This window comes from Sciurus carolinensis, chromosome 1 (assembly GCF_902686445.1).
Source record: "Sciurus carolinensis chromosome 1, mSciCar1.2, whole genome shotgun sequence".
In the NCBI taxonomy this organism is placed as follows: Eukaryota; Metazoa; Chordata; class Mammalia; order Rodentia; family Sciuridae; genus Sciurus; species Sciurus carolinensis.
Genome location: NC_062213.1, coordinates 129,087,161 through 129,375,518, shown reverse-complemented (window position 1 = coordinate 129,375,518; position 288,358 = coordinate 129,087,161). Strand labels below are relative to the sequence as shown.

The 288,358-nt window shown below is 35.9% G+C and overlaps 3 protein-coding genes, 1 long non-coding RNA gene, 2 other non-coding genes and 1 pseudogene across 9 annotated transcripts; 4 read left to right on the top strand and 3 right to left on the bottom strand.

The window, feature by feature from the left end:
* Nucleotides 1-5,147: 5,147 nt before the first annotated feature.
* LOC124966837 (cytochrome c oxidase subunit NDUFA4-like) lies at nt 5,148-5,524 on the top strand. Its single transcript, XM_047528583.1, has one exon. The coding sequence runs from the start codon at nt 5,148-5,150 to the stop codon at nt 5,394-5,396; it is 249 nt and encodes an 82-aa protein (XP_047384539.1). The 3' UTR covers nt 5,397-5,524.
* A 56,218-nt stretch (nt 5,525-61,742) lies between these two features.
* Dr1 (down-regulator of transcription 1) lies at nt 61,743-82,104 on the top strand. Its single transcript, XM_047523717.1, has 3 exons — nt 61,743-62,665; nt 71,791-71,954; nt 79,723-82,104. The coding sequence occupies exons 1-3, from the start codon at nt 62,446-62,448 to the stop codon at nt 79,867-79,869; spliced, it is 531 nt and encodes a 176-aa protein (XP_047379673.1). The 5' UTR covers nt 61,743-62,445; the 3' UTR covers nt 79,870-82,104.
* A 17,552-nt stretch (nt 82,105-99,656) lies between these two features.
* LOC124968254 (U6 spliceosomal RNA) lies at nt 99,657-99,763 on the top strand. The gene has a single exon (XR_007105655.1). It is a non-coding gene; the product is annotated as a U6 spliceosomal RNA (small nuclear RNA).
* A 39,084-nt stretch (nt 99,764-138,847) lies between these two features.
* On the bottom strand, nt 138,848-153,898 carry LOC124981175 (uncharacterized). 2 transcript variants are annotated; one of them, XR_007107933.1, is made up of 6 exons: nt 153,049-153,794; nt 152,769-152,942; nt 152,503-152,546; nt 142,172-142,277; nt 140,363-140,532; nt 138,848-138,999 (listed from the first exon to the last, which is right to left on the bottom strand). It is a non-coding gene; the product is annotated as an uncharacterized LOC124981175 (long non-coding RNA). The 2 variants fall into 2 exon arrangements; XR_007107934.1 differs by lacking the exon at nt 152,769-152,942 and having other exon boundaries at nt 153,765-153,898.
* Fnbp1l (formin binding protein 1 like) lies at nt 153,575-274,484 on the top strand. Of its 3 annotated transcripts, XM_047547348.1 has the most exons (16): nt 153,575-153,837; nt 223,000-223,115; nt 229,863-229,916; nt 231,153-231,300; nt 232,007-232,069; nt 244,996-245,100; nt 248,505-248,633; nt 250,429-250,575; nt 252,424-252,627; nt 254,020-254,178; nt 259,080-259,094; nt 262,749-262,858; nt 266,999-267,131; nt 267,838-267,932; nt 271,073-271,218; nt 272,658-273,505. In XM_047547348.1, exons 1-16 carry the CDS (start codon nt 153,814-153,816, stop codon nt 272,834-272,836), a joined length of 1,827 nt encoding a protein of 608 aa, XP_047403304.1. In that variant the 5' UTR covers nt 153,575-153,813; the 3' UTR covers nt 272,837-273,505. The 3 variants fall into 3 exon arrangements, with proteins under 3 accessions (XP_047403304.1, XP_047403301.1, XP_047403298.1); XM_047547345.1 differs by lacking the exons at nt 254,020-254,178; nt 259,080-259,094 and adding an exon at nt 274,350-274,484 and having other exon boundaries at nt 153,578-153,837; nt 272,658-272,816; XM_047547342.1 differs by lacking the exons at nt 254,020-254,178; nt 259,080-259,094 and having other exon boundaries at nt 153,578-153,837; nt 272,658-273,504.
* On the bottom strand, nt 161,566-161,667 carry LOC124968542 (U6 spliceosomal RNA). Its single transcript, XR_007105756.1, has one exon. It is a non-coding gene; the product is annotated as a U6 spliceosomal RNA (small nuclear RNA).
* LOC124989183 (interferon-induced transmembrane protein 1-like) lies at nt 197,278-197,717 on the bottom strand (annotated as a pseudogene).
* Nucleotides 274,485-288,358: the final 13,874 nt, after the last annotated feature.

Here is a 288,358-nt window from a genome sequence, read left to right as displayed (position 1 = left end):
GGCAGTATGTCTATCTTTCTTCTTTTTTTTTAATTGGTGCATTATAATTGTGCATAATGGTGGGATTCATTGTTACTTATTCTTACATGCACACAATATAACAATATAATTTGAACAGTATCATTCCCCAATATTTCCCCTTTCCTCCCCTCCAGCCTTCCTGTGGTCCCTTTCCTCTACTGAGCCCAAGGAGTATACTTTGATATTCATGAGATTCCCACTTTATTTCCTTTTTCTTTTTCCTCTCTACCTTCCACATATGAGAGAAAACATATGACTCTTGATTTTCTGAGTTTGGCTTTTACTTAGTTTTGTGATGGTAAATTTTTTGAGTTCTTTGTATATTCTGGTTATTAATTCTTTGTCAGAAAAGTAGCTAGCAAAGAATTTCTCTCATTCTATTGGTTCTCTCTTCACATTGTTTCCTTTGCTATGCAAGCTTTTTAATTTGATGCTATTCCATTTATTAATTTTTGGTATTATTTCCTAAGCTTTTGGGGTCCTATTGAGAAAGTTGTTGCCTGTGTCTGTATGTTTAAATGTGGACCCTACATTTTCTTCTAGGAGTTAAATGGTTTCTGGTCTAATTCTTAGGTCTTTGATCCATTTTGAGTTGATTTTTGTATAGGGTGTGGGATAAGGATCTAATCTCATTCTTTACATATGGTAAACCAGTTTTCCCAGCAGTATTTGTTCAAAGGGTGTCGTTTCTCCAGTGTATATTTTTGGCACTTTTGTCAAGGATCAGATGATTTTATCTGTATGGATTTGTCTCTCTTTCATTTGGTTCCATTGGTCTGTATATCTGTTTTTATTGCCAGTATCATGCAGTTTTTGTTATTAAAGATTCTGTTTGAATCATATTATTGTTTTAATGTTTCTATTTATTTGTTGAACTCATTTTGTTTATGTATTATTTTCCTAATTTCATTAGTTCTCTATTCATAGTTTACTGAATTTCTTTAAAAGGATTATTCAGTTCATAGATATTTCTTTAGAATCAGTTATTAGAGGCCTATTTAGTTTTTTGTGGTGGTTCTTATTTCCCTTATCCTTCATGATCTTGTATTTTTGGGTTGATGTCTGGGAATCTGAGGAAATGTTTCCATCTATTAGCCTTTATAGGTGTACATTAGCAAAGAAAGATCTTCTGGTTTTTCTCCTTGTATGGGATGGCTAAAGCCTACATTTTGTGGCTAGGCCAGACTACGGCTAGGGACCCAGGACAGGTAGAACTGCCAATCATATTCCCTGGCCAAATGGGGCCACCAACTTGACCCTATAGGTGGGAGGGTTTCTAACTGGGCTCTTCATATATATGCCACTACTGTCAGGAATGCTGTGCCATTGCTAAGACTTACCTATTTCTTTTTATAGTATTGTGAATTTTTCCAATATTCAAAAATTGGAGAGGAAGAAATCTGGAGGAAAGTCATGTAGATGGACCTGTGATGCAGTGTTTTCATGTCATTGCCCATTACTCTATCCAGTATAGAATAAACATCAAAAAACTGAACAAACAGGATAACTTAGGTGACTATCACCCAATTCTTCTCAGTCACCCTAGTGCTTGTGGAATGGCCCCGTGACTGGAATATCCCTGGTGAAGGAATAGAGTCTATGCCTGACCCCCTCTCACCAACATTGATCTATCTACCTCCACTGCTGAGTAACAACAGGAGATACTATTGCTGAGCTCTTGATATGGTGCCATACCTCAAGGAAACCATCAAGCCCTTTTGTCATAAGCCTATTATGTCTGTCCTTTCTGAAATTAATAACTACTCTGTATATAGGATTGCCTTCTGTGCCCACAACACTTCTGCCACTGTCTGATAACTTAGTGTCTGATTTATCAACCTTGGATTCCAAATAATATCACCTTGGACCAAGGGTCCTACTTTGTGGCAAAGGAGGTGTACCAGTATGCATGTGTTCACAGGATATACTGTTTATACCATATGCCACATCACCTAAAAGCAAACAATCTGTTAGAATTAGAATGGCCTCTTAAACTTTCAGTACCCTATTGAAGACAGCCTTCACTGGAATGCTGTTCTCTGGTATGTAGAGGCTTTGACTGATAGATTATCCTCTAGTCCCAAAAGCTAGAATATACAGGCCCAGGAGCTAAAAGGCAAAAGTAGGATTATAAGGTACAGTGGCACACTCAAAATCCCAGTGACTCAGGAGGTTGTGGTAGGAGGATTTCAAATATAAGCCAGCCTCAGCAACTTAGCAAGACCCTGTCTCCAAAAAAAAAAAAAAAAAAAAAAAAAGTGGGGGCGGGTTCAGTCCCCAGTACCAAAAAAAAAAAAAAAAAAAAAAAAAAAAAAAAAGATTGACCCCCTCTCACAATCTTCTGGTAAGCTATTGTAGATTTTATGCTTTTCACCTCCATATCTCTAGGCTCTGTTGCATTAAAAAGTCTGCATTTCTGAGATGATTTGTGAAGGGAATGCTAACCTCAGGGGTACAGTAACCAATCCATTGAATCTAAAACTGTGTTGTCATTGGTCATCATTTTCAGATGAGCAGATATAATTCTCAAGAATTTGCCTTACTAGTTGGGAAGATCCTAGACTGAATGCTTCTTTAGTACCACCTAAGAAACATTAAAAATAAGACCTGAAGGATAAAACTTTTTCTAAATAACCATGTCCAAGAACAAAAGCTCAAGAATATTTATAGATATAAACTGTTCAGCATCTAATAAGCTAAGGTTCAGAATGTCTTCAATCCAAAATTACCAATAGTGCAAAGAAACCAGAAAATATGACCCAAGAATGAGAAAAATCAATCAATCAAAACCAGAGAAGATACAGATAATATAATTAGTAAGCAAGGATACTAAAATAGTTAAAACTGTATTTTCTTAAATACTTTTTTTAGTTATAAATGGACACAAACCTTTATTTTATTTATTTATTTTTATGCAGTGCTGAGAACCCAGTACCTTACATATGCTAGGCAAGTGCTCTACCACTGAGTTAAAACCCCAGTCCTAAAACTATATTTAATTCGTTTAAGAAGCTAGAGGAAACATTGAACATGTTAAATAGGGAAAGAAAACACAAAGACAAAAAAGTGAATGTTGGGAGATAAAAACTTTTTTTAAAGTTAAAAACTTTATATTTTTTCTGGTACTAGGGATCAAATCCAGGGCCTCACAAATGCTAGGTAAGCATTCTGCCATTGAACTGTATCCCCCAAAATATGTTTTTAAAACTTTGTTTAGAGGCTTGCCTAACTAGGGCACCAGGAGGAATAATACCAGACTGCCCAGACACAACAAATATAGATACAAGGAAGAGGTGTCCCTTATAAGTATAATTATGTGTTAAAACGCACGCATGCAGTCAATAGTAAATTGGGGGAGGGGTGCAAGAATGAGACAGAAAGGACAAGAAGCATCCCAGGAGCAATGGCAAGGGATGGAATAGGAAAAAAGAGCATCTGGCCCCACTCTATCCCCAACCCACTGGAACTGGATCTGGAGCTGGAAGAACAGGAACAACAACATTTGTGTTGAAAAATAGATTGGATGTAGTGAACAACAAATTGTATGGTACAGAAGAAACAATTTGTGATCTGACCAAAATATCATAAAAGTTCTGAGAAAAAAATGAACAGAGCATCAGCAAGCTATGGGTAAACTTGAAATGAATATAATTGGAGACCCTGAAAAATAAAAGATAGGGAGGAAAGACAAAAGTTTTGAAAAAATATTAGAAAAACATCTCCAAATTTTGTGAAAACTATAATAGACATTTTTACTACTTAAGTCTCTAAAAGAGAACTATTTAAAGTAAAAAAATGGCTTGGTGAAGTGTTACATGCCTGTAATCCCAGAAACTCAGGGAATTGAGGCAGGAAGATCTCAAATTCAAAGCCAGCTTCAGCAATTTAGAAACCCTGTCTCAAAATAAAAAGGGTAGGGGATGTGACTCAGTAGTTAAGCACCCTTGGGTTCAATCCCCAATACCAAATAAATAAATAAAGTAAAATATAGCACTGTGTTATGGGATTTATAATCTATGTAGACATACAATGTATGGCAATAACAGCACAAGGACTATGAAGGGAAAAAATGGAATTATGGCCATATGTCACTTAACAGTAGTGATACATTCTGAAAAAAATGTATTATTTGGTGATTTTGTCATTGTTGAACATCAAAGTATATGCTTACACAAACCTAGAAGGGATACCCTGCTAAACACGCAGGTTATACAGAATAGTTTGTTGCTTTTAGTCTGAAAATCTGTGCACCATGATAATGTATGGAATAGTCAGTGTAGCACAATGTTAAGTATCCATGTATCCAAATAAACATTAAAATGTACAACAAAATGTAATATAAGAGATAAAAAGGGTAAATCTCTATAGGATGTTTACCATAAATAGAACTTGTAAGACTGCACAGCAAGCTGCACTGGGTAAGTCAGGAAGTGAGTGGAGAGTGAATATGAAAGACATAAAAGTATGTTCTCTGGACATAATGGAATTAAATTAGAAATATATAACAGAAACAGGTTTTCTGGTGGTGTAGTTTAGATCTGGAATGTCCCCCAAAAATTCATGTGTTGGAAGCATGGTCCTCAAGAAGCAAAGTTCAGAGGTAAGTCTTTTAGGCAGTGGTTGGATTACCAGAACTCTGACCTCATTCATCAAGCTAAATTGACTACTAGAAGGTGGGACCTAGTTGGAGGAATTAGGTCTCTGGGGGCATGGTTCCACAAGTTGATCTCGCCAGCACCATCCACCATGCTTTCCAGCTGCCAGGAGCAGCTTTCCTTCACCTTGCCCTTCTGCCATGATGTGTTTGCCTTGGAGCCAGCTGACCATGGACTGAATTTTGTGCAACTGTGAGCCAAAATAAATCCTTCCTCTGCAAAGTTGTTCTTGTCAGGTATTTTGGTCACAGTTTTAAAAAGCTAACTCACGTGGAAAATCCCTACATTTTTTGAAATTTACACACTTGTAAATGAACTATGGGTCAAAGAACTCAAAAGGAAGTTAGTATTTTATACTAAATGAAAATGAAAACAGGAGCGTCAGCACAGGTTGGGTGCAGAAGCTGCTTGGTCCTGGGCCTGGCAGAGTTCTTTTTATTGCTTTTGGGACTGGAGCCCTCAGTTGCAAACATGCTCCATCAGATCATTGGTCAGGCCAAGAAGCATCCAAGCTTGATTCCCCTCTTCGTATTTATTGGAGCAGGAGGTACTGGAGCAGCACTGTATGTGATGCGTCTGGCATTGTTCAATCTAGATGTCAGTTGGGATAGAAAGAATAACCCAGAACCCTGGAACAAACTGGGTCCCAATGATCAATACAAGTTCTACTCAGTGAATGTGGATTACAGCAAACTGAAGAAAGAAGGTCCAGACTTCTAACTGAAATGTTTCACTATAAAGCTGCTTAGAATGAAGGTCTTTAAGAAGCCATCCGCACAATTTTCCACTTAACCAGGAAATACTTCTCCTTTAAATGCATGAAATCATGTTGATTTATTAGAGTTTTTTACACTGATGAATAACTCTCTGAAACTTGAAAAAAAAAAAAAAGAAAATGAAAACAGATTTGTTGGGTGTGCTAATATAATACTTATAGGCATATGTAGCACTAAATACCTATATTAGAAAAGAAGAAGGTTCTCAAATCGATAATTTAAGCCTTTACCCTAAGAAAGTAGAAAATAAAGAATATATTGCTTCCCAGAGAAAACAGAAGGGAAATGTTGAAGATCACACAGTGAATATTAATGAAATAGAAAAACAATAGAGAAAAATCAATGAAATTAAAAACTGGTTCTTTGAGATGTTTAATAAAATGTATAAATGCAAGATTGATTTTAAAAAAGACACATATTACCAATATTTGAAATAAGATGTGTAATATCACTACAGGTTGTGAGATTATTAATAGAATATTAAAGAAATGTTTTAAAGTATTATGCTAATAAGTTTGGCATCTTCCAGACACACAAATTTCTTTGAAATTACCAAAACTTCCTGAAAAACAACAAGATAACATGAATATTCCTGTATCTACTAACTAAATTTAAATTGAAGTTCAAAAGCTTTCCACAAAGAAAAGTCCAGGTTCTAACACTTACAAATTATTTCTTCCTTGAGCATTTGGTCGAAGTTCTAGAGTTGGGGATATAGCTCAGTGTTGGTGTGCTTGTGTTTAATTGGTATTCAATTGGTAATTTGATATTCTATACAAACTCTTCTGGAAATTTTAAAAATTTAAATGCTTTCCAACTAGCAGGACATGGTGGCACATACCTGGAATCCATCTACTTGGGAGACTGAGGCAGGAGGTTCGAAATTTGAGACCAGGCTCAGCAACTTAGTAAGACCCTGTATCAAAATAAAAAATGAAATAGGCTGGGAATGTAGCTCAGTGATAAAGTACCACTGAGTTTAGTCCCTAGAACAAACAAATAAACAAATTCTTTTCAGTTAGTAAAATAATTCTTTGATTTTTGGTTTCAGTACATTTGGAGACTGGGAATGAAAACCTTTGAAACAACATACTTGACTGAGATTTAAGACCTAAGCTAAATTTATCCCACCCCCACCCTGGAATTGAACCCAGGGCCTTGCACATGTTAGACAATTGCTTTACCACTGAGCTACGTTCCCAACCCTGCCACATGTTTCTTAATATCAGTAATAGTTTTGCAATGTAGGCATTTCAGTAACCTCCTGTATATTATGCCAGGTCTCCCTTTTTAAATGAACTAAATAGAAATATGCTACAAGGCTAGAAGGAAATCAACTAAGCATTGAGTCATTTAAATGCATTTCTCAATGTATTTTTCTAACCTGGCCATAATTTCATTCACTTAATTAAGTTTGGATATCCTCGTATATTGTGGTAGTAGCCTCAGCATTTTACAAGAGTCACTCTGTCTATAGTAGTTAGGAAGACCGAAGGCTTTTTGTTCAAGTAATTTTCTCTTGAATAGAGAACTCAATAAGCCATTTCCTCATCTTGATATAAAATCTGTTCATTAAGAGTACAGATCAAATTTTATTACTAGAAAAGTATGTATATGGTGAGCCATGCAAACAGTATTTGATATATCTAAATTTTAGTAAAATAAAAGAATTTTGACAAGCTTTTTTTTTTTTTTTTTTCTTGTACTGGAACTTGAACCCAGATATGCTCTACCACTGAGCTGCATCCTTAGCCCTTTTTATTTTTTGAGACAGGGTCTTAGTTGCCCCAGCTGGCCTTGGACTTGAGATCCTCCTGTCTCAGCTTCCCTAGTTGCTAGGATTACAGCTGTCAAGGGAGAAGACATGTCTCTGGAGAAGGGTCCTAGGAGTTCCCCGAGGAGAGGGGGAACCCAGCTCAGCACCAGTGGGTTTCTTGGCATACGTGACAGAAAAGAATTTCAGCACAAACCAGACAAAGGCATAGACAGAGGTTTATTTAGGAACATAGATATACATTCAAGGGAGAACGTGGGCTGTTCCGAGAGTGAGAAGTAGCCCTGACTTGGGTTGGGGGTCCAGTATTTATAGAAGGACCATATCAGGGGCCAGACTGGAGGTGGATCTAGAGTGGAGCTGCATAATTTCATGCCAGTTTTCCCAGCACCTGTGTATTTCCCTCGTTTTCAAAGGCCTGGGCCAAGAGCATATCACTCAAGATTTACAACTATGCTTTCTACATCCTCATGGCTTGTAGGTATTTCCCTTAAGATTCAGTATTTCTATTCTAAATACCTGTCTCACAGGTATGCACCACTGCACACAGTTGAATTTTACAAGTTTTTAAAATTCATTTGGTCTATATTATATCACCCTGATGGATATGCTTATTTTTTTTCTTCACATTTTTGAACTGTGTAAGGGATCATAATAAGCTTCCCAAATATGTCACTTTGCCATAAGGATTATTTTGAGCTGAAAACAAATTGAGGAATATCATATGCAACAGAAAATGTTCCAAAAACCAGAGCATATATTTCCCATTTATAAAGGAAATTTCTATTTACATAGGAAATTTCTATTTGTAAAGATACCAGAAAGAGGACACCAACTTTAGAGAAAACTCCTGTCACCTGAAATGACTTCAGTCTGAATAATAAACCTAGTAAACAATGCTTAGTTAGCTCCCACTTCCTATTTACCTTCCTATAATCTACTCTTTACCCCAAGTCCAAAACCCCTTTCTCCACACTTTGTTAAAATGTTATATTAGCTCCAGGTCTGTTATCCTCTTTGTACTTTCACAACTTTTCTATGAAGCTTACATGTGCATATGAAATAAGCCTTTTATTCTTGTTAATCTATCTTTTTTTAGTTTAATTTGTAGATTACCAGCCATTGAACATGAGAGAATAGAGAAAAAGATTTTACCTCCCCTACAAATGTTATTTTTACCTGTTTAATTTATTGCACAATGGTTTTTTTTCATACACAGTCTACTTCTCTGCCCTATGTGATACTATAGACTACTATGCCTTGATTGCTCTCTCCTCTCTTCTCAAATTTTCTAATGCTCTTCTACCTCTGATAATTCTTATCTTGGGCTCCTTCAGTGCCTTAGATGTTGTAATGATTTCCTTGGACCTCTTCTTTTCTCTCTGGTGTACTTGCCTTACCATTCTGTGACTTCATTAATAGACATTGATTCTGGTATGGTTTGGATGAATGTCTCCCAAAGGTCTGGTTCCCAGGTGGTGGTATTGGGAGATATCAGGGAGCTTTAGGAGGTGGGACCTAGTGGGAGATCATTTGGTCATTGGGGGTATGCCCTTCAAAGGGATTGGGAAACCTTAGTCCTCTCTCTCTTTCATGATTTGAAATCTGACTGCTCACCCTGACATGCTCTTGCATCACAACGTGCTGTACTCACCAGAGTTCCAAACAAATGGAACTACCTGATCTTGGACTTAACCTTCTAGAACTGTGAGCTAAAATAAGCCTTTCTTTTCTTCATAAGTATCCTGTGCCTGGTAGTCTGTTATAGTGATAAAAGGCTAATACAGATCCCTAATCTGTTTCTCAAATGCCACCTCAACTTGAATTCAGTTTTATATTTTTAACTCTTTTCTGAACACTTCTATCTAGATATACAAAATACCAAATACCCATTCCTCTTCCTATATGCCTGTTATTAGTTAATGGTGTCATATCCAATCCTTTTCCCAAGCAGGAAATCCCAGTATTATTCTCAATTCTTCCCTCTCTTCTCTCATATTCAGTCCCTGAATATTTAAGAATATCTTCAATCTAACCCATTTTTTCCCAGTCTCTCTGCTATTGCTCCAGGTTAAGGTTCTATCCTTTTTTGACCTAGACTATCCAAACAACCTGCTAACTGGTTTCCTTCCTTACTCCCTCTGATCTAGTCCATCCTCCACAGCACCAGAAATGCAACCTGTCTTTAAAAGATTCTTGTCAGTTCCACAGCTTGCTTTTGCTGTTTGGATAGTGCCACAGGCTAGCGAACAACCAAAGACATCATGACCTGATCAGTTTGGGTTGTTGGAGTTATATCAAACATACCACTATATGGATCACTAAAAATATGGTAAAGAATAAAAGGGAAGGTTTTTTCTTTAATGGTTAACAGCAAATCCAAATGTTGGGGGGAAACACTGTATGTCAGGACATTACAACTTGAGTGTTGAGTTTTTTTTCTAAAGATCTTTTTCTCAAAATCAGTTTTAGGATCTACATGCAGGAAATATAAATAGCCACTAGAGGACCCCAGGCACTTACATAATGACTGTGTAATAGACTATACTTTTCTCTCCCTCTGAACTATTAATAACTCAGAAAAGTCAATTGTTCTTGGTAAACTCCCGTGTTGTTTGTTTGGTACTGGAGATTGAGCTCAGAGGGACTTTTACCACTGAGTTAAATCCTCAGCCCTTTTTTATTTTTTATTTTGAGACAGAGTCTTGCTAAGTTGCTTAAGGCCCTACTAAATTGCTAAGGCTGGTCTTGAACTTGTGATCCTCCTGTCCCTGCCTCCTGAGTTGCTGGGTTCATAAATTCCTTATTAAGTAAGTTTATGTTCTCTCATTTGTGATGTGTAGTGATAGATAAACATGAACCTAGAGATGGCTGTGGTCACATATATTTCTTCCTAGTGTAAAAAGTGTCTTCTGTGGTCTTCATTACAAAGCAAAATGACCGGAGTTAAATTTCTTTCCCAGCTTGCCCCTCTACCACTTTTCTAAAAACCCTTAGTGGTGAAGTTTATCATATTCTTTTATTACTCAACTGAATGACTATAATTATATTAACTAACTTAAGTGGTCAGATTTCTCCTTTCTCTGTTTTTATACTTTTCCTCTCCTTCCCTCAGATATTCCCAAGCATTTTCTCTTTTTATATTCTTTTTTTTTTTCCCAAATATTTCACTCCTGAAAGCAGTGTTACAAAAAATGGCAAAGTCATGCCATACAAACTTTTAGGAGTAAGAAAAGTCAACTTAGGAGTTAGATGGAGACAGAATCTGCCTTTTTGGTATAACCTTGTTGTGGGGCTGGTCTTCCACAGTGGGCTCCAGTGAATGAGGTTCTTTATCAGTGAGACAGACATGAAATCTCTCAGAGTCTCCTAGACTGGGAGATGAGAAAAGTGGCTGGTTCTAAGGACCTGGGAATGTAGCTCATGGTAATGCATAGTGTTAAGTGAATAAGAAAAATCTATTACTACTGTAGAAGTAAGATCAGTGTCTGTAAACTCAAGCAAATGTAAGAAAATGCCAAATTGATGACCTAAATCATTTAAAATTATGTTTCATTCTTGAAATAATGTCACAAAAGAAGTTTTGTGGTAAGGTATCGTTGTCTATTATAACTACTTTAAAATGTCCCTAAAGTATCTGTTCGTCTTTATGATTCTATTATGGTTTTTTATTCCTGAAGTATTTAAATTCTTCTGGATACTCTTCTATTTCCATCTGTAAATTCTGTTGGGATTAGGAGTTCCTTGCTTTTATAGTCATATGTTTATTCAAAAAAGCATTATATGGGCATGTAGCTCAATGGTAGAGTGCCTGACTACTGCTCACGAGTCCCTGGGTTCAATCCCCAGTACTGAAAAAAGAAAAAAAAAAAAGGTATTATGTGCTTTACTTTGTGCCAGTCATTGTTTCATGTACATCCTAAAAATACAAAGATGAAAAGACAATCTCCCCACTGTCAAAAAAAAAATCAGCATAGAAAAAAGATAGTCCTGTAAATTAAGAGTAAAGTAGTAATCTTGCTCTAAATCACCATCCACAAGTATGCTTCCCATGTCTAGTAGTTTGGTATTTATTGAGTAAATTTAGGGACCACTTATAACCAAAAGTACTCCACAAATAAATCACTCTTGTTACTAAGGTGGAAGTTTTTGCTTGATGAGGTGGCACACATCTATAATCTCCGTGACTCAGGAGGCTAGGGCAAAAGGATGGCAAGTTCAAGGTCAATCTTGGTAACTTAGTGAGACCTTGTTTCAATATAAATAAAAACAGGGTTGGGATGTAACTCAGAGTTCGAGCACTCCTGGGTTAAATCCCTAGTACCTTACACACAAAAAGGAAGCTTTTAATGTGTATCACATTCTTTCTTTTCTGATTCTTTCTTCCATCATTTTCAAAAAGTTTTCAGTGAAATACCAATATGAATATGAATTATTTCTGACTCTCCAAGTTATTTTATCTCTCCTCTCTGCTCAAACCTCATTTTCCCTCAATCTTAAGTTTCATTATAATGACTTCACATTAATCTTCACTGAAAGAACAGAAGCCACCAGGCAATAATTACCAGTCTTCCCACCATCAAATCTACCAATCTCTAACCCTTCTGAATCTGAATACATGTGCTCCTTCCTTTCACAATGAAGAAACATACCCCCTGTCCTCTCCATAGCTCCAGATACCATGCCCTCCTGCCTATTTGAGATTTCACTCCTGCCATTATCTACCTTCATTTTTGCATCATGCCTTAGTGACCTTTTTAACTAAACTCTCCCTGGACATCCTCACAGCTCCACCCTGTATCTCAGCATCCTTTCACAATGAAACAACAAGAATTGCCTATACTCTTTCTCTCTACTTTCACATCTCTCATTCTCTGTTCAATCATATGTTCCTTGTATCTGCTAAAATTATTGTTACCAGATCTGTCACCAGTGACTTCACCTTACCAAACATGATGTCCATTCTCAGTCCTGTATAATTTGACCTCTGAAGAATTGGGCAGAAATTATCATTTCCTGTTATTTAAAACCCATTTTATTTTTAGCTTCTATAATCATACATTCTCAATTTCCCTCCTATCTCACTGGAATTTCTTCTTGGTTGCCTCTTTACTTGATCTGTGCATACTGAAGTGTACAGGAACATCTGGGTGTTGTGGCACATGCCTGTAATCCCAGTGCTAGGAGGCTAAGGCAGGAGAATCACAAGTTCAAGGCTAGCCTGCCAGGGCAACTTAGTGAGACCTGCCTCAAAATAAAAAGGGCTGGGGGTGTAGCTCAGTGGTTAATGACCCTGAGTTCAATCCCCAGTACCAAAAACAAAAATGTGTAGGACTCTATTCTAGACTATATTCTGTTCTGCACTTAAACTCATTCCATAAGTAAATGTATCTAGTCTCAGTGTTCTAAATACAATCTGCATACTGATGAATTACAAAGTACGTGTTCAACTCTCATCTCTCCCTGGCTCTCCACAATTTAATATTTAACTGGCTTCTCACAGTTCCACTTGTTTCTCTTAAGGCATCTCAGACATTAAAATAAAACAAAACAAAAAATAACAGAATTTTGAATCCTCCAGAATTTTCTTCTCTCTCCATCTTGTCTAATGAGTAAGCACCTCTACTCACCCAGTGCTTCCTCTCAGCATCCCCATAGCAACCCATCAGCAATCTGTGTCAGCCCTACTTGCAAAGTAGAACCTAAATCAAACCTCTTCTCAACACTGTGACTGCTACTACAAGTCACCATCATCTCTTGCCTGGGTGACTGTAATGGCTGTCTTATCAGATAATTTTCCAAGTTTATACTCTTGCCTACCATGGAGAAGCCAGAGAAAATTTTAAAAAGAAAACCACATCTCCGTCATACTTAAAATCCTGTGATAATTTCCCATTGCCATTAGAACAAAACTGAAGCTCTTTTCCAGAGCCTTTCAAACCTGGATGACTTTCGAGCCTCATCTAGTACTCTCCCCTTGTTCATTGTACTCACACTCAATCACATGGGCCCTCATCTAATGCCAAATGCATTTTGTCCTCAGGATTTGCATTTGCTTCCTTTGTCTGCAGTCTTCTTCCCACAGATCTCCTCCATGACTGACACCTTTACTTCATACACTTCTCAGAGTTGTCAGTGCATACGTTGTCTCCTCAGATCCCCTCACCACCCTGTCCAAAACATTCTGCCCACTTACCTCACACCCTCGATAGCATTGTTCTATATGTCATTACCCTGTTTTATTTCCTCATAGAATGTGCTGTAATTTGAAAATACTTGTCCATATTGTTTGTGTCTTCACTACAAAGCACAGGGCTCTCATGTGTTTTGCTCATACCTGCATCCCCAGTATCTGGCATATAGAGATGTTCAACAAAGAGTTACTAAATGAGTGAAAAATCTAATGGATAAATGAATGGGAAGACACAAAAGCCAGTTTATAACAACCCTTAGTGTTATCTGAGTTGTGACAGAGATAACCAACCAAGGAAATGAAACTTGAAGATAAACAGCTAATTGCTAGCTATTTATATACCTTGATCTCAGGTAAGATTACATTTTTATCATTCAGATCTTGAATACTTAGTTAAGTACCTTTCATATAAGAAATCTCACTTTTTACTTCTTTACATTTCCCACCTTGTGTTTCCTCTAAATTCAAACTCACATGTCATTTCTCACCTCCTTTTCAGACATTACAAAACATTCTTCACCAAAACAATAACAAATGAATAGTTAGAATTATCTGTATCTTTGAAATGCTATAGTTAAATGATGTTTTGGACTTTGCTAATGGTAGAACAAACACATTTATAATTTCTGTGAAATACTCTTGATAGTTACTTGAAAATTAATAGGCAAACTTTAATTACATTATCAAAGAGCATAATATATAATGATCTTTATATCTTCCTTTGTTTTTTAGTCAGATTTATTGAGTCATCATTCGTGTACAGTAAAATTCACCCCTTTAAAAAGATATACTTCTGTGGGGCTGGAGTTGTGGCTCAGTGGGGAGAGTGCTTGCCTAGCATGTGTGAGGCATTGGGTTGAATTCTTAGCACCACATATAAATAAATGAGTAAAATAAATGTCTGTCAACATTAAAAATGTATTTTAAGAAAGGTATACTTCTGTGAATTTTGACAAAGGTTTATATAATCCCACTGTAATCAAGATATAGAACATTGTTGGGCACAGTGGTACACCCATGCCTGTAATCCCAGCAACTCAGGAGCCTGAGGAAGGAGGATTGCAAGTTGGAGGCCAGCCTTAACAGCTTCTTAGCACCCTCAGCAACTTAGCAAGACCTTGTCTCAAAAAATAAAAGGACAGGTGATGTGGCTCTGTGGTAAGTCACCCCTGAGTTCAATCCCCAGTACCAAAAAAAAAAAAAAAAAAGATACAGAACATTTCTATCATTCCAAAGTTTCCCTGTGCTTCTTTATAATTAATCACCTTCCCCCTACCCCTGATTTTTTTTTCTGCCCCTTTAGTTTTATAGTTTTGCTTTTTGAAAATGCTTTTAAAATTCATTCATGTTGTTACATGCTTCAACTGTCCATTCCTTTTTGTTCCTCTCCTGTGTGTAGTGCATTATATGACTACTGTAATTTGTTTCTCTTTTTTTTGTATTGAGTTTTGAGGAATTATATATAGAAATATGATTGTTTTCTAGAAGACATTTGAGGTCTACTAAATAAATATTTATTGCCTACCACTAGGTGCCTGTGGGTTCTAAGGTGAATAAGATGTGATGGGGAAAATCACAGCAGCTGAGAGAACAGAGTGCATGAGCTTTTGGATGTTTGTTTTTATAAATAGTAGGAGGCAAGTTTTAGACTGTGAACACTCCTTGAAACGTAAGCACATATAGTACTTACTCCAGTCTATTTTTTAATTCTCTTCACATGCTATCATTTGTGTTCAACTTTATTGACTATAATATTTGTATCTATAATTTCCCAGTTAAAATTTTAATGTAGTAACTAATAATAAAAGCCTTAGACCCAGAGTAACATGGATTTCATCCTTTTGTTAACTGCTTCTTAGTGTTGTGGACATTTGTAGTCTTGCTTCACAATACAGCAATCCATATTTTGTGAAATGCTTCTTTAGACTGTATGATCCCATGGAAACTGCCATCCTCCAGGCATTGACTTCTTGAGTCCTGGACCCTCTTGGTTTCCTTCTGAGTCTCTTCTGTCTCTCCTCACCAAATATGAGGACATGGTCACCAGAGCCTTCATTATCCATTTTGTGACTGAGAAATAGCAGAACTAGTTTTTTGAATGTTTTTTTATCTGCCAGGAACTCTGCTAAAACTTTTAATGCATTCTTTCATTTAATTGTGACAGTCACAATTGTAGTCACAGTGCAGTGATTGTTATTATCTGAGGAAACAAATGTTTAGAGGTTTTTATGAAAATCACATGGCTAATATGTGGTGGGGCCAGGTTCCTTAAAGCCCTTGCTCACAGCCACAGAACTCAGAAGACAAAACTCTATTTGTAACTCAGGACTTGTCCAGTAGGACCTCCATGGGTGGCGAATAGGATTATTCGATGTATTATTTCGACTCTACTATGCTTTAGCTTTGTTGATGTCATAGATTCTGTGAATGTTAATTCCTTTGTAGATTTCAATACTATTTTAGTTAATTCAAGATTTACCATGGTACCACAGCCTGTTATGATATCCTTTAGGGACCTTCAGTATGACATTTATTTCTTTCAAAGCAGTCAAAGATTTTCTCAGTGCCAAGTGTGGTGGTGCATGAATGTAATCCGGAGACTTGGGAGGCCTAGGCAGGACCATTCCAAGTTCAAGGTCAATCTGTACGACAATGAGATACTGTCTCAAAATTTAAAAAAGAAAGAAAGAAAGAAAGAAAGAAAGGTGCTGAGAATGTTGTCCAGTTGTAAAGCACCCCCTGGGTTTAGTCCCTGGTTCTAGAAAAACAACAAATTCTCATGGCTGGTATTTCCTCTCACCTATCCAACTCTGTTCTACATGGTTCAGTCTTAATCCACCTTATGATCCACCAAGGTAGAAACTGTAAAACTTACAGCTTTGTCTCTTAGGTCCCAGAATGTCACTTCTGATTAATTCTATTAAATATCACTGACCTGAGTGACTCAGAGGCAAATCTTTTGTATTTTCTATGATCTTGCAGGAAGGGGAATTAGACTCCACCTGTTGGTAAGTCATTTGCAATCTGCTACAGAAGGGGCAGGTTAGATAAGATCAGAAAACATCTGGATCTTTCTGAGGTATTGAGGTGCTTCTCATGCTCCATCTGAAGAATCTCATGCTGAAGACCAGGAGTTCATGGCTGTGCAAACTAGTTCAGGTTCTCCTTTCTTTCTCAGGCAAGCCACATCAACTCTTCATCCTTAAAAAAAAAAAAAATCATGAGAAGAGCTTTAAACACTAGATAGATAGAGGATCTGACTCAGTGGTAGAATGCATCTTAGAAGTCTTGGGCTCAATCCCCAGTACTGCAAAAAGAAAAAAAAAATTAAAGTAAAGAGAGTTGAAATATAAGAACACAAAAATATCTTATGACTTTGTCAATTAGAAGGTCATTGGAGAATTCAGTTAGATCAATTTTAGGGACATGGTAAAGGAAAAAGCCAGATTTTACAATAGGCGGAAGAATTAATTGTATTTGTTCATTTCCTGTTCTCTTTCTCACTAGAACATAAACTCCTTGGGGGACTATTACCGTTTTTTTCCACAGTGAGTTTTCCAGTACCCAGAACAATGTAGACCACAAAATAGATACACAATAAAATTCTGTTTGCTATTTCTTTCTTCTGCAAGAAGGTTGAGAGTAGGTGTAGAGAGGAATAAAGATACTCTTTCCTTGTGATTTGGGACATAAAGTGTTTGGCAGATAGAGGTAAAACAGGGATTTCTAGAATAATGAATTATTCTAGACTTTTCTTTCATTAGTCAAAAGTGGAGGTTTTCCTTTTCTTTTTTTTTTTGTACTGGGAAAAGAACTCAGGTATACTCTACCACTGAACTACATTCCCAGACCTTTTTGTTGTTTCTTTTGACTTAAGGTCTTACTAAATTGCTGAGGCTGAACTCAAACTTGGAACCCTCCTGCCTCAGCCTTCTGAGTTGCTGGGATTACAGGCCTGCACCAGCATACCTGGAAAAAGTTGTTTTAAAAATATCAGAATTTGAAGGTTTTGTTGTTTCAATTCTAATTAATGGTTCTTAAAAAAATGGTTCTTTTACAGAAAGAAAGAAAGAAAGAGAGAGAGAGAGAGAGAGAAGGAAGGAAGGAAGGAAGAAAGAAAGAAAGGAAGGAAGGAAGGAAGGAAGGAAGGAAGGAAGGAAGGAAGGAAGGAAAGAGGAAAGAAAGAAGAAGGAAGGAAGGAAGGAAGGAAGGAAGGAGGAAAGAAGGAGGAAGGAGAAGGAAGGAAGGAAGGAAGGAAGGAAGGAAGGAAAGAAAAGAAAGAGAAGGAAGGACGGAAGGAAGGAAGAAGGAAAGAAAGAAGAAAGAAAGAAAGAAAGAAAGAAAGAAAGAAAGAAAGAAAGAAAGAAAGAAAGAAAAGGAAGGAAGGAAGGAAGGAAGGAAGGAAGGAAGGAAGGAAGGAAGGAAGAAAGAAAGAGAGAGAGAAAGAGAGAAAGAAAGAAAAACAGACATTGTATCAGCTAGGAACAGTGGTTCATGACTGTGATTCCAGCAACTCAGGAGGCTGAGGCACAAAGATTGATAGAAACTTAGCAAGACCCTATCTCAAAAAAAAAAAAAAAAGATTAAGGAGGCTGGGGGTGTAGATCAGTGGCAGAGCACCCCTGGGTTCAATCCCTAGTACCACAGGAAAAAAAAAGGAAGGAGGGAAGGAAGGAAGGGAGGAAGGGAGGAAGGAAAGAAGGAAGGAAGAAAGGAAGGAAGGAAGAAAGGGAGAGAGGGAGGGGAGAGGAAGGAAGGAAACGAAGGAAGGAAGGAAGGGAAGAAAATATTATGGATGACTGAATTTTTACCCTTTGTTTAAAATTTTGGTAAAAATTTTGGCTTTCAAAAAATACTTTTATCAAATCTTTCAAATCTTATCAAACTTTTACACTTTTGACCTGGAATTGACTTACTTTAATCCACTGTTTTTGTTTTTGACCCTTTTCTTTAAAGAATGTGCTGTATCTAGCCCTGAAAATACAGGGTCAGATCTAGGAAAGCACAAAAGTCAATGGTTTCCTGTCCTCATTGCCCTTCACCATAGCTTTAGCAAGTCCCTTCATGCATCCATATCCACACTTCTATCTCTATTTTCCACCAATAAAGCCTAGGTGTTTTGCAGGCATTAAATTCTTGCTTTTATAGTCAGTCATGCTTCTTTTTCTCATCAGCAAAGTCTACATGTTTTGCAAGATTTTTTTTGGGGGGGGGTACTAAAGATAGAACCCAGAGGTGCTTTACCACTGAACTACATTCCCAATCTGTTTTGTTTTTTTCTTTTATGAGGGGCTTACTGGGAACTGAACCCAGGAGAACTTCACCACTGAGCTACATCACCAGAACTTTTGATTGTTTATTTTGAGACAGGTTCTCACAAAGTTGTCAAGGTCTCACTAAGTTGCTGGGGCTAGCCTTGAATTTATGATCCTCCTACCTCAACCTCCCAAATCACTAAGATTACAAGCATGTGCCACCACATCCAGTTGTTTTGCAAGATTTTTTTTTGAGCTTTATTTTTTTTATTATTTTTTAATTAAAATATTTTTATTTTTATAGACTCATTTTGATTCATTGTACACAAATGGGGTACAACTTTTCATTTCTATGGTTGTAAACAATGTAGATTCACACCATTCACGTAATCATACATATATATAGGGTAATACTGTCTGTTTCATTCTGTTTTTCCATCCTCACCCCTTCCCACCCCTTTTTACTCTACAACATCCAAAGTTCTTCATTCTTCTCTCCCCCCCCCCATCACCCACCTTGTTATATATTATCATGTACTTATCAAAGAAAACATTCAGCCTTTGGTTTTTTGGTCTTGGCCCATTTCACTTAGCATGATATTTTCCAACTTCATCCATTTACCAGCAAATGCCGTAATTTTATTCTTTATGGCTGAGTAATATTCCATTATGTATATATACCACAGTTTCTTTATCCATTTGTCAATTGAAGGGCATCTAGGTTGGTTCCATAATCTAGCTCTTGTGAATTGAGCTGCTATGAACATTGATGTGGCTGCATCACTGTAGTATGCTGATTTCAAGTCCTTTGGGTAAAAACTGAGGAGTGGGATAGCTGGATCAAATGGTGGGTCCATTCCAAGTTTTCTGGGGAATCTCCATAATGCTTTCCAGAGTGGCTGCACCAGTTTGCAACTGCACCAGCAATGTATGAGTGTGCCTTTTTCTCCACATGCATGCCAACACTTATTATTGCTTGTCTTCTTGATAATATCCATTCTAATTAGAGTTAGATGAAATCTTAGGGTGGTTTTAATTTGCATTTCTCTAATTACTAGGGAGTATGATGAGCACTTTTTCATATATTTGTTGATCACCTGTATATCTTCTTCTGTGAAGTGTCTGCCCATTTCCTTAGCCCATTTATTGATTGGGTTCTTTGTATTTTTGGTGTAAAGTTTTTAAATTTCTTTATAAACTTTAGAGATAAGTGCTCTGTCAGAAGTGTGTGTGGAAAAGATTTTCTCCCACTCTGTAGGCTCTCTTTTCACATTATTAATTGTTTCCTGGGCTGAAAAAAACTTTTTAGTTTGAATCTATCCCATTTATTGATTCTTGCTTTTATTTCTTGCGCTGTGGGGGTGTTGTTAAAGAAGTCTGGTCCTAAGCCAACATGATGGAGGTCGGGCCTACTCTTTCTTCTATTTGGTGAAGGGTCTCAGGTCTATTTCCTAGATCCTTGATCCATTTCAAGTTGAGTTTTGTACAGGATGAGAGATAGAGGTTTAATTTCATTTTACTGCATATGGATTTCCAGTTTTGCCAGCACCATTTGTTGAAAAGGCTACATTTCTTCATTGTAAGTTTTTGGCACCATTGTCTAGTATGAGGTTACTGTACTTATATGGGTATGTTTCTGTGTCTTCTATCCTGTACCATTGATCTACCTGTCTATTTTGGTGCCAGTACCATGCCGTTTTTGTTACTATTGCTCTATAGTAGGGTTTAAAGGTCGGGTATTGTGATATCTCCTGCATCACTCTTCCTGCCCAGGATTGCTTTGGCTGTTCTGGGTCTTTTGTTCTTCCAGATGAATTTCATGATTGCTTTTTCTGTTTCTATGAGAAATGTCATAGGGATTTTAATTGGAATTGCATTAAATCTAAATAGCGCCTTTGGAAGTATGACCATTTTGATAATATTAATTCTACCTATCCAGAAATATGGGAGATCTTTCCATCTTCTAAGGGCTTCCTCAATTTCTTTCTTCAATGTTTTGTAGTTTTCATTGTAGAGATCTTTCACCTCTTTGGTTAGATTGATTCCCAAGTATTTTATTTTATTATTATTTTTTTTTGAGGCTATTGTGATTGGAGTTGTTTTCCTCATTTCCCTTTCAGATATTTCATCACTTATGTATAAAAATGCTTTAGATTTATGTGTGTTGATTTTATATCCTGCTATTTTGCTGAATTCATTTATGAGATCTAGAAGTTTTCTGGAGGAGTTTTTTGGATCCTCTAAATAGAGAATCATGTCATCAGCAAATAGTGACAGCTTGAGTTCCTCTTTTCCTATTTGAATCCCTTTAATTTCTTTAGTCAGTCTAATTGCTCTGACTAGTATTTCAAGTACAATGATGAATAGAAGTGGTGAAAGAGGGCATCCCTCTGTTGTTCCCATTTTAAAAGGAATTCTTTCAGTTTTTCTCCATTAAGATGATGTTGGCCATGGGCTTAGCATAAAGAGCCTTTAAAATGTTTAGGTATGTTCCTACTATCCCTATTTTTTCTAGTGTTTTGAGCATGAAGGAGTGTTGTATTTTGTCAAATGCTTTTTCTGTGTCAATTGAAATAACTGTATGATTTTTATCCTTAAGTCTGTTGAATGATGGATTACATTTATTGATTTATGGGTGTTGAACCAACCTTGCATTCCTGGGATGAACCCCACTTGATTGTGGCGCACTATCTTCTTAATATGTTTTTAGATACAGTTTGCCAGTATTTTGTTAAGGATCTTTGCATCTATATTCATCAAGGATATTGGTCTAAAATTTTCTTTCCTTGATGTGTCTTTTCCTGGTTTGGGTATGAGGGTGATATTAGCTTCATAGAATGAGTTTGGTAGGGTACCCTCCTTTTCTATTTCCTGGAATACTTTGAGGAGTATTGGAATGAGTTCTTCTTTGAAGGTCTTGTAGAACTTGGCTGAGAATCCCTCTGGTTCTGGTCTTTTCTTGGTTGGAGGCTTTTGATGGCTTCTTCTATTTCATTGCTTGATATTGATCTGTTTAAATTGTGTATGTCGTCCTGGTTCAGTTTGGAAGGATCATGTCTCTAGAAATATGTCGATGTCTTCAGTACTTTCTATTTTGTTGGAATATAGATTTTCAAAGTAGCGTCTCATTATGTTATGTATTTCAGTGGTGTCTGTTGTGATATTTCCTTTTTCATCACGAATTTTAGTAATTTGAGTTTTCTCTCCTTCTCTTTGTTAGTGTGGCTAAGGGTTTGTCTATTTTGTTTACTTTTTCAAAGAACCAACTTTTGTTTTGTCAATTTTTTGAATTGTTTCTTTCACTTCAATTTCATTTCTGATTTTAATTATTTCCTGACTTCTACTACTTTGATTTTATTCTGTTCTTCTTTTTCTAGGGCTTTGAGCTGTAATGTTAGGTCATTTAGTTGTTGACTTTTTATTCTTTTCTTGAATGCACTCCATGCAATGAATTTTCCTCTTAGTACTGCTTTCATAGTATCCCAGAGATTTGATATGTTGTATCCTCATTCTCATTTACCTCTAAGAATTTTTTTTATCTCCTCCCTGATGTTTTCTGTTACCCATGCTCCATTCAATAGCATATTATTTAGTCTCCAGGTGTTGGAGTAATTTCTGTTTTTTATTTTGTCATTGATTTCTACTCTCTGTCCATTATGATCTGATAGAACATAAGGCAGTATCTCTATTTTTTTGCATTTACTAAGGACTGCTTTGTGCATAAAATGGTCTATTTTTGAGAAGGTTCAATGTGCTGCTGAGAAGAAAGTGAATTCACTCATTGATGGATGGAATATTCTATATATGTCTGTTAAGTCTAAGTTATTGATTGTGTTATTGAGTTCTATGGTTTCTTTGTTTAGCTTTTGTTTGGAAGATCTATCCAGTGGTGACAGCAGTGTGTTAAAGTTACCCAGAATTATTGTGTTGTGATCTATTTGATTCCTGGAATTGAGAAGGATTTGTCTGATGTACATGGATGCACCGTTGATTGGGGCATAAATATTTATGATCATTATGTCTTCCTGATTTATGGTTCCCTTAAGCAGTATGAAATATCTTTCTTTATCCCTTCTAACTTTGACTTGAAGTCCACTTTATCTGAAATAAGGATGGAAACCCCTGCTTTTTTACTGAGTCTGTGTGCATTGTAGGTTTTTTCCCATCCTTTCACCTTTAGTCTATGGATGTCTTTTTCTATGAGATGAGTCTCTCGAAGGCAGCATATTTTTGGGTCTTTCTTTTTAATCCATTCTGCCAATCTATGTCTTTTGATTGATGAGTTTAGGCCATTAACGTTCAGGGTTATTATTGAGATATGATTTGTATTCCCAGTCATTTGGACTTATTTTTGGTTTTTAACTTGACTTGGTTTCTCCTTTGAATGGATTTTCCTTTAAGGTAGTTCCTCCCTTTGCTGATCTGCATTGTTGTTTTTCATTTCCTCCTCAAGAAATATTTTGCTGAGAATGTTCTGTAGTGCAGGCTTTTTATTTGTAAATTACTTTAATTTTTGTTTATCATGGAAGGATTTTATTTCATCTTCAAATCTGAAGGTAAGTTTTGCTGGGTATAAGATTCTTGGTTGGCAACCATGTTCTTTTAGAGCTTGAAATATGTTGTTCCAGGTCCTTCTAGCTTTTAGGGTCTGGGCTGAGAAATCTGCTGATATCCATATTGGTTTCCACCTGTATGTAATCTGATGCTTTACTTTCGCAGCGTTCAAAATCCTATCTTTATTTTGTATGTTAGGCATTTTCATTATAATGTGCCTTGGTGTGGATCTGTTGTAATTTGTGCATTTGGTGTTCTGTAAGCCTCTTATATTTGATTTTCCATTTCATTCTTCAGGTTTGGGAAGTTTTCTGATATTATTTCATTGAATAGGTTGTTCATTCCTTTGGTTTGTATCTCTGTGCCTTCCTCAATCCCGATAATTCTTAAATTTGGTCTTTTCATGATGTCCCATAGTTCTTTGAGATTCTATTCATGATTTCTAACCATTTTCTCTGTTTGGGCAACTTTATTTTCAAGATTAAATATTTTGTCTTCATTGTCTGAGGTTCTGTCTTCCAAATGGTCTAGTCTGTTGGTGATGTTTTCTATTGAGTTTTTTATTTGGTTTATTGTTTCCTTCATTTCAAGGATTTCCATTTGGTTTTTTTTGAGAATCTCTATCTCTTTGTTGAAATGATCTTTTGCTTCCTGCAGTTGCTCTTTCAACTGCTTATTGGTATAATCGTTCATTGCCTGCATTTACTCTCTTCTCTCATCCTTTGCTTCCCGAATCATTTTAATTATGTATAATCTGAAGTCCTTTTCTGACATTTCTACCATACTCTCACTGGATTCTATTAAAATAGAATGTAGGTTTGTTTGGATCATTTTCTTCCTTTGTTTTTTCATGTTGTTCATGTATCTTCCCCTCTAGCAGTGCAGATCTGGGGTATTGCAGTTTCCCCCCATAGGCTTATAGTGGCCCTATAGGTTTCCAAAATCTTTTCTTGAAGGGCAGATCAGTATGAGCAGTGCTCATTTCAGACAGTATGCAACCCGAAACCAAATAGCCCCTATGAGGATGTTAATAATATTGTCATAATAAACAGAGTGAGTTCAATTATTATCTTCAGTATAACAAATAGATTTGCAATAAAATGTACAGTTTCTAATGGAGGACAAAGAGGATGCAGAGGGATGTAGGATGTAGCTGTTAATGGGATAAGAAAAGAATATATAGAAGCTCTAGATCATAGAAAGAGTGAGAGTGTAATCAAAAGAAGTTGGTTGTTAGCATGGGAAAAGGGAGAAAGAGACTCTGAGGGAATAGGTAAACAAAAGGAAAAGAGAGCAAGAAAAGCAAAGAAATAAAAACTTAAAAATTTTTCAATAAGGAGAAAAAAACTACACTATGAGAATCACATAGTATTCAAACCTCCCAGTCTTCAGTAGCCTGATGTATGAGAGGTACCTGACAATGTGCTTCCAGTCTCCAGCAGGCATCTCAGGATGGTATTTGCCCCACCTAAAGATGGGAGATACAGCTTTGAGGATTATCCAAGATGGCCACTCTGGCTTCTAAATGTGTTAGCAAATGGGGAGCTGCAGCTCGGGGTGTGGGCATGGTCAGCTGGAGGTCCTGGAGGTGGGGTGTTGTCGGTCTGGTTGTACGATCCTGGAGGCAGGGTGCAGTCGATCTGGGAGTCCTGGTGTTAGGGTGCAATCGGTCTGGGGGTCCTGGTGGCAGGGAGCAGTCAGTCCATGTGAGGGCCCCGAGGCAGGGAGTGATCGCTTGGGCTGAGGGCTTCTGGAGACGGGGCTCGGTCAGTTCGGCCAGGGGTCCTACAAATCCTGGCTCTTGTCTCAAAATGGTAGCAGCCGCATGTAACCAAACCTGCAGGTACTGTGACAGTGAACTTCCAGGGAAGAGCAGTCAGCTGGTGCTCCACTGGTGGTCTGTGGTCAGTCTGCTGAATGTTGTCGGATGATCAGGAGGTGAATATCGAGTGGTGGGTGATGGGTAGGTAAAAGGCAGGCGATGGACAGGCAAGCAGCAGGCAAATGGTGATGGTGACGCCAGACAGTGAGCAGTCTGCACTCAAAAAGTAGTACATATGCTGGCAGACTGCAGGTGATCTCAGTAGACAAATGGAGTAAACAGCAGGGGATCGATAAGCTGCAAAAACTGACTCACCAAGAAACATATCCTTTGCTTGGAACCCGAGTTATAGAGCGACAAGGAACGTAGCCTCCCTCTAGTCCACCATCTTGGATCTCCTGCAAGATTTAAGTAGGCATTTCATCTTATATATGATGGTTATTTTTTCTATTTTACATAAATGATGGAATTTGTTGTTACATACTTATACATGCATACAATATAACAATATTTGGTCAATATAAGTCCCAGCACTCCCCCCCACTGCTTAGTGGTGTTTTCTTAACATGACTTTTAAAACACTTTTTTGATTAGTCGATTTTTATTGCTCACATATACCATTCCTCAGGAATATTACTGTGAATTAGATATGAATTTATGAAGGTGATGAAAAGAGTAAACAAAGAACTATTTCTGAGAGGTGAAGACATTTTTCCGTAGAGAAATGCATACATCTATATGTAGCAAAACAAGCCAGAGCTACTTGTTAGACATGCTTAACCAGTTCTAGTTTATTCCAAAAGTAGAAGGCAACATGTATGAGACATTTTAAAGAGCCAAATGTATTTCTACATGATACAACATGTCAACAACTTCATGATGGCTTTCGACTTGCCTTTTTGCAAAAATTTATATGCTGCTTACAAGTGTGGTAAAGAACCAGAATGATCATGGACATGCAACAATAACCAGATAAATTATGTAGGGTGCTTGCACTTAGTCCATAAAAAGGTGTTCTCACTATGAATTCACCACCAGCTCGAAGAGAATAACCTTTGCTCAAACTTCTTTTAGCCTGTACCTGCACTGGAATTTTGATAGAGAGCTTCTTTTTAGAGTTGTTCACATTTGGGGGAAGAATGAACACAATATTGTTCTGAATGTGTGCCTGTGAATATTCTTGCATCTTGATCAGCAATTGGGGGCTGGAAATTTCCCTGATGTATTTACTCACCTCCAAGGAGATCTGGATATAAATGATTCCTAGACTATTAGTCTAATTTATTCTTGCGAATCTCCAAAGATTACACTGCTTGTGTTGGAATGCAGCAATTACTACCTCATCCCACCAGGTTAAACCTTCAGTGGTATCTGACCCTAAGCTCACACAGTATGTTTGTTTTGAGATACTAGGGATTGAAACTGTGACACTGTACTGTTGAGCTACATACCCAGTTCTTTTTATTTTACATTTTGAGACAGGGTCTCACTTAATTTCCCAGGCTGGCCTTGAATTTACAATCCTCCTGCCTTACCTCCAGGGTTGCTGGATTACAGACATGCACCTGGCTGACCTGGCTTCTTTCTGAGAACAACACTTTCTGAGGTTTCTCCTATTTTCATGGGTCCCAAATGACCAGAATCAGCCTCCTGTCAAGGTTCCTAGTAGGACTCTGCATTAGTTCTTCCCCTGCTCCTGCTGGGATTCTCTCAAAAATTCCTAGGAGGGCTGGGGTTGTAGCTCAGTGGTAGAGGGCTTGCCTAGCATATGTGAGGCACTGGGTTCAATCCTCTGCAGCACATAAAAATAAATAAAATAAAGGTATTGCGTCCATCTACAACTAAATAAATAAATACTTTAAGAAATAAATAATACTTTAAGAAAATAATACTTTAAGAAATACTTTAAGAATACTTTAAGAAATAATACTTTAAGAAAAATAAATTGAAATTAAAAAGAAGTTTATGGGAGCCATGTAATCCCAGTGACTTGGGACACTGAGAGAGGAGGATCACAAGTTCAGGGCCAGCCTCAGCAATTTAGCAAAGCCATAAGCAACTTAGTAAGACCATGTCTCAAAAAAAAATTTTTTTTGAAAAAGGACTGGGGATGTTGCTCAGTGGTTAAGTGCCCCTGGGTTCAATTCCCAGTACAAAAAAATTATAGATATATTTTAAATATATATACATATATATTTCCCCCATGGGAATGGGATGGGAAGAGGAATGAGGGATTCCTACTCCCTTCTGGGGATTATTACAGCTCCCTTAGCTATAAACTACCTTTTAGGTTAACTCTATTGAAACTTCAAGAAACAGCCTTTTTTTTTCAGCTTCCCTATTTGGTTTGTTCATTTGTTGTCGTCATTGTAATTTTGTTTTATTGTCAAGGACTTAAGTTTTTTCAGAGATTAGACCAGAGAAACTAATCTGTGTCCTAACAAGCAATTCCTCACATGCAGACAACTGATGTCCTATGACTAGTTATATCTCTTATTTTTCTGCTACTTTAATATGAATTCCTTGCCCTCCCAGACAGTTCCATCCACTTTCCCCAAAAATGACCAAAAAAAGTTTCTTTTCTCTTGTTTAATTAAGAAATATAACTATGGTAGTCAAAGGAATTGATCAATTCCAGATTCTTCCAAATTCTTGTACTGTTTCCTCTAGGAAGTTTTGAGACCCTCATACAAATAATACAATTCTAGATATTCTAGATCTGGTACCTTCTAAAGTGAACTTTTATTTTTATTTGTTCCATTAGTTATTTTGACACATACATAAGTGGAGTACAACTTGCCATTATTCTGGTTGTACATGATGTAGAATTACACAGGTGGTGTAAACATATATGCACATAGGATAAAAATGTCCAATTTATTCTACTATTAAAGTGAACTTTTAGATTATACATCTTTATTTTCCCCTACTTGACCAGCATGGGCCTTATTTATTCAGCAATTCTAATGCTTTCCCAAGCTTGACAGTTTCCTGGGAGCAATAGTATGTGCCTCTGCCTTATTCTGCACAGCAACTTAGTCTCTTCTTTATTTATTTATTCAGCAATTCTAATGCTTTCCCAAGCTTGACAGTTTCCTGGGAGCAATAGTATGTGCCTCTACCTTATTCTGCACAGAAACAGTCTCTTCTTTCCTCTGGTCTCAACTTATTGTAGCCACCACTACCACCTTGCACAAAACAAACAGCAACAATAAAAAAGCTTGGGGGGACTGGGGAGATAGCTCAGTCGGTAGAGTGCTTGCCTTGTAAGCACAAGGCCCTGGGTTCGATCCTCAGCACCCAAAAAAAAAAAAAAAAGCTTGGGACCCCATTTGGCAAGGATTGAAAAGAGTATGCTTTGAAAGCAAAATAAGAGTGGTTTTCAAGTCAATATTTAGGAATGCTTTTTCACTGTCTATTAATTGTAAACAAAACAGGTTTTTAGAGTTTATTAGTACCATAATCCAAGCTCCCATCATCTCTTGCCTGGACTCCTAAAACGATTTTCAAATTTCTACTCTTCCCCACCTCCAACACATTTCCCACACAATATCCAGTGTTCTTTTAAAATTATATAATGTTACTTCCTTGTTTAAGTCCTTTTGATGACTGATCATTTGACACAGAATAGAATCCAAACTTCATATTTTAGCCTCCAAGACCCTGATCTTTCCACCCTTCCCTACTCATCTCATGAATTCCCTCCCCACTGGCTGACTCTGCTCCTGTCATACCAGTCTTCTGTGAGTTACTGTGCTATGACAAGCTCTTTCCTGAATCAGGACCTTGTACTTGCTGTTTTACTGCCTGAAGAGGCTATTCTCCTGGCTCAGTCATTCTCATTCTTCAGGTTTCAAATTAAATCTTATCTTCCTAGATGGGCCTTCCTTGATCATCCTATCACAGTAATGGTAATGATTATATCATTACTACTTCTACAGTAATAGTAATATTAGTAATTAATAATATAGATAAGAACAGTAGGTTACCCCTGTTATTTTCTATCATTGAACTTTCTTATTTTTTCATAACATGCGTTATGTTCAACTATTTGTCATCTGTGCGCTCAGCTTAAATGTTAGCTTTCCAAAGTCATCAGTATTGTTTGTCTTATTCACTGTTGGATTCCTCTCCTGGCATGATGCCTGGCAAATGTGAAATAATCAGTAAATATTTGTTGAAGGAATAAAGTTTTAGGATTAGGAAGTAATTTAGAAGTCATCTAATTAGTCTAATTCAGGGCTTAATTTTCAGTCTTTTGCAATGCAAGCGCTACTTATAGTGATATTTATACTGGTGGAGAACAAACGAAAAACAGTAGCAGGGAACTATTTCCCTTTCCCTAAATGATTTTACCTTACTTATTCTTATATCAGCTGTGTCTTGTACCACATAGACAAATAGTCATGTGAGTCACTTATTCTTAGCTAATCAGCTAATCATGAATGTGGCTTCTCCTTTTTTGGGAGAGGTTATAACCAAGTAGATTCCAGATTAATGTTCATCTGGTTGTTCATGGAATCTTACAGATTTTTGTCTATGAAGATTTCTAATTATATTGTAATATAGTATTTTTCAAACCATGGGTTTGAATCATCACTGCTTATTGTAAAGGCAAGTATGGCCTAGTGAAATTCTTGTTTCACTCATATATATGACTCCATGTATCTGTGTGTACTGTATTGATGTAAAATATATTTCTTACTGTGGAAAATAACAACAAATATCTGAAAGCCACTTCCTAAATGAGCATTCAGTGTCTTATATTAGAAAAGAAGGGCTGGGACTATTGCTGAATGATAGAGTGCATGCTTAGCATGTACAAGACCACAGATTCAATCCTCATAACAAAAACAAAAACAAGAAAAGAAAAGAGATGAAGTTCTCTGACAGTCCTAGAATGGTACACTTGTTGAAGTCAGCCCTCATCAGCCAAGGCTCTGAGGCTGCTCAAGATTGAGGTTGATGAGAGTGATAATTCTGTGAATGAATTTCTAAATCAAAGCACAATCCACCTCATGGCCTGCAAACACTGTTAGAAAAATCTTTTAGAAACATAGGGACTACGTCAGTTATTTGAAATAAACTACGAATACAACAAATACATTATCATTTTCATTGTTAGTTTTCCCTTCTCTAGTCTCACATTAGAATAACTTTGGTCTGACAGATCAGAGCCAAAATGACCAGGGATGTAGTAGGACTCGGGTAAGGGGAAGTGAGTGAAGAGACTCAGTAATTAGGTCAAAAGAGAACATTGTGGGTATTCCTTTTTGTGCCAATTTTCTTCTTATGATGACTTTTACAGTAGAATAGGAGGCAAAATCATTCACTGAGAATGGGGACAGAGAGGAGGTGTTAAAGATTTGAGTTAAGAGGAGACATGAAGTAGTGGAAGAGTAAATGGACTAAGGAAATCAAGCATGCTGTGGGCAATAGTAAGGGACAGGGAATAGTTATAGTTTGCATGGGACATGTAGGCCTATAGTCATCAAAGAGTTGACTTTAACCCAAGAGGAAAAGAAATTATTTTTAAGGAGAGAACAGCATAAACAAAATTAAGTGCCTAAAATTACAAGGTATGTAAATACATTTAAAAAAATCTTCTAGGAATCAAAGGTAGTTCCAACTTCTACCCAGAGAGTTGGGAAACAGCCTAGTACTCCCCTCTTGTAAATGAAATGTGTAGCACACATAACTGAAATAGGGAGACTGAGAGGAGGCTGTTTCCCTGGTCTCCCAACTCTGGGGTGCAGAATCCAGCTAGAAGTGTCATTTAAGGCGTGTCTGAGTCAGCCACCTCTGTTCACATACTACAATACCAGGAGGGCCTTTTAGCTGAGAAAGGCTGAGTCCCCACTGTGGAGTAAGAACTGTGAACGGTTCACTAGAAGTTGATTTCAGCAGAATTCCAGAATATGTCAACAAACCATAATTCATATATAGTGGGGAGTTATATTTTTCTTCAATGGAAAGCCAGTGAAGCTATGGACTAGCCTCTTGTCTAGTACCGCTCCCCTTTTTTTTCCCAGTAGTGAGGTTTGAACCCAGGGGCATTCTACCATTGAGCTATGCCACTGCACCCAGCTTATCTGATACCATCTTTTATTGCATTAATCAAATCCAGATTTGGTTAGTTCTCTTCTGTGTAATCTTCTATTTTTATTTCAAGATGTTCCACCCTGTTGGACTGAGTCTTTATAACTGTCTACAAAAACGCTTATTCTCTACTTAAATGTTGCAGTCATTTTATTATTTCATTCCACAAATCTTTATCAAGTGCCCATTATATGTCCAACACCATGCCAAGCCCTACAGGTACAAACATAAACAGGGTACAAATAGTCCCCACCCTTGCAGAACTTACTGTCTTTAATAAGTAGTCACAGTGAAATATGGGAGGTGCTTCAGAAAGAAAAGATGAAATATAGGATGATCAGTTCAATTTGAATTTCAGATAAATAATGTGTAATATATTAATAATTAAAATATGTCCTGTACAATCTGGTAACCCTGTGGAAGCAGCTTTTAACCTAGTCTAAGGGATAAGAAAAAGTCTCCCAGAACAAAAGACATTTCAACTGAAACTTAAATTTTACTTTTTATATGAAGTCCTTATCAGTGGTATTGCTAAGAAGGATTCAATTCTCTCTGCAAAATGCCTTCTGCCCATTCTTGGGATGTAGCCATTGTCTGTCTCTCTGGAGTATTCTTCCCATAGGGTGAAAAGAGAAAGGGGTTTAAACTCTTTTCTTTTTATCTGGAAAGAATAACTTACAAATTAGCATCTATGCTGAAAATTCTCTCTCCCCATTGGACAGAAAATGCTGCCTTGCAGCTTTCTATGTAACACTATTAAACTATCCTGGGTTTTAGCAGTTTAAAATTTTACCATTTTACTACTTTATGCCTATACCCATTTAGGCCACACATGCTATTAATTGGTGGGCTTAGTTTTCAAAGTGAAATATTTTTGTATGGGCTCCAAATAGAGTACTTTTTTAATTTTGAAGAAGTTGTTGATCTTATTTTTATATACTAAAAATAAGTATCACACCTTCGTCCCTACCTGGGTCTCCTATTCTTTTTTTCCAGTGTAATTTCTAGCTAATGTTCATTACAAGAAGGTTATATAGCCCAGTATGGTGGTGCATGCCTGTAATCTCAGTAACTCAGGAGACTGCGGCAGGAGGATAGCAAGTTTGAGGTCTGTCTCAGCAACTTAGCAAGATCCTGTCTCAAAATAAAAAATGCAGAAAGGAAGGGCTGGGATGTAGCTCAGTGACAGAGCACCCCTGAGTTCAATCTCCAGCACTGCAGTAGGGCAGTGGAGGAGCAGGGAGGAGGGGGGCCAGAAACATAAAAAGAAAGCTAGATATTTCTGGGGAAAACAACCAACAAACTCTTGCTGCTTCTCAGTAAGTATGATACCACAAATACAGAATATAGTTCTATATTTTTCAGTGAGTAGATTATTTCAGTCATCCTATTTAAAAGCATTTAAACTTGTTACCACCAAATCAGTTGAGTAAGATGTCAAGGAGGTAAAATCATTTTTTAAAAACAAACCTGATCATTGTCACTTGTAGAGAAGAAAAACTGCTATTTTTCTAGGGAATGTTGTCACAGACGCACATAAAAATGACAATACTGCTCTTAGTCTCTATTAGTCTGACCTTCAAGAAAGTACATCTATGTAACTGCAGAAAATTACATTCCTTACTGCCCCTCAACACATTTGCTTCCTCCAAGGAAGGAGGATCATTCCAGTCAGGATCCACAAGAGTATAGCACTACACTTGCATAGTGGACACTGTGAAGTTGAACTCCCGTCCAGTGGAGGATAGCAAATATCATCACCAGACTAACCACCAATAATAGGGGTCCAAATACTTCCACATGCTGCATTGTGAGATGCAATTTTACCAATTGCTGGAATCCAGCAAGACATAATGTATGCAAATGTGCCAGTTACATGAAACAGATTTTTTACTTATAGATAGGCAGCAAGAAACAAAAAAAGCCTGTGATCCCCTGTGAGCTGGTTCCCCAAGGCTCAAGAAAGCTGCCTTGGGCAAATGGAGTCTGAACTAACCGTGCCTCACTTATACCACAGCTGAGGAACCTCAAAAGGCAGACTGCCTCGAGTTGTATATCTCAAGGGCAACAGGAGGCACTGAGCAAAGTTTTTGTTTTGTTTTTGGTTTACTTTGGGTCCTAGGGGTTGAACCCAGGGTCTTGTGCACACTAAGAACAGGCTTTAGGACTGAGTCACACCCCTAGCTCAGAACAAAACTGTCAGGGGAGAGAAGAACAAAGTTCTGGGTGTCCCAGGCATTTCCTTCCTACCTAAAGATGTTACATTCCCTAGGAAGGACAGAATAAGACCCAGGCTGTTTTAGGTAGTTTCCTCTCTAACTAATGATACTGCATTCCCAGCACATTCTATGGTTATTTTTGAGAACTAAAGCAAGAAAGGGGAGGAGAACTGGGTTTGTCAAAGGTCACCCAGAGAATTATCTTTCAGATACATTTCTGGAACACATCGATAGCTCTCAACAATCCCTTTAGCTGGTGCCCTCACTGATAGCAGAATTGAATACAACATTCCCTAGGTCCCATCCGGCCACATTGATTAGGCTGGTGATAGGCTACTGACTCAGGCTGAGCAAGGTCTCTTCTCAGGGAATTTGTAAGTGGGATGGTAGCAGAGAAAGAGAGTCTATTCATGTGGCTGGAATTATACAAAGTAAATATGAAGGCTGTGGCTGCCATCTGCCAGAAGCCATCTGACTCAAACAACTGAGAAAACCAGAATACTGAGGGGGAAAAGGAAGTGAGAAAAAGTGAACTTTCTCTCTGAGTTTTTGCTGACCTTTCCATCCCATGCCAGCCCTGCTGATGCCTGACTGGTTACATTGAGATACCTCTATTTTCTTCTAATTTCCCCCTTTCTGCCTAAAATAGTTCAAGTCGGGTTCTATTATTCATAAATAGAAACACCCTGAGAATCCTGAGGGTTGGATGTTTTTGCCCTTAAACCCTTCCCATAAGGTAGTGATTTCTCCAGTCATCTTGTGATGTACACACTGCTTTTTCCTTAGGAATGTGTTTGACTCTCAATCCTGCTAAACAAAACAAAACAAACAAGAATGATGCCTGAAGGAAAATTGGAAGAACTGAACAGAACTAAATTTAAATCTACCCACATTACTTTTTCACTATTTGGCCTTAAACTAATTTCTTAAGCTCTCTGTACCTTCATTTATTTATATGTTAATATCTGCCTTATAGGACTGATTAAATAGAAAATAGTTATATAAAAATTCTAGAACAGGGTAATGAACACAGTAGGTGCTTAATGTCTGATGGCTACATATGAACATGGAATGGTGACCTATAAACATTTAAGGTGCAGTGGCATACACCTTGATCCCATCAACTCAGGAGACGGAGGCAGGAGGATCTTAAGTTTGAGAACAGCCCCAGCAACTTGGTGAAACCCTCAGCAACTTAACAAGACCCTGTCTCAAAATAAAAAAAAATAAAAAGATCTGGAGATGCAGGTCAGTGGTAAAATGTCCCTGGGTCCAATCCCCAATACCAAAAAACAAAAACAAAAAGCAAAACAAAACAAAAAACATTTCAGGATTATGGTTTTTGACCTAGTCACTGTGATGATATGGTCACTTGTTATCCTTGGACAGAGATAAGACTATTATTCACAGAAACAATGAGATAAATATTTAGATGATTTTCTATTAACAACTCTGCAGTAAATATCCTTTTTAACAAAATATTTGTGCATGTATTTGTTTTCTTATGATAAGTCAAAGTACAGGTACATTATTCTGGCTTTTGGTGCCTACTGCTAACATTCTTTCCAAAAAACTAAACCTAGTTATACCTCTGTCAGCTGTGTATGCCTACATATCAGTGCTGCAGCTGTATAGTTGTCCCTCAAGTCCATTCTCCTTTTCTTCCATAAGAATGTAATTTAGCCATGTACATGGCTTCCCAGGCTGACTACATTTCCCAACTTCCCTTGATGTCCATGAAACTTAAGTTCTTATCATTGAATCATGAGATGTACAACTTTCATATTGCTTACTTAAAAGAAAACTTCTTGTCCAATCTTTTTCATTTCTCCCTTCCAAAAGATTGGGCCCAACTTGATTCACAACCAACCTGAACCACAAAAATAAGGACAATCCTAGGGGATTATAAAACAAAGATTGAAGGACCTAGAGACCTTGAACGACTTCATGGAGTAGAACCCTGCTGGAGCTTGAAGCACTTAACCTTTGATCTGTTGTATGAGATGCCTCTTTTCTATAGAACCTGGGGATTGAACCCAGGGGCACTTAACCACTGAGCCACATCCCCAGCCCTTTTTAGTTTTTATTGTGAGACAAGGCCTCACTAAGTTGCTTAGGGCCTCCCAAAATTGTTGAGGCTAGCTTTGAACTTGTGATCTTCCTGCCTCAACCTCCTGAACCAATGAGATTACAGGTGTGCACTACTGTGCCCAGCTCAGCCTCTATCTGAAAAGCAAGGAGGGATTATAACATCTTTTATTAATAAGTATGCCCTTTGGTGTAAAAATTATTTTTATACAATGAGCAGGTTATGTATGACTGCTTCATCCATAACAGACAAAACCATGAATCCTTACTTATATGTTCCAGTATTTATGTATTTATAAATGTTATTCACATATGCATTAAGAAAAATTTCCTCCACTGTAAAAGTGCAGTGATTTCAGTGCCAATTACTCTACCCTTCCTTTCTACAACAGTCCTTCTATGTTAATGCATAGCATGTCTTTCCTCACAGCAAGCTACTGAATTTCAGGTACATAATTAACCTAAGCAAATTTGAGCAAATACACTTGAGTTCTTTTGTTTGTTTATTTCCAAGTGTGAACTTGGAGTTGATCTTTTATAAATATTTTGTAGGATTATAGGTCAGATTTTTAGAGAGTTAAATTAGTTGTACAACCCATTATGGAGACTATAGTTCTATTTTTATAAAAACAACTCCCTTAACTGGGCACAGTGGCACTTGCTTATAATCCCAGAAGCTCGGGAGGCTGAGGCAGGAGGATTGTGAGTTCATAGCTAGCCTCAGCAAAAGTGAGGTGCTAAGCAACCCAGTGAGATCCTGTCTCTAAATAAAATACAAAATAGGGCTGTAGATGTGGGTCAGTGGTTGAATGCCTCTAAGAGTTCAACCCCTGGTATCCCCCAAAAAACAAACAAACAAAAAAACCAATCCAACTCCCTTAGTATCGTAGTGGGCCCATGTTAACTTTTTCTTTCCTATGTTCACTTGTGGAAGCTCTTAATATATTGTTATACTATTATTATACATTAATTGGAGTACACACAAGAACTCCTAGATTATATATGAATGACTCTAGAAAAAAAGTGAATATTGAGTATTTGTGCAAACTATTTCTAAATAGGTATCTGATATTTTCTTTGTTAAGTAAATGTTAAATTGCTCTGTGATTAACACCTTCTTTCTTCCCTTTTTCTGAAGGATTATAGCTCTGTGCTGTCTATTGTCCATTTTCTGAACAGTCACTTCTATTTATTTTATACAGTTTTATGGTTATTTATTGTGGAAAATAAATCCATTATTTTGTCTTGGCAGAAATAGTAAATTTCTGTGACATTTTGAGTGCTATTTTTTTTTACCATAATGCTATTTTATAAGGATTATCTTACATTAAATAAACATTCAGGAATCAAGGAAGTCCAAAGAACTGGGTCATATTATTGAACTGCCTTCTGTTGAAGTTCATTGATCCTCCACCATGAAGGTGTAGATAACCATGATTCCATTTTTCCTCTTTCCTCTCCTGCAACCACCAACTCTTCAGTTTCTTCTGTTTATGTACTACAAGTCTTCTCCTTTCTCATAACTTTGATCTGTTGTAAACTTACAATAGCATCTCTCTATGAATCCTTTCAGCATCAACTTCAGATCCTATTACCCATTATTAACTCATCCTCTGTAAAGTAAAGAGAAACTCTTGAAGAGAACTTGATCACTTCCCTTGTCGCTCTCTAGAAAAAGATTTTGAACCAAGGTTTTTTTTCAGCTATGTCAGGGAAAGCAAGTAGGGAAGAGATGGGATGAAGATGACCATCCAAGGTTGCTAATTGAATAGGGACTGTGGTCAAAGAAGTTGTGCTAGAAGGAGCAATGGGTGTGGCAGTCACCAAGATTGGCTTATAGCAATAATTTATATACACATCCATCTCTCTAAATGTAAACTTTTTGAAAACAGGGGACACCTTTTAGATATTCTTTAATGTCTTAGTGCTCAGCACATTGCCTCAGCATGTAACAAATTAATTTTTTTTGAAAAAAATAATTAATTGTTAATGGACCTTTATGTATTTATTTACATGCAGTGCTAAGAATTGAACCCAGTGCCTCACACATACTATGCAAGCACTTTGCCACTAAGCTACAACCCCAGCCCACAAATTAAATTTTGTTGAATGAAAGAAGGAATTGATGAACACCTATAATCTCAGTGACTCAAGAGACTGAGGCAGGATAATTTCAAGTTCAAGGTCAGCCTCGGTAATTTAGTGGCCCCTGTTTCAAAATAAAGAATAAAAAAGACTGGGGGATGTAGATCAGTAGTAGAGTGCTACTGGGTTCAATTCCCAGCCCTGAAAAAAAAAAAAAAAAGTAACTGAAGCACTAGTAGAATTTTTAATGATTTTAGTTAGTATCAGTATCAATTCTTAGTCTGCACATAATTCTGGAGTGTCTTGGGATAAGGATTTGTCTTCCAATGAACTGTAAATACCTCCCTCAAGTAGAATGTTTGAAAATACTAATTTAGATTGATTTTCTTTTTTGGGGTGGAGAGGTTACCAGGGATTGAACTAGGAGCACTCGACCACTGAGTCACATCCTCAGCCCTATTTCTTTGTATATTATTTAGAGACAGGGTCTCACTGAGTTATTTAGCACCTTGCCATTACTGAGGTTGGCTTCCAACCTGTGATCCTGAGCCGCTGGGATTACAGGCATGTGCCACCACACCTGGCTTAGATTGGTTTTCCTTAATTTGTCTGAATAAATATTTTATAGTAGTTCTGGGATAAGAATTACTTTGTACAAACAGTAGATATATGCTTAAATATTTGTTGATTACCTTCAGAGCCAGTAAGTCACAGACCCTGAAATGAGTGGGGTGGGTTTGCATTGTGGAGAATTTAATTGTCCCTATGATAACACAGAGCCTTCTTGCCTACCACTTCTTCCCACATCTTTATTACATTTAAAGTAAGAAATCATTATTTACTTCATATTTCATATTATATGTCTTACAGGATCCACATTCCTAAATCAGTCATTCTTGTGTATAAAATATTGCCATAGCAACAGTAAAAATAATGATTATAAGTAGTAACTTATGAAATGAGAAATGATCTGATAATTATCCAGCATGTTAGGATTCAAAAATTTTCCCCTCAGTTTTGCATCACAATGATCAAGAAGTTGAAATTAAACAATTAAAACATATGTACCCAACCAACAAACTGACGATTCTTTTTTTCTTTTCTTTTCTTTTTTTTTGCAGTTCTGGGAATCAAACCCAGTAGTGCTGCACCACCGAGCCATAACCCCAGCCCTTTTTTTAATGTTTAATTTTTTATTTGTTCTAATTAGTTATACATGACAATAGAATGCATTTTGATAAATCATACATAAATGGAATATAATTTCTCATTTTTCTAATTGTACATATTGTAGGATCACTTCGGTCATGCGATCATACATGTACATGAGGTAATAATGTCTGTTTCATTGTACTAACCTTCCTACCTCCATACCCCTTCCCCTCCCTTCTAATCTAAAGTAACTCTATTTTTCCCTGGTTCCCCCCACCCTATTGTGAGTTAGCATCCACATATCAGAGAAAACATTCGCCCTTTGGTTTTTTGGGTTTGACTTATTTTGCTTAGCATGATATTCTCCAACTCTATCCATTTACCAGCAAATGCTGTAATTTTATTCTTCTTTAAAGCTGAGTAATATTCCATCATATATATATATATATATACACATATATATGTGTATACACACACACATATATATACACATCACATTTTCTTTATTCATTCAGCTGTTAAAGGACACGCTATTGTGAGTTGAGCTGCTATAAATATTGATGTGGCTGCATCACTGTAGTATGCTGATTTTAAGTTCTTTGAATGTAAACCAAGGAGTGGGATAGCTGGATCAAATGGTGGTTCCATTCAAAGTTTTCCGAGGAACCTCCATACTACTTTCCATAATGGTTGGACCAGTTTGCATTCCCATCAGCAATGTGAGTAGCTTTTCCCCCACATCCTCACCAACATTTATTGTTGCTTGTATTCTTGATAATTGCCATTCTGATTGGAGTAAGATAAAATCTTAGTTTTGATTTATATTTCTCTAATTGCTAGAGATGTTGAACATTTTTTCATATATTTATTGACCAATTATGTATCTTCTTCTGTGAAGTGTCTGTTCAGTTCCTTAACCCATTTATTGATTGGGTTATTTGTTTTTTTGGTGTTAAGTTTTTTGAGTTCTTTATATCTCCTAGAGATTAATGCTTTATCTGAGGTGTATGTGGTAAATATTTTCTCCCAATCAATAGGCTCTCTCTTCACATTACTTATTGTTTGTTTTGCTGAGAAGAAGCTTTTTAGTTTGAATCCATCCCATTTATTGATTCTTGATTTAACTTCTAGCGCTTTAGGGGTCTTGTTAAGGAAGTCAGATCCTAGGATGACATGGTGAAGATTTGTGCTTACTTTTTTTTCTATTAGGCGAAGAGTCTGTTCTAGTGCCTATGTCTTTGATCCACTTTGAGTTGAGTTTTGCGCAGGGTGAGATAAAGGTTTAATTTCATTTTGTTAAATGTGGTTTTTCATTTTTCCCAGCACCATTTGTTGAATATGCTCTTTTCTCCAGTGAATGTTTTTGACGCCTTTGTCTAGTATGAGATAACTGTATTTATGTGGGTTTGTTCCCCAACCCTTTTTAAATTTTTTTATGACAGGGTCTTACCAAGTTGCCCACGCTGACCTAGAACTAGTTGGGATTACAGGTGAGCACCACCATGCCTGGCACTGATGATTCTTATATATTTTGAAAAGGCAACCACTAAGTCCCATCAAGTGTATAAATTTAAAATATCTGTTTAGAAATAGAGTTCATTTTAGGATGGAGCCTTCATTATGAGTCTGTACACATACCCTGTGCCTCCCACTCCACTCCAGTAGATGAGCAAAAAGTATTTGTGGTGAAAGTTACAATAGCATTGAATAATTCTTAAAAATTCGCTAATCCTCCCTACTCTCAGAGAAACAAGTTTTTAAATAATGGTTTTTTGCTGATATTTTATTAAAAACTGTTCATGCTTTGTTTTTTCTTGCTTGAAATTTAAAGATAAATGATGAAAAACAATTTCAATGAAATAGAAATGATTTCCCACAAGAAGAGTTCACTATGTTTCCTTTTTGCATTTCTTTAAATATTACCTATGTAAAATTTCTATTTCTATATTCATAATAAATATTGAATTTGAATGTTAATTTGACATACTACCTCTTAGACAGTATTCATAAGAAAATAACTGAGACTACATTTTTAAGTATATACAACATATTTCTTAATTAGACCTTAAAGTCCTTGATAACATAAAATATCTCATTCATGTTTCTGTTTCTTAAATACCTAGAACATTATTACAGTCTCCCAGTCTAGTTATACCTGTAGACAGCCAATGTTGAGTAAGTTATTCATGAAACTTAAATCTTGGAAAAGACTTCAGAGACATTCTTGTTCATATGCTTGCGTTCAATATAAACCACGCTTTTATTAATAGATGAGTAGTTCAGCTTATGTACACAACTTCCTAAACAAATAACAACAACAACAAAAGTTTTAGTATTTCCCCTATCATTGGTTGAAGCAAGGCTGTCTAGACTTGTAAGGCTTGACATGACTTTTGTAAACCCCATCACCTTCTTTCCCCATTTTGTCTCACTTCTACTCTCATTCCTGGATAACTTTTCACCTCTCATGAATCAATTAAATAAAAGTAGAAGAGTGCTGTTCAATATATTTAATAACAATAGTGGTACTGGCATCATCTTGTGAAAGAAAAAATATATGTGTTTATAAAAAGATAATTTCTGTTCATTATAAAATTAGTAAAAGAACATTTAAGAATCTTACACACCTATAATACCAGTGACTTGGGAGGCTGAGGCAGGAGGATCATGAGTTCAAACCAGCCTCAGCAATTTAGTGAGGCCCCAACCAAATCAGTGAGATCCTGTGTCTAATAAAAAAAAAGTTGTGGAGTTGTGCAGTTGTGCAGTTGTGGCTTGGTGGTTAATCACCCCTGAGTTCAATCCCTGGTTCAAAAAAAAAAAAAAAAAAAAAAAAAACTCATAGTTTCTCTTCTCATGGTTGATTATGTCTTCCCACCCAGTACCTTTCTAGTATGTGTACCTATGGGGTCAGTGGACAGACAGAGTGAGACATAGAGACTCCGCCGCCAAAATATTTTCCTCTGTATCCCAGTATTTGTGTTTAGTTAATAGATTGTGAACATCTCTACAAATATATTAACTATGGTATCATTTTTATTTGTTAAATAACATGGATGTTCTGTTAAATGAATTTACCATACTTTATTTGACCATTCTTTTGTTAGACAATTTAATTTTTTTGATTTTTCACCAATATCAAATACAAACCAAAAAAGAAAGAAAGAAAGAAAGAAAAAAAGGGGGGCAGGGTGGGTAGGAAGGAACTGCAGTGAACATCTTGTGACACACATGGTTGATTATTTTCCTTGGCACATATTTCCTCAGTATTATTTTTGAAATGGAATTGCTAGTTAAAAGGTATACACATAGCCAGACATAGTGTAAGCCAGCTACTCAGGAGGCTGAGGCAGGAGGATTACAAGTTCAAGACCAGCCTGGACAATTTAGCAAGATCCTATCTCAAAATAAAAGAGAGAGCTGGAGATGCATTTCAGTTGTAGAGAGCTTACCTAGCATGTGTGAAGCCCAGAAATCCATCCCTAGTACCCCCGCTACACACACACACAATGGTATATAATCTTTAGACATTTTGTTAAAGAGTCCTCCAGGTCAGATGTAGTATCTTCTCTAATGTTGGATAATATTTCTTAATACAATCCTTACCAATTAGATAGGCAAAAATTATGTTTTAATTTGTGTGTTTGATTATTGACAAAAATGAAAAAAAAATATTTTTATTCCTTATTTTCTGACTTACCTGTAGAAGCTCTTTGCCCATTTCTATTTTTGGCTATTTCTTTTCCTTATTGATTTGTAAGACTTTTAACTTTTATTCCTTTCAATTTGGCATTATACCCTTTACAATTTTTTGGTGACTTATGAGGCACAGATTTTAGTTTTTTAGGTATTTAAAACTCAGTGTTTTGCTTTATATTTCATGTAATATAATTCCCACTCCCAAAATCATATAGGTTCTTTTCTGTTTTCTTCCACTAAGTCTATGGTTTCATTTTTATATGAAAATCTTTAAGTTGGGCTGGTATGTGTGAGGCCCTGAGTTCAATCCTTAGCACTGTATATAAAATAAATAAAAGATCCATTGACAACTAAAAAAATCCTTTTAAATAAATAAATAAAATCTTTAAGTTGGGCATGGTGGTGCATACCTATAATCTCAGCAACTTAGTAGGCTAAAGCAGAGGATCTCTAGTTCAAAGTCAACCTGGGCAATTTGGCAAGAACCTAAAAAACAAACAAACAAACAAACAAACAAACAAAAGACAACAACTTTAATCCACCAGGAATTTATTTTGGAATTGGTTTTTTCCCCCTCAAAATAATTGATCAATGGTTCCTTCATTTGTTGTATAATTTAAACTTCCCTCACTGATTATGAAGGCCACTTTTGTTATCTATCTACTTGGTTCTGAATAACATTGAAGTTCAATGAGAATATATAAAGATGCTTTGTAGATCTAACCATTTCCCCTGTTTTGTTTGTCTGAGACCTCTTCTACAGCTGTTTTCTTTTTTGTTGTTATTTTGTTTTTTTTGTACCAGGAATTGAACCCAGGGGCACTTAACTACTGAGTCACATACCCAAGCCCTTTTAATTTAATTTTTTTAAGAGACAGGGTCTTGCTAAATTGCTTAGAACCTTGCTAAGTTGCTGAGGCTGGCTTTGAACTTGCAATCTTCCCACCTCTGCCCCCAGGCCACTGGGGTTATAGGTGTGTGCCACCACACGTGGCCTAGAGCTGTTTCCAATCAATATTTGTGTAGAGAGTGAAAAGGTGCCAGTCAAAATGCCAGAAGCATATTGAATGAATGTTTTTTAAGTCAGGAAATATAAATATATTATTATTATTATTATTTATTGGTACTGGAGATTGAACCTAAGGACGCTTAACCACTGACTTACATCCCCAGCCCTTTTTATATTTTTTATTTTGAGACAGGATATTAGTAAGATGCTGTGGGCTTCGCTAAGTTGCTCATGTTGGCCTCAAACTTGGAATCATTCTGCTTTAGTTCCCCCAGTTGCTGGAATTACAGGCATATGCCACTGTACCCACCCAACAGGAAATATTATAAATATTTTATAACAATGTCATTGCTAATGTAGACTTGTGAAATATTATAATTCAACTCTTCTGCTACACATCTGGGGTATAATGGCATATACTTTATGACTGTAATTTGCTTGTAAGTCAATAAGATATTCTTAATGAATTATAGGTGATTTAGGCATAAATGTATATATTTACCATCATTATTCAGAAGCTAAATATTATTTATGAATTTAAACTGTACAACACTTAATATTCATGGATAACTATATGTATGTGACCAGTCAGTAGATCTTAAAGCTAAATGTAGCCAGCATGGTGGCAAAGGCCTGATATTCCAGTTACTTGGGAGGCTGAAGGAAGAGGATCACAAGCGTGAGACTGGCCTTGACAATTTAGCAATAACCCTGCCTCAAAATATTTTTTAAAAATTGGGGGAAAGGATGCTGGGGACATAGCTCAATAGTAGTGTACTCCTAGGTTCAATACCCAGTGCCACAAAAAAAAATCAATCTATGGGTTCATATTTTTCAAAACAATCAACATCATAATACTACAGAAATTGAAATTGTTAGTTTTTTTTTTTTTTTTTTTTTTGTACAAGGGATTGAACTCAGGGGCACTTAATCACTGAGCCACACCCCCAGCCCTTTTTGTATTTTATTTAGAGACAGGGTCTCAATGAGTTACTTAGGGCCTCACTAAGTTGCTGAGGTTGGCTTTGAACTTTTGATCCTCCTGCCTCAGCCTCCAGAGCCACTGGGCATGTGCCACCGTGCCCAGCTATGCCATGAGTTTAACTACACACTTCAACACTTCCTGTCTGCACTTACCTGTGTTGTTTAAGTCAATCTTAAAACTCTCCTGAACTGCTTGGATTATAGGCATGTGCCTAGCTGATTGTTATTTTTTAATTTGAACCTGCAAACACATAGAGAAACATTTGTGTGAAGAATGGATTTATCCTTTGTGCTTAAGTTGTCCCTTCCGAACAAACAACAAAAATCACAAAATATGTATTTCTGATCTAAGCAATGATACTAATTTTGGTTTTGTAAAGATGATAGGTTTGATGGTGAATACTGAAAACTGGGATTTGGGAACAATGACTTTGTCAACTACTTTGCCTATAATTTAACCATGATTAAGCCACTTACCATTAGGTGCTCCTGAAAACTACTGTAATTGGTAAGTTAATTGTTACCTTTATTGTGATAAAAGTTGTCCTTAACTATGACAATGACTTAGGTCAAATCATATAACCAAGCTTATAAATTTACAGAATTGAATATTAGGTCAATGCAAAGATTGATTTATGTAACTCATTCTTCTCCTACATTCCAGTAAGACAGTTTAGACATACTTTGGTGCATTTGATATATGTTAAAAATGACGCTTACTATAAAAAATCAGGATTAAGTCCTTTGTGTGCATCTGACTAAAAAAAGAGCCACACTGTAATTACCAAGAAAACATCAGGTGAATTGCTTGGGTAGTCTCTCAAAAGCCTGTTCTGTTCCCAGTGCTCATTTACACTGCTGAAAACAAGCCAGGTAACTGGGGAATTCAACCTGAAAAGAGGTTTATTTTTCCCTCCTAAGAGACAAATTTAATTTTATCTCTTGGCTCATATTATAAAGTATGGCTATCCTCCAAATCAGCATTTGAGGATAAATTTTTTAAGAAATGTTTCTTCCTTCCTTCCTCAGGATCATGCTTTCTGCAATCTATTGAGAATATCTATCTATCTCTTCTTCTCCACAGGTCTCTCATAGATCCATTCTCATTTCACCTACTCTTCCTGTTCTGCAACATGAATCTCCTGATCAATTCATTCCACTTATAAACCCCAAACTTTATAAGCTAGGCTTAGGAAAACCAGGTGATACTCTTTCTCTTGGGAGTATTCCTGATTTCACTCCTGTTTCTTATCTTGCTCCCTTTACTTTTGATTGTTCCAGGCCTTTTTTTTTAATTCTTTCCTAATCTGTCCTCTTCAATTCACAATCACCACTGTGTTCTACATTAGTCTTAGTGTTCATAATCCAAGGCAAGAGAGGTACATGTGTAAGCTACACACATTGATAACTTCATTTTATGGTTTAGTTCAGATCTTGTTCTTAGAAGATCCATGATCACAAGAATTGTGTCCATTGTACTTGCAGTGCCTATCACCAGAATGCTCAGTAACTTTTTGTTGAATTAATAAAAATAGCCACCATCATTTTCATAAATGTTTTTCTGGGTACACAAAGGGTATCTCCATTTTATAGATGAAAAGACTGAACTTTAAAAAAATTAAGTAACTTGTTCTTGGTCCCAAAGCTGGTAAAAGTTGAAGATTCAAGACTTGACTTAATCCTGATGGAAGACCCAGTGCCCACACTCAGTCTCCATACTAATAGTGCAGAGGCAGCATAACATAACTATGAAGAAGAGTTGTTCTGGAGTCAGACAACATGGGTTTAAATCTGGCTTTATTACCTAATAATTTACCAAAGTCTGTGCTTCAGTTTTATCATCTAAAAAATGGAGATAATTTATTGCATAAATATTCATTGGTTATCAATCATTTCAACTCAGATGTTCTCCAATCTACTATATTGCCTTCAATTTGACACATTTGATGCTGATGATCACCAAGGGCTTAGACCTATAGAAACAAAAACTCAGTAAATCACTCTACGAGGCAAAGCCAGACTTGTCCTCATTAACAGTAGAGGGAAGGAATAGTCCACATATAATGCTGGAATGTGTGAAGACAGATTAATTATCCTGTTCTTTCCCTTTTAAAATAAGAACCTTTACTGTTCTGTTTTCTTCTTCTTTCTTTCTGTAGCAATCGCTGCCATCCCTGGCCCCAACAATTGTTTATTGAATGTGCAGGTAGTAATTATACTTACAATTTAGTCTATGGATTACAGTGGTGTCGATCATAATCCTGAAAAACACAATCCTGAATACCTAAATCCCGAAGTTGAAATCCCAAACCATCAAAATTCCTAAAATCTAAAAGCCGAAATGGTGAAAATCTTGAATGTTCAGATCATGAAAACTGAAATCTTAGAGACCATAAACCCTATGAGAGAAAAGACTACAAAAGAAGCAACTCAGGCTGAGGCAGGAGGATCCTAATTGGAGGTCAAACTGGGCAATTTAGGGAGACCCTGTCTCAAAACAAAGAAACAAAAAATGGCTAGGGAATGTAGCTGAGTTGCAAGTGTCCCTAGTTTCAATCCCCAGTACTGCTGAGGGGGAAAAAAAGAAGAAAAAAGGAGGAGGAGGAGGAGGGGGAGTAGGAGGGGGAGGAGGAGGAAGAATAATTCCAGGAGTCATTAATAAAGCCACAGTTGCCTGAAGAAGCCAACCAGTTTCCTGTCTGGGTGGAAAATGAGTATGTGCACAATAGGATAAGAAGACACACTATATGTTACTGTTGGATCACTAGTATTGTTCCTGCCAAATTTGTGGTCTATATGAATGCATGTGGAGTGGATTTCTGCATACTCAAACAACCAGAATCATGGCACAAAAGGTGGGAAAATTTAATAGAGAATGCTTATGTTGGTGTGTATCAAATTATAGAATTTTTTAAAAAAGCAGTGCCACATAGGAAATGCATGTGAATATATTCTGCAGAGAACCATGCCCTGAAAGAAAAGAAGCAACTATTCATTGTGATGTGAGACTTCAAAATACAATGATTGTGAGAAGCCAGCCAGCTCTTATGAACTACCTATATGCAAGTACTCATGATCTATCTCTGAAATAGTCAATCTTTCTTCCTCCCTCCCCTCCCTCCCTCCCTCTCTCCCTCCCTCCCTCTCTCCCTCCCTCCCTCCCTCCCTCCCTCCCTCCCTTCCTTCCTTCCTTCCTTCCTTCCTTCCTTCCTTCCTTCCTTCCTTCCTTCCTTCCTTCCTTCCTTCCTTCCTTCCTTCCTTCCTTCCTTCCGTACTAGGGATTGAACCCAGCCATGCCCTACCACTGAGCTATATCTCCAGCTCTTTTAAACAATATTTTGAGACAGAGTCTAAGTTGCCCAGGCTGGCCTCAAACTTTCAATCTTCTTGCCTTAGCCTCCTGAGTAGCTTGGATTACAGGTGTGTGCCACCATGCCTGGCTTTGTAATACACTTTCTTCACACACCAGTTTTCTTTTTAATTATTTAGGGTTTTTTTTTTTTCACCATTTAAAATTGTCAGCATTAGTTTTTACAATTCTCTGTGCTATATATTTCTTTGCATTCTTTCCATTCTTGTGGCATAAATTGTATAAAGGTTTTTAGAGTTCTAATTTGTTTCATGAATTCTTTTTTGCAAATTTGACTCCATAAAAGTGCATTATCACAATGTCAACTTTCTATGAAAGCACTATGTATGTAAATGTCAAAATTTCCCTAAAATTAAGATTCCCTTTTTGTACATTTACATTTGTGAATGATAAAATTTCTAAAGATCTTGATTACATATGCACTGGTGACCCCACTGGCTTTTGAATAACCTCATCAAGACTTATCACATGTCTATCACAGATGACAGCAGTTATCAAGTTGAGAACATAGACTTATTAACCACAGTGATATGCATTTATACATTTCACTCTCTGACTTTAAGAAATTTTGGGTTGTCTTGCCATAACTGTTACACCCATGCAACTGTTATTAGTATAACTGAGTGTTTATACTTGGAAAAATAAGTATCCGTTGTCTATTTTATTACATATAGTGGCCATGAAGTGTTTCATGTTTTTAAATATTTCTCAAATAAATTCTTTCTTAAAATGTAAATAAATATCTTTTAAAGATTTTTAACAATTACTTTTCCAGAAATACATTTTGGAGACTTTTCTTTTTGAGGTACTTGGGGTTGACCCCAGAGCCTTGCACGTGCTAGGCAAGCACTGAACTACATTCCCAGACCTTTTGTATTTTTGAGACAGAGTCTCCTTAAATTGGCTAGACTGACCTCAAACTTGTGATCCTCCTGCCTCAGTTTTCTAAGTATTTGGGATTACAGGTATGCACTGCCACACCCAGCAAATTTTGGAGATTTTGATCTTTCAGAATTTTAGACTTTAGGGATTTTTGATATTTTGGGATTTAAATATTTAGGATTATGGCATCTGGCATTGTGTCTTTCAGGATCATGTCCCAAATCCAGATTGCAGGACCATAAGGAGTCATACTTGGATGAGATTATGCCAGAACTAGAATAATAGGCATTTTACACCCAGAGATTAGGACCAGAATTATAACCCAAGACATTCCTTCCACTAGTTGGATGTACGTTTTAACTGGAAAGAAGTTAAGTGCAGGGGCTGTGGTACTAGAATGGCAGGATCAAATAGGTTGGAGACATTTTTGTCATTATATGGGTGGGGAAAGGCAGCCAAATTATTAGTACAATAGATACCTCTTAAGTCAACCATAGTGCTCAAGTGACACCTCCCTCTTCAGCATGAGGGTGTAACAGCATCAAATATCCACACACATAACTTGCCTAGTCATGGCTGAGTAACATAGAGGTGGCTGTTCCTCCCTTATGCTGGAGAGGGAGGTGTCACTGTGAGCCCTAAGGCTGACCTAAGATTAAATATCTTACTTGCTGTCCTGGGAAAGTAGAATTTTGAGGTGAGATGCATAGAGATGGGAAGTAGTTTCTAGCTCACCAGGACAGCTTATGAATTCCCACAACACAGTGCCACAGTTTCCATGGTTATTCAACAGCTCCCAAGAATCCATGAGATATCCACTTCCTTTCAGAAAATTCAACTCATTTAGCTGGAATATTTTTTTGCATCCAAGAAAATCTTAACTACCATATTTCCCTGAATAGATTTTTCTCACACTACTCATTCATATGTTCCTTTCCTTATAACCCTCACCAAAATATCACAGTTTACCAAGAATGCCATGTTTTGACTCATTGAGCTTTTGCTGTTCTTCTGCACAGAATTCCCTTCCTGAAGCCTTATTCAAGAATACCCTTTCATGATACTTTCCACTGTTACCCTGTATTAATCCTCTTTTTGTTCTTTTTTTTTTATGTAGTCTTTTTTTTTTTTTATTGTAAACAAATGGGATACATGTTGTTTCTCTGCCTGTACATGGCGTAAAGGCATACCATTTGTGTAATCATAAATTTACATAGGGTAATGTTGTTTGATTCATTCTGCCATTTTTTCCCTTACCCCCACCCCTCCCACCCCTCCCCTCCCTCTATACAGTCCTTCCTTCCTCCATTCCTGCCCCCCTCCCAACTCCAACCCCAACACTAACCCCTCCCACCCCCCATTATGTGTCATCATCCACTTATTAGCAATATCATTCTTCCTTTGGTTTTTTGAGATTGGCTTATCTCACTTAGCATGATATTCTCCAGTTTCATCCATTTGCCTGCAAATGCCATAATTTTATCATTCTTTATGGCAGAGTAATATTCCATTGTATATATATACCACATTTTCTTTATCCATTCATCAACTGAAGGACATCTAGGTTGGTTCCACAATCTGGCTATTGTGAACTGAGCAGCTATGAACATTGATGTGGCTGTATCTCTGTAATATGCTGATTTTAAGTCCTTTGGGTATAGGCCAAGGAGTGGGATAGCTGGGTCAAATGGTGGTTCCATTCCAAGTTTTCTAAGGAGTCTCCACACTGCTTTCCAGAGTGGCTGCACTAATTTGCAGCCCCACCAGCAATGTATGAGTGTACCTTTTTCCCCACATCCTCGCCAACACCTATTGTTCTTGTATTCTTGATAATGGCTATTCTAATTGGGGTGAGATGGAATCTTAGGGTGGTTTTGATTTGCATTTCTCTTATTACTAGAGATGTTGAACATTTTTCCATATGTTTGTTGATTTCTTGTAGATCTTCTTCTGTGAAATATCTATTCATTTCCTTAGCCCATTTGTCGATTGGATTATTTGCATTCTTGGTGTAGAGTTTTTTGAGTTCTTTATAGATTCTGGAGATTAGTGCTCTATCTGAAGTATGATTGGCAAAGATTTTCTCCCACTCTGTAGGCTCTTTCTTTGCATTGCTGATAGTTTCCTTTGCTGAGAGAAAACTTTTTAGTTTGAATCTATCCCAGTTATTAATTCTTGCTTTTATTTCTTGTGCTATGGGAGTCCTGTTGAGGAAGTCTGGTCCTAAGCCGACATGTTGAAGCTCTGGACCTACTTTTTCTTCTATAAGATGCAAGTTCTCTGGTCTGATTCTGAGATCCTTAATCCATTTTGAGTTTAGTTTCGTGCATGGTGAGAGATATGGGTTTAGTTTCATTCTGTTGCATATGGATTTCCAATTCTCCCAGCACCATTTGTTGAAGAGGCTATCTTTTCTCCATTGCATATTTTTGGCCCCTTTGTCTAGTATGAGAAAATTGTATTTATTTGGGTTTGTGTCCATGTCCTCTATTCTGTACCATTGATCCACCTTTCTATTTTGGTACCAATACCATGCCGTTTTTGTTACTATTGCTTTGTAGTAGAGTTGAAGATCTGGTATTGCGATACCCCCTGCTTCACTCTTTCTGCCAAGGATTGCTTTAGCTATTCTGGGTTTTTTATTCTTCCAGATGAATTTCATAATTGCTTGCTCTATTTCTTTAAGGTACATCATTGGGATTTTAATTGGAATTGCATTGAATCTGTATAGCACTTTTGGTAGTATGACCATTTTGACAATATTAATTCTTCCTATCCAAGAACATGGGAGATCTTTCCATCTTCTAAGGTTTTCTTTAATTTCTTTCTTTAGTGTTCTGTAGTTCTCATTGTAGAGGTCTTTCACCTCTTTTGTGAGATTGATTCCCAAATATTTTATTTTTTTTTGAAGCTATTGTGAATGGGGTAGTTTTCCTAATTTCTCTTTCTGAAGATTCATCGCTTATGTATAAAAAGGTCTTAGATTTATGTGCATTGATCTTATATCCCGCTACTTTACTGAATTCACTTATGAGATCTAAAAGTTTACTGGTGGAATTTCCTGGTTCCTCTAAGTATACAATCATATCATCAGCAAATAGGGATAGTTTGAGTTCTTCTTTTCCTATTCGTATCCCTTTAATTTCTTTGGTCTGTCTAATTGCTCTGGCTAGAGTTTCAAGGACGATATTGAATAGAAGTGGTAAAAGAGGGCATCCCTGCCTTGTTCCAGTTTTTAGAGGGAATGCTTTCAGCTTTTCACCATTTAGAATGATATTAGCCATGGGTTTAGCGTAGATGGCCTTTACAATGTTAAGGAATGTTCCCACTATCCCTATTTTTTCTAGTGTTTTGAGCATGGTGCTGTATTTTATCAAATGCTTTTTCTGCATCTATCGAAATAATCATGTGATTCTTGACTTTAAGTCTATTGATATGGTGAATGACATTTATTGATTTCCTGATGTTGAACCAACCTTGCATCCCTGGGATGAAACCCACTTGATCATGGTGCACTATCTTTTTAATATGTTTTTGTATGCGATTTGCTAAAATTTTGTTGAGAATTTTTGCGTCAATGTTCATTAAGGATATTGGTCTGAAATTTTCTTTCTTTGATGTGTCTCTGTCTGGTTTAGGAATCAGGGTAATATTGGCTTCATAGAATGAGTTTGGGAGAGTTCCCTCCTCTTCTATTTTCTGGAATACTTTTGAGAAGTATTGGAATGAGCTCTTCTTTAAAAGTTTTGTAGAACTCGGCTGAGAACCCATCTGGTCCTGGACTTTTCTTTGTTGGTAGGCTTTTGATGACTTCTTCTATTTCATTACTTGAAATTGGTCTATTTAAATTGTGTATGTCCTCCTCGTTCAGTTTAGGCAATTCATATGTGTCTAGAAACCTGTTGATGTCTTCGAAATTTTCTATTTTGTTGGAGTATAGATTTTCAAAATAGCTTCTAATTATGTTTTGTATTTCAGTCGTGTCTGTTGTGACACGACTTGTTCATTCCGAATTTTAGTGATTTGGGTTTTCTCTCGTCTTCTCTTTGTTAGTGTGGCTAAAGGTTTATCAATTTTGTTTATTTTTTCGAAGAACCAACTCTTTTTTTGTCAATTTTTTGTATTGTTTCTTTCGTTTCAATTTTGTTGATTTCAGCTCTCAGTTTAACTATTTCCTGTCTTCTACTACTTTTGGTGTTGGTCTGTTCTTCTTTTTCTAGGGCCTTTGAGCTGTAGTGTTAGGGCATTTATTTTTTGAGTTTTACTTCTTTTATTAAATGCGCTCCATGAAATAAATCTTCCTCTAAGTACTGCTTTCATAGTGTCCCAGAGATTTTGATATGATGTTTCTTTGTTCTCATTTACCTCCAAGAATTTTTTAATTTCCTTCCTAATATCTTCTGTTATCCATTCATCATATAGTAGCATATTGTTTAATCTCCAGGTGTTGGAGTAGTTTCTGTTTTTTACTCTTTCATTAATTTGTAACTTCAATACATTATGATCTGATAGAATACAAGGTAGTGTCTCTATCTTCTTGTATTTGCTGACATTAGCTTTGTGGCATAATATATGGTCTATTTTAGAGAAGGATCCATGTGCTGCTGAGAAGAAAGTGTATTCGCTCTTGGTTGGATGGTATATTCTATAAATGTCTGTTAAGTCTAAATTATTGATTGTGTTATTGAGATCTATGGTTTCTTTGTTCAATTTTTGTTTGGAAGATCTGTCCAGTGGTGAAAGAGGCGTGTTAAAATCACTTAGTATTATTGTGTTATGGTCTATTTGGTTTCTAAAATTGAGAAGGATTTGTTTAACATACATGGATGAGCTACTGTTTGAGGCATAGATGTTTATGATTGTTATATCTTGCTGATTTATGCTTCCCTTAAGCAGTATGAAATGTTCTTCTTTATCCCTTCTGACTAACATTGGCTTGAAGTCCACATTATCTGAAATGAGGATGGATACTCCAGCTTTTTCGCTGAGTCCATGTGCATGGTATGTTTTTCCCCATCCTTTCACCTTTAGTCTATGGGTATCTCTTTCTATGAGGTGAGTCTCTTGCAGGCAACATATTGTTGGATCTTTTTAATCCAATCTGCCAGTCTATGTCTTTTGATTGATGAATTCAGGCCATTAACATTCAGGGTTATTATTGAGATATGATTTGTATTCCCTTTCATTTGGTTCATATTTAAAATTTTTGACACATCTTGGTTCCTCCTTTATTTGACAGTTCCTTTAGGATAATTCCTCCCTTTGCTGATTTGCTTCTTTGTTTTTTATTTCTTCCTCATGAAATATTTTGCTGAGAATGTTCTGTAATGCTGGCTTTCTTTTTGTAAATTCTTTTAGCTTTTGCTTATCATGGAATGATTTTATTTCATCGTCAAATTTGAAGGTAAGTTTTGCTGGGTATAAGATTCTTGGTTGGCATCCATTTTCTTTCAGAGCTTGAAAAATGTTGTTCCAGGCCCTTCTAGCTTTTAGGGTCTGGATTGAAAAATCTGCTGATATCCGTATTGGCTTCCCCCTGAATGTAATTTGGTTCTTTTCTCTCACAGCCTTTAAAATTCTATCTTTATTTTGTATGTTAGGTATTTTCATTATAATGTGCCTTGGTGTGGGTCTGTTGTAATTTTGTGTACTTGGAGTCCTATAAGCCTCTTGGACTTGATTTTCCATTTCATTCTTCAGATTTGGGAAATTTTCTGATATTATTTCTTCAAATAGATTGTTCATTCCTTTGGTTTGTTTCTCTAAGCCTTTCTCAATCCCAATAATTCTCAAATTTGGCCTTTTCATGATATCCCATAGTTCTTGGAGATTCTGTTCATGATTTCTCACCATCTTCTCTGTTTGTTCAACTTTGTTTTCGAGGTTAAATATTTTGTCTTCAATATCTGAAGTTCTGTTTTCCAGCTGTTCTATCCTATTGGTTATGCTTTCTATGGAGTTCTTAATTTGGTTTATTGTTTCCTTCATTTCAAGGATTTCTGTTTGTTTTTTTTTCAATATCTCTAACTCTTTATTGAAATGATCTTTTGCTTCCTGAATTTGCTCTGTTAACTGTCGATTGGTGCGATCGTTCAATGCCTGCATTTGCTCTTTCATCTCATCGTTTGCTTCCCTAATCATTTTAATTATGTACATTCTGAACTCCCTTTCTGTCATTTCTTCTGCCATGCTGTCATTGGATTTTATTGATGTAACATCTAGATTTGTTTGGGGCATTTTCTTCCCTTGTTTTCTCATATTGTTCAGGAATCAGTGGGTCATTAAGATATTGCAGATTTCCTCTATCGACTTATAATGTCCCTGAAGATTGCTAGTATATCCCCTTTTATCCTTCAGTAGCCTGAAGTCTTGGAGGAGGTTGATAATGCAGAGCTCCACGAAGAAGCTGCCTCTCTAGGGGTGGTGACCCTCAGGTGGCGTATATTCCCTGCTAGTGGGCAGAAGTGCCTCCACTTGTTGACCAATGGTCATCCAATGGGGAACTAGACTGTGGGCTGAGGCAAGGCCTGTTTGTGCCTGTGTCTCTGGTTTTACCATCCCTGTGGGAAAACCTCACCCGGCAGGGAAGACTCACTCGGTGGGGACATCTCGCTGGTCAGTGGCCCTCCTAGAGGTTCCCCTCAATCTACAACTACCGCCTGGGCTGGGCTGTCTTCCTCTGCAACGTTCCCAGGGGCCCGGACCTACCTCCTGGGCCTGGGAGCCTCACCCTTTGCAGGCGAGTCTCCTTAGGCTGCCTCTCCCAGAGAATCTGCCTGCAGCCCTGGAAACTTCGCTCCGCCCCTAGGCGTGTCTCTGTGTGGCTCTTCCAGCAAGAAGCCACCTAGCTCCTGGGACCCTGCTCTGTACCAATCGCCTGGCTATGCAGCCCCTCCTCTGAGCCACCACCTGGAGCCCCGTACAATAGCTTCGAGCCCCAGAGACCCGCCACACACCTCCTCCTCCGGACAGCCGCCTGGTTTCCGACGCAGTCACTAGGAGTCCAAGCAACTCACTTCGGGTCTCCTCCTCCCACCAACCACCCGTAGCCCTAGGCAGTCACTCCAAGTCCAAGTGACCCGCCCTGTTCCTCCTCCTCCTCCTTGGGGTAGCCCCCCGGGTGTTCAGGAGCGGTGGCTCCGAGACCAAGTGACCCACCACGCTCCTCCTCCAGGCAGGCCACCAGTGTTCAGGAGCGGTTGCTTTTAGTCCAATCAACTCACCAATCGCCTCCTCCTCTGGCAACCGCCTGTGGCTCTGATGCAGTCACTCCTAGACCAAGCGACCCGCCGGGCCTCTCCTCTTCCTCCGGGCAACCCCCCCGGTGTTCAGAAGCGGTTGTTCTGCATCCACACAGCTTGCCACGCAGCTCCTCCTCAGGCAGTCGCCTGGAGCCCCAGTGGTTGCTCCGAGTCCAAGCGCTGTGCTGAGCCGCCTCCTCTACGATGATCCCAGTTGTCCGTGTTTACCGCTCCAGTGGGGGGGAGGGGTGTCTCGCCGAGCAACTCTACTTCACAAAGTTCCCTGCGTTCCCAGGCTACTGCCCCATCTGGGATGCCTCCCCAATGGGAGAGACTCACCCGGCGGCTTTGAGTTGGTCCCAAGTCTCTCACTATCTCCTCTTTTGAATCCTGCGTCCTGGAGCAATGTGAAATACAGCTGCCCTCTAGTCTGCCATCTTGGCCCACCCCCTCTTTTTGTTCTTAATAATACCATTATAAAAGAGATTTATTTTGGCTCATAGTTCTGGAGATGCAAGGCCTAGAAGCCTTATCTGGTAATGGCTTTCTGGCCTAGCAGTCTGGTAGCAGAGATTCACATGGCAAGAGACAGAGGGTATGTAAGTGTAGGGGTGTGTATCTTGTCTCCATCTTTTTACAAAGCCACCAGGATTCAATCATGGGGATTCCACCCCAATGACTTTAATCCTAATCACTTTACAAAGGCCCCACCTCTAAACACATAATTGGATTAAGTTTCCATCCTCTTAATTACCTCACAATGAGGATTAAATTTTAACACACGAAGCCTTAGGGGACACTCAAACCATATCAGAATCATAGCACACCAGACACCTGCTTTGATTTGGAAGTCCTTCATTGTACCCATAGGGCCTGTTATACCACAATTATGGCACTTAATCATTGCACTTTGTCATCTTTGGTTTACTTGCCTGTTTAGATGGCAAGCTCTTCAACAAAGACAACTAATTATGTGACTCCTTTCCTCCTGTTCCTTTTATTTCAATGCCTAACACATTGAAGACCTGATAACTAAATGAATAAGTAGGTAAGCAGTTTCTGCTTCATCATCAGGATATGCTCAATCATACCTGCTGGAAGAATAAGAAACAATAGACAATTATCAAGAATACAAGTAATAATAAATGTTGGCAAGGATGTGGGGGAAAAGGTACATTTATACATTGCTTGTGGGACTGCAAATTGGTGCAACCACTCTGGAAAGCAGTATGGAGATTCTTAAGAAAACTTGGAATGGAACCACTATTTGACCTAGTTTTCCCACCTCTTGGCATATACCCAAAGGATTTCAAATCAGCATATTATAGTGATGTGCACCCATCAATGTTCACAGCAACTCAGTTCAAAAAAGTTAAGCTATGGAACCAACATAAGTGCCCTTTAATAGACGAATGGATAAAGAAAATATGGAATATTACTCAGCCATAAAGAATAATGAAATTATGGCATTTGCTGGTAAATGGATGGAACTGGAGGCTATTATGCTAAGTGAAATAAGCCAATCCCAAAAAACCAATGTTCTAATAAAAATATTCTCTTTGAAATGCAGATGCTGACTCACAATAGGTATGGGAGGTGGGAGTGGAGGTTCACCAGATTGAAGAGGAGGCAATGGGGGGAAGGGAAAGGATATGGGAATGGGAAAGACAGTGAATACAAGACCAGTGGTAACTCCACATCATGTGCAATCACAAGAATGGGAAGTTTTACTCCACATATGTATGATACGTCAAATTGCATTCTATTGTCATTGTATTACTAAAAAGAACAAATTTTTAAAAGGCAATGGAAAAGAGCCAACACCTTTCTAGATCTGAGAACAGCCAGTTGGTCCCCATACATGTGAAAGTCCAGCCAAAAATCAATAAAGCTACCTACCTAACTCATGAATGACTCAGAAAATAATCCCAGAAGAGCTACTTAACTAATGCATAGGTTCCAAAGAAATAATACATGGCTATCATTTTAATCCACTGACCTTTGGTGTGGCTTCTTAGGTACTATTTTTGTGGCAATAAGTAACTGGTAGAATATCTGTGGGTTAGAGTTTACCTGAGGATCACCAGCTTGAGAGATTTGCTCAATTAAAAAAAAATTAAAATTCAACAATTGCTTTTACAAGTCTCCTTATGCATACAAAAAGGAATACATTTATAAATGTGTAGAGATATTTATCATAGCTTGCAAATGTTTTAAAATTAGGGCTGGGGATGTAGCTCAGTTGGTAGAGTGCTTGCCTCACATGCACAAGTCCCTGGGTTCAATCCCCAGAACCACAAAAAAAAAAAAAAAAAGTTTTAAAAATTAGTGTAAGAGGTTGGGGTTGTAGCTCAGTGGTAGAGCGCTTACCTAACACGTGTGAGGCACTGGGTTCCATCCTTAGTACCACATTAAAAATATAAATAAATAAATAAAGGTACTGTGTCCATCTGCAACTAAATTGTTTAAAAAAAATTAGGAAAAATTCAAAACTAGATTAATTTAAAACATTTAAAACTTCAAAGAAAAATAAAAATAATCAATAATCATTTTTAATTCCAATACACCTGTTAATTTTTGCATTTGTTTAGCCTTTACTCATACACATATGTATTTACATGTAGTTCTAATAACAAAAATGTTGTATTTTCCTTTAATATTAGAGGGGAAAGTGCCATATTCATACTTAATCCTCACAAGTATTTTAATGACTTCGTAATAGTTCTGCTAATAGATTTACAAAAATTAATCACATCAATTGTTAAAAAGTTAAATTACATTTTTTCCTATTTTCAATATGATTTTTATTCCTTTGGTATTACTTCTTTAGGCAATAGACATTCTTTTTCTTTCTTTTTTTTTTGTGTGTGTTTATGTGTGGTACCTGGGATTGAACCCAGAGGCACTCTACCACCGAGCTATATATCCCCAGTCTTTAAATTTTATTTTGAAATAAAATCTACGTTGCCGAGGCTGGCCTTGAATTGTGATCCTCCTGTTTTGCCCTTCCATGTAGCTGGGATTATAGGCATGCAGATAATCCCACCCAGCAATATTTTTGTTTATTGTAGAGTTGATTTATGGAAATTTATCAGTTAAACAAAAAAGAAGAACTTTGAGGTTTTGGTTCATGAACTGCTTGTACTGTTGGATGAATACCATCTATTCCCTGGTTTCATTTTCTTCTCTGTAATACTTGACACTTTTGACTACTTCTTACTTTCCTCAAAATGTGGATTGTGTATCCTATTGTGGGACAATGCATTTATACAACTCTCCTTAGTATATCTTTGACCACTCCTTTGTCCTTGCCTGTGTTCATGAGTTATATCCCCAGGACTTATTTATTTTGAGACACTTTCCCAAGTTACTGGGATTGCAGGTGTGCACCACCATGACATGTGGTTTATAGTTTTAAAGCATCATCAGGTCTATAACTTTTTTTTTCCTTTCCCTTTAGAGACAGTTACCAAATTGAAAATAACCTCAATTTTGTTTCGGAGTTAGAAAACCTGGTTTCAAATGTCAGCTTCGTTATTTATTATGTGTGAGATTTCGAATAAATTAATAAACCTGTCTGAAACTTTTCCCACCTGTCAAAACAGGTATTTTGTATAGTTATATGGAAATTAAATAGTGATTATGAATAAGCTGCTATAGATAATATAAAATTAATAATATACACATTTTTGTGGTACTGGGGATTGAATTCTGGGGTTCTCTACCACTCAGCCACATCCCCAGCCCTTTTCTTAAAATTTTGAGACAGTCTTGCTAAGTTGCAGAGGCTGGTTTGGAACCTGCAATCCTACCTAGCCTTCAGAGTCACTGGAACTATTAGGCATGTATCACCATGCCCAGCATAATAAACAATTACTAGAATTACAATTTAACATGTACTCTACTGATTTTTATAGCATATTATATTAAAAATGGCAAAAATTATTTTGGGGGGAAGGGATATTTGAGTTAGTGAAAATATGATAACTCTGGGGATATGTTTTGCTAGGTGGCTTTTTTCAGATTGATAAACTTGAGGAAGCCAAGGTAAGTTTATACAATATAATTTTTTGGGGGGGGTAGTGGGGGTTGACCTCAGGGGCACTCAGGACACTGAGCTGCATCCCCAGCCCTATTTTGTATTTTATTTAGTGACAGAGTCTCACTGAGTTGCTTAGTGCCTCACTTTTGCTGAAACTGGCTTTGAACTTAAGATCCTCCTGCCTCAGCCTCCTGAGCAGCTGGGATTACAGGCGTTTGCCACTGCATCCAGCCAATATGATAATATTTAAACCAATAAAAATAAAAAATATTTTAATAAAAAAATTAAAAATTCATGAAAATGATGCATCTGAGCCATTCATTCATATTAGGAAAAAATTTTAAAATACTGTTTTTAATCAAAGAAACCAGGTTTTGACTAACTTAGTAGCACCAAAAATCAAGTGTCTACACTTTAGAATTTAAAGAACCTAGCAAATGACCTGGAGAAATGTTAAATATAAGGTAGGGCTAGGGGCTCAGTGGTAGAGCCACATGAGTGAGGTACTCAATTCCAACCCCAAGACCACAAATGAAACAAACAACAAAAGTAATAAACTATAAGGTCTCCTCAAAAACCAAACATTTTATGAAAACATTTCCAGCAAGACAGTTGCCATCAATTGTGTTATGAGCAATGAATCTGATGATGAACTCAAGTGCCTAAAAGACTTTAAGTGATTTATCATTTTACTTTTAAATTTTTGATCAGGCAATTGAACCAGAGTTTTGTACATTCAAAACAAGCACTCAGTCACCAAATTTGCATTCCCAATCTGTTATTTACTTTTTAGAAATCGTAACATCCCACTATTTAAATCGTCTCTTCTTCCACATGACAGTAGGGGGCAGTTTTTAGACTAATGCAATTTCTGTAAAGAAGCTGACAAGTGACACCCACTGTTAATACTACCAGTCACTATGGAAAGAAGTAAAAATCAGAATTTATTAAGACCCTCTAACATACTTTTCCTTCCCTTCAGAAGTCACCGTGCAGGGCTGGGGATGTAACTCCTGAAATAAAGAGCTTTCCTGGCATGCACAGGCCTTGGATTCAATCCCCAGCACTGGGGGAGGAGTCACTGCCATATACACCACGAAAAAAGGCTAAATCTGAACCCTGTAACATGGCTCATTCTACGTTATGTATTTTCTCTACTTTGGATATGACTTCTAGCTTCCAGCTTAGCCATTTGTGGCTGGTGGAAAAGGCACTTCTTTAAATATTCCATTTATCATAAACGAAAAATATGGGTGGTGGACCATGGAAAGCTTTGATTCAAATAATGTCTACTAACTATCTTCAAAGGCGTTTTGTTTGTTTGTTTTTCAGACAATGAAGACACAGGCACTGGGAATCTACTTTCCACATATCCCACTCCTGAGTCAGACCCCAATTCCTCTCTCTTTCAATCCCACTTCGGGCTCCTAAAGTAAATCAAAGGGAAATCTTTTAGTAAAGACTCCAGAGTTCTTGTCTTCAAACGGGGTTCCGTAGGTTCGGAAGTGAAGAGATGATCCACCCACGCCTGCCTACGCATCCTGGCCTTCGGGATCTGGCGCCCAGCCCCGGAGCATGCTTAGGCCTCGCCGGTACCTCGAGGCGCGCGCTCGCCAGGCTACAGCCCCTGTTCAAGGGACGGAATCCGAGGGCGCCTGCCGGCACAGGGGAAGGCGGAAGATGCTGGAGGTGAAGACGGGCGGTTCCCAACGGCGTGAATGGGGGAAGGGAGACAACCGAACCCGGAAGTCAGTCTGGGCAAGAGGGTGGAACCAGGGGGTGAGACTTCCGGTGGCGCAAAGGGTGTCGGGAGCGGCTTCCAGCAAACCTTCCCCGGCCTCTGGAGGGACCACCGTTGCTGTAGTCTTGGCTTCCACGATCTGCGTTCGAGCTAAACGGCCATAGCGGCCACCACTGAAGCTTCCCTTGTGCTCGGTTTTGACTGTACTCATTCCTGGGTGGCCGCCGCCGTTCTAGCTGCGGCCGCGGCCGACATGTTGTGAGGCGGCGGCGCGGGTGTCTGCAGGATGGTTTGGCCGAGGCGGCGGCAACGGCTGCTGGCGGCGGCGGCGGCAGCGGCAGCAGCAGCAACAGCAGCGGGGACTCGGGCTCTGTAGACCCGAGCCCGGTGGGTGTCTGCCCGGTACCGCGGCGAAGCCAGTTCCTCTGGATCCTGCCTCTGCGCCAGCACTGTTGGGGAAAGCGTGGGCAATAGCACCCACACTTCTGAGGTGGTTCCCCAGCCACTCAAAATTTCCGGACCATCCTTCGCTTCCCCTCCCTAAGTCGGACGGTGCTGTCCCTAGAATCCTCAGTCCCCCGACTTTACTCTAACTCGCCCTAAATCTCTCAGTCGGGTGTTCCTCGCCCTCTGGAGTCCGCTCCTCCCCCTTTTTCCATTTTCTGCACCCTCTTCTAAGAGCGCCCCTCGGATCACTCAGAGGGCGGCCTTTTGAGAAGTCTCCGTGGAGTTCTGGACTAAAGCCTGGGAGTTTTTAAAAGTCGGGGATAGAAAGGAAGGTACGATGGCTTCTTCTTCTGGCAACGATGATGATCTCACTATCCCAAGAGCTGCTATCAATAAGATGATCAAAGAGACTCTCCCCAATGTCCGGGTGGCCAACGATGCCCGGGAGCTGGTGGTGAACTGCTGCACCGAATTCATTCACCTTATATCTTCTGAAGCCAATGAAATTTGCAACAAATCGGAAAAGAAGACCATCTCACCAGAGCACGTCATACAAGGTAAGTCTTTGTGTGGAATTTTAAAAGTGAGCTTCCAGGGGGACAGTCTGCTATTTGCCTGATGTATTTGTGCCAAAAGCCTTCATTCCTTTTCCGAGTAAGTAGGTGTTAAAGAAAAAAACACACAAGCAGGGAGGCAGCTGATGCTTTAAGAAAATACCTATGTAACATTTTGGGGGTACTTTTCATCCAGTAAATACAAGGAAGGAAGGAGTGCACATTTTAAGGTCAACAATTATTCCCCCAAACAGGAGGTATTAGTACAACTTACATCCAGGACTCAAAGCAACTCCTGCCTACAGTTGAACTTGGATAATGAAAACTGAGAAAGGAACCCAGAAGTTCTCCCTTTAGACAGAAGAACTTCAAGCAAGAGTGGAGTTGGAGCATTTTTTCCCCACCTGATGTTCATGATGTAGAGGAAAAGATTCATTTTTTTGAACGCATAAATGTTGACAACTCTTAATATTAATATAAGTATGTTCGATGCTGTAAAATTTATTGATGTTGAATAAAGGGAGTATATTTTCTGCTTTAATATGCTTTGATGGTGGCATGTTCATCCACAAGTTACCAAAGCACTCCTATTCTGTAAGAAAAAGGCTAGGTTCTCCTTTTACTTCATTTTTTTTTTCCTTTTTCTTTTTGGTTTTATGTTGCTGACTTTATTCTTTAGAGGTAGGTTTTAAAGATTTGGATTGAAAGATTATTTAAAGAATTTTTTTTTCTTTTTTAATGGAACATTTCCCTGTCTTTGTTGCCATTCCTATTTGGAGATAGATTCATTTTTCTCTCTCTCTCTCAAATTTTTATTGAAAAGTACTTCTGAAGGTTTTGGCATTTCTTCTCCTATATCTTGGAAAGGATTTAGTCCAAAAATAGGGATTTGGGAGACTGTATTTTGCTGATTTCTGGAAAGGAAGAGACCAGTTACAATGTTTTGGGAGACACTTTCAGTGATTTTTCATACCCTTATGAATAAGTTGCATTCAATTCGAGGTGGTAACTTTTTTGGTAACAATATAATTAAAATTCTGACAATTTCTTGATTGCTTTTTAAGTCAGAAGAAAATCATGTTCAATTTTAATCATATTAATAGGCAGGTAGTTTTTTTTTTTTTTTTTTATGATTTAACTTTCCTGTTACTGTCAAGTGGAGAAACACATCTGCTCATATTGACTGTATCCACTATTTTCCTGTCAATATTGACAAGAGAATTAAATGATTCACTTTTGATCCTTTATAGGGTTCTGAAGGTAGATTTAAAATATACCCTGCTGGACTGGGCATGTAGCTCAGTGATAGAGCCCTTTCCTAGCATGTGCCAATCTTAGTACCTGGGTTCGATACCCAGCAAGAGGCAGGGGAATACACACAAACTCTGCCGTTTGTTTTGTACATAGGAGAAAAGCCCCTAGGAAGAAGGATATTTGAGTCTTAAAACTAGTAATTTTTTTCCCTCTACTTGTTTGGTGTGCTGAATAGCAAGTGAAAGCCAAGTTGTCAGTTTTTCTTATTGTGTTTTAATTTTTACATTATAAGTGTGATTGCGGTCATAAATCTTTCACAAGATTATCCAACACAAATAGCTATAAATTCCTTTTACAACTCAAAAAACAAAAAAGAACCTTGTATCAACATTCCCTTTTTTAATGAAAATTGCAGAAGATTTCAACAGGATCTGCCTAAACATTTGTTTACAACACAAAAGTGGGGATCTGTTCAAAAATCTAATAACACATTTACAGTCTGTCTTCTTGGGAAGAGTTTATTCTTTTCTAGGTTATATTTAGATTTCTGATTGACATGATGGAATAAAAGTGCAGCTGTAGCAAGCCGTATGCTAAATAGTTCAACTTTGGAATATGCTAAATTCGGTGTGAGTCAGAAAGTTACAGTGAAAAAGAATTTTCCTGTGTGTAATGAGGACAGTTTCTTAATTTAAAAAAAAAAATCATGTGTTGACCTGTTACAGTCTTTAAAATTTACCAGTTTTTTTCTTGTAACTTTGCTATTTTTTTTTTTTTTTTAACTGGGTATTAAACCCAGGGGGACTTTACCACTGAGCTACTTAACTAGTCCTTTTTATTTTTATGTTTTCTTTTAAGACAGGTCTTGCTAATAATAATGTTATAATAACAATTAACAATATGCACTTGAAAGTGATATGGTTCTCACATGTTAAAGTTTGTGCCTTTAGTAAATTAAATTAACTAGACTGCTTCAGACCATTTTACTTGTTCAGTTGTAACCTGGCTTTGCCTTATCTGGGCACATTAAGCACTCTGAGGCATTTCTGTTAAATGCAAATTAAGAGAATTTTATCAACCATTAAATCTGTGAAATACAGTAACTTAATTAAAACCTTTATTTTTTTCTGGTTTGATTATTTTGAATTTAAGAAAGTAGACTTGATATTGAAGATCTTAGATACCTAAAGGAAGTTATAAGGTATTAAAAGTTTTTTTTTTTTTACTGTGTTTTTGTGCACACTTTTTTTTTCTACGTTGGTGCTGGAGATTGAACTTACAGCCTCTTTACTACTGAACTACATCCCTAGCCCTTTTTATTTTTTGAGGCTGGGTCTCACTGAACTGCTTAGGGTCTTGCTGAATTGCCGAGGCTGGCCTCAACCCTACAATCCTTTTTGCCTTGACCTCCTGAGTTGCTAGGATTACAGATGGGTACATGGGTGCCACCAGGTCCTGCTGAACACGTATTCTTAAATGAGTTCTAACATGTTCTGTTATGGAATGAATTGACAGTGAGAATCAAGGGCTGTAAGGTTCTACACTGGAAATTCTTTGGCTTTAAGCAAATCTGTTAACCATGGTTTCCCTTTTATGTATAAATAATACTTGTGAGTTATAGCTTTCAAGGTTTTTTTTTTTTTTTTTGGTGGTGGTTCTGGGACTTGAACCCAGGGGCGCTCTTAACACTGAGCTATATCCTCAGTCTTTTTTATTTTTTGAGATAAGGTCTCGCCAAGTTGCCTAGGCTGGCCTGGAGATTGCAGTCCTCCTGCCTCAGTCTCCCTAGTTCATGGGATTATAGACATGCTCCATCATGTTGGCATAATTTTCAAGTGTTAAGAATCAGTTGGGGTTGAGAACCTTATAGGAAATATACTTCAATAAATACTAATTCTAAAAATTAGTAGTGATTCTGATTAAAATATAAAGCTGAACAAATATAAAGAAAAAATAAAACGTAAAGCTGAATTTTTTTAACTTTATATGATGCCTTTTTCAAAACCAAAATTAAATAGAATGTCTTAAATAACATTATTTTATTCTACATTTTAAAGCTCTTGCAACATTTTTTTTTTTGCATTTATAAGAATAGTATCTGAAAGTAATGAAAGTTTTATAAAGACTCTGAGAATGTGCTTCTTCAGCCATTGAATTGCTTCAAGCTATGTTGAAGGACCTTTTTAAAATTCTAGTCCCTCGTAAATTGGTACTTTTGTAAAATACAATAAAAATAGATCCCTGGAAAATAAAATGAAAAACATACATAAAATTAAAACTTGCTTTTTTATAAACATAAAATTACTTTGTTTCTTTAATGCTTATTTTGATTGCATCCAGCACAAGCATCAACCATTATAAGCACATCTGATGCCGGTCCCTGCACCACACTTTGAGGAGCTTTGCTCTAGAGCCTAAATCATAATCTTTTTTGGAAAGTGGATGCGAAGCAGTTTTGAAATTAGAGGACCTGTGTTATTGCAGAGAAGTTGTATTAATGAAGAATGAGAATGATATATTGTATTCTCTACATAGTCATTCATATAGATTTTCCCTCCAAAGGGACACATGTAATTTGCACTGTATAATTTATTATATCAGGAACTTTTCAAGGTAGAATTTTATTTTTTCCTTAAATTTGATAATTTGTGGCAAGTATGCTGGACATGGAACCCAGAGCCTTGTGTGTGCTAAGCAAGCAAACTACCATTGAGCCCAAATCTTTTCTGGTGTCAGGGATTAAATCCAGGGATTCTTAACCATTGACTCACATCCCCCACCCTTTTTAAAAAATATTTTTTATTTAGAGATAGGCTCTTGTTGAGTTACTTAGGGCTTTACTAAGTAGCCGAGGCTGGCTTTGAACTTGCAGTCCTCCTGCCTTAGCTTCTCAAGTTGTGATTACAGAAGTGCACCACTGCCCAAATCTTTTGTTTTGTTTTGTTTCTGCCACTCAGCAATTATTTATTGAATACTGTTAAGCCCTTGGCATTTAGATACAGGTAGGATAGGGATGGTGAATTCCTTCTTTGCCCTTCTCTCTCATTTGTTGGCCTAGATTCCCAGGAATTGGGATATCAAGGAGGATTTTTTTTTTTTTTTTTTTTTAATTTCTAAACATTTTTATTTCAACTCTCTTTTCACCCCTCCCCAGAAAGACATGGGTTGGTATAGCAATCATAAAAAGGAGATATAAACACAAGAGTCAAAATGTCTCCCACTCTGACACAAAAAAACTGGGAATTGTACATGGGGTTTCTAACCAGGACCTGTAGCATCTACTAATGTACCTTTACAAGAGCCAGACATCCTATTAATACATAATACATTCTGGAACTCATCTACAGGGACATCCCAATACCTACCTCCTCAATTATCCTCAGAAAAATACCAAAACACACTCAAAGTGCATTTGTTTTGTTTATATCAGAACAGCTTTCCCGCTCCCTATTCCACACTCAAACCCCTCCACATGGCCATATTAAGATTGGCCTACAAGTCTATTTTAATCATTTAGTCATTTTTTATAGTTTATGAAAATAAATCATACAGGAACTATTTTAATAAATTAAGCACAAAAAGGGGAGTAAACTAACATGTGGTGGTTTTCACATGTTGAACATGGTTTGGAGGAGGGATGACTAAAGAGGACAGAGTGGTGGCAGGGACACGTTTCCCCTTCTGGTGAAGAATTGTCAACTACCTGAGCCCAGAATAACACCTTCTTTATTGCATTTCTTAAAAACAACCAAAAATGTACAGTAGTGATAGTGCCAAGGGCAGCACCAGTTTGGGCACCCCAACAACCTGCTCAGAGCAGTCCTTGGGTCCTGCCTTTCCCTCAAGGAAGCACCAGGGATAGAGTCATCAGACCAACCTGCCTGCTCCATCTGAGCAGGGTAGGGAACTGAGGATGCAGCTGTGAGTGCAAACTGCGTGTGCAATATATGACCACCTGAGTTCTGATGAAGAGTACCCTGTTTTCCTCACAATATCTCTAGGAGCCACTGCAGTCACAGTCCAGAGCCTTTTGCCTATGCCATAGCATTCTGGAGGAGGGGTAGGAGAGGAGAAGGGACTAGTTCCAGGTACCTGCTAAAACCCTCTAAAGATGAAATGGAAGTGAAATCTTGTCACACAGTTGGCATGCAGGACTGGCTTACTGGGAGGTAGATGAAAGTGGGAAGGGAATAGAGAAGGTGCAGAAAGGACAGAAAAGGAGACAGGAAGAAACTAAGTGACACTTATCAGGAGGGCCAAGAAGCAGTGAAAAGGATGATGATATGAAATCTGCATGTAAAGAAAGGTTTTTCTCTGACAGATTAAAGAATCAATGTTTTAAATGCAACTTACTCCTCTGTTTTTTAAAACTATAGTACCTAAGTCTCCAGTGCCTATCTAGTGTAACCCCAGTTCAGTCCTTCCAAGGATATGGTTCTTAAGGGTCTCATTGCCAGAGTAATGAGTCAAGAAGTCATTTTGACCTGTTTTTAAAATATTTTCTTAGTTGTAGATGGACACAATACCTTTATTTTATTTATTTTTATGTGGTGCTGAGGATTGAACCCAGTGCCTTACACATACTAGGCAATCTCTCTACCACTGAGCCACAACCCCAGCCCTTGACCTAATGTTCTTTTAATGTATTTTAAGTGAAATGCATCATACTCTTCTGTCCCCACAAACACAAAAAAGAGAATACTGATTTATATACTTTATAAGGTACTATATATCACATACTCTTTTGAATGAAAAACATGCTTTATCTATTTGAAGTATAGTCATTCACACAAATTCATGTTATAATAAATCTTTTCATAAGTATTTTTACTTTTGTAAAATAAACCCGTATTAAGATGATTGTTGCCTGGGAAAGTCTTCACCTTTTTTAGTTTTTTCAGTAGCTGTCTTGTTAATATCTGTCTTTCACGTTGAAAAATGTGCTATTTTTTTCCCCTCCTATATTCCATGAACTTGAGGTATAGTTTTTTAAATTTATTTTTTATTTTTATTTTTTGGGGGTACTAGGGATTGAACTAAGGGGCACTTGACCCCTGAGCCACATCCCCAGACCTATTTTGTATTTTATTTAGAGACAGCGTCTCACTGAGTTACTTAGTGCCTTGCTGTTGCTGAGACTGCCTTTGAACTTGAACTCCTCCTGCCTTGGCCTCAGCTGAGGAATTACAGGTGTGTGCCACTGCACCCAGCTCCTGGGTATAGTTTTAAGATACATGGCAGAGGGTAGCAGTCAGACTTCAGGGAAGCAAGTGATGCATATTTGTTTTACCCCCAAGTTTTTTTGTTTTTGTTTTTGTTTTAAATTTCTCTCTCTCTTATTTTGTACTTTCCCACTGTTAAGATCGTTAGTGAGACCATCAATAATACATAAGTTTCCTTTGTTCAAATTCAGAAAACCCTTTACTACCATCTGCCAGAAAAAGTGGCATAATAAACATACAAATCTATGATGTTTATAGTACAAGTAACTTCTTAGGTTAGATTAAGGTCAATGTGACTTTTACAATTAAATTTGATGGCATCTCATGTCGAACCTTACTGTAGTATTTATACAGTAGCTCTCTGAATAATATTAACTATTAACCTTAGGCTTATTTGGATGTTTTTTGAAAGTAGAATTCTCAAAATGTTTAGTTTGTTTTTGTTTTTGTTCGTGTGGTTGTGGTTTTAGGGATCCGACCCAGGACTTTGCAGATGCTAAGTAGGCACTGTACTACTAAACTATATCCTTCAGCTCCTTAAATGTTTTTGAAGGTGATTTGTGTCCACTGAGCTACATCCTCAGCCCTTCTTATTTCATTGTTTAAAAATTTTGAGACAGGTTCTTACTAAGTTGCTGAGGGCCTAAGTTGCTGAGGCTGGCCTCAAAGTTGCAATCCTCCTGTCTGAGCCTCCTGAGTTGCTGGGATTACAGGTATGCTTTACTGTGTCTGGCTGGATTTTCTTAATGTGTGGAAATTCATGCCATCTTGAAGGATTGTCTCTCTATTGTATTGATTTGTTTTATAAATTTAATATTTGAAAATATAAATATACTTGACTTGAATTTGATATGATGATGAATAGCTGTTTAGGTCCTGTATGCTTATTAAGCTACCTTTTAGGTTTTTTTTTTTTTTTTTTTTTTTTGGTGCCCAGAGTGCTTAAACACTGAGTGTCATTCCCAGAGCTTTATATTTTTTATTTTGAGACAGGCTCTTGCTAAATTACTTAGGGCGTCACTGAGTTGCTGAGTCTGGCTTTGAACTTGTGATTCTCCTGCCTCAGCCTCCCAAGCTTCTGGGATTACAGGTGTGTACCACTGCACCAGCTCTCTGTAGATTTAAGAGAAAAAAGAAGAGGCAAAACATTCCAAGTTGGTTGAGTGATTATTATGTACTAGACATTGTGTAAAATGCCTGTATCAATTACTTGTTGATTCCTACAAACCTAACACTAATAATACTTTAATAGTAAATATGTTTTCTTGTTCTCTCTGTGGGGCCAGCCTCTGTTCTAAGCTTGTATTTATATTCATTTATTCTTCACAGCCTCCTGATCCAATGATATGTAGATACTGTTCTTTTTTAGAGGTGAGAAAATAGGGACACAGAGGTGAAGGGATTTATCTAGTTATATACCAATATGAAGTAGAGTTTTGAAGTCAGTTCCTGGCAATTTGACTTCAGGCCTACATGCTTACACTGTGCAGCCTCTGGTTGTAGGAAGATGCTTTTCTTATTGTATAGGTGGAGAAACTGAAACTTAGAAATATTAAACAATGTTTCCAAGGCTATACAAATACTGTCAACTAGGTTTCAGTTCTACATCTGTTTGATTTCAAAAGGGGTAGATTACATCTGTCTGAGAGGATTAGGCAAGCTTGATTTGAAGATGGGGTTTGATCTGTGCCTTGAAAGCATTGTTGTCATCATGAATGCTGGAAACCGTGGTTCCTGTTGGAATTCAGCAGAAGTATGCAGAGATTTAATGGCATGATATGGGGAGCTAGATCCTGGAAGACCTTAATTTAGGGTTAAGGAAATCATGTTTTCTTGAATATGGTAGGAAACTAGAAACCATTCACTTGGTTCCTTTGCTAGTGTCGGCCAGGCCAATTATTGAAATACTTGTCTGTGTTATTCAAAAGAGAAAAGATAAAAGCTTTGGTTTTTATATAGACATTTAAAAAGAAAGTTTGTTGATTCAAGTGAAAATATGCAGGCTGCCTAGTCTTCACTTATTTTTCTACTGTGTCCTAAGCTCTTTGAAACCAAAAATTATGTATAGTGAATGTGATCTAGAGAACTCAGAATAATGCCTTTCTGAGGTTTTATGGGGGTTGGAGGTGGGAGAAAGGGAAGGGGTTCATTAATTATAATTCACATAACAGTAATTTGCATTTTGGGATCAGATTATTTTTTTCCACAGAAGCTTGAGGAAAACAGTTTAACATTTGAAATAAAGTTGCACATCATGTCTTTAAAACCAGTTTATATAGGAAAGTAGATTTTTAAGGGTGCATTTGTTATTTCCCCTGAAGAGCAAATTCCTGAAGTTAGAATTGAATATCTTTACCGAGGACATTCTGGTTCATAACTGTTGAAAGACTACGAAAACTGATGAAATAAATTGATTTATTCTGTTTTTTTAACCACCTAAATTTTGTTATTGCCCAAAATACACCTTTAAGGTATGAATCAACATATAGAAATCTATAAATGTAATTTTAAATACTATGAACCAAAAGGAAATTTTATGGCAGAAACACACACACACACACACACACACACACACACACACACACAAACTTTATGTTCTATAGGTGGGGAAAATGCTGTATTTTAATCACATTCATATTTTCATTTCTCTAGCACTAGAAAGTTTGGGATTTGGCTCTTACATCAGTGAAGTAAAAGAAGTCCTACAAGAATGCAAGACAGTAGCATTAAAAAGAAGAAAGGCCAGTTCTCGTTTGGAAAACCTTGGCATTCCGGAAGAAGAGTTATTAAGACAGCAACAGGAATTATTTGCAAAAGTAAGTGATACATTTTAAATTATTTTCATCTGAATCCTATCCTGTTTGTTGACAGAAATCATACTGGTTTCTGAAATCACTTCTTAAATCAACATATGTGCCTAGAGAATTCTCTTTCTCTGGCTAATCACTTGATTATAGAATCTGATATTTAGACTTGGCCAGTTTGACTCAGGTTTATGTAAAAGTCAATGTTTGTAGCAACCTAAAACAAAAAAAAGTGGAGAGAGCCACTCCAAATAACTATTGAGATTTTACTTTGATGTATTTTCAGACAGAATGATCATTTAAAAACCTGAAGAGTATTCCTAAATATTCTTAAGATTTAAATTGATGGGTTAATGAGAAAATACTGTACAAGATTTTATGATGAGACACAAAGAAGGAAAACCCGATTGATTTCTACTTTGTAGTTAAATTGGCTCTTTAATATACCTTTAAAACATTCTAATCTTAACATTTTTTAAAGTAGTAGTAAATAGAGCAGAGAAAGGGAGAAAAGTTTTCTTTCTTGCTTTTTATAGTTCTAATTCCTATTCTGTGAAGTATTAGCACTAATACCCCTCTATTTTTCAAAAGGAGGGAAGGAGGTGGCAAGGCTAGTTTTTTGTTGCTGTTGTTACTTTTTTTTGTTTAGTAAATTCTAGCCTGTCATTTGAAATTGGAAGGCAGTTTGGAGTTGAATAGAAGTGAGATTTTTTACCAGTACTGTAATAGCCATTAGAACTGAGAAGTATAATTTTAGGTAAACACTTCCAAATAGCATCATAATTGATTTTCCTGCAGTTAAAATAGTTTGGTTTACATCAAAAAGCATTTGAGTCTTACTTATATTATTGGTCATTAGACATGAGGTACCATTTAAACAAATTAAGAATGTAATAGCTTATCAACATTTATGAGTTCTGCCTATGTGTTGATCACATTGTCAAGTAATTTACAGGCATTATCTCTAATCGAAGAACTGATGAGTTAAGTACAAAAGAGGAAAAACCTTTGAGGCAGTCATAATTTATATTATAATACATATGAATATGAGGTACCAAAGAAAGAATAATGATCTTTTTTTGGGTGGGGAGAGGTACCAGGGATTAAAACCAGGGGTGCTCAACCACTGAGCCATATCCCCAGCCCTTTTTATTTTTTATTTTTAGATAGGTCTCACTAAGTTGCTTAGGGCCTGGCTAAATTACCGAGACTGACTTTGAACTTGTGATTCTCCTGTACCACTGGGATTACAGGTATGGGCCACAGTGCCCAGCCAAGGAGTGAAGTTTTTTAAAAACATTAACAGCCATTATTTATTGATTCTCAACTCTTGCAGATCACCAGGGGGCACTGAATTAAATATATGATGAAAGAAAGAAGATGCTTTGCTAGGTACTTTACATACCTTGCACGATTTTTATAAAATAATGTAAATTTTATTATGTTCATTTTCATCTTAGGAACAGAGGTGAAGAAACTTGCATGAACTAATTAAGTCATTTGTTCTACAGATATTTACTTAAGTCCTTACTATTGCTCAGGCATTATGCTTAGGTGCTAGTCTTTTTAAGAGTCAACAAGAGGCATGGGTTAGTCATTATAGAGCTCAGCCCACTGAGAAAGATTGACTTAAATAACACAGCTAAGTGCAGACAGGAAGTGTTGAAGTGTGTAGTTAAACTCATGTCATAGCTGGGTGTGGTGGTGCACACCTGTAATCCTCATGGCTCTGGAGGCTGAGGCAGGAGGATCACAAGTTCAAAGCCAGCCTCAGCAATTTAGCGAGGCCCTAAGCAACTCATCAAGACCTTTCTCTGAATAAAACACAGAAAAGGGCTGGGGGTGTAGCTCAGTGGTTAAGTGCCCCTGAGTTCAATTCTCAGTACCAAAAAATATAATAAAATAAAATAAACTCATGTTATTTTATGGCAAAAGCTATGCTCTTTCTACAATTCCATGCTAATGTCCATTTTCTTTTTCTTTTTTGTATCAGGGATTAAACCCAAAGCATTTAACTATTGAATCATCCCCAACACTTTTTTATATTTTATTTTGAGATAGGATCTCCCTAAGTTGCTTAGGGCCACACTAAGTTGCTGAGGCTGGCTTTGAATTTGGAATCCCTCTGCCTTAATCTCCTGAATCACTGGGATTACAGGTGTGCACCATCGCACCTGGCCCATTTTCTTTATTCCTTCTTTAATTTTCTTTCCTTTTTTTCTTTTGTTTATTGTTTTTAAATTAGTGATTGGTACCCAGAGGGGTACCTTAGCAGTGAGCTGACTACATTCCCAGTCCTTTTTAATTTCTATTTTGAGACAGGGTCTCACTAATTTGCTGAAGCTAGCCTGGAACTTGCATTCCTCTGCCTCAGCTTCCCTTGTTGCTAAGTTTGTAGGTGTGCACCACCAAGTATGGCTCGCCACCATTTTCATTTTTTTTTTTTCCGGTACTGGAGATCGAACTCAGGGCCTTGTGCTTGCAAGGCAAGCACTCTACCAGCTGAGCTATCTCCCCAGCCCTCGCCACCATTTTCGACTTAAATTTATTATAGAAATTTAAATAGAGTTTGTTTTATCCTTGCCAGGGCAGAAAGGTAAATGAAAGAATTAATTGCCTGCCACATCCGTCTTCACTTCTCTAGCCTGATAATCTGCTTTTGGGGGCGGGTACAGCGCAGGTGTGGATACCAGGGATTGAACTCAGGGACATAGGGCCACTGAGCCATATCCAGAGCCCTGCTTTTTTATTTTATTTAGAGACAGGATTTCACTGAGTTGCCTAGCATCTCACTTTTGCTGAGCTGATTTTGAACTCAAGATCCTTCTGCCTCAGCCTCCAGAGCTACTGGGATTATAGGCTTGCACAACCGCCCGGGGCAGTTAATCTGCTTTTTAATTCCTCTTTCTTACCTCCCTTCTTTCTTACCTGGCCCTGGGGTGGAGATTCCTAGTATTTACTCTTATGAGGAAGATCAGCAGAGAGGTAAAATTGTAGCAGTTACCTACTGCTACTTCCCTGGAGCACAAAGTACTTAAGTCAATAGGAAAGGAACTAAATAACTGTATTTTTTTAAAATCACTTTCACTTCTAGACTTTATTTCAAATACTCGTACAGTGACAACCTCATTTTAAGCTGCTGCAAATATTTGGAAGGGGAGAACTTTAATATATCAAAGTTAAAGTTAAGTATAAATAATTTTATCACGTGTAAATAAGAATGTTAACATCATGAAAATTTCCAGAAGAAGCCAGTGAATTAGAAAAATGTATCTTTTTTTTCACACCCCCATTTTAGAAGATATATATTTGGGGGAGGAGGGGAGGCAAGGGAACTACCGAGGAATGATATTGGCAAAATTATATTGTGTGTATGTACAAATATGTAACAACAAATCCCACCATTATGTATAACTATATGCACCAGTAAAAAAATATGAGGGGAAAAAAATAAGATAAATACTTGGGAAGGGCTGGGTAGGAGGCAAAAGAGAAAAAAAATATAGTAAATACCATTGAAAATTAGATATTGTCAAAATGCATACAAAAAATTATATTAGTCAACCACAATTTTTAATGGCATGAGAACACTTTTATGTTCACAGAGAAAAGTATAAGAGCTCATAAGAAGCCATGGTACCTAAAGGTCAGTGAAATTTGAAATGCAAATAGCACATACTTTTGCAGATCATTGAATAAACTATAAAATGAAGCACCTTTGCAATAAAGCTTTTGTAGAGACAAATTCTTTGAATTTTTATTGTCACAAAATTATGCAGTGTAGGTATTCTCAAATTGATTAAATCAATCCCCCACACACAGTTTTCTTGTGAACATTTAAATGTTTTTAGTAAAGAACTCAGTCTTTTGAACTCTTTGGGTATTCCTGCCATAAAAATAATTATTTCTATTGGCAGGGTTGGGAGGGTGGTGTTTTTTGTTTGGGGGATTGAACCTGGGGATGCTTTACCATTGAGTTCATCCCAACTCCTTTTTTATTTTTTATTTTGAGCCTCCCTAGGTTGCCAAGGCTTGCCTTGAACCTGGGATTCTCCTGCCTTAGCCTCCCCAGTTGCTGGCAGTAAGGCAGCATGGGCCACTGCCAGGCTAACGATAAATATGCCTATGTATTAGAACTGTTTGCCTATTTCTTTATAAAAATAGGTGGAAATAGTTATTAGAATAACTGGTTTCTAATTTTTGAAGCAAAAGGAAGCTTACTGTAAAAATTGTCTTAATTACTAATACCGTTAGTCTTTTTCCCTAATCACTTCTTCTTCTGCTTTTAACCACATACAAGTCCCTCTTTCATCTATTGCTATAGTGATCTATGGTGTATTCCACTTTTTCTTTTTCATGCATTTTGATTTCTGCCCTACCACAGAGATATCACCAAATTGAGTGACTTTTTTTTTCCCCTTCAGTTCACTTTTTTTGGTTTTTGTTTTGTTTTTGGGGTACTAGAGGTGGAACACAGGGGCACTCTACCACTAAGCCTCATCACTAGCCCTATTATTTAAATTTTTGAGATAGGGTCTTATTAAGTTGACTCAGGATAGCCTTGAACTTGAGATTTTGCTGCCTTGGCCTGCAGGTAGCTGAAATCACCAGTGTGCACCACCATGCACCTGGCAAGTTTTATTTGTCTGTTTGTTTTTAATAGCAAATAACATTTTATATAGACCTCTTCATTTATTAACCTTTGATACTGTGCTTGTTTAGATAGCATTCTCCAAGGTAATAATATTTCTTTTCTTCTTCTACTTCATTACTACTACCCTCACCCAAACCACCTGATTCTTGCCCTTGAGTCAACAAAATGTTTTTTTTAATATTTTTGTTTAGTTGTTGATGGACCTTCATTTTACTTATTTTTATGTAGTGCTGAGGATTGAACCTAGTGCCTCACACATGCTAGGCAAGTGCTCTACCACTGAGCTACAACCCCAGCCCCATCAACAAATTTAAAAAAAAAAAATTTTTTTCCATATATGTTTATAGGGTAATAATGTCTGTCTCATTCTTCTGTCCTTCCCATTCCCACTGCCCCTCCCCTCACTCCGCTCTGCATAATCCGAAGTTCCTTCATTTTTCCCTACCTAACCCCCCACTATGAATCAGCATCTGCTATCAGAGAAAACATTTAGCCTTTGGTTTTTTGGGATTGACTTATTTCACTCAGCATGATATTCTCTAGTTCCGTTCATTTATCTATAAATGCCATAATTTCATTCTTCTTTAAGGCTGAGTAATATTCCATTGTGTATATGTACCACATTTTCTTTATCCATTCATCTGTTGAAGGGCATCTAGTTTGGTTCCATAGTTTAGCTATTGTGACGTGAACTCCTGTATGCATTGATGCATCACTGTAGTATGCTGATTTTAAGTTCTTTGGGTATAAACCAAGGAATGGGATAGCTGGGTCAAATGGTGGTTCCATTCAAAGTTTTCTAAGGAATCACCATACTGCTTTCCATAATGGTTGCACCAGTTTGCATTCCCTCCAGCAATGTATGAGTGTAACTTTTTCCCCACATCCTCGCCAACAATTATTGTTGCTTGTATTCTTGATAATTGCCATTCTGACTGGAGTGAGATGAAATCTTAGAGTAGTTTTGATTGCATTTCTCCAATTGCAAAAGATGATGAACATCTTTTCATATGTTTATTGATCAGTTGTATTTCTTCTGTGAAGTTCTGTTCAAGTTCCTTAGCCCATTTATTGATTGAGTTATTTGGTTTTTTTGGTGTTTTTTGAGTTCTTTATATATCCTGGAGATTAGTGTTCTATCTGAGGTGCATTTAGTAAAGATTTTTTCCCATTCCGTAGGTCAATTCAACAAATTTTAAATCAAAATTCAGTTGACATGTGTGTCCCCACTGTGTATGAGACATTATATATGGTGCTACAGATTACACAGATGAAGAATATATTGTTCTTGTTTGAAACTTAGTGTCTTGTAGATGAGGTAAAATAGATACACTAAAAATTATAATACTGTTTTGATAAGGAAGATAACTGTATTATAAGGCTAACTAACTCATGAGAAAGAGATCTCATGTTAAAGATATCATATCAGATTTTGGGGGCATAAAAGTGTACCATCCACTAAGCGGTCATCTTAGTCTAAAAACTCACCTTTCTGTGCTCTGCTTTATTATGTATTATACATATCACATTTGTCCAACCCCACTGTCCTTTTCCCTCATCTATAGAGGATCCTTAGGTGATGACTGAAACCACAGATAGTACCAAACCCTACATATAAAAACTTTGACAACCACAGCTGTTGATCTGATAACCAAGATAGCTATTAAGTGACTAATAGGTGGGTATCATATACAGCATGGATATGCAAAGGGATGATTCACATTCTAGGTTTGGTAAAGCTGGACGGTGTGAGATTTCACTATGTGCATAGTGACACACAATTTCAAATTTATGAATTGTTTATTTCTACAGTTTTCCATTTAATATATTGGTTGACTGTAGGTAACTAAAACCATGGAAAGTGAAATCACAGATGGGGGAATTTCTGTACTCTGCAAACCACATCTGCTTTCCAGGCTGACTCCTCATTAAACTGCTGCCACTAGGAGGGTCTCTTGAGGGATATTTTAAGGCTAGAGAAAGTAAAAGGAGCAGGTCGCTTTTCTTTTCTCTTGACCACCATTTTCTTTGATCAATCCAGGAACCATTCTTCACCCTAGCTGCATCAGTTTTTCTTACAGCAGGAACTGAATCCAGTTTGCATTTTCTCTGATACTTATAGAGAAGCAGCCTGAACCTGCACCCTACTCCTCATGGGTGTGGATTTCAACCCTCAGGTCCTCCTCCAACTTCAGATATGTTAGTATGAACTAATTTATGCCTCTTCTTCAGAGGTCTGAGTTTCAGTTCCATGTGGTGGTTCCTCTAAACTGAGTTTTAAAATTTCTAGCTTCTTCCCATCCCCACCCCCTAGTTTTAGGGTTGTTAGCTGCTCCTTATATTTGCCATCTCCTTGTTATGTTAGTGTTCTCTTCTTGCCTTGTCATTTGCCTGTTACCAACTTATACTTAATTAACAAACCTTTATATTAAATTTTTTCTGTTCCCATAGTGTGACTTCTGTCTCCTGATTATACATTGACTGATACTGGAAGGAGAAAATAGTATTTCAGTGTGACTTGAAGGAAAGGTCTAATTTCATAGGTAAAAATCAGGACGTTTCAAATAGAATGAATACCAGCAAGAGTAAAGGTAACAAAGATAAAGTATGGTATAAGTTTGGGAAACGTTTTAGGTTCTAGGTTGTTTTTTTGTTTTGTTTTTGTTTTTGTTTTTTCTTTAAGCATAAGGGTAGAGAATTGTGATAGAAACTTGGAAAGAAATATCAGGGTAGCTAGTGCATTCATCTAGAATACTTTTTTTTTCCCTAAGACTTAAAGACATTATACTAGAGAACTTTTAAGCCACAAAAATAATTTTTATATTAAAATGTTTATATCTAAATTGTAATCAGAGGGGGGATAGAAAAAGTAAATAAAATAAAAGTGAGAAATAAAGGGAAAGGAGCCAAAGAGAATATTGTGATTTTTTTCTGCAAACTTTTTCAACTTCTTCATTGAACCTAAAGTTCACAGAGTTCTTGTTTTCCAGATGTACCACAATTACACAGTAGTTGGAAAATATCCAAGTTTAACAGTGAATCTGTTAATTGGATTAATTTACCTTTAACCAACGTGTATCTATTGAGGGTTAGAAATTTATTTACTTTTATGTGTTTGATTTTTAGGCAAGACAGCAACAAGCAGAATTGGCCCAACAGGAATGGCTTCAAATGCAGCAAGCTGCTCAACAAGCCCAACTTGCTGCTGCCTCAGCCAGTGCATCTAATCAGGCAGGATCTTCTCAAGATGAAGAAGATGATGATGATATCTGAAATTCACCAGCTGAGTTTGTGTTTCCTCTATAAATGTTTTTTCTTGCACAACAAAACAGTAATTACAGCTTATCTGTAATTTTGTATACATCTTGGTGGACTTGCCAATTGGTATTCTAGGGATGTCTGCTGTTAAGTTTCATCTATTGTGTGCTATACATGTAAAAATTATATCTTTGAACTATTGAAAATTTAAGGTTCAGAATATCAATTTTGAATTTTTAATGGCGTTTATGAAATTTTAGATAGCAGTGAGCCCTTTATTTGATCAATAAACAGTGTTACAGAAAACTTCAAGTTTATAAAAATACAGTGGAATTTATACAGAAGCTCTTAATCTGCATTTGCATTTCCTCTGCCCTTTTAACCAAATTAAAATTGGGAATTTTAAATTGAGGTGGGATGCAGTGTGATGCAGAATAAATTGAATCAGTTTGATGAAAAAAAGAGTTCAGTTATGTAGTATCTGAATTTTTTGTCTTTTAAAATGAGTATATACACAGGCAATAAACATGCTCAGATAAATATACTTATTTAGAGAAACTTCATAAAAAGACATTTAAAAACTAGGAAGGCGTGTGTTCAGTAGTCGTTGTATGAATTTGACGAGTTATGTTTTTTATTTTTTGTTTTGTGTAGAGGTAAAAACTAGTTTTATTATAGCATAATTTATCTTGAGCTACACTATTACATTTCAAAGACTGCCCAATTTTGAAGACTGTCATAATTCTTACTATTTCACTCCAGTTAAAATACTTGTTATAGTATTACTTGCTTAGTCCATCCATGTTTATATTGTTCAAGTATATAGGTGGGACTTGTGAAACAATTGCTTCCGTTGGTTTAACTGAGGTTCATGAATCTTCAGACCTTTGCTAGGGAAAAGAAATGAAAGCTGATGGGCATGCTTGCTATGAAAGAGGGCTTTTTAAAAAATTTAACTTGTAGTTGTAGTTTACTTACTGTTTGTTTTTAGCATTACATTTACATTTTCTTGACTAGATGGCCTAGAGAATCCCATCACTACCTTTTGAAATGACATCATTGTCTCCATCAAAATTGAATGATAGCTTAAAAAAAAAAAGTTTGATTTTGTTTGAGAGAGTGTCATATCTGATCAGCCCTATACAAAAAGAGTAGTTTCAATCTGCTCATTAAAGGGGAGAAACTTTAATTTGGTTCCAATAAATAATACGGTAGTGATTATTATAGGAAACCAGCATATTGAAGAAAAATGACACATTGTATTTTGGAAACAAAGGAAAAGCTATTTAAAATAATATGAAGTAATTAAATTCCTATGTCAGTTGCCAAATCATTTAAATTTCTATATTCCCCTAGCCCAAAAATAGATTCTAGCTGCCAGGATTCCAATTTTAATTGGAGAGCTAAATAAGTAAAATTTATAAGTATTAGATTTCTTAATCATATTTTGCATTTTTAAAAAAAGGGAAATATATACTTATCAAAAACATTTCCCCCATGTAAGGAAAAGGTTAATAATTTTGCTGAATGTTTCAAGTTGAGGTTACTTGGAGTTACTTCCTGGATGTCATATCCTTGAAGTATGTTTGAATGAGATGGAATTGTTTTTTTAAAAAGTTTGAGTACCAAAGGTAGTCTAGTCTAGAGAAATAAGAAGTTAATAAGTGTTGGCTTTTCCAATTTGTACTGTAACATCCTTAGACCTTTTTTTTTTTTTTTTTTTTTTTTTTTTTTTGGAGTGTATCCATTTCTCAAGTAAACAACTTAGATATTTTTCCATACCTTTTTCTTTCTGATGCAGAGTTCAGGTTAATTAATATTTTACTGCATCTGATAATGTATTATATGTTTGAAGCCTAGTGACTTTTCATTTTGACATTCTTGTGATTTCATATGCTGTATTCTTCAAGCAATAAAATTCTGATGTGTTTTATAAATTGTTTTTATATTTAATGATCTATAGGGAGATATCTATCACTATTTTTACTAGTTTCAGGAATGTTAGACCCAAAAGACATTTTGGTCATTTGCTATATTTCTCGTTTGTTTACTGTTATTTCAGAAAATGTGATTTTACTTGTGTTTTTGTAATTTACAACAAGGCATAACAAAACTAATTAAGCAGTATTTTATTTTTAGCATTTTAAAAGTCACTGTTATATGTTGCCAGTCATTAAAACTTTTTAGTCTTTTGGAGACAAAAACAAAATCTTAAGAGTTTTTGAGAAATAAAGTTGTCATTTAGTAAAAGATTTTTTTCCATCCCCTTGAATATATATCTTTTTCAGCAGATTATACGATTGATAAGCATTGAAAAGGCACCAGTTTTAAAAATTGCATCTACCTATATACATACTGAAGAGTGCTCAAATAAGGGTTTGTACAAATTAAATACATTTAGCATCATCCCTCAGATCAAGTAGACACAGAGCATTATGAATAACCCAAAAGCACCCCTTGCCCTTATCTCAACACTATCTTCTTCTTCCTTAGAAGTAACTACTATCCTGACTTTTAAAAACATAGATCAGTTTTGCCTGTTCTTTATTTTATGTAAATGTGATAATACACTTATTTCATTTATCATTATTTTTATGAGTATTATCTCTGTAGCAGATTACCAAACTTAATGATTTGAAACGCAAATTTATTCTTACAGTCCTAGAGATCAGAAATCCTAAATCGGGACTTTATCAGGACTTTCACTAGGTCAAAATCAAGGTGTTCACAGGGTTGGTTCCTTCAGATTGTGAGAGGAGAATCCTTTTTGTTGCTTTTTTTCATATTCTAATGCCAGCCAATCCTGGGCTTATGGCCCCTTCCTGCCTATGCCTGCTGCTATCCCTACATCATCTTCTCATATATAGTCAGATCTTTCTCCTCTTTTACATTTATGACTTTTTTTTTAACCTTACTTCAGTCTTGAAGGGAATTTATGGTTCCTCCAGATATTCCAGGATAATCCTCCCATCTCAAAATTCTTAATTTGATCACACGTGCAAGGTCTCTTTTTCCATTTGAAATGACAGTCACAGGTTCTAGAGATTAGGGTATAACATCTTTGGAGTCCATTATTCAACCTACCAAAGTGACATTGACTCATATTGTTGCATATATTTGTAGTTCTGTCATTCTGCTGTATATAGCGTTCCATTTATCCATTTTTTATTACATCCAAAATTTACTATCCATTCTATCTTTGATGGGCATTTGAGGAATTTCCAGTTCTGGGCTATTATGAATAGTGCTTATGAAGAACATTCTTATACATTCTTTTACTTATGTGAGTGTGTACATACCTAGGAGTGGAATTTCTGGGTCACGGGATGTGCATATTTTTTAATTGTAGTATGTGCTGTTAAACAGTTTTCCTCATTGTTTGTAAGAATGCACCATTTTAATGTGTAGCTAAATAATGAATAACCCTAATGGTCTAGGGGCCTGATAATGTTAGTGAATTTCTCAAAATACCTAAATTATATCAAATGAGTTATACTACTACAGCAGGTCTGCTGCTAAATAAAAACAGAAGTATTTGTTCTTATTACTAACAGTAGTAGTATGCACTCATTGGGTTATTGCTCCTCAAAAGTAATACAAGTTTTAGGTAATTCTAAATAATACGTTGAATTATAAATTGTGTGTTTATTTGTAGAAAAATACGTGATTTAATTTTTCAGTTAAGTTTTAAAATTGTGGTTGTAACTTTATTTAAATAATTACACAGATATTTCCTCACATAGGTCTCTAAAATTATATCTGTCCAGCTCACAGATGCCCATATGACCACTGGAAAAAATTATTCGGTCCAGTTAACATGCATGGGCACTGCCTTCTTCTGTCTTCTATTTGGATTTTTCATTTCTTCCTTCTGACCCTGGCCCCTTAGCCACAAGTCCTGTTCCACCCCATCTCTTTTTCTTCTTGCCCAGGATCATAAGTATCGTGGTTAAGATTGCCTAAGGTAAAGAGAATGACAACAGTGTAAGCAGCCTCTTACCTAAAGTGTCACCACTGGTCTTTATCCTGGTTCCTCAAAATAAATGAAAAGAGAAAGTAGGGAATAAAAGGAGAAAAATTTTAACTTATCAGTTCCTACTATAAATCAAGAAACTTAGTAAAGCCTTAGAATAGGATATCTCCTCCTCAGTATTAGCATTTGGGTTCATTGATTTTTGTGGGGAGGGTATCTTGTACGTTGTAGGTTCTTTAGCAGCATCCTTGGCTTAGACCCACTACATGCCAGTAGCACCCCTTCCAACCCCACCCATAATTGTGACAACCCAAAAATATATCCAGACATTGCCAAATGTCTTCGGGACTAGGGAAGAGGGCTAAAATTATCCCCTGTTGAAAATTACTGCCTTAGAATATTGAGGGTTTCTTTTAGGATAGGGTACTAGGAGAAAGACTGTGAAACTGAACCCTTGTTAGAAGCAACATGATGTCACTGGAAAAATAAGAAAAGAAACAGATGATTTGAAAAGATTACGTCCAGGATTTTAAAAGTTTTCAGAAAACTCAAAGTCATATAGGAGGCTCTTAACTTCACATCTGCTGATCCCTTCAGCCCCTTAGAGTCCATGCCACTCATATATCTGTCTACCAGCTTTCTGCTTTCTCACCTTGCTGTTAGCCACAGCCATTTTGACACTATTGGATATACTATCTCATTACTATGTACATCTTTATTTTTTGTGGGACTAGGGATTGAATCCAGGGATACTCTACACTGAGCTACATCCCTAATTCTTATTTTTTAAATTTTTTAATTTTTTTTGAGACAGGGTCTTACTAAGTTGCCCAGGCTGACTTTGAACTTGCAATCCTCCTGCCTTAGTGTCCCACTTAGCTGTGATTATAGGTGTGCAGCACTGCACCTGGCAGAATTTCCTTTTTTAAAAAGACTGAATAATATTCCATTGCATGTATCACATTTTGTTTATTCATTCATCCGTTGATAGACAATTAGGTTACTTCTACCTCTCGGGTATTACAAGTAAAGGTAGGTGCTGTGAATATTGGCGTACAGGTAACTGTTCAGTTTCCTAACACATTATTTTTGAGTGGTACAGATCTATATGTTGAGAACTAAAACAGGGAAACAGCAAAGTAGGAATGCAGGTATAAAAGAGCATTCATAATATATAATAAACATGACATGAACACAGGGCACCAGCTCTTTTTATTCTAGACCTTTACCTATGTCATTTTGTTCACTTTCTGTGAAGTAGGTATTGGTAGTCCAGAGTGGCAGACTGGTCACACAGGTATACCATTAATAATAGACATACAATACACAGTATTTTATTTTATTTATAAAGCTCCATATCTGAGAATGTAGAGAATCATGCTGTTTCCTTTTAATTTCGTATTATACATTTCTTGCCTTTATTGTATATGAATAGTACTTGTCTCTAAATAGATGTAGAGGTAAAAAAAGGAGATTGGCAGGAATAAGTTTTTCGTGTGGTTGAAGGTTTTTTTTAATGAGTTGGTAAAAGAGGGAGCAAGATAACATTGCAAAGGATACCAGAAACCATACCTTTTTTGTTTTTGTTTTGATACTGGGGATTGAACCCAGGAGTGCTTTACCACTGAGTTACATCCCCAGTCTTTTTTATTTTGCGACAGGGCCTCCTCTAAGTTGCCAAAAACTGACCTTTTACTTGCAATCCTCCTGCCTCAGCTTCCTGAGTTGCTGGGATTACAGGCGGGTACCACCATGCCCAGCACTATGCTTGTTTTTAAGGAATCTAAAAATCCTCCAACTTCTGAAGGAAAATACAGCAGGCTCAAAATTGCTTGGTCATGCTAGTACCTCCTTAGTTCACTTTTTTTATTGTGCTTATAAAGATGCCATTGACTTCATGTTTGTGTCTCTAATAAATTTCTAGAATCTGTGTAGTAGAGTGTTGCATTGTTGTTAAAATACGAAGGGACACTATTGGCATTTATTTCAGAAACATTCTATTACTGTCTATTACAAAAGACTTTTAAAATTAGATTTCACATATATATTTGCATCACACACGTAATCGGTAACCTTAACAAAACTAATTTTTTTATTATAAACATTTTATAAATGAGGATTCAAAGAAATTAAGCAATATAACATCTAGCAAGTAAAAATTTGAACCTCAGTGTAAGTAGTTTGAAGGAATATTTTTGTTTCACTAGATCATTTCCCCCCAGCAGTACTCTGGGAACACTGGAATGAATCTTCATACCTTTGTTTGAAAGTTATTTAAACATAATTCTGCCTGAGCATAGTAAAGTTGTGTACTGTTGCAAGGTAATTGCGCAGCTCACTCTTAAGGAAGCAGAGGTAACATCTGGTAATAGTTTTAGCTTTCTTTTTCTGCCCACTATTATCTAATTGATTCTCATAGTGTTATTCAGAATGTCAAATATTGTTAGAGAAGCTGTTTCATAAAGTTGATTTATTGTAAAGATTTTCTTCTTTAACTTTTTGGTGAGAATAATCACTAAAGAAAGCTTATAGAAAAATGTAACCTTGAGTTAGGTTTTTAGTAGTGATTGGTTTTTTTTTTTGTTTGTTAGGTTGGTTTTGGTGGTACCAGGGATTGAACCCATGGGTTCTCTACCAGTTACATCCCCAGCCCTTTTTCTTTTTCTTTTTTATTTTGGGACAGATTCTCACTAAATTGCCCAGGCTGTCCTCAAACTTATAATCCTCCTGTCTGAGCCTCCAAAGTTGCTGGGATCACACACATGCACCATTATACTTAGCAAGAGTTTCATCTTATTCAAATGTTACCGAATTTTGGAATCTTGGAACAAATTCTCTTTTAAAAACCAAAGCCAAATCATATTTTTTAATTGCAAGGACCCCATTTTCCAGAACAAACTTACTATTATATAAGTAAAAACTATGATTTAGTAGCTATGACTCATTATTTGGGATTTTGAAATTAAGGATTATGTTCTCAATGGTATGACTTCTACCTTTACTATAGGAATTATTTTATTGTATTGTAGTCATGCTGCTTTGGAGGTTGGGTGACTACAAATCCTTGCTTTATAGCCTTGTTGGTTTTCATCTGAATGTTGCAGTAACCTGCTAACCGGCCATGCTGCTAATCCTTCCTTATTTCAGTTTATCCTTCACATTACCCTCAGAGTTACTTTTCAGAAATACAAATGTGAATATTAGGTTCCTTTGTTCCTTGGTGATGATAGTATAAGGTACAAACTCTTTTTAAAATATTTTTTTAGTTGTCAAAGGACTTTATTTTTATTTATTTACTTACATGTGGTGCTGAAAATCAAACCCAGTGCCTCACACATGCTAGGCAAGTGCCCTACCACCGCCCATGGTACCAACTTTTAACACATTATGTCAGGTATCTCCCAATACAATTAAACTTGCTTTTCTATGCTCTCCCAATTACACTGATATTTGGGCTAAATAATGCTCTTTTACTTGCTTTGCACGGGTTTCATCCCCACTTTGAAATGACCTTTTCCCTTCTACACCTGGCAAACTCCCCACCATACTTCAAGATTCAGCTTATATTTAATTTCTATATGAAGTTTCCCCTGGTACATACAGGTTGAGCATCCCTAACCTGAAAATCCAAAATTCTCCAAAATCCAAAACTTTTTGAGCACCAACATGACATCATAAGTGGAAAATTCCATACCTGACCTCATGCGATAGATCAGTAAAAATGTAGATGTGCTAAAAATATTGTATAAAGTTACCTGTGGATTATATGTATAAGGTATATATGAAACAAATAAATTTCATGTTTGAATTTGGGTCCCAACCCAAGATACTTCATTGTGCATAAGACTGAAATCCAAAACAATTCTTGTCCCAAGTCAGATAAGGGACACTCAACTTGTGTTTCTATTTTAAATCTATCATACCATATTATAATTTTTTGTTTACAAATCTATTTCTGTATCAGTGGGAGGTCCTAAAAGACAGGGATTGCCCTGTATTCTTAGCAACTGATGTAGTGAAGGTTTTTGCAGTTTACAGATATCTACTTATGATTAGCCCTCATATTGTCAGATTGACAAAAATTGTCTGTTCTTATGTTACTTAATCTGTTCCTAGAGCTAGAGTGTCTAGGGAAGAGAAATCATGTTGTTATCAACTCTTTATCTCTAGTCACTGCTAATGGTAAAGGTTTTTGCAACTGAATTTGTAAGTATCCACTTGTAGTCAGTACTAATTTAGCCTGGGATTCCACAGCACATGTTCTAGAGCTTTAATGTGGGGCCTGCAACACAGGAGATACTCAGGGAATATTCAGTGGTGGTAATGGAAAAGGAAGAAAAGTTGTGTTTCAAGTACTCTATTCAGGAATAAAATGCCATATATGAAACATTTAATAAATGTTTTCAAGAAAATTGGTATTTTAGTGCCTAAAGGTTTAAACTTATTATGAAAGTCTAATTTTTCTAGCATAACACATTCTCTAGTTATAGGAATGCCAGATAAAATACGAAGTAAAGGGGATTTAATACACAAAATTAGATGACAAAATTATTGAAAGTTATGAGGGCCAAAGGAGGTGCTGTTGCCCTGTTGCCCAGAAATGAGGAACTATAGGAAGTTGATAATTCCTTGGAGTCTGTAGTCATTTGTGGAATCAGCACATATAAGAATCTATATTGCCCATGAATGATAACAGAATTGTACTTCTCTGCAACCCTTGTCCTGCCCCAATACAGTCAGTGGTGCCTCTCTAAGGAACTACCCAGATGCTATAGGATCCTGCTATGACACGACACCCCCTGCTGGCACCCCCTACTGTCTGAACCAGAAGATTGTTTCTTCTTTTAGCCATTCAGTCTCTTGTACATGCCTATAGTTGACAGATCCTAAACAGGAATCCTGCTAGCATAGGAGTCTGAGGAAATTTCTAACTTTGCCAGCTCTGCAATATAGTAAAAAGGATGGAGAATAATGCTGAACATGTCATAATATCTGGAACATGGCATTATAAATGTAGCTTATGAAAGGAATATAACAATTACAGCTGTCGCCGTACTTCTGCCCAGACTGGAACTTTTGGCTAGAATAATTTCTATTTGATGTTTTTAAATATTTGATAAAATAGATAAGATCTTTTTGAACCAGTATTCAGAAGTGGTTCTGCTGTTGGAGTACTAAGTGATCTTGGGTAACTTTCAGCCTTAATATTCTTACTAGTAAATTAGAAAATATAGAAGGATACTTCCCCAGTTTGACAAAGAACATCTACAAAAGAAACTTCAGCTAGTAGGGTACTGAATGGTGAAAAACTTGAATCTTTCCCACTAAGATCAGGAACAAGGCAATAATGTTCTTTCTTACCATACCACTTCAACATTTATTAGAAGTTACTAACCAATGCAGTATTATGAAAGAAAATAAAAGATTTGCAGATTGGGGAGAAATAAAATTATTTTTATTTGCAGATCACATTATCATCTATGTGGAAAATCCAAAAGAAACTCCTAGAACTAATAAATAATTATGGCAGGGTTGTAGTTACACGGTTAATAATACAAAAGTCATTTGCTTTCTGATATACCAGCAATGAACAAGTGGAATTTGAAATGAAAAAACCCACAGTATCATTTAAATTAGCACTCTCAAAATGAAATATATAAATCTAACAAAAATGTACAAGATCTCTATGAGGAAAACTACAAAACTCTGATGAACAAAGTCAAAGAATTAAATAAATGGAAAGAGATTCTGTGTTCATGGATAGAAAACAATTTTGTCAGTTCTTGCCAAGTTAACTTATAAATCTGTGCAATTCAAATAAAAATTCTAGCCAAGTTATTTTGTAGATACAAACCCACTGGTTCTAAGTTTATATGGAGAGGCTGAAGACTCAGAGTAATCAACACAATATTGAAAGAGATCAAAGTCAGAGGACTGATATCACCTGACTTGAAGACTTAGTACAAAACTGTAGTAATCAAGATAAGTGTAGTATTGGTAAAAGGAAGGACAAGTAAATCAATGAAAGGAGAGAGTCCAGAAATAGATCCACATAAATATAGTCAACTGATATTTGATAAAGGAACAAAGATAGTCTTTTCAACAAATGGTGCTTATTACACTTTGGGTTAAGTGTCCTCCAAAGACCTGTATGTTAAAGATGTGGTCCCCAACCCATAATACTGTTGGGAGATGGTAGAATCGTTAAGAGGTGGAGCCTAGTGGAAGGTATTCCACTCACTGGAGTGTATTCTTGAAGGGGATTTTGGGACCCTTGCCCCTTTCTCTTTTCTAGCCATAAGATGAGTGGGCTTGCTCTACAACATGCTTCTGCCATGATGTACTACCTTGCCACAGACCCAGAGCAACAGGGCCAACCAACCATGGATTGAAACCTCCAAAACTGTGAACCAAAATAAACATTTCCTCTATAAATTGATTATTATCTCAGATATTTTGTTACTATAAAGGAAAGCTGACTAACAGTACTTGACCATCTGGATATCATATGAAAAATAAAAACAAATCTAAACACAAATCTCATACCCATCACAAAAATTAAGTCAAAATGGATCACAGGGCCTAGGGATTTATCTCAGTGGTAGAGCCCTTGTCTAGAAGAATGTGCAAGTCCTTGGGTTCAATCCCCAGCATCACACACACACACACACACCTTAAACCTAAAAGTTGAATGTGAAACTAAAAACTTATAGACAAGAACATAAGAGAAAACCTAGATGACCCTGAATATGGTGATGTCTTTTTAAATACAACACAAAAGATATGACCCATGAAAGAAAGAATCAATAAACTTAACTCCATTAAAATAGAAAACTCATGCTTTGCAAGGGACAATGTCAAGAGAATGAAGACAAGCCAGAAAACAGGAAAAAATACTCGCATCTGATAAAAGACTTATCCAAAATATACAATGAACCCTTAAAACTCAACAATAAAATGGGCATGGTGGCGCTCACCTATAATACCAAGGGCTCGGGATGCTGAGGCAGGAGGATAGCAAATTCAAAACCAGGCTCAACAATTTAGTAAGACTAAGCAACTAAGTGAGACTTTGTCTCAAAATAAGAAAAGTAGGGCTGGGTATATAGCTCAGTTGGTAGAGTGCTTGCCTTGCAAGCACGAGGCCCTGAGTTCAATCCCCAGTACTGGAAAAAAAAAAAAAAAAAGGCAGGGGCTGGGGATGTGGTTCAGTGGTTAAGCACTATATCCTTGGTTTAATCCCTGGTACCAAAAAAGAAAGAAAAACAAGAAGGAAACAAAAAGCCCAACTTAGAAATGGACCGAAGACCTCCACAGATACCAAAAAGGATTCACTGATACCAAATAAACATGAAAATAAGCTCCATATGGTATCATTTAGGGAAATGTGAATTAAAATGACAATAGGTATCACTACACACTTGTTAGATTGGACAAAATCTGCAATACAATAGCAAATGCAAGAATATGAAGCAACGGGAACTCTCATATTCATTGGAACACAAAATATACAACCATTTTGGAAAACAATTTGACAGTTTCTTATAAAACAAACACTCTTACCATATGATCCAGTGGTAATACTCTTTAATATATACCCAAAGGATGCCGGTCATGGTGGTTATGCTTGTAATTCCAGTGACTCAGGATGCTGAGGCAGGAGGATTGGGAGTTCAAAGCCAGCCTTAGCAGTTTAATGAGGCCCCTAATCAGCTTAGTGAGACCCTAGGCTCAATCCCGGCACCAAAAAAAAAAAAAAAAAAAAAAAGATATATACCCAAAGGAATTGAGAACTTATTTCCATACAATGCTTTTCAAACACAGATGTTTATGGTGGCTTTATTCATAATTGCCAAAACCTGGAAGCAACCAAGATTCCACTAGGTAAATGGACACTATGGTACATCCAGGCAATGGAATATTATATAGTGTTAAAAAGAAATGAACTATCAAGCCATGAAAAGGCGTGTAGGAACCTTAAATACATATTAAAGCCTTAGATTTATAATACAAGAGTGAGCTCTAATGTAACTATGGATTTGGGGTGATTATGATGTGTCAATGGAGTTTCATAATTGTAATAAATGTATCACTCTGGTGGGGGATGTTGATAATGCAGGAAGCTAAGCATATGTGGGGCAGGGGACATATGGGATATCTCTGTACATTCCTCTTAATTTTAGCTATGAATCTAAAACAGTAAAATCTTTTTTTTTAATTAGAAAAGTTACCTGAACAGGCAGTCTTTCAAAAGTACAGAAACAGAAGTATTCCTTAAGCCTCTGGGGGGAAAATGTGCTATGTGTTTGTATATGTGTGCATGTGAATATATAAGTGTAATGATACATATGTGACAAAAAGAATAGTGTAGTTTGTAAAAATTGATTTTTTTCCTTATCCACAGACTGTATGGTTAGAGTCAAATACTGGTAGAATTCCACAGTTGAAGTACAGCTCCATGAATGTTTATTAGGCATTGGCACTGTGCTGGGAGCTAGGAACACAAAGATGCATGGCATATATATCCCAATTAATTCAGGAAATAATTATTAAGTATCCACTATATACTGGATTTACCAAGATGAATAATGCCAGATTGCTTTCTGTGAGGTCCTTGTAATCCAGGGGAAAGGACGGGTAAGCAAACAATTGCAAGATTATTTATAAGTAATTAAAAATATGGCCAAACCAAAAACTTTAAAATTGAATTGATAATAAAGAAATTTGAAATCTATTTAAAATTACTCAAGAAGATGCCATGCTAGGGGAAAAATACTGATTGTAGAATGAAAAACCTCTATTTAGGCAGTTAAAATTGGAAGGTTTTGATCCAAAATGTATGTTGAATGCTCACTGGGAAATACCGAAAAAATGGTTTTGAAAAAGTCACCTGTTGCACCTATTATCTCATATATCTGGGAGTCTGCAGAAGGATTACGAGTTCAAGGCCAGCCTGAGCAATTTAGCAAGACCCTGTCTCAAATAATAAAAAGATCTGGGTCATGTACCTCAACAGTACAGTGCCCTGGGTTCAATGCCAGTACCACAAAACAAAAACAACTACTTAGGTGGCTGAGGCAGGAGGATCACAAGCCAGCCCGGGTAATATAGTGACACCCTGTCTCACAATAAATAAAAAAGACCTTGATATGTAACTCAGGGTTAGATTGCTTACCTAGCATGTGTGAGGCCCTTGGTTTGATTTTCCAGTACTCAAAAGAAAAGGAAAAAAATCTCACCACACAGATGTCACTGGTGACATTTTAATGTATTCCTTTCTAATTCAAGGGCATTTTATTTTTTTAAATAAATGGAGAAAGAAAAGTGGGGTATAGTAGTGCATGCCTGTAGTCCTCATTACTCAGGAGGCTGGGTCAGGAAAATTACTTAAGCCCTCAAGACCAGCCGGGAAACATAACCAGTCTCCATTAAAAAAAAAAAAAAAAGGAAATAAAAAAAATGATAGATTACAGATTAGAAGTTAGGGAAAAAGAAAGACTCCTTTACTCTTTGCTTTCTTTGGAGATAGTGGGGATTCAACCCCTGGCCCGTGTACATGCTCAGCAAGCGCACTACAGGGTGAGCTACTCGCCCGTTAGAAAGGCTCATTTAAATAAGGCACTTTAGTCTTCAAAATACACACCTGGGGCTGGGGCTGTAACTCAGTTGTAGAGCCCTTGCCTAGCATGTGTGAGGCAATGGGTTCAATCCTCAGCACCACATAAAAATAAATAAAATAAAGGTATCATGTCCATCTATAACAAAACATATTTTTAAAAAATAAACACCTGAATGTGATCTTTTCCTAATTCTAGATATTCCACTTTTATTTGTCCTTTTTAGGAGGGGCATCACCATTGTCTCTCCATGCACAGAATCAGAAACATTCAATTACTGACAGAGTACTCCTTCTAAAGCAATCTAATTTAGTCATTTCTTGGATTTCAGTCCTTCAGTATTTCCTCATAGATTTTGGTATCAAGTGTCAATTCTTCTTTCGTCATAAACAGCCCTTCACCATGTACGTCACAACTCCTCTTACCAACCTGCCCTGCCCTCCTGCTCCTGACAATTCTCCACTCTAAATACATTAAAATGGTTTTTTATTTGTTTGTTTTTGGTTTTCTGGCACTGGGAATTTGAGTCCAGAGGTAATTTACCACTGAGGTGCATCCCCTGCCCTTTTTGTTTTCTGTTTTGAAATAGGGTCTCACTAAGTTGCTTAGGTCCTTGCTAAGTTGCTGAAACTTACAGTCCTTGCTCAAACTTACAATCCTTCTGCCTCAGCTTCCTGAGTCACTGGGATTATAGGCATGAGCCACTGCACCTGGCCAATAAAATGTCATTCCACAAATGCATGTGGTATTGTTCTCCAATCATCGGATCTTTCTACATGCTTTTTTTCACTCCAGACCACCATTACCTATCCCCACCTTGTCTCTAATTGCTTCTCCTTTAAAACTTCAATTCAAAGATTGCCTTTCAAGATAGTGCAATCTCCTCTTCCCCCACTGCACCATGCATATGCCATCTTAAATGGCAAAGGTCACAGTATCCTAGAATTATTGGTATAGTTCTTATTCAATGCAACCAAGAGCTACTTGAGGTCAGGAACTATGTTTTGATCTCTGAGGCTCCTGTTTCTATCACAGTACCCAGCATGCAATAGATATTATAAGTATTGGTTGAAAGAATCAGTGTAAATTACTAGAAAGGGGCTGGTGAGTTTTTCGTTATTAATCTTTAGGAAGCACATTTAGCAATTATAGTAAATATTGTCAATTGCGTACCAAACAACTAGTCCCCCTTCTATGTCAGGTTTCGTTGTGGCAGTGTGCCCCAGGACTAAATCTGTTATGGCATCCCCATTCTTCTTTGTCAGTGATACATCTGGGTTGGGCATCATGATGTACAGAGAAGATGATGCTGAGGCTTCAGGAGAAAGTAATTTTCTCTTCTTCACTCACTGTCTATGTTTTGTAAGGAATTTAAAGCCTGGAACTAGAGGCAAAAAGCTTGAGAACAAAAAATAACATGCTGAGGACAGGTGCAGGGAGAAGAGTTGGAGCTTTAATGAGCTACAACCAATCCTAAATTGTTTTATTATAATAGACTTGATTTTACGTGGGGATAATTAAAATGTCTTCATTGTTTGAGCCACTATATGGTTGAACCATGTACCACCAAAAGGAGTGCGTATACTAACCCTATATCCACAAATGTGACCATATTTGGAAAAAGATATAGTTAAGGATCTTATAGTATCATCCTACACTATTCCATAGGGCCTTAAAATGACGTGGATACTGAAAACTATAAAACGTTGCTGAAAAAATTAATGAATACATTAATAAATGGAAAGACATTTCATGTTGATGGATTGGAACTATTTAATATTATTAAGATCTCAACTACCATGTTAATCCACCTTTGACAACTTGTTCCTAACCTGGATGCTACCCAGTGCAAAATGTTCCTTGAGTTACACTAGGATTAATCCCAATAAACTCATGGCATATGGAAAGTATCATAAGCCTAAAATACATTTAATAATCTAACTTACTGAACATTATAGCTTAGCAACAGAGTACACTGTACAGTATTGGTTGTTTACCCTCATGATCATCTGGCTGTCTAGGAGCTGTAGCTCACTTCAGTTGCCCAACATCTTGAGAAAATGTTACACTGCGTAGCAGTAGCCCAGGAAAAGATCATAATTTAAACTTTGAAAAGAGTTTCTACTAAATAATATTGTTTTAGCACCATTGTAAAGTTAAAAAAATGTCAATTGGATCAATATAAACTGGTGACTATCTGTGATCAGATATTTTTAAAAAAATAAAAATTAGGAACTGGGGTTGTGACTTAGTGCTAGAGTGCTTGCCTAGCATATGTGAGGCACTGGGTTTGATTCTCAACACCAAATATAAATAAGTGAATAAAATAAAGGTCTATCAACATTTTTAAAAAATTAAAATTAAATATAATGTCTAAACAAAATTTAACTTGAATTTTAAACAAAAAGGATCAGTATATTGCACCACATAATCATTGCAGATTTTATACCAATTTTTTTTTTTTTTTTTTTTTTTTTTTAAGCAGTGCTGGGGATTGAACCCAGGGTCTTGTGCTTGCAAAGGTAAGCACTCTACCAACTGAGCTGTATCCCCAGACCCAATTTTTTTTTTTTTTTTTTTTTTTTTGCAAAAAAAGTGGAGTGAGACCATTATGTGAAACTGTTTATTTTAATTGTTCCAGTATTACTTACAAATCATTTATTACTAAACTATTGTTGGTGCAAGATTAGGATCCACAGAATATTTATGAATATATGTTAATATAGTGGTGATAATTATGCAGTGAAATATAGCATTTTAGAATAAATTACAGCTTTATCATGAATACAGTGACAAAAATAAATCAGTGTAATTTTCTGAGTAAAAAACAACCATTTGCAGATGTGTAAAACCTTTTCACAACGTAATTGCTGGTTTATGTCAGTGAGTCAGTCCTGCTCTAGTAGCCTCTGATCTACTGTTTTATTATTATATATGTTATTATACAATTTATGTTTAAAGTTTCACAATTGTCAAATGCTACCACATATAGGATCCAATTTAATCTTCACAGTTGTGAGATAAGTAAACAAGTAGACAGAGGGAAATAAAGGAACTATAAGCCAGCAGTAACTAAGGAACTATAAGCCAGCAGTAACTTTCTTTTCCTTTCTTTTTTTTTGGGGCAGAGGGTACTGGGGGTTGAACACAGGGTCACTGAACCACTGAACCACATCCCCAGCTACTTTTTATTTTTTATTCTGAGACAATTTAGTGAGGGCTTAGGACATTGCTAAATTGCTTTGAATTTGCAATCCTCCTGCCTCAGTCTCCCAAGTTGCTGGGAGAATTCACAGAAATTCAATAGTGGACAGTCAAGAGTCTCTTAGAGACTCAGAAATTTGAGTGCATTGTACAAAGAGTACGTTGGAGTCATGCTTACTGCAGCAGTGGCAGCAATGCTATAGAAGGGAGGGATAATACAAACAGACATACAGTGGATCAGTTTGGCACAGAACAATCTGTAGATCAGAAAAGCAGCTTGATCTTAGCTGATTCAGAGGCTACAAGGTTAACAGGTATCTGAGAAGTACTCTGTGTCTCAACTGGCAAGTGGAGAGCTGAGTCAGGGAGCCATCTTGAGGAGGCCATGCTAAGTCTTGCTGTTGCAGGAGTCCAGGAGATCATAGTAAACATTGCCATATTGTCCTGGCAAGCACCTACTGTGTGGCCTAGTGTGTACCTAGCAGAACATGAGTAAAACAGAAGATTAACAGGGGGATTCCAGTACAAAATGTGGAGGGGAGTGCAATGTTTTCTCAGTGAGTCTGGCAGTTCATGTGACTGACTAAAGCAATTTGGGAATCCAAACAGGCAGGTATGAGTATACTCCAGAACTAAGTTGGGAAACGCTGTATTCATGGGCAACGAGTGTGAGTAGAATTCGTGGGAGGCTCCTGAGATCCAGACTACCCACAAGAGATTTGCATCTATCTGGCCCTAGGAGTGTGTTAATCTAATCTTTCCAACGAAGTCCCTAAGGCCTGATTAGACCTAAGCCCCAGCCACTGAAACTCCTCTCAAAACTCTGCAGCAGCCTCACCCTGGAAGTGCATCAATCTGGTCTGTCCAGACAAAACTCTTATCGACAGTATTTTCTGTTCCATTCTACCTTAGCTGGATAGAAGGAAAGCTATTTCAACCAGTTTCAGTTTTAGGCCACACCAGCTGTTGTGGTGAGAGTTGAGAGGTTGTTAACACTTTCCTCTTTTTGTGTGCAGGCTTAACAACCCCTCAGCTCTTGCCCCCACTCACACATGCTTTCGTGCTCTCTATGTATATAGCCCAAGAAGAAACAAAAGGAAGGACAGTCAGGGTAAAGCAGTGGCCATTCATATCCTTGACTTTTTTAACCACCTCTATGTAGAGTCATTCTTTGATTTTTCATTAAGAATCTAGACACTTATGAACTGCCAAAGTTGAATCAGGAGGACATAGCAAACCTAAACAGATCAATAATTACCAATGAGATAGAAGCAGTAATTAAAGAAGTCCTCCAACAAATAAAGCCAAGGACCAGATGGATTCTCAGCTGAATTCTACCAGAACTTTAAAGAAGAAATAATACCAATACTCTTAAATTATTCCATGAGATAGAAAGGGATGGAACACTTTCAAATTCATTCTGTGAAACCAGTATTATACTCAGACCAAAACCAGGTAAGGACACACTGAGGAAAGAAAACTATAGACCAATATCCCTGATGAACTTAGATGCAAAAATCCTGAATAAAATATTAGCAAATTATATTTAACAACAGTAATAAAACTGTACATCATGACCAAGATTGTTTTATCTCAGGAATGCAAGGATGATTTAACATATGCAAATCAATAAGTATAATTCATCACATAAATAGAATTAAGGACAAAAATCACTTAGTCATCGCAATAGATGCAGAGAAAGTCTGTGACAAAATTCAGCTGCCATTCATGATAAAAACACTGAAGAAACCCTGGATAGATGGAACCTACCTTAAGGTTATTTACAACAAACCCAAATCTAACATCATAGTGAATGGGGAAAAACTGAAAACATTTCCTTTAAAATCTGGAACACTGTCACCATTCCTATTCAATATAGTACTAGAAACTCTAGCCAGAGAAATTAGGCAAGAGAAGGAAATGAAATGGATAAGACTAGGAAAGGGAGAAGTCAAATTATCACTGTTTGCAGATGATATGATCCTATACTTAGAATATTCAAAAAGCTCCACCAGAAGACTGCTAGATTTAACAAATTCATCAAAGTATCAGTACAGAAACCATATATAAAAATAAATAGCTTTCCAGTACACCAAAGATGAATATGTAGAGGAAGAAAAGAAGGGGAAAAAAATCCCATTTACAGTAACTTCAAAAATAAACCAAAGCCAAACAAGAAACCTAGATATAAATATAACTAAGGAGGTGAAAGACCTCTACGATGAAAACTGTAGAACATCGACATCGAAGAAAGAAGTTGAAGACACAAGAAGATGGAAAGATCTCCCATGTTCACGATAGGTAGTATTAACATTGGTAAGACAGTCATACTATCAAAAGCAGTATACAGAGCCAAAGCAATTCCCATAAAAATTTCAATCACATTCTTCACTGAACTGGAAAAAACAGTCCTAAAATTTATTTGGTAGAATAAAAGACCCAGAATATTCTGCCAAAGCAATTCTTAACTAAAAAGCAATTCTGGGGAGGTTATGGTTCTGTGGTAGAGTGCTCTCCTGGAACGCATGAGGCACTAGGTTTGATCCTCAGCACTTCATAAAAGTAAAATATGACTACAACTAAAAATATATATTAAAAAAACAATTCTGGGCATACCTGATTTCAAATCATACTATAAAACTATAGTAACAAAAACTGCATGGTACTGATCTAAAAACAGACACATGGATGAATAATACAGCATAGAAGACACAGAGATAAACCCGCACAAATATTCATCTGATCCTTGATGAAGATGCCAAAAACATACACTGGAGAAAAGACAGCCTTTTAAACAAATAGTTCCTGGAAAACTCGTTATCCATTTGTAGAAGAATGAGACTAGATCCTTATCTCTTACTCTGCAAAAAGTCAACTCAGAATGGATCAAAAACGTAAGAATTAGACCAGAAACTATTCAACTCCTAGAAGAAAATATAGGGTCAACATTCCAACTTAAAGGTGCAGACAATTACTTTCTCAAAAGGACCTCAAAAGCTTGGGGAAATGTGCTCACTTTGGCAGCAAATATACTAAAATTGGAATGATACAGAGAAGATTAGCATAGCCCCTGGGGAAGGGTGACACGCAAATTTGTGAAGTGTTCCATATTTATGAGTCTGTAGGCCTTTTCTGTTAATGGTTTATATCCCCAGGAAGGAAGGAAGGAAGGAGGGAAGGAGGGAGGGAAAGGAAGGAAGGAAGGGAGGGAGGGAGGGAGGGAAGGAAGAAAGGAAGGAAGGAAGTCAGAAAATAATGCCAAGAGTTAATAAATGGCATGGCATCAAATTTAAAAAACTTAGGAATAAGAATATGAAAAGAGAACCTACGGAATGGTAGAAAGTCTTTGCTAGCTACTCTTCTGACAGAGGATTAGTATCCAGGAAATATGAAGAACTCAAAAAACTTAACACCAAAAGAACAAATAACCCAACTAATAAATAGGCCAATGAATTAAACAGACACTTCTCAAAAGAAGAAATACAAACAGCAAAAAATATTTGAAAAATGTTCAACATCTTTAGCAATTAGACAAATGCAAATCAAAACTACCCTGAATTTCATCTCATACCAATCAGAATAGCAACCATTAAGAACACAATAATAGGGATTGTGACTCAGTGGTAGAGCACTTGTCTAGCATGTGTGAGGCACTGGGTTTGATTCTCAGCACCACATATAAATAAGTAAAATAAAGGTCCATTGACAACTAAATAAATATTTTAAAGAACGCAATAATAAATGCTGCAGAGGATGTGAAGAAAAAGGACACTTTTACACTGTTGGTAGAATTTTAAATTAGTACAACCACTATAGAAATTAGTATAGAGGATCCTAAAAAGACTAGGAATAGAACTACCATAGTACCCAGCTATATTGCTCCTCAGTATTTATCCTAAAGAATTAAAGTCATAATACTACAGCAATACATGCATATCAATGTTTATACCATAAATCACAATTCACAGTAGCCACGTTATGAGACAGCCTAGTTCACCAATGAATGTATGGATTAAAAAAATGTGGTGTTAAAAAAAAATGTGGTGTATATACATAATGGAGTTTTATTCATCCATAATGAAGAATCAAATTATGTCATTTGCAGGATAATGGAACTTGACATTGTGCAAGTGAAAGAAGCCAAGCTCAAAAAATCAAAATGTTTTCTCTCATATATGAAAGTTACAGAAGATAAAGGAAAATAAAGGTGGTGGTGTGTGTGGAGGGGAAATCTCATGAAAATTGAAAGAAGATCAGTAGATTAGAGTAAAGGAACCAAGGGGATGAAGGGAAAACGTAAATACTGGGGAATGATATCAGTCAAATTATATTGTTATATTGTGTGCATGTATGAATATGTAACAGTGAATTCCTATCATTATGTACATCTATAATGCACCAATAAAAAATATGGGAAACAAAGGTCACTGGAGGGCTAGTGGCTTGGCTCAGTGGTAGAATGTCTAGTACACATGAGATACTGTGTTCAATCCCTAGCTCCAGAACCATAACAACAACACAAAAGGGCTGGAGGGGGGACTTTGGTCCCTTTTTGCCCCTTCTTTCATGTGAGGATTCAACAAAAAGATACCATTTGGTAGCAGAGAGGAGGATTCTACCAGACACCAAATCTGCTGGCACCTTGATCTTAAACTCTGCTGTCTTTAGAACTATAGGAAATAAATTTCCATGTATTTATTTATAAATTAGTTAGGTCTGTGATATTTCATTGTAGCAGCAGTACAATGACTGCCAACTTGCTGGAGATCCTCTGAGGAATTATGTAAATGTATCTTGGAATTATCCTATCAGATAATGGGAAGATTAGGGTATTCTTTCACTAATGCCTGCTTTTGGTTGAGAATTATGTCACCCCACCTTATTTAAATGATCTAATGGATATAACAAAAATATCGATGTCAATAACTTCAAAGACAAGAATATTGTGACTACATGTTTGCTTTACATATTGTAGTCCACTCCTCCCCATCTGTGATATTGTACTTAAGTAGTTACATAATATAGGTGAGTATTTATCTGGTATTTTCATACTCAGTTTTCCACTCTAGATTTTTTGAATTTAGCTTCTCTTTATTACCTTAAAATCTCTCCTCATATTACAAGCCCTCGGCTTCTTCAAGTTAACTGATCTTTGAGTTTTTACATTTATTCAGTCTCTACCTTACTGGAATTGATTTTATGAGTGTTAATTTTATATCCTGCTACTTTGCTGAATTTGTTTATAAGTTCTAGAAGTTTTCTAGTGGAGTTTTTTGGGTTTTCTGAATATAGAATCATGTCATTGGCAAATAGGGGAAGTTTGAGCTCTTCTTTTCCTGTTCATGTTTCTTCAATGTCTTTCTTTTGCTTAATTGCTCTGGCTAGAGTTTCAAGGACTATGTTGAATAGAAGTGGTGAAAGTGGGCATCCTTGTCTTGTTCTAGTTTTTTTTTTTTTTTTTTTTTTTTTTAAATATATACTTTTTGGGATGGGTACTGGGGATTGAACTCAGGAGCACTTGAACACTGAGCCATATCCCCAGCCCTATTTTGTATTTTATTTAGAGACAGAGTCTAACTGAGCTGCTTGGTGCCTTGCTTTTGCTGAGGCTGTCTTTGAATTCATGATCCTCCTGCCTCAGCCTCCCAAGCCACCGTGCCCGGTCCTAAAATGTTTTTTTTTTTTTTAGCTGTCAGTGAACCTTTTATTTTTTTATATGCAATCCTAAGAATCGAACCCAGTGCCTCACACATGTTTGGCAAGTGCTCTACCATTAAGCTACAACCCCAGTCACTTATCTTTTTTAGAGGGAATGCTTTCAATTTTTCTCCATTTAGAATGATATTGACTTTGGGTTTAATATATAGCTTTTATAATGTGGAGCTATGTTCCTGCTCTCCCTAGCTTTTCTAGTGTTTTGAGTATGAATAGATGTTGAATTTAGTCAAATGCTCTTTCTGCATCTATTGAGATCATCATGTGATTCTTATCTTTAAGTCTATTGATGTGATGGATTATGTTTATTGATTTCCATATGTTGAACCAACCTTGCATTCCTGGGATGAACCCCACTTGATTATGGTACACTATCTTTTTAATATGTTCTTGTATCCAATTTGCCAGTATTTTATTTGGACTTTTTGCATCTGCGTTCATTAGGGATATTGTTCTGAAGTTTTCTTCCCTTATGTGTTTTTGTCTGGTTTTGGTATCAGGGTGATACTGGCTTCATAGAATGAGTTTGGAAGAGTTCCTTCCTTTTCTATTTCATGGAATAATTTGAGGAGTATTAGTATAAGTTCTTCTTTGAAGGTCTGGTAGAACTGGACTGAGAATCCATCTGGTCCTGGCCTTTTCTTCTTTGTTAGGCTCTTGATGGCATCTTCAATTTCATTACTTGAAATTGATGGGTTTAAATTTTCTCTCTCCTCCTCATTCAATGTAGGTAGGTCATATATCTCTAGAAATTTGTCCAATTCTCAAGATTTTATATTTTATTGAAGTATAAATTTTCAAAATAGTTCCTGATTATCATCTGTATTTCAGTTTTGTCTGTTGTGATATTTCCTTTTTTGTCACAAATTTTAATAATTTGCATCTTCTCTTTCTTTCTTTTCATTAGCTTGGTTAAGGGCTTATCATATTTTTTCCCAAAGAACCAACTTTTTGTTTTGTTGATTTTTTGAATTTTTTTTCAATTTCATTGATTTAGGCTCTGATTTTAATTATTTTTTGTCTTCTACTGCTTTTGGTGTTGTTCTTCTTTTTCTAAGGCTTTGAGATGTAATGTTACGTTATTCATTTGGTGACTTTCTGTTCTTTTAGTAAATGAGCTCAATGCAATGAACTTTCCTTTTCGAACTGCCTTCATAGTATCTCAGAGATTTTGATGTGTGGTATTGCTATTCCCATTTATCTCTATGTATTTTTTTAAATTTCATACTTGATTTCTTCTGCTATCCATTGGTCATTCAATAGTGTATTACTTAAGTCTCCAGGTGTTAGAGTAGCTTCTATTTTTTATATTATCATTGATTTCTAATTTCTTTCTATTATGATCTGATAGAATGCAAGATATTATCTCTATTTTTTGTATTTGCTAAGAGCTGCTTTGTGGCCTAAGATATGTTCTGTTATATGAGAAGAATTCATGTGTTGCTAAGACAAAAGCGTATGCAGTTATTGATGGATGAAATATTTTACATATATGTGTTAAGTCCAAAATATTAATTGCATTTTTTAGTTCTATAGCTTCTTTATTTAGTTTTCATTTGGAGGATCTATCCAATGATGAGAGAGGCACATTAAAGTCACCCAGTATTACTGTGTTGTGGGTCTATAATTCTTGAAATTGAGAAGTATTTGTTTGATGTATGTAGATATTTCATTGTTTCAAGCATAAATATTTATGATTATTATGTCTCATTGATATATAATTCCCTAAGCAGTATGAAATGACCCTCTTTGTCCTTTTTGATTAACTTTAGTTTGTAGTCCACTTTATCTCATATGAGGTTAGAGACCCCTGGTTGTTTATGAGAGTCATATGAATGACATGTTTTTACCCATCATTTTACCTTCAGTCTGTGAAATGTGTTTGCCTATGAAGTGAGTCTCTTAGAGACAGCATTTTGTTAGGTGTTGTTTTTCAATCCAGTCTGCCAGTGTATGTCTTTTGATTGATGAGTTTAACCCATTTGCATTCAATGTTAGTATTGAGATAAGATTTTTATACCCTGTCATTTTATTTGTTTTTTAATTTGAATTAGTTTCTCCTTTGATTGACTATTTTTTTTAAGTAAGTTCCTCCCTTTGCTGGTTTTCACTTTTATTTTTCATTTATTCTTTATGAAATATCATATTGAGTATATTTTGTAGTGCAGGCTTTCTAATTGTGAATTCTTTTAACTTTTGTTTAACATGAAAGGTTTTTATTTAATTGTCAACTCTGAATCTTAATTTTGCTGGGTATAGTATTGTTGGTTGGCATCCATTTTCTTTCAGAGCTTAGTGTATATTATCCCAAGACCTCCTAGTTTTGAGGGTCTGTATTGAGAAATCATTTGAGATCCAGATTGATTTCCCTGTAAATATGACTGGTCAGATTTCTCTGGCAACCTTAACAGTTCTATCCATATTCTGTATGTCAGGCATTTTCACAACAATGTGACTTGGTGTGGGTCCATTGTAATTTTGTGTATTTGGGGTCCTGTATGCCTCCTGTATTTGATTTTCCATTTCATTCTTCAGGTTTGGGAAATTTTCAGATATTATTTCTTTGAAAAGATTGTACATTCCTTTGGTTTGTATCTCTGAGCCTTCATCTATCCTGATAAATCATATATTTGACTTTTTCATGTTATCCCATATTTCTTGGAAGTTCTGTTCATTGTCTCTTAACATCTTTTCTTCACAGTTAACATTATTTTCAAGATTATATATTTTGTCTTCATTGTCTTCCAAGTGGTTTAGTCTGCTGGCGATACTTTTCATTGAATTTTTAATTTGGTTTATTTATTGATTCATTTTGAGGATTTTTTTTATCTCTAACTCTTTATTGAAGTAATTTTTTATTTCCTGTATTCTATCTCTGATTTCCCTCCTTACATTGTCCTTTACCTCACAGATCAATTTAACTATGTACATTCTAAACTCCTTCTCTGACATTTCATCCACTGTGGTATTGATGGGTTCTGTTATTGAAGTGTCTTAGTTTGGGCAATTTTTTCCCTTATTTTTTCATGTTGTTTGTGTGTCTCCCATTTAACAGTTTGGATCTGAGGCAGTAGAGTTTCTACCACCTGGACTTATAATGCCCCTAAAGGTTTCTAGTATTTACTGTTTAGGGGGAGATAGATTATAACTACAACCTATGTAAATGACATACAGCACTAAAACAAATATTTTCTGCTGTGACATCTATATTTTAATTGTCACAATAAACAGAAATGATGTGATCTATTATTTTCCACAGTAAAAATAGTAAGTTTGCAAAAGGATTTACAATTTTGAATGGTGGACAGGAATAGAACAGATGTGATGTAGGTTGTGAAGATTATGAGGTTGGAGGAGAGAAAATAGAAGTAAAAAATTAAAGGAAGAGTGAAAGAGAAGACAATAGAGATTGGCTATTGGCAGATGAAAAGAGAGAATCAAAGGAAACAAGTGAGAGAGAAAATACATAAAAGTAAAAATTTTTTAAATTAGAATATAAAACAAAACCAAAACATACTAATCAAACATCCTAGTCCTCAAAATACTGATCCATGAAAACTAACTGGCTTCAAAAATGCTAGAAATGAGAAAAAACAAATAGGAATATGTATGTGTCCATGAACCACTCAAGTCACAATTAAACAGAGAAAAGAGAAAGAAAGAAAGAAAAAGAAAATAGAATTAAAATTAAAAAAAAAGATCTTGGTGAAAAGTCAAATAATTGTTTCCATTGGAGTTCGAAGTTCTCAGCTTTCCTTTTTGGCAGTGTTAGGTGGAGTGGGCTGGAGCGTGATGCCTCCTCCACCCTCAAGGTGGGGTTGCTGGAGTGTGAGAGGAAACCCCATAGGCAGAGCTCCTGGAGGTGGAATTTAGGCTTAGGCAGGCTCCAGGTTCTTGGTTGAATGGCCGTTGGTCTGAAGATTTTAAATCAGTGCACCTCCAGGGCCCAGTAGTTGCTGGCCGGTGATGGAAGACTGCTCCCCAGAGATCTCCCTCGGTTCCACTCTTGCAGTGGAGGAGCTAATTCTTAGTTCCCTCTGTTACCTGCAGACCCTGTTTTTCCTGGTCTTTTGGGTTCATCCTCCAAGTTCAATCTCTTCCAACCTGGCCCCTTCAAATTCCTCACCAGTTGTGTCTCTCCCAGCTGGCCCAGCAAGTGGCCGGATTGGAGGGAGAGAGGAAAAACTGGGTGGGTTTCCATGACAAGTATTCCCCTGTGTAAACTCCTCTTCAAGTTTGGTTTTCTTTTGGTCATTTAGGTACACTCTATGTCATGCTGTGTGGGTTTGCCAGGTCTGTATTTCAGATAAAATTCAGGTTTGCCAGGCATTGGCTCTTCCAGTTGCCAACCAATGCCATGGCTGCAAAATGTCCCTTTTCTCTCCTTCGCAGACAGCTGGGAGAGATGTGACTTCTTTCCTGCACAAGGATATTGTGCAGCACACCTTTTAGTTTAATTGGACAATGTCTTTGATCTCTGATCTCTCCAATCCAGACATGCCTCAGGCCTCCTAAAATGTGGGTTCCATTAATTCCCTATCCCTCCTCTTTGCTCTTGGAGGTACTGCTCTGGCTGGTACCTCTGGTGGTGGCACTGGAATTTCTTCTTTATTTTATTATATCCAACCTCCTGAGTCACTGATATGCTTTGAATGTCCAGTATGAAATCCCACTAAAGCCCCCCACCTTTTATTTTTCATCCACCTTGCTGAGAAGCTGCATATCTGCTTTCTTGGTTTCATGCTGGAGTATCCAGGAAAGCAAACTTCTCTATTCCATCATCTTGAAAACCCTATTCCTCCTATACCCATATGTTATTTGTTCAAGATGCTTGTATAAGAAATAAAATTTCAAAGATCTTAAAATCATACTTCTAGTGGGTATGGGGCCACCACTTGTAGTCCCAGCAGCTTGGGAGGCTGAGGCAGGAGTATCACAAGTTCAAAGCCAACCTCAGCAACTTAGCAAGACCCTGTGTCAAAATAAAAAAGGAAAATATGGACTGGGGATGTGGCTCAGTAGTTAAGTACCCCTCGGTTCAATCCCTGGGACCAATGAATAAATAAATAAAAATAAATAAATAAAATTATACATCTAGAGACGAAATATACATTGTCTGGAAAAAACCCCAACCCCACCAGATAGGATTAATAACAAATGAGAAAATGGAGAAAATATTAGTGAACAGAAAAAAAAAAATAGAAATTATACAAAATGAAACATACAAAGACTAAACTTTGGGACAAATTCAAATGACCTGCATGTATTTACCTGAAATCCCTAAGAAAGTGTACTATGACAGAAAAAAATATTTGATGAAATAATGGATGAAAAATTTCAGAATATGCCAAAAACTACAAGCCCACAAAACCAAGAAGCCCAATGAACCCCACATACAAGAAACATGAAGAAAACCATACCAAGGCACATTATAATGAAATTGTGATAAAGAGGAAAAACTTAAAATCAGCCAGAGAAAAAGCACATAGAAAAACAAAGATTTTCTATTTTACCCTAATGAAAAACAAAGTTTTAAAAATTCAATAGATTTCTTGTTGGAAATAATACAAACTAAAGATGGTGGTGCATTATTTGTGTGAAAAAATGAAAAGTTAAATGTGATAAAATTTCCAACTGAAAGTTCTATACACCATGAAAATATCTTTCAAAAATGAATGTAAATGGCTGGAGTTGTGGCTCAGTGGTAGAATACTTGCCTAGCATGTATGAGGCACTGGATTCATTCCTCAGTACCACCTAAAAAATAAATAAGATAAAGTTACTATGTCCATTTACAACTTAAAAAAATTTTTTTTAATGAAGGTAAAATAAAAACTGTCAGGTAAAAGCTGAAAGAATTTAATGCTAACAGATTTGCATGACTAGAAATACTGAAGGAAATCTGCCAAGCAAAAGGTAACTGGTACCTGATGAAAACCTGGAACTACGAAAAGAATGGAGAAAGCACTGGAATGGTGAAAAGTGAGTAAAGAATTCCTTTTTTTGTCTTATTGAAAAAAATCTTTTTAAATAAAATTGGGACTGGAGTTGTGGCTCAGTGGTATAGTGCTTGCCTAGCATATATGAAGCACTGGGTTCTATCCTCGGCATCACATAAAAAATAAATAAAATTGACATATGGTGTCCATCTACAACTAAAAAAATTTAAAAAACAAAAAATAAAATAAAACTGACTGAAAAGACCACATATTATAGGGTAATAATATGTTACAAGTTCAGGTAAATTGTGGGGAAATGGATTGGGACTGCTATGGATATGAGATTTATTTCGGCAGCAATGAGAATGTTCTAATATTAATATTGGTGATAGTAATACAAACTCTGAATATACCAAAAGTCATTGAGCTGTGCATTTTAATGGGCGAATTGTATGGTTTGTGCATTTACTCTCAATAAAAAAGATAATTAGGCATTTAAGGTAAAAATAATAGCAATGTATCCTGGTGCCCAAAGCGTGGATAGAATTAAGATGTATGACAATAGCATAAAAGCAGGAGAGAGAAATTGATGTATATTTTTGTAAGTTTCTTATACTATACATGAAGTAGTATAATTCTTGAAGACAGATTTTAATAAGTTGAAAGTGTATACTATACAAATGAGTCTGGTTTGGTAGTACACATAAGCGTTCCCAGTGACTTCAGAGATTGAGGCAGGAAGACCACAAGTTTGAGGATAGCCTCAGCAACTTAGTGACACCTTGTCTCAAAATAAAAAATAAGGAGTCTCGAAGATGGCAGACTGGAGGGAGGCTCTGTAATTCAGGATTCAAGCCAACGATATCTGTTTCTCGGTGAGGCAGTCTTTGCTGCTTATCAATCCCCTGCTGTTTACCCCATTTGTCCACTGCAATCACCTGCAGTCTGCCAGCATATTGACTACTTTTTGAGGGCAGATTGCTCACTAACTGGTGCCTATCATCCATTTGCCTGTTTGCCTGCCTCTTGCCTGCCCATCACCTGCCTTTCACCTACTCATCTCTCACCACCCGAGGTCCACCTGCTGATTGTCTACCGGTAGCCTGTAGACCCACTGCAGACCACCAGTGGATGGCCAGCTGCCTGCTATTGCCTGGAAGTCCACTATGTCAGTACCCACAGGTTTGGTTACATGTAGCTGCTGCCATTTTGAGACAACAGCTAGTACCTGCAGAACCCCTGGCTGGACTGACTGAGCCCCATCTCCAGGACCCCTCACCCAAATGACCACGTCTTGCCTCCAGGACCCCTCAACCAGCACACACCCTATCTTCAGGATCCCTGCCCAACCAACTGCACCTCCACCTCCAGGACCCCCTACTGACCATGCACATGCCCCAAGCTGCAGCTCCTCATTTGCCAACACATTTGGAAGCCAGAGTGGCCATCTTGGATTATTCTGGAAGCAGAAGTTTCCATCTTTGGGTGGGGCCAATCACATCCTGAAACACCTGCTGGAGACAGGAAGCTCATTGTCAGGTACCTTTCATGCAACAGGCTACTGAAGACTGGGAGGTTTGAATACCATATGACTATTATTGTGTAGGTTTTTTTCCCTCCATTTTGAAAAATTTTAAGATTTTATTACTTTACTTTTCTTGCTCTATTTTCCTTGTATTTAGCTGTTTTCTCAGAGTCTCTTTCTCCCTTTTTTTATGCTAGCAACCAACTTCTTTTGATTATACTTTCACTCTTCCTATGATGTAGAACTTCTATATACTCTTTTCCTACCCCATTAACAGTTACATGCTACACCCCACCCCATCCTCTTTGTCCTCCATTAGAAACTACAGACCTTATTGCAAATCTGTTTGTTATACTATAGATAATAATTGAACTCACCCTCTCTGTTTATTATGACAATATTGTTAATGTCTTCATAGGGACTATTTGGTTTAGGACTGCATATTGTCTGAACTGGGTGCTGCTAATATTGATCTCCCCCTTAAAGAAGAAGTTTTGGAAACCTATAGGGTCACTATAAACCTAGGGGGGAAACTGCAATACCCCAGATCTGCACTGCTAGAGGGGAAGATAGGTGAACAACATAAAAAAAAAGGAAGAAAATGATCCAAACAAATCTAGATTCTATATCAAGAGAATCCAGTGACATCATTGTAGAAGAAATATGAGAAAAGGAGTTCAGAATATACATAATTAAAATGATTCATGAAGCAAAGAATGAGATAAGACAGCAAATGCAGGCAATGAATGATCACTCCAATAAGCAGTTGAAAGAGCAACTGCAGGAAGCAAAAGATAATTTCAACAAAGAGAGATTCTCAAAAAAAAAAAAAAAAACCCAAACAGAAATCCTTGAAATGAAGGAAACAATAAACCAAATAAAAAACTCAATGGAAAACATCACCAACAGACTAGACCACTTAGAAGACAGAACCTCAGACAATGAAGACAAAATATTTAATCTTGAAAATCAAGTTGACAGAGAAGATGGTAAGAAATCACTAACAAAACTTCCAAGAACTATGGTATATTGTGAAAAGGCCAAATTCAAGAATTATTGGGATTGAGGAAGGCACAGAGATATAAACCAAAGGAATGAACAACATATTCAATGAAATAATATCAGAAAACATCCCAAACCTGAAGAATGAAATGTAAAATCAAATACGAGAGGCTTACAGAACACCAAATGCACAAATTACAACAGATCCACACCAAAGCACATTAAAATAAAAATGCCTAACACACAAAATAAAGATAGGATTTTGAAGACTTCAAGAGAAAAGCATGAGATTACATATAGGGGGAAACCAATATGGATATCAACAGATTTCTCAACCCAGACTCTAAAAGCTAGAAAGGCCTGGAACAAATATTTCAAGCTCTGAAAGAACATGACTGCCAATAAAGAATTCTATACCCAGCAAAACTAACATTCAGATTTGAAGACGAAATAAAATCCTTCCATGATAAAAATTAAAATAATTTACGGGGGGATCCAAGATGGCGGACTAGAGGGAGGGTGAGTTCCTTGTCGCTCCATAACTCCGGTTTCATACAGAGGATATCTCTTTCTTGGTGAGGCAGTTTTTGCTGCTTATTGATTCCCTGGTGTTTATACCATTTGTCTGCTGTGATCACCTGCAGTCTGCCAGCATATCGACGCCTTTTTTGAGTGCAGATTGCTCACTGTCAGGCGCCTATCATCCGCCATTTACCTGCCTCTGGCCAGTCCATCGCCTGCCTTACACCTATCCATCACCCAACACACGGGGTTCACCTCCCGATTGTCCAACAACAGTCAGCAAACTGATCGCCGACCACCAGTGGAGCACCAGCTGCCTGCTGCTGCCTGGAGTTCTCTGTCACAGTACCTGCAGGTTTGATTACATTTGGCTGCCGCCATTTTGAGACAACAGCCAGGCCCCATAGGACCCCTGACCAGACTGACTGAGCCCCATCTCCAGGATCCCTCAGCCCGACCGATCACTCCCTGCCTCTAGTGCCCTCATATCAATTGACTGCTCCCTGCCGCCAGGACCCCCAGACCAACTGACTGCGCCCTGCCACTGGGACCCCAGACCGACTGATTACACCCGGCCTCCAGGATCCCAAAACCACACCAAACACACCGGACCTCCAGGACCCCTGCCTGACCAACCGCATCCCGCCTCCAGGACCTCCAGCTGACCACGTCCACATCCTGAGCTGCAGCTCCCCATTTGCCAACACATTTGGAAGCCAGAGCAGCCATCTTGGATAATCCTGGAAGCCGTAGCTCCGATCTTTACGTGGGGCAAATCCCATCCTGAGACACCTGCTGGAGGCTTGAAGCTCATTGTCAGATACCTCTCATGCATCAGGCTACTGAACACTTGGAGGTTTCGTTACTATATGACTGTTATACTGTAGTTTTTCTTTTTTCTCCTTATTGAAAAAGTTTAAGTTTTTATTTCTTTACTTTTCTTGCTCTCTTTTCCTTTTGTTTACCTGTTCCCTCAGAGTCTCTTTCTCCCTTTTTTGCATGCTAACATCCAATTTCTTTTGATTACACTCTCACCCTTTCTATTATCTAGAACTTCTGTATAATCTTTTCTTATCCCATTAACAGCCACACTCTACATCCCTCTGCATCCTCTTTGTCCTCCATTAGAAACTGCAGACCTTATTGCAAATCTGTTTGTTTTATTGAAGATAATATTTGAATTCATTCTGTTTATTATGACAATTTTGTTATTGTCCTTATAGGGGCTATTTGGTCTAGGATTGCGTAGTGTCTGAATTGGGCACTGCTAATATTGATCTCCCCTTAAAGAAAGGGTTTTGGAAACCTATAGGGCTATTATAAGCCTATAGGGGGAAATATGCAATACCCCAGATCTGCACTGCTAGAGGGAAGATACATGAACAACATGAAAAAACGAAGAAAATGATCCAAACAAATCTAGATTCTATATTAAGAGAATCCAATGACAGTATGTTAGAAGAAATGTCTGAAAAGAACTTCAGATTATACATGATTAAGATGATTCGTGAAGCAAAGGATGAGATAAGAGAGCAAATGCAGGCAATGAATGATAATACCAATAAGCTGAAAGAGCACCTGCAGGAAGCAAAAGATCATTTCAACAAAGAGAGATTCTCAAAAAAAAAAAAAAAAAAAAAAAAAAAAACCAAACAGAAATCCTTGAAATGAGGGAAACAATAAACCAAATAAAAACAATAGAAAACATCACCAACAGACTAGACCACTTGGAAGACAGAACCTCAGACAATGAAGACAAAATATTTAATCTTGAAAATAAAGTTGCCCAAACAGAGAAAATGGTAAGAAATCATGAATAGAATCTCCAAGAACTATGGAACATCATGAAAAGACCAAATTTAAGAATTATCGGGAATGAGGAAGACACAGAGATACAAACCAAAGGAATGGACAACCTATTCAATGAAATAATATCAGAAAATTTCCCAAACCTGAAGAATGAAATGGAAAATCAAATACAAGAGGCTTACAGTACACCAAATGCACAAAATCACAACAGATCCACACCAAAGCACATAATAATGAAAATGCCTAACATTCAAAATAAAGATAGGATTTTGAAGGCCGTGAGAGAAATCATCAGATTACATATAGGGGGAAACCAATACGGATAGCAGCAGACTTCTCAACCCAGACTCTAAAAGCTAGAAGGGCCTGGAACAACATATTTCAAGGTCTGAAAGAACATGGTTGCCAACCAAGAATCCTATACCCAGCAAAACTAACCTTTCAATTTGAAGATGAAATAAAATCCTTCCATGATAAACAAAATTTAAAAGAATTTACAAATAGAAAGCCTGCACTACAGAATATTCTCAACAAAATATTCCATGAGGAGGAAATAAAAAACAACAATGGAGGTCAGCAAAGTGAGAAGCTACATTAAAGCAAAAACCAATCAAAGGAGAAACCAAGTCAAGTGAAAAACCAAAAATAAGTCCAAATGACTGGGAATACAAATCATATCTCATTAATAACCCTGAATGTTAATGGCCTAAACTCATCAATCAAAAGACATAGACTGGCAGAATGGATTAAAAAGAAAGACCCAAAAATATGCTGCCTTCAAGAGACTCATCTCATAGAAAAAGACATCCACAGACTAAAGGTGAAAGAATGGGAAAAAACCTACCATGCACACAGACTCAGTAAAACAGTGGGGTTTGGGCTGGGGACATAGCTCAGTTGGTAGAGTGCTTGCCTCTCAAGCATAAGGCCCTGGGTTCGATCCCCAGCACCGCAAAAAAAAAAAAAAAAAAAAAAAAAAAAAAAAAAAAATGGGGTTTTCCATCCTTATATCAGATAAAGTGGACTTCAAGTCAAAGTTAATCAGAAGGGAGAAAGAAGGACATTTCATACTGCTTAAGGGAATCATAAATCTGGAAGACATAGCGATATATATATATATTTATGCCCCAAACAATTGTGCATCCATGTACATCAAACAAATCCTTCTCAATTCCAGGAATCAAATAGACTACAACAAATAATTCTGGGTGACTTTAACACACTGCTGTCACCACTGAATAGATCTTGCAAACAAAAACTAAACAAAGAAACCATAGAACTCAATAACACAATCAAGAACTTAGACTTAACAGACATATGTACAATATTCCATCCATCAAGGAGTGAATACACTTTCTTCTTAGAAGTACATGGAATCTTCTCTAAAATAGACCATGTATTATGCCACAAAGCTACTCTTAGGAAATACAAAAAAATAGAGATACTGCCTTGTGTTCTATCAGATCATAATGGACTGAGAGTAGAAATCAATGACAAAATTAAAAAGGGAAATTACTCCAACACCTGGAGACTAAATAATATGCTATAGAATGGAGTATGGATAACAGAAAACATCAGGGAGGATATAAAAAAATTCTTAGAGGTAAATGAGAATGAGGATACAACATATCAAAATCTCTGGGACACTATGAAAACAGTACTAAGAGGAAAATTCATTGCATGGAGTGCATTCAAGAAAAGAATAAAAAGTCAACAACTAAATGACCTAACATTACAGCTCAAAGCCCTAGAAGAAGAAGAACAACACCAAAGTAGTAGAAGACAGGAAATAATTAAAATCAGAGCTGAAATTGAAGCGAAAGAAATAATTTAAAAAATTGACAAAACAAAAAGTTGGTTCTTTGAAAAAGTAAACAAAATAGACAAACCTTTAGCCTTACTAACAAAGAGAAGGAGAGAGAAAACTCAAATTACTAAAATTCATGATGATAAAGGAAATATCACAACAGATACCACTGAAATACATAACATAATGAGAAACTACTTTGACAATCTATACTCCAACAAAATAGAAAATCTCAAAGACATTGAAAAATTTCTAGAGACACTTCATTCTCCCAAACTGAACCAGGACATACAAAAATTAAGCAGATCAGTTTCAAGCAATGAAATAGAAGAAGCCATCAAAAGCCTACCAATCAAGAAAAGCCCAGGACCAGACAGCTTCTCAGCCTAGTTCTATAAGACTTTCAAAGAACTCATTCCAATACTCCTCAAACTATTCCAGGAAATATAAAAGGAGGGAACCCTTCCAAACTCATTCTTTGAAGCTAGTATCACTCTGATTCCAAAACTAGACAAAGACACATCAAGGAAAGAAAATTTTAGATCAATATCTCTGATGAATACTGACACCAAAATCCTTCACAAAATCCTGGCAAATTGCATACAAAAACATATTCAGATGATAGTGCACCACAATTAAGTGGGGTTCATCCCAAGGATGCAAGTTTGGTTCAACATCTGTATATCAATAAATGTAATTCATCACATCAATAGACCTAAGGTTAATAATCATATGATTATCTCAATAGATACAGAGAAATCATTTGACAAAATACAACACCCGTTCATGCTCAAAACCCTAGAAAAAATAGGAATAGTAGGAACATACCTAAACATTTTAAAGGCTATTCATGCTAACCCCACGGCCAGCATCATTCTTAATGGAGAAAAACTGAAAGCATTCCCTTTAAAGACTGGAACAAGACAGGATGCCTTCTTTTACAACTTCTATTTAACATCATCCTTGAAATAGTAGCCAGAGCAATTAGATAGACCAAAGAAATTAAAGGGATACGAATAGGAAAAGGAGAACTCAAACTGTCACTATTTGCTGATAACATGAGTCTAAATTTAGAGAATCCAAAAACTCCACCAGAAAACTTCTAGATCTCATAACTAAATTCAGCAAAATATCAGGATATAAAATCAAGATGCATATATCTAAAGCATTTTTATTCATAAATGATGAAACATCTGAGAGGGAAGTGAGGAAAACAACTTTGTTCACAATAGCCTCAAAAATAAAAACACTTGGGAATCAATCTAACCAAAGAGGTGAAAGATCTCTACAATGAAAACTACAGAACATTAAAGAAAGAAATTGAAGAAGACCTTAGCAGATGGAAAGATCTCCTGTGTTCTTGGATAGGCAGAATTAATATTATCAAATTGGCCATACTTCCAAAGGTGCTATACAGATTTAATGCAATTCCAATTAAAATCCCAATGCCATTTCTCATAGAAATAGAGAAAGCAATCATGAAATTCATCTGGAAGAACAAAAGACCCAGAATAGCCAAAGCAACCTGGGCAGGAAGAGTGATGCAGGAGGTATCACTATACCAGACCTTATACTCTACTATAGAGCAATAGTAACAAAAGCAGCATGGTATTGGCACCAAAATAGACAGGTAGATGACACAGAGACATACCCACATAAGTACAGTTATCTCATATTAGACAAATGTCCTAAGAACTAACAATGGAAAAAAGATAGCCTCTTCAACAAATGGTGCTGGCAAAACTGGATATCCATATGCAGTAAAATGAAATTAAACCCCTATCTCTCACCCTATACAAGATACAACTCAAAATGAATCAAGGATCTAGGAATTATACCTGAGACCCTTCACCAAATAGAAGAAAAAGTAGGCCTTAATCTCCATCATGTTGGCTTAGGACCAGATTTCCTTAACAAGACCTCTACAGTGCAAAAAATAAAAGCAAGAATCAATAAACGGGATAGATTCAAACTAAAAAGCTTTTTCTCAGCAAAGGATACAATCAATAATGTGAAAAGAGAGCCTACAGAGCGAGAGAAAATCTTTTCCACCCACACTTCAGACAAAGCGCTCATCTCCAAAGTTTATAAAGAACTTAAAAAACTTTACACCAAAAATACAAAGAACCCAATCAGTAAATGGGCTAAGGAACTGGGTAGGCACTTCACAGAAGATATACAGGTGATCTCCAAATATATGAGAAAGTGCTCATCATTCCTTGTAATTAGAGAAATGCAAATTAAAACCACCCTAAGATTTTATCTAACTCCAATTAGAATGACTATTATCAAGAACACAAGCAATATTAAATGTTGGCATGGATGTGGGGAAAAAGGCACACTCATACATTGCTGGTGGAGTTGCAAACTGGTGCAGCCACTCTGGAAAGCATAATGGAGATTCCCCAGAAAACTTGGAATGGACCCACCATTTGATCCAGCTATCCCACTCCTCAGTTTTTACCCAAAGCACTTAAAATCAGCATACTACGGTGATGCAGCCATATCAATGTTCATAGCAGCTCAATTCACAAGCGGTAGATTGTGGAACCAACGGAGATGCCCCTCAATTGATAAATCGATAAATAAACTGTGGTATATATATACATAGAACATTACTCAGCCATAAAGTAGAATAAAATTATGGCATTTGCTGGAAAATGATTGAAGTTGGAAAATATTATGCTAAGTGAAATAGAGCAAGCCCAAAAACCAAAGGCTGAATGTTTTCTCTGATAAATGGAAGATGATACATAATGAGAGCGGGTGGTAGGGGGAGGGAAGAGAAGAATTATGGAACTTTGGATGGTGTAGGGGAAAATGGGGTGGGTTGGGGTGGGGGAAGGAAAGATAGTAGGAGGCAGACAGTATTACCCTATGTATATGTATGATTACATGAATGGTATGAATCTACATTGTGTACATCCATAGAAATGAAAAGTTGTACCCCATTTGTGTACAATGAATCAAAATGCAGTCTGTAAAAATAAAAATTAAAAATTAAAAAAATAAGAAGACTGGGAATATAACTCAGTGGTAGAGTGCCCATGTGTTCAATCCCCAGTACCAAACACACACACACACAAAAGAAAGAAAGAAAGAATGGAAGGAAGGAAGAAAAAAGAAATACTCTTCACACCTATAAGGAAAATAAGTGACTTGGGAGGCTAAGCAGGAGGATTGTAAAGTCAAGGCCAGCCTCATCAATTTACTGAGGCCTTTAGCAGTAAATTGATGAGGCCTCTCTCAAAATAAAAAATAAGAAGGGCAAGAATCACAGTCTCTGTGATGGGAGTCCCCCATGTTTCTCCTTTGCTAGCAAAGTAATAAACCTTCTTTTTCTCAAAACTTTGTCCTTGTTAATGATTTGGCATCAGTGACAAGGACTGAGTTTTTGGCAACAAATTTGGTGACCCAAATGGAACCCAAGAGGAACCCCCATTCCAGTTTTCTTGGGCAGGCCTGACTCTCCAAGGAACCTCACTTCCATGCTGAAGATGCAAGGTACTTATGATCTTGTTGAGATCCAACTGCAGGAGAGTTAGAAGATGGGTGACTTTGCTTTGGGTCAAACAAGAAGAGCTATTCCTGTGAGTAAAGGCAAATGCCAATGCTCCTTTTACTCCAGTGAACTTCCACCTTCTTTCCCTGAATGGTACAGGTTGCTCCATAGGGTCCACTTTGAGAAAAAGGAAATTGAACTCAGTAAAGTCACAACACCGTTGGCTGTTTGGTAAATCCCCAAATGTGCATGCAGAGACCCTTAATTCCACACATATGGTTCCTCTTCATGGGAACATCTGGTCCCTCTTTCTGGAGACATCTGTGGCACCACTGGTATAAGAGTCATGGTTTAGCAGAACTCAAGAACCTAGGGATATTTACTCCCTCTGATCTGTTCTAGGTTCTAATCTGTTGGCTTTGAGTTTGGGAATTCCCTCTGGTTGTCAGTGTTTTTGTTTTGTTTTTATCTGTTACTACTCCTTTTAAGACATGGCTTTGATCCCCATTAGTCTCTGGGGAAAGATCTTGGCAATTCAATTTAAAGGTTTCTGTCTGTCAGCCATGGTTTTGGGACTCCTCTGTGGCTGTCTCTCTCTGTGTTTCCTTTTGTACAATCTTGAAATTCTAGTTGGTCTCTCAGAGGTAAAGTAAGTTGAAAGGACACCTGTAGGTATAAGCTTATCTAAGATAATGTTTCACTGTAATGGTCTGGCTTTTGAATACCTTTCAGAATTATTATACAATCTTGCAGTTGGAGTTGGTCTATCAAAGGTAAAGTAAGTGAAAGAAATTTGTATGTGTGAGTCTGTCTGTTTTAAAGTTTCCTATCAGCCCAGTTTCCGTGATCCTCTCTTCTGTTTGGTTTTTTGTTTGTTTGTTTGTTTTTTGTGTTTTGTTTTGTATCTGTTACTGGTCCTTAAGACATGGACCATGCTGTGTTGATCTTACTGGGAGTCTCTTGGGCAGAGACATCTTGGCTGCCTGGGCCACCTATAGGTATAAGCTTGTCTAAGAGGAAGATGTCTTACTGTAACACATTCTGAACTTTGAATGGTTTTTCTGGATTATTCTCCAATCTTGATGTTGAAGTTGGTCTGTCAGGGTAAAGTAAATGAAAGAGATTCTGTATGTACAGACATTTATGCAGTTGCATGATAAGGGGTCTGAACCATCAGGAACAAAGTTGAAGGTGCCAAAAGGCACTGCCTGTTGTATGCAAGGATAACAAGAGACCAGAAGAAAGGGTTAAAAAAATTTAAATCTTTTAAACCCATTGCTGGCACTCCCAGCGTTCTCAGCCTGGCCCCAGGCAACCACAGATCATCTCACTGTGGTGAAGGACACTAGCCCTAAACTGGAAGAAAAATAATCCCAGTAAAACTGCCTGGGCTGTAGAAAAATGGCCAACGAAACCTGGCCTCTGCCCTGCCTCACAGTCCTCTTGCTGTGACCACACAGTAATTGAGCAGTTCACCACACATAGGCTGTGAGCTGGCTGAGAAAATACAAGTCTAAGGAAATATTAAGAAAAATGAAGACAAAAGACACAAAAATAGTTTAACAGCAGGGGTCCTGTGGGTGGATCAGGCCTGATGGGTCTGATCCCTAACAAAGAGAAGAAGCGCACATCCTTTTATTTTATAGGCAATCACTTCAAAGGGATTTATTGTAAAAAAGAGTTCTCCAAGGAAAACAAAGCAAAGTTGAGCAGGAACAGGCCAGTTGGAGCTTATCTACTTGCACTATATCTTCTCTTGCTATGGACAGCTGGCACCTCAAGGCTAGTGAGTGTGCCCACACATCTTTCACCCCAGGGCAGCAGGCATCTGAATTCAAAGGTATCAAACCCATAAATTCCATGCCAGGCATGGAAACTGCCCCATTAACAGTGGCCACCTGCAAATGGGCCTGTCTTTCAGCACCATCAAAACGAGAGATTCCCAGAAATTGCAGTCTCACTGTCAAAGTCTATGGAGTTCAAAGCAATGATTTATTTGCTGCTGCCAACATCTCCCCCTTTTTTATTTTTTAAGCACACATGATGTGTTGTTACTGGAAGTTCCCAGATTTCACATCTGAGGATACAGCAGCCTATTATCATAACATGGAAGAGAATTTGTAGCAAATATACAATTCCAAAAATATACCATGTGGAATGCTTCAATACGTTTCCAGGATTAAAGTTTTTAAGATCATGAAGTATTCATTCAGGAAGAGATGCAGGATCCATGAGTTGATTCCTGCTTTCCTGAATATCCTGGATGTGAGGATGTAACTCCATAAGATCCACACTGTTATTATTACTATGCCAAATGTCCATTAGATTATTTTTTATCTTTTCCCAATTCCATTGGGAAGCATTATACTTGGCTCCAGTAATGGAGACATACTTAGAACTGGCATGTCATCTAGGCCTTTGCTTAAATTTCCAATATTAATAACAGTAGCTTCCAAAGCATTTAATCCTTTCATCAGTATTTATCTGATTAGGTAAGGCCTTGGAAATATTTTGAGCCAAATTATTAAGAAAATGAATACTACAAATGCTTTAAATAGATACAGATGCTATTAGGGTAGAAGCCAGGAAGAATATTAAAGCAACTACTCCAAGTGCTATAAGACCAATAGCTCACCATGTTCTGCTTAATTGGGTGTGCATCTATTGTAAGACTTGAGCTCCAGCATCAGTGTACCATGGCCCTGAAATGTTAGTTGGGAATAAAACAAAGCAGGACTTGTAAAGAACAAGTACCCCTTTTTCTCTATTATATCTGGTGATACAGTTGGTCAGATTACATCTCTTACAAGTTACATGATATTTTTCTCCTTTTCTCTTTACTCTCACATTTCCAGAAATTAAAGAACAAGAAGATTGAACACAGTCCTGCAGGCTGTAGCAGGAAACCTCTTTGCAGTTCCTGTCTATAAAGTCAGACATAGGGCCATCTGCAAAATGGAGAAAACCTGAGGCAGCTATTAAATGCCACAGATCTTTTTGCATGCCATCTTCACTGAAAGTCAGGATATTATGAACAAATCCTGAAGAAGTCATGAAATCCTGGTGTAACTGTCCCCTATCAATTCTTGGAGACCAATCCAAAATACATACACCACCACTGCTAGAGACTTTATGCTGCACTGTCAAGGCATTTTCACATTCCATCCATTTAGGAATGGTACCAAACTCTATTGCAGAATAATTAGGGCAGTAAAGTATTGGTGGATGTTCCATGGGAATAACTGGCCTGTTATGGGAAAGTCCCATTTTAATAACTGTCCAGATATATGATCTTAAGTCCCAAAGGCAAGTATGATTAGCTGGCCTAGCTCCCTCTTATGCTGTATTTTCCTTAAAAGTTACTTTTAAACAGCCAGCAAGTTTATTATGGTACCAACATATAGGTGAATTCCCACTGTAGCCAGTATAATTAAATTCAGTGGCATGAATAGGTGTAATGTATTTGTCTGTAAAACCTCCTATTATATGAGTATCATTAGTAAATACTGGGATGGTTTCTCCAGTCCACACAGCTGGATGTATTAAAGGTGGATCTGGGAAATAGTCCAGTAAGTTTCCCCATGAATTCTACTTAACTGACTTCTCAATAAAACCAGCATAGCCACAAACATTGTAACTGGAGACTTAAGGCCTCCCTGTTGCTTAACTATCTGCTCAGCCTGATGTGTCAGGTTCTTTAGTTGTTTGAACCATTGACTCAAATTCTTCCATGGTGAATAGCACATTCAGGTACCCAGTTAGGAAGAGCTGTACATTCTGGAAAGACAAAAGAATAGCCTCTGCCCCATATTATTACTGACTCTGGTACATTTTATTGCTCTGTTTGTATGTCTTTCCACCAAAGTAGGTCTGATGGGCCTGCTACAGTAGGAGCTGTGTGTCACTTAGCACCAGTGAGAACTTTAACATCACAATTTTTAAAAATTTGAAACAAGGAGAGCATGACTCAAACAAATTTGTTGGGCGCCATTTCCCCCTTTTAATTTTTAATTTTTAATTGAAGGGACAAATGAGCTTGCTCCACAATAGTGTGGCCTTGGGGGTTTGGAATGAACTCTAATGTGATCAATGGAACTAGAATATTGATGCACTTGTATTATTTTTCGTAAGGTATGGAATAAATAGAATAACTTCACTGACTCTGTATGACAATAGTAACTTTTAATATGCATAGTGACTCCTACTGTATAGGCACTCTCGCTTATGGATATTAACTGTCTCTTTAGCAAAATGAATTAAGGCACAGATGAGAGCTTGAATCTCTGCTCACCAAGTAGAGGTGTAGGAAGTGTGTACCACCTCAGTATGAGCATGTCTATAAAAACCTGCTTTTCCTGAACTGGAGCCATCAATGAATACTGTCACTGCCCCAGCAATTGACTGTATACAATCTTTGGAGAAATAAATGAGGTTAAAGTAGTAAATTGAATAAGCTTATCATGAGGACAATGATTTCTTACTTGTTACATGTGGATTTCAAGTTTTCCCAGCACTAACAATTGAATAGGCTATCTTTTCCCCAGTGAATATTTTGGCACCTTTGTCTAGTATGAGATCACTGTATTTATGTGGGTTTTTCTCTGTGTCTTCTATTTTGTACCATTGGTCTACATGTCTATTTTGGTACCAATATCTTTCTATTTTTATTACTATAGCTCTTTAGTATAGTTTAAGGTCTGGTATTGTGATGCCTCCTGCTTCACTTTTCTTGCCAAGGATTGCTATGGCTATTCTGGGTTTTTTATTCTTCCAAATGAATTTCATGATTGCTTTTTCTAGTTCTATGAAGAATGTCATTGGGATTTTAATTGGAATTGCATTAAATCTGTATAATGGTTTTGGTAGTATGGCCATTTTGACAGTATTAATTCTGCCTATTCAGAAGCATGGGAGATCTTTCCATCTTTAAGGTCGTCTCCAATTTCTTTCTTAGTTTTCTGTAGTTGTCATTGTAGAGGTCTTTCACATTTTGTTACATTGATTTCCAAGTATTTTTTTGAAGCTTTTGTGAATGGGGTAGTTTTTCTCATTTCCCTTTCAGTAGATTAATCACTGGTGTACAGGAACACATTTGATTTATGGGTGTTGATTTTATAACCTGCTACTTTACTGAATTCATTTATGAGTTTTAGAAGTTTTCTGGTAGAATTTTTTGGATCTTCTAAATATAGACTAATGTAGTCAGCAAATAGTGATAGTTTGAGTTCTTCTTTTCGTATTCATATCTCTTTAATTTCTTCCTCCTGTCTAATTGCTCTGTTTAGAGTTTCAAGGACAATGTTGAATGAAAGTGGTTAAAGAGGGCATCCTTGTCGTGTTCCAGTTTTGAGAGGGAATGCTTTCGATTTTTCTCCATTTAGAATTGTTTTGGCCTTAGGTTTAAAAGCGTATATGACTTTTACAATGTTGAGGTATGTTGCTACTATCCCTATTTTTTCTAGTGTTTTGAACATGAAGGGGTGCTGTATTTTGTCAAATGCTTTTTCTGCATTATTGAGATGATCATGATTCTTGTTTTTAAGTCTATTGATATGATGAATTACGTTTATTGATTTCCGTATGTTGAACCAACCCTGCATCCCTGGGATGAGCCCCACTTGATTGTGGTGCACTATCTTCTGAATATGTTTTTCTATGCGATTTGCCAGAATTTTATTGAGAATTTTTGCATCTATGTTCATCAGGGATATTGGTCTGAAGTTTTCTTTCTTTGATGTGTCTTTATCTGGTTTTGGTATCAGGGTGATATTAGCCTCATAGAATGAGTTTGGTAAGGTTCCCTCCTTTTCTATTTCATGAAATGATTTGAGAAGAATTGGTGTTAATTCTTCTTTGAATGTCTTGTAGAACTCAGCTGAGAATCCATCTGGTCCTGGACTTTTCTTAATTAGTAGGCTTTTGATGGTGTGTTCTATTTCATTACTTGAAATTGATCTGTTTAAATTGTTTATGTCCTCCTGCTTCAGTTTAGGTAGGTCATATGTCTCTAGAAATTTGTTGATGTCTTCAATATTTTCTATTTTATTGGAGTATAAATTTTCAAAATAATTTCTAATTATCTTCTATATTTCAGTCTTATCTGTTGTGATATTTCCTTTTTCATCAGGTATTTTTGGTAATTTGAGTTTTCTCTCTTTTTCTCTTCATTGGTGTGGCTAGGGGTTTATCAATTTTATTTATTTTTTTCAAAGAACTAACTTTTGTCAATTTTTTTTAGTTGCTTTTGTTTCAATTTCATTGATTTCAGCTCTGATTTTACCTATTTCCTGTCTTCAACTGGTTTTGATGTTGATTTGTTCTTTTTCTAGGGCTTTGAATTGTGATGTTTGGTCATTTATTTGTTGACTTTTTATTCTTTTAATGAATGAGCTCAATTTCCTCTTAGCACTGCCTTCATTGTGTTCCAGAGATTTTGATATGTTGTATTGGTATTCTCATTTACCTCTAAGTATTTTTAAATTTAATCTCTGATTTCTTCTGTTCATCATTCTATAGCATATTATTTAGTCTCTAGATATTACCGTAGCTTCTATTTTTTATTCTATCATTGATTTTTCATTTCATTTCATTATGATCTGATAGGATGCAGTGTATAATCTCTATTTTTTTGTATTTGCTAAGAGTTTCTTTATGGCATAAGGTATGGTCTATTTTAGAGAAGGATCCATGTACTGCTGAGAAAAAAGTGTATTCACTCATTGATGAATGAAAGATTCTATATGTATCTGTTAAGTCTAAATTGTTGATCGTGTTATTTAGATCTAGAGTTTCTGTATGTAGTTTTTGTTTGGAAGATCTATTCAGTAGTGAGAGAGGTGTGTTAAAGTCACCCAGTATTATTATGTTGTGGTCTATTTGATTCTTGAAGTTGAGAAGGATTTGTTTGAGGCTCCATAAATATTTACAACCATTATGTCTTGTTGATGTGTAATTCCCTTCAGTAGAATGAAATTACCTTCTTTGTCCCTTCTGATTAACTTTGGCTTGAAGTCCACTTTATCTGATATGAGGATGGAAATCCCTGCTTGTTTTCACAATCCTTATGAGTGATATGTTTTTTTCCATCCTTTCACCTTCTGTCTGTGGATGTCTTTGCCTATGAGGTGAGTCTCTTGGAGAGAGCATATTGTTGGGTCTTGTTTTTAAATCCAATCTGCAAGTCTATGTCTCTTGATTGATGAGTTTAGGCATTAACATTCAAGGTTATTATTGAGATATAATTTGTATTCCTGGTCATTTTGGTTTATTTCTGTCTTTTAATTTGATTTAGTTTCTCCTTTGACTATTCCTTTAGTGTAGTTCCTCCCTTTGCTGGTTTTCACTTCATCCTCATGTAATATTTTGTTGAGAATGTTCTTTTGTGCAGGCTTTCTAATTTTGAGTTTTCTAGCTTTTGTCTATAATGGAAGGTTTTTATTTCATCTTCAAGTCTGAAACTTAATTTTGCTGGATATAAAATTCTTGGTTGGCATCCATTTTATTCAGAGCTTGAAATATGTTGTTCCATGACGTCCTAGCTTTGAGGGTCTGGGTTGAGAAATCAGTTGAGATCTGAATTGGTTTTCCCCTATACCTAATTTGCTTTTTTTTCTCTCATGGCCTTTAAGATTTTATCTTTATTCTCTGTGTTAATCATTCTCATTATAATGTGTCTTGGTGTGGGCCTGCTGTAATTTTGTATGTTTGGGGTCCTGTAAGCCTCCTATAGTTGGTTTTCCATTTCATTCTTTAGGTTTGAAAACTTTTCTGACATTATGTCATTGAGAAGATTGTGCATTCCTTTGGTTTAGATCTCTGCTCCTTCTTTTATCCAGATAACTCTTAAATTTGGTCTTTTTATGTTACTCCATAATTCTTGGATGTTCTGTTCATGGTTTCTTACCACCTTCTTTGCATGGTCAACTTTATTATCAAGATTATATATTTTGTCTTCCTTGCCTGAGGTTGTGTCTTCCAAGTGGTCTAGTTGGTTGGTGATGTTTTCTATCAAATTTATAATTTGATTTATTGATTCCTTCATTTCATGGATTTTTGCTTATTTTTTTCCTATAACCTCTAACTCTTTATTGAAGTGATCTTTCACTTTCTGTGTTTTTTCTTTGATTTCATTCCTTATACTATCCTTTACTTCGCAGGAGAGTTTAATTATGTACATTCTAAACTCCCTTTCTGACATTTCTTCCACTGTGTTTTCAGTGGATTCTGCCATTGGGGCATCTTGATTTGTTTGGAGCACTTTATTCCCTTGTTCTTTCATGTTTTTTTTTTTTTTTTTTTTTTTTTTTTTTTTTTTTTTTTTTTTTTTTTTGTGCGTGTGTTTTCCCATCTAGCAGTGTGGACCTAAGGCAGCACAAATTCTACCCTGAAGACCTATAGTGTCCCTGAAGGTTTCCAGAACCTCACCCTCATGGGGGAAGACCAGCATCAATAGGACCCAATGTAAACACACAGCCTCAAACTCCCTAGATCCTGTCAAGACTTCCACATTTTTTTCACAACAAACAGAAATGGCAAGTTCAACTAGTGTCCACACTATACACAGCAAATTAGCTAAAAGGATCCACAATTCCAAATGTCAGACAAAGAGAACGGAAATGGTTCAAAACATGATGTTCATGAGAGAAGGGGAGAGAAATCAGAAGCAACAATCTATAGTAAGATTGGAAAAGGAATTCATAGAGAGACTGACTTTTAGCAGGAGAAAAGATAGAGAATCTAGGAAAACAGATAATTGAGAAGAAAAATATATACAATAATAAAAAATATAAGAATATACAACAAAAATGCCAAGTACCATCCATATACCACAGTTCTCAACAAACTGATGCATGAAAAATACCCAGGCCTAAAAATAGTAAAGATGCTAGAGAAGAGAAAAAAATTATTAAAAAAAAAAAAAAAAAAAAAAACTCAGTAAAAAACTGAACAACTGTTTTGCTTCGGAGTTCAAAGTTTTTTCAGTCCTGTCTCTTGATTCTTCATTGGATTGCCAGGCTGAGACCAGCCCACATAGACCAATTACTATTCCATTGATCTGGGTTTCAGATACCATAGACTTAGCCATGGTGCAGTCCCAAGATCTCAATGCTGTTCCAATTTGCAGAGCGATCACCAGGGATGTGCTCACATAGAGGAGGACTCTGAAAAAAAGCTGCAAGATGGCAGTCACCAGTGTTCCTCACATGAAGACTCCAGGCACAGCAACCCTGCAGGTACTTTGATACTGGACCTCCAGGTCCCAGTCAGTGTCCACAAACGGAGGCATCTGTGCCCCAAGATGGCAATGGCAGCAAACTGACTGGCAACCTGGGCCCCTAGTCTCTGGCCAGCATCCCAAGATGGAGTCTGTCATGTATAATCAAACCTGCAGGCACTCTGACAGCAGACCTCTGGGTGGTGGCAGCTGCAGTCAACAGAAGCAGGTGGAGGGCCACCTGCAGAAGCACTTGGAAAACTGGCAGCAGGTGTGATAGCAGCATCTAGTAGAAGACCTCAAGGTGATGGTAAGAGCAGCATCTGCAGCTTCAGCGTAGGCAGGAGCAGGGACTGGGAAGAAGAGCTTTGGATCATCAGGGGCAGCAGCATAGGCAGTAGCCTTACATGGTGAAAAGACCTCCAGGTGGTGTCTTACATTAACCATGTTTAACTTTTAAAGAAAAATTTAGAATCTGGAATGTAATATGATATTTTAAAATAACAGTTATTGTTTATCTGAAATTGTACAAACCTTAACTTCATTAAGACTAGTTTTTTAAATAATAAAACTTAAGAGACATAAGAAATTATTTTATTGGAATGAGGGTAGATTAACGTTTTACGCATTTCTCTCTTCTCTCATTCTGTATTTAGAAGGCCCAGTTAACAGAGAAGATCTTATCTATATTTGTAAATGAGCCTCAGGACAAAGCCAAGTTTGTCTTTTTAAAAGAGGAAAAAACCTTGAATAACTTCAGCTGATTGTGTTAATTATATATAAACAATTTAATTACATATAAACTTTTTAAAATTTATTTTGTTCAAATTTTGCTTTAATTTTCTTAGATATTTACAGCTTTTTACTTTACCAGGAAAAAATTTCTCAGATCCTTTTATTTAAATCACACCTGACAGAATCTTAAGTTCCAGCATTCTTAGTGAGAATATTAAAAAAAAGGAATTTTAGACCTTTTTTATTAACCAAATTATAAACACATCTAATGTTTAAATATATTTTAGTTAAGAGTGCTTGATGTTTCTATATTTAGTAGATATTTTAGCACTTTAACTTTTTAAATTATAAGTGTCTCCTTTAATAAAGACATATAATTAATCCCCATTTATCTTAAATTTAACTTACTTATTCTTAACTGTAAAAGCAAAGACATCAAACAAATATAGATAACAGTACAAGTAGATAACCATCTCTTTCCTGTTGAAGAAAATTGCTAGAAGCAGTGGATATTACATTTTAAACATTTTATATAAATCAGCACTTTATCAATTATCTGACCACCTGGAAAAACTTCTGAATTAGTAATGTTAAATACATTCTTACTTTTTTTTTGTTTATCCAATTTAAACTGAACTTCTTTATGTTACTTCAGTTAATTAAAAACAATTTGGTTCCATTATTTCAATTTTAAATTATGAGCGCTCATTTATCTATATGCCAATTTTGATACTGTGTACTTAATATACAGACAGACAACAATACAAAACACTGTATATGAAACAGAGATTTATAACTTTTATAAGTGGAGCTCCACAAGTAGGAAGTAATGGTACAGATTTCTACCAAAGTTTTTGTTAGATTTAACCTGTTTAGAAATTAAGATAGAGCCAATCAGACTTTTACATTATAATATGTAATTAATATAATTAAATATAGAACAGGCCTGTGTAGATGGAAATGTCAGGTTTGAAATCTAACAGCCATGATGGACATTAAAAGCAAAGGTTTGGAGAGACCATTATTTGTCCTTGATGGTTATCAGATCTGCCACCAACATCACCATCCCTAGAAAAATTGGCCTTTGAATAAAGACAGAGTGAAAAAACTTGCATAGTTAGATAAAGTAAAACTGATTAGAACAATACATTAATTTAGGTGTGCAAGATCAAATGTGAATTCACCATAAAATCATGAGCCCAAAAGCATTTTCCTCTTTTATTTGGGGGGGGGGGGGGTAGAGAAGAAACTGTATTTAATCTAGTTAAGGGGCATGCAGAACTTCTCCATCAACTCAGCGTTCATCCTGAGCTCAGATTAGAATCAGCCCAGATATCCAAAGAATGTAGAAGCCTGTAAAAATCCTTAGAGAATGTTTTTAAGAAAAAGAAAACTTGTACATTTAGAATCTTTCCATCTTTATTTCATGGTGCTATAGATTTAAAGAGGGAGGTTATTAACAAGGCAGTGTGGTCAAGTCAGAAACAGCTTGTGTTTTAAAAAGAAAACATTTTTCCTGTGGTAGTGAATTCTGCAGGGTTGTGGTAGCAACACGAATACAGGTCTGGTTTGTTTTTACAACCAGGCAGTGGCCGATAGTTACTGGCCAAATGTCCAGGCTTTTAGAGTTTTTGCTTTTTTAGGGAAGTTGTAGAGTTTTTCTAAAAATTACAGTCAGAGTTTTAGGTTTTTCCTCCCCGATCCCCTGCCTGCTCTCAGAGGACAAAGCAGGGAAAGAGGTGTCAAGAAATGCAGGCAGGCTGAAGGCTGTCTGCAGACCTTGAAGGTGATTTTAAAATTAGAGTTCAAGTCAGAAACCAAATGCTTGGTGCTACTACAGGGTTGATGACGACAGTTTCTTATCAAAGACCAGCTATCAGCTGTTTATCAAGTCATAACTGCATCTACTACTCCCTTCTCAAGGAAGAAAAAGATTTAATAACAAATTCTAGAAGCTGCACCAACTGTGCCTTCTTCATCTTAATCACAATACAGTTCCCTCTTTTATTATAGGTTTAGAAAATACCCCAAGTTTAACATTGAGCTGACTAAAAAACTCATTCCTCCCCCCTCTATTTATTAAAAATGACACATGTCCCTTTTTTGAGGAGTGACCAAGATCACCTGAAATTTCTGTCTGATTACCTAGTGAATGGTCTCCTATCTGAGTGCCAGTTCTTGCCATGGCCTGCACAGTGAATGAGTAGTCCACTGTCCATAGACTATAAGTCAACTGAGAAAATAAAAATCTAAGGAAATATTAAGAAAAATGAAGACAAAAGACACAAAAATAGTTTAACAGCAGGGGTCCTGTGGGTGGATCAGGCCTGATGGGTCTGATCCCTAACAAAGAGAAGAAGCGCACATCCTTTTATTTTATAGGCAATCACTTCAAAGGGATTTATTGTAAAAAAGAGTTCTCCAAGGAAAACAAAGCAAAGTTGAGCAGGAACAGGCCAGTTGGAGCTTATCTACTTGCACTATATCTTCTCTTGCTATGGACAGCTGGCACCTCAAGGCTAGTGAGTGTGCCCACACATCTTTCACCCCAGGGCAGCAGGCATCTGAATTCAAAGGTATCAAACCCATAAATTCCATGCCAGGCATGGAAACTGCCCCATTAACAGTGGCCACCTGCAAATGGGCCTGTCTTTCAGCACCATCAAAACGAGAGATTCCCAGAAATTGCAGTCTCACTGTCAAAGTCTATGGAGTTCAAAGCAATGATTTATTTGCTGCTCCTGACACAATCCCTTTTGCCCATGGAGGAAGGAAGCTGCTGACCACAAAGGATGTAGCAGTAGCTTTCAGCTATTAGCTTATAACCTGGGGACAAGAATAGTCTCACCTTTTAATATCTCACAGGACAACCCAATTGGTCAGGGAATGCCCATCACTGGGCAAGGCAGTTCTTGCTATAACAGTATCCCATAAAACTAAATGCATGAGGAGATTGGCAGAATAAACAACTGCACCCAGAAAAGAAAAAAGACAAAGTAAGGCTAACCCATGTTTTGTAGGCAACCTCTGCAAAGGGATCTTCAAGGAAGTGTCAAAAAAGGATTGAAGTGTTTCCTCCATTGCATATCAATATGCCTAGTATAAGAAAAAGACCCAAAAGGAAACTCTGGGTACAACGGACAGTGGGAAACTCAATGTTGATGGCATTGTGATAATGATAAGGGAGAGAGGTCAGGCTCAAAAATATCCTGTGCTCCAATCCCTTGAATGCTATCTGGGAGAGAGAAGATTAAGACACAGTTTCTGGATTGTCTCATTCCTCTCCTGGGATGAAATATGTTGTATAAATTACATGCACAGATAACATTCATAAGGATTGTTTCAGAATATGAATTTAAGAAATGGTCTGAAGTGGCAGTGTGGGGTGACACGCACCTATAATCCCAGTGGCTCAGGAAACTGAGGCAGGAGGATCTTGAGTTCAAAGCCAGCCTCAGCAAAAGCAAGGTGCTAAGCAACTCAGCAAGACCCTGTCTCTAAATAAAATAAAAAAATAAGGCTGGGGATTTGGCTCAGTAGTTGGATGCCCTTGAGTTCAATCCCTGATACTAAAAAAAAGGGGATGGGGAGCTGAAACTAAAAAATTCAAAGAAAATTATAGGTATGGAAATATTTTAGAATGGACAACTAGAGGGTAAAAGAAGTGTTTCTGTATGAGAAAGTATTTTGTCTGGTAAAGAAATATTCTTGTGCTTAAGTCCAAGATGAAAGAAGACAAAACTAAAAATGTAAAGAAGTTGCAAATGTTTAAATAAGTCATAGAAGATTTGCAGAAGGTAAATCTCAAAAAGTTTGTGTCTGTGATTAAATTGGCTATAATTAACACAAAGTTATTTGAACTTTAATGTACTGATATAAAGCAAAGTCTGCTCTTATCTATCAAGATAATTTTCTTGTATTTGTTAGGTTTTATTACTTGGAGAAACTAAGTCTGAAAGGAATTAGGGTTGTACCTGTTTTAAAGTCTTAACTGATTATTTTTAAACTGGTTAAACAAACAACTGTTATTTAGGTTATAACAATATAGTTGACACCCTAAATATATGTGACTAGGTGCAGGGCACCATCCATGACTAGCAAATAAAATCAGGCTTGGTTGAGCTATCTGATATGGAAATCTGGCTCTCAGGAACTGACAGTCATGAGAGATTGTTCCATATGGCCTGGAGTATTGTGGTTTCCTTGCAGTGGCTCATTGCCAGAATTTGCATGTCCCAGATGTGCCAAATGAACTGGTACAGCCAAATGACTTGCTTAACTCCTCCCTATTCTGTTTCTCACAGAAGAAGCTCCTTCCAGTCCCCCTTTGATCTGTACCACCATAAATAAACCAAGTGCAGGCTCCATTTTTTGTGAGAGCCAGAATCTTTAGCATGGCTCAATCCAGGCTGGGGAGATAGCTCAGTTGGTAGAGTGCTTACCTCGCAAGCATAAGGCCCTGGGTTCAATCCCCAGCACTGAAAAAAAAAAAAAAAAAAAAAAAAAAAAAAGAAAAGAAAAAAAGCATGGCTCAATCCATCATGCCCCTGATTCAAAAGATAATTGTCTCCTATGGTTTTTTTCTATTAAATAAATTTATTAGTGTTTAATTTACAGCCAGCCCATCCCTCTAACAGGAACCCCTTCCCTCACCCATGTGGGATGTGTGGCAAGATTACTAGGTATATGTATGCATCTGAGAACTATATCTGTCTAAGCCTTATCTAAGTGTTATGTAAAAGTTTATAAAATGAAGGTTTATATAAGTTTACTGGCAAGATAAACAATAAATTCTCTCTTTTAATACATTTTATCTAACCTAGAAGGGCCATACTCTCATTTGAAGACCAGTCTTATATCTGTTTGCTTTGACTAAGTCAATTTCTGATCATTGTTTCCTAAATGTATAAGAGATTTAAGTCTGTTCTTTGATTTTTGCTAACCCATGCAAACCTGTGATTATTGTTACTGTGCACTACAGATTCTAAATTGTACTTTAAAAGTGAAACTTAGTTAAATGTTAAGCTTAGGAGAGCACTTTGCCAAATTAGTGTTCTCCAAACTAAAATTATCTGTAGTAAGAGTCTTGGATTTGTATAGAAATAACAAATTTGGGCCAGGTGTGGTGGCACATGTCTGTAATCCCAGCAGCTTAGGAAGCTGAGGCAAGAGAATTGTGAGTTCCAAGCAAGCCTCAGCAACTTAATGAGACCCTAAGCAATTCAGTGAGACCCTGTCTTTAAATAAAATACAAAAGAGGGTTGAGGATGTGACATAGTGGTTATGTACCCCTGGGTTCAATCCCTGGTCCAAAATAATAATAATAATAATAATAATAATAATAATAATAATAATAAAATTTGGTTGGTACTTATTCAAGTCATTTCATGTTTTGTAGCTGGATGAAATAATCTGTTGTCAGTAAGTTATATATAAAATTTTGTGTTAATCTTCACACAGGAATTGAAATTTAAATGTATTTTTGGAAGGTACTAAGGACAGCCTGATCTGATTAAAGATGACATTGTAAAATATGGAAGCATTATATGCCACTTTTCCACAAAAGGAAAGTTAAAAGCTCTCTTAACCTTCATTTGATTCATGTTTTAGATGTAATGTTGTACTGTGTTATTTGTCAAGAGCCCCACCTTACCTGAGATAAGACTCTGCCTCTAACTTTGTGTCAGAATGGCTCCAAAATAAGCTAGACTTGAGCTCATTTAGAGTTGTGTTCAAAAGATCCAATTTTGTTGTAAAAATAAGCAGGGTATATAATATATAACTAAGTAAAGTTTTAAGATTATAAAAATCATTTTACTTGGCTCATAGCTATTATATAAACTATTTTTTTTTACTCTGTTAATTTCATTTTTTATTTTCTTTGTACACTTGATAACTGTTGCCTGTTGGTGTTTTGTAGAGGTACTGCTTCTAATAAAATGACTTGAGTTAATTTGAGATAATAAACTATCACCTACAGGACAGATAGATAATGCTGACTTCCAGTATGAATACTGACCCCAATTAAATGAAAGGGGTAACTAAAATTATAGATATTGAAGTTATAACCTGTTACTCCCACTTTAAGACTGGTGAAACTGGTTTGGTGGGTGTTTAAAACCAAAAACTTGGAGACCAAAGTCAAGAAAGTAAAAAGGCCAAAGAAAAACTAGCCAACATTTTGGCCCTTGCCCTCTAAGGTCATCTAGGACTCAGAAAATGATGGGACCCCTCTTGGACCCTGCAACTCCAGTGAGTTACCCTATCTGCCAATCAGGGGGGTCAAGAGGCCCCCCCTCGAGAACAGGAAGTCAACCAGTACACATTCTGCAAAGAGGAGGGTCATTGAAGAGGGAAATGTCCCTAATGCTTCCAAGAGAAGCCACCTATGGTCAGTCAGACCCTGACCCACGCAGGCAGATGGCATCACTGGTAGAGGAAAGCTAAAGGAGTCAAGAGGCTTCACACACAACCCAGAGAGTGATCTCTGAAGAATCTCAACTGACTCTAAAGAATAGATAGGAACAAAGTCAGTTTTGACCAACTTGGTCCTAAACACTTGGCAGGAGAGTATGGCCTAAGCATAGTACTACATGGACATTTAAAAGGAAAAACAATTTTAAAAAATGTAACTTAAGATGTACTCTTGTAACAACCCTACCAAAAGTAAGTAAAGCTGAAGGTTAGATAGGAAGTGTTTTAGTGTGGGAGTGACAAATAATAATGATCATAAAGGGCTTCAGAGTTGCATGTTCATCCTGAGTTAATTTGAGCCTGATCTCATATACCTACGAATCTTCCTAACCTCCTACATTGATAAACTTGATCCGTTTTCCACTGATAGGATTATGAGTTACTATCTTCATGGTTTTCAGAGACTGGCTAAAATACTAATTGCTTTTGTACTAATTGTTACAAAAAAAGTAATACTTTGTTGTCTTGTTTATTCTTGTTTCAGCATGATCCCTACACTATGTATGCCTTGTCCAGTCACCTGCCATCTGCCTCTGTGGACTTCTGAACTGCTCTGATGCTGAATACCTTAAACTGTCCATGCCCCACCTGGTAGAGAACAAGGGCTTTGGGTTACTTCTCCCAACTTTGCCCTCTTTCAGCAGGAAGCAACCCATTTTTCCATAGAAATGGAATGTAGAAATTGACAGTGGGGAAATGTAACAATGCTTTGATTATAACCCTTGCTGCTCTGCCACTGCAACTTACTTTTTAAATGAACATGTTTCTTTCTCTTCCTCCCTCCCTGCTCCTTCCTAATCTCTACCCCCTCCCTAATCTCACAGGAAACAGAATTACCTTTTTTCCCCATTTTAAGCAGATTTATCTGTCCTTGAGCACACATCCACCGTATGAACAAGTAATCCAGACTTTGGGGATGGTACCAGATCTCAGAAATTACTATCTCCCAAATTAACAAGTGAATTATAACTCCAACATAGGACACATGGAATGTAACCTTTCAATCACCTTTTTAAAAGTCCCCTTTTCCTGCTGATGGGTAGAATCACAGTCTCTGGGACTGAAGTCCCTGTGTTTCTCATTTCCTAGAAAAGCAATAAACCTTCACCTTCCTTTTTCTCAAAAATAAAAAAATGAATAAACAAATAAATAAATAGACCAGGGATGTAGCTCAGTAATAAAGCACCCCTGAGTTCAACCCCCAGTTAAAAAAAAGAAAGAAAGAAAAAGAAAAGAGAAATAATAATAAGCATTAGTGAGGATATGAAGAAATGGCATCTCTTATATACTTCTTGTGGGAATGTAAAATGATGCAGCTACCTTGGCAGACAGTTTGGAAGTTCCTCAAATTGTTAACACAGAGTTACCATATGTCCCAGTAATTCCATGTCCAGGTTTATAGAAAAGAGAAATGAAAACATAGACTGCACCAAAATTTGTATATGAATATTCACAGCAGTATTATTCTAATAGTTTGAAAGTAAAAACAACATAGATGTCTATCACCTGAGGTGATGAATAGATAAAATGTTTTATATCCATAATTATGGAATCAGTATTTGTCAATGAAATGAAGAGTACTAATATATGTTACTACATGCATAAATCTTGAACACATTATGTTAACTGAAAAAACTCAATAACAAATGACCATGTGTTTTATGTTCCATTTGTATGAAATATCCAAAATAGGTAAAAATCTGTAAGACAGAAATAGATTAATGGTTACCTAAGACTGAGGGAAATGCAGGGATGGAAGTAATGGTTCGCTAAGATGCCTGCAGATTCTTTTTGTGGGTAATAGAAATATTTAAAAATTGATTGTAGTCTCAGATGAAAAGTTCTATGATTATATTAAAAGCCATTAAATTGTACATGTTGAATGAAGTGGGACTAGGTAAATAGTGCAGTGATAAAATGCTTTCCTAGCATGTGCAAGGACCCTGGGTTTGATCCCTGGCACTGCACCAAAAAAAAAAAAAAAAAAAAAGGATGGCATGTGAATTATATCCCAATAAAGTTGTTTAAAAAACAGAGTTTATAGAACAGAGATGCTGCACCTAGTAGAAGAAAAAGTAGGTCCAAATCTTCATCATTTCAGCTTAGGACATGACGTCCTTAACAAGACTCCTAAAGTGCAAGAAGTAAAATTAAGAATCAATAATTGGGACAGATTCAACTACAAAACTTCTTCTTAGCAAAGGAAATGATCAATAATGTGAAGAGAGCCTACAGAATGGGAAAAAAATCTTTACCACACGCACCTCAATAGAGCATTAATCTCCAGGATATATAAGAACTCAAAAAACTTAACACCAAAGAAACAAATAACCCAATCAATAAGTGGGCTAAGGAACTGAAAAAGAAATAGTTGATCAACAAACATGAAAAAATGTCCATCATCTCTTGCAATTAGAGAAATACAAATCAAAACTGCTCTAAAATTTCATCTCACTACAGTCAGAATGGCAATTATCAAGAATACAAGCAATAATGTGTTGGCAAAGATGTGGGGAAAAAGGTACACTCAAACGTTGGTGGGAACGCAAATTGGTACAGCCACTTTGGAAAGCAGTATGGTGATTCCTGAGGAAACTTGGAATGGAACCACCATTTCACCCAGTTATCCCACTCCTTGGTTTATACCAAAGGACTTAAAATCAGCATATTACAGTGACACAACTACATCAATGTTTATAGCAGCTCAATTCACAATAGCTAAACTATGGAACCAAACTAGATGCCCTCCAGCAGATGAATGGATAAAGAAAATGTGGTACATATACACAATGAAATATTACTCAACCTTAAAGAAGAATGAAATGATGGCATTTGCAGGTAAATGAATGGAACTAGAGAATATAATGCTAAGTGAAATAAGCCAATCCTTAAAATCTAAAGACTGAATGTTTTCTCTGATAAGCAGATGCCGACCCATAGTGGGGTGATGGGGATGGGAAGGATGGTAGAATGAGATAAACATTATTACCCTATATACATGTATGAAAAAATTTTTTAATTAATTAATTTAAAAAAAGGGATTGGGGAATGTGGCTCAGTGATTGAGCACCCTTGGTTTTAATCTCTGAAAAAAAAAGTGAAATGCAAAGAATTTTGTCCTGTAGAGATATAACTGATTTCCACCCTATAGACAAAGATGTTTCCAAATATATGGCAAATTCACTTTGGTCTAAAATAAGTAAATAAATAAATAAATAATAAAAAACAGGATTTAGCAGGGCATGGTGTGCACACCTGTAATTTCAGCAACTGGGGAAGCTGAGGCAGAAGGATCACAAGTATGAAGCCAAACTCAGCAACTTAGCAAGGCCCTTAGCAACATAGCAAGACCCTGCCTCAAAAAATATATATATAAAAAAGAGCTGGAGGGCTGGGGAGATAGCTCAGCTGGTAGAGTGCTTGCCTCGCAAGCACAAGGCCCTGAGTTCGATCCCCAGTACCGCAAAAAAAAAAAAAAAAAAAAAAAAAAAAAAGAGCTGGAGATGAAGTTCACTGGTAAAGCTTACCACTGAGCATTCCCCACAAAATAAAAATAATTTAAAAATAAAAGCTGCATACTGGAAACCCTAAAGAAATCACTAAAATGTGAAACAGATTATAGCTAATAGACCAACAACTGGAGGTAAAATGGAATAATTTTAAAACTCTATCCAAAGAAGTTCAAGAATGAAAAAGAAGAAACAGGAAAAAAAAAAATGAAAAAGCAAAATGGTATAATTAAACCCTACCATATCATGAATTACATTAAATGTAAATGTCTTAAATGCACAACTTAAAGGCAGATATCGTCAAGTTGAATGAAAAAAAGCAAGACTTCATTATATGCTGCCTGCAAGAAACTCATTTAAAAAATAGGACACAACCTAAAAGCAAACAGTAGAAATAAAATCCATGCACACACTAGTCAAAAGAATACTAGGGTGAGAATATTAATTTCAGACAAAGTTTATTTCTGAGCAAAGAATATTGCCAAAATTAAAGAGTCACTTAATAAAATAAAGGGGTCAGTTGTTCGAGGACTTCACCATTCCAAAGGCTTATGTATCTGATAACTGAGCTTCAGATGTACAGGAAAAACTGATAGAACTGCAAGGAAAAAATACAAATCCACAGTTATTGTCAGATATTTCAACATTTTTCTCATTTAATAAAACAGGTAGGCAGAAAAGTAGTAGGGATATAGAATACTTTAATACTATGAACCAACTTGACCTAATTGACATTTATCAAATATTTCTCCCAACAATAGAATATAATACTATAATAAAAAGACAGAACCCAATTATTTTTTTAAAATGGGCAAAAGATTTTTAAAAAATTTTTATTTGTTCTTTTTCGTTATAAATGACAGTAGAATATATTTTGACATATTATACATACATGGAGTATGTATAACCATTTTTGTGATTGTACATGATGTGGAGTTACACTGGTCATGTGTTCATATATGAAAATAGGAAAGTTACATCTGATTCATTCTACTGTCTTTCCTATTCCCATTCCCCTGCCTTCCCCCCAATCCAGTCCAATCTGGTGAACCTCCACTGCCCCCGACCCTGCTGCCCACCCTGCCTGTTGTTAGTCAGCATCAGCATATCAGAAAGAACATTTGACCTTTGGTTTCTTAGGATTGGCTTATTTCACTTAGCACAATAGCCTCCAGTTTCATCCATTTACTGGCAAATGCCATAATTTCATTCTTCTTTATGGCTGAGTAATATTCCATTATGCATATGAACCACATTTTTTTTTTTTATCCATTCATCTGTTTTAGAACACCTAGGTTGGTTCCATAGCTTAGCTATTGTGAATTGAGCTGCTATAAATATTGATGTGGTTGCAACACTATAGTATGCTTATTTTAAGTCCTTTGGGTTTATGCTGTGGATTGGGATAACTGGGTCAAATGGTGGTTCCATTCCAAGGTTTCTGAGGTATCTCGATACTGCTTTCCAGAGTGGTTGGGCAAAATATTTAAACAGATACTTCACCAAAGAAGATGTGTAGATGGCAAATAAGTATGTGACAAGATGTTCAGCACTGTTATTCATTAGGAAAATACAAATTAAAACCACAATGGAATACTAACTTATACCCACCAGAATATTAAAACACTAACAGTCCTGAGTATTGGTGAGCATGTGAAACAACATGGAATTCTCATACACTAGTAGTGAAACTTTCAGATAGTACAGTCTCTTTGAAAAACAGAAGTTTCTTTAAAAGTTAAACATAAGCTTATCATATGACCTAGTCATTACATTCTATTACATTACTCTACTCCTGCTATAACAAATTACCACAAACTTGGTGGTTTCAAACAATATAAATTTATTATCTTAGAGTTCTGAAGGTGAGAAATTCAAAATCAGTCTCACTGGGCTATGGTCAAGATGTTGTCAACATCTGGTTCCTTCCAGAGACTTCAGGAGAGAATCAGGTTCCTTACCTTCCAGCTTCCAAAGGGTACCCGAATTCTTTAGCTCATGTCTCATCCTCAGTCTTTAAAGCAAGCAGTATAGAATCTTCTAATCCCTCTTTGTGCTCCATTGTCACTTCACTTTCTTCTGACTCTATTGCTTCCCTCTTACAAGGGTACTTGTGATTACATTGGGCCCTCTGGGTAATCAGAAAAATCTCTCAAGATTCTTAATCACATCTCCAAATAATGTATGTATTTACTAGGTCTAGAAAATAAGCCCTGGACATCTTTGGTAGGCCATTATCCATTCTGGTAAATACTTTTAAGTATTCATTCACTCCAAACGAACAAAAAAGTAAGCAAGTATATATTCACACAAAATTTTTTACACAAATGTTCATAGCAGCCTGGCTTGGTAGTACATGCCTATGATCCCAGTGACTCGGGAGACTGAGACAGGAGGATTCCAAATTCAGAGCAACTAACATACGCGGTAACTTATCCTCAGCAACTTAGGCCTTAAGCTACTTATTGAGACCCTGTCTCAAAATTTTTACAAAAGGACTGAGGATATGGCTCAGTAGTTAAGTACTTCTGGGTTCAATCTCTGATACTAAACAAAGAAAAAAAATAAAAACAAATGTTCATAGCAGCTTTATTTGTAACATTTATAATTTGTCAAACAAGACTATTCATGAGCAAGTGAATGGATAAACAAATTATAGTATTCACATAATATGCTACTCAACAATAAAAAGACATGAAATATATAGTAGCAATATATATGAATTCAAAGTAACCAGACTGGGTAAAAGGAGCCGGATGATAAAAAGTATAAACATTATGATTCCATTTATATAAAAATTCTTGAAAAAATACTAATTTATCTACATTTATTACAAGCAAATCAGTAGCTGACTAGGGACAGAGTGGAAAGGAGAAAGTAAGTTTGCACTACAGAATGTCATACTTTAATGGGTGATGTACATATTTATTATCTGGATTGTTGTGACAGTTTCATGGGTCTATACACAATCCCTTTAATATGTGCAGTTTATTATATGTCAGTTATGACTCAAGAAAGCTGTTGATAAAAACAAAAATGATTGATGCTGCTCAGATTAAATAAAAGTGATTGGGGCATTTTGCTGGAGGTTGAAATTGTGTTAATCTTCATTACTTGGTAAGCAAGTTAGATTTGGTGGGCAGCAGGGTATAGAAGAAATATAACCAAAGTTTCTTCTTTTCCTATTTTCCATTTTTCATTTTCCATAAAGATTGCTGAAACCACCCCAAAAAGGTGCTTGTTGACTTGAGGATCCTCTGACTAGAGAAATTCCTCTTTGCTTTAAAAAATATCTAGGCAATACTTGATGTTCAAAAGTACTTATTCTTATTCAAATTCTCACCTAAAAATTCTCTACCTTTCTCTTTTGGTTATAGATTTCACCACAGTGTATGGAACTTCTAGGTCAGACTACAGCAACATGACACATAGGCCCTTACTTTCAAAACTCCACTGAAAAAGTCAGGTCCAAGAAGGATGTGCTAGGCAGCACACTAATCCAAAATTTCCTATTGTGCACTGATTATATTCTAGGAATTATACAAACTGAGTCTGTTTCCTTTTTTGGACTTCCATGGTAACAAAACTATACATTGTGTTGCTGCCTGATATTGACTGTACTAAGTGGGCTGTAATTGGAAGGGGTATAAAGGAATCAAGAGAAAGAATAAAAATTACGGTAGGGTCATGACCTTCTTAGCCAAAGTCAATGTCCTCTTACTCATTGTAGGAACAGACTGTTTACTTCTGAATAGTTATAGCAGTCTTACCATTAGATGGCAGTCAAAACTAATGCAATGATTCAACTTCCTATCTTGTGTTTAATGATCTGTGTAGGTGCAACTTCTTATTTAGTGGAAATATTTCTGGAAACTTCTGTGAAAATGAAAAGACATTGTAAATGATCCAGCATTATTCTTGGAAACCAGAGTCATTTCACAAGGTAAATAAGTATACTGAAGAGATCAGGTCTTTTTAAAAATACAAAACACTTTCTTAAAAGTTGAAGTATATAAACAGTAAAAAGCAAAGTACCACCAGTTTGAAGTATCATCAGAAAGTGAAGAAACCTGTATAAGCATGACCCAGATAAAGGAAAAAAAACATTACCAACATCTCAGAAGACTCTCTTGTCTCCTTCCCAGTCATTACCCTCCCACTTCTTCCCAGAGATAAACATTATCCTGACTTTTAACATGACAGTTTAGGTTTTCCTGTTCTTAGAAACTTTACAAATGTAATTATGTGTTACATAATCTTTATGTCTGACTTTGAAGAGTTTTTATTTTGTTTATAGGTATATTTCATTCTTTTCCCTTGTGGCTAATGTCTTTATTATATGAATATACCATTTTTTATCCTTTTTGCTATTGAAGAAAATTGAATTGTCTCCAGTATTTATCCATTATGAATAATTGAGGCTACAAACAAATATTAATGTGTTATGCTTGAGTATATGCCTGGGAGAAGAATTTTTGGGTCATAATATGTAATATTGCCAATTCAAAATCATACCAGTTTATACTTATACCAACAGTGTGTGAGAATTTTCATTGTTGTACATATTCTCTATTTATATTGTCAGTCTTTTATATTTTGCCCATTCTGATAGACATAGTATTATTTCAGTGGAGTTTTAATGTGCATTTCTCTGCTATGGACAAATATTAAGACAATATATTTGTTGATTAATATTTTTATATAAATGTTACTTCACAAATTTTTGCCAATTTTCCATCATGTGATCTATTTTATTGTTTTGTAGGCATTCTTTACTTATCCTAGATATTAGTCCTTTTATTGTATTATATATATTGCTAATATATTCTCTGTTCTGGGCTTGTCTTTTCATTCTCTTAAAAGCACTTTTTGATAATTTTAATTCAATCTACTGTATCATTTTTTTCCCTTTATGGTTAATTAGCACTTTTTGTATTCTGTTTAAAAAATCTTCAGGGGCTAGGGATGTAGCTCAGCGGTAGAGCAGTTATCTACCTTGTATAAAACCCTAGGTTCCTTCTCTGGCACACTCAAAAACAACAAAAAAACCCCAAACAAACAAACAATTCTGCCTACACAAAATTCACAAAGTCTAGGAAAATAGATATTCTCATATGGTATGTTCTAGAAGCTTCACTGTATTACCTGTGAAACTGTATTTTTTCACGATTTAATATAAAAATCTACACGGAACTGGATTTTGTGTATCATTATATGAGGTAGGAGTGAAGAATCTTTTTTCTTCTAAGAGAATATCCAGTTGATCCAGCACTAGTTGTTTAAATGACTATGAGCCTGGTGTGATGGCACACACCTATAATCCTAGCAACTCAGGAGACTGAGGCAGGAGGATCGTGAGTTCAAAGCCAGCCTTAGCGATTTAGCAAGGGTTTAAGCAACTTAGCTGAGACCCTGTCTCAAAATAAAAAGACTAAAAGGGCTGTGGATGTAGATCAGTGGTAAAGCACCCCTGGGTTAAATCTCCTGTACCAAACAAACAAACAATATATATATATATCAACAAACAAAACAAACTATATATATATCTATATACCTATATAGATATATATATATATCTCACTCTTAAGCTTGCTACTTTTGTGGACTTTTCAACCATTGATACACAGTTAACTTAACCTGTGCTGATCTTTTGCTGGGAATATTGAAATCATAGTCATTTTGGTCTTTCTGAATTCCATATTAATTTTTAAAGTGTTTCACTTAAACTGCATTTCTGAACAACTTTTAAAGTGATAATAACTGGTGCCGTTTTTATGTGCAATTTAAAAACCTTCCAAGTTTGAGGGCATTTGTTTAAAAAAATGTACAAAACTTTCTGTGCATTTTATAACTCTAAGATAATTAGCTCTTTCCCATTATTTTCCTGTCTTGCAAAAATCTACAATTAAGAATGTTGTTTCATAAATAATTTTCATTTTAAGATTTTTTTAAATCATAATTTAATTCTAGTTTATTGGTATTGAAACCAAATAAGAGTGGGGGGAGGGTTGTAATAGTATTAGAGGTAAAATAATCTGAAAATCAGTCCCAGAAATATGATTTATCTACAATCTATAAGCAAACCTTAAAGATATATAGAGATATATAAATTTTGACTTATTGCTTGAGAATCTTTGATATTAATTTGCTGGATAATAATTGAGTATTTACTCTGTGTTAGGAACAGTCCTGTCCTTCAAAAAGATACACAAGTAAGAGGACTATCTGGACAGTTATCTACTTTTATAGAGCTAAACACCAAGGGCAATAAGAACATAGGAAAGAGCGCCAAGTAGAGGCAGAAGGAAAGGAGAGAAAAGGGAGAACTTCCCCTTTCTTTCTCCTCCCCTCGCACTCCCCCCCATACTGGTGATTAAACACAGGAGTACTTTACACTGGGCTACATCTCCAGTCATTTTTTTTTTATTTAAAATTTTTAAAAATTTCAGACAGGATCTTGCTAAATTGCCGAGGCCTGGATTTGCCATCTACCTGCCTCAGACTCCCAAATTGCTGGGATTACAGGTGTCCACCACTTTGCATAGTGTCACCCAACACTTCTTAGTAGTCATCCCTTGGGAGGTGAATCCCGGAGAACTGTGAGAATTAATCAGATAGAGAGGCATTCTAGGGAAAGAACAAAAGTCACAATTCTGTCATGTCTCTTTTTATTAAAAAAAGTCATCTTAGGAATTTAGGGTGACCATTCTGGATCCTTTTAACCAACAAAATATTTAGGATCATTTAGGGAAATTTAATGTTCTTAAGTGAAATACCCTTAATGATCTCAGAAATTACCCATTTTGGAAACTGAAGAAGGGTGTCCAAGCATCCCAGAATGACTGTCCAAAGAAAAATACCAGCCACAGTTTTCTAGGACTTGGTTCATAGTAGTGTCCAGGGTTGGTTTTATGAATAAATAAAATGTATTATAAAAACTGGTGCAGTCATGTAGTTTATGGCATTCCTTTTCTTTGGTCATAATGGACCAGAAATAGAACACTAAGAAAAGAGAATAAACAGGTACTTTTCCTCATCAGATTGCATGTTTGTCCAGGAAGAAATTCTTCCCTACCAATTTTGCTGAGATGGAGAAGAAGAGGCACTGCTTCTTTAGTTGACTCCAAAGAATGTATCAGATAGTCAGTGCTCTACTAGAATGAGTTTGGGTGTATTTCTCTTTACAGGTTTAATCCTGAAGTAGTGTAGTACTTCTTGGAACACTGACATTTGCTGGGTAATAGGATGAAGTAAATTATGAACAGTTGGTATGTCACTGTGGAGCTGGCTGGGCAAATTCCTTTGATGCCAGAACACTTAAAGTTTCCAGGAATGAAAGTTCATTGTTATTCCTAACCCTACCCACTAGAATTACAGAAAATGTAGGTTATTTAATAGGGCATAAGTAAAGGCTCAATCACCCCTTTGCATAATTCGATGGCGAAAAAATAGGAGTCCATTCTCCTGGGTCTTCAACTTAATCAATGAGCAGTTTCCCATCTCACTGCCAGAGTGGGGATGGTTTGACTGACCCCTTAAGAGTTCATCTACAACCGAAAAAATATATATATATTAAAAAAAAATTCAAAACAAGCTCTCCAGTCTAGCTTGAAGCCTGTCTTTCTTAGGAGATACAGGGGATGGTATGTATGTGTTTATATTTGTGTTTGCTGTTTTTTGGCAAATGGTGCAATGTATGTGACTTTAATGTATAGTCAAAATATACTGTGAATTTAAAAAAAATACAAGCTCCATTCAGTGGTGCACATCTGTAATCCCAGTGACCCAGGAGGCTAAGGTAGGAGGATTGCAAGCTTGAGGCCAGCCTGGACAACTGAGAAAGGCCTTATCTAAATACATACATACATACATACATACATATATAAATAGGACTAGGGATATAGCTGAGTGGTAGAGCGCCCCTGGCTTCAATCCCCAGTACCACAAAGCAAAGCAAAGCAAAGCAAAGCAAAATAAAAAGCAAAACAAAAACAAAACAAAAACAAAACAAGACAAAAAAAAAAAAAATACGAACATGGCCTGTCCAAGGGACATTTAGAAATTCTGACTTCATGAAGGTCTGTAGTGAGGTCTGTGTACTGTTGGGTTCTTCTGTAAATGTAAACTCTTTTTAAATAAATAAAATGTGAATATTATAAGAAAATTTAGTAGTATGAAAGAGTAATAGTGCAAAGTAGGAGTCTTGTCATGTAATGTCCTAGTTCCTCTGTCAAGAGGTAACTACTACTTCCAGTTTCTTATGTGTCCTTCCAGAGGGCATTATAAACATATAGTAAAAAACTCCAACAGAAGTGATAGCATCCTTCATACACTTCTGAACCTTGTTGGGCACAATTCTTTAAAAAGTTCTCCAAGAGATTTTGAAGCAAACTCTGATGAAAGTATACCTCTGTTCCCCAGAAAAAAACTACAAATACACCTATTAAAAATACATCCGATTTCAGGTGTTCACTGACTCCTCAAATTCATGGTGTAAATTCATCTGGTTAAAATTCTCTTATCTAAAGTGTTTAATGTAAGAATATTTAGGGTTGCCAGAAAGAACACAGGATTGCCCATTTAATTTGAATTTTAGACAGACAACAAATAATTTTTTAGTATAGTCATGTGCCACGTAATAATGTTTCAGACAATGACAGGCTGCATATACCATGGTGGTCCTAAAAGATTATATTAGTTAGTGAGGTTATAAACGTGTAAGAACCTTCACAAAATGACTAAACTGTCAAATGATGTATTTCTCAGAATGTATCCCCAACCTTGACACGACTGTGCAAGTCTGTCCCATGCAATATTTATAATATCCGAAATTCAAATTTAAGCGGGAGTCTTATATTTTTTACTTGCTAAATCTGAGAACCCTATGGAATATTTTGCTTCATTGGGAGTTATTTTAATTAATATTCCCTAGAATGCTCTGTACTAGAGATGACCTAGGTTATAAATTGGACCAAGTCATTCAGGTAAAAAGCTAAATACTTGAAGTTTATCAGAAATTATATGTTTGTTGTCTTGTTTCTAAATGAGTGGCTTTAATTTGCTGTGTTTTATCTCATGGAATAAAACTATATTGTTACAGTAAAGTGGTCATTGAAATAGCACCTTGAATTTACAATTAACATAAATAGACTGCCTTATTTTCAAAGAACTTAAAATATCTACAATCTGAGCTACTTTGATTTTTTTAAAATGAGCATTAAATTCTTAGTTAATCTCTCTGGTGAGGGCTGTAATCCCAGTGACTCTGGTGGCTGAGGTGGGAGGATTACAATGTGAGGCCAGCTTCAGCTCTTTAGCAAGACTCTTGGCAACTTAGTAAGACCCTGTCTCAATATAAAAAATAAAAAAGACTAGGGATGGAACTCAGTGGTGGCATAACCCTGAATTCAATCCTTAGTATATTAAAAAAAAAAAACAAAAAAAAAAAACAAAAAAACTTAGCTATCTGAATTGGAGGTATAGCTCAGTGGTAGAATGTTTGTCTCATCTGTGCAACTCAGTCCCTGTATACCCAGGATGGGGGCATGGAGTCAAAGGAGATTTTCCTCTGGCCCTAAGATTTATTGTTGTTTTTTCTGTTGGATTTTAGACTTGCTTAGGATGTGTTAATCTTTTCATTTCATGTGTTGCTTCCTTTTGGAATGGGAATGTCTATCTTATGTCTGTCCTTCCATTTTATTTTGGAAGCACATAATTGTTTTGAATTCACAGGCTCACAGCTGGAGGGGAATTTTTCTCTAGATAAAGCATACTTTAAGTCTCACTCATATCTGATTTAGATCAGACTATGGACTTTTGAGTTGATGTTAGAATGAGGTAAGACTTTTGTGGCTATTGGGATGGAATGCATGTATTTTGCATGTTAGAGGGATATGAATTTGGGGGACCAGGAGCATACTGCTGTGGTTTAAATGCTTCAAAGTTCTTGTGTTGGAAACTTAATATTCAATGTAGCAGTGTTGAGAGGGAACCAACCCTTAGAAGAGGTGATTAGTAATGAAGGCCCATCCCTATGAATAGATTAATGTTGTTATTGTGGGAGTAGGATTGTTGTAGCCTGAGTGGGTTTATTATAAAAGTGAGTTGGGCCCCTTCTTGCTCTCTTGCACTTCCTGCCCTTCTGTTTTCCTCCATGGGTTGATGTAGCACAAAGATTTTCGCCAGATGCTGGCCCCTTGACCTTGGACTTCCCAGCCTCCAACACTGTAAGAAAATAGTTTTTTTGTTGTTGTAGTTGTTCGCTATAATCTATCCAGTCTGTGGTATTTTGATATAGCAACCCAAAATAGACTGAGACAGTAGCTGAGGCACATTTTCATTTCCTTCACTAGTCGATGTAGCATTTAAACAGTGGTATGCTAATGTCTTACAATCAGTTCTCCAAAGGAAGAAACAGCCCTGATTTGTAGTGTTTAGCAATTACCATGGTGTAAATTCTCCTACCATGACTGACTGATATGAAGCCAACATTTTCAACAACCTGTTTGCAAAATTCCTGAAAATTTAACAATTGGCTCTTGTGACTGTACAAGCCATTTCATTTCTGGGTTTACAGGATGCACTTGACTGGATTTCATAAATACCATAAGCCTGAAATAGAGAACCATGTGTTCTCTTTGTTAATTGATGCACATATCTGGAAATTTGTCAATATAGGTGAACCTCCTCAACAAACAAACAAAACCAACAAGAAAAAAACAGGAAAACTTTAAAAATTTAATTAGTAGAAATTTTGAATGGGTTTCAGTTTTGTTCTACTTGGTTTCCTACTTTGAAGGAAATTTAATCTAAACAAACACTTAAATGTGTAAAACATTGCAGAACTATGCAATTTTTAAAACATTAAAATATTTTAGACAGTGGAAAATAACGAATTATCATAGAAAAGTAGAAGTTAGTTACTTCTTTAACTAGATTGACACCATTTGATTTGTATAGAATTTTCTTTTTCTTTTGGCCAAGTTTCATTAAAGCAATTACATGAAACTCTTTGACTAGATTCAATAATGGAGAGTAGAATCCCAAAAGACACAGTATCTCTCTCCCTCCTATCCTCTCTCTTTCTTTCTCTCTTTCTCTGCCTTCTTTCTTTTTCTCTAGTGAGCCACCTTAAACTATGTCCTTGACGTTTGAATTTCTTCCAATTCTGGGTTAGGAAAACTGGCAGTACAGAAAGTAGTGATGACTATTAACTAGCCAGTGCTATTCTTTATTTAGCTGGCAAGGAGTCAGTATGCTAGCATGATTCCATTTCTTTGGTGCTTTATTTGCAGCATTAAAATGGAGATGTCAAGTATATGGTCCTTGATATTCTTCTTAACATAGTTTTAGCTTGATTTTCTTGCCTAGCTACTTAGATAATTTTATTTGGGGACACTGCCTCTATAGTTTTACTTTGAAGACATAGTCTTAATATATTTAAATGAGAAAAAAGTGAGTTGCTATTGTTCATGCTAGAGATTGTTGCCTTTGGGTAGTGGAAATTCTATATTCTTGGTAGCTATTCATGGATCCGACATTGATACATACATGCTAAGAAAATCTTCCTATACTCCAGATATTAAGTTGATATATAGCTTTATTTTTTCCTTGTAACCAAGGGATTGACTTATGGTTGGAGGTTGATGTATTTAGGTCAGTAAATTATTCAAAGAACTATGCTTTACATCCTGACTTTAAAAAGAATTCATGCAGGGAAGTTTGAAACTGAAAGTGGCATTAGCTAAATGTTTATAACAAGAAATTGTGAGAGGACAATTATTATGTATTAATTAAAAATAAAACTTGATCTAGGTATGGTGGCAAAGGCCTGTAATCCCAGTGTGTTCAGAGGCTGAGATAGGACGACCGCAAGTTTGAGGTCAGTCTCAGCAATTTAGCGAGACTCTTGTCTCAAAAAAATGTGGGTATATGGCTCAGTGGTTGAGTATCCCTGGGTTCAGTCCCCTGTACAAAATAAATAAGTAAATAAATAAATAAAAACTTGAAACATCCAATCAGGAAAAAAAATTATAAAAGGGATTTACATTTGAATTACTATGTGATAAGATATGCAAAAAAGGTAACCCTTCAATGGTTTATTATTAACCAGATTCAACCTAAGTTTTCAGAGAAAATGCATCAATAAAAGTATTGTCATCATGTAATTTAAATTGTTAATGAGTGATGGCAATGTAAACCCTTTTGAGTTGTGGAAAAAGTAGAATAATTATTCCCTTACTCCTTAGCATTGATTACCTTATAAAATATGTAATATGAAATAGAAACTATGTGGTAATTGATTGCCAAGAAGTCAAATTACAAAAAACCATACAATTGGTTTCACAGATTTTGGTATAATGTTTCAAGTTATGATATGGGGGTATAAATTAATGTTTTTCTGTTATACCAAAGAGATATTTCCTTCAAGATTTGAGTGATAGGCTGGGCACAGTGGTGCACACCTGTAATCCCAACAATTCTGGAGGCTGAGGCAGGAGGATCCCAAGTTCGAGGTCAGCCTGGGCAACTTAGCCAGACCCTGTCTCAAAATAAAAAATAAAAAGGACTGGGGATGTAGCTCAGTGGTAAAATGCTCCAGATTCAAACCACAGAACCAGAACAAGAATACAAAACAAGATTTGAGTTATGTTACCTTTTTAAGAGATAAAAATGATGTGTTTGAATTGCTTACAAAATGCCTTACTAAGGGTTCATAAAGAATAAATCATATATAAAAATAATTTAATATCCAAATAATTCTGATTATGTAAAAACTCAGTCTTATAAATTGCCATGCTGATAATATATATTTGTGTATTTGACTATGTGCATAAAACAACCCTGCATGTCTGTCAACTAAAATGCCTAGTTTCAGAAATTTGTTATAAAAAGGAATACTTTGAAATCTGATTAATCTTTCTTTCTTTCTTTTTTTTTTTTTGTAACAAAATATAACACTAAATAGAACACTGCATTGTGAGAGTTTTCTTTTTTCTTCTGCTGTGCCAGGGATTGAACCCTGTGGCCTTGAGCATGCTAGACAAGTGCCCTATCACGCAGCTATACCCCGAACCCTAGTTTTCACTTTTTAATCATTTTGCTTGAAAACATTGAAGTAAATAGTGATTTTAATATGAAACAATTCTACAAGTTACAAATAATTGTTTAGGTGATTATCAATGTAAGGTGGTCATATAAATTATGCCTAAAATTTCATAGTAATGGAGAATGAAAATTGTAAATATTTGATTATTAAGTGATGCCCACAAACCTAGTTTTTTTTGAAGAGAAATGAATTATTTTAAGTGTGGAATTCTGTTTAGAAAATTTGGAAGAAGAAAAATGCTCATCCTGGAGGTAAGACTTTGTATTCTGTTGGCGCATTATATAGACTGCATGATTAGGGATAATATTTAATGTGAATGAGAGATTATTTTACTTTTTTAAAGTGAAAACACTAGGGGGTGGGGTTGTAGCTCAGTGGTAGAACACTTGCTTCCCATGCATGGGGCACTGGGTTCCAGCCTCAGCACCACATAAATAAACTAAATAATAAAAATGTGTCCATCTACAACTAAAAATTAAAAAAAAAAAAGGGAAAACACTTAATTTTGGTTTAAATAATGGTCCCCATGTCTTAACTTTAATGATAGTATTTAGATACAATACATCTTAGAATTGGAATGATTCTAAATAATGAGACATTTGTTTGATAAATATATTATTCATTACTAATTAGTGTTACTTGTGAATACTAAATACATTTAAAGATATCTAGGGAGCGAGAGGAAGAGAGATGAGAGGTAGTTAGCAGTATGAGGTGATATAAATAACCTCATACTGAAGAAATTCTATTTGAAATAGAGACAGTATAGAAAAGTGTTAGAGTGTTGTTCAATGTTTCAGAGACTTCCATGGCATGGAACAACTAAGCATTTCACATGAAATTTGTATGTTCAAGCTACCTCAGAGAAGGGCAGCATACTATTTAGCAAAAGTAGAGGTTGGAGTATTCCGAACTATTTAGCAAGAGCAGAGGTTGTGCCTCAACCCTGAGGGAGTGCAAGGACAAGGATTAAAGCAGAAGAATCTGGCTTACCTGTGCAGGCCATGTCCCCGAGGAGTTTCAAATGCTGACACAACCTGTTGGGAGGACACTGAGCTGTCATTACTCACTTAGGAGTACTCTACTAGTTGACTGGATTGAAATGTGTTTTAGGAGACAACCAATTAATACTAAAGCATATGTTAGAGAATTGCTAAGCATACTGTACTTGATATCTAGAAGCACCAGCCAAACTGCTGACTGCCTAATTATGGAGTTAAGCTGGGAAGCAAGTCTATAGAGGAAAAAAAGTGATGGACCTGTCTTCAAGGTTTGTATATTCTGAAATAGATGATATTTGAAGTTCTGAATAGGTTGTTTGCACTTCCAGGGAAGACACCTGGCTCAACACACGTAACCCTCACCCACAGGTTCCCATCCTAGAAATCAGGGAAGCTTGATTTCTCATCTTCTGCTGGTGACAGCTGGGCCACCTGCATATTAGATAGGAGTCCACCTCTACTATTTCATGCCATGGCAACTTCCCCAAATAATTTCAGGACGATTTGCCCCCTTTTATGATTTCCTGAAATAACTTACAGTATAATCATAATACTTTATTAAAAAGAGAATCGGAGGCAGGTTGTATTCACATTTGACGTTCAATCTACACATTTCAATGATTCCCAAGAATCCTAAGGTCGAAGCACCAGGACTGAACCCTAACCAACACGAATTTTAATTAACACCCCCAGCCCCGCACTCAATCTAAACCCAAGGATATGGATGAGGTTTCTTGTCAGGGTTCTCCGAAGTCAAGGAGACCAGAGGCAGGAAAAACGGGTGTCTGGAGTTGCCTCAGTTAAGGGGGCCCAGGGCAGAGAAGGGGCAGTGGGCGTCTTTTCCTTCTCTCCACTTCCATCTTGGAGGCAGGGATCCGAGAGGCCGCAACAGTGGGGCCGTCTGCCTAGCAAGGGACCCACAGAACAGCCCTCGTGCGTGAGAGGCGCGGGTGGGGAAGACGCCCTCGAGGGGACCCCGCGGGTCCCATCCAGGAGAGCGCGGGTCCGCCCCGATCCCAGGGTGCACCGCGCCCCGCCCCCTCCCGCTCCACGTCCCGCCTTCCCTGGGCCCGCGTCCCCTCCCTCCCGACTCCGGGAGGCGGGGACGCGGCGGCGGCTTCTCCAGTCGTGTCTTTCTCACTCACTGGGGAACCCGGCGGTGGCGGCACCTTTCGAGCAAAAGCGTTGAGACGCAAGAGCCTGCCGGCTAGCCAGAGAAAGAAGTCGGACAGACCGACTGCGAAGCCGACGAACCTACGGACAGTGGGGCAGTCAGACGGTCCGACTCGCCTTAAGTTCCGCCATGAGCTGGGGCACGGAGCTGTGGGTGAGTGCGAAAGAGGGGCGCCCCGCACGATTCCCCTGCTCCCTGGAGGCGCGGGCTGGCGGGCACCGTTGACCGTCGGCGGCGAGAGCGCGTCAGGCGGTCCCCGCTTTGGCGCTGGCGGATGGTAGGGGTCCCGCTCCTCTTTGTGTGCGAAGCTTTCTTCCCTCCTCTGTTGGGGGTCGAGGGGGCGGCCAGACCACTCTCGCGCCTCCGCCGCCGCGCAGGGGCAGCGCCTTGGACGACCCGGCAGAGGCCCGCAGGCTCCCGCGTCCGCCGCGATCCTCTTGCGTCCTTTCTCCCTTCTCCGCCTTCACTTTCGGACGCTTGGCTCTGCGCCGGCCGCTCTCCTCTCCCTTTGTATCTCCCCGCCTGGAGGCGGGGGAGGGGGCCCATTGTCCTGAAGGGGCGCAGCTCACGGACGGGGAGGGCGTCCTCTGCGACCCCCCGCCGGGGCTAGTGACTGCGGGGCTGGGGCGGCGCCCGGCGGGGCGGCGCCGCCCAAGCCCCAGGTAGGGGGAGCTGGGCGGCTTTGTTCCGAGCCCGGCCTCCGGGCAGCCAGGCCCAGCCCACACACCCATTTCCCTCTCCCTGCCTAGGTCCTCCCGACGGGCGTACCTCCAGGGGACTCCGACTGAGCTACCCCAGCTTCAGCGTTTGGGCTGCAGGATTGGCTTTTGTGACCTGAATTAGATTGAGTGATCCTCGGGAAAGCTAATTTTACCAAAAGGAGCGCGCGGCTACCGGATTGCTTTATTTCCCTGCTGTTCTTTATTCTCTCTCGTCCTCTCCTTTTCTTTCTCTTTCCTCCTTCCCTTTCTTGGGCGCTGGAGGCCCCAGACAATACCCGGTGTATGGCCAAGGTGCGGGTGGAGGGTAATAGGTCGGAGAATTTGTTCCCGACGCCGCCAGGGGAGGGTGGAGGTGTGGAGGGCAGTGATTTCTCAGGTACGGCAGGGGAAACCAGCAGCGTGGGGGCGCTGTCTCGTGAGCCGCCCGGCCTCGGCCACGCCCCTTTTTAATCCCACCTGTACATATTTTCCGTGCCTTTTGTTTGCGAGAGTCTCGTGAAGTCACTGCAGGGAAAGGGGAGAAATAACTTTAGAGTATGTGTGTGAACGGTTAGGATGGGAGTGAAAGCAAATCCGATTAATTGAAGAACAAGATGTTTTATTTTTCACGTCTTGCAGCTTGGGAATTTTTGAACTGAAAGAGACTTTAGAACGCATCTAGTTAACCCCTACTTAGCGAGCCCAGGAATCTCCTGTAAGCTTCTGAACTAGTGCCTGCCCAGTCTGTAAACACCACTCAAGAGAAAAATACCACAGGAACCTATTACGTTTCTGAGATAACATTAATTGTTCTAATAAGGGGGAGGAGTTTATGTAAATGATTATGTAAAATTCAACTCTTTTACATTGATTAGAATCTCAGGCTTTATTAACCCTTTTTACTTTGTACATTCTGATTGATTATAATGTCATTAAAAAACATAAGATATAATTTTGTTTCCCATTTCAGAATTAGAGGATTCCACCCTCTCTGCCCCACTTACTGGAAATTGAACCCAGGGGCGCTTGGCCACTGAGCTACATCCCCAGTCCTTTTGGTTTTCCATTTTGAGATAGAGTCTCACTAACTTGTCAAGGCTGGCCTGGAATTTGCGATTATCCTGTCTCATCCTCCCAAGTCGTGATCACCCTATGATATTTTTATTTTTACGTTTTTTTTTTAAACCGGGAATTGAACCCAGGAACGCTTAACCCCTGAGCCACATCCCCAGCACCTTTTACTTTCTATTTTGAGACAGGATCTCAGTAAGTTGCTGAACCTGGTATAGAAGTTGTCCTTCTGCCTCAGCCTCCTGAGTTGCTGGAATTACAGCCATCATGCCTGGCTCAGTGTCATTTTTTCAAAGATCATGAAAGTGCTGTAGGAATTTCGTTTTGTTTAAATAATAAAGCAATTTTTGTGTGTGGTATGCAGGAAGTATAGTGTATGTACAGTGATATTTATTACAAAGACTTAAAATATTGACTCTACCCTGACCAAATTTAGTCATTTTGAGGTGATATTTGAAATGCTTGGCACCAGAACAGAAATATCCATTCTTTTTTTTTTTTTAAAAAGAGTTTGGAATACTTGCATTTACTTAATGAGATATCTTTGGAAATCTAAACACAAAATTCATTTGTTTCATATACACCTTATACACATAGCCTGAAGATAATTTTATACAGTATTTTTATTGTGCCTGTGTTTTGACTGTCCATTTGGGCCAGCATGTTGGCAAAAAATTTGGGATTTCAGTTTTTTGAATTAGGAGTTCTCAACCTGTACTACTTTTGTTACTCCAATATAGTAACCTACATTGTTATCACTATCTTGAATGTCCTCTCTTGACCAATTCCTATCAACTCCCTCCCTCCAGCCTACATTTTCTGGGTGTATTTTCTTTATTATGGGACTACCAGATTATATTATTATTTTTTGAAACAGGTCTTGCCGCGTTGCCCAGGATGTGTTTTTTTTTGGTTTTGTTTTGTTTTTGTTTTTGGTACTGGGGATTGAACTCAACCACTGGGCCACATCCCCATCCCTATTTTGTATTTTATTTAGAGACAGGGTCTCGAGTTGTTTAGTGTCTCACCATTGCTGAGGCTGGCTTTGAATTTGCTACCTGCCTCAACCCCCCAAGCTGCTGGGATTACAGGGGTGCGCCACTATGTCTGGCACAGAGTGGTTTTGAACTAGGTGCTGCCCTAGCTTATTACTTGTGTATTCAAAGCTTAAGAAATAGTCATAGGATAAATATTTTGTCTTTTTTTTTTTTTTTTTTTTTTTTGGTGCTGGGGATTGATCCCCCAGTGCTTTACCATTGAGCTATGTCACCAGCCCTTTTTACTTTTTTAATTTTTTAAAAAAATTTTTTTGCTGAGACAGGGTCTCACTAATTTGCTTAGGGCCTTGCTAAGTTGCTGAGGTTGGCCTCAATTTTGTGATCCACCTGCTTCAGCATTCTGAGTGCCTGGGATTACAGGCATGAGACAGTGTGCCTGGCAATATTTGTTTGTATCTTACTTTCCTTTCTGTTGGGTTAAAAAAAATTGTCCTGTTCAGCATTGTATTACAGATAGTATTGGTATCAATGAAGGAGGGTGAGAGTTATCTAGGCACCTGTTGTATATCTCCATTCCATTCTGACAAAATTAAGGTGGAATTGGAGAGCTGCCTCTAACAGATGTTTCTTTTTCTTTGCTACTTCGGGTGCTGCTCTTTTCCACTCCCCTTCCCTGCCTTTTTGTTTTCTTTTTTTCTTTCTTTTTTTTTTTTTTTTTTTTTTTTGGTGCTGGAGATCAAACCCAGGAACTTGTGCTTGCGATGCAGGCACTCTACTGACTGAGCTATCTCCCCAGCCCCACTATTCTTTTCTTTTCTTTTCTTCTTCTTCTTTTTTTTTTTTGTGGTATTGGGGATTAAACCCAGGGGTGCTTAACCACTGAGCCACATCCCCAGCCCTTTTTTAATGTTTTATTTAGAGACAGGGTCTTGCTGAGTTGTTAAGTGCCTTGCTAAGTTGCTGAGGCTAGCTTTGAATTCATGATCCTCCTGCCTCAGCCTCCTGAGCTGCTGGGATTACAGGTGTGTGCCACCGCGCCCGACTGCCTTTTTCTTAAGATACTTGCTCTCTTTTCACCTTTTTCCAATCTATAAAATGTGTTTGGCTGAAAACTTAACAAAAAACAAAAATTTTTTTCTACCTGTTTTTTTCTGTTATCAACCCTTGTTTATAGATAGAAACCATGGTAAGAGAATAGTAATGGCTTATCACCAGGTATCTTCTCTATCAGTAAATGGTATCTAATAATCTTTAATCTTTAAACATCTTCAGCTTAAGAGCAAAAAAAGATACTTTGGGGAGAATATAATCATACCTACAGCATATTAACTGGTAGAAAAAATACATTAAAGCTTTGTTTTATAGGATACAAAAATCACCTTATATTTTAGTTCAACCGTGTATATCTAACATACCACAAAATATAAAAAAAGCCAATGCTTGGTCATTCAACACGTGTATTTCTTGCTTACCATAGCCTATGCACTAAGCTAGGCTTTCTGGGGGGGAATGATAAAAGATCAATTGGTTAACAGCATGAGCCTCTAATAACATATATAGTGAAATAAGACTTTAGAAGTAACCTGAAGCAAGTAAAGAGTGAGAAATGGAATTTAAAACTGTGAAATATTACTCCATTTTTGTAGGGAACTCTTAGGAAGGCTGTATCATTTCACCTGGGTTTTGAAATGAGGAGGGTTTTTACATGTGGGAGTTCCTGAGAAGTTCCTAGAGGGCAGAGATCATGTATTATTCATTGCTTATTCATTGTCTGATTCATTGCTTTCTCCGGCTATCAGCATACTGCCTGGCATAGAGCCTAACATTGGGAGGATTTTCAGTTGGCTGCACTGACCTTAGTGTGGTGGTTAGATTTGACTTGAATTTAAGGGTAGAATGCCTGAAAAGTGATGAAGGGTTGATTGGGACCAGGCAAAGAGATTGGTCTGGCTGAATGCTTGTCTCATGAACTGTGTGTGTGTGTGTGTAACTAGGTATTAATGTATAATTAACCAAATTTTCAGATCTTTTAGACCATTTAAAAATCCACAGAAAGAAATCTTAGTTTGTGTTAGTAGGAGGGATTACCTCTTTCTTCTAATTTCTTTGGAAGGGGAATTCCTCTAGGTTTTAGAAGATGAAAGCTGTATTGATATTATCACTCCTGCAAAAATACTTGAAGTATGTTGGTTCTTTTAATAATATGATATTGGTTCTGAAATCAGTTGTATTTTTTTTACTTACATTATTACTGCAACTTGTTTGTACTGTCTTCCCCCCTTATCTGTGACTTACTCTTTTTACTTTTACATCAAGTTAGTTACTAGAGTTTTTTCTGAAGATAAGGGAAAATATAGTATTGGGAAAATATAGTAAGTTTTGATGCCCCCATTTCAACTTTAACTATTAGTTTTATGAGCTTATTTATGCAGAGTTTTCTCATGTAACAAAATTTTAAAGTACTTAAGAAGTCATTTGATAGAATGAAAAATGCTTTAAAAGCAGCTGGCTATTGGGGCTATGGATAAGGTAATATTGTCATCTGTGCCTTTCATTGTTTTTCTTTTTTTCCTAAAATAAGTTGTGGTAAAATCTTTGATTGCTTTTGCAAAATTTTCATTGACTAGTGCTTTGAAACTTTTACAGCATAAGGGATGCTGTTAGGTGTTTTAAGATAATATCTGACTTCTTTGTTAATGTGGGATTCAGCACTTAGACTTTGTATGGAACCCAAGAGAAGAATAAGGAGAAAATTTTTATCATAAAATATCCCTATTGAATCCAAATTAGTTATTAGTATTTGCTGTTTAGAGGCAATTTTTCTTTGAGTTCTTGATAGAAAACTAATTAGCAGATTTAAAGAATCTCATGAGGGATGTGAAATAGTATTCTATACTTGTTATAGTTTGAAAAGCATAAATGTGTAGAGGCAGATTTTCCTATTTTTGGCGCACTATTATTTTGCTGTTTTTAGGAGTAAATGTTATTTGTTGTGTTTTGGCTGTGTCCCTACTATATACTCAATTTTCAGGAAAGGAATTGGCATTCAGTAAGCTCTCAAATATTTGTTGACTCAGTGGACGAGTTCAATGGATTTTTATACTTTATATTCAAATTATGTTTTGAATATTGAGGTGGTTTAGTTTTTTTCCCTCAAGGTGTACTCAGTTGGTCCTCTGTGGGTTCTACACATGCAGATTCAACCAACCCTGGATTGAAAATATTCAGGAAAAAAGATTACACCTTATACAGGATGTATACAAAGTTTTTCTTGTCATTGTTCCTGAAACAATTCAGTACAATAGCTATTTACATAGCACTTACATTGTATTAGGTATTAATAATTCAGAGATTTAAAATTTTTTGGAAAATGTGCAAGAGGACATGCATAGGTTACATGCAAATACTAGGGCATTTTATATGAGGGATTTGAACATCTTCAGATAGTATCTGTGGGATGTTCTACAGCCAGTCTTCTGTGGATTCTGAAAGAGGACTGTACCTTTCATGTCTTTGTGTGACATTAGGTGTCCTTTTTGTAATTTGGAAATACAACTAGTGACTTTTCATATGAAAAAATTCTCATTTGTTTTCTCATTTGTTTGTCTGGCATTCTCATTTCTTTTATTTGATTATAATTGATTGTCTTAAGTGATAGCATTTTTTTTTTTTTTTTGCGGTACTGGGGATCGAACTCAGGGCCTTGTGCTTGTGAGGCAAGCACTCTACCAGCTGAGCTATCTCCCCAGCCCATGATAGCATATTTTATGGCCTTCTAGATTCTAAAATTGTAACAGTGAACACCCAATTTGTTACATGCTTTGACTATTGATGAATGGTCATATATGTAAGCAGGTCAGTGTAAATTGTTTGAGGCTATTAATAAATTGATAAAAATTGATTTTCAGAGAATAAAATGTTAAGGTGACTAAGATTTTTGGTAAATGTGAATGGTAGGGGATTTTTTTCTAGTATAAATTATAAAAGTCAAAATCATTGAAATAGAATAGCTGTCATAAATAGCTTTTTTAAAAAATAAACAACTACAGAAACTGTTGCTTTTGAATCAACCTTCTGGACCAACCTAGATTATAAACTAAATTAACATTTTTGTACTATTTGCCAAGGCTGAATATAATTAATATTAGTTATATTTTTTATCTGGAATTTTCTTTATTTCACCTTCATTTTTAAAGTTTCATTAAGGTGTAACATTCATAAAATATGCAAATCTAGTATGTACAGCTTAAGGATTTTTTTCCCCTTCTCTAAGCCCTTTTATGTATTTATTTCTTTTTTCTTTCTTTCTTTTTTTTTTTTTTACTCTTAGTACACATCAGTTTCATTTGGGAACAGGAGAAATGTGAGCATTTCAGAGAAATCTTAGTAAAGTAATATGTGGTATTGAAAAATTTTTCATTATCTTTTTTTTGACAGTGATACATATTAAAAAAGTTTTTTTCATACATGTATATAGGGTAATGATGTCTGTCTCATTCTACCATCCTTCCCATCCCCACCCCCGGACCCCTCCTCTCATCCCTCTGCACAATCCAGAGTTCCTTCATTCTTCCTTACACACCTCCCTTAAGGATTTTTTTTGAGATTATGCAATTTTATTTTATTTTTTTATTTTAACATTTATTTTTAATTGGTGCCTAAGGTACATATTTATGGTAAAATATTTTCTAACTATAAAATGTTCTTTACATTTTTTCATTTTTCATTTTTTTGTTTTTAGATATACATGACAGTAAAGTGTATTTTGACATTATACATACACGGTGTACAACTCATTCCAATTTAGGATCCCATTCTTGTGGTTGTACATAATGTGGAGTTACACTGGTTGTGTATTCATATATGACAAAGGAAAGTTATGTCCTATTCTTTCTTCTCTCTTTCCCATTCTCATACCCCTCCCTTCCCTTCATTCTCCTTTGTCTAATCCAGTGAACTTCTGTTATTCCTTTCCCTACTCTCCTTGTTGTGGGTTAGCATCCACATATCAGAACATTTGGTCTTTGGTGTTTTGGGGATTGGCTTATTTCATTTAGCATGATAGTCTCAGTTCCATCCATTTACTAGCAAATGCCATAATTTCATTCTTTAAATATGTGGAACGTTTCATGAATTTGTCATCCTTGCTCAGGAACCACGCTAATCTTGGCTGTATGGTTCCACTGTATGGTTCCAGTGTTAGCATATGTACTGTATGGTTCCAGTGTTAGCATATGTACTGACGAAGTGAGCACTTAAGGATTTTTTAAAATGTTTGTACTCGTAACTCCTACCAAGATCAAGATACAGAAACTTCCATATGCTATCTCAATTAAATATCCTTCTCAAAGGTAAAAACTGTTCTGATTTATATCAGGATGGACTAGATTTTAACTTCTTGTAAATTATATCACACAATATATACTCCTGCATGTGACTTCTTCCATTTAATATAATGTCTGTGAGAATCGTTTCACTGTTTAGTTGTATATTTTATTGTATGTATGGTGTTTGTATTTTCTTCTGCCTTGTACTGGGGTCAATACTAGTTTGGGACTACCTTAAACCAAGTTTAAGGCTTGAAATTCTATTGTGTGGTTGTTGAATTCTGATTTCTTTCCCCATATCTCTTGCTGTGATATCAAAGCAAAGATTTGATTTTTTTGGGATTGGCAAACATCCTAGGGCAGAAGCAGTTTGTGTGCTTTTATGCTTTTCTGAATCTTCTTTTTTATTTTACTGTGACCTTGCAATTCCTTATTATCTTGGCTTATATTTACCTTTTTTGAAATACATTTTGTATAGATTATATTACAATTTTAATCAAGTGAAATAGTGATAATTGATCCAAATAACCTAACTTGCTGTGACTGGAAATAGGAAGTTCTGATGTTGAATTCAAGATTTTTTGCTATTGTATTTTTAATATCTAAGCTGGTTTTGTTATTTTGTTTTCTGAATGTATGTTTAAAGTAGTATTTTCTACTTGCATTTTGGAGCAATAATCTGTTTTTTATCTAGATCAAAGAAAGTTTTTTGGGGAAAATGGATATCCATGTACAAAGGAATAAAATTAGCTCTTCATCTCACACCTAATTAAAAAATCAACTCAAGATGGATTAAAGACTTAATTGTAAAAACTGAAACTGTAAATATACTAGAAGAAAACAGGGGGAAAGAGCTCCATGGCATTGGTCCATACAAAAATTTTTGTTGCTTAAAAGCATAGGCAACAAAACCAAAAGTAGAAAAATGGATTTATATCAAACTAGAAAGCTTATGCACAGCAAATAAAACATCAAGATGAAGAGACAACCTATGGAATAGGAAAAAAAATTTGCAAGGCAGTTTATTGATATTCAAAATATATAAGGAACTCAATATCAAGAAAACAAATAACCTGATTAAAAATTGGGCAAAGGACATGAATAGGCATTATTCAAATGAAGACATACAGGGACTGGGGTATTGCTTAGTGTGGTATAGCACTTGCCTAGCATGCACAATGCCCTGGGCTCAGTCCTGGCACCATTAAAAACAAACATACAAGTGACCTACAGGTATGTAAAAAAAAATGTTCAACCTCACTAATCATCAGAGAAATGCAAATTAAAACCTAAGAAGATGTCATCTCACACCTGTTTGAATGGGTATTACCAAAAAGATGAAAGATAAATGTTGATGCTTTAGGGAAAAGGGAACCCCAGTACACTATTGGTGGGAATGTAAATTAGTATAACCATTATCTAAAAAGAGTGTAGTGGTGCCTTAAAGAATTAAAACTAGAACTGCCATATGATCCAACAATCCCACTGCTGGGTATTTATTTAAAGCATCTGAAATCAGTATGTTGAAGAGATGTCTGTTCTCCCATTCATTGTAGCATTACTCACAGTAGCCAAGATTGGATTTGGTTTGAATGTTTGTGTCCCCTCCAGAATTCATGTTGAAACTTCATCCCACAATGCAACAGTATTAAAAGATAATTTGGCTCTGGGGACTCTGCCTTTATGAATATGATTAGAGCCCTTATAAAGGGACTTGTGCAGGAGAGTTCACCCCTTTCATCCCCTTTTCCCCTCTTACCATGTGTAGACACAACATCAAGGTGCCGAATTAGAAGCAGAGAATAGTCCTCAGCAGATGCCAGTTCTACTGATTTCTTAATCTTGAATTTCCCAACCTCAGAACTATGAGAAATAAATTTGTTTTTTGATAAATTTCCTGGTCTCAGATATTTTGTTATAGTAGCACAAGTGGACTAAAAGAAGAATCAACCTAAGTGTCCATCAATGGATGAACGAATAAAGGAAAATGTTTATATACATTGGAATACTGTTCAGCTGTTGAAAGAAGGAAATTCTGTCATTTGGGACCACATAGATGAACCCAGAGGACATTGTATTATGTGAAATCAGCCAGGCACAGAAAATCAAATTCCACATGATTTCACTTATGTATGGATTGTAAAAAAGTCTTAAACTTGTAGAAACAGAATAAAATGATAGTTACCAGAGACCACTCGTGGAGTGGGGAGGTGTTTGTCAAAGGATACAAAATTTCAGTTAGGTAGTATTCTTATGCTCATGCCAGTCCAATAGCAAGGACAGTTGAGAAAAAGGAAGTCTTACTGCTTTTGCTCTGGGACTCCTGTCACAGAGGCTGTGATTCTGCCCATGGTGGGTGGGGGGGAGGGGCTTTTAAAGAAGCTATCAAAGGCTCCGTTCCAGGTGTGCCCTGGCAGGGGTCTCAGGTGCATCCTGATGGTATGTTGAAATTCACTTGTTAATTTGGGAGATAGTCACTTCCTAGTTCTTCTGGTGACATCTTCCTGTGGAGAACAGATAACTCAAGGCAATCTTGCTCCCTGCCCCTGGGTTAGGGATGGGGAGAGGGAGAAGAGGAAAAGAAAAATATGTACCTTTTAAAATAAGCAGCAAGGGCTGTGTTCAAAAGGTAAAGTGAACCACTGTTACAGTAGGAGAGATGAATTTGAGAGCTCTATTGTACATCATGGTGACCGCAGTTATTAACGTGTTGTATATTTGAAAAGTGCCAAGATAGTAGATTTTTAAGTGTTCTCACAAAGTTAATGCATAGGTTCAATAGTTTAATTTAGTCATTCTTCAGTGTATATAATACATTAAAATGTTAACTATAAATATATAGATTTTACTTGTCAAGAATAAAGGAAAAAAGTTTCTTGTTTAGTTTTCTTGTCTTTGCTAATGTTCACAACCTCCAAGTTTGCTTTTTTTCTTTGTTTTGGTTTCTGTCTTTTGTGTTAGATGCTTTCCTTTGATATTTTGTGATTTCAGAACTATGGAAAGATGTCTATCAAGATTAAGGCATACTGAGCTCTGATACGCTCTACCTGTAAGTTTAAGGGCTTGGACTGTTTGAAGTTTTTGATCCCTTTAAGGGATTTGCTTGGTATTTCTTCCGTACTTCTCTTCCAGTTCTATTGTGAATACCAAGGAGGAATGCATAATCTTTTTGAGGTAAAAACAAGTTCAGCTGTTGAAATCGTATATACCATTGCTATTAATGGTATTGAGAGCCACAACGTGATTGTTCTTTTTCTCCCTCCATTTTCCTTCTTTCTTAAAGCTCTTAGGACCTAACATTTTGTTTTATATGAGAAGTTTGGAGGTAGGCTATCATTGGCATGGGTTCATGACTCAACACTGTCAGAGTAGTTACCACCTGTGCAGTTTTCAGTTTTCTCTTAGGGTTGCAAGGTGGTAACTGTAGCTCTAACTTTGATGTCTGTATTTAAGGTGGACAGAGAAAAAAGGATGATTGACTGTGTCTGTCTCATTATCAGGAGTGCAGAAAGCTTTCTTAGAAACTCCATAACAGCCTTCCCCTTAAGCCTCACTGTCCAGAGCAGGAATCATTGCTACATGAACAAAATTAGAATTCTGTTAGGAAGAAGGGGAAATAGGTGTAAGGTAGTCCAAGGAATAGAATTTATGGTCTCTGTCCTTAAAGAGTTAATGATGGCTTCTTAGAGATAAAGCGTATATGTTTGAATAATAACAGAAAAGACCATAAATGTAAGTGACAACAGATGTTTTAGCAGAGATAGCATCTTCAGGTATCTTAGCCCACCATTGTTTTAAGAGTCTTGTTAGTAACGGCTTGTGTATCTTAGTTGGGTTATTTGGACTACTGTTTTCTTGCCATACTATTCCTTGGTGACATCACCTGCCAGAATGTTTGGGTGTTTTGAGTTAGTAAAATCCAGAATTAATGGGGAAAGTGTGGTGGACTCGTTTTGACCCCAGACCAATGAGAAGGCATTTCAGAGACTGAGGAAAAAGTTCTGAAACAGAAGTCTAGGAATTTATTTTGTGTCTATGAAGTTTTCCTGGATATTGGGAACAATAAAGAACTTATGTATTTATCTGGGCTCCTTAGTCACCAAGGTATAATTCCCAGTAAGAGGCCATCAGTGCGTAATTACTGTAATTTGCTTTTCTTTTTATCTTTAAGTTGATAGACTTTCTGTTTAGAATATTTTTAGATTTACAAGGAAATTGAGACGATAGTACAGATTAGAGTTCCCATATTACTTACTCCTGCCCTCTTATTATTTCATTTTATTTATTTACATATATATATATATATATATGTTTAGTTGCAAGTAGACATAGTACCTTTATTTTATTTTTATGTGGTGCTGAGGATCCAACCCTAAAATGTTATATTTGATATAGTTAACCAACAACTATTGATACATTATTCACTAAAGGCTCTAAAGGTCCAAGTTTATTCAGATTTCCTTAGTTTTTACCTAATTCCCTTTTTCTGTTCCACTTTATGTATAGTTATTATGTTATCTTAGGTACTTCTTGTCTGTGGCATTTTCTGAGTTTCCTTGTTTTTGATGACCCTTAGAATTTTGAGGAATATTGGTTAATATGTTGTAGGATGTCCCTACATTGGAATGTGTCTGTTTTCTCATGATCAGATGGGATCATGGGATTATGGGTTTTGGGAAGGAAGACTAGGTGCTATTTTCATCACATTATTTCATGGTATAGAGTATTATCAGAATTTATCACTGTTGATTTTGATCTTGGTTACCTGACTGAAGTAGTGTTTGTCAAATTTCCACTGTATACTCTATCCCTTTCTCCTTCCTCTTCCTTCCCCTCCTCCCTTTTCTGTTTATCCTTCCTCCTTCCTTTTCCACACTCCACCTTCTTCTTTCCAGGGGTGCTTTACTACTGAGCTCCATCCCCAGTCCTTCCCATTCCACTTTTTTTAAAAAATATTTTTTAGTTGTAGATGGACACAATATCTTTATTTATTTTTATGTGGTGCCAAGGACTGAACTCAGTGCCTTGCACATGTGAGGCAAGTGCTCTACCAATGAGTTACAGCCCCAGCTGCCCATTCCACTTTATACTGTATTCTTTCTTAGGGGAATAACTATGTGAAACCCATATTGGAGGAGGAGTGTTATACTCCCTTTTTTTTGGGTGGCATATTTCTATAATTTGGAATTTTGCACAAGAGATTTTACTTCTGCTCTATTTATTAATTTAATCAATTTTTATACCAGTATGATCTTGTAGATGTTTATTATTTACTTTAAGCTTTGATTCGGTATTTCATTAGTTTTGAGGCTCACGTTGTTTCACATTTGTCTGTTGGAGCTCTTTCAGTTGTCTTCCTGTGCTCCTTTAACATACTCCCATCAATATTGGTGTCTGTGTGTATGTGTTTAGCACTTTCTTACTTTCTGGGATTACAAGGTGCTCAAGATTCTTCTTGTGTATTTCCTGTCCCAGTCCTAGAATTAGCCATTTCTTCAGAGAGTCTTGGTTCATTTTATTGGAGAATGTTATTAGAAACCAAGATTAGGGACTCATTGCTGCTAGGATGTCATTGCTTTTAGGCCCTTTTTGCTGGTAATATGAAGAAATATATGTGTGTATACTAGCCTGTGTTTATATACATATCTATAAAAATTTCTGTATGTAAATATCTGTATCTATATTGTCTGAGTTCTTATTGACATCTCCACATCTGATCCATTACCACAGATTTCTTTCTGACCTTCCTCCTTGATTGTCCGTAAATATTCTCTCCAACAACTTCCTCTAGCTGTCATCTTTTGCTTATTCATTTCCAGTATACATGTATAGTGATATCAGAGTTGTTAACCCATACCCCTGTGTTAAATTACTTTATCAATTAGAATATAGAGATTATGTACATTTCTTTTTACCTTTGGTTTTAGATTCATTAGATGAGCACTTCCCCCCATTTCCTTTAGTGAGGTTTCATATATTTGTAAAATAGATTATTCTTTCAGTCTGCATTCTTTTTTTAGGATCCTCTGATTGTCTGCATGATTTTTTAAAAATTGCATACACTGAGGTTCATTTTTTTATTCTCTAAGTTTTGACAAATGAATATCATGTTTCCAACTTTCTAATATATAGAGAGTAGTTTTAACGCCTTAAAAAATTCCCTGTGCATCACCTTACACTTACTTGTATAGCCAACATGAACACAACAGGATATAACAAGTGTTGTCAAGGGTGTGAGGAAATTGGAACCCTTGTGTACTCTTGGTGAGATATAAAATGGTGTAGTGCTGTGGAATATGATATGGTGGTTCCTCAAAAAATTGAACATATGGTCCATCAATCTGCTTCTGGTTGTATACCCAAAATAATTGAAAGCAGGCCTGTTTTAAAAAAAATTAAATTTGTTCTAATTAGTTGTACTTGACAGTAGAATACATTTATACATTTTGATGTATCATACATAAATGGAGTGTAACCTCTCAATTTTCTGATTGTATGTATTGTAGGATCATATTGGTCATGCAGTCATATATGTACATGAGGTAATAATGTCTGTTTCGCTCTCCTATCCTTCCTACCCCCATAATTTAAAAACCTTTCCCCTTCCTTCTAATTTAAAGTAACTGTATTGTCCCTAGTGCCCCCTTCCACCCTCTGTGAATTAGCATCCACATATCAGAGAAAACATTCGTCCTTTAGTTTTTTGAGTTTGGCTTATTTCACTTAGCATGATGTTCTCCAACTCCATCCATTTACCAGTAAATGTTGTGATTTCATACTGAGTAGTATTCCATTGTTTATATGTATCACATTTTCTTTTTCCATTCATCTGTTGAAGGACATCTAGGTTTGTTCCATAGTTGGTTCCATTGTGAATTGAATTTCTATAAACATTGATGTGGCTGTGTCACTGTAGTATGCTGATTTCAAGTCCTTTGGGTATAAACTGAGGAGTGGGATAAATGGGTCAAATGGTGGTTCCATTCCAAGTTTTCTGAGGAATCTCCTCCATACTACTTCCCAAAGTGGTTGCACCATTTTGCATTCCAACAGTGTATGTGTGTACCTTTTCCCCCGCATCCTCACCAATGTTTGTTGCTTGTATTCTTGATAATTGCCATTCTGATTGGAGTGAGAAGAAATCTTAGAGTAATTTTGATTTGCATTTCTCTAATTGCTAGAGATGTTGAACATTTTTTCATGTACTTGTTGATTGATTGTATATCTTCTGCAAAGTGTCTGTTCAGTACCTTAGCCAATTTATTGATTGGGTTATTTGTTTTTTTCGTGTTAAGTTTTATGAATTCTTTATATATCCTGGAGATTAATGCTTTATCTGAGGTGCATGTGGTAAAGATTTTTTCCCAGTCTGTAGGCTCTCTGTTCACATTGTTTCTTTTGCTGAGAAGAAACTTTTTAGTTTGAATCTGTTCCATTTATTGATTCTTGATTTTTACCTCTTGCACTTTAGGGGTCTTGTTAAGGAAGTCAGATCCTCAGCTGACATGATGAAGATTTGGGCCTACATTTTTTTCTATTAGGCACAGGATCTCTGATCTAGTGCCTAAGTCTTTGATCCACTTGGAGTTGAGTTTCATGCAGGGTAAGAGAGAGGGGTTTAAATTCATTTTGTTACATGTGGATTTCCAGTTTTCCCAGCACTAATTATTGAATAGGCTATCTTTTCTCCAGTGAATGTTTTTGGTGCCTTTATCTAGTATGAGATAATTGCATTTATGTGGGTTTTTCTCTGTGTCTTCTATTTTGTACCATTGGTCCATGTGTCTGTTTTGGTACCAATACCATTCTATTTTTATTTCTGTAGCTCTTTAGTATAGTTTAAGGTCTGGTATTGTGATGCCTCCTGCTTCACTTTTCTTGCTAAAGATTGCTTTGGCTATTCTGGGTTTTTTATTTTTCCAAATGAATTTCATGATTGCTTTTTCTAGTTCTGTGAAGAATGTCATTGGGGTTTTAATTGAAATTGCATTAAATCTGTATAATGGTTTTGGTAGTATGGCCATTTTGACAGTATTAATTCTGCCTATCCAGGAGCATGGGAGATCTTTCCATCTTCTAAGGTCTTCTTCAATTTCTTTCTTTAGTTTTCTGTAGTAGTCATTGTACGGGTCTTTTACCTTTTTTGTTAGATTGATTTCCAAGTTTTTTTTTTTTTAAGCTATTGTGAATGGGGTAGTTTTTCCCTTTCAGTAGATTAATCACTGGTGTACAGGAACGCATTTGATTTATGGGTGTTGATTTTATAACCTGCTACTTTACTGAATTCATTTATGAGTTTTAGAAGTTTTCTGGTGGAATTTTTTTGGATCTTCTAAATATAGACTCATGTAGTCAGCAAATAGTGATAGTTTGAGTTCTTCTTTTCGTATTCATATCTCTTTAATTTCTTTCTCCTGTCTAATTGCTCTGTTTAGAGTTTCAAGGACAATGTTGAATGAAAGTGGTGAAAGAGGGCATCCTTGTCTTGTTCCAGTTTTGAGAGGGAATGCTTTCAATTTTTCTGTTTAGAATTGTGTTGGCCTTAGGTTTAGCGTATATGGCTTTTACAATGTTGAGGCATGTTCCTACTATCCCTATTTTTTCTAGTGTTTTGAACATGAAGGGGTGCTGTATTTTGTCAAATGCTTTTTCTGCATTATTGAGATGATCATGATTCTTGTTTTTAAGTCTATTGATATGATGAAGTTTATTTATTAAGTTTATTAATTTCTGTATGTTGAACCAACCCTGCATCCCTGGGATGAGCCCCACTTGATTGTGGTGCACTATCTTTTTAATATGTTTTTGTATGCAGTTTGCCAGAATTTTATTGAGATTTTGCATCTATGTTCATCAGGTATATTGGCCTGAAGTTTTCTTTCTTTGATGTGTCTTTATCTGGTTTTGGTATCAGGGTGATATTAACCTCATAGAATGAGTTTGATAGGGTTCCCTCCTTTTCTGTTTCTGTGGAATACTTTTGAGGAGTATTGGTGTTAATTCTTCTTTGAAGGTCTTGTAGAACTCAGCTGAGAATCCATCTGGTCCTGAACTTTTCTTAATTAGTAGGCGTTTGATGGTGTTTTCTATTTCATTACTTGAAATTGATCTGTTTAAATCGTGTGTGGCCTCCTGCTTCAGTTTAGGTAGGTCATATGTCTCTAGAATTTTGTTGATGTCTTCAATATTTTCTATTTTATTGGGGTATAAATTTTCAAAATAGTTTCTAATTGTGTCCTATATTTCAGTAGTGTCTGTCATGATATTTTCTTTTTCATCATGTATTTTAGTAATTTGGGTTTTATCTCTTTTTCTCGTTAGTGTGGCTAATGGTTTATCAGTTTTATTTATTTTTTTTCAAAGAACTAACTTTTTTTGTCAATTTTTTCAGTTGTTTCTTTTGTTTCAATTTCATTGATTTCAGCTCTGATTTTAATTATTTCCTGTCTTTTTGGTGTTGATTTGTTCTTTTTCTAGAACTTTGAGATGTAATGTTAGGTCATTTATTTGTTTACTTTTTATTCTTTTAATAAATAAGCTCCTTGTGATTAACTTTCCTCTTAGTACTGTCTTCATAGTGTCCTGGAGATTTTGGTATGTTGTATCAGTATTCTTGTTTACCTCCAAGTAATTTTTTCATTTCATCTTTGACTTCTTCTTCTATCCATTTGTCATTCAATAGTGTAATATTTTGTCTCCATGTGTTAGAGTAGCTTCTATTTTTATTTTATTGTTGATTTCTAATTTCAGTCCATTATGATCTGATAGAATGCAGGGTATTGTATCCATTTTTTTTGTATTTAATAAGCGTTACTTTGTGGCATAAGATATGGTCTATTTTAGAGAAGGATCCATGTGCTGCTGAGAAAAAAGTGTATTTGCTAACTGATGGATGAAATATTCTATATATGTCTGTTAAGTCTAAATTATTGTTACTTAGTTCTATAGTTTCTTTATTTAGTTTTTGTTTAGAAGATCTGTCCAGTAGTGAGAGATGTGTGTTAGAGTCATCCATATTATTGTGTTGTGGTCTAATTGATTCTTGAAGTTGAGAAGGATTTGTTTGAGGCTCCATTGTTTGGGGCATAAATATTTACAGTCATTACATTTTGCTGATGTATAATTCCCTTCAGTAGAATGAAATGACCTTCTTTGTCCCTTCTGATTTACTTTGGCTTGAAGTCCACTTTGTCTGATATGAGGATGGAAACCCCTGCTTGTTTTCACAATCCATATGAGTGATAGGTTTTTTCCCATCCTTTTATCTTCAGTCTGTGGATGTCTTTGCCTAAGAGGTGAGTCTCTTGGAGAAAGCATATTGTTGGGTCTTGTGTTTTAATTCAATCTACCAGTCTATGTCTTCTTTTTTTTTTTTTTTTAAGCTGTGGTGCTGAGGCTTGAACCCAGGGCCTCACTCATGCTAGGCAAGAACTCTACCACTGAGCCACAATCCCAGTCCTGAATCTATGTCTTTTGATTGATGAGTTTAGGCCATTAATATTCAAGGTTATTATTGAGATATGATTTGTATTCCTGGTCATTTTGGTTTATTTCTGTTTTTTAATTTGGTTTAGTTTCTGTTTTGACTATTCCTTTAGTGTAGTTCCTCCCTTTGCTGGTTTTTACTTCATCCTCATGTAATACTTTGTTGAGAATGTTCTTTAGTGCAGGCTTTCTAATTGTGAATTTTTAAAACTTTGTTTATAAGGGAAGGTTTTTATTTCATCTTCAAGTCTGAAACTTAATTTTGCTGGATATAAAATTCTTGGTTGGCATCGGTTTTCTTTCAGAGCTTGCAATATGTTGTTCCATGACGTCCTAGCTTTGAGGGTCTGGGTTGAGAAATCAGTTGAGATCCGAATTGATTTTTCCCTATACATAATTTGCTACTTTTCTCTCACGGCCTTCAAAATTTTATCCTTATTCTGTATTTTAATCATTCTCATAAGATGTTTTGGTGTGGGTCTGCTATGATTTTGAATATTTGGGGTTCTGTAAGCCTCCTGTATTTGCTTTTCCAATTCATTCTTTAGGTTTGGGAACTTTTATGACATTATGTCATTGAAAAGATTTTGCATTCCTTTGGTTTGTATCTCTGCTGTTCATCTATTCCGTTAACTCTTAAATTTGGTCTTTTCATGTTATCCCATAATTCTTGGAAATTCTGTTCATGGATTGTTACCATCTTCTCTTTATGTTCACCTTTATTTTCAGTATTAAATATTTTATCTTCATTGCCTAAGGTGGTGTCTTCCAAATGGTCTAGTCTGTTGATGATGCTTTCCATTCAATTTATAATTTGGCTTATTGATTCCTTCATTTCAAGAATTTCTGCTTTTTTTTTTTCACTATCTTTCTTTATTGAAGGAATCTTTCACTTCCTGTATTTTCTTTGATTTCATTCTTAATACCATGCTTTAATTAGCAGATCAGTTTAATTATGTACATTCTAAAGTCCTTCTCGGACATTTCTTCTTTGTTGTCAGTGGATTCTCTTATTGGAGCATCTTGGTTTGTTGGAGGCACTTTGTTCCCTTCTTTTTTCATGTTGCATGTGTGTTTTCCTATTTAGTTTTATGGATCTGAGGCAGTAGATTCTAACCTGTAAGACCTAAATGTCCCTGAAGATTTCCAGTATCCCACCTTAAAGAGGGAGACCAATATCAACAGCACCCAGTGCAAATAACATACAGCCTCAAATCTAATAGCTCCCATATAGGTGTCCAGTGCCCTTTCACTATATATAGCAATGATGAGTTCAATTACTGCCCAAAATATAAACAAAAAATTTGCCAAAAGAATTTACAATCTCAAATAGTGGACAGAGAGAGAACAGAAACAGTGCAGGACATGATGTTCATGAGGGATCAAGGGAGAAGCCAGAAGCCACAATCCACTGGAAGAGTGGAAGAGGAACCAACAGAGATTGACTGTTAGGTGGAGAAAAGGTAGAAAGGGAATCCAGGAAAATGTGAAAGTGAGAGGAAGAATACATATAAAGAGAAAAAAAAATTATAGGAATATACAGCAGAACTGCAAAAACACCATGCATATATCACTGTCCTCAACACACTGGTGCACGAAAAACACCCTGCTCCAAATATGGTAGAGAGAGATGCCAGAGAAGAAAAAAACAAAAATAAAATGTCTTGTGGAAAATAACAGCTGTCTGCCAGCGTCCAAAAGCTTGTCAGTCCAGTCTCTGACTTCACAAGACTGTCTGGCCTAGATGGGCCCTGGCAGACCCAGTCACTATCCCACCAGTCTGGGCCTCAGATGTCCTGGGTTCCACTGTGTTGCAGTTCCATGATCTCAATGCCACTGGAATTTGGAGAGAGACTATCATCGCCCACTGCCCACGGGGACAATGACAACGCATACGGGACAATGACAACGCGTACGCTTCTTTTTCACAGGAACAAAATGACCAAAGACCTTTATTAGAGGAAGTGTCTGGGTTATATAGCAAGCATAAGCCAATCAGAGTCAGTCTGAGGTATTAGCCTATCAAGGATCAGTCTCTGGGCAGTTACAAGAATCGCCTCATATACAGCAGCCAATCAGTTACTTCCTGAAACTTGTTTATGAGTACGGCTTATTCTGGCAAGCTGCCAGGTGCCATCTTAGAGATCAGGCCAGGGTGCGGCTCTGGGGCCCTCAGAGCCCGCCCCTGACATCTCCCCCTTATTCTTTAAATAAAGAAAAGATGACTTGGGACCATGCCTGTCTTAGGTTGTCCATGGCAAATTACATCCTTACCCGTCATTGGAATTCTGACCTCCAGGCGTCAGAACCCTGTCTTAGGTTGGTATGCATTTCCACGGATCTTACCCGTCTTTGACTACTGGTCCAGCATGCTTAGCCATACTTGGGGGGGATGTGCCTGTCTCAATGGCTGTCAAAGCCTGTACTATAGCCCGTCGATGACGTTGGGCATCTTGGCGAGCTCTGATTTGGCTGCGATAACATAGGCTATCCCTAAGCAGATAATAATCAGAACAGCTACTGTTCCAGCCCACTGTTTTGTCAATCCCAGGGCTTTAGATAACAAAGAGAACATCTCAGATACCAATGTAACTTGAACCCTGGTGGCATTGACTCTGAGTATTTCAGCTCGTAGCTGACTGGTTAAATTATCAAACGTAGATGACCAATTGCCAGTAAGGTAGACAGAGAGATTTTTAGATAACACAGCCGCAGAGCTAAGGTTATTATAAGCAATAGGTGTGACACACACCGCTCTTAAAGGATAAACACATCCCAGTCCCAAAAGTTCTTGTAAGACGTCCACTTGTTCTTGTAGTAAGTCCACTCTTTGATTTACAAGGAGTATGCCTGCTCTTAGATGTTGGTTTAGGGTCTCTTGAGTCTGTAAGGCTGCAGCTATATTTTCGGCCAAGTGATTGACTGTTGTTGCTGTCTATATGGTCGTCGTCAATGGTGCTGCTGCAGTCGCGGCTGCCGCTGCAGAGACTGCTACCGTGGCGACCACAGCCGCTGTGATGCCAAAATCTCTCCTGTTTCTCGATAGCAATACTGGCAACTCTGCATCTGTAACAGAGACTGGAACAGGTAGAAAAGTAGGAACACGCATTATGACCTCCCGTGAAAACATTGAAGCATTCCAGCATTGAGATAGATAACATAGGTCTGTGGTGCAATTGAGAACAGAAGAAGAAGAATTTGAAGAATTGGTTAACAAAAACATAAAAGGAGGGAACACACAAACTGGGGTAGGTGGAAAGGTACATAGTTAAACTGTTCCTCCTAAGAGACTAAAAAGAGGTTGTAAGTTAGTTCAAGGGGGGAAAGGCTACGAGCATCATGGTCATCAGGAGTATGTTAAAGGTCCAGGCAAATTAGTATGAGCTCTGATATGTCCAATAAAGAAAGGGTCATAACAATCCCAAATCATTTGTTGTAAAGTTCGTAATGGATGAGAAATGGTGGAGTTTGAGGCAATAAGTTCTGTACATTCTAACTTATTGATGGCTTGAACTACATACAAGCTGTCCGAGTAGATATTGAATGGAATATTAGGGAACATTTTAAAGACTTGAAGAACAGTTAAGATTTCTGCTTGTTGAGCAGAAGAGTCATGGAAAAGAAACGTCTGAACTTTACCCTGATAATATATAGCTCCAGTACCTGTTTTAGATCCATCAGTGAAAATTGTTTGGTGAGTCTTGGGAAAACTACAGGATTGTTGAGACAAAACTGTATATAAGGATGTTTAGGATAGTGAATATCAAAATTAGCTTGAGTGGAACATTTAACAATAGTCCAGGAATCTATGGAATTACATAACCATGAGAGTTGGGACTTACCGTAGGGAATAATAATAGTAGCTGGATGAATTCCAAATACTATAATAGATGATTTAAGTGCCTTTAAGATAAGTTGAGCTACTGCTTCAGGGTAAGGTAAGAGGGTTTTATTTGGTGAACAAGTCAGATGGGCCCAAAACAATGGCCCATCCTGCCAAAAGACTCCAGTAGATAATTTTTTGTTAGGAATAACAATGAATTGTAATGGCTTAGAGAGATCAATTTGATCAACTTGGGCCTCGTCTAATCTTTTTTGTATTAAATTTAATACTTGACGCGCTTCAGGCGTTAGCACTCTGGGAGACGTAGGATGGGGGTCCCCTTGTAGGATGAGATAGGGACGAATCCAATTTATATCCCTTAGTAGCTTCTGAAAGTCATTTAATGTTTTTAGATGGTCTACCCTGATTACAGTCTTTAGTGGTCTCACTACTGATTTGTTTAGTTGGGCTCCCCAAAATTCTTGTGTTGTACCCAATTGTACCTTTATAACGAGTCCCCATGATTTAAGTTGTTCTATCAAATTAGCGTAGATATTCTTTAATATGTCTTCTTCTGGATGGCATGATAATATATCATCCATATAATGATAGATAATAAGCTTGGAGTACTTTTGTCTAATTGGCTTTATCTAAACACCTTCTAACATCCATATGGCCATGGTTCCCAGAGGTAATGGTTGTACTGTCTCTGTCGCTCTCAAATCCTCCCCTAGATTCTCCCATTGAGGGATATTTAGTAATCCCTCGTCTAAAAGCCATGGCGCAATATCTTCCACTGTGCGTAAAAAGTTCCGAGCTGTTTTAGTTTCAAGAGGAGTTCCATTTGCTTGGAGCAAATCTTTTAAGGGAGCTTCTATACGCACTCGTGACATTTCCTTACCCATCTTTTACCATCAAACTATCTAGAAAGTAAATTACTGTATCTATTAATGCAAAAGCGAAAGCACAGACACACACTCTCCGTCGCTATCCGCGAACTTTACATTCGTCGCTTATTCCACGAACCTTAACCTGGCCAGAATTTACCTTGATTTTACCTGATTAGTTTCTTCTTGGTGTACTCGTTTCCCGGGTTTCGGCACCACTTATCATCGCCCACCGCCTGCGGGGACAATGACAACGCGTATGCTTCTTTTTCACAGGAATAAAAAGACCAAAGACCTTTATTAGAGGAAGTGTCTGGGTTATATAGCAAGCATAAGCCAATCAGAGTCAGTCTGAGGTATTAGCCTATCAAGGATCAGTCACTAGGCAGTTAGCAAGCATAAGCTAGTCAGAGTCAGTCTGAGATATCAGCCTATCAAGGATCAGTCTCTGGGCAGTTACAAGAATCGCCTCATATACAGCAGCCAATCAGAGTTACTTCCTGAAACTTGTTTATGAGTACGGCTTATTCTGGCAAGCTGCCAGGCGCCATCTTAGAGATCAGGCCAGGATGCAGCTCTGGGGCACTCAGAGCCCGCCCCTGACAAGAGACCACCAGGAATGAACAATCTTGAGAAACAGTAACTAGATGGCAGCACCCAGCATTCCCAGGAGGAGGACTTCAAACACAGCCAAATCCTCAGGAACCTCGACACTGAACCTCCAGTTCCTGACCAGTATCCCCATACAGGAGTGGCTGTACCTCAAGATTGTGGTGGCAGCGAATCCGCCAGCACCCCAACCCCAGGCTCTGACTGGTGTCTGAAAGTGGATGCTGCTGCGTGCAACCAAACCTGGAGTCTCCCTGGCAGTGGACCTCTGGGTGATGGTGGAAGCAGTAGTAGTGGGGGTTGGCGGCAGCAGGCAGGGGGTCAGCAGTAGCTGCAGTCATCGGTGGTGTTGGCAGCAGTGGGGGGTCAGCTACTGCTGTGGTAGAGAAGACCTCCAGGTGACCTCTGGATAGTGGCAGCCGTGTAGATTGCAGCTGCACCCAGAGAAAAGACCTGTGGGCGTCCATGGCAGTGTTGAGGGCAGCAGACCTCTGGGTGACTGCAGCAGAGGTGCCTGGAGAAAAGACCTTCGCAGCGGTGTGGGCAACAGAGGCACCTGGAAAGCAGTCTCTTTAAAGACATTTGTGGCCTGGAGTTGTGGCTCAGTGGTAGAGCTCTAGATAGAGCACTCACCTAGCCTGTGTGAGGCACTGGGTTCAATCCTCAGCACCACATAAAAAATAAAATTATTATGTCCATCTACAACTAAAAATATTAAAAAAGAGATATTTGTACATCCATGTTCATAGCAGCATTATTCATGATAGCTAGAAGGTAGAGAAGCAACCTAAATATCCCTGGACAAATAAGTGGATATGAAAAATGTGTTATACATATGTGTTTACACACACACACACACACACACACACACACACAATATTATTCAGCCTTTAAATGGAAGGAAATTCTGTCATGCTGCAAAACATGAATAAACCTTTAGGACATTGTGCTACTAAAATAAGCCAGCCACGAAAAGGCAAGTACTATATGATTACACTTAAATGAGGCCTGTGGAGTATAAATGGGGACTTTAATGGGTGTAGAGTTTCAGTTTGCAAGGTGAAGAGTTCTGGAGAAGGAGTGTAGTGATGACTGTACAACAATATGAATGTACTTAAGGCCACTGAACTGTGTATACACTTAAAAATAGTTAAGGTGGTAAATTTTATGTTTTATATATTTTAGCACAATAAAAAAAACCCCTAGTTTCTTGCCTTACATCCTCTGTGCTTCACCTGTTTATTTCTCTCCTTCCTCTGATCTTTTACTGTGACTTTCTTCATCCTAGAAAAGATGGTATCCATTAGGAATCATTCCCTGTTTCCTCCTCTCTCCTGACTCCAGTTTCAGAAACCACTAATCTTTTGATCTCTATGGACTTACCTGTTCTGGACATTTCTTATAAATGGAATTATACAATGCGTGGTCTTTGGTGACTGGCTTTTTTCAGTTAGCAAACTGTTTTCATGGTTTATCCATGTTGTAGCATTTACAAGTACTTCATATAAATTACTGAATATTTCATCATATGCATATGTACATTTTGTTAATCCATTTATTCAGGTTGTTTCTACTTTTGTCTATTAGGAGTAATGCTGCTTATGAAGATTTATTTCTTATATTGTCCAATTTTTTGATTGTAGCCATCATAGTTAGGAAGTGTTACCTTATTGTAGTTTTGATTTGCATTTAACTGGTGACACATGGTACTGAGAATCAATTCATGTGCATATTGTTCCCTTGTATCTCTTTAGGTACATGTCTGTTCACTGAACTTTTTTTTTTTTTTTTTTGCGGTGCTGGGGATCAAACCCAGGGCCTTGTGCTTGCGAGGTGAGCACTCTACCAACTGAGCTATCTCCCCAGCCCCTGAACTTTTAAATATCAATGTTCACCTTAAATTCCTGTTACAGTATCCCTATGTATTAGTAAAATAAAGTCTAATACTGATAGTAGTATTACTGTATCAAGAAAAGGAAAAATATAATTGGGATGTTAAGAAGTTACTATATTTCTATTCGATAATCTCCCTAGACTTGTCAGCTACTCAAGAGACATTTGATATTGGCATAATTTAAGAGTTGTTAATTATGCTCTTACTTTTTTAAAGAATCCTTTCAGTTAGCTGGCATTCTATTTGGCTTATCTCCTTTGCTTCTGTCTGTGATGGCAACCATTGCTGTATCTAGGTAGAAAGAAACTTTCTTATGTTGTTAGGTCTCAATATGTTGTTTCAGCTGTAGAAGGCCAGAAAAGGTGGAGTTTAGGAGGTATTTAAAAATAATGAAAATCTTCAGCATAATTCAAACTTCAATTTTATTGTAGAATTTTAATTCCCATAACATATTTTGACTATTCTTTGATTCTGTTTTTTCATTTTTTATTGTAAATATTCATTGTTTATGATCCAGCAAAGTAAAAATAAATCAGAAGCTGACCAAAACATATATACTTAAAATTTAAGAAAATAAAAAAGTGAAATTAAAAAGCAATCTGAAAAGTAAAATATTTAAAAACACATACAAAAAGGAAAGGAAATCAAAGTAGATAAAATATAGCTAAAAGCTGAAATTAATTAAGGAAATTAATGAAAAACACATTTAAAACATTATGATTACAAAAATTTTTTTTTGGTACCAGATTGACCCCCCCCTTTTTTTTTCCATCCCCCTCTTGGGTTCTAGTATAAGAATAATGACAATATTATCATTCTTTTTTAAGTAATGCAATATTACAAATGCTGCATTGTTGTTTACTCATTTATATTATAGATAGAATGTTAGTTGTTAAAATCACATTTTTGTTTTCTCTGTTTTTTGACTTTATTCATTAAGCATCTAGTTCTTTTTTGTTTGTTGTAATTGTTTTTTGCTTGAGTAAGTTGTTGACTCTTTAATTCAAATTAGGGTAGTCCAGAACTTATGATTTATTGTGTGGATTTTATATACTTTAAACAACAACTCTCCCTGATTTCACTTGCCTTTGGGTATTTGACCTTTTTGGCTTGGATATTCTGATTCGTTAAGTATGGGATATAGGGTGAGCAGCTATTTGTAGTTTTGTAAGACTTCATTGCTAATTGAAGGTTTGAGAACCATTGCTTTATGTGCTTTAAAAGCTTTACTAATGTCAAGTCAGGACATCAGAAAACTCCTTATAGTTAGACTGAGCCAGATTCCATTTATATTCCCAATAATTTGATGTTGGTAATACTAATAGTAATCTAATAAATTTTTAGTAGTTGATATTAGTAATACCAATAATAATCTCGTAATTGAATTGGTTGATTTTTAGTAATACTAATAATTAATAAGTATTAAATGTTTGCTGTATTTGAAGCAGTGTGTTTTGTTTTTTGGGGGTATCTCATTGTGGTTTTGATAGGTTAAGTATGTTGTCCAAAACTATTTCATATTAAGTGACAGAGCTTATAAATGCAGAGTCTTTATTTCTATCATGAGTATTACAGTACTTTATTGAATTGTTTTCATTTAGAAACCAGTCATCGGTATATATGCAAAGAGGTCATTAAAAGTTTTTTTTTTTTTTTAACTATGAACCTTTTTTATTGGTAAAAATTCTTAATAATTTGTTAGTTTTACCATAAAGAAGATGTTGAGTCTATTGCTCATTGCATTAGTGTTGTTCTCTGTGAAACTTACCTGAGAAGTATCAACTTGTTTTTTGGTACTGGGGAATTGAACACAGTGCTTAACCACTTAACCACATCCCCAAGCCCTTTTTATTTTTTGAGACAGGGTCTTCCTAAATTGCTGAGGCAGTCCTCGAAGTTGAGATCCTTTTGTCCTAGCCTATCCAGTATTTGGGATTACAGGCTTGGGCCACCATGCCCAACTTCTTTTCAGCTGTTTATTGTATGGAAATGGTGTTTCTTATGCCTGTTTACATTTGCTATTTTGCAGATTCTGTTTCACTGTTAGCAGGTATATAGGTTTTTAAATCTCCATTTCATTTTTGTATCATCTTAGATGTCTGCGTCTTTTTTCATTTTGTGTGTTTCAAAATTATTATCTTGTGTTGTTCTTTTTTTTTTTTTTTAATTTTATTTATTTATTTGTATGTGGTGCTGAGGATTGAACCCAGTGCCTCACACGTTTTAGGCAAGTGCTCTACCATTGAGCTACAACCCCAATCCTTGTGTTATTCTTTGTAAGTCATTTTAAAGGAAAATTTTATGTAATTGAGAAGTTATTTTGAGCCATTTTATATGATACTTGTCAGAAATCTTGAAAATTGAATTTGGGGAACAGGTGATTATAATCTAGCAGAACATTATCTGCTAGATGTTCTTTTATTTATTTTTATGCCAGCTCTGTAAGTGATGGTACATGTAAAATGGTATTCCCACTTTACAGAAGACAAAACTAATACAGGTTAACTTTGTTATGCAAAGCTAAACTCAAAGGTTTGTGCGACTCCAAGCTGTTTTTTGTTTTGGGGTACCTCTAATGGATCCACATTACCCAGCAATTCTTAACCCTTCTTGAGGGTCATTAATATATTCAACAAACATTTATAGAAGACTTACTTTTGTAGGAAGCACTGTATTTAACGCTGGGTATACATTCCCAACTCTCTTGCGGAAATTGCCATACTGTATTCTATAATCTTTCTTGGAGTTTAGCATGTCTTTGAATAGATGTTGTAGGAAGTAGCACACTCAAAAGGGTTAATTGAAAGATGGTTAATGAAGAGATTTTTAAAAATAAGTATGTGAGTCTGATCAATGGAATCAGCAGAAGGTGGTGTATTATTACCCTTGGAGCTTCTTAACAGGCGGGGTTTTTACTATTTAGGCCTTAAGGACAAGGAAAGGAAACAGTTACTAGGACCCTAAGAAGTAGCTTTGAGAGAGGAAGTCTGATAGTTTCTACAGTTATCTGACAAAACCAGAGAAATAAAAACACTTGCCTCACTTTCATCCTTATGTTTCCCACTAACCCAACCTAAGAAGTTGTTAGAGGGCCAAAGAACCCACTGATGTGGTCATTATGGGGTCCAGGTAAGCGTTCATGAAAAGTAGAGTGTGATTCTGGAGAGACAGACAGTAAGGACCACAGGCATGGTTCTTGCTCAGAAGGAACTTCCCATCCTGCAGAGAAGGTAGGTGTTGAGTTAAACTATAACTAGTGTGATAAGGGAGGGCTAAGTCCAGAGTGCTAGCTATGGAAACTTAATAATAGATGCACCTAGTTGGAGTCAGAGAATGCTTCTCTGTGGAAGAAGAATCCAGATAAGTGGATTCTTTTGAAACAAAACAGATTTCTGGTCTCCTCTCCTAGAGATTCTGATTTAGGATGCCCGGGGTTGAGGTGGGGAATATGAATTTTAAAAATCCTAACTGGTGATGAAATCATTTCATAGAGTTATTGAGAGGTCATTATGCCTGGAATATAATGTAAGATGTGAAATGAAGCTGGCAATATGATGGGCAAGGCCTTGTAGGCCATTCATACTTAAAGATTTTAGAACTTATTCTTAGGTAGTATATAGACCTTTTTTCCCCCTAACTACCTTATTCCAGCTTTATCTGCCTCTCCCCACAGCATTCACTTTTTCTTTTCTTTCCCTCTTTGTTCTTTTTCTTTTCCCAGTACTTAGGATTAAACCCAGGGCTGTGCTCATGCTGGGCAAGAGCTCTACCACTTTGCTACATCCCCAGCACCCACAACAGTTCTCATTCTCACACCTGGCTTCTCTATGATGTCTTGCTCTGAACCTCCAATTCCTAAGTAGGAGATACGTATCACTACTTAAAAGTAGTGATAATAGCACTATATGTCTTTAGAATGGTGACTGCATTCTAAGGTTTGGTAATTTCTAATAGAGGACTAGAGAGCTTCTGCTATTTTGTATTTTCTCAAGTGAATATAATACGAAGTAACCTCTGCCTATTTAAGGTTTTCTAGATACCTAGAATGATATACTTAAAGCCAAATATAAGATGTGCAGCATATATAGAGCTGCAGTTTGAATGAAAAAAGTAAACATAACATTTATAAGCTCTTAAGATTCAGCATGCCTATATTTTTTTGGGGGGGAGGGGGAGGAGCCATTTCCTTATGTACAATACAACGTTAGAAAAATCCTGTCTTCACTACTCATGTACATATCACAATACATGCAATAAAGAAATACCCTGGGCCATTCATCACATTAGAAGAAATATTTTGCATAAATTTAAATGTTAGATAAATAAGCAGAAGGCATAATAATTCAGTTATTTCTAAAGGATAAAATTTGCCATATATAAGAAGTTTTGTATACAAATACTTTTAAAATAACAAAGTATTATTAACAACTTAATGAAATGTTAAATAAGGTTTCCTGCTATTAATTTCAGTTTCTAAGTTGTGAAATATAATTGCTAAATCAGAAATTCTAACTGGTAGTCTTATACATGGAAATGACTAGTTTCTACCTATTAATTCTGTGTCTTGCTTCCTTACCGAATTCCCTTTGTTCATTTGTTCTTTCTTTTTTTGCTGACCATTGAACCCATGGGTGATTTTTCACTGAACTACATCCCCAGTTCTCTATAAATTTTTCATTTTGAGACATGGTCTTTCTAAGTTGGCCAGACTCGCCTTGAACTTGTGATCTCCCTGCCTGGTTCTGTGTTGCCTGGGTTGGTCTTGAACTTATGGCTCAATGATCCTCCTCCTCAGCCTCCCAAGTAGCCAGGACTATAGGCATAGGCTGCCATGCTTGGTTAAAGATGTGTTATTGAAGGTGAATATGAATGGTAGACCATCATTCATCATTCACTTACTATGTTAGTTCATTTAATTCTTACAGTAATTTAAGACACACATATTGACATCTCCATTTTACAGATGAGAAAACTGAGGTAGAGAGGTTAAGTGAAGGTTAAATGGTTTTCCAAGGTGACAGCCAATAAATGATAGGGTTTAGATTTAAATCTAAGAAACCTGAATCCAGAATCAGTCTTCTTAATAATTGTATTGCCTGACATTTTTGAATTTGAAAAGAGCAGTCTTTTACAGTGTGACTTGAGGATGACTAGAAAAGACATGGAGAGATCAGTTAAGAGGTTACTGCAGTATTCCAAAATAAGTTAATTGTTGCTTGGGAGTAAAGTGATGTCAGGAAGATTCAGAGAAGTAGATGGCTTATTATTATACAGGGTGAGTGTATCCTGGGTGAATAAATGGAAAATAGATGAATGAATGACTCATATAAATAGGACAGTATGATATCTCATTACACAGTATTTATAGGGAAAAACTGCAGAATTATCTGTTGAAATATAACTAAGAGGCAAATATCAACCTATTTAGATGTATTTATCTTACTATTAACCAAGGTTTTTATCTTAAGTACATGGTAGAAAAAGATGTTAATCTACAAAACAATAGGTTCTGTATGTTCATTCTGCAAACTTCCTATGCACTTGATGCTGTAAAGCTCTTCTAGTTCTAATTAGGCCTTTTTAAGTATACAAAAAAATTACAGTACTACTCATCACATATGGAAGTAAAGGAAGAATGCTCTCTGTATAATGAATTAAAAGGAAGAGACCAGTCACTTAAAATTGAGAATCATATCCTTCTTGAACAACAAAGGCAGTTAGGCAGGGTATCTGTATTTCTATTTCAGACATGGCTGCTGTACCTATATCCTGCATGAATGCATTTTATAGTTAAAATATTTTTATTCCAGAAGGCTGAAAAGTGTAATAAGGTATTAACTATTTTTAGTATGCTACCTTTTTTGTTTATTACTTCATCCTTTATATAATTCTAAGTACTTTTGATAGATCACTTAATTATTTAATTGTTGGAAATTTTATTTTTTAAAATACTCAGCACACAGAATCATTTTGGTTTTAGAATAAGCAAATTGAATTAAGAATTCTCTCAGATAAGTATATGGATAGTTGGGAAATATAAACTCATGATTTTTGACATATAGAAATGGATATTGAAATAGATATGTATCTGTGTATTTCTTTGTGTTACCCTAGATGTATTCATTAAGAGAGCATTAGAATAAATAGATATTTCAAACAGCAGTGAGCATACCTAGCATTCAGATCTTGGCTTCTGAAGACGTTTATTCACTAAAAGGAACCAGGGTATACTGGAGAAATAGCTGGTCTTGGGTTAGTGCAAGAAAAGTAAAGGATGAATCTAAAATACTGAATAGTCTGCCAGAAAGTAAGGAAGTGTGCAGTGAATGATGGTGGTACATGTCAAAAACACACAAAAACACACTCTTCAAAGGGGCTCCCACAGGCCAGGTGTGGGATAATTTGAACCTCAAAATAAAGAGTTATGAATGACAATCCATTAAATAGGAACTCCTGAGCCCATAGTTATATAAATACATAAATAATATGGAAAGTTTGATTTAAGAAATAGATAATTTCATAGTCTCAGAGTTAATCACAAAGAAATAAGAGCTATTTTACATTGGAGAGAGTTGATAGTTAATACCTTAGTCAGTCAGCATCATCAATAATGGGGCAAATTAAAATCATGTGCTACCATGCAGTGAGAAGACACATCATTTCTGGCCCAAGAAACAATCTGGATCATGTGGAAGTATCAAACTAAAGTTGATGATCATCATACAAAACCCTAACCCTAACCCTAACCCTAAATCTTTCAAAGTTTGTTTAAAAATACTATAGTGATGCTGCCACATCAGTGTTTATAGCAGCTCAATTCACTGTAGCTAAGCTGTGGAACCAACCTAGATGTCCTTCAACAAATGACTGGATAAAGAAAATGTAGTACATACGCACAATGGAATATTACTCAGCCTTAAACAAGAATGAAATATGGCATTTGCAGGAAAATGGATGGAACTAAAGACTATCATGCTAAGTGAAATAAGTCAATCCCCAAAACCAAAGGCCAAATGTTTTCTCTGATTGGCAGATGCTGATCCATAGTGGTTGTGGTAGGGACTTGATTGAAGGAACTTTGGATTGTGCAGAGGGGAGTGAGGGTAGGGGTGGGGTGGTGGGGATGGAAAGAATGATAGAACGAGACAGACATTGTTACCCTGTATGCATGTATGATTACACTACTGGTGTAACTCAGCATCATTTACAGCCAGAGAAATAAGAAGTTATGCTCCATTTGTGTACAACGTGTCAAAATGCATTCTACTGTCATGTATAACTGATTAGAACAAATTTAAAAAATTGCTATAAAATATATTATCAGGATTTTTGATATGTTGGAGTGTTTAATATAATTTGTTGTATCACATATTTGATATTTTCATGGGAATTAAGAAATTCAATTAAAGTCAAAAGTTCTGTGAAACTATTCAGTACTTGATAAAGTAACATTGAATACTTACATATCCTTTACATGTTAACACTTTACTTTTTTAAAAACTTATTTTACAGATAAAGAGAATAAGACATAGAGACTAAGTAGTTTGAGGAGAGTCCAAGAGCTGGGTAGAGATAAGTTTGGAATTCAAACTCAGATAGTCTGGACCCAGTACCCTGAACTCTAGACCTCTCCTGTACTGTCTACTATGGAGATTGCTGGTAGCAAATGTTCAATCCTGTATTAACCATCTACCAGCCCTCTCCCTCCTGCCCCAAATAACAGGTATAAACCGGAAAAGTGCAAACAAATATAGATACCAGTTGAAGAAAAGCATCTGGAAGGTAAATCTGTAAAAATTTAATGTTAACTGTGTTCCAGGGTCAAGTATTAGAAACTTAAAACAAAAAGTAACACTATTCTGTTCTCCAATTCCTGATAATTGAGAAAAAGAACTGTGTTATTACTTACCTTTCTGTATATTTAGTCTAAGGAAAAGTTTCCTGTGCTGAAATTGTGTGTGATACCTTAAACCTATTACCCTATCCTATTTTAAATTCTATACATTTCCCCAAATCCCCAAACCTTATTCAAGAATGAAGAAAATATAATTTTAAAAAATTTGAGGTAAAAATTGACTATTGAACACATATTTATTGAACATTAATTATGCCCTAATCCTGTTGTGAAAGTTGTCCCCCCCTCCCCCCCGGGTGGCAGTGCTAGAGATTGAACCCAGGGCTTTGTGCACACTAGGTGAGTACTCTCTCAAATGAACTGTATCCCTTATATCCCCAACCCTCCCCCCCCACCCTGCCATACTGTTTAAGTCACTTTCTTAGCTAATCCTTAGAGTTTTAAATCACAGGGTTTAAAATAAATCACATTATTCATACCTGGTATTTGCTACAATAGTTGGTAACCACAGTTAACCACATTTCTTTATGTCCTGGATAGTATCTGTTAAAAACCTAGGTTTTTGCCTTAGGTTCTTCCTGATCATCTTGCCTGTGTCTAATATTTTAATCCTCTTGGAGAACTGGGGTCGTAGTATCCTTGCTGAATTCTTCTGAACCTCCAGCTTCTGAAAAACCGTTGTTCTTAGTACACCTCACTTTTTGATGGGACTCCTACTGAACAGATATCCAAGAAACATTTATTTCACTTGATTTCCTAAAAGTACTTTGTATTGGTCAGCTTTGTGTTACTATGATGCAATACCTAGGACAGGCTTACTTATGAAGGTAGTAAACAGAAGTTTATTTAGCTCACAGTGTTGGAGGTTCAAATCTGAAACCAGCAGGCTCAGTTGGTTTGGCCTCTAATGAGGCTTGTGCATGGAAATGGCAGGAGTGTGTGCTGGAGTGAGTGGTCACAACTCCAGTCAGGAAGCAGAGGATGGGCAGCATCCTGTAGTTCCCTTCCAGGAAATGTCCCCAATGACTTAACAATAATACCATCCCACTGGGGAACAAATCTTTACACGTGAACCTTTAAGGGCACTCAGATTATATCCAAACTATAGCAGATTTCTACCTGGAACTTTTTTTTTTTTAATACTTTTTTAGTTGTTAGATCTTTATTGATTGATTGATTGATTTATATGTGGTGCTGAGAATTGAACCCAGTGCCTCACCCAGAGCGCTCTACCACTGAACCGTAACCCCAGCCCTACCTGGAACTTTTGTTGCCACACCAGATAAGATTGGACATTATTATTACCAAGAATTGCTTTAATTGTACTTAAGATTTTATTTATGTAGTACACTTATTACTACTATTATCCAGTGTCCCTAAGCCCAACTGTACATCAAAAACTGGGCGCCTGACCTTAGGGATTGAATCAGTAGGTCTGAGATGAGACTTTTTAAAGCTTCCTAGGGCTTCTTAGCTAAATGATGAATGTTTGGGAATCTTGATCAATCAGCATTTGGAAATCTTGTCCAAGGTATACCTGTGACAGTTATTTATTCTCAGATGTTGATTGAACAACAGATGCTTCACTAATATTGCATACAACGAGGAAAATAATTATATGGTGAAGTTTTTAATAAGCTAGTAATGATACCAATTTAAAGGACTTTTATTTTGAGATTGTCTTCTGTTGGTGAGAGCTTGGTTGTGTTAATTTGTTTTATAAAATGATGGTGAATGAAGGCAATAGTGTATTTTATTTTTAAAAGGAAAATGTGAAAACAAACACAAGATCATTCTTTTATCAGTCCTCAATATATAATTTTGCAATTGAATTGGTTTATGAAATTAAAAAGTCCAAAAATGCCTTGCTTTAGACAATTCATCAGGTCAAGTTACAAACTCAGGCAGTTATTCTAGGGTTCAGTCTCCCCAGTTTTACTTGTCTGACCCTTCTTTCTGCTTTCCACCACAGATAGCCTCAGAACTATGCCCTCTACTTTTTAACTTGGGAGCATCTTAAGTATCTCCACTGCAAGGGCATTCAAGCTCTGCCAGCTGTTGAGTACGACATTTAAAAAAAATGAATGCATATGGATCCTATTAATTTTTTATTGATAATAACAATGATCTTAGACTGTAAGCTAAATTTATTTTTAATAATTGTAGAAGATAGTAAAAATGCAGTTGACTATATTCATAGAAAGTGAGGGGCTCAGTACTTTCATTGACCAATTGTGTGTGTGTGTGTGTGTATGTGTATGTGTATGTATGTGCTTGTGGGGATGGAGTTGAATCCAGGACCTTTAACATGCTAGGCAAGCAGTTACCACTAGGCTATATGCTTAGTCCTTTTTATTTTATTTTGTGACAGGCTCTTGCCAAGTTGCCAGCCTGGCCTTGAACTTGTCACCCTCCTGTCTCAACCTCCGGAGTAGCTGTGTTTATTGGCATGTAGCACCAGTCCTGGCTCATTGATTAGTTTTGATCAAATAAACTTGAATTATTTTAACTATTAGCAATTATATAAATATGGCTAGGGTTTAAGACCATGCTAAGTTTTAGAAATTGCTTTATTCAGCTTTTATTCTTAGCATTTTTGTGAAAGAGAATGTGCTTTTTCAAACCAATTGGACACAAGCATTACATAGATTTTGCTAGTCGGAAGTTCCTGGAAGTTCTTAGGCTAACTTAGTTATCTCCCAAAATTCCAGAAATATTTCTTATGGGAAGTTTAATTTTGACTTACGTTTTCTTTAATTCATGAAGTCACATTATGGTAAGATATTTTGAGGTTTGCTTTCCAAAAGGCAGCCATTAAAATCTTAAAGCAATATATATACATCAAAATTTGTAACTTGTCTCTGTACCAACCCCTGCCCCACAAAGCAATGCAATTTTTCAATTTATACTTTTATAAAACTTGGCATAGTACAGCAAGAATAAAGGGGTATATCTCTAGTAGCTACTTTTTATCCGCCTATCAGTCTGAGTCTTAACATGTTGGGCACATTTAAGGCTCTTGTCTTTTCCTGCTTTATTAAAGTAGAAACCTAATAAACGTTGTAACCCACACAAATCACTTAATTTCTGAAAATTATTCCTCTATCTTAAAAAAAAAAAAGGGGGATATTACCACCAACTTAAAGAGTTGTGGGTTAAGGTTAAATGAAATAATGCATGTAAAGTTTCTCCACAATTTATGCACTATAGTGTACTTCCTCTCAAGTGTCTTTGTACTTTCTTACTGATGACCCTGAGGACCCTACAAGTTGGCTCGCTCGGTGTCTTTTAATTCAAAACCTTCCTATTTTAAGGAAGCAGCTGATTAAATCTCCTGAACAAATTTGTACCTAATAAGGTTTCTGATTGTATTTCAAATCTTTTACTTAATGCAAGGGCAAATAATAAGGAAAAAAAATGAATCCTGATTACTTTGACCAATACAAGATGTGATTAGTCTTACTTGTATTACCATGGAAACAATGCTGATAAATTCTGTAGTGAAGGAGCATGTAACCAATAAGCAGTTGAAATTTATCCCTTTTAATTGTCTCTTTACTACAAATAATGTCGGCATTTATCTTTGTAGAACAAACTTAAATTTCCATATAAGCAATTAGATAGACTCCAGATGTTCATGTGTTCATTTTTTTGTTGTTTTGTTTTTGGCTGAAAGTCTCAGGCAGCCATGCCTGAGACCTGCACAGCCATTAATTTAGGTAACCAGATAGGGCCATAAAGGAATGGAGAAAAGACAGACACACAAATAGAGAAGAAGCTGGGGCCAGGTGGTTCAGCCAACTCCTGATGGGGGAAAACTGACACCAGATCTAGCTCAGCATGTTTATTACATAGGTTTAATCATCAAAGGGATTTATTGTGAGAAAGTTTCTTCAAGGCAAGCAAAACCCAGGTCATAAGTATGAGCAGCCCAGTTACGATTTATCAGTTTGTATCCGTAACTTTCTACCCCTACGCAGCTGGCTTGTGTCTGAACCACAAGGACAAGAACTGAATAAGCTCCATGATTGGCACAGAATCTCCTGTTGAATAGGGTATCGCCATAGCAACTGGGCTATCTCAATAGGTACCTTCACATCGAGAATTCCCAAGAGAGACATCACCCCTGTCACAAGAGAGTTCAAGACCCATAATTCAGTCACTGCTCCTGACATACTACTCCCTGAATATTTTAGTGAAAGCACACTTGGAACCCATACTTTATTATCACTGCCAGCTTATCAGTCAGTATTCATGTTTATAGCTACTAAATGAAGACTACCTTGGTATTAACACCATAAGAAAGGAAAAGAGGAAAGAGAAAAAAATGAAGGAATTAAATGATCTGTTAATCATGGACTAAAGTAAAAATAGTAAAAAAGTTTAACTAGTTATGTCCTACTTATATGCCTCTATATTTTACTCCTTTGTGAAAATGAAAGCATAAAAAATTACAAAAATAAAATTTACTTCTGAGCTGGGATTATAATACAAAGTAAGAAATTGTTTTCTGATTATAATACTCTTCTTTTGTTTGTTTGGGGATGGGGTCTCACTGTGTTTTCCAGGCTGTCCTCTAACTCTAGGGCATAAGCAATCCTGTCTCAGCCTTCTAAGTAAGCTGCAAATTAATACCTTTTAACCCTTTATATTTCCTTGTCACCTTTGAATAATCAATTTCTGTGTAATTGTTAGTTATTCTCAATTCTTTTTGAAAACAAGGAAACTCTGTAAATTGGAAAAATAAAAGGAAAGTTCTGATTTATGCAAAATTTCAGTTTATTTAATTTAAATTAAAGTTTACCAGAAAAACACAAGTGTGACCCTGAGAATTTTCTTGGTTTTTCATATTTCCATCTCATCTTAGCTTGTAAACTTTCTCTCTCTCTCTACACACACTCACATTTTTCTCCTAGTATATTTCTCAATTGTTACTCTATGCATGTGATTTATTTTACTTACAAACCATTTTTTTTTCATTGACAGCCATTTTACTATAGATATTAAGAGTCCAGTTAGAATTCTAATAGTCTCCTTAAACTTATAGAGACAAGTATTGCAAATGTACAGCGTAAGATTCACTGTAGTGCTGCCTTAGGACTGAAAAATAATCAATCCTAACATGAAGTTTTTTTTAAAGTTTGAAATTATGTATTCACTTAAAATACTGTGCACAGTAGTAATAGTATATTAAAATGAAAGTAGCAGCTAACATACTAGGTTATAAGTTAGTCTTAGAGATTGAAAAAAGAATTATATAGAATAATGTGAAATGGCTAACTGGCTAAGTAAATTTAAAGTGGTATTAAGAATGTCTAGTTTTAGTGTGCAAGATAATTCATTTACTTGATCTTTTCCCTTTTACTTGATGCCTTTACCAATATTAATCATATTGTTTTGTAAGAAAGTAAAAGAACAGCTAAATCATGCACATATTCCTGAATATTCCCACTTTTGGGTCATGTAGACTCCTCTGAGAAGATTAATGAAAATACTTTATAAAAATTTTTAAAAATTCATTAATCATGATTTAATTCTAAATATTAAGATATTCCAATACTACTTGTGAAAATAAACCATAAAATTCTATGTGGATCAACTCTGCTTTTTCCAAATATAATGCAGCAAAATGTAATAGAGCATATAATAGAGGTAATATAACTAAATTATATTAACATTTAACTATAATTATATGGTAAGAGTAGTATGAGATCATTCCTTAGATTTATTGCCATGAATATACCAACAGTTAAGTATCTTTCAGATTAGACTACAGCCAGGAAGGAATACCATTTGATTTCTACATAATAAACATAGTTTAAAGAGTATTTACCAAGTGGACTGATTTGAAGCATCAAAACAGGAAAAACTAATTAAAACTTCTGGATCCTTGATTCAGCTGTATTAGCTCTGTTACCTTGGGCAAATAGCTTAATTTCTTTGAAGTACCTGTTGGCAATGAAGGGCTGTGATTAGATTTCATACTTACTTTGCACTTAGCAAGATTAAGAATCTCAAAAATGGGAAAAGGGGCCAGTTGTGGTGGCACATGACTGTAATCCAGCTGTTCACTGAAGTTAAGGCAGGAGGAATGCAACTTTGAGGCCAGGCCAGGCAAGTTAGTGAGACCCTGTCTCAAAATTATAAAAAAATTTAAAAGGCTGGGAATGTAGCTCAGTAGTAAAGCAACCCTGGATTCAATCCCCAGTACTTGAGGGGTGGTGGGAGGGGAAAGAAAAGGGAAAGGCAGAGTGGAGTAAAAAAGAACATAAGCTCAATGGGGAAGAAAGCCAAGAAATCAAAGAGAGATTATACAAAGGGATGCTTAATGCTGTTTTAGAGAATTTTTATGTTAAAAATATGAAAGCATGTACATAAAGACTAGCTCTTCTCTTGACTCTGCTTTTTGCTAATTATGTTCTGTTACTTTTTTTTTTAACTGGGGTTGGAACCAAGGGCTTCTGTGTTTTCTGGTCTTAGGTTTAAAATGTCAGCTCCATGGATATGATAGAATAGTCTCCCATTTTCTGTGGTTTTGCTTTCTGTAGTTTTAGTTACCCCTGGTCAGCTGCATCTGAAAATATTAAATAAAAATTTTCAGAGGCAAATAATTCACAATTTTATTGTGCTGTTCTGAGTAGCATGATGAAATGTTGTGTCATCCTGCTCTCTTCTGCCAGGGCAGAGACATGAATCATTCTTTTGTTCAGTGTATCCACACCATATATGCTATTTACCCATAGTTACTTATTAGGTGTTTTAATTATCAAATCAACTGTCTCAGTATTGCAGTGCTTGTGTTCTGTTAAAGCACAAGAGTGGTGATGCTGATCCAGGCATGGTGGAGCAAACCTATAATTCTAGCTACTCTGGAGGCTGAGGCAAGAGGATTGTGAGTTTGATCCAGGCTTGCAACTTGGTGAGATCCTGTCTCAAAATAAAAAAAGTAGAAAGGGCTGGTGAAGTACCTTGGTGGTAGAACACTTGGCTACCATGTATGAGGCCCTGGTTAGATCTAAGTGATGCTGGCTTCAGATATGCCAAAGAGAAGCTGTAAAGTGCTTCTTTTGGAGTAAGGGTGAAAATTCTTGACTTGATGAGGAAAGGAGAAAAATAATGGTGTTCTGAGGTTGCTGAGATCTGTAGTACAAGAAGATATTTTCAGAGAGAGAGAGACTGAGACCACTTATACATCATTTTTTTGTAGTATACTATTGTTTTAAATTTCACTGTCTAGCTTATAAATTTAAGTATGTATATGTAGACAAAGTACATAAGAATTTTTTAAAATTGATGCTAGGGATTGAATAATTGGAACACAGGTATTTATTTTTTATTTTGATTCAGGGTCTTGCTAAGTTGCTGAGGGTCTCCCTAAGTTGCTGAGGCTGACCTGGAACTTGATCCTTTTTCCTCAGCCTCCTGAAGGATTTGGTATTATCCAAAGCAAGATTTCAGACATCTGTTGGGGGTCTTAGATTATATTTCCCCTGGGTAAAGAGGGGGCGCTACTGTACTATCTTTCTTATTGGTATAAGAGCAGAGGAACCAGTGGCAGGAAATGGTTCCTGGTGACAGGTAAGCAAGGACAACCATGAAAGCAAATAACCAGGGATTCTGAACATGGACTAGAGTGTAACATAAGACTAGATTTACGGTTATTAATCCTAAACTCTAGTCCTGGTTTCACCCCTACCTTATTATTCAAGTTTGAGATCTTTGGAATCAGAACAGTGCTGAATAAGAGAGGACAATGTGAGCAAACGAAATTCAGTAGAAACCCCACATTAAAAGGAACTGTGAAATGAGAGGGTCAGCATTAATGTGGATGCTGTAAGTATTGCCATAAATTACAGAATTAAGTAAGAAAGTCATTAGATAATACATAGGTGCAGATCTTCACAAAACAGATATATTCTGTTAGTATATAAATTAATTTTGGATCAGTCAAATTATTATAATTGCTAAGAATGCATATTATTTTCAAGGACTCTAGAAGATATCTTATAATTTAACTTTTATGTGAAACTCACTCCTGTAAGTTGAGTTTGCTCAAAGACACATAACCTGTATGTTATACAAGGTTGAAATATACCATCAATCTGACCACTAAAAATTGTTGATTAGAAGTTGTGATTATTTGATTAATGGTATTGCTTCATTGTGTTTTCACTTATATAATCTTAGAATTATATGTAGTCTAAAATCTGAATAAATATATGAACATAGGACACAACATAATATTCTTTTTTTAATGTTTTTTAGATGTTGATAGACCTTTATTTTATTCATTTATTTATAAAGGTGCTGAGAATCGAACCCAGTACTTCACACATGCTAGGCAAACACTCTACCACTGAGCCACAACCCCAGCCCATAATATTCTTATGTAGTATAGCAGTTCTTACGTTTGTTCCTATTTACCATGTGCTATTTTAATGCACTGTTGAACTACTATTTTCATTGGTGTAATAGTTATTTTGGAATTTAAGAAGTCTGAATCATTTGTGTCTTGTGATGTGCCTATCTAGTTAATAGAATTTCAGATTTAAAAAGATCACTTTTTTATAATTTCATAATTTTCAAGAATAATGATGGATAAAGTGTAACTCTGTAGGAGAATAATTTCCTAATTTAATTCAGAGACTTTCTGAATAAGAATATAAACATGAAAATACAGAAAATGATATAATAGGTGTTGGAATTTCCATTTCTAGATGATGAAATTAAAGGAGATAAGAAGCTAAAGTGCTGTTTTGAAATAAAAGCTGTAGCTCTCTGTTAGTAAAAGTTTTTAGTCCCTGTGAAGAAAATGAAGGACTAGTCAAAAGATTGCTTCAAAAGTTATGCAAGAGATGGGGTCACTTGAAGAGTAAAGCTTCAGAGAAAAATACATGATGTTAGCTTTTAACTGTCTTCTCACTGCTCTCTTTGGACAGTTTGTCAGTAGCTGGAAAACAGTAGGTTTATGTTAGGGGCTCTTTTCATTGAAGAGTGCACTTTAGAAAAGGTGAAAGGAAATGTTAAAATAACCATGTGTGTTTTACATTTTTATGTTTATATTTGCAATTTTATTTCTTATAAATAATTTTTTTTTGGAATTCAGGGACCACATCTGCCACTGAACCACATCCCCAGTCCTTTTTATTTTTTGAGACAGGGTCTTGATAAATTGTCATCCTCTTACCTCAGCCTCCCAAGTAGCTGGAATTTTAGGTGTTCACCACTGTGCTGGGCTATATTTTAACAGGTGTATACACACACACACACACACACACACACACACGTCATTTTATATATATAGTAAACTTTGTTTAGTTTCATACATTTTTATAAAAAGGAGTTACTGAGAATTCTCAAGACTTGAAAATATTGAATTAAAGCTAGTATTTTAGTATTAAAAAAAAATGCTCAAATACTGGTATAACATTAGGGTTTTTTTCTTTTTTTTCTTTCTTTTTTTTCCTCCAGTTCTCACCCTGCTTGTCCTGGCTTTACTGGGGTTGAACCCAGGGCACTCCATCACTGAGTTAAATTCCTAGGCCTGTATTTTATTTTGAGAGGATTTTACTAAGTTGCTGAGGCTGGTCTCAGATTGGCAATCCTTCCTCAGCTTCCGAAGTAGCTAGGATTATAGGTGTGGGCCACTGTACTTGGTGGTATTTTAATGTTAAATGAATAAATACTTTTGTAGTAGAAACTGCACATATTCATTGCATATGTTTTTTTGCATGTTGATAAATTTTGCAGTAAGAATATATACTTAAAAAATGCACCACATAAATGATACTTTATTATTATTTTTTGGGGGGAACAATGCACTTTATTGAATCCCACTGTGGACAGATATGTGAGTGTAAATGCTTCAGATGGTGTGGGGTGCAGGGGGCAGGCCTCAGGCTAGGGTGCAGGGCCAGCTAGGGAGGGTCGGGACATGGCAAGACTAGAAGCCCTCAATATTCTTCATCTTCTGTGAAATGGCCTGGAAGATCACTACCGAGAAGATGATGAAAACAACGATGGAGCTGATGGTCAGAATGATGTTGAAGATCAGGGCCCAGATGTTCAGGCACTTGGCGGTGGAGGCGAAGGCCTGGGCCCCAGTGATGTTACCCACCATCTTCCTGTCCCTAGACTTATGGAGTAGACGAAGGCTATGAAGCCCAGGCAGCAGAAGTTCATGAACAGCGTGTTGAACAGGGACCAGACCACATGGTTGGGCACCGAGATCTCGCTAGGCATATTGATCACAGTGGTTGTCACAGGAGCCGAGCCATGGGGTCCACCCAGCACGGCCACCTCATGCTCCTCCTGGAACTTCTCATAGTGTGTGGGGCGCCCGGCCCTGGGGTCCATCAGGATTGAGTGGGAAGACTGGTTCATGCTGCTCACGGGAGCCCAGTGATGGGGTGGCTGGAGGGTTGCTGTCCTGCCTGCCCTTTGCACCACATAAATGATACTTTATATATGAGTGTTCAGAGAAGAGACCTTCAGTGAATTCAGTTATTTTAGAAGCATACAAAATAGGGGTTTTAAAATTTTATCACCTTGAGGTGGCAGCAGCAGGCACTGTAATACTGAGGTGCAGAAGCAGGACTAGAGCTCAGGGAACTGCAGCCAACTCAAACATGACTTCACTAACCAGAATTTCTCATGGGGCTTTGAGCTTGGATCTCAGCAGCAGAAGGAAATATAGCTCACTGACTTGTAAGGGGGAGAACATATGCACAGGTGCTGGGAACCTACAGGCACATTAACAACAAACTTCAGCTATATTTTAATACAAAGAAGAGACAAAATCCCAAACTGTTGACCCAGTCCAAAGTAGGAATGTCTAGGGTTGGGTCCTATAGGATTAACACAAACACTGTGGACACCTTACAAATGAGGGATATCTAGGACACTCTAGAACACTTTGGCAAGAGCAGGCTGTGCCCTAAAAACACCCCCATATATAAGATTGTAAGAGTAATTTGTCTCAATTGATGAACAAAATTCAACATAGGAAAATAAGATATAGAAAAAACGAGCTAACATGACTCCTCCTAAAGTTCATAATTCACCAGCAACAGACCCCAAAGTTGTTAAAGCAGATGAAATATCAGTTAAAGAATTCAAAAGAATGGTTATAAAAATGATAAATAATTTGAAAAGAACACAGAAAAACAATTGAATACATTAAGGAAGTTGGTACAAGATATAAATGAGAAATTCAAAAAGAGATTGAAAAAGAACTAAACCAAAATCTTAGAAATGAGACAATGTTCAGTTTAAAGTCTAAGAGAGTAGAATCACAGCTGGAAGTTAAAGTGGCCTTGGATACTAAGACAGTTTTAAGGAAAAGAAAATAACCATGATCACCATATACAAGAACTCTGGGACCATTAAGAGACCAAATTTAAGAATCATTGGACTTGAAGAGAGTTGTGAGATGCAGGGTAATGGAATGGATAACCTCTCCAGAGAAATAATAACAGAAAAATTTCCAAACCTTGAGAATGAGATGGACATCCAGACACAGTAAGAATTCAGAACCCTAAATAGACAAGATTAAAAAAGAACCTCTCCATGACACTTTTTAATTAAAATGCCTAACACATAGAACAAGGATAGAATTTTAAAAGCATCAAGAAAAAAATGTCAGGCTGGGGTTGTGGGTCAGTGGTAGAGCACTTGCCTAGCATGTGTGAGGCACTGGGTTTGATTCTCAACACTGCATATAAATAAGTAAATAAAAAGTAAAGGTCCATTGACAACTTATAAAAAAATGGCCATTTAAAAAAAAGGAAAAAAAAAATGTCAGGTCACATTCAGAGGCAAGCCAATCAGAATTATTTCTAATTTCTAAGCACAAACTGTAAAATCCAGGAGGGCTTGAAGCAATTTGTTCCAGATCCTGAAAGAAAATAGCTATCAACCAAGATTGCTCTATCTAGCAAAGCTATCCTTGAAAATGGAAGGGAAAATAACAACCTTCCAAGGTAAGTGGAAAAATAAAAAAATTCATGACTACTAAGTGGACACTAGAGAACTTACTTAAATACTCCATGTGGAAGAAATAAAAAACAAACCCCAGAACTCACAAATGAGCAAATCTTGTTTGAGGAGTAGTGAAGCAAATAAAACAGGACCAAATTAAACATTAGAAGTAAATAAAAATGGCAGGAGTAAACATTTATCTGTAACATCCTTGAATGTAAATGGTCTAACTCTAATTAAAAGACATGGGCTGCCAGAATGGATTAAAAAGCAAAACCTAAATAAATGTATGTTGTTTGCAAGAGAATCACCTTATGGACAAAGACAGCCACAGGCTGAAAGTGAAAGGTTGGAAGTTAATATACTCTGTGAATGGAGCCCATAACGCAGGGGTAGCTGCTCTCATATCCGATAAAGCTGACTTCAAACCAAAATTAATCTGATGAGACAAAGAAGATCCCTTCATACTGGTAAAGGGAACAATCCAACAAGAACATATAACAGTAGTAAATATTTATGCCCCAAATGAGGGTGCAACTACATAAAAGAGACACAACTTGAATTAAGGTCTCACACAGACCCCAGTACAGTAATACTGGGTGATTTCAATATACCTCTACCAATAGTGAATAGATTATCCAGACATAAACTCAATAAAGACTCATTGGGCCTAAAAAATATTACAAACCAGTGGACTTAACCAACATCTATAGAATATTTCATCTAATAAGAACTGAGTATACTTTATTCTCAGTGGCCTGTGGAACCAAAATAGACCATATTTTAGGCAACAAAGTAACTCTTTGCAGATTCAAAAATTTTTTGATGTAATTCCTTGCATCTTGTCAAATCATAATGGAATGAAATTAGAAGTTGACACCAAAATACCTTACAGAAACTATAAAAACACATTGAGATTGAATAGTCCCTTTTTTTTTTTTTTTTTGGGATGCTGGGGATTGAACCCAGAAGCACTTAACCACCGAGCCACATCCCCAGGCTTATTTTATGTTTAAAGTTTATTTTACATTTGATTTTTAAAATTTTATTTATTTTGTTTTAAGACAATTTTGCTGAGTTGCTTAGGGCCTTACTAAATTACTGAGGCTGTCTTTGAACTCAAGGTCGTCCTGCCTCAGCCTCCCAGAATGCTGGGATTACAGTAGGTGTGTGCCACCATACCTGACTGAACTGTACACTTTTGAAGGATGACTGGATAATAGAAGAAATTAGGGGAGAAATGAATAAATTTTTCGACTCAAATGAGAACAGTGATACAACTTATCAGAACCATTGGGACCCTGGAGATTGTTCTGAGGAAAGTTTATAGCTGCGAGTGCCTACGTAAGAAATTCAGAAAGATCCCAAACCTAATAATGCATCTCAAGGCCCTCGAAAAATAAGAACAATCCAATTCCAAAACCAGTAGATGGAAGGAAATAATTAATATCAAAGCCAAAATCAATGAAATTGAGAATAAAAAAATACACAGAATCAACAAAATGAAGAGTTAGTTCTTTAAAAAGATAAAAGAAGATTGGCAAACCTTTAGCCAAACTAACTAAAAGTAGAAAAGAGAAACTTAATTATAAGATTAGAGATGAAAAAGGAGAAATCACCATAGACATCATAGAAATCCAGAGGATCATTAGGGACTATTTTGAAAAATCATACTCTAATAATAAATTGGAAAACTTAGTAGAAATATATTTCTAGACACACATGAACTGCCAAAGTTGAATCAAGAGAACTTGGACAACCTAAATGTATCAATAACTAGCAATGAGATAGAGGCAGTAATAAAAAGCTCCCCAACAAAGAAAAGCCCAGGACTAGGTGAATTCTACCAGACTATTAAGGAAGAACTAATGCCAGTGGTCCTCAAATTATTCCACAAAATAGAAAGGGTGGGACCTTTCCAAATTCATTCTGTGAAGCCAGTATCACCCTCATACCAAAACCAGTTAAGGACACAATAAGGAAGGAAGACTACAGACTGGTATCCCTGATGAACATAGATGAAAAAATTCTTAATAAAATATCGGCAAATCATATTCAATAACACAGTAAGAAGATTGTACATCATGACCAAGTTTGTATTGTCCCAGTAATGCAAGGATGGTTTAACGTGCAAATCAATAAATGCAATTCATCACATAAATAGAATGAAGGGCAAAAATCACTTAGCTCAATAGATGCAGAGAAAGCCTTTAAACAAAATTGAGACCCATTCGTGATAAACACACTGAAGAAACTAGGAAAAGAAGAAATCTACCTCAGTGTCATAGGGGCTTTACAGGAAAAAGTCCAAAGCCAGCCTCAAAGTAAATGGGGAAAAACTAAAAAGCATTTCCTTTAAAATCTGGAACAAGACAAGAGAATGTCCACTTTCACTTTATTTTCTGTCTTCATCCTGTTCCTGAAAAGACTGTCCCTTTCTCCCACTGAATGGTTTAGGCATGGTTATCAAAAATCATTTTATCATATATGGTAGGGCTTATTCTACACTCTTACGTCATTGTCTAAAACTCATTTGGAGCAATAACCAAAGCAATTCTAAGCCAAAAAAGCAATGCTGAATGCATTACAATGCCTGATTTCAAATCATACTATAGAACTCTAGTAACAAAGACTGCATGATACTGGCATACAAACAGACACATAAACCAGTGGTACAGAATAGAAGACAGAAACACACACACAGATACAGCCATCTGATCCTTGACAAGATGCCAAAAACCTACATTGGAGAAAAGAAAGAAAAGAAATTTTAAAGAAATTGTGCTGGGAAAATGGTTATCCATATATGTCTTTCTGTATGCCAAAACCAAACTGAACATTTAAAATCCGTAAATGTGAGCCCTTCAACTTTGTTCTTGTTTCAAGATTGGTTTGTTTATCCAAGATCCTTGAGAATCCATATGAGTTTTGGGATGGATTTTTCTTTTTCTGGAAAATATCATTGGAATTCTGCCAAAATTTTACACTGAATCTGTAAATCACTTTGGATAATATTGACATCTTACGTCTTCTAAGAACACAGATGTCTTCAAATTAATGTCTTATATTTTTTTCAGCAGTGTTTTGAAATTTTCTATGTACAAGTCTTCTCCCTTCTGGGTTAAATTTTTTCCAGAGTATTTTACTCTTTCCAGTGATATTACAAATGAATTGTTTTCTTAATTTTCTCTTTGGAATGTTCAATGAAACTTTTTTTGGTATGATTCTATTCTCTCAAACTTTGCTGATTTATAAATTCTAAGTGTATTTTGTGGAGTATTTTGGGTTTTGCACCTGTAAGATCATGGCATGCAAAAGATATGATTTTATTTCTTCTGATACAAAAAGCAAATCACTTTCATTAGCAAATTTACTTTTTTGATTCAGTGTTTTAGCTTATTTTTAATGAGCTAAATACACATACCAATAGAATGTTAATCTTGACTTCAAACACTTGTTTTTAGCATAAACACTAAAACCCTGCCACAATATGATAAATGAAATAAAAAATTTTAACTGCATTAAGTTATAGTATGTTATTGTTAAGTTTGTGAAAAAATATTTTAGTTTGTATTGTTGGAAAAAGCACAAAAGTAGAGATGGTAAAACTTAATTTGTATCCAAATTGATCCTTGACTGAAATGAGAAGCTTGTACAGGATTATGTTCCATTATTTCCTGTGTTGCTCTCTAAAGGACTTCAGTTTGCTACTTTCAGAGAGTAAGAGCAGGGCAGAGGATGAGAACAATTACATATATTCTCCTTTGTATAACCTTCTCTCTTGAGGCTTTGCTGTAATTCAGTAATTGTGTGTGTTAGTCTAATCAGAAGCATCTTATAAAAGTGCCCTTCTGATTTTCAGGGACACAAGATTTTGTTCCTAGAGGTTTAATTAAATTTTGTTGCATTTAAAGAAATTTAAGCTGTACTAATTTGACTTCTCTGAAAAGTAACTGCCCAGCGGAGATCAAACAGCAAGAAATGAACAAGGAGAAATACTTGTTAGAGGAAATGGAGAAGGGAGCCAGGAGAGGGCGAAAGGGCCATTAAGCCACAATACAAGTCTGACCATGAAGGTGATAGGTTGCATAGAAACACAGTAAGCAACAATGCAGTTCTAAAGAGAGTTTGGCAAGGTTTCTGGGGAGTCCATAAGCCAAATTTACTGTCAGAGAAATTCTTACCACCTAAATTAGCCCTGCTGTGATCACATCATTACTGGAAGCACTTGTTGGGAAGCCTACCAACAGTGGCTCTGGTCAGCTGTGCTCCTTATGGTTATAAATTATTTTTTTTATTCTTTCTGTGACATCTGTTATGACTTGATAAATTATTGCCTTTAAAATACATGACTGTATCAAGGACTTTGTTTATCTTTTTATAACTCATGCTTGGTAGAGTTGAAGAATTGTGACTTTTTTGTGTTGGCATGTATTTGATACTGCTTTAAATTATGAAGGCAAACGAGGAAGTTGAATTCTTTCCCCTAATCTTTGATACCTCATCTGTCTTTAATCTCAACTACTGACTTTGCCTTCTATTTTCTAAGAGAATTTCCATGTTCCTACCATCACATCACATCCACCAAGCAAAGCTATCTAAACTTGTATCCACTTATTTAACTTTCTCTCCTGTCACTGTAATAGAAATGTCAGTGTGCTTAGCAGAGGCACATTGCTCCAACAGTTTTCCCTTCTTTCTTTTACATTATCATTCTCTTTCTTTTGGATCATTTCCATTAGCATACAGCCATTATTTCTTTTATCTTAACAACTACTCTCACCCACTCTTTTTGTTAGGTATCATCCATATTTCTTCTCTCCTTTCAAGTAAAATTCCTTTAAAGTGATGTCTGTGTACTCCCTCTTCAACTTTGTCTTCTTAACCTTTTTTGAACCCACTTTAGTTGGCTTTTGCCCTCACTACTTCAGCACAACTGCCCCTTGTTAAAACTATTGGTGATCTGCATGTTGCTTAATTTAATGGTCAGTTTTCAGTCTTCATCTTACTTTCAGTAGCACTTGAAAAAGTGAATCACTTCCTTGTCTTTGAGATAATTATTCATTTGACTTATGAATTACATGACAGTCTTCTGGTTTTACTTATACCTAACTGGTCATTTTTGATACTCTTTGCTGGTTTCTCCTCAGTTCCTTGACCTTTGAATGTTTATGTGCAATATGGCTAAGTTAAGGAGATCACATCTATAGCCATGTCTTTACCAAGTCTTCAGCAGGACTACTCCTGTTAATTCTAGGTATAGGTATTCAACTTTCTACTCAACATGTAAGACATCTGGATATGTCTTAAGGACATCTCAAACTCAACCATCTAAAATCAAAACATTTTCTTTCCTCTGCCCAAACTTGAATCCAAGTTTAGTTAAAAGCAACTTCATCCTTCTGGTTCACAGCACTGAAATTTGATGTCTTTCTTTCACATCCCATACTCAGAACATCCGAAAATTTTGTTGTCACTGCCTTCAGATTATAGCCAAACTCCTAATACTTTTCACCACTCCACTGCTTCCAGACTGAACTAAAGTAATCTCTTTGCTCTGGATTATTTCAGTAATCTCCCCAAATGGTCTTCCTTGCTCTGAGTTAGTTCGTTTGCAACATGCAATCCAGGGCCTTACTTGAAAACCTATGTCAGATCATTTCAGCCTTATGCTCAAAATCTCCCAATGTGTTTCCATCTCACTTGGTGAAAATCAAGGTACTTGTAGTGTAAGATAAATTTGTATGATTGGCATTCTGGCCCTCACATACCTGCGTTTTAATATTAACTACTTTTCCCTGTTGCTTATTCAGCTATAGCTTGCTTATTAAGCTTCTTGCTTTTCCTGAAATGTATCAAGCATATGCAAGCTGAGTTATCTTTTGATTGCTTTTCTTATTATAGTGAAATAGGTAACAAAGTAATTGACTGAGAATAAGGTGGATAAGAGGTGGTATGAATATATAGAACAGAAGAAGGTATGAGATTGTTGGCTAGGATAAAGGAATTGTTACTAGACTTGGGCTAAGTAGCATTGAAGACCTCTTAAACAGACACACATTTTAAAGCATGACCAATTGTTCTTTTTCCCTCTCTCCCTTCCTTTCTTTCTCTTTCTTCAGCAGCTTGAAGAAAGGATTGGTGAAAAGATCAGGGTTGAAATTTGGCAGTGTCAGAAAGGGCAAGGACCATATTTGCAAGGAGTGATTATAATGATGACTTATAGAATCTAAGATATGTAAAGGTGGAAAGGAAAACAGGAGTAGATGAAGGATAGTAATAATGTGTGAGACTTAGTAGACTGTGATCTCTGTGGGTTCAAAATGTTATTGGACAGGGGTTTTGGAGAAAATGAATCTATCCATCTAAGAATGAGGTTCTTTAATTACTTTATGGGGTTGGAGTGGGATGGGGTGGGCCAGACATGTTGCAGTTATTGCTGACCACAATAGAGTGGATGGTGGGAGTGAGTTGCTGAGGTAGAATGAATGTGAAAGTCGTAGAACTGTTTAAAAAAAATAATGGTAGGGATCATTTGGATAGATTTTGAAGTCACTGTGAGCTTAATTTAAAACTTAGTTAAAAAGTTTAAATTAAAGGATATCAGATGAGTTTCCCAAATACATAACTGTTAATCTTTTAAAAAGTGAGAAAAATAGGGTTGGGGTTGTGTGGCTCAATGGTAGAGCTCTTGTTTAGCACTGGGTTTGATCCTCAGTACCACATAAAAATAAATAAAATAAAGGTATTGTGTTCATCTACAACTAAAACATATTTTTTAAAAAGTGAGAAATATAATGAAAATAATTAATTTGATTTTTTTTTTAAAAACTATATTACACTTCAGTTTACTTTGAGGTAGATATTGATTGACCTTGAATTGTAATTGGTTTCTCAGCTCTGTGAGATTTAAAGAAAAAATTTCTGCACTCCATATGAGTTAAAGAGGGAGACAAGTCAGTTGTGTTAGATCTTTGCAAATGTTTTCAGTAGTAATTTGGTATGCAGAAGTGCTGGAGAAACTTTGGCAGAAAATAAGAGCCATAGAGTAAGCCCAAACTAGGACAGCAAAGTCATTAATCTACTTTTTAGTGAAGGAAGTCGTCTTTAAATGATAGTGTCCTCTGGTCCTTTACCAGAAGTGCTTTATTAGGACTTTATTTGGATGCAAGACTGTATGAAAGTAAACTATAAGAACAAAAGCTGGTGGTTTCTACAAAACTTAAGACTTTTTTTTATACATAAAATAGTTACTTTAAGTTACATTAAAGATATTATATAGATAAAAGTAAGGATCACATAAAGGCAATATTAACTCACATTACTATAATAGAATGTTGGAGCAACATCGAATTCATTTGAGTTAAGCTGCATAGTGTGGCCATTTAAGTTTGTGCTGATGCCAGCTTTAGTTTAGAGTATTTTCCTAATATTCCCAAGTAAATATGATAAATATTTTACAAATTTAAAAAGGGAATGCCTGAAGGAAACATAAGAGCTTTCTTGGGTTTAGCTCTGAATGATAATATTTAATTTAGGGCATACCACTAATGGACTGATTCACTTCACAAAAACTGGTTAAGAATGATTGTGTTGGAAAATGAAGTGAAAGAATAAGGTAAGGAAGTGAAGATGTTGGACTCAATTAGTAATCTGAAACAAGAACAGTGCTAAAGGTAGAGAGAACAGGCAAGTGATAATAAAGTGCCTCTTTGGGTGACTTAATAATCTTTATTTCTAATCCATGAATATTTTCAGAAGAACTGCTTGTTTTCAGTTCTTTGGTTTGTCTTTTTCCTTTCCTCCACCTTTTCCATAATTGAGTATTTTATTTACTAGCTCATAGTAAGCAGCTATGTGATCTCAGATCAGGCTTGAAATTAAGTCGGAAGCAGTGGGTATTGAGTTTGAAGATATAAGACTTTGATTCTTACATTTTAATTTAAGAACTTTGTACTTTATTTTGTAGAAGTTAAAATCATTCCTCATTTCCCAGCCATCCTCTTTGATGATTCTTGTTTTGATCATTTAACGGAGTGACCACTAAAGAAAGACAGGATGCTGCCTTAACCAGGAATGTTACCAACAGTTTTAAGAGTTGAGTGTATGTTTGAATTGGGCAGTTTCTAATTTTGAGATTTTTGTATTTGTTCTGATTATTAAAGCTTCCCAGTGACCAACAGATTTTTTTTCCAGCCTTGCATTTTTTCTCTGGTGAAAGAAATACCATTATTCACAACAGTTATACATTTGGACACTTAGAATAATCAGCAGAGACTTTAAGAGGTAATTTAATCCCATCCTATTTTAGTTACTCGCCAACTACTGGCAAGTCACTTAAACAACATCAGTTTCCATATTTATTAAAATGAAAGATTTGGAACCACTGTTTCCTAATAAGCATGAATCACTAAATTTAAATAATGATATAACAGTAGCAAGAAAATGAGATTTGGAGCGAAAACATTGGGTGAATTTCTTAATTTCAGAAACTTGTTTTTCACATTTGTAAAATGCCCTACAGTAAGGTTTCGTGATGACATTTGGTAATATATGTGAAAACACTTTGCAAATTCCAAAGTATTGTACAAATAGAATGATTATTCAGTCAGCAGTTCAGTACCTTTTATGTACCAGGTTGTCAGATAAAGTTCATTTGGTTATTTCTTTTTTGGTTTTAACATTTATTGTCTCTGAGTGTATTTAAATCATTGTGAGAAATGAATCCATTCAATTGATTGATTGGAAACTGGCATATGACATTGAAAAATAAACTTTTACATTGTGATCTAATATCACTGGATTCAGAGTTGTAGGACCAACTTTATGATTGATATTCCTTTGCTTCTTAATAATTGATCTTTGTGTTTTGGGTTCTGTTTAAGAGTGACTCCAATAAAATGTCCTTCAAAATTACAAAATTTAAAATGAACTTTTATTCATTGAATATTTTAACTTTTCAAGTATGATATTCTTTGGATCTCATTATTTACTTTGCCTTTTTAGTATTTATGCATGAACATTGCTAAATTATTTGTTCCCTTTTAAAATGTCTAGCTTTGAATGCATATAGAGTTCATGATATTTACATTACTTATTTTTCTCTTTTAAAAATTTTTATTTTGGTACTGGGGATTGAACCTCTGGGTGTTTTTACTACTGAGCTACAGCCTCAGTGCTTTTTAAATTTTGTGACAGGGTCTTGGTTACTGAGGCTGACTTCTTTTTTTTTTTGGGGGGGGGGTGCTGGGGATCGAACCGAGGGCCTTGTGCTTGCAAGGCAAGCACTCTACTGACTGAGCTATCTCCCCAGCCCCTGAGGCTGACTTCTTAAAAAAAATTTTTTTTGTTGTAGATGGACAGAATAATTTATTTTTATGTGGTGCTGAGGATCTAACCCAGTGCCTCACATGTGGTAGGCATGTGCTTTGCCACTGAGCTCCAGCTCCAGCACCCAGAAGCTGACTTTAAACTGGAGATCTTCCTACCTCAGCCTCTTGAGTAGATGGGATTATAGATGTGTACCACTGTGCCTGGCTCATATTTATGTTATTTCTTAACACCTTGCAGTTAATATGTCTAGTTGAAAATCCAAGTGTTTCACTAAATCAATTAAACAAATTTACTTTAAAAATAAGGAATGCAAATAAAAAAAAAATAAGGAATGCTGTTTGTTTTTAAGTATTAAATTATTTTTAATACTTAAATCTGGCATGAATTAAATCTGACATGAATTCTTACAATCTGTAGATTTACTGTTTGAGGTAAAAACAAAACCCTCATCATTTGATGACATGATAATATTTTAATTGCTCTGTTTCAAGACTTGTCTTTTTTTTTTTTTTTTTTTTTTTTTTTTTTTTTTGCGGTGCTGGGGATTTGAATCCAGGGCTTTGTGCTTGAGAGGCAAGCACTCTATCAACTGAGCTATATCCCCAACCCCAAGACCTGTCTTTTAAAGATGCTCTCCCCCTACCCCTTTGATCCTTTGCTCCCTTGGTTCAGTGGTTGCAAAGTATAGACTTTGTTTAACTTGTAGACAGACTTATATGTTTTACCTCTATGCTGTCGTTCAAAACTTTTTGCTATTTTTTTAAAGTAGACTCTTATTGGGGATCTGTTTATTTTCTAAGTATTATAAAACCATAAACAAATATACTTAATTCGGTTATTGGGCTTTTCTTAAATCCTGTACTTGTACATTTAGTTATCCAGTACTATTTTTAAATATTTTAAATCAACATTAATGATTAAGTATGTCCATATATGGCAATTTTATTTGCTAATAAAAACTAAATTTAAGACTTTAAAAGAACTGTACCCAAGTAGATTTTATAGCTTGTAATTTAACTAAGCTTCAGTAACTGAGAAAGAATTGGCAGTGTTTTTCTATTTTGATTATTTCAGCTTTTATACAATTTTTATGGTGAACAACTCAAAAATACTTTTTAGAGAGCTAATGTATAGATATAACATAGTCCACAGTTCTATCTAGTAGAATTACAACATAAATGACTTTTGAGTATTGGAGAAAATGTAAATGGTATTTAATTTTCTAAAAGTCTAACTGAAGTCTTAGATGCTAAATCCTTCAACTGATTTAATTGTTCTTTGGAAATCTTCAAAGATCATAAAATTGATATAGGGGAATATATATATTTGGAGTGATATATTCTTAATTTAATTTGGGAAGTGATAAACAGAAAACTTGAATTTTGTATGTGTACCAGAGATGGGCGAGACAACAACAACAAACAACCACAAAAAACCCAGTAAAGAAGGCCCTGGGTTTGATCCCCAGCACCGGAAAAAGAAAAAAAAAAAACAAACAAAAAAAAAACGCAGTAAAGATACATCAGTAGAATGGGAGTGACTTATATAAGACAGATAAAGGCTAATGCATTATTTAAAGCAGCATTTTCAAAGGAGAGCACACAAAATGATCCAATGAGATAAGGAGGAAAAAGGACTGGAATTCCTATTTATATGTTTTCCAAAAAAACTCAAACACTTTACTAGTATTTAAAGGAAATCATGGATTAAAGATAATCCATAGGGTGAGCACAAGCATAAGAAATGACCAGATTGCTGATTTTCATCTTAATGTTTGAGGAAAAAGTAATATTTCTTTAACAAAAGAAATACAATGACTCTGTTATCATATGGGCTAGAAGGTGACCACCCCCAAGGAATTCTTGAGATTATTTGAAATATGGCTACTGTAATTTTTTTTTCATCTCTTCTTTTTAGATATGACAGTAGACTATATTTTGACATACATATATGGAGTATAACTTACTCTAATTAGAATCCCACTCTTGTGATTGTACATGATGTGGAATTTTACTGGTCATATATTCATATATGAATATAGGAAAGACCGGTCTGATTTATTCTACTGTCTTTCCCATTCATATCCTCCCCATCCCATTATGTGTTGGCATCTGCATATCAGAGAACATTTGACCTTTGGTTTTTTGGGATTGGCTTATTTCACTTAGCATGATAGTAGTCTCTGTTCCATCCATTTACCAGCAAATGCCATAATTTCATTCTTTATGGCTGAATAATGTTCCATTGTGTATGTGTGTGTGTATACCACATTTTTTAAAATCCATTCATCTGTTGAAGGGTACCTAGGTTGGTTCCATAGCTTAGCTATTGAATTGACCTTTTATAAACATTGATGTGGTCACATCACTATAGTATGCTGATTTTAAGTCCTTGGGGTATATATTGAGGAGCTGGCTAACTGGGTCAAATGGTGGTTCCATTCCAAATTTTCTGAGGAATCACCATACTGCTTTCCAGAGTGGTTGCACCAATATGTATTCCCACCAGCAATGTATGAGTGTACCTTTTCCCCCAACATCCTCACCAGTGTTTATTGTTACTTGTATTCTTGATAATTGCCATTCTGACCAGAGTGAGTTGAAATCTCAGTGCAATTTTGATTTGCATTTCTCTAATAGCTACAGATGTTGAATATTTTTTCATATATTTTTTGATCAATTGTGTTTCTTTTTCTGCGAAGTGTTCTTTCAGTTCCTTTGCCCATTTATTGATTGGGTGGTTTTTTTGGTGTTAAGCTTTTTGAGTTCTTTCTGTATCCTAGAGATTAATACTCTATCTGATGTGCAGGTGGCAAAGATTTTCTCCTATTTTATTGACTCTGTCTTTATGCTCTTGATTGTTTCCTTTGCTGTGAAGAAATTTTTTAGTTTGATACCATCCAATTTACTAATTCTCGATTTTACTTCTTGTGCTTTAGGAGTCTTGTTGAGGAAGTTGATTCTTGAGCCAACATGATGGAGAATTGGGTCTACATTTTCTTCTAGTGGGTGCAGGGTCTCTGGTGTAATGGCTAGGTCCTTGATCCTCTGGAGTTGAGTTTTGTGCTGGGCGAGAGGTAGGGGTTAAATTTCATTCTGCTACATACTGATTTCCAGTTTTCCCAGCTCCATTTGTTAGAGAGGCTATCTTTTCTCCAGTGTATGACAGTGGTCCGTTTGTCTAGTATGAGATCACTGCATTTATGTGGGTTTATCTCTATGTCTTGTATTCTGTTCTGTTGGTCTTGTGTCTGTTTTGTTGCTAAGGCCATTGCTGTTTTTGTTACTATAGCTCTGTAGTAAAATTTAAGTCTGGTATCGTGATGCCTTCTGCTTAGCTTTTCTCACTATGGATTGCTTTGTCTGTTCTGGGTCTCTTATTTTTCCAAACAAATTTTATGAGTGCTTTTCTATTTGTATGAAATTTTAATAGGAATTGCATTAAATCTGAATAGCACTTTAGGTAGTATGACCATTTTGACAATATTAATTCTGCCTATCCAAGAACACGGGCGATCTTTCCCTCTTCTAAGGTGTTCTTCAATTTCTTTCTCTAGGGTTCTGTAGTTTCCTTTCTTTTTTTTTTTTTTTTAATTGTTTTTTCTATTTAGTTATACATGACAGCAGAATTCCTTTTGATTCATTGTACACAAATGGAGTAAAACTTTCATTTCTCTGGTTGTACATGCTGTAGAGTCACACCATTTGTGTAATCATACATGTATATAGGGTAATAATGTTTGTCTCATTCCACCATCTTTCCTGCCATCTGCCCCTTCCCCTCCCCTCATTTCCCTCTACACATCCAAAGTTCCTCCATTCTTCCTCTTCCACCCCGCTGTTATATATCAGCATCCATTTATTAGAGAAAACATTTGGCCTTTGGTTTTTTGGAATTGGCTTATCTCACTTAGCATGATATTCTCCTACTCCAATCATGTATCTGCAAATGCCATAATTTATTCTTCTCTATGGCTGAGTAATATTCCATTGTGTATGTGTACCACAGTTTCTTTATCCAGTCATCTGTTGAAGGGCATCTAGGTTGGTTCCATAATCTAATTATTGTGAATTTAGCTGCTATAAACATTGATGTGGCTGCATCACTATAGTATGCTGATTTTAAGTCCTTTGGGTGTAAACTGAGGAGTGGGATAGCTGGGTCAAATGGTGGTTCCATTCCAAGTTTTCTGAGGAATCTCTATACTGCTTTCTAGAGTGGTTGTATACCAATTTGCAATCCCACCAGCAATGTATGAGTGTGCCTTTTCCCCCACATTTTTGCCAACATCTATTGTTGCTTATATTCTTGATAATAGCCCTTCTAATTGGAGTGAGATGAAATCTTGGGGTAGTTTTGATTTCTATTTCTTTAATTACTAGAGATGTTGAACATTTTTTCATATATTTGTTGATTGGTTGTATTTCTTCTTCTGTTCTGAAGTGTCTTTTCAGTTCTTTAGCCCACTTATTGATTTGAGTTATTTGTATTTTTGGTGTTCTTTGAGTTCTTTTTAAATTCTGGAGATTAGTGTTCTATCTGAAATGCATGTGATAAAGATTTTCTCCCACTCTATAGGCTCTCTCTTCACATTTTTGATTGTTTCCTTTGCTGAGAAGAAGCTTTTTAGTTTGAATCCAATCCATTTATTGATTCTTGTTTTTATTTCTTGTGCTTTGGGAGTCTTGTTAAGGAAATCTGATCCTACACCGATATGATGATTTAGGCTTACTTTTTCTTCTATTTGGTGCAGGGTGTCTGGTTTAATTCCTAGGTCCTTGATCCATTTTGAGTTGAATTTTGTGCAGGGTGAGAGAGAGGGGTTTAATTTCATTTTGCTGTATGTTGATTTCCAGTTTTCCCAGCTCCATTTGTTGAAGAGGCTATCTTTTCTCCAGTGTCTGTTTTTGGCACCTTTGTCTAGTTTGAGATAACTGTATTTATGTGGGTTCGTCTCTGTCTTCTATTCTGTACCTTTGGTCTACCTGTTTATTTTGGTGCCAGTACCATGCTGTTTTTGTTACTGTTGCTCTGTAGTATAGTTTAAGGTCTGGTATTGTGTTACCCCCTGCTTCATTCTTCTTTCTAAGGATTGCTTTGACTATTATAGGTCTCTTATTTTTCCAATTGAATTTCATGATTGCTTTTTCTATTTCTGAGGTACATCATTGGGATTTTAATTGGAAATGCATTGAATCTGTATAGGGCTTGGCAGTATGGCCCTTTTGACAATACTAATTCTGCCTATCCAAAGGCATGGGAAATCTTTCCTTCTTCTAAGTTCTTCTTCCATTTCTTTCTTTAGTGTTATGTAGTTTTCATTGTAGAAGTATTTCACATCTTTTTTTAGGTTGATTCCCAAGTGTTTCTTTTTTTGATGATATTGTGAATGGAATAGTTTCCCTAATTTCTCTTTCAGTTGATTCATCATTGGTGTGTAGGAATATAGTTTGATTTATGGATGTTAATTTTATATCCTGCTACTTTACTGAATTTGTTTATGAGTTCTAGAAGTTTTCTAGGGGAGTTTTTTTGGGTCTTCTAAATATAGAATCATGTCATTGGCAAATAGGGGCAGTTTGAGCTCTTATTCATATCCCTTTAATTTCTTTCTTATGGTTAATTGCTCTGGCTAGAGCTTCAAGGACTATGTTGAATAGAAGTGGTGAAAGGATATACTTATCTTTTTCTACTTTTAAAAAAATTTTTTAGTTGTCAGTGAACCTTTTATTTTATTTGTTTATATGTGGTGCTGAGTATTGAACCCAGTGCCTCACACATGCTAGGCAAGTGCCTTACCACTGAGGTACAACCCCAGACCCTTTTTCTAGTTCTTAGAGGGACTGCTTTCAGTTTTCCTCCATTTAGAATGGTATTGATTTTGGGTTTTATATACGTATGCGTGTGTATGTGTGTGTATATATATATATGTCTTTCACAAAGTTGAGATATGTTCCTGCTTTTCCTAGTTTTACCAGTTTTTTGAGCATGACTGGATGTTGAATTTTGTTAAATGCTTTTTCTGCTCTATTGAGATAATTATGTGATTCTTGTCGTTAAGTCTATTGATGTGATGAATTGTGTTTATTGATTTTCATATGTTGAACCAACCTTGCATTTCTGGGATGAACCCCACTTGATCATGGTGCATTATTTTTAATATGTTCTTGTATGCAATTTGCCAATATTTTATTAAGACTCTTTACATCTTTGTTCATTAGGGATATTGTCTTAAAGTTTTCTTCCCTTATGTGTTTTTGTCTGGTTTTGGTATCAGGGTGATACTAACTTCAGAGAATGAGTTTGGAAGGGTTCCCTCCCTTTTATGTATTTAAATTTTCTATGTCCTTCTGATTCAGTTTGGGTAGGTAATATGTTTCTAGAAATTTGTCAGAATCTTCAAAGATTTTTTGTTTTGTTGGAGTATCAATTTTCAAAATAGTTTCTGATTATCATCTATATTTCAGTAATGTCTATTTTTATGTTTCCTTTTTCATCATGAATTTTAGGAATTTGAGTTTTTTCATTTTGTTAGTTTGGCTATGGGTTTATTAATTTTATTTTTTTTTTTTGTACAACCAACTGTTTCATTGATTTTTTTGTAATAGTTTGAGTTTCATTGATTTAGGCTCTGATTTTAATTATTTCCTGTCTTCTGCTTTTGGGATCTTCTTTTTCTAGGGCTTTGAGATGTAATGTTATGTATTTTTTGGTGACTTTTGATTGTTTTAGCAAATGAGCTCAATGCAATGCATTTTCCTCTTAGAACTGCCTTTATAGTGTCCCAGAGATTTTGATATGTTGTGGTGCTATTTTCATTTATCTATTAAATATTTTTTTATTTCATTCCTGATTTCTTCTGCTATCCATTGGTCATTCAGTAGTGTATTCTTTAGCCTCCAGGTGTTAGAATGGCTTCTGTAATTTATATTATCATTGATTTCTAATTTTATTCCATTATGATCTGATAGAATGCAAGGTTAGTTATTTCTATTTTTTTTTTTTTTTTTTTCGAATCCGCAAAGAGTTGCTTTTGGCCTAAGATATGATATGTTTTAGAGAAGGTTCCCTGTGCTTCTGAGAAGAAAATATATTTAGTCATTGGTGCCTGAAATATTCTATAATGCCTTGAAGTCCAAATTATTAATTGTATTTTTTAGTTCTGTAGCTTCTTTAGTTTTTGTTTGGAGGATCTATACAGTGATAAGAGAGACATATTAATGTCACCCAGTATTATTATGTTGTGTTCTATTTGATTCTTGAAATTGAGGAGGGTTTGTTTGATGTATGCAGATGCTCCATTGAGGGTAGAAACCCCTGGTTGTCGGGGGGTCAGCCACGTTCCACGTGGATGAGGGGAAGAGTTTCTATTGGAGGTCAACAGTGCCGGCACTCAGTTCATTACTAATAAACTTGTCTAATCAGTTAACATGAGCCAGTATTCTTTTCAAATATAAGGGGTTGTGATGGATCTGGCCTCCAACAAAATGGAGGACTCCCCTTCACCTTTATTTATAGTCGCATAGGTAAAGGGACCAAGACCAGGAGGGGCTGCTTCTGTGAGGAACAGGATGGGGTAGAGTTAGGGAAGCCATTTGTTTAGAGAATTAGCATTTCCTCAGGGCTGAGCCACCTCTGTACAGAGCCACCTACTCCCAGGCTTTCTGAAACAGTCTCTGTGACTGCCATTTCCTGGGAGTCAGACCTCTGTATCCTGTGGCTCAGCCAAGCCTGATTCTGCTAAACATGAATGGCTCCCCACACCTGGCTGTTTATGAGATTCATATGAATGATATGTTTTTACCCATCTTTTTACCTTCAGTCTGTAGGTGTCTTTGCCTATGAGGTAAGACTCTTGGAGACAGCATATGTTTGGGTATTGTTTTTTAATCCAGTCTGTGTCTTCTGATTGATGAGTTTATTAGTCCATTTGCATTCAGTGCTAGTATTGAGATAAGAGTTTTATTCCCTGTCATTTTGATTTATTTCTGGTTTTTAATTTGAATTAGTTTCTCTTTTGTTTTTATAGTGTACTTCCTCCCTTTGCTGGTTTTCACTTATTTTTCATTTCTTCTTTATGAAATATCATATCGAGTATGTTTTGTAGTGTAGCCTTTCTAATTGTGAATTATTTTAACTTTTGTTTATTGTGAAAGGTTTTTATTTGTCAATTCTGAGCTTAATTTTGCTGATACTGTATTCTTGTTTGACATCCAATTTTTTTTCAGAGCTCGGTATATATTATTCCAAGACCTCCTAGCTTTAAGCGACTGAGTTGAGAAATCAGCTGATATTCAGCTTGATTTCCCTGTAAATATGAGCTATCACATTTCTCTGGCAGCCTTTAAAATTCTATCCTTGTTCTGTGTTAGGCATTTCCGAAGAAATGTGTCTTGGTGTGGTCTCTTGTAATTTTGTATATTTAGGGTCCTGAGTGCCTCCTGCATTTGATTTTCCATTTCATTCTCCAAGTTTGGGAGAATTTCAGATATTATTTCTTTGAAAAGATTATTCTTTCCTTTGCTTTGTATCTCCGAGCCTTCATCTATCCTTATAAATCATATCTTTGGCCTTTTTGTGTTATCCCATATATCTTAGAAGTTTTGTTTATAGTCTCTTAACACCTTTTCTCCATGTTCAGTGTTAATTTCAAGATTATATATTTTGACTGGGTGCAATGGCACATGCCTATAATCACAGCAACTCTTGAGACCAAGGCAGGAGGATCATGAGTTCAGAGCTGGCCTCAGCAAAAGCAAGGTGCTAAGCAACTCATTGAGACCCTGTCTCTAAATAAAGTACGAAATAGGGCTGGGAATGCGACTCAGTGGTTGAGTGCCCCTGAGTTCAATCTCTGGTAAACCCCCCACCCCTAAAATTATATGTTTTATCTTCATTGCCTGAAACTCTTGTCTTCCAGATTTTCTAACCTGCTGGTGATGCTTTCCAATGAATTTTTATTTTGGTTTATTGATTCCTTCATTATGAGGATTTCTGACTGATTTTTCTTCATGATCTCTATCTCCTTATTGAAATTGTCTTTCATTTCTTATATTTTCTCTCTGATTCTATTTCTTACGTCATCTTTTAACACATAGATCAGTTTAACCCAGAACTTTCTGAATTCCGTTTCTGACATTTTCCTCCACTGTGGTATGGCTGTTGTTGAGGTATTCTGTGTTGTTTGGGACAGTTTGTTCCATTGCTTTTTTATATTGTCTACCCATCTATGTCGATGAATCTGAAACTGTAGAGTTTCTGCCTTACAAGTTTACAGTGTCCCTCTGTGTTACTGGTACTTCATAGATTGTGGTGAAGCCCAATGATAACAACAATTTTTGCAAACAGTGTATAACAGTAGACTAGGTAAACGTCCCCATTTGATATTTAGAGTGTTAATTGGTGCAAAATGCAGAAATAGTAGAATCAACAGTTTTCATTAGTGAAAAGAATGGCATAAAATCAAACAATAGGTGCTGTGACTACCATTGTATTAATTATAGGTATGACATTGATGCTAGGGTCAGAAGTTATGTATATCAATTAATATTAAGAGGTATTAAGGATAGAATTGAGTATGAGTAAAGAAGAAGAGATAGGAACATAGAAAAGTGTTTACAGTTTCAAAGGGTGAATGGGGCAGATGCATTCGTGACTTAGGATATGTTAATGAGAAAGGGGAAGAAAAAAGTATAAGTAAGAATATAAAGGATGAGAGAGAAAGAAATTTGACTGTCAGCAATAACAAAAAGAGAGAAGGAGACAAGGGAGATAGAATAGTGGCAAAGACTACACAAAACAGAATCAAAATATGCTAAAGAGAAACCCTTACCCTCAAAATACATAGCATGGGAAAATTAAAAAAAAAAAAAAAAGACTAGAAATGAATAGAGAGAAATGTATATGTATAGGTGTCCTTGAATCAATCCATATGCATTCAAATAAAACAAAAACCAAATATAAAATACCAAAAACAGAGCAAAAAACAAAAATAGAAAAAATGGGGATCTTGGTGAAAAGTTAAGGAGTTAAGGAGTCTCTTCCACTATGGTGGACAATATAGACGGTGAGCTTATGTGTTTGCTCTGTGTGCCTACCTGATTATGTTTTCGTTTCTTTTTGAGGTATGAACTGAGTGTGGGAGTATGGGCTGTGGCGATAAATGCTTGTTCTGAGGTATAGGTGACAAAGATTTTCTCCCATTCTGTAGAGCAATCACATTCTTGTTTCCTTTGCTGTGAAGACTAGCCCCTTTTTTGTTTGGTGTTTTAATTTTGAGACATGGTCTCATTAAGTTGCTTAGGGCCTTGTGAATTTGCTGAGACTGGCCTTGAACTTATGATTCTCCTGTCTCAGCCTTCTAAGCCACAGGGATTACAGGTGTGTGCCATTGCATCCGGCACAGTACACATTTGAATGATATCTGGATGACAAATGAAATTAGAGGAGAAATTTTAAAAATTCTTAAAAGCGATAGAACATACCAGAATCTCTGCAACACTGTGAAGGCAGTTCTGAGAGGAATGTTTATAGCTATGAGTGCGTACATGGGAAAATCAGAAAGATCCCAAGTGAACAATCTAATGATGCATCTTGAGACCCTTGAAAAACAAGAACAAACTGTTTTCAAAACCAGTAAAAGGAAGGAAACAAGATGAGAGCCAAAATCAATGAAATTGAGAATTAAAAAGATACACAGGATCAATGAATCAATTAGTTAGTTCTTTAAAAAGATAAACAAAATCTATAAGCCCTTAGCCAAACTAACCAAAGGTAGAAGAGAAACTCAAATAAAATTAGAGATGAAATAAGAGAAATCACCACAAACACCACAGAAATCCAGAGGATTATTGGGGACTATTTTGTAAACTTATACACCAATAAATTGAAAAAACCTAGAAGAAATGAACACATTTCTAAATACCTATGAATTGCCAAAGTTGAATCAAGAGGATATAACAAACTTAGGCTGATAATTCTCAATGAGATAGAAGCATTAATAAAAAACCTTCCAACAAAGAAAGTGAGGACCAGATGGATTCTCACATGAATTCTATCAGACCTTTAAAGAAAGACTAACGCCAGTGGTCCTCAAGTTATTCTATGAAATAGAAAGAGATGATCACTTCCAAATTCATTCTGTGAAGCTATTATCACCTTCAGACCCAAACCAAATAGGGACACCTGAAGGTTAGAATATTACAGACCAGCATCCATGAATTTGGATGCAAAAATCCTTACTACAATATTATCAAATCATATTCAACAACATATTAAGAAGATTGTACATCATGACCAAGTATACTTTATCCCAGGGATGCAAGGATGGTTTAACATATGCAAATCAATAAATAAAATTCATCATATAAATAGGATAAAGGACAAAAGTCAGTTGTCAAAATAGATGTAGAGAAAGCCTTCAACAAAATTCAGTGCCCCTTCGTGACAAAAATAATGAAAAATAGGAATCGAAGGAAATTACCTGAACAACATAAAGGTTATATATGACAAACTCAAAACCAACATAGTGAATGAAGAAAGACTGAAAACATTTTCTTTAAAATTTGGAAAAAGACAGTGATGTCCACTCTTATCATTCTTATATAATATAGTAATGGATATTATAGTTGGAGCAATTAGTAGGAAAGGAAGAAGTCAAATTATCACTGTTTGCGGTGATATGGTCTTCTATTTAAAATTATTACTGGTGCTAATAAACAAATTGAGCAAAGTAGCAGGTTACAAAATCAACATATCAAAACCAGTAGCTTTCCTATACACCAGTAATGAATCTCCTGAGAAAGAAGACAATCCCATTCACAGTAGCCTCAACAAACAACAGAAAAATCCTCGGAATAAATCTAAACAAGGAGGTATAAGCTCTCTAAATGAAAACTATAGAACAGTGAAGAAAGTAATTGAAGAAGACACAAGAAGATGGAAAGACTCATCTACGATCACAGATGGACAGACTTAATATTGTTTAAATACCTTACTACCAAAAGCAATGTATAGATCCAGTGCAACCACCATCAAAATACCAATAATATTCTTTTCAGGACCAGAAAAAACAGTCCTAAAATTCATTTGAAAAAATAAAAGATCCAGAATAGCCAAAGCGATTCTAAGCCAAAAAAGCAGTGCTAGAGCCATTACAGTAATTAACTTCAAATTATAATATAGAGATATAGTAATAAAAACTGCATGGTATTGCCATAAAAACAGACATAGGCCAATGGAATAGAATAGAAGACATAGGTACAAACACATATCTATATAATCATCTGATCCTTGACAAAGATGCCAAAAACATGCACTGGAGAAAAGATAGCCTTTTTAATCAACTGGTGCTGGGAAAAGTGGTTATCTATATGTAGAAGAGTGAGAGTAGATTGTATCACCCACTCTGTATGAAAGTCAACTCAAAATTACAATTTAGACCAGAAACTATGCAACTCCTAGAAGAAAACTGGGTCAACACTCCAATATATAGGCTTAGGCAACAACTTTTCTCAGGAGGACACCTAAAGCTATAATAATAATGCCAAGAGTCAATATATGGGATAGCACCAAAATTATAAAACTCTTCACAGCAAAGAAAACAATTGAAAATATAAAGAGAGAACCTATCAGATGGAAGAAAATCTTTGCTACCTATTCTTCTGACAGAAGTTTAAGGACCAGGAGCGGTGACACATGCCTGTAAATCCCAGTGGCTTGGGAGGCAATGGCAGGAGGATCATGAGTTCAAAGCCAGCATCAGCAACGTAGCAAGACACTAAGCAACTTAGCAAGACCCTGTCTCTAAATTTGAAACAACAATAACAATTAAAAAAAAAAAAAAAACCAAACTGGGGATGTGACTCAGGAGTTAAATGCCCCTGGAGTTAATCCCTGGTACCAAAAAAATAAAAAAAATTTATATCCAGAATATATAAAGTACTCAAAAAACTTAGCACCAGTAAAAACAACCCAAATAATAAATGTGTGAATGATCTAAATGGACACTTCTCAAAAGAAGAAATACAAATGGCCAAGAAATAGATGGAAAAAAACGCGACATTATTAGCAGTTAAAAAATATAAATCCATAGTATACCGAGATATTTATCTCACACCAGTTAGAATGGCAGCCCTCAAGAATACAAATAATAATAAGTGCTGGAGAGGATATGGATTTCAAAATTATAAAACAATATAGTATATTATCATTTAATTTATAAATAATCATGTAATTGAGGAATTTATTTAGATTTTAAAAAATCTGTAGGTCTTGTAATATAAAACTTGAAGACTTTTTCTAGAAGATGAAGTATAGTATAGAATTTGATGGTAAAATTAATGGGAAGAGGAGCCTTTGAAGCAATTTGGAAAAATGAGAGAAGATTGTTTAAACTTCAGAGTATTCTTTTTAATTGTGTTTTGTTGAGAGTTTTTCAGTTTGAAAGAGAATTCCAATATATAATGGAACATCTTGTGCAGACAAAATTTACTGAGCAGTTCATTTTCTTGCTGTATTCAAATCTGCTTTGGAAGCCAAATGATAATCAGAAAGTGGCTTGTAAGAATAGTGATAATAAACTGATCAACTGATGAATTGTATCTCTACTATTTAGGTACAATCTATTTTTAGTATAATTTAAAATGATACAGCATGGAAAAAGATAAAATGAAAGGGAGATGATGCATTTGTAAATAGCAAACATGATTAACCATGAGCAATTTTTAAAATATTGGAAATACCAAGTGGTGATATTTAAATATATTGTCGGCATTTGGTATTTATGCGAGAGAGAGTTTTCCAAGTTCATTTGGAGATTATTCTTGAAGGGATTTGTTTGTATCTCTGGCTACAGGTGAAAGAAAATATTTTTGAGGATTGAAGGAGCCATATGTTGTATTATATATTAGTGTCATGTTTACACATTGTAGAACACTTGGCATCACCACAGTCCTATGAGTTGAGTGGTGGAACTTATACTTTAAGATGGAAAAAAGTTCAAAGAACCTTGAAAAACTTGCCCAACCTGAAACATCTTGTGAATGCCAGTCAGGGAGTTTAGGACTGTTTTCTGGAGGCTATAATGCCTGAGTGGAATCTCAAAGGGCATAAAAGTTAATTGCTAAAAGGTGATCAGGGTAAGGTGTTGAAACCAGGGTGAACTGTGTTGATTAAAAAGCATTTTGGAATAGAGTAGCATGACTTCTACTTAGGAACCTATTTGTAGGACTTAAAGGGTAATGGTTTTCCTTTTATTCTTCATTGTTTCTCTGTACAAATATCAAAAGCTCATTAAAATAGTTGCGTATTACATTTCAGACTTTGTCAATGTAACTTCACTTTCCTTCTACAGGATCAGTTCGACAGCTTAGACAAGCATACACAATGGGGAATTGACTTCTTGGAAAGATATGCCAAATTTGTTAAAGAGAGGATAGAAATTGAACAGAACTATGCAAAACAATTAAGGTAAGTTAATTTATTTTTCAGTTCTTACAAATGAAATTGCTTGTTCTAAGTAGATTAATATTATGTAAATATGGTATTCCATAAATTAAATTCAGTATTTTTTATCAGAATTAGATTGAATTAGCTAATTGGTTTGTTTCAGTGATTGATTCAATCAAATTATTGCCAGTACCACAAGGAATATTGACTAGCTTGATTGTGAGTAGCTTTCATTGCAAAAAGATATTTAAAATTCTAAAATCAGGGAACAGAATGCCAGCTGGGGAAAAAAAAAAGAACCCAGGTTTTATTCTGTGTTTTACACTTTTATTCCTTTGTAACTTTTTGCTTTCATAATGTATCCAAAGCATTGGACATTTCTTCCTTCTTTTTTTTTTTCTTTATTTTCTTCCTTCCTCCCTCCCTCCCTCCCTCCCTCCCTTCCCTCCTTCCTTCCCTCCTTCCTTCCTTCCCTCCTTCCTTCCTTCCTTCCTTCCTTCCTTCCTTCCTTCCTTCCTTCCCTTTCTTCCTTCCCTTTCTTCCTTCCTTCCCTTTCTTCCCTTTCTTCCCTTTCTTCCCTTTCTTCCAATACCACTTCATTGAAGTGGTGGGGACTCACAGTTAATTTATAAATATAATTTTGCAGTAAGAAAGTGAGTTTATTATTATGTACAGATGCTGTAGATTTGTGATTTGCATCTTTTTTTTTTTTTTTTTTTTTTTTTTTTTTGTGGTGCTGGGGATTGAACCCAGGGCCTTGTGCTTACAAGGGGAGCACTCTACCAACTGAGCTATCTCCCCAGCCTGTGATTTGCATCTTTTAGGAAATGCAGCACACTTAAGGAATTTGGCATATTTCCATCCAAATGATCAATACCAGTGGTTCTCAAAAGGTCATGATTCTTGAACAATGTTGAACTACTTGAATAAGGAAGAGTTCGGAGGAGGCTTATTTAGTTTGAAACCACCCACTCACTCCTTTCCCCCAACATTGACATTTGCTGCTTTTGATGAATAGCTTAGAAATGATTAGATTATCAGCTACTGTTTATAGTACATTTTGTCCAAGGAAAGAGGTTTGCCTTATTTATTTTCTCCTCTTTAATGGGAAAAATTCTTTTGGTTAACTCCCTGTGTTTTTGCTACTGCAGAGGTTAATTTCATATATAGTAGGACAAAAGTGCTGCTTTTAGGCAATTTTTTCCTGTTATGTAATAATTATATTCAGGATGTTAAACATTGCATTTTAAATAAATTGCAAGACTTAAAAAATTCAGTTTTTGGTGTGCCTGAGATTGTTTTCTTCTTTTATTCTCCTGTTCTTGTATTTTTGATGGCTTTGGTTTAACTTTTAATTTTTGATATTGATTAACTTTTGGAATTGGTATAAGGGTGGGACTAAATAGAAAATGAAGTACATAACCACATTTAGAGATAGACAGTTGATCATGTCCATTTTGATTGATGATATATGATGACTTCCAATCACTCAGTATTTTTTTGGTTTACATGATATAGACAACAGAAATCAGTCATTTCTGATTTCACTGATTTTTCTGTGATTTCAACAGAAATCATTGTGTTTGCAGTGCCAAGAATTGAACTTAGGCCCTTGTACATGCAACCACTGAGCTATGTACAGTCTCATTTGGGAGTTTAGAATACCTTTCTTTGTAGCATTGGATTTTATGGAACCTTTTCATTCCTGTCAGTCTACTTGTCACACTACTGAGCCTGCCCAAGTACATATCTGGATTAGGTGAGGGTCTAGCTTTATTCTTTTTCATGTGGAGTTTTTTTTTTATGTTTAATTTTCAACTTTATGAGAGAAGATTCTTGGCTATAATTAAGTGGATCTAGTTTTAGACTTTAAATTTATTGGCCAAAAAATATACTGGTTTATTTTTTGATCTTTTACTGTTTTTTATTTCATATTGAATTAAAGAAGTGGTTGAAAACAGTCAAGCTGTTAAAGTCTTAGGCTACAGTGAAGTTACAGGAAAAAAAAAAAAAAAAATATCCAAAACACAGGTCAGAACCCTTCAGCCTATATTGTACTAATAACTTCCAAATCTCAGGGAATTTAAAAACTAAAAGCTTATTTCTCACTCATGTAGTCTGCTCCAAGTCCAAGTGACCATCCATGTGGTAACTCAGGAATACAACCTTTCCATTTTTTCATCTCCAGACCTTCACAGTTGCTTCAGCAGAGAATGAGGGAACCAGAGGGTTCCTATTAAATAGAATTGACCATGTGGTCCTGCCTAACTGTGAAGCTGGAAAATGTGTGAAACAACATGTTTTGTTTTGTTTTATGAAATATGTCTGCCACAAGCTGTTACAAAAGGAAGAAGGGAAGTGAAGTAGATAAGTAAAACAAATGTCCACTGCAGCCTGGAAATTTTTTAAAATGTTTAAAATGTTGATATACAAACATACCGTCAAAAGCTTGAAACTGCTCATTCTTTGAAATGTTATTTGCCAAAGATTGACTTGTTTTCACTTAAAGGAATTTGTGAATTCATGGTTAAGAACCATTGACTTTAAAATTAATTTCTAGAAACCAATACATTTATAGGTTGGAGACTATAGGATGATTCTAAGTTAATCAGTAATTGCTAGTTTCTATGGATATTTTTTATAATTTGTTATCTCTTTGATGAATCAAGGGTCTTCTTATTCCTATGCTGGGGATTGAATCCAGGGCCTTGCCTAGTAGGCATGCACTCTACTACTGAGCTACATCCCTAACCCCCCGCTTAAAACTTCTTTTTTAAAAAAGAAATCCTTTGTCTTCAATGAAGGTTTCTCTTAGGGTTTCTGAGTTATCTATCTTAGTGCTTGGCAATCTACCTTCCTTCCTTCCTTCCTTCCTTTCTTCCTTCCTTCCTTCCTTCCTTCCTTCCTTCAAGTACCACACAATAAGTATTTTCGTCTTTCTGGGCTGTGTGTCATAATTACTGAACTCTGTTGTCCTTCAGCTCTGATACTACATGAATGAGTGTGGTTTGTTCCAGTAAAATTTTATTTACAAATATAGGTAGTGGGCCATGGTGTGTTCATTTCTCCCTAGTTGCCCATACTTATGAATCTCTCAGTTCTTCTTTCTCCCGTTAGATGTGTGTTCCTAGATTATCTTTAACCACCTTTTCACTTTGTACTTCTTGAATAGCCTCATTCACATTCATTATGTTAACCGTCTGAGGTTTTGGAATCAGATTTGAGGTGGGTTTTGACTTGGCCTCTTACTAGCTGTGTGATCAAGGGCAAGTTAATGTGTCCTAAACCCTGTAAAGCAGAGCTAATAATACCTGCTTAGGATTGTTGTAGACATAATATGCAAAGTGGTCAAGTGTGGTGGTGCATGCTTGTAATCCTGGTGAGTTGGGAGGCTGAGGCAGAAAAATCACAAGTTTGAGGCCAGCCTCTGCAACTTAAGAACCCTATCTCAAAATAAATAAATAAGAGGAAGGACCTTGGGATGTAACTCCGTGGTAGAGTGTCACTACCCCACTACCTCAAAAAAAAAAAAAAAAAAAAAAGAGTGGTTGAGGAGGGAGATGTATAGTGTTTAGTATAAAGATTGAGAAATAATAGATGGTAGCTCTTGTTTTTATTGTCTTCATGGATGTTGTCTTTCACATTTGGATCTTGAACCCAGATATTTATTCAGAGTTCCAGTTTTTACTCCATTTCTGTTTTGGTCATTTTTATTTAAAAGTTTTATAGTGTCAGTGAGAAACATTCAACTGTAAGTAACAGGCTTCTCACATAACAAAACGTTTGGAAGTAGAGGGTTCTACAGAGCTTCATGACAGGACATTTTCATGAATCCCTTGATTGTCTCCCTCTTTGTTATGAGATATTGCAGTAGCTTTAAGTGTCTCATCCTCATGCAGTTGTATCAAAGGAATAAAAAGGTGAAAAGAGGAAGAAACTTCTTGTGTAATTGTTTCCCTTTTTATTATAAAAAACTATCCTTTTAAAAAAGTTGACTTGGTAGGAAATAGAATCTATAGGACTTCAACACCTTAAGGTGGGAGAAACTTGAGAAAGTATAGGATGATTGTCACATTTTGGGCTTAAATGTCTATACTCTAGATGGATGGTGGTTCCATTAATGTGAGATATTAATAAGTTTTGTAAAAGAAGATAAATTCCATTTTAGACTTACTGAATTTAAGACCCGTGGCAGATGGACCGTCTACCCAATAGTCATTTCTCATTCTATAGCAGCTGTATTTCACATATAATATAATTTACCCTTTAAGAGTATACAATTCAGGTTTTTAAAGTATATTCATATAGTTATGCAGTCACCACCACTGTTTAATTTTAGAACATTTTAATCATCCCCAGAAGAAACCTGGTATCCTTTAGCAGTCATTTCCTCCTTCTCCAGGAATGGGCAACCACTAATCTATTTCCCTGCGGATTTGCTTATTATAATTATCTCGTATTCATCATTTCCTCCTCATCTTCCCTTTTGAGTTCCCATTTAAAAAGGACTGTAGCTTATACACAATTACTAATTTCCCTTTTAGTTAACCTAATACCTGAAATAATATATAGTACATAGTAGCTTTGCTGATGTTTGGGTGAATTATTCATCCACAGTAGTGATTTTTGGGTGTTTTAGGTAACCATAATTAAGAACCACTGGTTAGGAATATTTAGTTAGAATTCCTTAATATGATTTAGAAGGACCTTTGCTTTGTTCTCCTCATCTATCTTTCTAACCTCACTGTCGTTCTCTGGCTTATATTTGATGTTCCAGCAATGTTAAACCTACTGCTTGTTTTTCATAAATGTCATATTTGATTGTTTGTTTTTTTCCTTATTTCCTTGCCTTTGCTTATTAGATTTTCTCTGCTTAGAATTCCCCTAGTGGCGATGGGGTTGTGGCTCAGTGGTATGGTGCTTGCCTGGCATGTATGAGGCACTCATTGGGTTCGATTCTCAGCACCATATATAAATACATCAATCAAATAAAGTTTCATTGACAACTAAAAAAATAGCAAAAAAAGAAAGAAAAAAAGAATTCCCCTAGTGTTTTCTAGTTCCCCAATTCTTGTTCATCTCTTTAGTCAGGGAATCAGAAATTTTAGTTTTCCTTCTCTGGGGAAGCCCCTCTGCACATCCCTCTATTGTCCTTTCCACATGATGCTATTTATATAAATGTTTGTGTGTGTGTATTTAATTTCTCTAGGCCAGTGATCTCTGAACTTTTTATTGCTTATGTGTGAAAGATGAGCATGTACCTATACAGTTAATTATAAATTATATACATGTACTAATGGAAGAATCTGTTAAATATTAACAAATCTTTTGAAAAAAAAAATACTTGCAAGTCCTCATAACTGTCATCCTGTATCTTACTTTACAACTAAGACGGCTATGGGTTTCTTGATGGAAAGAGCTCAGTATATGTTGATCTGAACTCACTGTCTTTTTTTTTTTTTTTTTTTTTTTTTTTATCTACCCCTCTTTGGGTGTAGGTCTTCCTTTTCTGTCATAGGACCTTTATCATTGCCCTTATCACACTGTATATTGTAATTATTGGTATAAATCTGTTTTCTTTCATGAGTATCTCTTAAGTATGGGTACACTGATTTCTGATGTGCCTAGTAGATTGCATAGTACCAATTGTGGAATGAATAAACTGAATTGAATAAGTGGGATGAAGTGATACAAATCTGAAAATAATTAAGACAGTGATAAATTTGAGAAACAGTAGGACCATTTATTTTTTAAAGTGCTTAAGGTTTAAAGCAGTGCATCTCAAATTCTTGGCAGTGATTGACCAGTTTCTTTTTAGTTCCCAATGTATTTGTATACTTAGGCTTATATAAAATACAATAAGAATTAAATACTAGGAAAGTGACATAAAAAGAGACATACAAATACAGGCCCTGACTTTTTATTATTATTAGATTCAACAGGCAAAAAATTACTCTTCAGAGAATCTGCGTACCCTCAATGACTCACGTACCATACCTTGAGGCATAAAGCACTGTAGTAAATACCTTATCTTATTTAATTCTCATAAATCTATGATGTAGATAACTATTGACAATGTTTTTAGGAAAGTAGGGCACAGAGAAATTAAATAAATTGCCCAAGATCATATATACACTATGGTAAATAGCCAGGATTCAAATCCATATAGTCCTGTCTATCTGGGGAGTCCATGTACTAGTCTGCTGCTGATTTCATAAAGATGAAGTAAGGTAGCATTTTAGTTCTAAGAATGTTGAGAACAGATATAGATGCAAGAGATAATTACAAGTCACAATCTAATGAATTTATTTGCCAATTAAGGGGTGATTTTCATATAAAAATAAGAGTTTTGGAGGAAATAAGTTTATAAAAATAAGTTTATGGCGGAAGAATCAACATCTGCTTACATTTTACCTTAGTGTTTAAATTGCTGATTTGCAAAACAAAAGAGTGACAAATAGTATTTCTTTGAAATGTGTCTTTGTGCCACTACTCAGTTGTACTACTGAATACTTTTTCTTATGCTGTTATTTGATTACAATCAAATTGTTACTATTATATAAAATAAATAAACTGCTTTTCTACAGTTAGCAGTATTATAAGAACAAAATGTAAGTAAGATTGTATATTATGTTTGATAGTAAATGGTGATTTTACTGGTTTAATTGGTTTTGTCATGAAATTTTTAATGAAATTGGGAAAGTTCTAAAGTATTTTAATTTCAACAACTGTATTGTGTATACATTTAAAAAAATCTTCTTCCTATAGGAATCTGGTTAAGAAGTACTGTCCCAAACGGTCATCCAAAGATGAAGAGCCAAGGTAAATTATATACTAGTTAATTAATTGCACATTTAAATTAAAAACAAAAACAAAAACAAAACAACCACGTTTTCACTAAAATATGCTGTTTTTTTATGAAGTTATTTTTAAAGTTTGTTTTAATAAGAAAATCAGTGTTTATGAAAGCAGAAACTACTGCTGTTTATCTTATAAATACGTTAGTGGACTTGATCAACAGTTTTCTAGAATAGTTGGAGAGGATTTCCAGGTAAACTGTAAACTAGGGCTCCACTTGAATCAAAAGAGAGCGTCCCACCCACCCCAATACATTATTTTGTAGTTGTCAGCTTTTAGATGATCTTTTACAGATAGTAATACATTTGGCTTGTTGGTTTAAAGGTATAAGGAAAGAGAGGAGATTTTGAGGGTAATTTTTGAACTCTGAAAAGGCTAGGAATTACTTGGAGATTTTTGCCAGCCTTAAACAGGAATATGTGGATGGCTACAAAATGCGGAAACAAAAAGATAGGAACTTAACAAACAACTTTGTGTCAAGTTGTCACACTCATTAGGATTCTCAAGTTTGCTATTAATAGAGCCCTATCTGAACTGTCATCTTTAAGCCATAAGAGAGTATTCCTTCCTGTGTTTAAAGTAGATGTATACATTTTAATAGTGGTTCTCTTTGTCTCTCTCCTTCCCTTCACACACATTCTTACCCTTATTTTTGACCCTTCTACCCCTCTTTGATGCCAACCATAATGGCTCTTCACTTCCATTCAGGATGTGGGCAGGCATACAGGCAGCTGTATCCAGAGCTGCTAGCAAAGTTGTTCTGTAGATCAGCCATCGAGATGCATTTGAGTGGTATGATTGGCAGGTTCTGTCCTCGAGAGCAAGTGCATCATCTCTGCAACAGGTTCAGCTGCCAAGCCTAGGAATCCAACCAAGTTCATTCCCAAGCTCAGGCCAGTCAGTTGGCAACCTAAGAGATTCCACTATGCCAAAAGAGTCTGCAGGTAGTATTCTTATTATTTTTCAATTCCAAATATCCCTTTATTTATAACTTAAAGGCTACTTGAAGATATACAAACACTGTACAATTTGGGCTTAATGCAGGATTCATCCCATATGGAGTTAATTTTAGAACTAGTATTTTCATTTTAGGTTGAGTGTGTTAAAATTTGTCAAGTGTTAGGCTCAATTCATACCTTACAAAAACATTTGTAGTGCAAGTTAAAAATATATTCACCACTTTTAATATGTTTTTGCCAGGTTTACCTCGTGCATAGCCTTTTTTAACATCCTTAATGAGTTAAATGACTATGCAGGACAGCGAGAGGTAGTAGCAGAAGAAATGGCGCACAGAGTTTATGGTGAATTAATGAGATATGCTCACGATCTGAAAACTGAAAGAAAGATGGTAACTATTTTTATCCAATTATAATAGTTTATGAAATATTTTCACAGAAATACTTCGTTTTTCAAAAAACCTGTTTTCAGCACAAACTGATTTTCTATTAAATTTCTTGTAGCTAAAAATTATTGCAAGTTATTCTTGCTTATTTGTGATCCTTTTGGAGTTAAGATTAAAATTTGGCATATGATAGCCCATGGACCAAATCTAGCCTACTGTCTATTTTTGTTTTCTAGTTTGCATAAACTAAGAATGGTTTTTGTATCTTTAGATGGTTGATAAAGAATTAGAATAAATATTTTATAGCATGTGAAAATTTCATCGAATTTAAGTTTCAACATTTATAAAATTTTATTGGAATAGACTAACATTCATAGTCAATACCAATTGTCTCTGGCCACATTAGTATTATATTGGTAGAGTTGAGTATTTGTAGGGGAGACCCTATGGCTTGCAAACCTAAAATATTGTCTGACCTTATATAGAAAACCTTTGTTAATTCCTACTGAAGACAATCATAGTATTCTATAAAGTGTATTTTAAGAGAATTTTTCTTTACTGTCTTCCTGAGTCTTGATAAAATTATGTAATTAATACCTCGGGAGAAAAATAAAGTGAAAAGCCTTTTGGGGATAATAGAATTTATTTAGTGCTTAAATGTAATCATTTTTGTTTGTTTTGTTTGTTTTTTGGTGGTATTTATAATCTTTAGCATCTCCAAGAAGGACGAAAAGCTCAGCAATACCTTGACATGTGCTGGAAACAGATGGATAATGTGAGTTTCAGTGTTTTAGTTGTTATAGTTTTGTAGACTAGATTACCCTGAAGTCTGTTATGCTTTACATCTATTTGAGTTTAATATTTCTCATTGCATTACTCATAATTTGATAGTTGTTTTGTTGAATAATAGCCAGTAAAATATAGAGAATGTGAGATCATTTTGTTTCCTCCCCCCATGAGATTCTATACTTGTATAAACTAACCTTAATATCATTGTAAATATTTAGGGAGATTCTTTTGGACTTTGTGTATTTATTATAAAATATTAATAGAGGATAGAATAAGTAGAGAAATAGTGACATGTCTTGGAAGACCATTTGACTGAGACTGAGGGAATGAAGACTCTGGTTCTACCTTTTCTTAGCACTTGATTCTCTTGACTTATTTTTATCATGAAAAATGAAGAGAGTGAACTAGATTATGTAAGTTTTTCTTCCAGCTCAGTGATTCTGTAATTCTATAAATGCTCTTAATATTGGGCTGCTGGTAAGTAACCATCACATTATGGTATAAAAATACTTAAAAGGCAAAATTATGAAAGCATAATAATTTAGAGTTTTCCCAAGGTACTCACTAGTGTGTTTTTTTTTAAGGTTTCTGATATACAGTAATTTGAAAAATAAGATGTCTACATGAAACACTGTAGCACAATATTAAATAATGTTTTATAGTATATTTTATTTGACCCTTCAAGTTATCAAGCAGCTCACTCTTTACCAGCATATTTTTTTGATGAATAAATGAATTTCCTTGAGAATTATGCTGAAGGAAGTTCATCATGTTAAGTTAATCTCTTTAGTCTGTGGTTGTTAGCAAAAGGACTTTAAGATGGAGATTTTAAAAATTCATGTATATATTTGTGGTATCTTCTGTTTTTCTTTCCTTTTATGGTTTTTTGGTTTGTTTTGTAGTGCTATAGATTGGACCCAGCGCCTCATACTTATTAGCAAGCACATTACCACTAAGCTATATCCCCAACCCCTTTCTTTTGCTTTTAAAAACACACATTCAAAGCTTAGATTAAGTTTCTACCATGTAACTGTCACAGATTAAAAAATTCTATCAAAAGTGCTGATTGAGAATTCTTAGGTATAATAATAGTCTGTTTTCATTTTCTTCCTGATTGCTTTCAGCAAGACTTTTAGGGAGTGTTTTCATTGATTAAATTTTAAACTGCCTTCAACTAGCATCCTTAGTGTAGCTGCTACCTAATGAATGTACGTATATGTATAATAGACTCCTACACTCAGTGGATATTGGATCCTTTAAAAAGTGGTGTTAGCATAAATCATTGTTGATAATATTTGCTGACTTGCCTTTAAGCAAAAGTTACAGAGGTCCTAAGTATGAAAGAAGCATAAAAAACACTTCAAGGCGTTAGCAATACTGCAAAAGTGATTTCAACCCTCCTCATGTTTATTACATATATCCATTACGTGTTCTGGGCTTTGGATGTGCAAAAGTGGATATGGCATGGTTCTTTCTTTTGTTTAACCTTCAGTCCAGTAATGGAGATTGAGAAAATGTAATTTGTAATTTGTTTAATACGTAGCTACAAATATAGTATGTTCTGTTTCCTAGTTCTGGATCTTCCTGTTTAGTCAAGAAAATGAAATTGTAGAATTTTTAACCTATTTGAAATAATTGAGAGATTTGAAGAACTGGGGGAAATAGGTTGAATAGTATTGAAAATTGAGGGAAAAAATTAAAAGGTAATTAATTATTAACCCTGGGATAAACAAAATAGACAATATTGGAATTTAAGAAGAGGGCAGAAGAGAGTGAGGATATCTTGAAGGAATAAGGTTAGAGATTAAGAAAATAAAGTGTCACAGTTGCCAAGTCCATCATTTCAGGTGGCTTCCAATAAGAGAGAATAAACGTTTATGAGAACAACTCAGAAATGGAGTAGTTCCAGAGTTGGTCAGTATTTCATATTGTCACCAAGGCTGCGTGTCCTATCTCTGCAGTTTGCCATCTTACACATTGGCTCTTTCTTTCCTTTATTTATTTATTTATTTAAAAAAAATTTTTTTAATACCTTTATCTTATTTTTATGTGGTGCTAAGGATCAAACCCAGGGCCTCTAGCACGCTAGGCAAGCATGCTAAAACTGAGCCACAACCCCTGCCTGGCTCTTTTCTTCAGCCATGTTCCTTTATGGTCAAAAGTTGGTTTAAGCAGCCAAATACCATACTGTCTTTGGAGGTGCCCACGAGAAAGGGAACATTTGTTTTTCAACTGTTCCTTTTTGTCATGGAAATAAAACTTCTAGAAAACCCCCAGCACACTTCCTCTTGGGTGGGTGCCTTTGACAAGATTAATTTACATGCCCATGCCCTAGCAGTGGGAAGGCTGAGATAGAACAGCTATTTTTGACCTCTATATTGGGATGTAGGTTCTGCCAGGGTAGGGGAGTAGAAGTGGTTGTTTTCAATCTGTCACGAAATGTAGTGAGCATTCTTTTCTGGAGTATTGTCCTATATAATGATATACTATTGTTGTACTAATGAATGTTTTGCTATTGTAAAAAAAATTATTACATATATGTTTTCCTACAGAAAAGGCACTTAATGTTTAAAAACTGTATATAAATAGCCTCAGTTTGTACCAAAATTAGTAGCCCATAGTTACTTAATTCAAAAAACAACTCTGAAAATGAATTTCAGAGAATTAAATATGTAAATTTAATCAGTTTTCATAGGAAAGTGACATTGTTTATTGTGCACAACCAGGTGTTTTTGTGTGCTTTGGATAAATTGAGGTATATCATTTGGGGGTCTCATACTAATCAAAACACTAAGTAAGGACTACATTTAAAGAATTTTGTAAAAATTTTTGGAACACATTAACTGGATGTAAATTATGAGGTATGTCTGGTTCTAAGTATATGTCAAACTGAGCTGACTCAGAAACCTTTTAGCTACAAATATGTAGATAATAATAGTTATTTTTAAAAATTGTGTTGTAAGCTCTTAGGTACTTGAAAGAAAGGGGAATCTTTGCCAGGTGCGGTGGCACACCACTGTAATCCCACTGACTTGGAAGACTGAGACAGGAAGATTACGAGTTTGAGGTCAGTCTTAGCAACTTAGTGAGACCCTGTCTCAAAATAAAAAAGGATTGGAGATAGAACTCAGTGGTAAGTACTTCCGCTTCTGGATTCAACACTAGTACTGCAAAATAAAGATGGGGAGGGGATCTCTTAACTACTAGGAACATAGGTAACAAAGCCAGAGCAATAGGTATATGAGTTGAAACAGTGGCATTTGGAAAAATGGGGACAGGGATTTTGGGGTACAGTGGTTGATTGGACCTGGCACTTGCTGAGGTTTGGGTTTTAATACTTACAAAGGACAAAATTAGGTTTTTAGCTCTGTATATTGTAGAGAGTTGAAACTGACAAACTTAGTAAATTTGAACCTTTGAAGGATTAATGAAAGGTAGTCTAAAATTATCTCTGCCCACCAGCCAAGGAAGATACCAGAAAAACTTATCTCTGAAGTTCAAAGGACGGGAGGTATCCTGTAAGAAAATATATATATTTTTTTGTCAGTTTTTTTTAAATGGCAGTGTTGCCTTTTATGCCTGGTGCAATATATAAAATAGCACTTATTGCTTAAACTAAATGAACTTTCATTTTATGAACTTTTATAGAACATTTAGATAAGGCTCAGGCAAACATTTAGTTTCAGATGTATACATATCTCAAGTCACATATATTTAGGTTATTCATGAAAATAAGCATGGTCAAGATCTTAAGTCATCTGTTTCTCTGACAAAGAAAAATCTTAAAGCAGTTAATATTTAGTAACTCTCAAGTCTTACACAAATTGACCCTCATCAGTGTGAGGTTTTTTTAACAGGCAGAAGACGGAGGGAAGGATATGTGCAAATCTGACTCGTTGTACAATTTAAACAACTATCCCGAAGAGAATGAGTTCCTCTTTCTTAAGGGGTTATTATTATTATTATTATTATTATTATTATTATTATTATTATTATTATTTTCCCTGGGACAAGTTATTTCCTCCTAAACCAATCTTGGTTACATAACATGGATCACCAATCTTAGGGTCCCTTTGGCCTAAAGGCCTCACTCACTCCTAGGAGACCTCCAGCAGAGCAGGTTCTTGTTTGCTTTTCCTGGAAGGCACTTGCAAATGGAGGTGTTAATTTTGGGATCGTTTTGTTATCTGTACATTTAATTTACACCATAAATTTTATCGCAGGAGAGGAATCAGACAGTATAGCCTATTTAAAAAACTGTGCATTAAATCTGTTTTTTCTTCCAGTTTGCACTCAAGGGTTATTATTCTTGAACAACTCAGGTTACTGTTGTTTGACCAGTTTCCCTTATCACCATCATAGTGCCATCAATCTTAAGTGAGTTCTCTACTGTCAATTGTACCCAGAGACTCTCTTTATACCTGTGTATCTAGGGCAATTGTACCTAGAGACTCTTTCTTTATATACCTGTGTATCTAGGGCACTCTGGTTAATGAAGTTTGTCCTGATCAGAGATTGTTAGGAACCTCTCTCTAGAAATCAGCAGAGTCAAGACAGGTGCTTGAATGCATGGGAACTCAGGGAGGCCCTTGTATTTTAGCTCTGTGGGTAACAGGCAGGGCTGCACCCAGAAGTATCTCTTGACCAAATAGGGCAGATCTTAAAAAGGGGAGACTATTTTGTCCCCAGGTTATAATTTTTTTTATTAATTAAAAAAAAATTTTTACAGACTGCATTTTGATTCATTGTGCACAAATGGGGTACAACTTTTCATTTCTGTGGTTGTACACAATGTAGATTCACACCATTCATGTAATCATAAGTATATGTAGGGTAATACTGTTTCGTTCTACTTTCCATCCCCCATCCCTCCCACCCCATTTTCCTCTCTACCATCCAAAGTTCCTTCATTTTTCTCTTCCCCCTGTGGACGCCCCCCCTCGTTATATATCATCATCCACTTATCAGAGAAAACATTCAACCTTTGGTTTTTTGGGCTTGACCTATTTCACTTAGCATGATATTTTCCAACTTCATCCATTTACCAGCAAATGCCATAATTTTATTCTTCTTTATGGCTGAGTAATATTCCATTATTTATATATACCACGGTTCTTTATCCATTCATCAGAGGGGCATCTCGATTGGTTCCACAGTCTAGCTCATGTGAATTGAGCTGCTATGAATATTGATGTGGCTGCATCACTGTAGTATGTTGATTTTAAGTCTTTTGGGTATAAACCTAGGAGTGGGATAGCTGTGTCAAATGGTGGTTCCATTCCAAACTTTCTGAGGAATCTCCATACTGCTTTACAGAGTGGATGCACCAGTTTGCACCTCCACCAGCAATGTATGAGTGTGCCTTTTTCCCCACATCCACACCAACACTTATTATTGCTTGTGTTCTTGATAATAGCCATTCTAATTGGAGTTAGATGAAATCTTAGGGTGGTTTTAATTTGCATTTCTCTAATTACTAGGGATGATGAACACTTCTTCATATGTTTGTTGATCACCTGTATATCTTCTTCTGTGAAGTGCCTACCCAGTTCCTTAGCCCATTTACTGATTGGGTTCTTTGTATTTTTGGTGTAAATTTTTTTAAGTTCTTTATAAACTTTGGAGTTTAGTGCTTTGTCTGAGGTGTGGGTGGAAAAAGATTTTCTCCCACTCTGTAGAATCTCTTTTCGAATTATTGATTGTATCCTTTGCTGAGAAAAAACTTTTTAGTTTGAATCTATCCCATTTATTTTATTTTATTTATTTATTTATTTTTTGAGGTGCTGGGGATTAAACCCAGGGCCTTGTGCTTGCAAGGCAAGCACTCTACTGACTAAGCTATTTCCCCAGCCCCCATTTATTGATTCTTGCATTATTTCTTGCTCTATGGGGATCCCATTAAGGAAGTCTGGTTCTACACCAACATGATGGAGCTTTGGGTCTACATTTTTCTTCTATTGGTGAACTTCGGTCTTGGGCCTAATTCCTAGATCCTTGATCCATTTTGAGTTGAGTTTTGTATGGGGTGAGAGATAGGGGTTTAATTTCATTTTACTGCATATGGATTTCCAGTTTTGCCAGTCCCATTTGTTGAAGAGGCTATTTTTTCTCCATTGTAAGTTTTTGGCACCTTTGTCTAGTATGAGATAACTGTACTTATGTGGGTATGTCTCTGTGTCTTCTATCCTGTACCATTCATCTACCTGTCTATTTTGGTGCCAATACCATGCTGTTTTGTTACTATTGCTCTATACTAGAGTTTAAGGTCTGGTATAGTGATACCTCCTGCATCACTCTTCCTTCTCAGGATTGCTTTGGCTATTCTGGGTCTTTTGTTCTTCCAGATGAATTTCATGATTGCTTTCTCTATTTCTATGAGAAATGGCATTGGGATTTTAATTGGAATTGCATTAAATCTGTATAGCACCTTGGAAGTATGGCCATTTTGATAATATTAATTCTTCCTATCCAAGAACATGGGAGATCTTTCCATCTTCTAAGGTCTTCTTCATTTTCTTTCTTTAATGTTCTGTAGTTTTCATGGTAGACATCTTTTACTTCTTTGATTAGATTGATTCCCAAATATTTTATTTATTTATTTATTTTTTGAGGCTATTGTGAACAGAGTTGTTTTCCTCATTTCCCTTTCAGACGTTTCATCACTTATGAATAAAAATGCTTTAAATTTGTGCATCTTGATTTTATATCCTGCTATATTGCTGAATTCATTTATGAGGTCTAGAAGTTTCCTGATGGAGTTTTTTGGATCCTCTAAATACAGAATCATGTAATCAGCAAATAGTGACAGCTTGAGTTCCTCTTTTCCTATTTGTATCCCTTTAATTTCTTTGGTCTGTCTAATTACTCTGGCTAGTATTTCAAGGACGATGTTGAATAGAAGTGGTGAAAGAGGGCATCCCTGTCTTGTTCCATTAAAAAGGAAATGCTTTCAGTTTTTCTCCATTAAGAATGATGTTGGCCGTGGGCTTAGCATGAATAGCCTTTACAATGTTGAGCTATGTTCCTATTGTCCCTATTTTTCTAGTGTTTTGAGCATGAACAGGTGTTGTATTTTGTCAAACACTTTCTCTGCCTCAATTGAAATAATCATATGATTCTTAACGTTAAGTCTATTGATGTGATTAATTACATTTATTGATTTCTGGATGTTGAACCAACCTTGCATTCCTGGGATGAACCCCACTTAATTGTGGTGCACTATCTTCTTAATATATTTTTATATGCAATTTGCCAGGATTTTGTGAAGGCTTTTTGCATCTATATTCATCAGAGATATCGGTCTAAAATTTCCTTTCCTTGATGTGTCTTTGTCTGGTTTTGGTAAGGGTTCCCTCCTTTTCTAATTCATGGAATACTTTGAGGAGTATTGGAATGAGTTCTTCCTTGAAGGTCTTGTAGAACTCGACTGAGGATCCATCTGGTCCTGGGCTTTTCTTGGTTGGTAGGCTTTTGATGGCTGCTTCTATTTCATTGCTTAATATTGATCTGTTTAAATTGTGTATGTACTGGTTCAGTTTGGGAGGATCATTATGTCTCTAGAAATTTGTCGATGTCTTTGAGATTTTCTATTTTGTTGGAGTATAGATTTTCAAAGTAGTGTCTCACTATGCTATGTATTTGAGTGGTGTCTGTCATCATATTTCCTTTTTCATCACGAATTTTAGTAATTTGAGTTTTCTTTCTCCTCTTTGTTAGTGTTGCTAAGGGTTTATCTATTTTGTTCACTTTTTCAAAGAACCAACTTTGTTTTGTCAGTTTTTTGAATTGTTTCTTTTGATTCAATTTCATTGATTTCAGCTCTGATTTTAATTATTTCCTGTCTTCTACTACTTTTGGTGTTCTGTTCTTTTTCTAGGGTTTCAAGATATAATGTTAGGTTATTTAGTTGTTGACTTTTTATTCTTTTCTTGAATGTGCTCCATGCAATGAATTTTCCTCTTAGTACTGCTTTCATAGTGTCCCAGAGATTTTGATATGTTGTATCCTCATTCTCATTTACCTCTAAGAATTTTTTTTTTATCTTCTCCCTGATGTTTTCTGTTATTCATGCTTCTTTCAATAGCATATTACTTTGTCTACAGGTATTAGAGTAGTTTGTGTGTTTTTTTTTTTTTTTCATTGATTTCTAATTTCATTCCGTTATAATCTGATAGAACACAAGGTAGTATCTTTTTTTTTGCATTACTAAGGACTGCTTTGTGGCATAACATATGGTCTATTTTAGAGAAGGTTCCATGTGCTGCTAGAAGAAAGTGTATTCACTCCTTGATGGATGGAATATTGTACATATGTCTATTAAGTCTAAGTTATTGTATTATTGAGTTTGTTTAGTTTTTGTTTGGAAAATCTATCCAGTGGTGACAGTGGTGTGTTAAAGTCACCCAGAGTTACTGTTTTGTGGTCTGTTTGATTCCTGGAATTGAGAAGGATTTGTTTGATGTGCATGGATGCACCATTGTTTGGGGCATAAATGTGTATGATCATTATGTCTTCCAGATTTATGATTCCCTTAAGCAGTAGGAAATGTCCTTTATCCCTTCTGACTAACTTTGACTTGAAGTCCACTTTATCTGATATGAGGATGGAAACCCCTGCTTTTTTACTGAGTCTTGTGCATAGTAGGTTTTTTTCCCATCCTTTCACCTTTAATCTGTTGATGTCCTTATTTATGAGATGAGTCTCTAGAAGCCATCATACTTTGGGGTCTTTCTTTTTAATCCATTTTGCCAGTCTGTGTCTTTTGATTGATGAGTTTAGGCCATTAACATTCAGGGTTATTATTGAGATATGATTTGTATTCCCAGTCATTTGGGCTTATTTTTGGTTTTTAACTTGACTAGGTTTCTCCTTTGATTGGTTTTTGCTTTAATGTAGCTTCTCACTTTGCTGACCTACATTGTTGTTTTTCATTTCCTCCTCATGGAATATTTTGCTGAGAATATCCTGTAGTGCAGGCTTTCTATTTGTAAATTCTTTTAACTTTTGTTTATCATGGAAGGATTTTATTACGTCTTCAAATCTAAAGGTTAGTTTTGCTGGGTATAGGATTGTTGATTGGCAACTGTGTTCTTTCAGAGCTTAAAATATGTTGTTCCAGGCCCTTCTAGCTTTTAGGCTCTGGGCTGAGAAATCTGCTGATATCCATATTGCTTTCCCCGTATATGTAATCTGATGCTTTTCTCTCGAAGCCTTCAAAATCCTATCTTTATTTTGTACGTTTCCCTTTTTCATTATAGTGTGCCTTGATGTGGATATGTTGTGATTTTGTACATTTGGTGTTCTGTATGCCTCTTGTATTTGATTTTCCATTTCATTTGTTAGGCTTGGGAAATTTTCTGACATTATTTCCTTGAATAGGTTGTTCATTCCTTTGGTTTGTATTTCTGTGCCTTCCTCAATCCTGATAATTCTTAAATAGTTCTTGAAGTTCCATTCATGATTTCTTACCATCTTCTCTGTTTGTCAACTTTATTTTCAAGATTAAATATTTTGTCTTCATTGTTTGAGGTTCTGTCTTCCAAGTGATCTAATCTATTGGTGATGCTTTTCATTGAGTTTTTTATTTGGTTTATTGTTTTCCTTCATTTCAAGGATTTCTGTTTGGGTTTGTTTTTGGAGAATCTCTCTTTGTTGAAATGATCTTTTGCTCTTTCAACTGCTTATTGGAGTGATCATTCATTGCCTGCATTTGCTCTCTTATCTTATTCTTTGCTTCTCAAATCATTTTAATTATGTATAATCTGAAGTCCTTTTCTGACATTTCTTCTACCATGCTATCTCTGGATTCTATTAATATAGAATCTAGGTTTGTTTGGATAATTTTCTCCCCCTTTTTTTTATGTTGTTCAGGTATCTTCCCCTCTAACAGTGCAGATCTGGGGTAGTTCATCCCCCCCCCGCCCCCGCCATAGGCTTATAGTGACTCTATGTGTTTCCAAAACCTTTTCTTTAAGGGGGAGATCAATATTAGCAGTACCCAGTTCAGACAATATGCAGTCCTAAGCCAAATAGCCCCTATAAAGACGTTAACAATATTATCATAATAAACAATGAGTTCAATTATTATCTACAGTATAACAAATAGATTTGCAATAAGGTCTGCAATTTCTAATGGGGGACAAAGAGGATGGGGAGGGGTGTAGGATGTAACTGTTAATGGGGTAGGAAAAGAGTATATAGAAGTTCATAGAAAGAGTGAAAATGTAATCAAAAGAAGTTGGTTGTTAGCATGAGAAAAGGGAGAAAGAGACTGAGGAAACAGGTAAACAAAAGGAGAATAGAGCAAGAAAAGTAAAAAAATAAAACCAAAAATTTTCGAAAAGGGGAAAAAAAAGAAAAGCAAAAAAAAATCTACACTATAACAGTCATATAGTATTCAAACCTCCCAATCTTCAGTAGCCTGATGCATGAGATCCAAGATGGCAGACTAGAGGGAGGCTGTGTTCCTTGTTGCTCCATACCTGGGGTTTCAAGCAGAGGATATCTGCTTCTCAGTGAAGCAGTTTTTTGCTGCTTATCGATCCCCTGCTGTTTACCCCATTTGTCTACTGTGATCACCTGCACTGCCAGCATATGGACTACCTTTTGAGTGCAGATTGTTTACTGACTGGCTCCTATAAGAAATTTAAACACTTTTTACCTTGTAGTCACAAGATTTGGGATTCAAATTTGCACTATTCAGTGTTTTGTAAACCCCCAAACAAAACATTGACATCGTAAGGGTTCTACAAAGTAGGTTAGGGCAATACAAAATGGTGGGATTCCTTGCTTTCTTTTGAGTACCTCAGAATACAGTTTAGCAAGGCATTTTTTTTTCCAGGCAAGAAATTGGAAAAGATCTTCTTTGGGGAATCAACCAGCTAGAGGGGAAAAACTGAAACAAAAAAATTACTGATATTGATACTATGTTTTTTTCTAAGGAAACTACCTAGCTATTTTCCTCAGGAAAGCTATTTTCCTTTTTTCCTAGGGAAAAACCACCTGTATAGAACTTTGAATTAGTTTTTTAAAAAGAAACATATAGCCAAAAATCCCCGGATAGTTAAAGGAAGTATCTAATCTGTACATCAGAGACCCAAACTAATATATAGGAAAAGGACACCTTAGAAGAAACAAGTGACTATGAAAGGAAGTGAAAATTAAGATACTTAAAAACAGATAAGGAAGCGAACCGTGGTTATACATGCCTGTAATCCCAGTGACTCAGGAGGTTGAGGGAAGAGGATCCCAAGTTCCAGACCGGCCCAGGCAACTTAGCTTGATCCTGCACAAACAATAAAATGGACTAAGGATGTATGGAGCTCAGTGGCAAAGCACTTGTGAGTTCGATCTCCACTACCCAGACTGGGGATATAACTCAGTTGGTAGAGTGCTTGCCTTGCAAGCACAAGGCCCTGGGTTCAACCCCCAGCACTGCAAAAAAAAAAAAAAAATCCACTACCCCCCACCTCAATAACATCCATGAAATAAAGACAAAGGTACTATTAAAAAAGGAACTCATTAAAAACAACCACCGCCACCACCACAACAACTTTATGATGGCAGAGATGAAAACCCTGGAAAGAACAACAAGGTAAGACTGAAGAAATCTCTCAGAAAGTAAAGTAGAATGATAGAGGTTTAAAATGTAAAAGAAAATGTAATACATTTAGAGGACTCATCTAGTAGGTTTATTTTTACATCCTAGGGGGGGAAAAACACAGAAAATGGGCAAAAATAAGTCAAGAAAATGTTCTCCAAATTGATAGACATTACTTTTAAGATGGAAAGATTTCCCAGGTGCCCAACACAATGGGTCAGTGTCAAAACCTATCTATCTTCACAAAATTTCAGAACATAGAGGAGAAGGAAATCCCACCAACCATCAGAGAACACAAAACAAAACAAAATAAACATGTGTTATACAGTGGGTCAGGAACCAGAATGGGATCGGCTAGTCACATAGGAAACCAGAAAATAGTGGAGTAGTTCTAAATTTCTGAAAGAAAACAGTTTCCAACTAAGAGTTCAGCCTTATTTTATCAGTTAAAAGTGATAGTAAAGGTATTTTTAGTCATGGAGACTCAAAAAATTATTTCTCATAAATCTTTTCAGGAAGCTGTTGCTGAATATATTCTAGCAAATGAGGAAGTAAACCTAGATAAGGGAAAGTATGGAACTGTAGAATATCGAGATCCCATTAAGAGAGAGGTGCAAGGAATATCCAAGGTAATGGGGACGGAAATCCCAAGGAAGCAGCAACGCAGTTCAATTAACCAGTTCAAGCAGTTTAAAAGCCTTTGGGAGAGATTTAATCAAGAGAATAAAATGAGTAGAAATCCTAATATATTAGAATTAACTGTGGAGACACTTAATCAACTGGGGGAAGCAGCTTAAATTAAAACTAAGTGCTTTGAAAACTAAGCAAATTGTGTGTATACATGTATTGCATAGCTCAGTTGTGAATAGCTTTTACAAAGTTTTAGTAATTTGAATTATATAAAAATTTTTTAAAATATCTGGGTCTGGGATGATGATATTCCTGGGACACCTGACACAACCCAAAGCCACTTTGGAGGGACACTTCTACTTTGAAGTTATGTTAGTGTCTCACCACAAAAGCATAGAAGCAAACACCACACCAAAAGCAATCTGTTGAAGGTGAGCTTATAATAAAAACTTACAAAATACATGGTTTTTTAATTGACAAGAAATGAGATACATAGTAAAAACCAACTGACTTATGCTTATGTTTTTTTTCTTTACAGTGTGTAATTAATATCTGATATTTAAGGCTCACATGTTGGTTAAATAAAGGACAGTTTTACTTTCAGTGTGCAGTTCTTTCAGTGGCAACATTTTGAAGTTATTTCTTAAATGAGATAAATCTTTGACTTTAATTTTTTTTAACAGAGTAAAAAGAAATTTGAAAGAGAATGTAGAGAAGCAGAAAAAGCACAACAGAGCTATGAAAGATTGGATAATGATACTAATGCAACCAAGGCAGATGTTGAAAAGGTAAGAAATATTCCACACCAGCTTTAACATCAAAAAATCACTTGTATACAGAAAGAAGTCACACTATCTGTGTCAGTGTTAGAAATTCTTCAAGAAAGATGCTGGATGTAAATCTAAAATATGTAAATATTTTTCTTACTTTCTACATACTGGTTTGAGAAGGTAGTGTGTTGATTTATTAAAATGTCTTTGCTGCATTTCAAACTGTAGAGGAAGGATGTTGCTACTGAGATTCAGTTTCTGTCCTATTCCTAAATAGGATAGTAAGTCTAAGGTATATCAATTGGGTATGTAAAAAGGGGTTGAGTAGTGTTCTTTGCCAACTATTTTTATAGAAGAAAAACCATGATTAAACTGTCAGAAATACATAATAGTAACTCTTTATTCATGACTCACTTTGGAAAACTGAACATCTTACTACTGATTCTGGGCTAGATGTGTTATAGTATAAGTTATTGGTAGAATTAATTAACCCTGTAATTGCTGCTGCTTGGCTGTCCCTTTCCCATTCTTATATGCTTTATATCCTAGTACATTTGACATAGTGATAATACTGAAATATTGGGATTTTTGAAATATAGATGAATGTTATTACTTCATATTGTTGTATATACTGAAGGACCACCATTAATATATTTTCTCCTTTGAAGTTTATGATTTCCTAAAGAATCAGAATGAGAAAAAAGGAAGAAGGAAAAGAGGAATGATTTTCTTCCTTTCATTTCTTTTTTTGCCAATTAAAAAAAAAAAAACCCTTCAATTCATATAAATTCCAGGTTGCAATTGTCTTACTAGTATAACTCATGATGTTTCTATATTTTCCACCTTATTTTTTAATAACTTATGCTTCTAATAATAGTTTGAGTACCCAGTCATTGGAAATGTACAATCTCAGGGCAAGTCTGCTCATTGTTTTTCTGCTTTAGCATTTCCTTGTATTGGCTCCACTCATGTTTCTGTTTTAGACTTCTGAAATATTATACAAAAATATCAAATCTATTTTTTCATAAAGCTTTTTAGGTACTTATAGTAGATGAACAATCATTTCTTCAACTATTCCACATATGAAATAGTGTTGAGGTACCTTTTATTATGATTCTTTTCCTTTGGATGCCTTTCAGTTTATCAATGTCTCACATAAAGTAGTTTTCTGAAGTTAGATGGCCTAATCAAGCCTGAGTTTGACAACCTCCCTTGTCTGAGCATTAAATTTATGTTAATATAACTTAAATGTATATGGACTTGAGAAACCATGTTGTTTGGATTGACTCCCATTGAGTTTATGGTTTTCTGAAATCCCTCTTTTTACATGTGCAATGGTATGAGAATGTCTTTCTTAGACACAGTATTTTAAATTCATATGTACTTCTTATCGATCATTAGATTTGATCCTGTGTTAAGGTTTTCATATTCTGATTTTGGTCATCTATATTAATTTCCTTTCCAGCATTATGTAATACATATAATTGGATCAGTATGTTATCATCAGTTGAAGAAAATATGGACCACAAAAATTGAAAAAGCACTACTTTTATACATGGGAGACTTCTTGCAGTTTGACATTAACTCCTTAAACTTAAGAACTCCTTTGACTCATTATCAAACATTGCTTGAATATATATACATATACATATATATATATGTATATATATATGTATTAGGCAAGTTAAAGATACTTGTGTGGATTTTCATTTAGCTTCTTCATTTTGTCTACAGAGATAACTTAAGAGATTAGTCAAACATCCTGAAATCTATATGCAACATATACAACATACTCAAACTAGTTGGTTTGGTCTCTAATTCAGAATTTAAGTGTTTGAAGTTTCCTTTTTTATGCTCAGTTATTTGCAATTTCTTTAATTATTAAAGAATTTGGGAAGTCTTCGTTTGTTTTAGGTCCTAGCCCTGTCCTGTATACGCACTGGAGCCTCAGCCCCAGATCTTGGGAATCATACCCAGTGACTTAGAACTGGAGGAATTTCCCTAACAGAACTTTGAGGTTGTATGGGTAGGGAATCTGCAACTTTCTGTCTCACCACGGTTTGTGGTGAAAAGAGAAAGGGGAACAGGCAAATGAACATGTACTTAGGGTTCCAGGTTGGAATTTCAGATATAATTTTTATAGGAGCACTTTGGGCTATAGTGTTTACTCTCATGATACTAAGTTATTGGAATCTTCAGGTATACTTTGGATTAAATGAATCATAAAGGGCTTATCTGAGGTCTCGAGTTATTTCCATAGGTAAGTTTATTTCTAAGTTAAAATGATCTTACTTATACACTACTGTTAGAAGGTCAGGGACTACATCTGTAGAAACTGGAATTAGAATAGTGAACTGTATTTACAGTGTATGTTACAGTTTATAGAGACCTGCCATGTAAAATGATTTACTCTTTGGAACGCTGAAAAAAAAAAAAAGATTAAGCTCAATTCTTACTTTGTTTTTTTTTCCCTATTATTTTAGTACAGTTAAGAAATTTATTTTGTTAACCCTCCAGTATGTCTAGAATTAACAATTCATGTTTATATTCTAATCTCATTAATGTAGATAATACTACTTTGACTTTCTACAAGGAATCAAGAACAGAATCATATCCTAAATAAGCATTATTTAAGTACCTTTGATTTTATAGAGATGGAAACCATTGTTCAATAGTACATTATTCAAAAATCTCCTTTTGTATTTGTATTATAGATTTAACGCAGAGCCTCATGCATTCTAGCCAAGTGCTTTTCTTCTGACCTATATCCCTAACTTTCTTTTTAAAGTTTTTTATTTTTGAGACAGGGTCCTTCTAAGTTGCCTAGACTGTCTTAAACTAGCAGTTTAAGACAGAGGCTGAGGGTCCTGCCTCAGCCTCTGAGTAGCTGGGATTACAGGTGTGAGGCATTGTGCCTGACTCAAAATGAAAAATCACATTTTAATCATTATTTACTTTGACTGTGATTTTAGTTTCATATTCTAATTGCATGTAAGTGGGTTATAAAGAAATGCTTTATTTTTAATTTACTTAGTAGTCTAAAATACTTTGATGTTAACCTGTTTTTTTACCTCCTCTGATTAAACATATAATGGTTCAAGCTATAATGTTGTCAATTTATTTATTTTCTATTTGGATTTTGTAAGAAGAGACTTCATTTGAATGGATTATTGCAAGGGTGGAGGGCTATTACTATAGGAAGAGGGAGGATTTTGCAGTTAGGAGACCATTCTGACTATAAGAACTGCAAGCATTTCCTTTAAATGATATCAATAGTTTGAAAGAGATCACTTTGTTATTCTCTTGATGTCAAGTGTTGACTTCTCCACAGATATATGATCTAATTTTAGTATGATTTTCAGAAAAGTGAATTGTGATGATTTCATTGCTGGTGGTAATGATTTGGACCAATTTACCTCTAGGCCAAACAACAGTTGAACCTGCGTACACATATGGCTGATGAGAATAAAAATGAATATGCAGCACAGTTACAAAACTTTAATGGAGAACAACACAAGCATTTCTACGTAGTGATTCCTCAGATTTACAAGGTAAATTTTAGCTATATGAAGTTAACTGCTTTCAGTTGGAAGAGTTAGACTTTAAATATACAACTTAGGATTTTTTTGGTTTGGTTTTTGGACATATTTCAGGGTGCTGGGAATCACATCTATGGTTTCATGGAGGCTAGGTAAGCTTTTTACCACTGAACTATATCCCCAGCTCTGAAATTTAAGATTATTTAAGTATGTTTGTAGATTTACTAGTCACCAAAAATGGTTATAAGCGATTTCTTTGTTTATATATTTGAAAAGTAAATTTTTCCTAACTTTTAAAGCATACATTTTCCTATACATTTCTTATTAGTGTTATAAATAGTTCACAAAACAATGACTTTTTGAGATAAAATTTAACACTATATTATTACATATTTTGAGCTCATAGGAGGATTTCACTGAAGTATTATGTATTATGATATGCTCACCTAGAATTAGGATGTTGTAGCTTTTTGATAGCATTCCAGAAACATTGGCATTAATACAGGTGGCAGAAATAAATCTTCTAAATTGTATTCAAGTCTTCTAAAATGCTAGCCTGATTTCTGCCTGTTTGCCTCTCAGTCTCTGTTAGATCATAATTGTAATTTAGGTCTTGAGCTTGCTTATCAGTGTCTACCAGCACTTAATGATAGCTAATAAACAGGTATAGACCCTAGACTTTTCATGAGGATTAAATTATATCGCTGCCTTTTCTAGATAGAAGAGAAACTAAAGAAAAGAGATTTAGTAAAACAGTGTCAAATGAGGTAATCCCTAGGAGATCAGAGCTTGAAGAAGAGTGTCAGCCCCAACTGTAAGTCAAGGTGGAATTACATGGAAGCATAGTTAGAGTTGGGTATCAGATTCTGGTCATTTAGTCCGAAGCACCAAGCCTATCAGTCATCACTCTGCAGTGCTTTTCTCCTCTTCATATGCTGGAAAGAATATAACTTGGATGAACTACCTTTCGTGTTTTGAGGTCTGACATCCTTTTGTTTAGATCTTGCTGTGCAGCAGTCTTGCAATTTTGTGAAAATGCAGGTCTTAAAACTCCCAGGCTTTGGGAAGTAATTAAACAGGAATAGTGGTATGAAGGCTGTGGGAGTTTGAAGACTTGAGCAGTGCAGCTGCTTATTAGGAAAGAGAAAGGTCAGTGTTGACCAATAGAAAGTATTAAAAAAATAAATAAAGACTTGTACTTCATGTGTTCCAGCATATTGCCTGTGACATTTGATCATGCGACTTTTTTCCTCATGTATCCCCAACTCTCTGGTAGTCACTCTGAGCTATAGGTCTGGGTACCTGTTGGTATACAATCAACTGTGGATGCTTGGTCTGGCCAGATATTACCACTGTGTCTGAACTAATTTAAGGAGTTAGAAGTCTCAGACTTGTATATGTTATAGGTTAATTGCTTTAAAAAAATTAGTGCCAGAATATTCTCTAAAAATGAAACTTTCCTGGAAGCAAGAAAAACAAAACAACAAAACAAACTAATCTGATTGAACAATTTAAAAGGAGAGGTATAGGACAGGAAACAGGTAGCCAGAGAGGGATTCCTTTAGAAGACTTGAAAACCCCTACAACGTGGTTTTTGAATGTACTAAAAACCTTGATTTGTTAGTTTCTTGCTTCCTTCCCTTCCCTCTTTCTCTTTCTCCCTCTTTTTCCCCACTTCAGATACTAAGTAGTGCTATATCGCACTTTTAAAAGGTATTAGGATAGAAATTTTTAATTATATTTTTTGGGGGTCACTATTGTTCAGAATAAGAACATTCAGTTTTCCTTAAAATTTTCTTTTTATTAGCAACTACAAGAAATGGATGAACGAAGGACTATTAAACTCAGTGAGTGTTACAGAGGATTCGCAGATTCAGAACGCAAAGTTATTCCTATCATTTCAAAATGTTTGGAAGGAATGATTCTTGCAGCAAAATCAGTTGATGAAAGAAGAGTAAGTGCTATGTAATTGTCTTTGAATAAGTGCATTTGGTTTAGGTATATAGTTTAATGAAATGGGTTGGGAAAGGAGTTATCCGATGGGTATTTTGTTCTAAATTATATTCTATGGAAGAAAGTTAAGCAATTTGTTAGTTAGACTTTTTTTGGATTCTAAGAATCATTCTAACTGCTAAAATTCTGGCTTAAAAATTTTTTTTTTTCAAGACTTTTCCTTTCCCCACTAATTTTTAATATCAATCCAAGAGTATAGGTGTAAACTGTGTGTTACAGTTCTATTACACTGTTAGTTAGCTGAAAGTTTAGAAAAGGATGTGGTCAGATCTAGAGTTGCCTGAGTTAACTTTAACACAAGATTTTGTACTTAAGCTGAATTGAGAAACAAGGGTAAGCTGGGTGTTGTGGCATATGCCTGTAATACCAGCTCCTCAGGAGGCCGAGGGAGTAGGATTGAAAGTTCAAGGCCAACCTGGGCAACTTAGACCCTGTCTCAAAATAAAAATAGGAAGAACTTGGGGTATAGCTCAGTTGTAGAGCTATACCCCCAGTGCCTAGTATATGTGTAAGGCCCTGGTACTTCGTAGTACAATTTCCAGTATTATAAAAAAGAAAAAAGAAACATGAATAGTATGTGGAAAAATGAACCAAGAGAAAGAGGAAAGAGGGCATTATGAGTAGAGGAAATGGCTTGATTTATTTCCCTTGAGGAAATAAAATCCCATCACATTGTATCTTGATTTTAGTACAATCAAATCTAGTATCGTTTCTTAGTAAATGTTGATTAACCAAAAAGCATGATTAGCAGAAATTCAGAGTACAAGGAAAGAGAAAGTTGGAGGAGAATCATATATGTACAACATACTGTAGTGTTCACAGTAAGCCTGTCAAACTTATCAAGTACGCATTAGTGAGAATCCATCTTATAGCAACTAATAGAATCCTTATGTTTAATGAAGAGGATTTTTGACTTTTTAAATTGGGAATTCTAGTATTTCCATATTGCTGGATCCAAAGTTAGGTACTTTCTGTTCTCTGACTCTTCTTATTCTTACCCTTTTGTAAGTGATTGCTGAGGGAAAGATTAGTGACAAAAGTAGGAAATGACTTAAGGATGACTTTTGACTAAATGACAGGCAAAGTGTGCTGCTAACAGAAACAGGAAGCAGAAGAACCAAGTATTCTCTTTGAAAATGAGAGTAAGACGTCAGTGACACATTCAAATAGAGATAAGTATGTCTAGAGGGTGATATAGTACTTACATGAGTTTTTAAGTTTTAGGTGAACAGTATTAAACTTTGTATTTTCACACTTGCTTTTTGCACTAAGATCTCCCCATTGCTCTGCTACTATTCCACAGAATGTATTTAATACATTTTATTTATCCTTCCCTCCTTTAGATGAATGAAAGTCTTTCTACTTACCTCTTTAATGATTAGATGCTCTTCATTCTAAAGTTCAGCTTCTTTCTAGACATCCTTTAAAGCAAAAGGTCTTTTTCCTTTGAAACTAATCATAATTTCTACTTGATAAGAACTGTTTTCTGTATTCTTTTTGTCAGGTCTTCCTAGCCAGTTCAGTAGTCATCAGATGAATTTTGAGGGGGAAAGCTACATTTCATGACTTTTATAAATTGGTAATTTATTTTCAAGTTAGTATATTTTGGATATATTTAGGATTTACTGCCAGTTCACGGGAAGGCATTATTCACTTTAAACCTTTGATTATTCCTATAGAATTATTTCTTTTAATGTATTTGTTTCCTCGTACCAGTTAAAGTTTTGAAAACTAATGTAGTATTATGAGCAAATAAAATGGTTAAAAAAAGTTTGTTTCTTGTGTATAGGACTCTCAAATGGTGGTAGACTCCTTCAAGTCTGGTTTTGAACCTCCAGGAGACTTTCCATTTGAAGATTATAGCCAGCATATTTATAGAACCATTTCTGATGGAACTATCAGTGCATCCAAACCGGAGAGTGGGAAAGTGGATGCCAAAACCACAGTAGGAAAGGCCAAGGGCAAATTGTGGCTCTTTGGAAAGAAGCCAAAGGTAAAAGTCATAAAATTCCTATATGCTAATCACATCTTTTTAGTAGGTTAGTTAAATCAATGTAGGTATTGAATGGATAATAATTCACTATTAATGGAGGATAAATATTTTTACTTTGAATGGTTCATTTAACCTTTCAGTTACAGGAAACTGAAAAAATTATTTCCAGATTTTACATTTGACCACTTAAAATGAATAAGAATATTAACTAAGTTGTTAATATCTAGTTTAGTTTTATGTTTTTGAAATTTTATTTTTGTGTAGTTTCCATCAGAGTTTCTAAGGAAACATAAGTTAACTGAATGACCACAAAAATCACAGTCCTCAATTGGAGTGAATGATTAACCACAATAATATGTCAAATTAGATCTTGTAGATTGTACTAATTGTCTGTATCATCTGTTGAGTTTTTAGTGGGAAAAGCTCAGTGTTCTTGATTAATTGCAGTTTAAAAACAAAAAACTCTAGTTAGCTAAGAGAATTTTACTCTTGTTAAAACCCAGCCTTTTACATGTTATTTATTTTAGGCAAGTAAACCTAACCCAGCAGACTAGCAAATGGAATGGATGACTGCTTTGTCTTTCTTATTTATATGTTGATTCTGATAGTGTTGCTATATATATAGTTTATATTTTATTAAAGTATATTTGATTATTTTAATTTATTCCTTTGATCTTGTATAAGTGTAGATAAAAATATAACTCAAATTAATATGCCTACAAATATATTTAAAAGCACAATTATAATTCACCCAGGCTTTATTCATGTTCTTAATAATATTGTCCAGTCAAGAAGTTAAGGGGTTAGAACTTTTTTTTTTTTTGTCAGATTAGAGTAGCTAGGAGAGCTTTACAATGCAAGGAATATAAAGAATATTGAAGTTTATTTAAGAGAGATGAAGTAAGGAAGAAATACAGTCTGAGGAGAAAGCCATGACTATAATAAATTTTTTTTGCTTATTTGTGATAATAATCAGAAACATTTAATATTTTATGTATGGTTTCTTTAGTTATAGATAGTGTTTTGCCCTATACAGGTTAAGTATAACCTGCATAGGAATCCATGATGGTGCTAATATTCTAGATTTCTAGAATATCATAGAAATCCAAAGAGAATTTTATCTAGGTCATATTATTCTAACATTATAATTTGTGTACTCTGTTTTTAATCTGTCAGCTTGTAAAAAATGGTCAAGTGAAATGGTATATTTTAAAAATTTTGACTTTTAAAAATGATAGTTTTGGGCAAAACTGAGTTTACTTATAATATTTTTATAGAAAAATTTATTGAAGGTATATTTTATGAAAAGTATGTTACCAAAACTAGAATTTTCATTTAGGAAAAAACTATGCACATTTGGCTTATTGATTCCTTTCTTTATTTCCATATTAGCCACAGTCCCCACCCTTAACCCCTACTAGTTTATTCACATCCAGTACTCCTAATGGGTCCCAGTTTCTCACATTCTCCATTGAGCCCGTGCATTATTGTATGAATGAAATAAAAACAGGGAAGCCCAGAATTCCTTCTTTCAGAAGCCTCAAAAGAGGGGTAAGTTTAATAATGGGTTAAAATGCATGATGGCCTATTGTGTGTGTAGTGTGGCTTTTAATACTCTCCACCCTCATTATAAGGCTCTCTCCTGTCAAGACATAGTTTTAAAACACCACAGAATTAAGTATAGCTGCCCTCAAAGTTAAAAACAACTCCTCTTTATAACATTTGAAATGCTCAACCATAAAAGAATGGTGTTATAAAGAGGGTGCTGGGTACCATCATATTTTAGCTATTTTTTTTTTTTTTGTTTATGTGAAATTATATGTTCACCATTGTCTTGTAATGTATTTACATTTTTAAGACTTTCAGTAATTTGTCACTGGAGTTACTCATGTAATGATTTGTCACCAAATCTGACTTTACCTGCCACTTTATAAAGTAGTATATTGTTGATAATAAAGTGCCAAGTTTAATTTTAATTGCCCCATTTAACTCTTAGAAACAAAACATGATTTCCAGTTGTTTAATACAAAATAATGATAGGTACATTAAATGTAAAGATTGATTATAGATCAAATTAATATATTAAAAGGTAACTTTGTAAATTATAAAGCCTATAAAAGTACTTAGGTATTATTGAGTAATATTTACATGGAATTTGTATTCTTGATCTAAAAAATAATTTTTTATCAGAATTTTCCCTTTATTCTTTTTTTAATTGGCCAGCCTTTTGACATTTACTTATTCCTAATGATATTCTGCAAATGAAAATTTATAGAATAGTGAAATGCAAATACAATATTAAATTATTTTTTAGTAACAACCATTTACTACAGGTAAATGTTATTTCATTTTGTTAGTGAGGCTGGTTTTTTCTTTTCCTTCCTCCCTTCTTCCTTTCTCTTTCTCTCCCTTCTCCCTCCCTGCTTTCCTCATTTCCCTCTCTCCCTGGCTTCACTTCCTGTTTCCCAACTTCCCTCCCTTCTTCTCTTCTTTCTTCCCTCCCAGGGTCTTGTGCATGCAAATAAGCATTTGCTCTACCATTGACCTGTATCTCCATCCTATTATTTTTCTTGTTTATGTTTTATTTTTAGGATGTGCTTTACATATTCATAACCAGTAATTCAGATTCACTTATAGGAATTGTATGGCTATTTGTAAAACATAGGTATGATAACCCACAGGTGATAAATCTTACAAGTGTTATAAGAAGTCCAGTCATTAACATTAATATGTTAAAGTTGGGTTCTTTCCTTTTTCCTTTTCCTCTTTCCTGTGCTGCCTGCCTTTCTTTTCTTCCCTGTTTTTCTTCCTTTCTGTAGCCCTTTCTGACATCAAAGTGCATTTTGGTCACTTGGAGAACCAAATATATTATTTGTTTAGGGCAAGATTACATTATCAACTACAATTTCCCTTAAAATAACACAACAAACCTCACTGATGTCAGTAATGCAGCAGAAATGTTCCTATGTGTTACTTCCTTTTTCTGACTTCTTTTTTTCTTTCATTGACTTGAACTACTTTGCATCTACCTTACCTAATTCTGTATGTGTGCAATATAGGTAGGACTTTTGAATAGTGCAAATGGAAAAATTTGTATTATACTTATAGGCATGCTGGTTGTCACTTTTAAAAGTTCTTAATCCTTGTTTGAAACATTTGAAGGAATCATGTTTGGAATTTCTTTTCCTGAGTTATGAAGGTAGCATTAATTCCCATATTACCTCTATGTGTCAGAGATATAAAGTATGATTCCATGAAAAATTAGAAATGTGAGAGAAGCTTAAATATGTGTCATCTTTATTCTTACTTAATAGTTTGCAGGTAGATTTTTACAACTGCAGAACTTAAAACTACTTGCTTGGTTATTTGTTTTATATTTATATAGTTCTTTAATTTAAAATATTCATACATTGTCTTTATAGAGGCCTAGTTTTAGAAGGCAGAAATCTCCTCTCAGTTTTAGTATTATTTATTGTACCAAAGAAGAAAGCTATGTGCAAGATAGAAAATATGATAGACCAACCAACTAGGGGATTGGAGAGTGGAGCAAGGAGGGAAGTATACTATAATTTGAGGTTGAGAAATTTCTTTGTTTTGATTGGTATTTGTTAGTTTACTAGATAAAATTTTCAAAATTAACCATAGAAATGTTTTTATTCTACTTAAAAATTATGTCAATATAGAAAAACACAAAAGGAAGAAAGTAAGCTTTAATAAGCCAGTTTGTTTTTTTTTCCCATGGATTTTTCAGTCTGTTAAGCTTACAGAATAGGCCTTGAGGTTTCTTAAAGCTAGTGATTGGTACCATTCAGTTCATAAACTCTTGTTTTGAATTATATTAGTTGGACTTTTTTTTCCTAAATAACTTTGCCTTTAAAAAATTATCAATTTAAAAATTTTCTTTATTCTTTTTCTCCTCCACCTGCCTTTTGGTACTGGGGTTTCTTTGTTTTAAAAAGAAAACTAGTGTTTTAGTGTCAGTAGGGATATGAGAAATAGTGATTAATATTGCTGAGTTTAACAGCGATACCAGTAGATCTTATCTGAGGGTGAATATCTATAATTGCCCTCCGTGACATCAAGTTCTAACCATTAATGGACATTTGGGGAATATACCCAAACTTGACTGCTAATATACAAACTAATCATTTGTACACTCTAACTACTTCACTTGAACTTTATTTAGTACTTCTTTTTAAAAGTAATATATTATCTAGCAATAATGAGTCATTTTTCATCTAAATTATTCATGACAATAGACTTCCAGAATTATTTTTTTAAGATTTAAAGTATTCAGAGTATAGTTCTCAAAATTTGTCCTATTTTAAAGTGAAATACACCTAATTATTTAATTGCCAAATTTCCCTCTTAGCTCTTTTGTATTTATTAAGATGTAATGGGTATTAAAATTTTTGGTTTATAGGTATATAATAATTGTGTATGAGAGTACGGTTTCTTTGCATTGAACATATTTTACTTTAAAAAATACACAAAATATCTTTCTAATATTTTTACAAAGAATTGAATTTCTTACATCCTCACCTAAAGCCAGTGTATAAATTTATTTTCCACTTGATAATAAAACCAATTAAAGGGGGCTATAGCTCAGTTGGTAGAGTGCTTGCTTACAAGCACAAGGCCCTGGGTTTAATCCCCAGCACTGCCAAAAAAAAAAAAAAAAAAAAAAAAAATACCATCAAGTTTTACAATTAAAAAAAAAAAACAATTAAAAATGAAACATTTGATTTTTCACCTATAATTATCTTACTCTTTTCTCTAAAAGATGTTCTTATAAAAATTAGAAAAAAAACTTCATCACTGAGAAATTTAGCAGTTGAAAATTATTATAAAAGTCAAATAAGTACTAAAACGGTTTTGCTTCTTATCCTATATGTAATTTTGTTAATAACATTTAAGGAAGGCCACAAATATCTTTCCTTAATTTGAATATTTTTTCCCTCATCAGCAATTTTTCCATAGCAGAATAAATTGTTTTTCTTTCTTGAAACTACTGACAGTCTAAAGAATGTTAAGCTAAATTCAGAAAGATAATGAATAGCAAATGTCTTTTCTTATCGTCATAACCATTATTATGTGGCCAACTCATCAGAGATAAGGGGTAGATATTTTTGCCAGATATTTGTTAAAATTTATTATTTTTTTTTATGTGAAATTATAGCTGACATTTCACCCTCTTCTCTTAAAACATAATTTTGCCCAGTTTCTTGGCACATACCTGTAATCCCAGCTACTCAGGAAGATATGGCAGGAGGATCACAAGTTCAAGATCTGCTTGGGCAACTTAGCAACACCCTGGCTCAAAATAAAATTTTTGAGATGTAGTTGAGTGACAGAGTGCTTGCATGGCACGTGTAAGGTCCTGAATTCAATCCTCAATACTACCAAAAAACAAAACAAAACAAAAAATGTCATGATTTAGAGAATAAGAAAAAATGAAAAGTTTTAAAGCTGTTAGCTAAAATGCAATGAATGTGAAGATTAGTTTTGTAAAACTTGCTGCATATTGTGGATCACTGTGTGTGTATTTGTGTATGATAGATGTTACACCAGTTGCAGAATTCTTTTAACCCTTAGAATATGTCTGTATGTGTGTGTGCACTTGTGGGTGGTATTTATGTAGTATAAGAGTATCATAGTAGGACTCTTTAGATTGTTTCATATTTCAAAAAGAATAAATGCTAAAATTGTAGTTATGTTTTTTATTGTTATTTTTCAAGCATATGGATTTCAGAATAAAACCGAAAAAAAACTTGTTTTCAAAGTGAAATTCAATCTATATATTTGTGTCTGTTAGGAAATATGTATAGGAAACTTGATTATGGGTAACAGTTATTAAATTGTGGTGGTAATGTGTTTTTTTAGTTTCTGTACATTTAAAAAAGCACCTTAAAATTGAAGTAAAGATGTTACCTTTACCAAACCATGATATATTTAAATTCAAAACAGTCTTTCGAACTATAAAAATCCAGATACAGTGTTTTCTTTAATGCACTGGAAAGGCACATTCTGTTTTTTTAGTTACTTCACATAAGATGTCCTTTTAAATCACTAATTTTAGATCTTTTATATTCACCTTTTCAGAGCTTAGTATTTTTAAGAATGAAGAGCTGTATGAGTAAAATCCACTTAAATAAAAATTCTGAAAGAAAATGCATGGTTCCTGATAGAATGATTACTCTTTACTTTTGAGTTTTAGTTAAACTTAGAAAATATCTGCCCATTATCATCAGTGTATGTTTTATTATTTTTTTTGCAAGTAATTTGCTTTTCCAAAATGTGCTTAAAATTGTTTTTTTTCTGGCATAATTGTTTGGATTGTGAAATGTACCTGATTTATTTTAATATTATAAAATATAGGTTATTGCATCTTCTATATTATAGTTTCATGTGAATAATTTACCATTTCTTTCTGTTTTCATTGAACTATTCAGTGGTCGGTGAAGATGGTAAGCCTCGTGTGCTGATATATATACTGTGCCAACATTAAGTAATCTCAAAACATTGTTTTGTTTAATTTAAAACAAGTGGTAAAGTACATCCCACATTATCACCTTGTGTTTTTTCTTTTTATAATTTGATCCATAGTCCAACATATACCAGTACCTCTCAGTGTCATAGAGTATAAAATAATGTGGTTAATTGTCATAGACCATTAAGTTTTTAAATGTCATTGGGTGGAGTCCTTGTCATGTTATAGTGAAGAATAAAATTATATTACATATTATTTTAAGGGTTACATGTGTGTTAGAGCTGGGTGTGGTGGTACACTCCTGTAATCCCAGTGACTCAGGAGACTGAGGCAAAAGGATTGCAAATTTGAGGCCAACCTAAGCAATTCGGTGAGGTCCCAAAGAACTTAGTGAGACCATGCATCAAAATAAAACATAAAAAGGGCTGGGGATGTGGCTCAGTGGTTAGGCACCCGGGTTCAATCCCTAGTAAAAAAAAAAAAGGGGGGGGGGTTACATGATAGAGCAAAATTTCATGCTATATGCAAAAGAAAAATTTAGCAAAAATAAATATTCTTAGCATTCTTTTAAAAGTTCATGTAAAGTTTATTCGAGTTTGTCTTCTGTACTGTTAGATTTCTCCAAAAAGAAAGAAAATTTACCTCATTTTATTATGAAGGCAGTGCTGTTTTTCTGTACCACTGAAGGGAAACAGAAACACAAATAATCTGTGTGTTTGTGTGTGTGTGTGTGTATTGAAATTTTCACTATTTCATACATTAATGGAGCTGCATTATGAAGAACTAAACGAAAATCATTGGGAGTTCTATAGGAAGCTGTATAAAATAAATTTTGGAAAATAGACTGCTCTTTTATACAGTTAAAATTTAACCTTTTAAAATTTCCTTATAGTAAGAAAGTTTATTAACTACCTCAGAGGGCTTCTTTACATCTATAGGAAACTGAGTTTATTCTCATATTCTATGTAAGAGTGGGTCATAATGTTGAAATGGGATATTAGAAATTCGGGTGCCTAGGCTAGGCACAGTGCCACACACTTAAAATCTCAGCTACTTAGGAGTCTGAGGCAGAAGGATTGCAAATTTGAGGCCCGCTTGGGCAATTTAGTGAGACAAAGTGCTTCATAATAAAAAATATAAAGGACTGGGGATGTAACTTAGTAGAACACCCTTGAGTTCAGTGTGCAGTACCCTGTGTGTGTGGGATGAGAGGAATGCAGGTACTGTAGGAATCTGATGTTAATAAATTTGATTAAAAGGTTTGATTAGGGATACGTGGAAATCTGGCAGATTTACTCCTGGGAAATTGTCAGTTTTTAAATATTAATCCCCCCCCCCCCAAAGCCTACTGCAGAAATGTCTATTTTTAAATACTGTTTTCTCCATTATGTTAGGGCATTTTTATTTATTTATTTATTTTTGTGGTGCTGGGATTTGAAACAGGCAAGCACTTCACCACCAAGCTACATCCTCAGCACCATGTATTTCTTCATTAAGGAAATTTTCAAGGTTTTCAGAAATATTCTAAAAACTATAAATTAAAAAAGTTTGTGTTTGGCACATACGTAATAGTTTAAAACCTCTGCCCCAGATTAGAATACATCTGGCTTGTGTTGAAAATTACTAAATTTAAAAGAACTTTAAATAGGAAATTTTGCCATTCATTTAATTAGGTCAGATTTAGTTACTTGACATTGTTACCTCTGATGACTGGTAGATAAAAAGCAAAGGATACTTAGGATGCTTTACCTTTTGTAGGCAAGTTTGTTGAATATCCTTAGTAGGCAGGCCACTGGAGAATGATTCTAAGGACTCTGTTATTAAATGTTACATTTGGTCATGATTCACCTTAAAAATGAGTTTTCTTTAAAGGTAAATGAAGCCAGGTGTGGTGGTGCATGCCTGTATTCCCAGCAGTCTGAGAGGTGGGAGCAGGAGGATCACAAGTTCAAAGTCATCCTTAACAACCTTAGTGAGACCCTGTTTCAAAATAAAAAATAAGCTGGGCATGATGGCTTACGTTTGTAATCCCAGCAACACAGGAGACTAAGGTAGGAGGATTGCCAGCCTCAGCAACCTAGCCTCTTTTTCAAAATTAAAAATAAATAAATAGGACTGAGGATGTGGCACAGTAGTTAAGTGCCCCTAGGTTCAATCCTTATATCAAAGGAACAAAGAAAAGTAAGTGAAGCATTCTTATGGATTGTAATACAAAGCTACTTAGCATATAAGTGACCTGAAGACAAGAGTACATTTCTTCCCCATTTTGACAAGCACTTTAAAAAATTAGACTATATTCATTGTTTTTTTTTTTTTTTTTTTTTTTTGGTTGAAGATGTACCTTTTGTTATTTATTGACATGTGGTGCTGAAGATTGAACCCAGTGCCTCACTTGTGCTAGGCAAGTGCGCTACCACTGAGTCACATCCCCAGCCCTATATTCATATTCTTAAAATAACCATTTTAAAAAAGAAAAATGAAAAATAATAGGTATCATTAATTTGGGAAGTACCTAAATAATAAATGTTAACATTAAATGGGTTTCATAGTTGCTAATATTTGTTCTGTTATAATTTCTAATATAGCTAAAGTAACAGTGGCTAAAAACATTTAAGAGAAAAAAGACATCATTTGAATAAAAAGTTTACATTTAAATACCAACACTTTTTCTTAACATAATTTCTCGACTCTCAGAACGTCAAGAAAGGAGCTGGAATTGTGTCTTAGTGGTAGAGCACTTGCCTAGCATGTGTGAGGCACTGTGTTCGATCTTCAGCACCACATAAAAACATATAAATAAAATAAAGGTATTGTGTCCATCTACAACTAAAAAATATATTTAAAAAAAATCAACAAACTTTTTGACACCAAGAATCCTTCCTAAAGAATGGTTAGATCCTTTCTTCGGATTATGTCTTTCTTCCAGATATAGCTGAAGTATGTTATTTGTTTTTATGTAAGGAAAATGCAAAGTATACTCCACATAGAAATGTAATTGTTATTCATTGGATAGTTCTACCTTTTGTTTTTTAATGATCAGATATGTCTTGATTCTGAAGAATGGTTTAATGAATGTAATCAAAGACTATAATGCAGTATTGAAGTGCATTTCATTAATTAGTTGTTTTTATGAGGTAAGTTGCTTACTGAACTCAGTTTTGTAAGTTCTACATGTTTTTAGTTTGAACATTTTGGCATCCTAAATATGGCAATGGGTTTGATTTGAAAAGGTGGTGATGTGCAGTTTTCGAAGTAACTTGTACAGATAAGAAATGTTATGTGTTTCCATTTTGTTGTTGTTGCTGTAAGAAAATTCATATGTATTCATTTTAACTCTGCCAAGACTTGAAAGTAATGTGATACTAGTAATTACCAGTCATCTATATTTGGTTATATTTTTAAATATTTTGTTTTATGGTTTTAAGAAATGACTGAAATGTGAGTTCTTCAATATAATTGCTTTCATCAGTACACACATCTATGTAGATTTGTTTCTTTATTTTTTAAAAGGGGGCTATTTAAGACATTTGAAATTAAACTTTAAATTTGCATATATTCTTATTTTATAGTAAATTTTAAAAATAAAATTTCCTGAAAATGTCTTTAATAATGATTTAGATCTTCTTTTCAGGGCCCAGCACTAGAAGATTTCAGTCATCTGCCACCAGAACAGAGACGCAAAAAACTGCAGCAGCGCATTGATGAACTTAACAGGGAGCTACAGAAAGAATCAGACCAAAAGTAGTGTTCCTTTAAATCCATTCTATCATTATTTCTTCAGAATCTACTTTGAATGATATGTATATAGATGGTTTCAAAATTGTAACTTCCTAGGCTAGGGAGGTAGCTCAGTGGTAGAGTGTGTGCCTAACATGTACAGGGACCTGATTTTGATCTCTAGGCACACACAAAAAGAATAAAATTGGGCATCCTATTTGAAATGTCTTTTGAGAGAAATATATACTCCAGCAAAAATTTTGTTTGCTGTGTCATAGATGAAAATGAAATGTCAGGGATTTTGTTTAATTACAGATTAGATGCTTATTAATACATACTTATTCCTTCCATAAATTTATAAAATAGCTTTGTGATTCGTTTTCAAGAGTAGTTTCACCAATGCTAACCACCTCTTATGCTTGAAAAATTTTTATTTTGTATTGTTATATACATTCAGTTCAACAGCAGCCTGAGGCTATAATTATTTTGTTGGCTGCAAAACATGTTGGCAACTGGGTGCAGTGGCACACACTTATAATCCCAGTGGTATCCAGTGATTCGGAAGACTGAGGCAGGAAGATCGCAGGTTTAAAACCAGCCTCAGCAACTTGGAGAGGCCTTGAGCAACTCAGTGAGACCCTGTCTATAAATAAAAATATTAAAAAGGGCTGGGGATGTGGCTCAATGGTTAAGTGCACCAATCCCTGGTACTAAAAAAAAAAAATGTTAGATATTGCTCCATCATTTATAGCTTCATATTTGCTCACTTGTACTTTAATTTTTTTCTTTTCCAAATTTTCCTTTATTCAACTGAACACAGTTATTTATGATGAATAAAGGGTGATTACAATGAATTGGTGACTTACTGAACATAATATTGGGACTTAAACTTAAGTATGAAAGATTGAAGATTGAAGTTTTGATGTTGAAAATTGTGTATCAGGAGCCAGGCATGGTGTTGCATGCCTGTAATCTCAACAACTTGGAGGCAGAGGCAGAAGGATTGCAAGTTCAAGGCCAGCCTGAGCAACCTAGTGAGACTGTGTCTCAAAAAGGCTAAAGATGTAGCTCAGTCGTAAAGTTCCCTTGGGTTCAACCCCCAGTAAACCCCACCCCCCAAGTTGTATCAAGTGTGATAGATACATAAATGAAATTTTATAGTACAGTCAATGCTCATTATTCACAGTAGCTAATGGTCTGTAAAGTTACCATGAGCGCTAAATTATTGAATACTAAAACAGTACTAAAACTTGGGGAAAGGGAAATACAGTGTTAGGTGCCAAGTAACCACTGGTCCAACCTTTTCATCAACAGATAGATACATAGCCTTGTTTTATATATGTTTCTGTCTAAAGACACCTTCTTTAATATATATTGTTGATTCATTAACTTTGAACCCTGCCAATGACAATGTAACTCATGCTTAACAATGCTTACATAAGACTTGATTTCTCTATAAGTAACATTATAGCCTTCTTGTGCTGAGGAACACTAGACAACACTTTAGCACTGTGTATGGGAGCCATTGTAAACATCCATATCACCAACCAAAAGCACAAAAATTGTGAAGAACATGGCACTACATAAACAGGTTGCAAAAAGGCCACTTGTTCAGAATATGAGAGCAAAAACAAGAAGGCAAAGTATCTCCTTGCATGACGACAGCTGGAAATGTGAATGTTCCTCCAGTGACTCAAATATTTCTCTGACTTGTGTGTGTCCATAAGTGACCAGGAAAGCACTTTGAATACCAGTTTGGGGATTACAAATAAATTTTAACAGACAAATTTGCAAGTACAGAAACTGAAAAATGAACATAAACTGTATTAGTATAAAGAATTTTAGGATGTTTAAAGTATTTACTTGAGCAGTATATAAATAGTCTGGAAAATTATAACATTAGGTCTAATATTTCATGCTTACCATTTATAATAGCCTGTGTGAGGACTAGAGAAGAAAATATAAAAATAAAGAAAACATAGTCCTTGATCCTAAGAAGTTCACACTTTAAATGGAGAACAAGACTGACAACTTAATTTTTACCCACGCTGGATTGTGATAGCTGCTAATATGAGATACAAACTTCTAAGGGAACTTAGAGGAAAGAATGATGAAGTTTTACTGAGCTATTTAGGAAAGACTTCACCTGGGGAGAGAGTTGGGAAGAGAGGACTGTGGTCTAGGAAATAAATGTTTATGGAAGGATTATTTTGTACCAGGTACTGAGCTAGGCATTTTACATGCAACACATTTTTGAATTCTTGAAAATAGCCCTCTGAAGTTGTCATTCCTATCATGTAGATGAAGAAACCGGGTATGAAATAAATACATTTTTTATCTAAGATTAGATAGCTGGGAAATGTCAGAGTTAACATTGCAACGCTAGCCAGCTTGTCTTCAACAAGCTGAAGCATTGGAATTGAACGTTAATAGAATAGGATTTTGTTAATTAAAGAAGAAAGTGAGGAAGGGAAGAAGCATTCAGGGGTGTGGGGAGAGGCAAGAATAAAAGCACAGAAATGTGTTCTTGCTGAGGTTTGGAATTCTTTCTAATCCAGGAAAACTTTATTAAAAATTATATGGACTGTATTATCAGAGAATGAGGGTGAAAAGATGTAAGACGACTTAAGAAAAGTCTTGAATGCTCTTTTGTGGAGTGCTGTAGATATTGGGGAATTCTGACTTTTTTTGGGGGGGATAGTACTGGGGATTGAACCTATGGCTTCATGCATGCTAGGCAAGTGCTCTAAGCAACTCTGTATTCTAAAGAAAGGTAAAAGTTCTATGAAGAGTAGACAACGAAGGATATTAGAGATAGGGACACTAGTTAGGGAATTTCATAACAGTTCCTGTGAGTGATGCCAAGAACCTAGATTAAATCGTGGCATGGAACAGAAAGGAGGAATAGACAGGAATCATTTAAAAGCAAAGTAGGGTGAACTTTTTACCTGATTGGATATCAGAGGAGAGAAAAACAAGAGATTTTAATGCCTTATAGCTCAGGATAGTAATGTAGAATTAATTGAAACAGTAAGAAAAACAAATTTAGGGCAAAGATAATGGTTTTATTTATGTTAATTTTTGAAATATGTGAAAAAATATTGGAAGTGTACAGTTGAGTTTGGAAATATAAATCTAGGACTTGAGAGAGAAAGAGGATATACATTTCAGAATCTTCTGAAGATAGGTGGTATTAAAACAGTAAGAAAGCTTCTTCAAAGAGGAGTGTAGGTTGAGATGAGAAGAAACCTCTGTCATTTTATGTAACAGACATTTAAAAGTTAAAGAAGGAGAAGGAGGCAATGAGAGACATTATAAGAAAGCAGAACTGAGGAGGAGAGAAAGAAAATGTAACCTCTAGGTCAAGAAGGAAAAGACATGTTAGTTAATAGTGTCAGATGTTAGAGTCAAGGAGCTGTGATTGGGCATAACGTTGTAGGGTGATTAGAGAAGAGGAGATGGGTTAAGAGGAATCAGCAAATGACTGATAGTAGAGGGAAGGGGGCAAATTAAAATGGTATTCCTATTTCTAGCATAGATGAGTGGGAAGATAGTGGTGATGTGTGAACTGGGATAAGGAACACTGGTTGAATAGAGTAGCTGGGTAGGAATATGAATTTCATTTGGAACATAATGGGCTTAAAAATATTTGAATATTTTGCCAACTGTTTTGTAAAACTTTTATGTGCGTATGTGTGTATATGTTTATATAAATATATATAGGCATATATATGTATGTCTATACACATGCATATATAATTTCCTTTAAGAAAAATGAACTTACTCTGTTTTAGTATTACAAGTTTTTTAAATTTAAAATTTCCATAAATCACTAACTCTGTATACATCATAAGCTTTATGCAAATTGTCTTTAATTAGATAATATTTGACTAAACTTTAAAGAGATGCAACTACTTAAGATTAAGCTGCACTTGAATTCCCAAAGTCAAATGAAACTCTTATCTAAAAGCACATGAGGGGCTGGGGTTATGACTCAGTGGTGGAGTGCTTACCTCACACATAAGAGGCACTGGGTTCGATCCTCAGCACCACATAAAAATAAATAAAGGTATTGTATTCATCTACAACTAAAAATATTTTTAAAAATAAATAAAATAGAAGCACATGAAGTGAATAAAACTGTGATTTCCTTCTCCTTTTCAGAGATGCACTCAACAAAATGAAAGATGTATATGAGAAAAATCCACAAATGGGGGATCCAGGGAGTCTGCAGCCTAAATTAGCAGAGACTATGAATAACATTGACCGCCTAAGAATGGAAATCCATAAGAATGAGGTAAATTTAGTTTACTTGTTTGTGATAAATTATTTTCATAAGCTTTGTTATGATAAATTGGTTTTTGCTAAAATTAATGTCCTAGTACTTATATTTAATTTTAAAGTTCTAAAAAGTATATCATTATGGTGTATAATCTTTAGTTTATGCCTCATTGATTTTTAATTTTAAACCTTTATATAAAACTAAATATTTATGCTATTATTTAAAAATGAGCTATAAAGTTGATCATTAACCAAACTGGAACAAAGATTTCTTGTCTCCAAGAATCACATAATTGGCCAGGTGCAGTGGCACATGCCTGTAATCCCTGTGACTGGGGAGACAGAGGCAAGATCTCGAGTTCAAAGCCAGCCTCAGCAACTTAGTGAGACCCTGTCTCTAAATAAAATATAAAAAGGGTTGAGGATGTGGCTCAGTGGTTAAGTGCCCCTGAGTTCAATACCTGGTACCAAAAAAAAATCACATAATTATAAAAACTCAAAGCACATTTAAAAAAATTTTTTATTTTTAGTTGTAGATACACACAATACCATTATTTTATTTATTCATTTTATGTGGCGCTGAGGATCAAACCCAGTGCCTTACATGTGTGAGGCAAGTGCTCTACCTCTGAGTCACATCTTTAAATGCAGGGTATCTTAAGAGTTTTTGAACATAATTTATTGAACTTGGTTTTTTTGTTCTTTTTTGTTTTTTCCATAAGGCTTGGCTTTCTGAAGTTGAAGGCAAAACAGGTGGGAGAGGAGACAGACGACACAGCAGTGACATAAATCATCTTGTTACACAGGGACGAGAAAGGTTACTATTTTTGCATTTTTATAGGTGTTTCTTCTGTTTTCCAAACTTTCCTCACCCCTTTGTTCTAAACTTCATACAGTTATCTAATTTAATGAGTTTGGCATTTAATAATTTAATTTTCTTGAACCTAAGTAATTTTCTGAACCTTTAACATTAGTTGTAGATGTAGCCTTAAATTCTAGTCTATCATGCATCCAAAACCAGAGCTAGGAACAAAGAAAATTCTTGGAGCTACAATCTGGATCATAGGAACCTTAGACATGGGAAGATTTCCATATGGCTTAGATAGAGCTGGGTAACTTTTTTTTTTATTTTTAAGATCAGTAGTTTTTATTTGTTTGTTTTTTGCATGGGAGCCCATTGAGAAAAAAAATAAAATTATGAAACTTTTGGGAAATGTTTCTCTTTCTTCCTCCAACCCAAAATAAAATGGCTTTTTGAGTATTAGAAGTCACACTGAGCTACTTAATTTCTTCTCCTTTGTCCAAATAACTGGCATTTATTACACCTGGGGTCTAGAGTATGCCAGGCATTGTGCTAAGGGCTTCATGTGCTTGTGGCCAGTCATTCAGTTGGAATTGGGTAACTTATGCTGAAGAAAAATTTTGTTAGTTACTCAAAATTTTGTGGAAAAAAGCAGGGAGGGGTGTATGTTGTTAGTTTAGACCACCACTTCTAACTTGGCATTTTGCCAGGTTTCCATGTTTTCGCATCACTTCATGTAATTAATATATATGTATGTTCATACATACATATATATTTCTCCATAGTAAAAATTCCACAAATTAGGGTTCATCTTAGAGAAGAATTTGAATATTTTGGTTTATTATTTAATCACAGTGTAATTTGAACAAGTTCATTTTTAATATTTCCCACATCTCAGTTTTCTGAAATATATAATTGAGGTTCAAGTACCCATCCTACAGTGTTCTTAGTAATACAGGCAATAATACATAAAGCATATGGTAGTATGTCCTTCTCAAATATTAGTTCCTTCATTTTCTCTCTCTCCCCATCACTTTTTTTTAATATTTTTATTAGTCGTTAATGAACCTTTATTTATTTATTTATTGTAAACAAATGGGATACATGTTGTTTCTCTGCCTGCACATGGCGTAAAGGCATACCATTTGTGTAATCATAAATTTACATAGGGTAATGTTGTTTGATTCATTCTGTTATTTTTTCCCTTCCCCCCACCCCTCCCACCCCTCTTTTCCCTCTATACAGTTCTTCCTTCCTCCATTCTTGCCCCCCTCCCTAACCCTAACTCTAACCCTAACACTAACCCCTCCCACCCCCATTATGTGTCATCATCCACTTATTAGCGATATCATTCGTCCTTTGGTTTTTTGAGATTGGCTTATCTCACTTAGCATGATATTCTCCAATTTCATCCATTTGCCTGCAAATGCCATAATTTTATCATTCTTCATGGCTGAGTAATATTCCATTGTATATATATACCACATTTTCTTTACCCATTCATCAACTGAAGGACATCTCGGTTGGTTCCACAATCTGGCTTTTGTGAACTGAGCAGCTATGAACATTGATGTGGCTATATCTCTGTAGTATGCTGATTTTAAGTCCTTTGGGTATAGGCCAAGGAGTGGGATAGCTGGGTCAAATGGTGGTTCCATTCCAAGTTTTCTAAGGAGTCTCCACACTGCTTTCCAGAGTGGCTGCACTAGTTTGCAGCCCCACGAGCAATGTATGAGTGTACCTTTCTCCCCACATCCTCGCCAACCCCTGTTGTTGCTTGTATTCTTGATAATCGCCATTCTAATTGGGGTGAGATGGAATCTTAGGGTGGTTTTGATTTGCATGAACCTTTATTTATTTATTTGTATGTGGTGCTGACAATCGAACCCAGTGCTTCACACATGCTAAGCAAGTGCTCTCTACCACTGAGCCACAACCCCAGTCCTCCCCATCACTTCTTAAAACAATTCGTATCTTCAGTAGCCTCAAGAGAGATCCTCAGGCTAGATACAGTGGTGCATACCTGTAATCCCAGCTACTCAGGAAGCTGAGGCAAGAGGATCACAAGTTCAAGGCCAACCTGGGCAACTTAATGAGACCCTACATCAAAATAAAATTTAAAAAGAACACACAAATAACTGTTGTCTTTTGTTTTTGTTTTGGTATTAGATAAAACCAGATTAGTCTTTCTGGCATGTGTTATATAAAAATGTGGCTTTTGGCCTCACTGAAAGTGTTGCTAAATCAAATCCTAAAATTTTTCCATTCAGTAACTTAATATTTTAGCAAAAACTTTTTAACATTTTTTTCATCGATATAAAATATTTTTAAAAATGCTTTTGTCGTATCTGTTCTTTTGGATTTTCTAAGTTATTAACTTCCCCAGTACCATGGTTAATTGGAAATTAACTTTGTTTTGTTTTCATTAGGAGTCTCTTGACTTTAAGTAGCAGAATGAATACTCTCATAATCAGCTTAGAGTAAAAATGGGTTTCACTGGATTATTTGAAGGAGAACCCAGATGACATCCGTAGGTCTTGGTTTCTTTCTATCTCTCAGCTGTCCCTTAAGTGTTGACTTCATTTTAGGCTCTGTTTGGTGATCCTCCAAAGCTCTAGGCAGTTTACCTCCAGGTTCAAAGTGAAAAGCGGGTGAACTTCTTTTCTAGCAGTCTCAGGCAGAGTTCTCTATGTACTGCTTATTCCTGATTGAGTTATAGCACGGTTGATAAAATGTTCATTCCCATCACACAAGTACTGTGCTCATGTCATCCTCTCTGGATCCACACTAGAAATTACTTTATGGGCAGGGTAGGTTCCCAGAGATATTGTAGTTTTTCTTTTTGTGACGGATCTGGTATGATGGAAGACAACTACTACATTTTTCCATTTTATCTTTAGACCCCAGTGATAGTGAGATGTACTTACTGAATATTCCTGTGTGCCTGGATCATTGTAATCTTTTAATTTTTTTTTTAATTTCAGAAAGTTTCAGCTTCAATTTATATAGTCAACATTTAAAAAAATAGGGCTTAATGTGAAATCATGTCATCTATATCTGATTTTCTGAACTGATCCTTAGATCAACTTTTATAGATAATAGGTGAAGAGTTCTCATGTTTGTGATACTTGACAAAGATAATTTGTGGTTTTTAGTCCTGAGGGAAGTTACACTGATGATGCAAACCAAGAAGTCCGTGGGCCACCTCAACAGCATGGTCACCATGAGTTTGATGATGAATTTGAGGATGATGACCCCTTGCCTGCTATTGGACATTGCAAAGCTATCTACCCTTTTGATGGTATGATGTTCTTATTATATTTGATAAAATAGGTTCCTTAAAGTCTAAGTGCATTGTCACTTACTTTAGTCCTTAGCTGAATAATACATTATCAGAAAATTGTAACTCCACTTCATTAATATGTATACTTTTGTTTTAATTATTATTTTTTCCACACCTGGAATTGAAAGAAAATTACCTGTTATTAACGCCTAATTTAGGTTATTTTCTGTCAACTTTGGTCGATACAGAATATCTCTCCAGAACTTACTAATACTTTCATGTGTTCAACATAGTTGAAGCACCTTGGCATATAACCCAATCTAGGAAGTGGATAGCTGGCAGATGTCACTTCATGTTCCTTGCAGTTTATTAACATAGAGAGACCGGTGTAAAGCATGGTTGAATGCTATCATTATATCCTAACTGCAGGCCACCATTTCAGGTGAAAGCTGGAGAGAAAGTGGTAGCTTCTGACAATGCCAGCTCTTCTGTGGTATTTGGAAATAAATTTTGTGAGGGAAGTAAGGCTTTTTGGCTTTCTGCTGCAGGTTTTTAATTATCCTTCCTTCTTTTTGGACCCTGAAAAATCCTTTTCTTAATTAACACAAGAGCAGAGTAACATCTTCATAAATAAGTTGTAAAATGATAGGTAGTGTAAGGTCTTTCTTCACCCACCCATTGTGTTGTTTTTGAAATTTAGTAAAGAGGTTGGGAAAGTAGTTAGTGTTCAAGTGCATGCCTATCGTGTTTGAGGCCCTGGGTGTGATTCCCAGCATAGCCAAAATATAAACTCATAAAATATCTTTAGTTACTCCTCATTCTGAGCAAATATATTAGATTTGAGAGTTTTCTAATGTATTCTAGAGAGTAGGAAAGGATTTTAGCATATGTTGAATGAGGATTTTACTTAGGAACACTGTTGGGAGATTGAGAGTAGTTGAGGGTGATGAAAGAAAGGGAATCCTGAGACTGATGAGGTCTTGAAGTTTGTGCTTTGGAGTTATTCTGCTTCTGCTATCACCATAGTTAAATCTGTATTTTTCTGTTTTCTTCAAACTATATCCTTTTTTTCTTCCCACCTTCCTACTGTCCTGTTATTATTTTCCTGAACCATACCTTGTGAATTTTTGATAGTAGCAGTACTCCAAATCAGGAAAGTATTACAATTGGAATAGTAAAATAGAAGTTAGAATACCTTGTCAAATCCCATGTCACTGTACCTCACTTCATCTTTTGCATAGGGGTAATAGGTTTATGTGTAGTTCAAATGAGAAAGTGTGTGAAAGTGTTGGATAAACTAGAAAACATTATAGAAATATTATTGCTAGTGAGAATCAGTGAGCTCATGGGTAGGTATATTGAAATCTAGGATTTATGTATTTTTGTGTATTTAAAACTTTTATTAAAAATAATCACTGTGCTTAAATTATGCTTGTGCTGTGAAAACTCTCATCTAGGACATAATGAAGGTACTCTGGCAATGAAAGAAGGTGAAGTTCTATACATTATTGAGGAGGACAAAGGTGATGGATGGACAAGAGCCAGGAGACAGAATGGTGAAGAGGGCTACGTTCCGACATCATACATAGATGTAACTCTAGAGAAAAACAGTAAAGGTGCAGTAACTTATATCTAAACTAACCAGGCATCTTTGTGCCATGTATGACATAAATAAATGGTATGATATAAATGATAACATAAAATGAAAACACATTCAACAGGTCAGAAAAAATAAGAAAACCTAAAAGGGCATCCCAATTTATTGTTCACTATGTGAGCTGAATGCAGGCTTGATCTTAAAAGATGTGAATATCACAAGAGGCTGTTTTTGTGATGCCTTTCTGTTTGAGTAATGTTGTGTGAAGCTTAATTGATGCCTTTGCTTTATGTCCTGCTTAAGTCTCTGTGAAGGATTTGTGTTTTTCTGCCTTATAAATATAGAATTTGGCTTATTGGGAAGGAATCCATAGGTAGAATGCTCCCCCATCTGCTTTACTTCAGAAGACACAGTGACTGGTGAATTCACATAAGTAAAACTGCTCTGAAATGCTGTAGAAAATTGACTTCCAAAAAGAGTGATTTGTTGTAGGTGTTTGAATTTGTAGCTTCAGTATTTAGGGAAAAAAGTAATAGTTAGATAATAGCATAATCATTTTCATTTTCCTCCCTATTCTTAACATTGGTTTCCTAAAGGAAGAAAATAAGCACTTAGTTTATAATCTAAGTAGTAGTTTAATCAAGAAATCTACAAAATGTATCACCTGGTCTAGCTCTCTCTCTCTCTCTTTTTTTTTTTTTTTTTTTTTTTTTTTCCCTTGTGATACAAGGGATTGAACCCAGGGCCTCTTGCCATGCTAGCATGCATTCACAGTTCTTACCATTTATGGCCTCAGCCACAAATGGATCAGCAGTTATTAAAATAGATTTTTTTCCAATTAATTTCAGCAATTAATTTGTGATCCTCCTGCCTCAACCTCCTCGGTTGCTAGGATTACAGGCATGTGCCACTATGCCCTGCCTGGTCTAGCTCTTATCTGAATAAAATAGCTTTAAGACCTGAAAATGTTTCCAGATTTACTGGTAATTTTCAGTAATGCACAAAATTCCTTCCAAATTAATCTTATGCTGTGTTTTTCATCTTGCAAATGTTTTTGGGGAATATCATTTTAGTGATTATTTAGCATTTAGCAGGAAAATGTATTCTAAATCAGTGAAGGTAGAGGAAATCTTGAATGGAGAACTACTGGCAATGTTTACTTTTATAAGTGAAACAACTTTTTTGACTAAGCTGAGGGAAGATATCTGTGCTACCATTTATGGCCTCATTTTAGCTAGATCAGCAGTTATTAAAATAGATTTTTTTTTTCCAATTAATTTCAGCAGGCATTTGTTGGAAACACTGTACAATCAAGTATTGTGTGTGCTAGTCATATGATCACACCCTGAATTAATTGTGTGGGGAAGCAAAGGGAGGAAGCAATGAGATTGGTCCTTGATTTTGCTCATGTTTCACATTTTTCTGGTATTTTCAGTAGCTGACTATAATGATTGTAGAGACATTTGGGACAGACACTTTAAGCTGAACACCCCTTTTGGTTTTACCAAAGGTCTTCAGTAATTCTTCTTTTCTTTTTCCTCCTGGACTGCAGGTTCCTGAAGAGGGTTTCTGAGGAAATGGGCAAGATGTTGAAGGAGGTTACATGCAGCTGCTTTTGGGGGGAGGGTATTAGAGTTGTCAGGCACAAAGAGTGAGAGAAGCAAGTTGCATGAGTGCATGCAGACTTTTTTTTTTTTTTTTTTTTTTACTAACTTCATTAGCACTTCCATACATTGTTTTAAAAAATTGTTATAATACCAATCCTTAAATACCTAGTTCACAATTAACATAGAAGAAAGAAAAGGGCCAATAATGGCTGACCCTTTTTTTCCATTTATTTTACTGGCATCCAAATCACAAAGAATGCAGAGCTGTCATAAAAATTTGTCTTATATTTGATTGTCTTAATAAGACTGTCTCCATCCAGCTCTATTTTAATTGGTTTTTAGACCCATTGTCTGTTAGAATCCTTGCCATGTGTCAATGTCTGCCTGCGCCATCTCCATGCTTGCTTAACATCCTGTTGCATGTCTAGAAGTGATCAGACTTAGATTTTTCAGGCATGTCTTTATAATCCCTTGTTTATGTCAAAGCCTTTGTTTTGTTTTACATTTGTAGTACAGATCACTTTGTCAGACATCTCCAGCACTAATGTTTCCATCTTAGTATTTGTGTATGCTGCTATAACTTCCCCACTGCAAACATTCCATTTTGGCATTATGAAGACGTGGTCTGCGAACCTGAAGTATTTATGATAAGAAAAAGAAAACATCTCTGCTCTAGCCTACAGCCCAGTTGAAAGAACTCTTGGAAACGTGATACATCTTCAGCACCTCAGTCTGGGAAGAATCTATAGTCAGCACTGAAGTCCTGGCATAATAAACACAGAAGATACTCACCACCTCAAGACAAAGGACTGTTGTCAAAAGTCAGCTGCTTCCATTCAAATGCTGCCTTAAACTAGAGTGCCTAAATCTGTTGATTGCCAACACTACCACTACAGTATCCCACAAAGGGCTTTGTGTCAGCTCCGTGAGACCTCCTTTAACTCTGCAGCTCTGTTGCAGCTGCCGACGTAGCCTCATAGCCTCGGTAGGTAGCTTTTAGAGCTCTACCATATATGATGGTGCATCTTCACATTTATGCATCAAACTACAGACATGTTGAAGTCCATTTTACTTAGTGTTTTTTGAGAAGTTTTATGAACCTCCCCCATCGTCTTTTAATTTGAAATTATAATGATCTCATTTGATTATTACAATAGTCTGTTTCCAAGTGATGCTTTTGTTTGAATCAGATGAAATCTAGTGAAACTTTGTAATGATCTATGTGCACTTTTACTTGTAAAACGGAAATTTCTGTATGTTTATACTTGTAAATATGATTGTTCTTAGTGTCCCTATTGCTCATGTTGTCATGCCTCGCATTTGTGATTCTGTTAATGACTTGTATCTGAACTAATTTCTTAGTGATGTTGTAATAGGGAGATGGGTGGGTTGGGGAGTTATTTGTACCACTGAAGCTTCATTAATTTGGTTCTTTACTGTTTTGAGGGGAGAAAGAACGTGAAATGGTTTGTGTATTATTGGATTTTAAGCAATATTTTAGAAGCTGTGTGACTTCCTTAATAAAATTTTCCCAGTGTTATTTGAATCATACTACCAGTTATACTAAAGCTGAATGACAATTGTGTGAAAGTTAATGCCTTCCTAAGATCAAGTACACCACTGTTACACAGCTGATGTATAGTGTATTACCTTGAGGCTAGTAAACTATAAAGTTTAGATATTGAATCTCGTTACAGGGTTATTTATATAATGTGACATTATTCAATACTGACGGACTACATGAAGTAGTTTTAAAATCTAGTGCTATTTTTATTTTAAAAGGTTAGCAATGAGAAGGAAATGTGATCTGGCTGTGTTTGTCTTCTGTACAAGGCCTGCAGTACTTATGTTTTTTTGGCTAGCAGCCACAGAGGGCAGAGTTTAAGGCTTTCTTGTAAGGACTAACTGTTCTTTTGAAGCTACTGTTTGTTTTTCTAAAAGCAGAATTTGCTTCCGAAGGAGGCAGGTTCCTTCATGTGGAATAGTGCAACCTGTATATGGGTTATTACAATAGGAAAGACATTTGTACTTGCACAGTTTAAATCATTCTTAAATCATTCTTAAATTTTGAACATGTGAATTGTCTAAAAGAAATCTTAAAATTTTCGGTAATTTTTACTCTTTGTGCACATGTTGATTTCTTAATGGTAAATTGTTTAAGATAGTGTTCTCTGTTGAGAATATTTTCATGGAATAAAACAATCTTTTCATGGTCAGTTAAGTTGTATCTTTCTTTTGTATGTGAACCAAAAAGATGTGATGATTTTGTTCTTCAGTGTGTTAAATTTCAGATAATACAAAGAGTAGAAGATAAGTTCCTAAAGTGGGGCGACATTTTTGGAAAGCAGATTCAGAAATTTATTTCTGATTTTAGATTCTCTCAAGTTTTCTCCAAAGAAAGAATGAATTACTACTTTAGAGTGAATTTAAATTGCATGTAATAATTTATATTTGTTCAACAGTAGCCACATTGCACAGACTTTGATTTTACACCATCTTATCCTCTCCATAACAGCTGTCCCTGGACCACATAACCTGATCTAGCCACCACACTTGAACCAGCATTTCCTATGCTTCTGCTTGTTTCCAGTCAGGGAGAGTACCCATGCTTCCTGGCATTTCTAACACAGAAAGAGAATTTGCCATAATTAGTCACACATTATCTGTAACTTTAAGAAAGTCTAATTTCAGAAAAGTCACCTAGTCATGTGAAACTATGACTGCAAACTTTTGTTAACCCAAAAAGGAAAAACTCAGGATAGGTTCTGAATAGTTAAAGGTTGCAGTTGTTGAGATGAAAATTTAGAGATCAATGCCAAACTTGGAAGTAAGGACACAGAACAATGAAAATAGCAGGAAAATAGTGTCAGTTGTTATAACTTTAGATAAACAGATCTGGAGGGCTGAAAATAGCGTCAGTTGTTATAACTTCAGATAAACAGATCTGGGGGGCGGGGGGCAAAGCAGCAGTGGCTGCTCAAGACAATGAAAAGGACTTCTACCTATCTGAAGTAAAATCAGAGGAAATAAATATTGCTTGCTAGGGAAAGATAAAGGCCTTTGAACAATACCAACAAAAGGAAAAGGAACCCAGACTTGTTAAAAAAGAATAGTCACTGTCAGCAATTAGGAAACTATAGAACATAATTTTGGAGAACAAATTCTGGGAAGTTTAACAACCCTAAAAATTAGAAATACGAGCATTTAGAGGAAAATATATCAGGCAGTTAATCTAGGTTCCTAGGAATAAGTCATGTCAAATTAGCCTTATTCCTTTCTTTAAATACAAATAGGGAATTCTAAGGTATAATATCTTGATTTCAGCACAGTTTCAATTTGTCAAGATTTCTCACTCCTCGAAGAATAGTTACAGTTTTGTGTAGAGAGTTGGGGCTGTGACAAGTTGATTTGGTAAACCCAGAATGTCAACACTAGGAGAGTTTCTTGTGGAAATTGTGTATTATAAGCAAATCTGTCACCCAACTGTGCAAATGGAAAATTGCCATCTCCTCTTTCAAGAGTAACCATTATCTTGAATTTTGAGTTTTTTTTTTTTTTTTCCCCCCTTGGTAGTTTTGCTACATGGGAATTTTTTCCTAAGACTGACTAACTTTCCCTGTATTTGGGCTATGGAAGAATAATGTCTGTAGAGATTGTTGAGCAGGACTGATATTCAGCCGTTGCATCTTGACGTGTAGCCTTAGTGAATGCGAAATGTCAAAATACTTCTATACTGGTTGGTTAAAAATAGAAACTCAGAAAAATAGTGAAATGGAAACCATATATAATTAATACCTTCTGACACCAAAGCATTTCTGATGTGAGAACCACAGATAAAGCTAAAATGGTTTATTACATAGCTTAACTGTTATTTCTGGTATTTGGGAATCTTCTCTGGTATTCTAATCCCTGGGCAACCAAGCTGAGGGGCCCTACTCTTCATCCCTCAAAGAAAGGAAGGTGAGACCAGGTCTAAGTGTAGGTGGCAGCTGGGGATATGGGAAAGAAGCATGAGCAGACACAGGTGTTCACAGCATAGGCCCTTAGAATGATGCAGTAATGCTCCTTAGATGGTTTTCATAAATTTTGCTTGATTTGGCAACTTATTCTGTGTGGTTGAGAGTGGCCCACCTTGTATATTTTCAGGGTGTGAGAAGAGAGACTGTTCTTTACCTAGAAGAGAGTTCTGCAAATGACAGCACCACAATCTATGTCCTTCCCTGGGCTGGTCTCCAGACAGCAGTATCACATTTATCAACCATCCTCTTCCTTTCTTACTTATTTCCCTTTAATTTCCTTCTCATCTAATTTTTTGGCTAAACTATCAAATGCTTTATTAAATAGGAGTGGTGAGAATAGACATACTTGTCTTGTTCCTGTTTTTAGAGGGAATGCTTTTAGTTTTTCCCCACTATGATATTGGCTTTGGGTTTGTTGGATTTAGTCTTTATATTGAAGTAAGTTCATTTTGTCCATTTGGCATTTTTATCATGAATAGGTGCTGAAATTTATCGAGGACTTTTTCTGCGTCTATTGAGAAGACTATGATTTTTGTCCTTAATTCTATATGATGAATTACATTTATTGATTTGTGTGTGTTGAACCATCCTTGCATCCCAGGAGGGAAACCAGCTTGGCCATGATATACAATCTTAACGTGTTGGTGAATGTTCTACTAAGGACTTTTATGACTATGTTCATTGGGAATATTGGTCTGTAGTTTCCTTGAGGTATTCTCTGGATTTGATATCAAGGTGATATAGGTTTCAAAAAATGAATTTGGAAGTGTTCTCCTTTCTACTTCATGGAATAACTTGAAGAACATTGGCATTAATTCTTCTTTAAAGGTCTGGTAGAATGCAGCTGATAATCCATCTGGTCCCAGACTTTTTTCCTTTGGAAGACTTTTTATTACTGCTTCAATATCATTACTTATTATCAGACTACTTAAGGTTTTCTGTGTCCTCTTGATTCAACTTCGGTGCCAAATTCATGTGTCTAGAGATGTATCAATTTTCTTATAGGTTTTCCAGTTTATTGGAGTATAAGTTTTCAAAGTAGTTCCTAATGATCTTCTGTAGTTCTGTGATGACAGTGGTGATTTCTTCTTTTTCATCTTTAATTTTATTAATTTGGGTCTTTTTCTTTTGGTGCATTTGGCTAAAGGTTTATCAATTGGTTATCTTTTTAAAGAATTAACTATTTCATTGACCCCTTGTATTACTTTTTGCTGTTATTGTAGATGGATACAGTACCTTCATTTTATTTATGTGGTGCTGATGAGTGAACCCAGTGCCTCATGCATGCGAGGCAAGCGCTGTACCACTGAGCTACAACCCAGTCCTGTATTATTATTTTTTACTTTTTGTACCTGGGATTGAACCCAGAGGCTCTGTACTACTGAGCCACATCCTCACCCTTTTTTTTTTTTTTTATTTTGAGACAGAGTCTCACTAAGTTGCTTAATGCCTTGCTAAGTTGCTGAAGTTGGCTTCAAATTTGTGATCCTGCTGCCTTAACCTTCCAAACTACTGGGATTACAAGTGTGTGCCACTATGCCCAACTTTCCTCTGTATTTGATTGGATTTCGGCTCTGATCTTATATTCTTTGTTTTACTGGTTTTGGAATTGTTTTAATACTTTAGGGCCTTGAAATGCATTTTTACCTTGTTTATTTGAAGATTTTCTGGTTTTTTAATACAGTCATTCATAGTTGTAAACTATTTTCTTAGCACTGCCTTCATAATGTCCCAGAGATTCTGTTATTTGTATCTCTATTCTGCTTTAATTCTAAGAATTTTTAAATTTCTCTCCTGATTTCCTCTATTTATTCTTCTATTATTTATTTGACATTCAAAATTGTATTTTTTATTTTCCATGTGCTTTTATAGTTTCTATAGTTTTTCTTGGTGTTGAGGTCTGGTTTCATTCCATTACAATTTGGTAAGACGTAAGGAATTTTATCAGTTCTTTTGGAGGGGCAGCAGCTACTTTCTAGGAGTTGGTTTATGGCCTAAAAAAATTTTTTTTCTTTTCTTTTTTTCTTTTTTTTTTGAGGTGCTGGGGATTGAACCCAGGGCCTTGTGCTTACAAGGCAAGCACTCTACTGACTGAGCTATCTCCCCAGCCCCCTAAAAATATTGTCTACTTTGGAGAAGGTGTCATGAGCAACTGAGAAGAAAGTGAATCTGGCTGTTGTTGGATGAAATATTCTATAGATGTCTGTTAGGTTCACTTGATTTATACTATTGTTTAGGCCTGAAGATTCTTCACTGAATTTATGTCTGGATGACCTACCAATTGGTGAGAGAGGTGTGTCAGAATCATCTAGTACTGTTGTATTGGAATCTCTCTGAGTCATTCAAGTAATGTCTGTTTTATGGAACTAGGTGCACTGATGATTGGGGCATAGATATTTATGATCATTATATCTTCTTTTCTTTTTTTTTTTTTTTTTTTGCGGTACTGGGGATCGAACTCAAGGCCTTGTGCTTGCGAGGCAAGCACTCTACCAGCTGAGCTATCTCCCCAGCCCTCATTATATCTTCTTATTGGATTGTTCCCTTTACCAGTATAAAGTAACTTTCTTTGTCTCTTCCGATTAATGTTGGCTTGAAGCCTGCATTGTTGGACATGAGAGTAGGTGCTTATTTTGGAGCTTCCTTTGCATGGAATATGATTTTCCATGCAATATCATTTTCATTTTCAACCTTTGACTGTCTTTGCTTATAAAATTAGTCTCTTGTAAACAGTATATAGTCGGGTCTTGTTTTTTGATCCATTCTGCCATTTACATTCATTGTTATCATAGAGAAATGTTTATTAATTCCTGCCATTTTGATTTATTTCTAATGTTTAATTTGGTTGTTTCTCATTTGCTCAGCTGCTCTTCAAATGAGATCCATTTGTGAGCTCTTGGAGGTTGTTTTTTATTTCTTCTGTGTGTAGTATTTCTTTAAGTATTTTCTGTAGCACCAGCTGAGTAGTCATGAATTCTTTTTGATTTTGCTTATCTTGGAAGGTTTTTATTTCTGCTTTTGATTCTGAGGATAACTGGATGTAGCAATCTTGGTTGACAGTTATTTTCTTTCAGGGCTTGGAATGATGTATTCCAAAAGTTCTGAAAAATCAGAAGTAATTTTGATTGACTTACCTCTAAATGTGACCCAACATTTTTCTCTTAATAAGATTTTTAAAATTCTATTATTTTTCTGTATGTTATCCTAAGCATTTTAATTATAATGTGTCATGGAGACATTCTTTTTTTTTTTTTATTCTAAACAAATGGGATACATGTTGTTTCTCTGCCTGCACATGGCGTAAAGGCATACCATTTGTGTAATCATAAATTTACATAGGGTAATGTTGTTTGATTCATTCTGTTATTTTCTCTCTTCCCTCCCACCCCTCCCACCCCTCTTTTCCCTCTATACAGTCCTTCCTTCCTCCATTCTTGTCTCCCTCCCTAACCCTAACTCTAACCCTAACACTAACCCCTCCCACCCCCCATTATGTGTCATCATCCACTTATTAGCGATATCATTCGTCCTTTGGTTTTTTGAGATTGGCTTATCTCACTTAGCATGATATTCTCCAATTTCATCCATTTGCCTGCAAATGCCATAATTTTATCATTCTTTATGACTGAGTAATATTCCATTGTATATATATACCACAGTTTCTTTACCCATTCATCAACTGAAGGACATCTAGGTTGGTTCCACAATCTGGCTATTGTGAACTGAGCAGCTATGAACATTGATATGGCTGTATCTCTGTAATATGCTGATTTTAAGTCCTTTGGGTATAGGCCAAGGAGTGGGATAGCTGGGTCAAATGGTGGTTCCATTCCAAGTTTTCTAAGGAGTCTCCACACTGCTTTCCAGAGTGGCTGCACTAATTTGCAGCCCCACCAGCAATGTATGAGTGTATCTTTCTCCCCACATCCTCGCCAACACCTGTTGTTGCTTGTATTCTTGATAATGGCCATTCTAATTGGGGTGAGATGGAATCTTAGGGTGGTTTTGATTTGCATTTCTCTTATTAGAGATGTTGAACATTTTTCCATATGTTTGTTGATTGCTTGAATATCTTCTTCTGTGAAGTGTCTATTCATTTCCTTAGCCCATTTGTCGAATGGATTATTTGCATTCTTGGTGTAGAGTTTTTTGAGTTCTTTATAGATTATGGAGATTAGTGCTCTATCTGAAGTATGATTGGCAAAGATTTTCTCCCACTCTGTAGACTCTTTCTTTGCATTGCTGATACTTTCCTTTGCTGAGAGAAATCTTTTTAGTTTGAATCTATCCCAGTTATTGATTCTTGCTTTTATTTCTTGTGCTATGGGAGTCCTGTTGAGGAAGTCTGGTCCTAAGCTGACATGTTGAAGCTCTGGACCTACTTTTTCTTCTATAAGATGCAAGGTCTCTGGTCTGATTCCGAGGTCCTTAATCCATTTTGAGTTTAGTTTCGTGCATGGTGAGAGATATGGGTTTAGTTTCATTCTGTTGCATATGGATTTCCAATTCTCCCAGCACCATTTGTTGAAGAGGCTATCTTTTCTCCATTGCATATTTTTGGCCCCTTTGTCTAGTATGAGAAAATTGTATTTATTTGGGTTTGTGTCCGTGTCCTCTATTCTGTACCATTGATCCACCTTTCTATTTTGGTACCAAAGGTGAAAGATCTCTACAATGAGAACTACAGAACACTAAAGAAAGAAATTAAAGAAAACCTCAGAAGATGGAAAGATCTCCCATGTTCTTGGATAGGAAGAATTAATATTGTCAAAATGGCCATACTACCAAAAGTGCTATACAGATTCAATGCAATTCCAATTAAAACCCCAAAGATGTACCTTACAGAAATAGAGCAAGCAATTATGAAATTCATCTGGAAGAATAAAAAACCCAGAATAGCTAAAGCAATCCTTGGCAGAAAGAGTGAAGCAGGGGGTATCGCAATACCAGATATTCAACTCTACTACAAAGCAATAGAGACATTCTTTTTGATCTTGTCTATTTGGGGTTCTCTATGATGCCTCCTGTATCTGGATGTTCACCTCATTCCCAAGGCTTGGACATTTTTCTGTTATTTCCCTGAAGAGATTATCTATGCCATTAGCCTACATCTCAACAGCCTTCAATTCCAATAATACTTTAATTGGTCTGATTGTTGTCCTGGAGTTCTTACATATTTTGATCATGGTTTCTTTTAATACTCTTTGAATATTCAAAACTGGCCACTTTTGTCTTCTAGTTCTGAAGACAAAACTGCATGGTCTGCTCTACTGGATGGACTTTAAACTGAATTTTTATTTACTTTATAATGCCTTCCAAGATTTGTCTTTCAGTACCTAATTCTTTATTGAATTTCTCATTTGTATTCCTCTACTGACTTCCTCATTTCTTTCAGTTGTTTTTGTGTTTTCTTGAAATCCATTGCTTTTTGATAACCATTCTGGCATTTCATTTACTTCAGTATCTTTGGAGTTAGTAATTGATGAATTATGAACCTTAGGAGGTATCATGTTGGCTTGTTTTTTATATTTCTTATATTCCTTTTTTAAGATTTCTGCATCGTTTCATTTCTCACATGTGGACCATTTTAGGGCCCAACCTTCTCTTGGTGAAGTATTCTGGGATATAAGGTTGTTGTGAATTGTTCAGTGTATTTCTAATTGAGGGTATAGGATGGTGTCCCTGGTAGTTCTTTGGTAGTGATTAGTAGTTTGATATAGTATGTGTCAGCACTTGAGGATCCCTCCGTGATGGTTTCTTGATCGTCCAGTGTGAGAGACACAATCCAGGTGTCGAAGGAGACACAAAAACTATAAGCTCCCAGTTCTTACTAATTAAGACTAGCATTCCCCATCCAGTTTACTCCCTCTTCCTTTCTCCACTCTTCTGTGGCTGGGAGGTCCTGCCACTGCTCTGGGCATGCAGTCAGCACCCAGAAGGTACTTCTTATTGTTTGATGAGGGGAAGAGGTGGGATGGGAATTAGCTGCATGTCCCGTCTCATCAGGTGATAGTACATTAGTAAACTAATGACTGTGAATTCATAGGGGGAAGTCATTGAAAGAATTGGCAATTCCCTGTATGGAATCAGGGGCATCATTTACCTTGTGATGGCCATAGCAAACATGATCATGATCATACTAAACATTTGCTTGAACAAATGATTGGAAAATTATTAGTAGTGGACAAACAATTTAGGCTTCTTTTATCACTTTAAAGTTTTATAATTAGTTTAATAAAAGCTATTTGTTGATTTACACATTTATTATGTATATATTAATTTATTAACAGCCCACTTGTCAAATATTTTGAATATTTGTTGTGTCTTGAGACTTGTTTTCACTCAAAACTAAGATTGGCCATGTTTATGCATAGTTCATTTTGTTGTGTAGAATATTTTCATTATATGAAAGTTCACATTTATTCATCTTCCTATGAATGGTGGACATTTGGACTATTTCCTGAATTTTGCTAGTATAAACAATGTTGCTTATGCACATTCACATACACGTTTACTGATATAGGAATTTCCTTAAAGCCTGTGCCCAGAAGTTGAAATGCTAACATATGGGCTATATTAATTTTCAGTTTTAAAGATAATGCCACATTTAGCCCGCTAGGTTATTGCAATTCTTTTTTTAGCATTCCTACAAGCTTTGTATAAGACTTAACAATACTTAGGAGTTAGACTTTTGAATTTTTGTATGTTCAAAAGGTGAAAAAATAATTCATTGTAGTTTTAATTTTTGTTTCCCTGATTTTCGATGCTGCGTATTTTTACATTTTTACTGTTTCCTTTTCTTTGAAAAGCCTGTTTTTATCTTTCTCCATTTCTTCTTTGGTTATCCTTCTCTATTAATGAGAATTCTTGATGCTAACTATATTAGTTATTTATTACTGTGTGACATAACTGGATAGTTTCAGCTCAGAATTTCTCACACAGTAGCATTCATCTCAAGGCTTGATGGGAATACACAATCTAAACAGATCAATTTCAAGCACTGAAATAGAAGAAGCCATCAAAAGCCTACCAACCAAGAAAAGCCCAGGACCAGATGGATTCTTAGCCGAATTTTACAAGACCTTTAAAGAAGAACTGATACCAATACTCCTCAAAGCATTCTAGGAAATAGAAAAGGGGGCCCTTCCAAATTCATTCTATGAGACTAGTATCACTCTGATACCAAAACCAGACAAAGACACATCAAGGAAAGAAAACTTTAGACCAATATCCCTGATGAATATAGATGCAAAAATCCTTAACAAAATATTGGCAAATCGCATACAAAAATATATTAAAAAGATAGTGCCCCCATGGGATAAACCCATGGCCTGTTAATAAAGTAATATATACATAAATGTGTAAATCAACAAATTGCTTTTTTTATTAAACTAATTATAAAGCTTTAAAGTTATAAAAGTAGCCCAAATTGTTTGTCCACTACTAGTAATTTTCCAATCATTTGTTTAAGCAAATAGTTAGTATGATCATGATCATGTTTGCTATGGCCGTCACAAGGTAAATGATGCCCCTATGATTCCATACAGGGAATTGCCAATTCTTTCAATGACTTCCCCCTATGAATTCACAGTCGTTAGTTTACTAATGTACTATCACCTGATGATAGTACACCATGGTCAAGTAGGGATGCAAGGTTGATTCAACATCTGGAAATCAATAAATGTAATTTATCACATCAATAGACTTAAGAATCACATGATTATTTCAATAGATGCTGAGAATGCATTTGATAAAATACAGCACCTCTTCACGCTTAAAACACTAGAAAAAAATAGGAATATAGGAACATACCTCAACATTGTAAAGGTTATCTATGCTAAGCCCACAGGCAACATCATTCTTAATGGAGAAAAACAAAGCATTCCCTCTAAAAACTGGAATAAGACAGGGATTCCTTTTCACCACTTGTATTCAACATCGTCCTTGAAACACCTGCCAGATCAATTAGACAGACCAAAGAGATTGAAGATACAAGTAGGAAAAGAAGAATTAAAGCTGTCGCTTTTTTTTTTTTCTTTTTTTGGGTGCTGGGATCGAACCCAGGGCCTTGTGCTTACAAGGCAAGCACTCTACCGTCTGAGCTATCTCCCCAGCCCCTAGCTGTTGCTATTTGCTGATGATATGATCCTATATTTAGAAGATCCAAAAAACTCCACTAGAAAACTTCTAGAACTAATAAATGAATTCAGCAAAGTAGCAGGATATAAAAATCAATATGTGTAAATCTAATGCATTTCTATTCATAAGTGATGAATCCTCTGAAAGAGAAATTAGGAAAAGCACTCCACAGTAGCCTCAAAGAAAATAAAATACTTGGGAATTAATCTAACAAAAGAGGTGAAAGACCTCTACAATGAAAACTACAGAACATTAAAGAAAGAAATTGAAGAAAACGTTCGAAGATGGAAAGATCTCTCATGTTCTTGGATAGGCAGAATTAAGATTGTCAAAATGGTCATTCTACTAAAGGCGCTATACAGATTCAATGCAATTCCAACTAAAATCCCAATGACATTCCTCATAGAAACAGAGAAAGCAATCATGAACTTCATCTGGAAGAACAAGAGACCTCAAATAGCCAAAACAATCCTGAGTAGAAAAAGTGAAACAGGAGGTATCACAATACCAGACATTATACTACAGAGCAATAGTAACAAAAACAGCATGGTATTGGCACCAAAGTAGACAGGCAGACCAACAGTACAGAATAGAAGACACTTGTAAGAGTATTCTTAGGATTGTTGGCAGCCTCAGTTCCTTGTTGGCTAGTGGTTGGTGGCCTCTGTTCCATACCATGTGCAATTTTCCATAGGGATGCTCATAGTGTGGCATCTTCTTTTCCCAAATGTGAATGATCCAAGAGAATGAAAACTTAAGACAGAAGCTGTGGTCTTTTTACAACCTAATCTCTGGTGTGACATGTCAATACATCTGCCCTAGCCATGCTGTTGGTAACATTGAGTGATTATAGTACAATGTTGAGAAAGGCCAACACAGCGTTGTACCAGGAGGCAGGGAACTCTAGAGGCTGTCTTGGAGGTTATGTACTATAATAATTGTCAGTTTTATGTGTTGCTAATATCTTCAGTTTTTCTCTGGGGTCTTTTGGGTGAATAGAACCTCTCTGTTTTCATGCATACTGACTAATCTCTCATAGGTAATGCTTTTTCTAATTTTAAAAATTGTTGATTCAAAGTAGAAAAAATATTCTGCGTTCTAAAGATGCTGTGGTTTTGGCCTTTCACATGTAGGTTTATAATTTGTCTAGATTGTATTGTGGTGTTATGAGGTATGGAATCATTTTTTTCTCCTTTCATTCATTTAGCCGGTTATTTAAGAGTGTCTTATTGTACAAAGTCATCTTTTTCTCCACCAATCAGCTGGCTCACTTTTTCATCATGTTTTTCTAATGACAGTTTCTTAATTTGAACTGTAGCTTAATAGTGAGCTTTTGAATCTGGTAGCATATACATACATATAAATAATCTGGTAACACTATTAACCGGAACCACTGTAAGTCAATTCGTTTGGTTTTAATTTTTGTAAATTTTACTCCAGACCTGCAAAAGGACGGATGTGGTCGTAAATTCTTACTGAAGATTGTTATAAGTATTTTCTTCTTGGAGCTATGGCCATACATGAAGACAGGCATGTTTGCTGGTATGGTGATTAATTTTAGTTGTCCATTTGATGCATTAGGGGATACCTAGAGAATTGATAAGGCACTATTTCTGAATGTTTCTCTCTAAGGGTGGTTTCCAGGGGAGATTGGCATGTAGAGTTGGGGGACTATGTAGGGAAGATCCAACTTCACTGTGGGTGGGCACCATCCAATCATCTGGGAACCCAGAAAACAACACAAAAGTAAAGGTGAATTATTTTCTTCCTTTTCTGGAGTGGGATACTATTGTTCT

What these genes read in the sequence shown, in the direction of transcription:
- Fnbp1l (XM_047547348.1), top strand. Translation starts at nt 153,814, where the DNA reads ATGAGCTGGGGCACGGAGCTGTGG. An exon ending in GCTGGGGCACGGAGCTGTGG is followed by an intron (nt 153,838 to 222,999) that starts GTGAGTGCGAAA and finishes TTCCTTCTACAG; the next exon opens with GATCAGTTCGACAGCTTAGA. An exon ending in GCTGGAAACAGATGGATAAT is followed by an intron (nt 232,070 to 244,995) that starts GTGAGTTTCAGT and finishes TTTTTTTAACAG; the next exon opens with AGTAAAAAGAAATTTGAAAG.
- Dr1 (XM_047523717.1), top strand. Translation starts at nt 62,446, where the DNA reads ATGGCTTCTTCTTCTGGCAACGATGATGATCTCACTATCCCAAGAGCT. An exon ending in ACCAGAGCACGTCATACAAG is followed by an intron (nt 62,666 to 71,790) that starts GTAAGTCTTTGT and finishes TCATTTCTCTAG; the next exon opens with CACTAGAAAGTTTGGGATTT. An exon ending in AACAGGAATTATTTGCAAAA is followed by an intron (nt 71,955 to 79,722) that starts GTAAGTGATACA and finishes TTTGATTTTTAG; the next exon opens with GCAAGACAGCAACAAGCAGA.
- LOC124966837 (XM_047528583.1), top strand. Translation starts at nt 5,148, where the DNA reads ATGCTCCATCAGATCATTGGTCAGGCCAAGAAGCATCCAAGCTTGATT.